Genomic DNA, 288,358 nt, shown 5'->3' on the forward strand with positions numbered 1-288,358 from the left:
GCCCAAGGACACAACGACCAAGACAGACAGAGCTGGGGATCGAACCGGCAACCTTGAACCCCCTGAACCACGGTCACCCCTTTACACACTCTGGGGATAGTGTCACCGCACGATCTGATATCGTCGTGTTGGTGTTGTTCCCAGATCATCATACTAAATGTTGTTCCAGGATCAACATTGCAAGTGACCAATCAGAATGTTGTGACGTCATACTTTTGCGACTTCGGGAAAAACTGCCGTAAAACAAAAACCTGTACTTAAGCTGCGAGAAACCACCTCTGTCCGCCGATCAATGGACCCTGACCCTAACCGTAACCCTTTAATAAACGGTAAGCAGAATTGATATTGTCCTTGCAACGTTGGAATTTAATAAATGCACGAATGGCTTGGCGCCCAAAATAATAACGTCACAACAATGTGATTGGTCACTTGCAATGTTGAACCTGGAACAACATTTTCATGATGATCTGGGAACAACACCAACACGACGATATCAGATCATCCAGTGTGCACCACCTGGTCTTTGGGGTGGGTGGAGTCTTCTGTGAGGGGTGTCATTCTGTCCCTCAAAGTGAGCGAAGGATTCATTTAGCTCATCCGGTTGAGAGGTGGAACTGACCTCTGAATAAGGAGAAGCAGGATGCCGGAGGGTGTATCCTGCCCTAAATATTCCCAAACTATAAGCAGCAGAAGTGTCAATTAAATGAGGAAACATTTAGAAAGTCCTGAGAAGTTTAAGTGTAAAATAGTCCTGCGGTTTTTCTGCCAGTGTCCTCACAAGAAGTGATCACAAGAAAACAACAACGGGCTGCGAAAAGATTATCACTAGAGTCGGTGCAACCACTGGGCGTCATTTTGTATTCACTGATCAAGACTCGTGACAAGTTTGTGCCTTCACGAGGAGCCGCCCTCTGATTTATTACAGGCATTCATTCATTTCAGAGACTAATAACTTTACTACCTGTGAAATATTATTAAGCAGTTAGATCATTGTCTCATTTTCTTACACGCCATCAGCAAAAGTCAGAAAGTCAAATGCAGCTGAAGGTAATAAAATATTCATAAAGAATTGTCCTAGAAATCCATTCATTTTGTTGTTGTAAATATTAATAACTTGCCTACAAATGGATTTTGGCTCAGATGCCCTGCAGCCTTTTTTCATAAGGCAAACAATCAAACAGTCCATGAGCTGTTTCATATATTAAAGACTTAAAACAACACGAGTGTGATGTAGGGAGATGATTTTTGTATTATACTGAACTCCAACAATATAATCCTAATTTTGCCTTATGAGCACAAACAAGATGGCGCCAGTGTGTACGGCGAGCCGTCTCTGGATCCGTCTTCCTGAGTGTTGTTTACTCTTTCCTTACTATTTTCTATACGCTTTCCGGATGTTACTGCTCTAATTGCCTATGATCGACAAACTCTTTTAAATCTTCGACCCTTGAATCATCAAAAGCCGGATCTATATTGGAACTTAGGGAATTTTTCCCAGTCTCGAACGGATACTTCCACCTGCACATACTACCTGCCTTTTTTTCCACCACACAAGAAACGACATAGGAAACGGGGTAAACGGAGTTTTCGCGTTCGTATTAAAGCCTATTTAAAAGCACATGAAGTGATTAATTACCGCTCCATCATAAACATCTTGCGGCCCTCCCAGTATACTTTCAGACTGTGTCGCCATCGATGGATTTGCTATGCTGGCCAGCAAGCCCACTCGGTCCTACCAGTTGAGTGCCCACGTGTATGGAGCTGGAAGCGGGTCTCTGGAGGAGGTGTGGATCACAGCAATCTTCGCCGGCTGGGACGTGCTCCTAGTAGCGTCAACGTGGCTACGCTCCGAATGGCTCTGCTAAACACTAGGTCACTGGTGAACAAGTCCTTCGTTGTAAACGACTTTTTTCTCGCGTCACTGGACGTCCTGTTTCTAACGGAGACCTGGATTCGCCCCGGTGAGTCCTCTTCCTTTTCGGAACTTCTTCCACTGGATTGTGCTTTCTTTAACTCTCCTAGGAGAGTTAGGAGTGGAGGTATAGCCTCGGTTTTTAGAAGTAAATTCCGAGTGCGGCAACTGCCTCCTGCCTCGTATTCCAGCTTCGAAGTACAACTACTGGAGCTGTCCGGTTCCCCCGGAGCCTCTGTGTGGTGGTGTATCGACCTCCGAAGCGCAACAAGGATTTTATCCGTGAATTTGCTGATCTTTTAGGATTTATCTTTTTAAATTATGATTGTGTTCTTATTTGTGGTGATTTTAACATTCATATATGCTGTGAGGCGGACCTATTGGCTAAGGACTTTCTTGCCCTTATTGACTCTTTTAATATCACTCAGTGGGTGAGAAAATCAACCCACACTAAAGGCCATATGCTGGACTTGGTATTGTCGTATGGACTGGATATTTGCATCACGGACATTAATGATGCTGGGATTTCGGACCATTTCCCAGTTATGTTTGATGTTCAGTTATGCAATATGGAACTGAACTCTGAGGGTCCACTGAGCCTATCGCGTCTGATTAATTCTGAGGCTGTTGCCCTTTTCTCTGCGGCCTCTGTCTGTTATGATGACATCAGTAATGCACCTCTCTCGGTTGATGGCGTAGTCAACTCTTTTATTTCTACATGTTCTTCTATTTTGGACACTGTGGCTCCAGTAAAGACTAAATGCCATAAAACCTCTCGCCAACTCTGGCTAAATGAATCCACCCTCGCTCTTAGACGTGAATGTCGTCAAGCTGAGAGGAGATGGAAAAAAGATCAACTTCAGGTGTCCGTTGACATCCTGCATATGAGCCGATCTAAATTTCAGAAGGCTGCCAAAATGGCAAAAACTTCTTTTTTGTCAAACATTATTGCAACTAATAGTCATAATCCTCGAGTTCTGTTCAAAATCTTTAACTCAGTGGTTAATCCCTGCTCTGATGTTTCGATGGGTGCCTCCCCGGCCCTCTGCGAAAAATTTCTTAATTATCTTATAGATAAAATCTCAGTGTTAAGGGCCCCACATTCTCCGGTAGTAAATCAAGCCCCAGTTTCCGAATGTTCAACAGTTTTTCAACAGTTGGAACCTGTGTCATTCTCGACTTTAAAGGAAATAATTAATAACCTGAGAAGCTCAAATTCTCTGCATGACATTATTCCTTCTCGTATCATTAAGGATGTATTGATTCTCTGTCATGATGGGAAAATATTCCTCTTCTTCTGCCCTTTTTCGCTGTGGTGTGCTCCAGGGCTCGGTATTGGGTCCTGTATTGTTTTACCTGTACATGCTGCCCTTGGGCTCCATTTTTGAAAAACATAATGTCTCTTTTCACTGCTATTCTGATGATATTCAAATCTACCTCCACCTGACTGGGGATGTTTCATCTTCACTACATCCTCTGTTTGATTGTCTGAGGGATGTCAAAGACTGGTTATCACGTAACTTTCTTACTTTAAATGAAAAGAAGACAGAAATTATCGTTTTTGATAGAAATATGCCTCTGGGACAACTGGCTGGCACACTCGGGCCTGTTGCTAACCACCTCACTGATGCTGTTAGGAATCTTGGAGTTTTCATGGATAGTTCCTTCAAACTAGATAAACAGGTTTCTGCTGTGGTAAAAACCAGCTTTCACCAACTACGCCTAATTTCTAAGGCTAAACCTTATATACCACACAAAGATCTGGAGAAACTCATTCATGCTTTCATCACTTCAAGACTGGATTATTGTAATTCTCTCTACTTGGGCCTCCAATCTTCTCTTCTTCAGCGATTGCAGCTGGTCCAAAATGCCGCAGCACGTCTCTTGACCGGCACTAGAAAGTATGACTCTATCACTCCTGTTCTGGCCAACTTACACTGGCTTCCTATTAAATACCGAATTGATTTTAAAATTTTATTGTTATAAAATCCTCAACAATATGGCACCTGACTACCTAGCTGATCTCCTCTGTCTGTATAGCCCTCAGAGAGCACTAAGATCATCGGGCCAACTGCTCTTAGTGCAACCTAGGTCTCGGCTGAAGACCAGAGGAGACCGTGCCTTTGCCGTTGCTGCACCCAGGTTATGGAATACTCTTCCTCTTCATATTCGCGCATCAGATTCCATTCAGTCTTTTAAATCACGTCTAAAAACTTATTTGTTTAACCTGGCATTCAAGGCTAATTAGGGTAATTTACATCTGGCTCTGCATTTAGATTATGTAATTATTTTATATTTTATTTATTTTATTTATATCTGTAATTTATATTTTATATTGTGATATTTTTTTATCTGCATCATGATTTTACTGGAAAGCACTTTGGTGTACTTCGATCTTTAAAATGTGCTATATAAATAAATTTTGATTTGATTTGATTATGAATAACACACAAATTACTGGGAAATGATTCAAGGATGACTTTTGACATTTGATGGCACATGAGGGACAGAAAATTGTGCATTATTCATTTAATTTTGTTTAATTTCATTTTGCAGGTAAAATCTTATAAATAATATAAATATACTGTACCAGATATATGGTTAAAAGCTGTATGTCATGTGTAGTCCCTATGCGCAGGTCCCTGCAGTGTACAAATAATAATTAAATTAAACAATTAGTGTTTGTTTGAATTGACATGTCAGCTGTTTAATAATGTTAAACCATCGTAAAGTACAGTAAATGTAGAGCAATGTATTTTTTGTGCAGCTCAGGAGACTTAGGCATCATGTGACATGGCTAAATTTACTTTGTCAGGAGGAAGCACGACAGATATGTAATTTACACTGACAGAATGTCAGATTATTATTTAATATTTCATAAATCTGATGTATTTATTATTTTATATATTATTTATACCTGCAGAGAGACAGACATCCATTCACATATACATCTTACTCTCATATTTCTGTCCTTTTTATCTGTTTCAGTGCATCTTTTCTACACAACTGGGACATGGAGTAAAATAGTGTCCAGTGCTCTAAACCTGTTTTCACTGCTGCATTTGTAGAATTGTTTTCTACATGCTAGTGCACTAACTTATAAATGAAGACAGAATTAAAAACCATGATGACATGCTGGGAGCTCCAGGTTAGATTAGTCTAGTTAGCTATCATCAAGATAAGGTCATTTCACATTATTTAATTAATTTATTTCATGTTTTCTTAATTGATTTATATTTAATAGATTAACTATTTCATAAATTAATCATATAACTGGTTAAGGTTCCAGCTGTTGATGGTGGTCTCCTTCACTCTGCCTGGCTGTGTTTTCTTTACAGCTATTTTTATCTTGTTTATTTAGATTTTCTATTCATTCTGTGCAATGCTGCAAATGTTGGTATCGATTCAATATCAAGTAAATACAGGGCTAATATTACTGATGCCAATACCAATATAAATACTATACTGGCAGCTTATAAGAGCAGTGTGTCATGCTTTATAAGATGAATCATCATAAATTTGTGAATTCTAGACACATTTTAATAATCAAATAATCTAAATATTTATATATATTCAACAAAACACCAGCTTTTCGTGTTTTGGGGAGATTTGTTTCTCTAAAATGCTTTTGGTCATCTTCTGATGTTTAAATGTGCTCTAGACTATAAATTAAATGTGAGAGTCAACACTCCTTATCCATCTTCACTCTAATGATGATTTGGATCTAAGTTTCCCTACTTCAGAGTCTGTCTTCTGATGCTTTTACTACTTGCTTATCCGCAGTGGTACTTTGGTCTGCTGGAAAATTGAGGCACAGCCGTATTTATTTGTACAAGTACAACCCTGATGAGGTGATCACGTCAGCCTGGCTGTCATCTGAATGCTGCTTCAGTTGAAGGATCAAAGAAAATGTCTCACACAAAAGAACCAAACTGGCTTAAATCTGATCCCTGATCGAGGTGCAGAAACTTAACTTAAAATAGTTTCTGTTCATTGTGCATATTTTATGGATTATTTCTAGGTTCATGACAGATTTTTGATTTGGTGTCAAACCTTTGAACCCCACTGTAATGTGTTGCTCAAAGGAGAACGTCGGGCTGCTGTTATGTTGGTCTCCATGGTGACATTTTTTTAAGTTTTTTAAGACTTTTTAAGTTTAAGTTTAAGTGAGTTTCTTCCTCATTCTCTCCTGGAGAGCACTGCTGCACAGAGACATGAAACATGGGAGTTCAAATCAAAGCTGTGACAGAGGGAGTGTAATACAGTCTGAATCAATTTACCCCAATCTGTCAAGTAAAAAACAAAATAATGCTAAATATGGTTGTTATTGTTGTTGTTGTTTGGGGGATGTGTTTGCTTGTTTTTAAATACGGTCGTCATGATCCCCTGGGATTGGTCTTTTTTTTTTAGTAAGAAATATATTTCAGTTTGTGTTTCTGCTTTCTTTGATTCTTCAGTTTTGAGTTCTGGATTCTTGTGTTTTTACTTTGGGTGCCTGTGTTGATTTTATTATTATTATTGTGACTCATTTTAGTTTTGCAATATTATGACCTTTTTATAATCACTCCTGAGTCTTCAGGAGTTTTCATTTCTCTGTTCTAGTTTGAAAGTTTCTTGTTCCTGCTTGGATTTTTATTTCTTCCCCGTCATCAACCTGATTATATTCAGCTGTGCCTCATTCACATTTCTGTGCACATTTCTCTTTTTTTGCATTTACAACCCCAGTTTCAAAAAAGTTGGAGCACTGTGTAAAATGTAAACAAAAATATAATCAAATAATTAGCGACTCCCATAAAGCTGTTTTGTTTAATTCACAAAAAACATATAAAATGTTTAAACTGAGACATTTTACTATTTCATGAAAAGTATTAGCTGATTCTGAATTTGAAGTCATCAACATGCCTCAAAAACGTTTGAACAGAGGCAACGAAAGCCTGGAAAAGTAACCAGTACTAAAAAGAAACATCCGGAGGAACATTTTACAATTAATTTGGTTAACTGGCAACAGATCAGTACTGTGATTGGTTAGAAATTCAAAAAACATCTCACACATCCATTTGTCTGCAAAAACTATGTCTACACATTGTGGAACAATATCAGAATTTTGTTTCTCCATGTAAAATTGCAAAGACTTGAATATCTTATCATGTATAGTACCTAACATTATCAAAAGGTTCAGAGACTCTAAGGGACTCTCCGTGTGCGAGGGAAAAGGCTGAAAATGGCCCGAGACAAAGTAGAAAATAGTTCTGAAGTAAAACGAATCAATCGTGGAAATACTTTTGGGAAAACAAGAGCCTGGGTCCTCCAGACTAAAAAATGTAAAAAGGCTTGTTTTCATCCTGCTGTTAAAAAGTCTGCATTTCTGATGGGACAGAGGTGCATTAATGCCAGTGGCACTGACAGCTTGCACATCTGGAAAGGCATCACCAGTGCCAGCAACACTGAAAGGTATAGTTGGGTCTTAGAGTAAAATATGCTCCCATTTGCATCTTTTTCAGGGAAGACCTTGAATATTTCAGCAGGACAATGCTAAACTGCAGGCAGCAGCTATTATAACAGCATGGCTCTGAACTGGCCTGCCTGTACTCCAGACCTGTGATCATTTGAAAATATTTGACACATCATGAAAAGAAAAATACAACAAAGAAGAACAAGGACTGTTGGGCAGCTAGAATCCTCTGTCTGACAAGAATGGGACAGAAATTAAGAAAGCACCTTAAACATGTGGTTATCCTAACTGGGCTTTCATTAAATTGGTGAAGATGTACAGGAAAGAACCTTAGACAGCAGCCGGGGGAAATAAAATCTCCTACATGGCAGACTGAGAAACCTAACGTCCCTGTGCACCTCGGGCAAAAACTCGTTCATCCCAAGGACAAAACACCCAAACACAAACTAAAGACCAACATGTATGTTATGCAGTGCAGTGATGAGTGCTTGGAGCGTTTACCCAGGAAAAACCAATCAGCCCACAACACAAGAGAGCCACCTCAACAGCTGGGAATCCACTGCGAATGACCGACGTTGAACAGAGGTTGAGGTTTATGACACCAGTTATCAGCCATGCAGTCTTGAGATCCCTTCCCGGGTGTTTAAACGCCCACTCTCAATAGTTCACACAATGATGGCGATATCTTACACTGGTTTCACACTCACGTGATCAATACTGGGTCAATGACAATCAGGGGTTAAAAACCTGGGACTCTCTCTGGGTTGTTTTCGAACTGAAGAAGCTTTTTGGATGAGAGGAAACATCTTCACAAACCAAAAAGAAACTCGCTTGCCTTCTCTTCAGCTCTCGAGTCTACAAATTGTGTTTCGGCTTTGAGGGAATTCCCGGCAGCAGGATCAATGAAGAAATTATAACGCTTGTGCAGCACTTACAACCAATGACGATCATTATGATTATCAAAGTGAGCGTGTGATGGGGCTTCCATTGGCAGGCAGCAGGGATTAGAGGATTATTTCTCTCCCCTGTCTTTGGCCATCTCTCTATCGTTCTCGCTCCCTGGATTAGGTTTTATCTACAAAGTAATCGGGGCTTTTCTCTTGTCTGACAGGACTACAACTCCCACACTTTTACACACACAGACACACAGATACACACAGAGATTACATCGACACTGCACAGTCTACTGCAATATTGACTCAGAGACTTAAACCAGGCAGAAAGGGATGCGATAAAGCAGAAAAATCTGGATTTCCACAGGAATTATTTTGTATGAAATCTCTTCTTATCTCCGCACAAACAATATGAAACCACCTGAATGAGATTTCCTTCTCTGACGTTCTTTGCATTTGGTATAAACAAACACTCTGAGCAGTCAGATTTCATTCCAGGAGTGGTGAAAGATACCAAAATCCAAAGGTAAATATTGTATATATTCAACACCTATTGTAGAGAGCTGTTGTAGTAACAAAATACAGCTCAGACAACGAACCGGGGCTGGTACTGAGTGATCTTTTTGTTTTTCCTCCGGAAATTTTGAGCTGGCATATAAATTATTAATGGGCGCAGGATCATAGCTGTAAAGGACACCAAGGTCCTTTTTTGCATTACTTAAGGGAATTAGTGGGGCGGCGGGCGGTTTGCATACACAGTAGATATTACATCTATCTGTTATTTTAAGACAGCATGAAATGTTTTCAGGCTAAAGAAATCTTAAACTTTGGCCATTTATGGAGGATATATGGAAACATGAAATGTAATGTATGTTTTTATGTAAGACAAACAGCATTTTGAAACACCTACTGTATCCAGCAATGAAAACTATTAAAAAACAATAAAATAAGTTAAAATAAAATAACTTGTGCATTTGGGTAATTTCTGGTTAAAAAAGATATTGATATTGCCATATTGAATTTTAATATGTGTCATTTCTGCAACATTTAAATATTTGTGTAATTTATTGCTTAAGAATGTATTATTATTATTTATTTTGGGGGCACAGTGATGATTTAGAGGTCTTAAAAACTAAAAAGTCATGCATTAAAAATGATACACTTGGCATCACTTTGCAGTCCTTTGAAAACTGGCGTTATATTTAATAATATCTGCGGTGAGGCGGTTGTTTTACATGCAGTCGGACATGTTAAAAGAGAACATCAGCATTACTGTGAAGCTTGTTTCACAGACTGAATATAACGTGAAGGGAGAAGAAGACCTCAGGCTCGGCTTTCTGTGTGCTTTGCTTTTCCAGCTGCGCAGCTACATCAGCCCCAATAAACATGTCAACACTGTGAATGTTGCTTCAGGGAGTCATTTATTGTTGCCTTTGTGTGCATGTTGTTGTGTCTCCGAACATAAATGTACTCATGAATTAGAATTACAAGGCTACATTTGACTTGACCTTTACTGTGCATATATCTGTGTTGTTGCTTTGGAGCCTATCTGATTTGCTCTTGTTCACATTTAGCATCGCACTTAATACTCATCGTTTTGAATATAAAGCGTTGGTAATAATAAATGTGCAGTATCACCAGCAGGTGTCGTGACATCTCCATGAAGCTGCGCTTTTATTTTGCTCTCAGACTTTTGGCAGCAAATTCAGACCACACCACCCTTTTCCTACCAGAAGTCTTTAAACACCAACATTAGACTAAGGCGCTTGAAACAGCCAATTTAGAGTTTCCTGTGGGCGCAGTGATTTACTGAAATGCGTGTAACAGACCCACGACAGGACACGTCCACACATTCATGCTTTCCAGCATTCTTTATTATTACGGTTGCCGTTTTCACACACAGGCTGCAGCTTCCACACTCCCCCCCACACACACACATCAACAACAATAACTGCAGCAGAACCCAGCACAGACCTTAAGCCGACCGGCGAGGCGTGATTGCGCATGCCGCTCAGGTGCGTCCGCCTCCCCTGCAGCGGCACTGCAGACCACGCCCCTACACAATGTACAAAAAGAGATGGAAAGACTGTTGGATGACGCATATTGATGATTATTTAAACCCCAAATTTCATTTTCCCTTGTTTGACGTTCTGTTCTTGTGTGATTTGGCATCTCCAGACTTTCTTTTCTGTTTCCAGAACGGCCAGCCATCCCACTGAATCCTTTTCTGATGATTATTCAGTAAAGAGTGGATGGATCAACTGATGGGGCAGCTGCATCTCTCTGGTCCCGTGCCAGGTCTTTGCTGGATGTTTTCTTATTTCTTAAGGACTTTTAGAAATTGTTCATTTCTTTAGTCCTGCAATGTTGGACAAGGACGCACACTGTGCTGAGATTTTTTGAGTTTTCAGTTAATACCATGTTGGGAATCACCTTTTGCACAGAACTGTTCAAATAACCATGTTGTTAAAATTGTAAGCCTCTGGTTTTACATTTAAAATGTTCTGTTTTCGAAATGTTGGCAGAAATGAATATAGTGGCACGGTGACACAAAGGCAAACTACAATTTTTAGTGTCTGAGCTGTTTTGAATTTTAGTGCTGAGTTACAGGAGGCAACAAGCAGTTTGGTGAGTTAAAGCACGAAACAGACCAGTGCCTTTCAAATGCTTAAACACCAGAACTGAAGCTAATAATAAAGAACTGGAAAGAACCCTTCAAATGGAAAATCAGAAATGGGGGAAATAACTTGCAGAGCTGAAAACAAAGAGTATTAAAGGGCCATGACTTAAATGTATTATTTATGAGAAATTTATTTCCCATAGCTGCAGATCCTGGGAAAAGATGAAAAAAAGTTTTTTGTTTTTAGTTTAATGTTAAATTTACTCCCCCTGTCTCATTTTGTCTGCTCTCTCCAGCTGACCTGTGCATATATTGTCTCTGTTTACACCTGCTGATTGTTGGTCCTCGTAACTATGTGAACCCCGAGCTCTGTAACTTCCTGCTTCGAGTTTCCCTTTAAATGCATAACACCTGTTTATTCCAGCATTTTGGTCCATAATAATCAGCTCATGCTGCCATCTTATGACATTTTGCTGTGAATTATTTACTTTTATTGGCAGTTGTTGTTTTTAGTTGCCATTTCCAGTGTCCAAAAATAAAAGTCATTATCCTTATCAGAGGCTGATAACTCCTTTAGCTGGAGATGAGGTTGTGGAAATTGCTTTGTGTTTACTTTTCGCTGATTATCTGATTGTCATATCCCAGAATGCCACTGCAGCAAGAGCCAGAGCGCTCTGTTCCAAGTTCATTATATAAGCTCCAATATTATATCCATTCATTTTCTTCTGCTTATTCAATTCAGGGTTGTCGGGAGGCTGGAGCCTATCCCAGCTGTCGTCGTGTGAGAGGTGGGGTACATCCAGGACGGGCTGCCAGTCTGACCTCACAGCAACATGATATTTACATCATAATCTGTATCTGCATGCTGCTTGTATGGTTGGCTTTCTGGTTCAAGAGATGATGGAAGAGCAGGAAAAAAATGGCTTCCTTTCCTCTCCACCATCAAGTTTTCTTAAGTTTTTATGCTTTATAATGGCACAAATGTACCTGAATAACAAAATCATTTTCATCCTCAGCTAACAATAAATGTCATTATTTTTAACTGAAGACAAGTCTTCGGTTTTATGTGCATTTCTTCTATATCATTGTAATAAATTTAATGTTTCTATTCTGCTCATAACCAGTTAATGCACAAGCCCTGTGCTGCAGAAAACTGTCTATTAGTTCTTCGGGAGATTCATATTTCATACACAAAGCACATTTACTTTCCTCCATGTAAAAAAATGATCAAACATTCATACTGCCACAGGCAAAGTGTTGTATCAAAAACATTAGCCCTTACACATACACAAGTTTAATTACTGTATATGTTATAATCCAGCAGATACACACATGCACACTGACAGACTCAAACTGTTAAAAATGCATCGTTTTGAAAAAAGGGCATCTTCAGGTTGCTGTATTAATGTGTCTGGGTTATTCAGGTTCATCTATTCTAAATATGGATCTTCGACATGTCGTTTGGGTGGAAACGCTGACAATCACACACTCATCACCACGGCTGAACTTGCTTGTCAGACACAAATTTTCCGTGAGGCTCTGTGGCTCCGGGTGGCAGCAGGGCCAGGTACACTGGAGTGACAGCACCCTCCTCTGGTGACTTGGGGGCTTTATCACCAGCCATGTCGGTGCGCACCCATCCTGGACAGCAGGCGTTCAGCAAGATCTGTTAAAAGAATAAAAGACACAGAAAATAAAAAGGAAACAAAGCAGAAACTAGGAGATAATGTTGTTGGCAACGTTAAAGATTTTAAATATTAGTTACCCCATCATTTGGTCTCTGCTTGGAAACTTGACGAGCAAGAATCATGGACAGGGCCTGAAAACACACACGTTCATAATCATAATCAAAGAAGTACGCCAATTAAGATTTAGAGCAGGTTCTTTACATGTTGATATGAACTTCATTTTCACATCAGCCGTACCGTCACCCCGACTTTAGATGTTCCATATGCTGAATCGGGCCAGCCGCCTTCTTTGTGTTTGCCTTTCTTGGCTTCGCTGACAAATTGCTGCATCAGTGCCACCAGCTCGTCCTCTGTGAGGTCCTCACTGCGGAAACGCTGCTGGAGCTCCGAGCTGCACTTGTTCAACGTAAGTGCACTGACAAAGCTGGAAACATTCACCACACGACCTGAAACACACACAGGGTAACAAACTCTTCATGTGCATCTCTCACAGCACATCAAGCAAACTCATCATCTTCCAGGAAAGATTACATTCGAGTTGGCTGTAGTGTGTCTGTATGTTTACTTATTGTCGTGCTTTGTTTTCCGCAAATTGTGATCACACATCCTGAGGGCAAAAAAAAGATATCGCTTTCCAATTACAGATAAAATGTTCAAGATGAGCCAACAGAGAACATTTTAGAACATCCACAGTCATTAATATAGTCTGAATCAAAGCCAAACTTGCTCCTCTAATCAAACGCTGACCAAAGCTGTTTATTCAAGCAGCAGCGACGGGCACGACCGGCAGATTGGATCCAGCCTCGTGTTCGTACCTCCAGCTTTAACGATCGGCAGGAAGTGAGTCAACATGTCTCTGGTGGCAAAGAAGTTTGTGTTGAGGGTCACCTCGGCCTGGACATCAAATGGAGTTTTGTCTGCCGCTGAAAAAAAACCCACAGTTCACATGTTGTCACCTTATTCATGACAGCCTTAATCATTTATAGATCTTTTTATTTAATTAAAAAGAGGATTTTTAATCAAATAAATTGTATTTGATTAAAAATCCTCTTTTTGTTCAGAGCTACAGGACAATTTTCAGAATGTTTACGTTATCTGACTCTTCTTCATCACAGTGGATGTTAGGGGCGAATATCTGATGGTTTTCAGGAAGACTACAACACATTCATTCACTTACATATGCACCATAGCATTTCTTATATTATTGTATAGCTGTAGTCACACATACACAGCAACCCTGAACTTTTAAAGACATGGATGATGGAAGTGCATGTGACAATGAAAGTGCAGCCCTGAGGGCTAAAACCTGAAGCTAATGCGGAGGTGTAAAAACCTGCATCTCCTCTGATGGCCGCTGGTGGTTTCTTCTAAAAGCAAGTCAGTCCCCACAGACTCCCACATTAAAATGCTCAACCTATTTTCCCTTCAGCCCAGCTGGGGGAATATGTGGCGTAGCTAAGTGACAGATCTGCTAGCTTCAGCTTGGCTTCACCTCAGCTAACTGGACTCCCTGAAGTGGGCCCCTTGAATATGTTTGTGGTGTTGGTGCCCTTTAGATCGGACCCATACAGGCTACAGTCACAGCCTGCTAACTTTAGCTGCTAACTTAAAACGTCACTCTTTGCTCCATATACGGTGAGTGTGATGAGCTACAAGCACAGCCAAACGGCTTTCTGATCATTTATGCAATGAAAAGGCCTAAAAGTGGGGGAAAGGAAATGTAGCACAGGAGGACAAATGGTTCTTGTTTATGGATACTTTAATATTTTTCAAATATTGACAAAGAATCAATTGAATAATAAATTAGTTTTAGCTTTTCAGGTCTCTAGTACAAAATCTGTGTGTGTCCATTTGACTTTACAGCCACCGACCGTCCTGCCTCCTGTGCCCACTTTGATTAGGATCCTTTCCAAAATGGACAAAAGGACAACTTTGGTTAATCTTGACTGCTGAAGTGTAAACTGTTTTAAATTCTAGATAAAGATTGATGCTCCAGCAGCATCAATCTTAGCAGTATTTTTCCAGTGTGTCTAAACAGAAGCCACAGCAGTATTAACATCCTGGCTTTCGATAGTGGGCAGGGTTGCATGCTTGAAGACCCCAGGGCCTCAGCTCTACATAGCATACCAGGTTAGTCAAAGGCAAGGAGCTAGACAAATGGTTGTGCAAGAGGCCAACAACCTCCTCACATAAACAACCTTCTGTTATAGAAACTGGGAGGAAAAAAAAAAATCATCACACAACCTACTTTCTTATTCTAGATCGGTCGCAGCAAGTTGCAGCTTTATGTTTCACATGGGATAAAAAGAAATAGTGGTGGTGTCAGTAGTACTAGACGTTGTAATTGAACTTCCTGTGTATGAGGCTGTAGTGCACAATACAGTTAAAATCAATGTATATATCTAATTCTACCTTTGAATGCTATCCCAGCATTATTGATGAGAATGTCCACTCCGCCGTACTTCCCTTTAAAGTAAGCAGCAGCAGTTTTAATGCTGTCCAAGTCATTGATGTCTAGCTGGTGAAACATGGCCTTCAGCCCCTCAGAGGACAGAACCTTCACTGCGTCCTCACCACGCCCGCTGCAACACACACAAAGCGTTACTGTCTGCCTCGGAAAACCATGCTGGTTTATTGTTTCTCACTCAGCTTCCTAGTGTGGACAACAGCATCTGTGTGTGCTCTTTGCTCTTCTTGCTGTCTTAAAATAACTGCAATATGTAATCAAATCTGCTCCTAGATGCAATTACTTTACAAACTAGCGTAAAAAATCTAAACTCATATATATCAAAAACAAATACCAACATGTGACCAGCAGATGTCGCCAATCTGCACTGAATTCAAAACTGTTAAACAGAAGGAGTCACTGTGATTCAGCACTTTTAATCTTTTCATCTTAATACCTACAATTGTTTTGTAATTTAGAGATAAATATTTGTTTTTAATTAGTTGTTTTCTGCAGATTTAAATTAATAATGATGTAACTTTATGTTTTCAAGGGGTAGAGGTTTTCTCATTGCCTTTTTTTAGGATTTTTAAGTGTTTGAAAAGGTTAGAGGCAAACATCAAATACATGGAAATAAACCAAAAATATCCTTACAGCAATAAAGTAAAACAGATGATTTTGCAGTAAAATCAGGTGCAAACATGAGTGTGGTTCAGGTGTTACCAGCTGTGGTGCTTACACATCTCTAGCAGTGAGGTAAACGTCTCCTTCAAACTGCTTGCAGAGAGCTCGGACGATGGCCAGGCCGATGCCCTTGTTACTACCCGTTACCACAGCAACCCTGGTTGACATGTCTGTTCACAAAGAGAGCAACATGTGAAGTAACATCTTAAACACACAAAGTATTAAACTCATCAATAGCTGACAAATAAACTCTATGAAAGGCCAGGGACGTCCACTCCTTCCAAATAACTGCTGAGTCACCTCCACTAACACTAGGTAGGGCTAATGCAATAAAAGTACTCTTAAAGGATTTGCTAAGCTGCTTATAGAAACACATTTTTATTCCAGTTTAATAATACATATAAGTGTGGTTTACAGCTGTAGAACCAGCCCAACAGCAACAGTTTCAAACTAAAGCAATCATTTAAAGCATAGGTGTCAAACTCTGGCCCGCGTGCCAAATTTGGCCCGCAGCCTAATTACATTTGGCCCGCGAAGCCATACCAAATTACTATTAGAGCTGGCCTACTGGTATTATACAGCTAATATATATGTTGTTTAGTATTAAGCTTTGCTTGTTCCATATTCAGTTTTTCAGCAAAACGTGTTTGAGTCAATAAGAAAAGATTCATTCTTATATCTGGAGGAATAAATATATTTCAATAAATATTAACGTTAGCCCGCGACTTTGTCCCAGTTTTGAATTTTGGCACACTGTGTATTTGAGTTTGACACCCCTGATTTAAAGAGTCACTGTAACGACTGTTACGACCTACAGGTGTGACACAAACTTCTGGCTAAATAAATTCCAATAATCCTGCATAAATATCATTCTAACAGCTTTTTAAGCAACCACACTCAGGCTGTCAGTACTTAAAGTCTTTGACTTTAGCTTTCAGAGATGACCTGCAGGATCTAGTTATATAAAGCTGGCTAACTCATACAAACATTAGTAGAAGGCCAAACTATGGACAAATTTGTAGTCTGAAAGCTCCAAACACATCTGGGCCACTTCTGACACTCAGTCACACAGACGCCTGGACACAAGTGTTTGGTGTGTCAAGTTCTTTATTTCTTCAATACTAAAACATAACACAGAGGACATGTACATGTGTGTACACTGAACAGTTCTGGATGGGAAATGAATAATACAAATCAATACAGCTTCGATAAAACCTTTGAAGTATGTGATATTCAGAGGAAAATTAACCAGCCAGAGATTTGTCATATTTCATATAAGATCCATATTCTTCGTACTTTGTTTAATGTACCTGTCCTCATAGACACACCTTCCTGTTTCTGTCTCTCTCTGTCTTCCTCAATGCAGGAACTCCAGCAACACTTAAGGGAAGATGAACAACTTTAATAATTGACCAACGCGTTTCGGCTTGTGGCTTTCATCAGGGTCATGAAGTTGGTCAATTATTAAAGTTGTTCATCTTCCCTTAAGTGTTGCTGGAGTTCCTGCATTGTGAATTCTTTCATCCTCTCCATGCACCTTGGAAGTAGGTGAAGGTGTGCCAGAATTTTTTGCTGTGCTTTCTCTCTGTCTGCCTGACAGTCTCCTCCTGGTAGTAACACTTCTCTCCCACTATCTGTATCACTGGTTCACAGTGCCGCTCCCAGGCGAGTGTTGAAACAATAATTAATGTGCAAATAGCGTTATGGGATCACACACATCAAAACACGGCCAAAGAATCCATCCAGCGGCGCACACACACACACATACATACATACATACATACATACACACATACATATAGATTTGCTAGGATCTAATGTTTAGGAGATAATAAATAGATAATTCGATAATAAAGTCCAGCCTATGTCTACGCCTGCAAAAGTAGATAAAACATTTGCATTTCTTTTTAGGGTTTTTCCATGTTGTTCTGACTTTTTCCTGTTTTGGGACATAGTTTCCTTTTTTCTTTTTATGTTACTAAAAACATTTACATTATTCATCCTGTTATTAGTACTTTCTCAAATCCGGAGAGACAGAGCATCCCAGACTGAAATGCATAACACCAGATGATCTATCACACACGCAGACACACACAGTCATGCATCCATGACTGATCTAACCCATTCTGGGGTTTTGACGTTGTTACAAAAAATAAAGGTTTTCTTCTGCATTTTGTCACTGTGTAAAGACACTTGGTACAACATTAGGGGGCTTCTAGATGGACCACACACACATAGACACGAACGCACAATGATTATGTTTCAACAAAGTGGAAGCAAATTGCCATTAAAACCTAAAAGACCTCTCGTGTATTTTAATTAATTGCTCAGGCCACCTCACCTTTTTCATTCTAACACCACCCGACGGTCTGACATTAGAGCCACTCTGTCCTGCTATAACAACGGATTTTAACCGGGCAAGTTCTGCAAAATAACGACTTTTGTAACGTGATGAACTAACGTGGTGTGATATTAAAACAGGAAAAGTTTGTTGCCTAATTATCAAAACGACAAACTTTTAAATGGGGACTGGTTCTTCGCCCACACGGAAAAAAAACGCAGTTATATTAATCAGGCTGCAGACGTTTCTTACCTGCGGCTGAAGCTGTCGTCCTGACTGAAGATTACCACAGGAGTGAAGCGCTCGCAGAGGGACAAAGGAGGAGGGAGCACTGCGCAGTAATACCGCGCCTACACGGAAGACCCAGGTAACAGAGCCAGGTACATTTTTAATGCAAGATCAAGTTTAATCAGTTTTAAAAAAAAATATTCAAGAAATCAGAGTTTGAGTAATTCCTTATGAAGACCTTTGATTTGGAATTAAATTTGAAAAAATCTATTTCCTCCTCCATCTCTGAAATGTTTTGCATGGACAGTTAAGTAAACAAAACCAGTTCTTTTACTGATTCCAGTTATTCAGTTATTTCTGCTTTCACTGACACGTGTTAGCAGTGTAAACTCAACTAATTGACATTGTTTGTCCTTTAAACAAGACGCTTTAGATGGGGTAGCAATGTGGCTTTGAGGCAGCTCTTTTTATTTTTAATTAACAGTAATTTAGCGAGTTTATTAAATGTTTTGAATGGTTCCTGCTTTACTAAATGGGAATCAGAATGAAAGCTGTTTCATGTAGATATTAACAAAAGGATGTTCTCTTAAGATTCAGCAGTTTGTGTTTTGTGATCTTCAACCAACCAGGGGCAGAGTTTTAAGGGAACCACTGATAGAAAGACATGGGAATAAATCTAAACTTTGTCATTGCAGGACGTTATACATGCAGTGAAACCTGCTGTTTCTCTGTCATGCAGATTTTTGTTTTGTGGTGCTACAATCTGATAAGTCACCAACTGTTCAGACATGCTGTCAAAGGGTGTGTGTGTGTGTGTGTGTGTGTGTGTGTGTGCGCGCGCACGTGTTTGTGTGAATCTAAAATAAAGTTTATAGGGTATCAGGTCACACAGTGGAAGCTCTATTAAGTGAAAATAACTTCAAAGAATTATTTGCTCCACCTCACCTGCGTGCATGCGTCTGCACCTTAGCAGGAAATGAAAATGAAAGTGGTGTCTAGTTCCCATCGTCAGCTGCACATATCAAAAGGTCACACGAGTTGAACGTGCAAAGAGTCAGGGCACAGCACATCATCAAATTTTCATTCCACTGCTTTAAGCTAGCCCGTATTAATGACTGCATTGTCCTTAAAAACATACATCGCTGATATGCTGCACAATGCTTAGGCCTGTCGCTGCTGCCTCACCCATTTCTCTAATCATTTCACTTTTAAACATTCTTTCAAGTGAGTCCCACGCAGCACAAAAGCAAGTTGTACAGGTTATGTGGAGGGGTGTGGAAGTTTAAACTAACGTATCTTTCTGTTAATCTGATGCATTTATAAAGATGAAGGCAAAACAGTGTTTGCTTTATCTCTGTGGCCTCTGGAGCTGCCATTCTGTGATATATATTCTTTTAGTTAAATATGTGAGTAAGAACCTGCTGATTAAACATCAACCATTGAATTATACAAACTAAAGAAACAGACACACCCAGTTACTCTCATGTGAACTTTACAGAGCTGAGTTAATCTTGATCCTGATTTCTGCAGCTGTACTCGAGTCAACCGTCAAGTTACGCAAATCAAAAAGTTCTCTGCGCGTCTAAACAAGCAGCCAGAGTTTGTTCTATTGATCCGATCACATTGTGCAGTTTGCAAACCAGCAAGCGTTTCTGCACATTTGACACTATCCTCTGCTGCAACTACACATTCAGCAAGAGGGTCAAAGACTGCATCTCTAGCACTACAGACATATAAAAGTATGAGGCTTAGAACAGAGTATGTGCTTTTGTCCAGCAAACAGCATTTTGTCAGGACAGGATGTTTATGTTTTAGCTTCCTTTGTGGTTCTGCTCTACATTGCCCCGATAAGCAAAACACCGACAGCATGGGTACAACGTGTGACCTATTCTACACCCCAGACAAGTTGCTTTAAAAACTGATTCACACCTCAAGCTCACTGCTTTTTGACAATTATTCACAATGTTGTAATTTTATATTGTATAAATAAAATTACATTGTAGCCATAAACCTATTATGTTCTTTCAAAAACATTTTCAACCTAAAGTCAATTTATTGTTTTAAAAAATCACAGTAAAGTTTTAATAACAAGCATTTTATTTTATTTTTTTTAATATCTTCATTCAGAAACAGCAAGTTTACTTTTCACATGTTAAAACACGTAAGAAAAAAATATAGCTAAGTTTTGTTTTCATCAGTTGAACACTGTCAGTTATCAGAACATCATTTTTAAATTGATGGATTTAACCTAAAAAAAAATTTAAACTGGAAAACGTTTTGGTTTTAGCTGTGTGATACGGGCGTTTGTAGATCTAATGTATCACACTATGGCCTTAAATATTACAAATTTCATTCTGGCAAGAAAAAGTATAAACTTATAAAATAACTACATTGTTTTTGTACATTATTTTTTTATGTCATTAGATATTCAACTTTCTATCACCATGGTTGAACTTCCTTATCGGAGACATACTTTCCATGAGGCTCAGTGGCTCCGGGGGCAAGCAGGGCCAGGTAGACCGGTGTTATGGCGCCCTCATCTGGTGACTTTGGGGCACCTGGCGCAGCGATCTCAGTGCGTACCCACCCTGGACAGCATGCATTAATCAAGATCTGTAAAAAAAAAAGAATAACAAGTATAAGAAGGGAGGCTTCAAAGACAGACCAAAATCTTTAAGAATACATAATATCATATTAAGTCCTGTTTAATTTATTTTCACACTGTTTTACGTTACAATATAAAGTGCCTTGAGACAACTGGTGTTGTGATTTGGCACTATATCAATAAAACATACTGGTCTGCTGCACAGCATAGAAGAATCAAGACAGTTGTTTATAATTTGATTTTAAGATCATAAATTTCCGTTACCCCATCTTTTGGTCTCTCCTTAGACAGATGACGAGCATGAATCATGGATAGTACCTTAAAACACAAACAAACATAATAAATGAGATTCAAGAATTTAAAACTGAAGCAAAAGCATTTTAATTGAAATTTGTCTTTGAAGTTTTCCAAATGTTTAGGGATCAAGTTGCCCTATCTGAATATTCCTCCATTTTTCAACATCCATCCCATCCATTTGCTTCTGCTTATCCTTTTCAGGGTCGCGGGGGGTGCTGGAGCCTACCCCAGCTGTCATAGGGCGAGAGGCGGGATACACCCTTGACAGGTTGGCAGTCTGTCGCAAGGCTAACACACAGGGACAGACAAACATTCACTCTTACGGGCAATTTAGATTAATCAATTAACCTACAGTATCCCCACAAACTGCATGTCTTTGGAAGGAAGCCGGAGTACCTGGGGAGAACATGCACACTCCACACAGAAAGACCCCGGCCTGATGGTGGAATTGAACTCAGGACCTTCTTGCTGTGAGGTAACAGTGCTGACCACTGTGCCACTGTGCTCATTTATTTGAGCATATTTTGCAACCTCGTCAGGTAAAAATCTAAAGACAAAGTGTTCAGTTGTACCGTCACTCCAATTTTGGATACTGCATACGACATATCAGGCCAGCCGCCTTGCTTGTGTTCTCCTTTCTTGGCCTCATCAACAAATCGTTGCATCAGTACCACCAGCTCGTCCTCTGTGATGTCCTCACTGTGGAAGCGTTGCTGGAGTTCTGGGCTGCACTGTTTCAAACCGCTGGCGCTAAGCATGCTGGAGACGTTCACCACACGGCCTACAACACATACAATTAATGCCATTCCTTCCTCTAGGTTTTATGGAAACCATCAGTAGTAATTACCTCTCACTGTTGCTCCAAAGCAACACCTAGCATGATGCTACTTCCACCATGCTTTACAGTTAGTCTGAATCTGAAGGAGTCTGAATATTTTTATTAAAATAAAACCCCAAAAAAACTTGAGCAGCAGTAGACTGGAATGAGCTCTGCATCTGTACCTCCAGCTTTGACGAGTGGCAAGAAGTGAGTCAACACGTCTCTGGTGGCAAAGAAGTTTGTCCTCAGGGTCACCTCTGCCTGGACACCAAATGGAGTTGTGTCTGACGCTAAAAGGAAAAGAGATAACGTGTTGAATCATCAATTTCAATTTATAGCTGCAGTTTCAGATTATTGTATATGTGGATCCAGTTCGACATCCATCAGTATATATTTATGATTCTACCTTTGAATGCTGTTCCAGCATTGTTGATGAGAATGTCCACTCCATCATACTTCCCTTTAAAGTAGGCAGCAGCGTTTTTAATGCTGTTCAAGTCATTGATGTCCAGCTGGTGGAACTTGGGTTTGAGTCCCTCTGAGTTCAGAGTCTTCACTGCTTCCTCACCCCGACCTCTGCAAAAGGACCAAAAACATTTCATTTACTGTTACTTTCAGTGCTCAGTGGGTTTTTTAACTCTCTCTTCCTTTTGATCTTACATTTCCATAAAGCCAAGCCAACTTTATTTCTAAAGAACTTTAAAAACAGCTAGCACTGACCAAAGTAAAGTGCTAATATTAAAATGTAAAGTAGAGTTTAATATTTATTCTAAGTGAAGGTTTTCCATAAAATGTTACTTTTTTTTATGCATGCCGATCAGAAATGCCACACATTCCCTTTCACAGTTATGCTGATGCCATCCATTGGATTGGATGTGTCTGTCCCACTGTTTAACTATCTGTATACATGATGTTAAAGACTAGTTAACGCAGAACTTTTATACCCTAAATGAAAATAAGACTGAAGTTATTGATTTTGGAAGTCATACCCCTTTGGATAAGTTAACAGATACCCTCAGTCCTCCTTCCTGTCATCATTCCCAGACTGTAAGAAATCTTGGAGTGTTTTTAGATAGAGCTTTTAAATTAGAGAGGCAAGCGTCCACAATTGTGTAGACCAATTTTTATCAGTTCAGTGAAATTGTCAAAGTGAAACTTATCTTCCTTCAGAAGACCTTGAAAAATGTATTCATGCCTGCATCTCCACTAGACTCGACTACTGCAGTTCTCTTTATTTGGGTCTTGAACATTCATCTCGCCATCACTTGCAGTTAGTCCAAAATGCTGCAGCATGTCTTTTAACAGGTGTCAGGAGGAATGATCACATCACTCCAGCTTTAGCAAATTTGCACTGGCTCCCTGTCCATTTGATTTTCAGATTATTTTACTTTTTACTTTCAAAGTTTTAAATGGTATGGGACTCAGCTGTTTAAGCAAACACCTCAACATATACAGTATAACCTCAAAGGAGCACTGAGATCATCGAGCCAGATGCTCTTAGTACAACCAAAGTCTCGATTAAACCTTAGAGAGGATCGGGCCTTTGCTGTTGCAGCCCCTGGACTCTGGAATAACTCGCCACTCGATATTCATACTTCAGAGTTGAAACAGTCTTTAAAATTCCATCTTAAAACTCAATTTTTCACCTTGGCCTTTAATTAGAATTCAGTTTGTGTACCATTAAGTTTTTTGTTTATGTTGTCACAGTGTATTGTATTTTCTGTTCATTAACTAAGCTGTAAAGCACTTTGTTCAACTATGTTGTTTTAAATGTGCTATAGAAATAAAATTGACATTGACGTTGACATTAACTCTGGCAGTTGGTGAATATTCATGAATATTTACATGAATATTACATTTTCCCCAAAACTTTAAAACTTAAAACACAGTCTTCAAGGATATTGTAATAATGTCCACAAGTGCTATTAAATCCACATAGATTGCAGTTAAGGATGTGACTGCAGTTATATTTGTCCCACATGACCCAGGCTCGGTCCAGGTGGTACCAGGTAAAGATACCTACACATCTCTGGAGGTGACGTAAACGTCTCCATTGAACTGCTTGCAAAGCGCTCGGACGATGGCCAGACCGATGCCTTTGTTACTGCCGGTGACCACGGCAACCTTGGTCGACATGTCTGCACAGAGAGAGAGAGAGAGCTACAATGCAGAACAAAAGATAATTATATATTGACTTTGACTACTTTACGTGAGCATCCAGTCTGAGCTACATTTTCCTTACAAAAATCTAATACAATTCATTTCAGTTTTATTTATATAGCGCCTAATCACAGCAGTTGCCTCAAGGTGCTTTATATTGTGACGTAGAGACCCTACAATAATACGGAGTAAAGAGAAACCGAAATCCAACAATCAGATGGCGTCCTATGAGCGATCGCTTTTTAATAGTGGGAAAGAAAAACTCGCTTTTAACAGGAAGACACCGAGAGGGACGGCCATCTACCGCGACCGGTTGGAAGTAAGAAAACAAGTGACTATTAAACACACAGGGTAATCACATTATTACATTAGCCAAAAAAAAAAGAGCCAGCTTTAGGTCACAGTTCACTCCACTTTGCACTATCGCTATCAGTCAACCACTTGGAACCTCATATCATGATTATATGCATTTTTCTTACATGTGCACAGCTGGAAATCAAGCAAACTCTGTACTTGGGAACTGGCAGGTTAAAGATCCATTAATTAGAAATTTTAATTTTTCACCTTCAGTCAACAACATATAACACAGAAACAAAGACTTGAGAAGATACAAAGAGATATTGGGGAGGCTAGAATACATCTGAGCACAAAGAAACAGATAGAAATAACTCTAAACACCAACAGAACCCAGAATACAAAAGTAATGAATATGCATGTATAATGCATTTTAAGCCTTACATATGTTTCATATTTAATCCGTCAGATCAAGTGGATCAAGTCATTTCCCTTGTAATAAATGTATATGCCAAATTTTGAACTACTGATCAATTTAGAATATATCAACAGGCGATCTGACATGAAGAAATGGATGAATCCGCCGTGATGAACATTTCAGACAAAAGAGAGAAGGGAGTGCGTTTTTGAGGTTTTTATACTTTTGGACATCTGTTATCACACGATATCATGTCCTGTTTTACCTAAGACGAGAAAACATAATAAAACATGTGATTTATTAAAAGTGAAAATGGCTGGAGCATTCTGAAACTGCTGAGATTTGTTATTTAAGCATGCATAACCACTTCAACTGTTAAAAGCAGCATTTGTTATTGCTAAGCTATAACTACTACTCAGCCATCTTACAGCTAAGTAGTCTTTATATTCAAAGCAGTAGTAGGAAGCCACATCCACCCCTCAACGCCTCTTATGAACCTTCTTTAAATCTCAGTTACCTCTGGGTTAATTAAATAAATAAATAAATAGATGCTAATTTGATATTGTTAGTTTGTTTTCTGCCTTTGTAAATGGCCGGTTTAGAATAATTAATGCGCCATGCATGCCTTTGCACTGTGGAAAGAAGCTAGTATACCTGAAGGGAGAACATGCAAATACAACACAGAAAGGCCCTACAATTTAAAACAGGCACCCTCTGACCTCTGTAGGTCTTTGATTCCTATGTTGTTTTGCTATTTCATTGTTCTGAGATTCCTGCATTGCCTTCAAAGACCAGTATGTACCTGCTGGATAAAGGTGCCTCAGAACCTGATCAAATATGGTGGGAACACAGAAAGTTTATCTGACAGTCTTAAGTCTTTCTCTGAACTCTGTCACCATCGTGCCATAAGAAATACACACAGCGTTGGCGTGTATAGTTTCACATTCACATCATACCATTACTGCTGTTAAATGTCAGGTCACCTTTGACCTGAACAGTGTGTAATGGGTACAATGATTAAATAACCTGTGTGAAGCGTGTATATGAAAAAGTTGTTTAACTTTAAGGCAGTTCTCTTATCAGTGTGGGGGGGGGGCTGTAAACCGGTGAGATTTGCAGAGTCATGATGATACATCGAAACAGTAAGAACTCAAAATATATATAATAAGTAATATTGAAAAATTGTGAATTCATCATAAATCTTACATTTAATGTCAACAATGTTTGTTTTGAGGGTTTAACTGCCTGTTTCAGTACATTCCAGCTATAAAGGAGGACATGTCATGTGATTTATTTACAAAAGAGCCAGTCAACTAACAAATGTGGAACAAAAGTAAAAGGATGTTTCTTACTTACTTATGCTGCTATTGTAATGTGGAACGAAGCTGTAGCGGGACTGAGAGCGCTGCAGAGGACAATGAATTACTTATTATATACTACAAACAATGATAAAGAAGCTGGGTGGAGTTTTGAACAGTGTGCAAAGCTATAAAAAACTAGCAAGTTGTTGAATATTAATAGGTAGGTGAAGTACACCTAAAGCAATACATACATACATAAATACTGGAACAATATGAAAAAATATACATTTAAAATTTTTGTTAGTACCTCTGAAAACTGCTGCTGTCCTGACTGGTTAGACAACGAGGAGCAATTGCTAAGTTTCAAACCATCTGGAGAGGAACCAGCCAACTCTACTGATCTGTTGTGGGAACTGTGAATGACTAAAGGCACTACATATTTGTTTAATGTGAAAAAATTAGTCCAGAATTCCTTAAAGTGTTACTCAAAGCCAAGTAAGTATCTGGTTAAATTTGAAGGTCAATAACGTCAGTGTTATCTTAATTTAGAAGGTGGAAATTAGAGGTAAATGGTAGGTGGCCTGTATTTGTATAGCGCTTTACTAGTCCCTAAGGACCCCAAAGCTGGGGTGGAACGTTCAGTCATCCACACATTCACACACTGGTGATGGCAGCTACATTGTAGCCACAGCTGCCCTGGGGCGCACTGATAGAGGCGAGGCTGCCGGACACTGGCGCCACCGGGCCCTCTGACCACCACCAGTAGGCAACGGGTGAAGTGTGTTGCCCAAGGACAACGACCGAGACTGGCCGAGCCAGAGCTCGAACTGGCAACCGTCCGATTACAAGACGAACTGCCAACTCTTGAGCCACGATCGCCACAGAGCCTTTTGTTTTTAAGTCATGCCTCTAGTTTAACTTGTTACTTTGTATCATCTGGCTTCATGGATAAAGCTGGATGTCATCTACATAGCAATGAAAATGGTAATGGTCCCATCACAGAACTGTGCTGTGTAACACAATTATTAATTTTCATGTGTGCAGAAGACAGCCCATTCATATGCACAAATTGTACTCTGTTTAATATATATGATTTGACCCAGTGCACCGCAGTTTCTTTAATACCAGTGTTGTTTTAATCTCTGAAGTGCAATATGAAGGTCAAAAGTGTCAAATGCTGTATTGAGTTCTAACATGACAAGTACCAAATTCACTGTCCGAGGTCACGAGGTCATTCTCAACCTTCACTGGTGCTGTTTCTGTGCTATGATGAAACTCTTCAAATAGACCATTCCTCTACAACTAATCAGTCAGGTGTTTGATAACTACTCTTTCAAGAATTTTACAAATAAGAGGAAGGTTGGACATTAGACAGCTGTATGTCTTTAAGTAGCGGTTTAATTTAGACACACCTTGAACCCTGCGGTACAAATGCAAGTGTGACTTGACAAGATGCTCTCAAAAACTGTCTCATGGTGCCAAATGCAGCTGCAGCATTACTTCTAAAACCCCAGCCTCATCATATTTTTTATGATGATCTATGATAGTATGGATGATTTTATATTAGAAAAATACATTTACAATGTAGATTTATTGCTATTGTGTGCTTTTAATAACCTTACTTTGAAGTTGTTGAATTGTTTTGACACAAAATGAGTCTTAATTAAAAGCACTTTATTTGATTTCAGTTAATGCAAGTTTGAGTTGTACATCAAAAAGGAAGGAATCCAGTTTTAGAAACATGCCACAAATTGAGTAGTCATCATGAACACTGTCACTTTAACACAGATTATTTTATGGTATGCTATGGTGTGTGTATTTGATGCCTGGAACATCACTTTTCTTAAATCTTAAATCTCTTGCAAATAATTCTTCATGTGGAATCACACACTAAACTCTCTTTCACCACGGCTGGACTTCCTTGTCGGAGAGAAACTTTCCCTGAGGCTCTTTGGCTCCTGGAGGCAACAGGGCCAGGTAGACAGGAGTGATGGCGCCCTCGTCTGGTGACTTGGGAGCATCTGGTGAAGTGAGGTCAGTGCGCACCCATCCTGGACAGCAGGCATTCAAGAGGATCTGGAAAAACGAATAACAACGAGTCCATGAATAAGAAATGAGGTTTCAGTGGACTCCAAAAGGTTCGGAGATGGCTTTGTATGTAAGTTCATTAGAGCTTGTCTTATTTTAGTTACCCTGTCATTTGGTCTCTCCTTAGACAGACGACGAGCATGAATCATGGACAGCACCTTAAAACACAAACAAACACCCATATTTATAATCAGAGTCTCCGAGAAAAAAAAAGGCTTGAATTGATTCAGTTAATCAGTTCATTAGTCAACCTCCTAATCTAACATCCTGAAGAAAAACTGGGTAAATGTACCGTCACTCCAATCTTAGACACTGAATATGCCATATCAGGCCAACCATGCTGCTTGTGTTCGCCTTTCTTGGCATCATCGAGGAATTTTCTCATCAGTGCCACCAGCTCGTCCTCTGTGATGTCCTCGCTGCGGAAACGCTGCTGGAGTTCTGGGCTGCATTGCTTTAAACCCGTGACACTAAGCATGCTGGAGATATTCACCACACGACCTAAAATACATACAAAGAACTGCCGTTCACTGCTGCTCCAAAGCAACACCCATGATGCTACTTCCACCATGTTCTACAATAAGGGTGGTATTTCTGGTGTTTCATTCAATTATTCAGCTCTGCAGAGGACTTTTGTTAAAGTGGTGTCTGGGTTACTCAGCTTAGGCAGAACTATACAGCTTCCATTTTACAGCTAGATCAGTGAACTTTAGAAACACTCAAAATTATAGAAACAGTTTATATATATCTATATATCTAGATAGATAGATAGATAGATAGATAGATAGATAGATAGATAGATAGATAGATAGATAGATAGATAGATAGATAGATAGATAGATAGATAGATAGATAGATAGATAGACACAGAGAGAGAGAGAGAGAGAGAGAGAGAGAGAGAGAGAGAGAGAGAGAGAGATAGGATATTTATTACTCCTGATAGACTAATGTCAATGACAATTAAAACTGATTCAAACAAACAGGATGCATGTGACCCCATCTTAGAGTGACACCAAATCTGAATGCCTTTGTTTACTTTTTGTGCACTTAGCACCAGAGTCTCTGCATCTGTACCTCCAGCTCTGATCATTGGCAGGAAATGTGTCGACATGTCTCTAGTTCCGAAAAAGTTTGTCGTCAGGATCACCTCTGCCTGAACACCTAAGGGAGTTGGATCTGACGCTGAAAGGAAAAAGTTAACATGCTGTGAACGCCATCCACTTCAATTCATAGCTGCAGTATTAAACTACCATATACATTGATCCAGGATGATATGTATTATTATAGAGTTCTAATGCTACCTTTGAATGCTGTTCCAGCATTATTGATGAGAATGTCCACTCCTCCATACTTCCCTTTAAAGTAGGCAGCAACGTTTTTAATGCTGTTCAAGTCATTGATGTCCAGCTGGTGGAACTTGGGTTTGAGTCCCTCTGAGTTCAGAGTCTTCACTGCTTCCTCACCCCGACCTCTGCAAAAGGACCAAAAAAGTTTCATGTACTTCTCAGTTAATTGAATATTTGTGGACCTCACTGTGAAACTTCAGAGTTAGGTGAATGTCTAGATATAAAAACCACAGTTACACGTGAAGGCCTTCACATCAATCAATCAGAATCAGAATCAGAATCAGAATACTTTATTGATCCCTGGGGGAAATTATTTTTTGTTACAGTGCTCCATTTTAAACCAACATTAAGACAAGACAGACAATACGCTAACTAAGAATAGTACAATATATACATATATATACATACATACATACATAAGTCACTTATAAATAAATATTTGGAAAAGAAACATGTGTAGCTGTAGCAGCAAACAGTGTGTTAAGTGGATGTGTTGTACAGGGAGATGGCCACAGGCAGGAATGATTTCCTGTGTCGTTCAGTGGTGCTTTTCGGTAATCTCAGTCTCTCACTGAACGAGCTCCTGTGACTGACCAGCATGTCATGGAGAGGGTGGGAGGTGTTATCCAACATTGTCTTTATCTTGGACAGCATCCGCCTCTCCGACACCACCTTGAGGGAGTCCAGCTCCATCCCCACAACATTGCTGGCCTTACGGATTAGTTTATTAAGTCTGTTGGCATCTGCGACCCTCAGCCTGCTCCCCCAGCATGCAACAGCATAGAGGATCGCACTGGCCACCACAGACTCATAGAAAATCCTCAGCATTTTCTGGCAGATGTTGAAGGACCTCAGTCGCCTCAACCAGGTCCAGCTGTCACCAGGTGAGTCACTTACACATCTCTGGAGGTGATGTAAACGTCTCCATCGAACTGCTTGCAGAGCGCTTGGACGATGGCCAGACCGATGCCTTTGTTACTGCCAGTAACCACTGCAACCTTGGTCGACATGTCTGCACATGCAGAAAGAGAGATATGAGTGTATGAAGTTTCATGTTGAGCCACTGATTATCAGATTGGAGGACATAAAGCTGCAGGACAATATCAGGAGAATCAGGCTGAGGCATTCACATGTATTCCCACATCAGAAAAAACATGTATGAATATTTATGGAATAGCTCCTTAGTTGTAGGTCAGTTCTCTTATCAGCAGTGTAAGAGGGCTGATTGTAAGACTTGCAGAGTCATGACAACATGTTAAAACAGACAAATCCAAATATATTTTCAATGAAAAACACAAGAAATTAAAGATGGATTAAATCAAAATTTGCAGAATTTATCATAAAACTCATTTTTAATGTAAACTCATGTTTTTGAAACCGTTTTAAATGTGGCTGTGGAATTATAGCATCGCATTAAATCAGTTTGATCATAAATTAGATTCGAAAAAGGAAAACATGTTATGAAATCCCCTGAATGTTAAGAACGACAGCCTTGATGAAACTTCAAGAAAAAATAAACCGATTTGGGACATCTTTTTATAACATGTAAAAATATGATTAGACCTACTTTTAAGTTGAGATATGATTAAAATGTACTCTCTGTTTTCAGTCCATTTTTATTTTAAAAGAGGATATTTGGATATAACCATTTCCTCAGAATTATGAGAAGATTTTAAGAAACAGTCAGCTACCAAATGTGGAACAAAAGATAAAAAAGGTTTCTTACTTACTGCTGTTGTGATTCTGAAGGGAGCTGTAGCAGCACTGAGAGGGATGCAGAGGACAATGAATGATATACTGCAAATAGTGGGAGGGAAGCTGGGTGGAGTTTTGAACATTATCAGCATGTAAAGCAATGATAAACTAACAGGTAGTTGAATATTAAAAGTACACATAAAACAATAACATTCAATACTGAACCAAAATGAAAAAAATTATTCTGTTAATACAGCTGAAAACTGCTGCTGTCCTGATTAAACAGACAATAGTTTATACGCTGGTTAAGTGCAGAGCATCAGCTTTTACAGGTTTGCTTATTCTCAAAATGGCCAAAAATGTTCCAAAGAATCTTATTATAGAGAAAATATCCGAGAGCTCCGAGATGCTGGAGACAGATTTCCTTACAGAAACATTGAAGGAAACGGTTTCCAGGGCCTAATCCGTGGATCGACTTCCTTCGAGGCGTGGACGTCTATCAGCAGAGAATGTACCTTCACCTATCAGCAGAGAATGTCCCTTAGTCTGTAACACAGTCAAATATATTCTCAAGTAATATTCAAGCATGCCATTCAGCGTGTTAGTACGAGCAGCTCGGGAGCAGCTTGGGAGAACAAGAAAACAGAGACTGCTTCAGGTTGTCTTCCCAAATTGACTCAACTTTATTCACAAGTACAACAGTTTATATAGAGGGTAAAATTCATGAGACAGCAGATTTATCAGTTTAAACCAGTACAGACCAAGATAAGGCAGCGTCTTCCTGCCCATGGGTGAAGAAGCATCCTTTGTGTAGTTTATCAGTTCAGCTACAATTGTGATTATCTCAGCGACATATTTTCAAGGCACAAAACAAAGAGTTCTTTCATTAGTGAAATCTGAAACAAACCATTTGGCCTTCAACAGGCGTCTAAAAGATTAAGAAACTAATGTAGCTGAGGGAGTGATCTCTGTGGTATTTCAACCTTGTACCAGCCTGTGATTCTCACACATCAATTCTTGGGTCAAAGAGAAAAATAACTAAAACAAAGGGGCCTTATTGAATGACAGAGTTTTCCTGTATAATGTCACTATAAAACAATATCCAGTAAATGCTACCATGGTACTAAAATACCTAACAAACGTGAAGAGGAAACTGGACAAACCAAAGAAAAGGTGAAGATGGTGGAGGAGTGGCTGATGCACTCTGGGTGTGTAATACAGGGACACTGTAACATTCAGACCACTCAACCTTATGTTTTGAAGTCACTTTATTTGGTATTTTGACTGGAGATCCACATGTTTTATTTTAAAGAAACACAAAAAAACAGCATTTTGTATAGAATTCTAGTAATTCTGAACAATTAGCTTAATCCAGTTAAGGCAAGTATATGAAGTCAAAGATATGAAAATGTTATGTACTGAAGGCTTTGCCGACAATTCAACATTTCAAGGATTCACTTTCATTTTGATTCGTTCCAGCTAGCAGACACACACACAGTACTGTACTGTTACTGAGAATAAAACGAACAATTTGGGTTCTATTACCAAACTATTTGGATAAGAGTTAAACTCTGTCCTAAAAAAAACCCATCCCAGAGCTTTAGCAATGTCAGTTTATGTTACTGATTGTTTGTTATGTTGGGTGACTTTCATTCTTTAAATGTTTCACAGTTTTGCGATTTCACCAAATTGTGTTATCGCTTTGAGTTTCACACGCTCATCACCACTTCTGAACAGTCTTTTCAGAGACAAACTGTCCATGAGGCTCTTTGGCTCCAGATGGCAGCAAAGCCAGGTAGACCGGCGTGACAGCGCCCTCGTCTGGTGACTTGGGAGCTTTTGGTCCAGCCATGTCAGTGCGCACCCATCCTGGGCAGCAGGCGTTCAACAGGATCTTTTAAAAGAATCAAATGAAAACAAAATCTGTTAGCAACGACGATTTAATGTAGGTCTGGGCGATATATGTAAATACAGAATTTATTAAATTTAACGGAGTTAGAAGTTAACAGGAAGTTAGCTCGCTAGTTTCCACCTAAACATGACATACCATGTTCTGACTGATAGATTTTTGAAACTAATTCAAACGTACAGCTCTGCTACCACTTCCAACATAAATGAAGACAGAAAACTAAACAGCAGTGGCGTTCGCAGGGTTACTGAAGTTGGACTACCTGGTATATAATATTGTGCTACGTGATTGCTAGCGACACAGCTATGTTAGCATAACATTAGCACAGTGAAGCTGGAGGATGAAGCCAACTTTTTTTTCCACTCGATAAAAGTTAACGTGACGGATTCTGGTGGTCAGGGACAAATGCAATCGCACAGCAGGATGCTATACATACTTCAGTCAGGAGAACAACTGAGATCATTCATCCACAATACGAGGTTAGTTATGGGAATAGAACAGCTGCGAGAGAATTCAACATTAATGAATCAATGTTACGGAAGTGGAGGAAGCACAGTTTTTGGCTTTCCCCATACTTCAAAAGTGCTTAATCTCTTTGCTGTGACTGTCGCCCGCCATAATTTGCAGATGATAATGGTTGTAGCCGCTGCGATGCTTTTGACCAAAACAGGCGCAGCTTGATGACATCATCAACATGCGCTATCGCGATAGAGCGATAGCGCAATTCTCTATCGTTGGCCAAATTTATATCGTTTCTGTCGCCCACCCCTAATTTCATGGACCCAAGACCACAAAAAAAACAAACAAAAACCACTGAATATAGAAGTTCTGCATTGTTAGTTATATATTTCAGTTACCCCGTCATTCGGTCTCTCCTTGGTCAGACGACGAGCATGAATCATGGACAGCACCTTTAAAAACATCCACACACAAATATAATCAGTGTCTTATAATATGGTTTCAGGTCAAATCTTCATGGCTCTGATTTAATAACAGCGAACGCACTAATCAAACGTACCGTCACTCCAATTTTAGACACTCCATAGGCCGTGTCAGGCCAGCCGCGCTCTTTATGTTCGCCTTTCTTGGCCTCATCGACAAATCGTTGCATCAGTTCCACCAGCTCCTCCTCTGTGATGTTCTCGTTGCGGAAACGCTGCTGGAGGTCCGGGCTGCACTTGCTCAAAGCACTGACACTAACCATGCTGGAGACGTTCACCACACGACCTAAAACACACAGACGTACACACACAAGAATCTGAAGATGGAAAACAAACAGGACGTTTGTCTCCTTTGTGCTCTTAGAGTCCTTTAAACTCCAAACAGCTTCCATCTGAGGTTTGTTTCAGAGACTGATGGATAAGCTTTGAGCAGGTTCTCCAGGAGGACTTCTGATGTTCAGTTAAATGTGTGTTCTTGTTTTTTAGACCCGTGTTTATGTAGCTATGATGTATCAGAATGGCTGCTGTGAAAAAGCTTTCCTGCTTTCTTTAGCCAATGCCTATTCTTCTCATCTGTCCTCTGCTCTCCTGCCTGTCAGGCAGAAATAAATCTCAGTAAGCCATGCTGAAGGAGGTCTTAAAATTAATTTGGAGGACAAATAGCAAGGGAGGCTGCATAATCGAAGATGCATAGTTTTATCATCTGAAGAAGCGAACTGGCATACAGCTAGGATACAGACATCATCAAGAAGAAGACTCCAAACAACTCTTCCTGATTGATGTCTAATATATTTAAAAACTAAAAGTTTCTCATTATCAGTTACTGACATGTACGCTCACTCAATTAAAAATGCAAACTTTCAAGTAAAATATGATGCAGACTGGGTCCAGCTAGGGCTGTTCGATATAACGATATATATCAGATGACGATATAAAAACATCTATCGTTTCATTTTGCGCTATCATTTGTTTCATGGTGTCGCAAAATAAACTGTTTACAGCAATATTTTTTCATGGTTCTGATGGTCACTGTAGTGGCTGTATTAATTTCTTAAAGTTCTCTCTTTCTCTTATATTTAATATAACCACACTAAGGACGGACAAGCGACTGTTTTTATGCGTTGTCGTTAGCAACAACGACGGTAAAACCATCACGTGTCCGCTTGTTTATTTTCGACATAAACCTTTCAGAATAAAGCTCAAGATCCTGTTGAAACTTTTCAAAATAAACTGAATCGCGTGAAAAAGTATGCAGAGTGTTTATGGATGAGGAACAAAGAAGAGCCGCCAGGTGCTAAAAAATAAACCTTAGACTCAAACGTTAGAACAGGCTTTTCCCCGCAGCACGCCGTGAAATAAATACTCACAAAGAAAACGGCGGCCTTTACAACTTATGTCTAAAAATGTATCGTTTCATGCATCGGTTAAAACACTCAACTCCAGGTACACGACGCCCAGCTGGAAACACGTCACACAAGTCGAGCTGCCCGAGATTCACAGAAAATTTAAAATTTTTATGATTTATATCGTTATCGGGACGGTCGAGGTCTTTTATCGGGATATGAGATTTTGGTCATATCGCACAGCCCTAGGTCCAGCTGTACCTCCAGACTTGATGATCTCACTGAAGACAGTCCACATCTTTCTGGTGGAGAGGAAGTTTGTCTTGAGGGTCACCTCCGCCTGGGTGCCAAACGGAGTCGTGTCTGCCACTGAGGAGACAGCGTGATCTCCGTCAACAGTGTGTGCAGCTCCACAGCACTATGATATACATCAGCACAAGAAGTAAACTACCTTTGAAAGCTATCCCAGCGTTATTGATGAGGACGTCCACTCCTCCGTATTTCTGTTTGAAGAACTCAGCGGCGGTTTTGATGCTGTCCAGATCGTCGATGTCCAGCTGGTGAAACAGGGGCTTCAGTCCCTCTGAGTTCAGAGCCTTCACCGCTGCCTCACCACGGCCTCTGCAAGAGGAGCAAAACATCCTCATTTATATTCACTTTGTCTTCAATCTCATCGTTTACATCTTATACCAGCTGAGATTCTCAGTCTCTCTCTCTTCATTTTGTCCCCAAAGGCCCTGAAACATGATGAAGTTCCATCACTGGCCTGGCCACATTACCACAGTCATTTGCTGTACACATAATGGAACAAATGTGCAGCAAGACGTGTTCACAATTTCAGGTTGAAATAATCAAACGTTCTTTTTTACCCCCGTGTGCGTGCTCAGAGCCTGAAGCAAGAAGCTTGGATGAACAAACAAACCACAGATGCAGTTCCTGTTAGCTCTGACCGAGCTTTAGATTTGTTTAAGCTCTTGGTATGCAAAAGTGTTGAGATGATTAAACTGCAGATACGTGAACATTTATCAACTTGGTCCAGGTGTCACCAGGTGAGTCACTTACACATTTCTGGCAGTGAGGTAAACGTCTCCTTCAAACTGCTTGCAGAGCGCTCGGACAATGGCCAGACCAATGCCCTTGTTACTTCCAGTTACCACGGCAACTCGGATTGACATGTCTGTACAAAGAGAGAGAGGCATCAGTGTCTGAAGTCATGAGTTCACACAAGTGTTGGTTCAACTTGGAGGTGGGCCCTGCTCTGGGAGCAATGGCTATCTAAGAAAAATAAAGTTTTAGCGACATTATCAGGCTGAATTTGATTTTTTTATTATATTAAAAAAAAAATCGTACAAACAGATAAAATTAAAGAATTCTCTAAAATATTCATTTAATTGCAGCCTGACATGAATGTACTGAGATGTCAGCATCACGACCCAGTGCTCACAGCTAAGCACAATCATCTGTGTTGTTTTATTTGTTATTTGTGTGGGAAACGTCTAAAAAAAAAAAAAGGCGGGGGGGGGGGTTCCTGCACGAAAATTTTCTGGCAGGTGTTTTTGACTTTTTCTCCACTCTATGCTACACAGTGCTGTCACTTTTTCCTGTGTCCCTGTGCAGGCATACAGTCCAGCCCCAATGTAGACTTTTATTTGGTTCTCTGGGCTGTGCAGTTTTCCTAGTTGCTGCAGCCTGAAGGCACAGTTAGCTCACTGAGGCTGGGGTGCCTGCCCTGACACGGTGGTTGCATGGGAGGGCAGCCACCGCCTGAGTTTTCTGTCCCTTTGTTCCAAGTGTGTCCTTTATGTGTCAGATACTATAGATGGCCTATTTCCTTCTCAATTTAGTGTTTGTCTGCTCTAGTTTTTAAATTCTCTCCCCAGTTTTTCATCTGTAGCTGTTGGATAACTGGCCCAACCGTGAATATGTATGTTACATCTAAGTGCAGCTTCAGGCCTGGTGGAAGTCTAAGGGGAAAAATCAGTGAGGGAAAAAAGTGCACTGTCAGTTTAAGGAAGTAAATACTGGAATAGCTTATTATCAATCAATCTTTATTTATAAAGCACTCTTCATACAAAAAATGTAGCACAAAGTGCTTTACATGGTTAAAAGCAGCCCACCCCACCCCGCCCTCCAACTCACTCCCCACACTCTCATTAACATAAACGATCATGAATACACACATCTCCTCCCCCCCTTTAATTAGGATAAAGGGATGTTCTGCATATTTTTAAAGCAGAATTGAAACAGTGCCTCATTGTAAACCAGATCACTCATCTCCTGTATTTCTTACTTGGATATTGTACATGTAGGGCGCTGCACGGGTAAATGAGCAGTTTCGCGGATGTCAAACAAAAGTTTTTCATGGCTGTTTTTCTCTGTTTGTGAAAGAGGGTTTGACAACCGCTGCGTTAAACACACCAACAGGAGGCAAACAGACTTACGTTTAGATAAAGTGAGTCAGCTCTGTAAGTGCGTAGAGGTCAAAGTGAAAAACGGAAGCCTGCTGAGTCACGATGACAGTTCCAGAGAGAAAAATAGTGGGAAAACAAATCCACATATATTGCTCCAATAGTTTCAGGGGAGAAATGAATTGAATGCACATACTGCAGCTTTGAAATGCACTGCAGAATGTGGATTAAATAAGTTTAGTTTAATTGTAAACTACGTTGTTGGAGAGAGAAATAACATCGTGGAAGAGACAAAGTGAGTAAAAAACGTCTTAAATGCATTTAGAATTTATTTAGAACTACAAATTAAATTTCTTTTAGCAATTGTTGTTTGTTTTTTTTAATGTCACAATCCCAACCCTGCACCTTTATCCGGGTTTGCACCGGCAAAAGTGACCCGAAATAGGCACTCTGGTGGAGTTACTTTGTGTGTGTGTTTATGAGTAGTTTTAAACCTTGTGATCCACAAAACAGCATAACAGTGAAGAACTGACTGCGTTAGTCAGTGCGGGAGCAGCGGCTTCGCTCATGCGCGATTCATTTGCAGTTTGGACGCATAGAGGTGAACATCTCCTACCCTGATAGCAGCTGCGTGAGGACCATCCTCCACCTGTGAGCGCTTTGGCGCGGGCGAGGTGCCAACGACAGCAACCGCTGCTTGTTGAGAGTAGGGGCGATACCCTCGTTCACGTCAAAAAAACCGTCATAAATAAGTCTCTAATAACACCAGAAAAAGTCGCCAGATTTGTCGCTAGTCGCTTTTCAGGAAAAAAGTCGCGAAGGGGGTCTGAAAACTCGCTAAATATAGCGTCAAAGTCGCTAAGTTGACAACACTGGTTTTACGAGGCATGTGCAAACAGCACGTGACTGTAAATTACAGCGTGGAATTAATAATTTGTCCAAACTTCCCGTTTAAAAGCCTTTGATCGAAGAAAATCCGAAGACCTTTCACCAGCGTCTCTCTCTCTCTTACATAACGCTGACTTTCAGTTTGCAGGTCGGCCCGACGCCTCCTTAAATCCGCTAAAATTCAAACAAGCTGCCGACAAACGAAAACTGTAAGATGTAGCGGAGGCCTCACACTTACTGAAGCTGGGGTTTGGTCCTGAATGAGGCTGCAGAGAGGACAAAAAGCGCTGCACATGAAAATGTACGACTGTAAAAAAAAACAGAAAAAGAAGAAAAGCAGGGCGGCGTTCTGCGCAGGATCGGTGCGCATCCCCGGAAAAACAAGTGGAACACGTGGGTTGGGTTATGGATGAGCTGTACTGCGAGGAGGACAATATTTCGGCATTTCTCTATGTATATTTAGGCATTTCTCAACTTTTAGGAAGGTTTGTAGGATCATGACATCTTCTCCACGATATCCTTCAGAATATCTGCAAAAGTCAGTTAAGGCTTCAGAAATGCACATTACAGGGTTAAGGTTTTAGATTATATGCTGCAAGAACAGGATACGGAGGTATCTTCCTTGCTGCGATGATGATGCTGTCCAGACTTCAGGGTTGAGGAAGGACACAGAGGCTGATTTTAAATAAAGTAATCTGCAATCTGGAGGATCCAACTGCAAATTGCGAGACACAGAGAGGTGAGGAAAGTGATACTGAAGACAGACCCATACACCCACCCGCCCACAACCCCGACGACACACCAACCAGGACCCAAGCCCCCAAGGCCCAGCCAGGGCCCCAGCCCGGAGACGGTGAACCCCCAGAACCTCACGCCACCCTCGGACCCACCCAGAGGCAGTCAGGCTATCAGGTCAGTAACCCACGTCTGTCAGCACAGACCCTCCCCTAGCTGAGCTGCATTCAGATGCTTTAAAGCCAGAGAGGTTATTTCTGTTCAAATAGTAATAATAAACTATGAAGTTATCAATTTATGATGCCGCTGTTGAGTCTGACCCCAGCTCACCTGCAGGTCTTGGTGGGATGTAACCCAGTGGCCGCCCACTCCCAGCACACTGATGATGTCATGTTTGTGTGGAAGTAATTTGAGTAAACTATACACACACACACACACACACACAAACATACACAAAGGTCTTTTATAATGTGTCTGATTTGTGCCTCTTCATCCTGTCTGTGACCAGATGTCTGACTGCAGCACCTTGAAGGATGCATCAATGAAGGATGGAGGAGAGTCATGAGAGGAGCACAGGTGTGTCCACGACGTATAAAACAGGTGCACGACACAGTCTCAATATACGAGCTGTGGCAGGAAGTCTTTATGTTACAGATATTTTAGTCATTCCATCACAACTCATCAAAGGTGCCTTGTTGAGTGGCTGCAAACATCTGTAAAACTGAAGTTTTGCGTGATTGGACATCCAGATAGTGTAGAAACTTCAAGTATCTAAACTAGAAGGAGAAGATGTGAGGAAAAGCAATTTTATTTTTTTACCTCCAGAGTCAACAACGATATCCACTCCCAGTCCTCCCGCCTCCTCCATAACCGCCGACAGCAGTTCTGATGAGCTGTTATACACTGGAATAACTCTGGCTTCACACATAAACACACATATGAGAGAATGAGTCACTGCAGCTCAGAAAACATGACAAGGAATGACAAGAAAAGGCCAGTTTCGGTATCTCAAAATGTGATTTTGGAGAACATTTCAAAGATCATCATCAAGTTTTTCAATGCGAGCTACAGAAATGTCAGCGTGGGTCGGTACGCACCTACGCTGGGCCAAAGCTGCTCCAGGAAAGTGTGATTCTGTGGCGAGTGTGACGTCGTCAGCACCTTCGCCACTCCGTTCTTTTCCAAAGATTATAAATGTAGTCAGAGACTATGGGGGTGGATCAGGGCAGTGTGTGCACTTCAGGTGCTTTTACATTTCTTTCAATCTGAAAGTTCTGATTCAAAAAAGTTGAAAGTCCATGCGGTGCAGAGGTAAGGTGGACACACACAAAAACATTCTGCCCGTCGACTTTGAAGCAGAGCCGAGAACGGGTTCACCTTTTAGATCAGAGTGACCCTTTTTCTGAAATGATCGGTGAGTCAGTGCTGTGATATTTAGTAAAGTCAAGAGTCAGAATAAAAAACATAACATAGACCTAAAAGAATTTAGAAGTAAGTTTACTATGTCATAAAATCTGATAGATGAAAGTAGGAAAAAGAAAATTCACATAATAAAGATGTGAGAGAGCGTGCATCTCACCTAAATAATATTCATCGGTGTCAATGACCTCACAGAGTCCCGAGAAGCTGGAGTCCAGGGGAAGGATACCTGAAGAGGGAAGATGAAAATGGGAAATGTGGAGCCGCTTTCACAAAGATCAAGTTTACAATACATTTACATTGTAGATTTATTAAAATGAGGTGCTTTTAAAAACCTTACTTTTAAGTTCATTAATTGTTTTGACACGAAATGAGTCTTAATTAAAAGCATTTTATTTTCTTTGATTTCAGTTAAACGCGGAAACGCTGCTGGAGATATTCACCACACGACCTAAAATGCATACAAAGAACTGCCGTTCACTGCTGCTCCAAAGCAACACCCATGATGCTACTTCCACCATGTTCTGCAATAAGGGTGGTATTTCTGGTGTTTTGTTTAATTATTCAGCTCTGCAGAGGACTTCTGTTTCTTTGTTGTTGTTGTTGTTGTTGTTGTTGTTTTTTTTGGGGGGGGGGGGGTGTTGTTTATTTTATTTTACTTTCACTTGCTACACACGGGACAGAGATGACTGGGGGAAAGAGAAAGATAGAGAGGTAGGGAAAGAAAAACAGCGAGGAAGAGGAACAGTGATAAAGGGCAAAAAACAAAAACCAACAAAACAAACAGACAAAAAATACATTTATCAATCACCTGGATCACCTGTTGAGAAAAAAAAAAGAGAAAACAAGTAAAAAAAGAGAGCAATATAATAAACAACATCATCGCGATGATCTATGGGAATGTAACAGTAAATACTAAATATTAAACATCATTGTGCAGCACGTAAGATCGACAGCGCACAGTGTGCTTTGAGGTAGGAGCCAAAAAGGGTGTCGTTTGTGTGTGTGAGCACCCGTTTGTACACCTGTGAGCATGGACGTGCTTGTATTTAAAAGGTTCCTTCATGTAATGATCTGCTAGAGGGTGTGGGGAGCCACAGCCCCGTCCTCCAGGGCATGAAGCAAGTATGGAGGAGATCCAGGCTCCAGACATCCAGAGGCCCTCAGAGCACAAGAGACCAAGGAAGAGCCGCGCCACTATCCTGGAACGCGTACGGAAAGCGTACTCTATACCCCAGGTCTAGGTACCCCTGCCCCTGGAGGGGGAAACTGCACCCAGATCCAGGTAGTGTTACCTTCTTCCCTGGGGTGGAGAGAAGCAGAGGTCCTATATGTATGTGTTATGAGAGTGTGAGTAATGTGAGTGTCTAAGTTGTGGGATAAAATTGAGGCACAGGCAGCCAGAAGGGGACAGAGGGGGGGATGCCTCCCCTGCACCCTGGTGACACACCTTTACCCCAAGGCCCTGCATGTGTGGGTGATTGTGGTGCAGCGGGAAGAGGGAGGCCCCTCCCTGCGGCCAGCTGAACCCAGTAGGCACCCCCATACTCTGCAACCCACCAGGGCAAGGGGGCCCAGGCCCATCCGGACCGGGGCCCAGTTCAGCAGCGCCGCCCGGCCCCACAGAGAAAACTGCACCCACCCCGTCATCCACTCATCTTCCAGACTACACAAGACAATAGACACCCAGGCTGAGTTCTTCCTCCACCTCTCCTATATCTCCCCCTCCTACAGAGTGAGTTCCTGGAGAGAGGAGAGCTCCTGCAAGATGTAACAGCCTCCCCCACCAGTTGAAGAGCCCCCCGGGTGGCTCGATGCACTGGCGGCACCGCGCGCCAGGGCTGGGCCCCCATACACCCACCCGCCCACAACCCCGACGACACACCAACCAGGACCCAAGCCCCCAAGGCCCAGCCAGGGCCCCAGCCCGGAGACGGTGAACCCCCAGAACCTCACGCCAGCCTCGGACTGGGAAGAGTGAATCTACAATAGGCAAGCAGCTTGGTGTGAAAAAATCAACTGTGGGAGCAATCATCAGAAAATGGAAGACATACAAGACCACTGATAATCTCCCTCGATCTGGGGCTCCACGCAAGATCTCATCGCGTGGGGTCAAAATGATCATGAGAACGGTGAGTAAAGATCCCAGAACCACACGGGGGGACCTGGTGAATGACCTGCAGAGAGCTGGGACCAAAGTAACAAAGGTCACCATCAGTAACACACTACAACGGCAGGGAATCAAATCCCGCAGTGCCAGACGTGTTCCGCTGCTGAAGCCAGTGCATGTCCAGGCCCGTCTGAAGTTTGCCAGAGAGCACATGGATGATACAGCAGAGGATTGGGAGAATGTCATGTGGTCAGATGAAACCAAAGTAGAACTTTTTGGTATAAACTCAACTCGTCGTGTTTGGAGGACGAAGAATACTGAGTTGCATCCCAAGAACACCATACCTACTGTGAAGCATGGGGGTGGAAACATCATGCTATGGGGCTGTTTTTCTGCCAAGGGGACAGGACGACTGATCCGTGTTAAGGACAGAATGAATGGGGCCATGTATCGTGAGATTTTGAGCCAAAACCTCCTTCCATCAGTGAGAACTTTGAAGATGAAACGAGGCTGGGTCTTCCAACATGACAATGATCCAAAACACACCGCCCGGGCAACAAAGGAGTGGCTCCGTAAGAAGCATTTGAAAGTCCTGGAGTGGCCTAGCCAGTCTCCAGACCTCAACCCCATAGAAAATCTGTGGCGGGAGTTGAAAGTCCGTGTTGCTCGGCGACAGCCCCAAAACATCACTGCTCTCGAGAAGATCTGCATGGAGGAATGGGCCAAAATACCAGCTACTGTGTGTGCAAACCTGGTAAAGACCTATAGTAAACGTTTGACCTCTGTTATTGCCAACAAAGGTTATGTTACAAAGTATTGAGTTGTATTTTTGTTATTGACCAAATACTTATTTTCCACCCTGATTTACAAATAAATTCTTTACAAATCCTACCATGTGAATTCATGGATTTTTTATTTTTTTTCCACATTCTGTCTCTCACAGTTGAAGTGTACCTCTGGTGCAAATTACTGACCTCTGTCATCATGTTAGGTGGGGGAACTTGCACAATCGGTGGCTGACTAAATACTTTTTTGCCCCACTGTAGATATAACCATTTCCTCAGAATTATGAGAAGATTTTAAGAAACAGTCAGCTACCAAATGTGGAACAAAAGATAAAAAAGGTTTCTTACTTACTGCTGTTGTGATTCTGAAGGGAGCTGTAGCAGCACTGAGAGGGATGCAGAGGACAATGAATGATATACTGCAAATAGTGGGAGGGAAGCTGGGTGGAGTTTTGAACATTATCAGCATGTAAAGCAATGATAAACTAACAGGTAGTTGAATATTAAAAGTACACATAAAACAATAACATTCAATACTGAACCAAAATGAAAAAAAATTATTCTGTTAATACAGCTGAAAACTGCTGCTGTCCTGATTAAACAGACAATTGTTTATACGCTGGTTAAGTGCAGAGCATCAGCTTTTACAGGTTTGCTTATTCTCAAAATGGCCAAAAATGTTCCAAAGAATCTTATTATAGAGAAAATATCCGAGAGCTCCGAGATGCTGGAGACAGATTTCCTTACAGAAACGTGAAGAGGAAACTGGACAAACCAAAGAAAAGGTGAAGATGGTGGAGGAGTGGCTGATGCACTCTGGGTGTGTAATACAGGGACACTGTAACATTCAGACCACTCAACCTTATGTTTTGAAGTCACTTTATTTGGTATTTTGACTGGAGATCCACATGTTTTATTTTAAAAAACACAAAAAAACAGCATTTTGTATAAAACAAACACATTTTCTAGTAATTCTGAACAATTAGCTTCATCCAGTTAAGGCAAGTTTATGATGTCAAAGATATGAAAATGTTATGTACTGAAGGCTTTGCCGACAATTCGACATTTCACGGATTCACTTTCATTTTGATTCATTCCAGCTAGCAGACACACACACAGTACTGTACTGTTACTGAGTGTGATGGCTGCACTTACAGCCACACAGTGGTAATATCACCATGTTAGTGTAGAGGCTTATAAGTAACCTTGCATTCACATTTCTTTCTTTAAATATAGGAATTTATTTACAGGACAATAAATAACTGGTTTTGGTTTAGAGTTAATTCACATATCCACATAACACTGCATTCTAAAATAAGTGCGCACATTTTAGTTTACACTGTTATGTATGATTAATTTTTTGTTTTCTGAGTTACCTTAGTTACAGCTGTTCCAGTCCCTTGATTAAGGAGCCAAGAGGTGGAAAAGGGGCGGAGTGAGCTTTAAAGGAAGACTACAAATTGGTTCATGCCATAACTCAGGACCATGGGGAGGAATTGGAGTTCATTATGTTTGGTTTAGTTAGGTTTTGTGTGTTTTACCCCTTCTCCTGTTTTTGTGGGCTGATCAGCCACTATTTAAGTTTCCCCTTTGTCTCATTAAGTTAGGTCAGTTTGTTTGAGTTATCAGTAGTGTTGTCAACTTTGAGTAGAGTTTTTGTTAGTTTGACCTCTTTTATGGGCCCAAGATTTTGATTCTTTTTGCATGAGTTAACCAATTATGTTTTTTGGGTTAAATAAAAAATCATTTTTTTGGACTTTAACCTGTGCCTAAGTTTCCTTCACTGCTCGGTCCTTCACACTGAGAATAAAATGAACAATTTTGGTTTTATTATCAAAATATTTGGATAAGAGTTAAACTCTGTCCTAAAAAAAACATCCCTGAGCTTTAGCAATGTCAGTTTATGTTACAGTTTTTTTGTTGTTGGGTGACTTTCATTCTTTAAATGTTTCACAGTTTCGATTTCACCCCATTTTGTTATCGCTGATGTGGAAACACTGCGAGTCTCACACGCTCATCACCACTTCTGAACAGTCTTTTCAGAGACAAACTTTCTTTGCAAATTATTTTTCATGTTAAACTCTCTTTCACCACGGCTGGACTTCCTTGTCCGAGAGATACATTCCATGAGGCTCTTTGGCTCCAGATGGCAGCAAAGCCAGGTAGACCGGTGTGACAGCGCCCTCGTCTGGTGACTTGGGAGCAGTTGGTCCAGCCATGTCAGTGCGCACCCATCCTGGGCAGCAGGCGTTCAAAAGGATCTTTTAAAAGAATCAAATTTAAAAACAAAATGTTAGCAACGACGATTTAATGGACATAAAACCATGACAAAAACCCCACTGAATATAGAAGTTCTGCATTGTTAGTTATATATTTCAGTTACCCCGTCATTCGGTCTCTCCTTGCTCAGACGACGAGCATGAATCACGGACAGCACCTTTAAAAACATCCACACACAAATATAATCAGTGTCTCATAATATGGTTTCAGGTCAAATGTTCATGTCTCTGGTTAATAACAGCGAACACATTAATCAAACGTACCGTCAATCCAATTTTAGACACTGTATAGGCCCCGTCAGGCCAGCCGCGCTCTTTATGTTCGCCTTTCTTGGCCTCATCGACAAATCGTTGCATCAGTTCCACCAGCTCCTCCTCTGTGATGTTCTCGTTGCGGAAACGCTGCTGGAGGTCCAAGTTGCACTTCTTCAAACCACTGACGCAGTTCATGCTGGAGACGTTCACCACACGACCTAAAACACACAGATGTACACACACAAGAATCTGAAGATGGAAAACAAACAGGACGTTTGTCTCCTTCGTGCTCTTAGAGTCCTTTAAACTTTAAACTCCAAACAGCTTCCATCTGAGGTTTGTTTCAGAGACTGATGGATAAGCTTTGAGCAGGTTCTCCAGGAGGACTTCTGATGTTCAGTTAAATGTGTGTTCTTGTTTTTTAGACCCGTGTTTATCTAGCTATGATGTATCAGAATGGCTGCTGTGAAAAAGCTTTCCTGCTTTCTTTAGCCAATGCCTATTCTTCTCATCTGTCCTCTGCTCTCCTGCCTGTCAGGCAGAAATAAATCTCAGTAAGCCATGCTGAAGGAGGTCTTAAAATTAATTTGGAGGACAAATAGGAAGGGAGGCTGCATAATCGAAGATGCATAGTTTTATCATCTGAAGAAGCGAACTGGCATACAGCTAGGATACAGACATAGCAAGAAGAAGACTCCAAACAACTCTTCCTGATTGATGTCTAATATATTTAAAAACTAAAAGTTTCTCATTATCAGTTACTGACATGTACGCTCACTCAATTAAAAATGCAAACTTTCAAGTAAAATATGATGCAGACTGGGTCCAGCTGTACCTCCAGGTTTGATGATCTCACTGAAGACAGTCCACATGTTTCTGGTGGAGAAGAAGTTTGTCTTGAGAGTCACCTCCGCCTGGATGCCAAACGGAGTCGTGTCTGCCACTGAGGAGACAGCGTGATCTCCGTCAACATTACAACATCAGTGTGTGCAGCTCCACAGCACTATAATATACATCAGCACAAGAAGTTAATTACCTTTGAAAGCTATCGCAGCGTTATTGATGAGGACGTCCACTCCTCCGTATTTCTGTTTGAAGAACTCAGCAGCGGTTTTGATGCTGTTCAGATCGTCGATGTCCAGCTGGTGAAACAGGGGCTTCAGTCCCTCTGAGTTCAGAGCCTTTACCGCTGCCTCACCACGGCCTCTGCAAGAGGAGCAAAACATCCTCATTTATATTCACTTTGTCTTCGATCTCATCGTTTACACCTTATACCAGCTGAGATTCTCAGTCTTTCTCTCTTCATTTTGTCCCCAAAGGCCCTGAAACATGATGAAGTTCCATCACTGGCCTGGCCACATTACCACGGTCATTTGCTGTACACATAATGGAACAAATGTGCAGCAAGACGTGTTCACAATTTCAGGTTGAAATCATCTGTAAAAACATTTCACTCATTCCTTTAGTTACATTAAAGATGTAACATACCTGCTGCATGAATATATTCAATTATTGAACCAATTTATAGGCTTGAACACATAAATGGCTGAAAAACAGATTCACTTTCATCTGACCTCAAACTGCAGTGATTTCCATCATGGGAGTATGAGACAGTGTCCCACAGGAATGCATTGAAGAGCCCATTACTCTAATGTGCATCCCATCACGTTGGAGATAAATAGCAGCGTGAGCATACCAAGTACCAACATGAAAATATTCACTTGACACTTCAGCAGCACCTGTGTCACCTTCTCCAGGTTTTTCTAAATAAAAAACAAACAAAACAAATTCCCCCTCTCCTGCGGGTGGTTTATCCTTCAAGCTCGGGTCCTGTACCAGAGGCCTGGGAGGTTGAGGGTCCTGCGCAGTATCTTAGCTGTTCCTAGGACTGCGCTCTTCTGGACAGAGATCTCCGTTGTTGTTCCTGGGATCAACACTCGCCTAGTTTGGGAGTCACCGCACCTAGTGCTCCGATTACCACTGGGACCTCCACATTTTCTCGAGCTCTTCTCTGAGCCCTTGGTATTTCTCCAGCTTCTCGTGTTCCTTCTTCCCGATGTTGCTGTTATTCGGAACCTCTACATCGATCACTACGGCCGTCTTCTTCTGTTTGTCTACCACCACTATGTCCGGTTGGTTAGCTACCACCATTATGTCTGTCTGTATCTGGAAGTCAAACAGGATCTTAGCTCGGTCATTCTCCACCACCCTAGGGGACGTCTCCCATTTTGACCTCAGGACTTCCAGGTTATATTCGGCACAGATGTTTCTGTACACTATGCCGGCCATTTGGTTATGGCATTCCATGTATGCCTTGCCATTCCGTAGTCTGTATCCGTAGCCAGTCTTGTCAATGATCTCACTGAGGGGGTTCAGGCGTATGGAGAACAGCAGTGGGGACAGAGCATCTCCTTGGTAGATCCTGCACTTGATGGTAACTTGTGCTATGGGCTGCCACATCCCCATTGAGTTCCTGATGAAGGCTCTTAGGGTCCTGTTGATCTCGTATAGTTCTAGGCATTCCAGGATCCAGGTGTGGGGCATTGAGTCATAGGCCTTCTTGTAATCAAGCCAGGCAGTGCACAGGTTGGTCAGCCTAGTCTTGCAGTCTTGGGCGACTGCTCAGTCCACCAGAAGCTGGTGTTTTGTGCCTCTGGTATTCTTGCCAATCCCTTTCTGTGCCCCACTCATGTATTGACCCATGTGCCTGTTCATCTTAGCTGCTATGATGCCTGACAGGAGCTTCCATGTAGTACTGAGGCAGGTTATTGGTCGGTAGTTGGAGGGGACCGGCCCCTTCTGTGGGTCCTTGAGCATCAGGACTGTCCAGCCTTCGGTTAGCCATTCCGGGTGTCTCTCATCAACTAGCAGCTGGTTCATTTGTGCTGCCAGGCGCTCATGGAGTTAAGTTAGCTTCTTCAGCCAGTAGGCATGAACCAAGTCCAACACTGGAGACCCTTTCTTGGATGTCTGCCACGGTGATGGTTACTGGTCCCTGTTCAGGGAGGTTACTGTGGACTGCCCTCAGATCCACAAGCCACTGATCATTGCCATTATGGCAGGGCTTTAGATTAACTTTCTGCCGCAGTTGCACTGGTGCGCCTAACGTTTTTATCTTAGGCACATCAGCACAAAAGTTAGGCGCACCCAAATTTTTCAACCGCATCGCTTAACCCCGCAGTTTTACATGTGCACTTTTTGGGGGGGGGGGGAATTGCTGTCTATACAGACAATATTAATTTGTAAATGATTAACTAACAATCTTGTCAACACAAAGTTCTTCATTTGGAGCACAGTTCTACAAGAAAGAAAAATTACTGAAAAGGTGCTTGTGCTTAAAGTGCTTTGGCACTCTTTGGTAATGTTGTAGACGATGTTAAACGTAATCATCATCTCGGCCTCCTCTGACGACCTGTTTGCTGCTACCTGCCGCTGAAAGGCAATGGGGCGAGGGGACAGTTGGGCAGTGCATTTATCGCAGCATATAATGTGTTTTCTGGATACACTGTGCTTTTTCAGCATTCAAAGATTGATGGCACCGTGTCAGAGCACTGGCTATGAATTTCAGACAGATCAGGCCTTACCTTAACAAAAAAGTTATCAACAATTCTTTTCATTTTTTCTTATTACCCACAGCTACATCCACTTCAGTCAGGTCTAGACTACTCAATAGGGCAGGGTATCATCACTGATTTCTATAATCCATTCAATTCCGATTCACAAGGTCCCGATTCGATTCGATTTCGCCTCAGACAGTCAGAAATATTATTATTTTGATAATTTATTAGTATTGACACTTGTGAGACTTCACCAGAGGTATAAGCATCACAGCAGGTGCCTTTGTGTCAATGTAACTGAGGATAAAACACAGAAAAACATGAAGGAGATTTTCCTGGCCTGTCTTTTTTTTTTTAGCAGATTACCTTAAAAATATCCTGCAATTTTGTATAATTTTAAAAAGGATAAATTTCTTCAGTATTGAACAGCAGAAATTAGGCTTTCTTGTCCGAGGTCATTTAAGTTAAAAAAAGGGAAAAAAAGACAGCGGTCGACAGCACTGCAAACAACAGTAGACTGGTGGGTAATAAGTGAATGAATAATGCAGAAAACAGAGATTTGAGATGGGAAACTGTTCTTGAAGTACAGAGAGAGAGAGAGAGAGAGAGCTGCACATGAAGTGTGATTTGGAAGAAAAACTGAAAAAGTAAGAGTGAATTAATAACGATATTTATTAAATTTGAAGCATAGTTTGGATCTTCTTTTGCTGCTGGTTCAGTGAATTTTGGTTGGAGAGAGAGAAAACCTGCAGCTCAGAATCGAGCGCAAAAAAGATGTAAACACAAAGTCCGGACCGTCGACGCATCAGAATCTGTGAGCTTTATTCAAACTACTCACCTCTCTCCATCCACCTGCACTTTCAAATGTACACACGAAGGACTACAGAAATATCTGGACCACGGCCAATCAGAGAGGTCCCGCCCCTGGCTATCACTGATTGGTTTAGACCACGATAGGGGCATAATGTGTGTATGTTGTTGACCACACAGAGACTTTCAGAGTTGCGGAGACTTTTTTTCTGTTCTTTTTTATTTGAACAGCTGCTGGTCGCACCAGTGCAACCTAGGATTTTTTTTAGTCGCACCACTGAAAAATTTGGTCGCACGCTAAAGCCCTGCATTATGGGTTGCAGCCTTCTCCCTCTGGCGTTATTTTTGTGCCACTATTCTGAGCGCACGTAAAAAAAATTTGCTCTGGTCGTGTCCAAAAACTTGTAGACCAATTACGTCACAGCGACGCGCCGAAGGCTGTCCAAATTCGTAGACTCCTCCGAATGCAGCCGACAAATGCATCAGCATTTCTCCGAATTTGGAGGATGGGTCGGGTGTGTCCTTCGTGGCCCACCATATCCCAGAATTCCTAGCGTGGCCCAGCCAAATGGCAATGGCGGCCACTACTATGTTTTAAAATTACTCTTATTAATCTGTCTGGGTCACAAAATAAACTTTTAACATTTTCAGTCGACAATGTGGGTGTGTAAATTTCAAATATCTGCTTGGTTTATCAAGATATTGCATATTTGCAAAAGTGCTTCGACGTTTTCGGAGACGTCTGTTACCCACCAGCTCGATAGCTAGCCGAGAGCTCGAGGGTCACTAGATCACTAGAACGTCAAAACTCCCAGCACATCAGTTGGTCAACTGTGTGCAGAAGGACAGTCAAATGATGCATCAAATGCCCTTTTTCACTCCGTGTGCGTGCTCAGAGCCTGAAGCAAGAAGCTTGGATGAACAAACAAACCACAGATGCAGTTCCTGTTAGCTCTGACCGAGCTTTAGTTTTGTTTAAGCTCTTGGTATGCAAAAGTGTTGAGATGATTAAACTGCAGATACATCATCAACTTGGTCCAGGTATCACCAGGTGAGTCACTTACACATTTCTGGCAGTGAGGTAAACGTCTCCTTCAAACTGCTTGCAGAGCGCTCGGACAGTGGCCAGACCGATGCCCTTGTTACTTCCAGTTACCACGGCAACTCGGATCGGCATGTCTGTACAAAAAGAGAGAGAGGCATCAGTGTCTGAACTCCACACAAGTGGTGGTTAAACTCATAGGTGGGCCCTGCTCTGGACTGGGACCATAAGTTATCTAAGAAAAATAAAACTTTAGATCATGGTAAAATTTATTTTAAAAAAGTGTGTGTTACTAGCAATTAAAGACTGCCCTGCAAATACGATCTGTAATATTTCTGTTAAACAAGAAGTCACATACTTGGGACTGTTAATATCCAAAGACCAAAAATCAAGATGCTCTTCAAACTTCACTCCAATTATACAGAAAATCCTAAAAAAGTTCAACCAGTGGCTGCAAAGGGACTTGTCTTTGAAAGGTAGAGTGTTAATTACTAAAGCTGAAGGGATATCCCGATGAACATATGCTGCTCTCTCCTTACATCTGGATAAGAAAATTAGTAAAGATATTGACCGCATGCTCTTTAATTTTATATGGAAAACCGTACGCACTATATTAGAAAAACTGTTGTGATGAATAAGTACGAATCAGGTGGGCTTAACGTCTTAGACTTTTCTACTTTAAATAACACTTTCAAAATTAATTGGGCTAAACATTTTCTTAAAAACCCTACCTCTATCTGGAACTTTATACCATATCGTATTTTCTCTCGTTTTGGTGGCTTTAATTTTATTTTAAATTGTAATTACAATGTTGAGAAACTCCCTGTAAAGCTTTCATCCTTCCATAAGCAGGTCCTCTTAGCGTGGACCCTCATTTATAAACACAACTTCTCACCTCACAAATACCTTATCTGGAACAACAGAGATATTTTATAGAAAAATAAATCACTTTTCCTGGAAACTTGGGTCCAAACTGGGATCCTATTGGGGGCTCAGCTGGTTAATAAAGAGGGACAACTACTTATTTACAACAACTTTATTGCACTATATCATTTTCCAATCAGTGTTCAGGAATTCTCAATGGTGCTTGGTGCCATACCCTCAGGGACTTTAATGTTATATAAAAACACTGACAGCTCAATATCTACCTCAGTCACTCTCCCTGATCCAGCTGAGTCACCAATAGGAAAAATCTACTTTTCACAGGAACTTGGTAACAGCAATAAGAAAATACGCAGTTTATTCCAAGAAGATATCGGCTCTCTCCCATATATAATATCTTATTGGAACCGATTTGTTCCAGATATCAAGTGGAAGACAGTCTGGATGATCCCCCATAAATATTTGATTGTAAATAAGGTGAAAGAAGTCTCGTTTAAAATTCTACATAAATGTTATCCAGCCAGTCACTACATGGTCAAATTTAAAAGGGACATAAATACTAATTGTACTTTCTGTGGGGATCATCCAGAAACTGTGACACATCTTTTTTGGTACTGTTCTTTTACACAGAGATTCTGGAAGGAATTTAGCAGTTTTGTCATTGTCCATATTTTAAGGGAGTTTTCTTTACGATGGGAAAATGTTTTATTCTGTTTCTTTAAGTTCCCCAAGAAGAATGAGAAATGTTTTTTATGATAAATTTGTTAATACTTTTAGCTAAATTTTTTATCCATAAATGTAAGTTTACTAACAAAACACCATATTTCTGTCATTTTTTTAAGGATGTGGAACTGTACATACAATCAATATCAGACTCCACCAACAAAAAGGCTCTCAAAACAATATATATATGTGAATTTTTGCATGTATTCTTATAATTGTTACTTTTTTCTTTTTACCCCTGGCTTTGTGTGTTCACGTTGTTGTTTTGTATACTTCATCTGTTCGTATGTTGTATACTCATTGTTTGTTAAATAAAGTTAAAAAAAAAAAGCCAGTTCCAGAGAGAAAGATAGTGGGAAAACAAATCCACATATATTGCTCCAATAATTTCAGGGGGGGGGGGGGGGGGAATGAATTGAATGCACATACTGCAGCTCTGAAATGCACTGCAGAATGTGGATTAAATAAGTTTAGTTGTATTTGCAGTTAAAGGAGCTGTGTAGACAGTGCGATCAGTCAGTCCAGATACAAACGATACAAACACGCTGGTTTTACGAGGCATGTACAAACAGCACGCGACTGTAAATTACAGCATGGAATTGATAATTTGTCCAAACTTCCCGTTTGAAAGCCTTTGATCGAAGAAAATCAGAAGACTTTTCACCAGCGTCTCTCTCTCTCTTACATAACGCTGACTTTCAGTTTGCAGGTCGGCCCGACGCCTCCTTAAATCCGCTAAAATTCAAACAAGCTGCTGACAAACGAAAACTGTAAGATGTAGCGGAGGCCTCACACTTACTGAAGCTGGGGTTTGGTCCTGAATGAGGCTGCAGAGAGGACAAAAAGCGCTGCACATGAAAATGCACGACTGTAAAAAAAAACAGAAAAAGAAGAAAAGCAGGGCGGCGTTCTGCGCAGGATCGGTGCGCATCCCCGGAAAAACAAGTGGAACACGTGGGTTGGGTTATGGATGAGCTGTACTGCGAGGAGTTTCACGTTAATATGGACAATATTTCGGCATTTCTCTATATTTTGGTTCAACTTTTAGGAAGGTTTGTAGGATCATCTGATAAAAATAAACGACAGCAGAACAGATTAGAGATCAGTGCTGTGGCTCACTGAAGGGTTTTTATGTGGCATGTAGTCCTCCAGCACCCTACAAAAAACCTCTTAATTGATCGTCCATTTGTAGTTCCTTGTGATTGTTAAAACTGTTACAGTGATTACAGTTTATTTGTGCTCTTCAGACTCACAAAGTCTTACGTATGTTGTGTGTTTCGATAGAGAGAGCTGTCCAGATGAGCGTGTATTTACCTACAAAAAGAGACCATGAGAGGTCACAGTCACAGAGCTGGACGAACTGCCCGGAAGAGGAGGCAGAAACACGAAAGCAGCGCCCGGTCAGGTAGAAACACGCTGACTGCTTGAGTTTAAAGTGTTTCAGTGCTGCATGCTGGCTCAGCTCAGACTCTCTGCCCCTCTCTCTCTCTGTCTCTCCAGTGTCTCTGTGTCACCAGCCGCAGCATGTGAAGCTCTGGAAGTTTCTTCACCACAGAGGATTTTCCTCCACACTGCTTCAGCCAGCTCTCTTCACTGGTACCACATCCTATATTGTTTTCCACATCCTCAGGAGTATCATATAACCCGAAAAGGAAAGCTGCCCATTGTTTGTTGGGTGATGTTAGGTTCATTCAGAACTTCCCACCTGACTTCATCAGGATTTTTTGTACACTAAATATATTTACTGAAGCCATGCCAGATTTTACCATCATGCTATGAATGTCTTCTGAGTTACAGCCTCTCACAATACATAGACATGAAGTACACACTCTGTATGAACTGACCTCCAAACTACTTCACATTATTGTATTCCAGAGTTTTTAAATTTTCACAATTTCCCAAGTACGGGAGCACCCTAATCAGTTTTATACTCTACCCAAGTATGACACCTAAAGCCAGAATCTTCAGCATGGTTTCATAGAGCATGACTGTGATGAGGTTTTCTGTTGGTATCTTCTTGGGCCAATCAGAGACATTACCTACACTGACAGTTTGTGTGTTAAATCATGATATTCACATGTACATTTGGTTCATACAGACACAGGCAGAGGACTGCAGACTCTCAGAACCATCAAGGTAATCCAGATTCCCTAAATGCCACATTTGTATCAACAAATATTATGAACTTTTTGCATCTTCAGGAAGAAAAAAAAAATCAAAAATGTTATTTTATTCTGAAAATCACAATGTGGAAACTTCAAGGAATAAACATAGCAAGTCGCTGACAGGCTGAAGTTGTTATGAAAGTGTTATAATGTTAAAAATAAATGATTTAATGGTTTATTAAAATTACTTTTTAAACTTTGATCATATTTTGTTAAACTCAACATCCACTTGTTCACCTTCTTTGTGACCACGTGCCTGATATTTGCAGTAATTCTGAATTCTAACTGAAACACGAGCATACATTTAAAACCATCACAAAGCACACGCTGACATATGCACAAAATGTTATTTTAATATTAAGTTTTATATTATTCATAAAGAAATAACTGTATATTGTCTATATAGCTTTCTTATAGGTTTTGTGCTCGATCTGTTAGGCAGTTAATGATTTATTTATGTGTGTTTTGCCTTTTAATTTATAAGAAAGAAATAAGTTAAACTGCTGCTTCATAAAAAAATACAAATATGATTAGTGAGGTAATTTGTGTAGTCACCATTTTTTTAAACATTTGAATTGGTTACTGTTTGGAATTAGTTACAGGATCAAGTGTAGATCCTGTAGTGACGTTTGAATGTTAAAGCTTTATCTGTTGGTGTTTGTGTGGCAGCCCGGTCAGCTGATTATTTCTCTGCCGGAGTCGTGCCTCCTCACAACCTCCACCGTTCTGCACAGCTACCTGGGACGGTACATCAAGAGGTAAACACAGAATGTAAACATATTCCAATATTTCCATCCTCTATACGGCATGCAGGATTTAATCTATGTATTAGGGGTGCAACATACACAAAATTAACAGTTCGGTTTGATACTTTGGTGTCACGATTCGATATTTTTTCGATACAAAAAAAATGGTCGTCCTTTTTTAATTTGTCATTTATTAAAATTATAAATATATATTTTAACTCAAACGTACAGTTTTTAAATTACATGTTGCTGAAACAACAAAGGGATAAGAGAAATCACTCATCTTTGGAAAAGAGAGTTTATTACAGAGAAATGGCTCTTTCCAAAATAAAAGCTCTACTATACGCTTCTTCTGGGCTATATTCTCAGCAGCATATTAAACATATCAGGTCCCCATAAGGAGAATCATGTGCTAACGGCTGTCTAAATGACTCAGGTAGTGCTTGTTGTTTTTGTCTGCTTCCACTTGTCTTTGCACTAGGATGATGTCGGCGTAAATGTGCAGTCATATTCGTTGTGTTCCCACTAGTGCTGTCAGCTTTAATCTGAAATGACGTTAACGCCACAACACGGCAAATCTCCGTTAACGAGCTACCGCGGATCGCCCGTGCGTGGGGCTGGACGGCCAACACGTTAACGAGCTAACTGCGCTAACGCACTAGTTCCCACCAATGTAAGTGAGCATTGCGTGGCACATCCAACATAATGTTTTACTTTTGTCCATGACGCGCTTACCTTCAGGGTCATGCTTCACATGAAGATCAAAATAGTTCCAAACGCCAAATCTGAATGAGGGTGGGGGAGGTTCAATTTGCCATGTTGCAAGGAGAGCTTAGCTTCTGTCTCGCTAGCTTGTGCTGCGCTCAGTGGATCTGCGCTCGACAGTGCAGCCTAGGTGGAGTAGTCGAACGCAGATCCACTGAGCTCTCAACACAGACAGCATCGTCAGAAGAAAAGTTGATAAAATAAATTTAAAATTTTGTATTGTTCGATACATATGCGAACCGAAAGCACTGTATCGAACGGTTCAATATCGATACGAGTATCGTTGCACTCCTACTATGTATGTGTTAGATCGTCATAAGCTTACACAAGTTCAGACTCAGTGCCAGGTTAATTGTGCGCCTGTACTTCACACTATCTCAGCACACAGAAGGATTCAGCTGATGGACTCTGAGTATTTTAGCCAGAATGAGATGAAACCAAACTGTTTCTGGGTGTGTGTTTTTTTCTCTCTGCAGCTGGAAACCTCGTCTGTCTCCCCTCCTGACCCTCTGCATCTTCTTGGTGTGTGAGCGGCACAGAGGAGAGGCCTCTGATTGGTTCCCTTACATCAATGTGCTGCCCACAGTTTACACCTGCCCCGCCTATTTCAGCGATGATGTCATGGCTCTTTTACCTGCCAGTGTGCGGAGGCGGGCCTTGGAGCAGAGGGAGGCAGTGAAGGAAATGCACTCCACCAATCAGGAGTTTTTCAGGTGAGTGCGGTTAAGGCCGGGATTTGTACTCGCTTGTGGATCAGCTCGTTTTCTAAAAATTGGCTGAATGCATCAGAATAAAAGTAATTGTTCAAATGATGTTTAGTCTTCTTGTGTGAAAAGTGAATGATCGCGCTGTGATTGGTTCACTGGTTCAGGTCCCTGCAGCCAGTTCTGAGTCAGCCCACAGCGGATGTTTTGACCTATGAGGCGCTGAGGTACACCTTCCTTATCTTTGACCAAATGAACCATTTACATAACAGCATTAGTGAATGAGAATACTATCTCTAACTAAGCTCCTCCTCCTTTCCCAGGTGGGCGTGGTGTAGTGTCAACACACGCACCGTCTTCATGAGCCATGCTTCAAGCAGCTTCCTGTCAGGACCTGATAATTATGCTTTAGCTCCCTTCCTGGATCTGCTCAACCATCGCCCTGACGTGCAGGTAAATGTGATGCTGCAAGAATACTGTAGCTGTTGAGTCGGAGCTGGTTGTACTGATTGAGAGTGTATGACTGCATTTCTTTTGTCAGGTAAAAGCAGGTTTTAACGATGTGACAAGATGTTATGAAATCAGGAGTGTGTCTGGGACTCTGCGCTACCAGCAGGCCTTCATTAACTACGGTTCCCACGATAACCAGCAGCTGTTGTTGGAGTACGGATTTGTCACCACTGCCAATCCCCACAGTGTGGTCTATGTGGACACAGGTAAATCTCTGCAGTAGGTTTTATCATGGGGAAGTTTTTGCCCTATCGTCGAATCAAATTTATATTTACATATATTGATCATGATATATTTATGACAGTGCTAATGAACTTTTATGAACACTCCCTGGACTTAAAATAGGTCATTACTTTACATGTTGGTAATCTGAAACAAGCTGTTTCCCTTCCTTCATTCTTCTTTTAAGTTCATTCTGATTGGCTACCTCTCACAAACAGCCATCATCCCCTCTCACTGCTACAAAGCAAACAGGGGAAAAAATAAATTTAAAACGAGTGTTTAAAGCAGTATTATGAAGCTTAAGCCTTTGCTTAGAGGGATTACTTGCACATACACCGACCTCATTATTTAAAACTTTGGAAACATGTTTATTATTTGCATCTGCCAGTGTAACATTAGATATATAAGAGAAAATATGGAAAACTGTTTGGCTTAAAACTTGATGTTTGTGTTTTTCACTGTGGTCCCTCAGATCTGCTCTGTGATGTTTTAAGAGGCGACAGAAGTTTGACTCAGAAGATCAAGTTTCTCAGAGAGAACAGTTTCCTTCAGTAAGACTCGGTTTACATACTTAATGATTCAGCTGTAAACAGGACTAATACTTAACTCGGATACAACTGCAAAATGGAAAAATGCCTTCATATGTTTCCTGCCTTCCTGCCAGTAATCTCACTGTGTCCAGTGACGGCCCCAGTTGGAGGCTGATGACGGCTCTCAGGCTGTTGTCGTTGCCACAAACACTGTAGTAAGCCTAAACACACATTTATGCATGTACATCGATGTGTTTTGCTCCAAAATCTGGGCGTCCATGCACAATCTGGATCAGTTTCTCTGTCTGTGGAGTGTGCCTGAACATGTGTGTGTGTAATTTACAGCCACCAGTGGAAGGCAGTGTTGCTCGGCCAGCTGGTGTGTGAGGAGAGAGAGCAGTGGAGCGTCCGGATGGCTAAGAGTCTCTGTCAGCGACTACTGCAAGACACATGCAGCGCACTAGATAAGGTGTGTGCACATGTGCAAGAATTTAACTCTGTCCCTGTTTTGCAGCACCTCACCTGATTCCTTTTTTCTCCTGCACTGTGTGTGTGTGTGTGTGTGTGTGTGTGTGTGTGTGTGTGTGTGTGTGTGTGTGTGTGTGTGTGTGTGTGTGTGTGTGTGTGTGTAGGTCTCACACCTCCTCCAACAATGTGAGCAGCCAATTAGGGAGCAGCTAAATGTGGTCAAGTCACTGCGGCAGGAAGAGAGGTGCATCCTGGGAAGCTGCCTCAAGGCACTGGAGGAATCACTCAGACATAATGACAGTCCACTCGGTGCTGTGAACTGACATCTGATTGGCCCTCTGATCTGACAGCTGCTGCAAGAAGTCAAGTGATTGGCTGAAGCGTTTCCTGTGCTGTGTGTTGACTGAGAAAAGCAATAGGATGCTCTGTTACAGGCTCTCATCACCACCAGCTTAACTGCTCTAAGCAAAATACTACTACAGAAAGGATGCATCTCCGGTTTTAAATCCGCTATTTTATATATTTATTTTTGCTTTAATTAGTTAGATTTTGTATTACACATTTTATGAAGCCACCAAATATCCCAGCTGCTGTTTATGTTGTAATTTACAGCTCAAAGGGACATATTTCAATTTTCAACTCCATCTTTTTAGTGTTGGAATCTACTAGAGCAGCTTTGAATGATTCAATATAATCCCTGTTTCTGTCATACTAGGACTTGGTCCTCAATTTGATGTTTTAAGTCTATTAAAACCCCTTTAAGCCAACTTTCTTCTGATTGGCTGCCCTTCACAAACAGATGGATCTGAAACGAACAAACAAAAGATCTGTTGCATAATAAACAAAAAAGCGGCCTTGTTTTTTAATGAAATATGATTTTATTGAGTCAGATGACACCTTGTGCATTTCTAAACAAACATTAGGTGATGAAGAGTGATCAGATTTTAATGGATATCACTGGCTCTGGGAAAAGAGTTTCTTCTGCAGTGTGAAGTAAAACTGTCCAGGTGACTCTGAAACTCAAGCAGTTAATGATTGAGCGCCTTTTTTCCTGTTGTTATCATATTATTGGGCCTGAAACAGATCATAGTTCTGTGTTAACAAGTAAACAGTGACTGATTGGAACAGTGTCACTGCAGAGAGAAGTGATCCAGCTGAGCTGTTTTCTTTTATCTCTGCATAATGTGATTAGTTAGGTCAGAGCTGAACAACAGCCTTCGTCTTTGGGTGACGCTGGACAGTCTCCATGGCAACTGTGGCTTCATAGAGGGGGACTGCTTCCTCGGGCTGAGGCCTGCAGAGAGACACAAGGTGAATTTGATCAGAGACCCATTACAGTCTAATTTTAAAACAATCTGAATCCCCAAATCCATGAAATAACTACGGTCTGTACCAACATGTCATTTGTCTTTTAAACTAAAGGCTTATTAAATTAAACATTTACTTCTTAACCTTAAAAGAATGGTAGGCTATTAGCAATCGTTCCAGTCTTCTTCACCCAAAGCAGGTTTGACACCCCCGCACTAAACTGGAAACTAAACTTCTGCAAGTGCTGTTACAGCAGAAGTCTAATGTTAAAAATAATGAGATATTTCATCCAGATCCAGACAGATTAGGCAAATTCCAGAGCTGTCAAAAATAGAAGAAGTCTGCCTTGGACATGTGAAAGGGAAAGGCCTACCTTCTATATGTTAGAATTTATTTAATGTCTGCTTGTAAAGATTTAGCAATAAACAAATTAAATGCCTGGAGAAAAAAAAAGCATACAAGAAGACAGAGGTGAAACAAACTGTTTTTGTGCATTTAAATAGGCTTCATTCCAAACAAATACACCATTAAAGCTAATTCAATATCAGTGGCTAATGAGGACATATGTCCCCTGTGAAACTTCATCACACTTCTGGTAATGTTCCAAACATATGTACAAATTGTCTAAGCTGCTGGACTTGGGACTTCTGCATGTTTGTGGGAATCATATGTGAGCATCCTGGAAACTGGAAAGTTGACCTCGTGTTAAAATGTGGATTTGTGTACTTTATCTAAGATAGTATGATCCCACTGAGAAATGTGATCCAGCACTGCTTAAACTAGATTTTGAGGTTACCTGAGTACTCCGCTTGACATCTTCTCCACGATATCCTTCAGAATATCTGCAAAAGTCAGTTAAGGCTTCAGAAATGCACATTATAGAGTTAAGGTTTTAGATTATATGCTGCAAGAACAGGATACGGAGGTATCTTCCTTGCTGTGATGATGATGCTGTCCAGACTTCAGGGTTTAGGAAGGACACAGAGGCTGATTTTAAATAAAGTAATCTGCAATCTGGAGGGTCCAACTGCAAATACACAGAGACACAGAGAGGTGAGGAAAGTGATACTGAAGACAGACCAGACTGAGCTGCATTCAGATGCTTTAAAGCCAGAGAGGTTATTTCTATTCAAATAGTAATAATAAACTATGAAGTTATCAATTTATGATGCCGCTGTTGAGTCTGACCCCAGCTCACCTGCAGGTCTTGGTGGGATGTAACCCAGTGGCCGCCCACTCCCAGCACACTGATGATGTCATGTTTGTGTGGAAGTAATTTCTTCTCTTCTGACTCCACTTCCTCCTCCCCTTCATGCAGATGAACTACACACACACACACACACACACACACACACACACACACACACACACACACACACACACACACACACACAAACATACACAAAGGTCTTTTCTAATGTGTCTGATTTGTGCCTCTTCATCCTGCCTGTGACCAGATGTCTGACTGCAGCACCTTGAAGGATGCATCAATGAAGGATGGAGGAGAGTCATGAGAGGAGCACAGGTGTGTCCACGACGTATAAAACAGGTGCACGACACAGTCTCAATATACGAGCTGTGGCAGGAAGTCTTTATATTACAGATATTTTAGTCATTCCATCACAACTCATCAAAGGTGCCTTGTTGAGTGGCTGTAAACATCTGCAAAACTGAAGTTTTGCATGATTGGACATCCAGATAGTGTAGAAACTTCAAGTATGTGAGGAAAAGCAATTTTATTTTTTACCTCCAGAGTCAACAACGATATCCACTCCCAGTCCTCCCGTCTCCTCCATAACCGCCGACAGCAGTTCTGATGAGCTGTTATACACTGGAATAACTCTGGCTTCACACATAAACACACATATATGAGAGAATGAGTCACTGCAGCTCAGAAAACATTTAAAACTAAGAAACCGACTGAGTTGTGTGTAATTCTACTCTGATCACATTTAATTTGCAAACTGCAGTTTTCACTAACGACCACATGATGGCAGCAGATTTTAGATGAAATAATTATTTCTGCAAAACTAGAAAAAAAATATTACTAATGGCTTATCTTCCCATAAATAGAATTACAGCTCAAACACCAATGACAGTTATGTTACTAATCAAGCTAGGAAGCAAGGCAAGTCAGTGGGGAAGAGAGGAAAAGAGCTCACCTACTAAGGGATCCTGAACACCTGAGGAGAATATGAAGGTGAGGAGAGGACAGGATGCAGAGATGAAAACAGGTTGGAAGCAGAGTATGTGAATATGAAAGGAATGACAAGAAAAGGCCAGTTTCGGTATCTCAAAATGTGATTTTGGAGAACATTTCAAAGATGATCATCAAGTTTTTTAATGCGAGCTACAGAAATGTCAGCGTGGGTCGGTACGCACCTACACTGGGCCGAAGCTGCTCAAGGAAAGTGTGATTCTGTGGCGAGTGTGACGTCGTCAGCACCTTCGCCCCGTGGTAACAAGCCAGCTGGATACACATGAGGCCAAAAGACTTCGCAGCAAGAGGGATGAGATCATTACTCGTGAGTGCAATCAAACTAGAGCTTTGCTTTACAAGGTCGCACACAGTTTATATTTTGAGTGTTTTTACGTACGCTGGCTCCGTCCGTGACCAGGAGCGTGTGTCCGGCCGCCATACGAGCATGTGTGTGCAGAGCAGTGTAAGCGCAAAGGCCGTCACGCAGCGCTGCTGCCACACACACCGAGCTGAGCTTCTCTGGCTTCTGAACTTGAGATCACAGAAACACAAAAATGCTCACTGAACAGCTTTTTATAGGATTTTATTTACAAGATTTCAACTTTTAAGATTCTTAAAGTTCTTAACTTTACGTTGCTCTAAAATCCATCTGCCTAGAAGGTGATTGTCACTCCGTTCTTTTCCAAAGATTATAAATGTAGTCAGAGACTATGGGGGTGGATCAGGGCAGTGTGTGCACTTCAGGTGCTTTTACATTTCTTTCAATCTGAAAGTTCTGATTCAAAAAAGTTGAAAGTCCATGCGGTGCAGAGGTAAGGTGGACACACACAAAAACATTCTGCCCGTCGACTTTGAAGCAGAGCCGAGAACGGGTTCACCTTTTAGATCAGAGTGACCCTTTTTCTGAAATGATCGGTGAGTCAGTGCTGTGATATTTAGTATAGTCAAGAGTCAGAATAAAAAACATAACATAGACCTAAAAGAATTTAGAAGTAAGTTTACTATGTCATAAAATCTGATAGATGAAAGTAGGAAAAAGAAAATTCACATAATAAAGATGTGAGAGAGCGTGCATCTCACCTAAATAATATTCATCGGTGTCAATGACCTCACAGAGTCCTGAGAAGCTGGAGTCCAGGGGAAGGATACCTGAAGAGGGAAGATGAAAATGGGAAATGTGGAGCCGCTTTCAAAAAGATAAAGTTTAGAGAAATCAAACAGACTTCAGAGAGATCTCTAAGTTCTTTGTACTACAGTACAATGAATTAAGACTTGCTTGTAAGAAGAAGTGACTCCATGTCTATTTACCCTAGCAGAGAAATATCTTTTCTAACAATTCAATAGTTAAAAGGAAATTTTACTTTGAAAATTTAGTGGGAAAAAAAGTGTTAATCCGACTGTGCATTAAGGAGACAAAAAAAAACCTCATCCTTCATCACTGAGTTAGCTCGGGGTCGTCAAGGTTATCAAATTCTTTTGGTTTTAAATGACTGTTAGTGTCTTTATTTTTGTGCAAGTTAGGACTTGTTTAACCCTAAAAACCAGTCCAAGTGTGTTAAAGTTATTTTGGTTATGACATCTTCTTGAATATGATCTAACAACATTCAAGGTTTCAGTCAGATCTGATATTAAAACATGTCCAACTTAGAAAACTGAGTCACAGTTCAGAAACAATGAACAATCAAAGACGTCTGTAAACACAAGTATTTATTCTTAAAAAGATTTAAACTTATAGAAATTCCCAAGTTGCAATCCTACAGAAAACCTCACATTCGCCATTTAAAAAATCATCCCTACCTACAACCTCGTCCTCCGGCTGAAAGAAGGTAACCTTGGGACCAACTGTCAGGAAAAAACAAACAAACAAGGAAACAGACACAAAAATTAAGACCCGTGAATGATGCATCACAAGGTCTCTTACTCACTCGGCACGAAAACACACACGTGTGAATTTGTTCTGAACAATAAAGCTAATTTCAGAGTCAAAATTTGTGTCTGTTTGCGACCTTGAAGGACGACCCCGGCCACCTCTCTGCCGACAGGGATTAAATCCCTCTGCATCCCGACATCTCTGAACAGCTGTAATAGACATCAGCAAAGTAGTGAGTTATTATCAGTGATGCATTTATCAAATTATTTCAGTTCAGAGGCAACAAAAGCAGCAAGAAAGAAAAATTAAACCACAAATATGTCTTCTTTTGATGTTTTTAAACACATTGTGAGTGTGCCTCAAACAAACAAGCAGCTTTAAACAAACAGCTTTTCTAACCCATCAGGTAGGTAGTTTTTTTTAAATTAATATTTTAAAGCATTTTGAGATCAGGTCCATCCTCTTAATACGATTAGAAATCTCTTCCACATTTACAAAATCACAGTTAATAATAGATTAAGCCCTGCTGTAGGCTACTGTAGCTCATTAATGGGAGTTACGATGAGCTACTACCTATATGGGAAAGCCTGGAGCCGGAGTGAAATAAGGTAAAGCCCTGAGTCATTATATTTATTTTTGGATGGTTCACTTATGAAACAATTATGTTTCTTACTTTTTGTAGTTTTATTCTTTTACTTGGCGGCACTGTGGTGCAGTGGCTCTGCCTTGCAGCAAGAACATCCTGGGTTTGAATCTATCTGGGGATGTTTTGGCAGAGCTTCCATGCTCTCCCAGTGTCTGAGTGGGTTCTCTCCGTGTACTCCGGACTTTCTCCAAACACATGCGTGGGGTAGGTTAACTGGTTTGACTGTGAGTTTAAATGGTTATCTGTCGCCCTGTGTTAGCCCCGTTACAGACTGGACCTGTCCAGCCCTCTTGACCTATGAGAGCTGGGATAGACTGTGTGGATTAATTCCAGTTTTGGCAGAACTAACATGCACTATAACTAAGCTACACTAACCCACCGGGAAACATGTTCAGCCACAGGTCTCACACTGTTAGTACCTTAAGGTCCAGTGGGCTGAGTCCACACGCCTTCACCTGAACTCTGACCTGATGGCTGCTCAGGACATCTGGGAGAGTCTGGAGAGAAACACACAAAGCCGCTCAGTGTAACAATGAAGACAAAGGTAGAAGTCATAAACACAAAAAAAACAGCAGAAACGTAAAATATGTTTACACTAACTAAGAAATAAATCATGCATATATCTGACATGATCTTCTTCTAAACATTTTAATGCAGCTTACTATGAAAGAGCAAAAACACCTGCAAAATAATCATTTTTACAGACAGTTAGTTGTTATACATATTCAGAGAAGCAGGGATTGTTCAGTTGACTGAGACTAATCAGCAGCAGGGAGTTAAATATGCAGATTAAGCCTGCACAGCTAATTTGCTTTTCTAATAAGTTCCTTTAATACTGACGTGCTGTAGTTGCTCAGCTGGAACCTCAAACTCACCATTTCCTGGATAACGAACTTGGGTTCAGCATCACTGACAGCTCGGCAGTACAGACCTTTCATAACGCTGCAGATTTTCATCAAATCCACAAACACAGAATATCAAAATATTATAACGTGACCGACTGGACTAGTGCTCTTCAAATAACAGCTGAGTCTAATATAGGAAAAATCAAACCGCCGGGATCGGATGGATAAAGTCAATCAGCTGACCTCCTCTTCTTCGTTGTTTTTTCTTTCTATGACTACAATACCGCCCACTACTGGACATGTAATATGAAATGAATCATTGGTGTTCGATTTCGTATATGATAATAATAATAATAATAATAATAATAATAATAATAATAATAATAATACAAGAAGAAGGAAAACAGTACGTTAATTAAAACTGTTTTAAGAAAAACGTATGCCTTAACAAAAGCCAGTGAATTACTAGCAAAACCTCAGTTTAATGAATGAATTTCTGCATTTATTTAGTTAATTTTATTTTTCTGCTACATTAAACCAATTCTGTTCTAGTTTTGCTTTATTTTATTTTACAACAATGAGCTATTTTTTGTCAAAGGGTCAAAATATTATGTTTTTAGTAATTTCCACTTGAGTGATATTACTATAGTAGTATTTGTTTTGTAGCTCGGTTTTATTCTACTTAATAAGGCTATTTTATTTTGGTGTTGGTTTTCTGTATGTGTTGCCTGCAAGGATGAAATCTTAGCCATGTCGTATTTATTCATCTATGTGATTCATTACATATTTTACATTATTGCTAAGAGTTTTTAAAATTATTATTAATTTATTCTTAAAATGTATGAATGTATGTATTTTCTAATTAACAGCTGCCAACAGGAGCGCTACTAATCCGTTTATTTCGCAGAGAATCCCTGTGATCCGGACAAGAAAACCGTTCTCGCGAGATTGCGTCGATGTAATTTACCGTGAGAGAACATCTCGCGATATCTCAGTGGCGTTACCCCATTTTCCAGCTGTCCCTCAGTCGGTCAGGATTCCAGAGCCAAGGGAGATTCACCGGAAAGGGTTTTAGTGATAAAACAGCAAATTTTGGGAGAAGAGACCACATTGTGTGGTCACATAAGCACCCATCTGCCCAATTTATTCAGCATTCAACGATGGAAAGTGAACTATGAGGTAAGAGCCGAGTGCAGTGTGGGTGATGTGAAAGAATGTCCCTGAGCGGGCTGGCGTTAGCTCATCACTGGTTAGCCTGCTCGCTAACTGCACTGACAGCTTTAGAGGCAATAAATGGATTTTTTTTTTACCGGCGTGGGATGTACTCCTATCAGCCTCCATAAGTGATGTGATGAGATGTTCAAGAATTTAAGGAAATGCGTGATATTAGTTATTGAAACAAGATCGGAGCGTAAGGAAACTGTTAAGACGATGCTACCCACCCACTGTTAATAGTTAGCCTGCATGCTAATGTTAAATCACTGCATCTGCATTGCCTGCCTGCGACCTAACGTTTAATTTCACAAACGTGTTCCTTGTGTTTATATGGAGTGTCGCTAGTACCCGGATCGGCTGAGAGTAAGATGATGAGACGACAGTGCTGACGGTGCGAGGTCAGAGAGCTGCTCTCAGGGTGGAGGTTTGTTCAGTAAGCCTAGCCTTTGCTGATATAAGTCCGGATTTTAGCCACAGCTGCTTGTCCAGTCAAAACAACGCTCCGAGTGCTTTATAATCTATCTGAAAGGGCTTAAAATCGCCCGTGTGTGTTGAGCGACACACTTCATCATTTAGCGAGTCCAGCTGAGATGATGCAGGAAGTGAGGAGGGATTGCCAAACGAATCTTTCCTGTTACTGTTTTCCAGAGAATTTAGCACACTCCCTCTGCATTAGAGAAGGTGTAACATCAGCGTTTTGATTGACAGGGCTTACTAGGCTTCGTCGGCTCGGTCTGGTTTCCATGGTAACGTGGATGCTGAGTGGCCGTCGTGAAGGTGGGAGGACTGGAGCTTGTTTCATTCCCGAGTTGATTAAAAAAAAAAGAAAATAAAATCTAGCCAGTACTGCTTTGATGTTGTTATGAAAACTGGAAGAAAGTGGGCTAAGAATGAAAGGAAGAAATCTGAGCACGTTATTTTTTGCTAACCTAACTGGACATTGCTTGGAAGTGTTGTTGTATTTCTGCTTTGCACTCTCACTCAGTTCATGGCTGGTGCTTGTTGGGTCTGCATCCACTATTACACTTGTTTGGGATTGTAATTTCCGCGTGTTCTAATCAGTGATAATGTTCAGGTAATAGGATTTAAATTCAATAACGTGAGACTTGTAAAAAGACAAAATGCCAGATGTAGCGTTTCAAGTCTGTCTAATGCATTTTAATAATGGTCGTTATTGGTAGGGGACCTGTGTTAACCTGACACACAAAATTAACATGAGACAAAAAATGTGATCCACAGCTAACTCTCCTCTGCAGAACAAAACATAATGACATGCACTAATTACTGTACATTTACAAAAATGCACTCACTGAATAGCATGCTGTGTAATGCTAGCTAACAGTCTTTCAGCAGTTACGAGGGAATCCATCAGTTCACAACAGAGACTGATGGTAGATGTAGAAAGGAGCAGCCATGCATCAGAGTAACCTTATACCTAGAGAGGATCTGTTTTGCATCTTTTTAAAACTGCTCTCTGTGTCTGTGCTGGACTTTGGCTTTAGGCAGGTCTGTGTTTATTTAACAGGGACAGTGCATGTTAATGAACATCAGTGCAAGAAGATCTAACAAGCCAGAGTTTAGCAAAACTGCTAACTTGCCTCAGTTGTGACTGTTCAGGTCACATAAAACTATGTGATAAAGAAAAACGTCAAGATATGTAACAAAACAAACAACATATCAGACAATAAAAGAGTTTAAAATGATCACATGCTTCGTTTGTGATAAAGCATTGTTTGAGATGCGCCTTAAAAGTGGCATATGCAGAGGGCTCCTTTATTGGTATTGATAATCTGAGGTGGACTGGTGGTAGACATCGAAGGCTCTGATTGTTTCTAAGTGTATTTAGAGTCCCTATCCCTATCATAAGTCAATCATTTCAATATATTTTTCCTGATTGGTTCTGGCTTCAGTCGTTTGTTTTAAGAAATCATCCACTCACTTCGTGTTGCCAGTGGTTATTTTGTCTGCACCAGATTGGCCAAGATATCTCCCAACTACCACAGAGGAGGGCCTTTTTTATATTTCTTTGTAAAATGTGCTTTATGTATATATGATATCATACAGCCCTGACTTCTCCTGTAGATAGAAGGCAGGGCTTGAAACAGTCACAAACAATGCTCACAACAGTGTATTTATTGTATGGAAAGAACGTGAACTATTGTGGTAATTGGTGAACCAGTATGGTTGTCTAATAAAGCGAAAAAGAAGAAGCTCAGTGCAATAAAGGTGAATATGTCTGTGGTCACTAAAATACCACACCTGTGGTTTCCTATAAACCTAACTGCATGAAGGGTTATAAAAATGACTCGGACACAACAGACTTTTCTTAGTTATCTCTGTGTTTTCATTGTGACTCTAAATGATGAGCTGAAAAAAGTGATTGTGTGTGCACAAACAGACCGACAAATGAGTGGTATGTTGATATATATGAGTGATATGTGGCAAAGGAGAGTTTCTGTGACTTCTTAGAAAGTGTGACGAACAGTGGATAGCATTAGATGTCATCTAGCATGTTCGGCGTTAACCTGGTGAAGACTACAGCGAAGACAACATCCCAACAGTGAGGTGTGAAAGTGGAAGTGGGATTTCTACGGGGCTGCGAGAGTTCAAAAGGTGTTGAGGAGGAGACATCAATGTGTGATACCCACTAATGTGTGATCACATTTATGTGAATTAATTTAAGTAATTTCACTTTCAATGTAAGTGATATTTCAACATCAATCTCAGCATCGCATAACAGTTTGTTCCAGTGTGTCCCAGAGCTCCATTCAACAGCGTTGGTTGTTTTATTTTATTTACTCTTTTTAACTGCAGGACTTTTAGAGGGTAAAAAATACAGTATAGTGCACAAACAAGGACAAAGTTTTAAGATAGATTAGGTGGTTAATCTGCATTCTATTACATGGAAACCATAACCTGGAGCCCAACTCAACATTTAACAAATCTGCTTATCTTGGTAAACTTGATCTTCTACCAGAGACCTGGGAGTTTTTTCTTATCTGTGTACATGCATGTATCAGTGATGAAACCCTGTATAGTCATACTGCCATACCGTATGACAAAGAATACCATTGGCTAACCTGATAAGACGGTTAACAGTGTAAGAAGGACAGATATAGGAAGTATATACTGCAACTGCAACTCAACACATCTCTATTCTCTCATTTCACTACCTTCGCTGCTTTGTTTACTGCTTTGGTTGCTGTAACATGGGAATTTCTCAGTTTTGTGCTAAATAAGATTTCCAACCTTGGTATCAGGGTCAGAATTTCAGCTTGAGCTCAAAGCTCCTGCACAGCCATCGTAAAGTAAAGTGTGCGTGTTAGTCCCCATAGGGAAATAGTTCCTCTGCATTTAACCCATTCACCCAGTGAAACAGTGGGCAGCCACCAGTGCAGCGCCCGGGGAGCAGTGTGTAGGGACGGCACCTTGCTCAGGGGTACCTCAGGGTAGCCGTTCAGTGGAGTCGAACCCCCGACCTTCCGATCATGGGGCCACCACTCTACCTACTGAGCTATCCCTGCCCCATTGGGTGTTGCCACTGATATTGCCTTATTACATGTTTATTCACAACAATACAGGATGTACAGTATGAACATACAGGACAAATGACGCAGTTGTTCATCACTTGCTTTGTAATCATTGTTTAACGAGATTTTATTTCACATTTCAAGAATAACAGGTAATCAGCACCAGCACTAACAGTAATCTCAGGATAAAAAGTGTTTGAGCAGCTTGAGTGAGGCAAAATTGTGAGGCTCCAAATCTACTCAGAATTTAAGAAGCTACATGGTGAGAATAGTGTTGTATTTCCTTTTTAGTTGCTGTACCACTGATGAAGTTGGTCTTGCCTTCAGATTTTAAAGTTTTTGCAGCATTACTAATCAGGGAGAAGGCAAGACATGTTATCCAGGACCCTGGTAGCAGGAGGGGCCTTTTTTTTTTTTCAAGAAATGAAATGTTTTTGGTTTGAATATTTTTTTTCTTGTTGGTGCCATGATTAAATTGCCTAAATAAATCCAGCGGGTGGATAAACTTTAATTCCAAAAAATGGGGAATGGTGGTCCTCTGATTCCACTTTCACAACTTAAAAATAATGGAGTCAGTCTGGCTTCACAGTAGGGCTGGGCTATATCATAACGTTCACGGTAATACCGGTGTAATGTTGGGCAACGATAAGAAAATGAAATATCGCGATAGAATATGGGTAAAACGCGCATGCGCAGTGCCTTTGTTTACATACGCACATGGCGGCGATGCAGAATGAGAAGGGCGAAAGTGGATCGTTAAATGAAACGGACGAACCAGAATTGGTTTGTAAAAATGCTGCAACTTCAGTGGTGTGGAACTGGTTTAGCTTTCGTCCGTCAGATACACAACAAAGCACTATTTTTGGTAGCGCATGCTAGCGGGCCGTCGTTATTACCGTGTTTTTTGGAAAATACGGCACACTTAAAATCAATCCTTTGATTTTTCTGAAAATCGACAGTGCCCTTTATAATCCCGTGTGCCTTCTGTATGAATTATGGTTGTGTTTACTGACCTCAAAACGATTTTATGTGCACGGCGCTCGAAAATCTGTCAAATGTTTTAGTGCGACTTTGCTAAGCTACGAAGGCGCAATGCTCGATGATTGTCGGAGCATTACGGCTACCGTAGTCAGGCGCCTCGCCGAGTGATACGTACTGTGCTTCAACATAATATTAACGTATTATGTGTATAACACTCGTTTTAAGTTTTTTGGATATTATACATGGTTATGCTCAGGATATGTCGGCCAATTTCCACTGGAAATGCCTTTTGGTTAAGCTGTCAGCAAGGAATTTGCATTTGCACTGTTAATTTTTTATATAACTTTAATGCACTTAAAAAAAAGCTGCTTGTTTAAGTGAAAAAACATTGATGGGTTGGTTTTTTTTTTGCACTAATAAAGTTGAGGAGTTGTAAAGTATTTTGTCTAGCGTCAATTATCGTCAGTTATATCGTTATTGCAAATTTTCAAATGTATATCGTGATAAATATTTTTGGTCATATCGCCCTGCCCTACTTCACAGCACAGCTGATGTATTCCGATTTCTGTTTCCTCAAGACAGTAAAACTCAGGTTTTTAAAAAAAGAAAAAAGGGGAAAAATAGGGAAGTCCACTCTTAAGAAATACACCCACAGAAACAGACACAGAGTAGAACTAACAGGTCAAGAATGTTTTAGCTAAGAGCAGCTGTAGGAGACCGATAGATGTCAGATGTGACCCTGTACCTATTAAATTTACCCAGCACAACAGCCAGAGTGAAGCAGCAGCAGGTCCCCCTCCAGATAATGTGGCACAAGCTGAGCTCATATAGTGGCAACTAAAATTATTCAAAGCAGTCAGCATATTGATAACAGTTTCAACTGAAGCTGGGCAGCACTAAAATCAACCAGCATTATTCTTGATTGTACCAGCGGTTCCAAAGTGTGCGATGAGGTAAGCAGGGCCATTGTGTTTCAGGCTGATAAAATATTGCAAAATATTTCAACGATGCTAGTTCTTGAGGTTAAAAAATGGTTTGTAGGTAGTTGCTTAAATGTCTGTGGATACATTTATTTAACTTTTCCTAGTTCTAATCAATGAAACACATTATAGAATCTAATGCATTTTAACATAGTGCTTTTAGGCCCGTTCAAACGGGATACTGTATTTACAGAGTTACACAATTATCAAGATAATTACATTATTAAATAATCTGCTCTGACACTGCTCTGGTAATCTTGTGTTTGTGCTGGGTGGGAGTGGGTACTGCCACCTATCAAGCCTCAGCTCTTGACAGCAACGTGATAAAAAATGTGGTAGAGCGTGTTGGATGCAGAGCTTGGGGTCAGTGGCACAGGGTGTGTTCAGAGCGGGTGTGTCTTTCACGTGTGAGTGAGAAGAGGAGGAAGGAGGGGGTTGGACTTGGTGTGTGTTTGATAAAATGCACATGTTATTTATATGTGGGGGGAGTATGTCGCGTGTGAGCACTCATGCAAGGAGCCTGCAGTTATTAATATCAACACTCTCACTGTTAAGCCATCTGACAGGATGCAACAACAAAATAACAAATGAATGTTCTTAAGATCAGGGTTTAGTTCTGTCATTCAATGATCTTCTGCTTCTCCTTCTTATGTGCTCGTCCTTTTCTTTACAGTTTAGTAATTTGCTGAGTTTTTATTTTTTTTAAAATATAGGGAAATATTAATTATTAATGTGGGTAAGTTGTTTTTTCCTCGAAAACTACTTAGAGAGGTGCGCGAAGATTGTGGCGCAATGACATCAAAATCAGCCCAGGACACAAACAAAGCGTCGAGTATAGCGGCGCTGTTACATGGGTAGTCGTGCTCCAGACCTCGATTTTCAACTACAAGAAGTCTGTTTTCTAATGCATCACATGTGATATTAACTGGAGAAGACAACTTCACATTCTACTTGATGATATTATAATCATAATAATTATGATTATAATAATAATCTCTTGATTAGTGACGCAACAGTATCGGGTGAATAACAGGTGACATTTCCACAATGTGACATTTATGGTAAATGGTCTGTATTTGTATAGCGCTTTACTAGTTCCTAAGGACCCCAAAGCGCTTTACACATTCATTCATCCACCCATTCACACACACATTCACACACTGGTGATGGCAGCTACATTGTAGCCACAGACACCCTGGGGCGCACTGACAGAGGCGAGGCTCCCGGACACTGGCGCCACCGGACCGGTCCCTCCACCACCAGTAGGCAACGGGTGAAGTGTCTCGCCCAAGGACACAACGACTGAGACTGTCCAAGCCGGGGCTCGAACCAGCAACCTTCCGATTACAAGGCGAACTCCCAACTCTTGAGCCACGATCGCCCCATGTGTTTCCTGTCACATGAATTTTTGACCCACTAAAAGTTTAAAAATGGTGTATCAAAGAGCACCGATATAAAATGGTAACAAATGATCTGCGTTATCCTGATTAGTTGACATAAGTGGACACATGTTAGACCAACAAGTAAAACAGGAGAGCTGATTGAGAAGATTGTGTTGACAATGTTTGCAATCACAGGTGGAGCAATCTGTTGTCTGATTTGACTGAGTTTTGATCCAGCGTGATGTGAAGTGATCATAGAGTAAATGTTTAAAAAACTGACATTCATTATGTGTTATCTCCATGTTTATACTGTGAGTGAACATCGCATTTACTCTTCATTTCATTTTCTCTGTGCTGAATGCAGTGTCAGGAGTTCTTTTAACTGCTGTGTTCATAAGGTGCTTTTTCACTTCTCTGATTAAGAGCAACATGTTCACTTTAAGACAGAAGTAGAAAAGGCGCTTGAGGGGAATTGGAAACTATAAGCATAGATTGCAGCATTTTTTTTTTCTGCGAGGCACAGTACAGTTCAGAGGATGTCCACAGCCATAAGAATATCGGAGTGGATGGAGCATCAGTAATGCAGGAGCTTCAGCAGGAAAATGAGGGGGAGGGACAACCAGAAGCCTTTAGTGTGTGTGTGTGTGTGTGTGTGTGTGTGTGTGTGTGTGTGAGAGAGAGAGGGGGGGGACAGAGGGGCTTACACAGTCATCTGCCACAAGCCATGATAACAGACTCCAGTTACATCCCAGTGCTCTAATTATGGAGACTAATCCCACAATTACTGTGTATATATATACGGGGTAAACAGAGCATTAAACCCTTAACTGCACATGATAAATATGACAAAAGATTCGATGCAACAAAGGGCTTCAAATTAATTTCTGTTCAGTACTTGCTATTGTTTCAGAAAGATTTGTGCCTGTTTTTGTCGTACAGTTCTGCAAAGGAAAGGTCACACTCAGGCTGTGCGTGCTGATGAATAAAGTAAGCTGGGGGATCTGGCCTAAAGATCATATCAGGAGCCTTTGCCGTTGAATATGTGTCTCCTCTCCTGATGCATTTATTTGAATTTGATGTCATCTCCATATGTTTGCCTTAACATCCTGCAGCTTTAGCTCAGGACTGAAGGCACAAATGTCTTTATCCTGATATGATCGTTTATTTTATTCTGAAAGGTCAGACTGGTGATGGACTTTGGCTTTTCACTGGGAGCTGTTCTTTGATCTATAGTTCGATATTTCTCTTTTAGCATCTTACCCACGACTATAAAACGTGACAGAGTTGAGGTTTGGCAGGAAAATGCCCAAAATTGTTTTAAAAAATGTGTTTAAAATTGCAATGAAATAATTAATCACTCCGACCTTTAATAAAAACATGCTGCGTGTGGTGTCTTAAATATGTCTACATCTGCGACGTTGACATGTGACTGTTTGTTCTGATATTTCAGGTGTGCCCAGCGAGTGCTTTTGTTCATCCACTATCCTGTTATCAGTTTATTAAATTACAATGCAATAAAGATAAATAAGAATAAAAAATAAGGCACACCTCTAAGATGCCTACTGAGTCGAGTGATAGCTGTCCTTAATCTGTCACAACTATTCAAGCTTCTTCTAAGTTCATGATGAGTACGAATGTTTGGACAGCGCTATTATTATTTTTTCCTCCAGTGTCACGATGGGTGTGATCCTCTTGTTCTTACTTGGGTTTTGTGTATAACTGGTTCTTGTACACAAACGTCAGTTTGTTTCACAAGCAGCTTAATCTGTGGTGAGGACTTTATGCAACTTGACTTTTCATTCACTAGATTTTGAGATGCTGGAAGGTAAAAATAATTCAGCAGTTTATAAGCCCCACACTTTCTGCTCCTGTTTCCATTCTTTGTAAATGGCACCATCTGTTGAGCATCACCTCCAAACTGTTGTGTTTTGCTATCATTTTTCTGTAGATGACTAGAAGTTTAATCACTTCTCCCTGTGTGTTGTTTAAACTAGGCAAAAATGTTTGCAGGTGCTCAGCTGCTTCAATATTCTTTCGTGTAATATCGAGCCACATGTGTGTGCGTGCATGCGTGTGTGTGCGTGTGTGTGTGGGGTGGGCTTTGTTCCTCTGACCTACTTAAGTTGGTTACTTTGTCCTCCCACTCTGATGAGAGTGGGGCACACACACTCCACAGCAAGCCCTTCAATCGGCCAAGGACAGATTCATACTGAAGGGTTTAGCAGTCTTATTGATACAGCAATATCAGAGCGATTTTGGAAAACTATCTTTGTATTGAGTTTTATGATTCGTTTGAGCACTGTAGACTAAATTCCATCTGTCCTTATGCTGTTTTGAAATCTGATGAGTCGCCATCTGAGAACTTAATGTAATAAACTCTAGCTATCATGCGTGGCACGATTCCTGTGGGACTAAATGGAAAAATTGCAAATTTTTGATTTGGACTCTCAAACAGAATTTGGCCTCACTGTTTGGTAATTTCTTGTGTGCGTGAAGCTTGGGCACAGTAAAAGGGTCAACAACCCACACATACATATACTCATCCACCCGTCCTAAGTCCTTGTCTGTTGCAATGTATGTCACATTGTTATTGTGGGCTGTCTGCTAGCTGTGATACAGGGGGTGGGAGGCAGGTCTGGATCTGATTATCATGCCTTTGCTAATGCAGACACATGAGCTGTTGTTGTTGTAAGAGATGAGAGTGCTGGAGGAAATATAAGTTACATTTATTTTTCTAACTTTTCTGTCTGTGTTGTCTGTAAGAAATACTGACTTTAAAATATTTATTTAGATTTGACGCTAACATTGCTTTTATGAAGTTACAGTTGTAGCTCACTGGCTCAAAGTGTCTTGGTTCTATAATAAAACCAACAAGGAACCATTAACTACTAATGCGAGCTGTGTAGACTATTCAGAAATAATTGCAGTACCGTCAGCTAATGCACAATTTATAGTATGTGGGTATCTTTTTGCATTGGTTTCTGAATTTGCAGAGAGAGCGATTATGGGACTGTAACCAGAATGTGTAAGTTGTCCGATTACCACAAAAACTACCCCGTCTGCTGGCCTGCAGGGGAACGCAAGATGGACTAGAACTAGCTAGTTACAGCAACTGAACTTTCAAAATAAAGGCCTTTTCACACCAGGCGTGTAAAATCTGTGCAAATATTTCTGTCATTAAAAAGATTTCTCCGACCTCCCATTTTTAATGGAGCCGTTTACACTGACTGCGTAATTTCACTGGACAAATTTGCAGCATTTGAACCAAGCTCGATATTTCGTGTCATTTTTACAGTGCATAATGAGAGTGAAGGGATTTTCCATTAGTGAATCAATCATGTCATCATATTAGACGGATGGAGAAATTAACTGAAATCACAGAATATACCTGAGCAACTGTCACTGGCCAATATGAGTCAAGTGTTATCTGTGGGAAACATGCTTGGGTGACATCCTCTAAAAGCCAAAAGTCTGTACTCTGCCATGTGCAGGGTGCTGATTGGTAGAAAGGTCAGCTTGAACACAAGAGGATAAAGTCCAGGAAAAAACAAGGAAAACATTTAATATTCAGAAAGCGTTGATGAGAAGCACAGACAGTGGCTTCAGTTGAGAGTTTTCTTATTAACTTGTTTCGCTTCACTACAAAGATGTTCTTTGTCTATTATGACTTCTGTCTTCTTGTTTATCAGAGGCAGAATAAAGGATCAACACTGTGAACATGGTTGGCCAACGTTACTGTTTTTTCACACATTTTTTGACACTAACTCCTTGTGACGATACACAGCTGTAACATGTGGGTGTGAGTCTGCAACGTACCTACCAAGACACTACCATGGATGGTATTTTTATGTGTGGGTCATTGCTCAGTGTTATTGTGTAGTCAGATCTGGACTATCACCAAAGTCTGGCGCCCCGCTCTGCTCTAACATTAACTCCAGCAACTCCACTAAACAACCTCCAGACGCCTTTTACATCTAAGACATTAGAAGCAGAGGAGCTCTGGAGGATAGCTGTAGATTAGTCTTATAAAACCAATGAATTTCTTCTATGTTTTTTGAAGGTGAACTAGGTTTTAATTGCATGCATTATGTTCTAAAAACTGTTCTTGTTAAACTGCGCGGAAGCCCTGGTGAAGCAAAGTGGTCCTGAAAACAAGTGACTGCGCTCAGGCTCAGCCTGCTCTGCATGAAGAGAAGTTTGCTGCCCTGTTGACATGCACAAGCATAGCTAATGTGCTCTGACTGGATGCAGTCTGAACAGATGACAACTGGAGATTTTTTTTTAAACATAACATTTGAAAACATCCAGATAAATTTCTTTAAAAGTTAGTAAGTGTAAGCGTGTAAGGATCACTGGGATGGAGACCCAAAAGAAAGACAGCAGAGAGGAAAATGAGCTCCAGACTGGACTGGAAAATTGCTTCCCCCTCACTGAGTTTGTCCACTGTGTCACCACCTTTGGCTGTTGACCAGACATTGTTTTGTCCTTTAAACATCTTGCTGGGTTGCTGACCTCGCACACAGAGGCTGGCTCCTTCACAATAAAAGCATTTTTCTGGTTCACTAGAGAAATAGTGTTGAGGTGAACAGGTTTTGTTGGTTCGATCAGATAAAACTTTCATCTGTTTTTCTTAATGTGTTGTTTCAGGTGTTGTGTAGCTGCAGAAGACTGAGCGAACCATGGCACAGTTCCCAACCACGTTCACAGGTCAGTATTTACATGTGGCTGACTTAACAGAGAGCTATAGTGAACGTTTTCTCTCAGTCAAGCTAAATGACAACATCAAGAGTTCATCAGACAAACCACATCTTTGAAGTAGAATAAAGTCTCTCACATGACGCCCTCTAAATAGTGTGTTAGCCGTACAGCAAAGCTGATATTGTTGCTACTTTGGATACTTACATTGTTCTTATATTTTCAGATATATTTGTTTTATGCCCATTTTATGCCAAGTAGTAAAACAATTAATTTTACTTTTCTGGTAATATAGTTTTGGGGAGCACTGTAGCTGAGTGGCTATGAGTGGATGTAGCTCCTGTCAAAGAAAACAACAACCAAGTTGTTCTAAAATTGTAGCCAAAGAGACAGATCTCCCATCACAACAACTAAGAGATGGAGGCAAAGGCAGACTAAGTCGAATAGTTAAAAAGCACACAGACTGAGATTTGTCAGACCATAGACTGTGAGCTGTCACCCAAAACACATTACACTGAATGAGGACCAGCATTGCTTGCGTTTTGTCATCAGGGGAACATGCTGGAAATAAATCTCTGCAGCTAGAAGCATTTGAGGCTGAATGAATGTTTGTACAGTTTTTTCTTTAATAAAAATAGAAGAGAATTAAAAAACACATTGCCAGCAGGATAATTGTTGTGTTTCTGTTGAAATGTTGTGGCAGAAGCTTCCAGCACAAAAGACAGCCGACAAGTATAATTTTTATCAACAGTTACAGAGAAATGACTTTCAGTCCGCAGTGATTTGTCTTTCATTTTCCAATGAACTAGAATGACTCACTAAACATTTAACTCCCTTCTCTTCCAAGTAAATGGAAGTAAGACAAATGGTAGAAAGGTAGTGCGATTCACAGAAAATATGGATTTATGCAAGAAAAGATGGATATTGTGTAGTTTAAATTCCTGTTCTTGTATTTTAAATGTATAGTATTAAAAAAAGGGCATACACACCATATATATGTAGTGTGCAAATACATGAGATATTCTTTTTTTCATCGTGTGGTGTCTTTTATAGTTATAACAAAACTTTTGCACCCTGTTCCTTCTTTTATCTTCTTTCTTAATTTCCTTGAATTATTACTTTGTCCCTTGTGGGGCTCTCTGTGGGATTTTCGTGGGTTTGCTGCACTGTGTAACGTTCTTCAGCAGTAGAAACATGAATGCCATCAGCAGCGGTCACTTTACTTTAGTCAGCTGTGAAGTGTTCAGAAAAGCTGTGGCTGCACAATGGCAGAAACTGAAAGGCTGTAAAGAGAAGAGAGCCACCAAAACTGCAAAGTTACCGCCTGTCACTGTAACTGTGCTGGAACTGGATTATCTTATCTTTGTTAAATAATTTTCTGTATCACAGTTAACACCAGCACGTTGTATCACAACATCTCTTTATAGCTGAGGGTAGAGCATGAGGGCTGGTGAAGCAGAAATGGCTTTTTAAGTAGTAAACTCAGTGATGAGAGAAGCTCACATTATTTCTGTCAACTGCTGATGAATTGGTTGAATTCGCATGTTAATTACGCACTCAGTTCCTCATCCATTCATCTCTGAGCTGGCACTCTGTCCAACCCTTATAGGAGCTATATAACAGGAAGTGAGACTCATGACTAATGCATTCCTCTCAAGCCTCCCTTTTCTTCCTGTCTGTATCTGACTTGGGCTCGACCTCTGTGGTTGTAACTGGCTCTGTGTGTGTTTGTTGTTTCTTATGGATGCGTTAGGTCCAGATGTGTTTCTGATCTCTGTGGACGAGAGAGCCAAACATGACCAGCAGTTTCACAGCCTCTCTCCGACTGCTGGGGGTTTCATCACAGGTAACACTCTCTCGCTCTCACACAAACATGGGTAAGGGGTGATAGGGGCATGCACAATGCCAGTGTCACGTGTTTTATTATTGGCTCTGTGGGGAACTTGCTGTCCAGGTGTCAAATGTCCTAAGTGCTCGATGTGCGTTGTGGGAAATGTGGTTGGATCAAAGAAAACTGGACTTCATTAGGAGAAATCATCACAGCCACTAGAGCCATGACTGCAATTTAATAGTAAATTCATCCAGTTCAAAATCTCAATGTGCCTCACAAATACAGCTGTTCAGATATTTGCTTAAATGCTGTTATTTGAAGAATAAAGACAAACTTTAACTGTAATTTAACACATAATGAGGCAAAGCTTCATTCAGGCTTCAGACTGCTTTAAACGGTCACTCTCAGGCAGCTGTTTCTCCTTTCTCTGTGTGAGTCAGTGAGAGTGGATATCTTTGACCGAAAGAGCTCCACCCCACGTGCTCTTCCCAAGCTGTTTGTGACGGGCAGCAAATCAGAAGACAGTTGACTCACAGGCAGTTGATGTTGTACTTAAGAACAGGTAGCATGTGCCAAAAGCAACTTCACAACTGTTGCTTTGGTCAGACTGGACGCACAAGTTTTTCAAGCGGGTCGGTCTCTGTGTGCACTTTAATGATGTAAGAGTGCAGGCGCACAGACTCCCGTGATGAGGCAGACGGAGATTGTTGCAACCAAAAAAATAAAACTGTTTCCTGTTTCAATGACTTCTGCTTCTCTTCCAGTGCTGATGTGATGATTTATTTTTCCTGAGTCAGGCATGAGAAAAACGGTCACATGGCTGAGTTGCTGTCACAGTTTTCGGGAACAGTGATCAAAGTGCCAGGCTTACCCGAAACATTAAAGGGAGAAGGAAAAGAGCTTGTTTCAGACAGAGGATGAGCTGAGGAGATGAAGAATCAAGGGGCAGACTCACTGTTGTTTGACTATTACACATTGTGTTGCTTCTTAATTAACATGCTAAGGAAACACCGCCTACAAAACCTGTTACTGTTTATCTAGAGCTTCTAATCTATTTGTTTTTGTAATCGAGTAACGTCAGGAGGCAGTTTCTCACCTCCTGGAGTTGGACCATTGTTGTCTGCAGGACCCTTGATCTAACCCTTTGGCATTGTTTAGCATCTACATGTCAACCACACCCCGCTGATCACTGCCCTGCTTCTGCTTGTGTACCTGCACAAGAGCCATAGCTCACCAATGATTGGCTTATCTCCCAGACCCTACCCCAGGGTTGGAAAACGGGAATTTGAGTCCCAGTTTAAGAGAAAAAGAAAACCAAAAAAACCAACAACGTTTTGGACTGTGAGTCATGTAAAGCTGCTTTAGTTCAAGAATGAAAAGTTGGAAGCCATTTCATATCATAGATTATGTTTTACTGATTCAGAGAAACTTCAATAAGGTTTGACTATCTGCATTTTATGATTTAGTTGACATTGTAATAAAGGTCAGAGGTCGTTTACATTTAGATTCTCTGGGCTCTGTGGTGATCTCACATTCTGTCTGTCTGTCTGTCTGTCTGTCTGTCAGGTGACCAGGCCAGGAACTTCTTTCTCCAATCAGGGCTTCCCCCGCCCGTCCTCGCCCAAATATGGTGAGTCACATAGCCAGGAATTAGTCAGCTCATTTATTACTCTCCTTTAAAAGTTGCAGACTATTGTCTAAGTTTTTTTTTTGTTTTTTTTTGCACCAGTGGTTTTTAATCCATGTCAGATTTTACCCCTCGTTAATGTTTTAAAGTGCTCATGCTCTGTGTGAATCTGCAGGGCTCTGGCTGACATGAACAGCGATGGCCGAATGGATATCCACGAGTTCTCAATCGCAATGAAGCTCATCAAGCTGAAACTACAGGGTCACCCTCTGCCCCCATCGCTTCCTCCCAGTATGAAACAACCCCCGCTACCTTTACCCCCACAGACTGGTTTTGGTAAGACTGACACTTGAACTAATTCCATGAAAAATAAGTGAGCACCTTCCTGTTTTTCTGAGAATCAGCAATACCTGTTACTGTATTTATTCAATTTATAAAGAAACTAAATGAATCTCTTCTACAAGATGAGCTGATTGAAAATTTCATTTGATATAAACCTGTTTTGATCAGCCACAAATTTATCTCCTGAACCTTTGATGTTACGAGGGCTCAGAAGTGTCAAGGAAAAAGCAGTTGGATCAGATCATTGGAGTCAGGACAGTTCATGGGGCATCTTCATTTCTTAAAAATACTGCAGATAACTTATAATAAATAATTGTCTTTTAAATTAACTCATATATAGTGATAATGGTCCTGCCTCCTTCCCTGTGTGTACAGACAGCATCATCTTGTCTTCTCGCTCTGTTTTTAACTCAGGCATGCCTCCCATGGCACCCATCGCTACTCCTCTGCCCGGCGTGCCCCCGCTCCCCTTGCCTCCTCTTCCCGTCGGGGTTTCGCCCCCACTCGTCTCGTCTGCGCCGCCACCCCTCCCACAGCCCATTGCCAACGGAGCTCCTCCCACGGGCATAATACAGCCTATCTCAGGCTTCTCCCACCCAGGTAACAGTGGAGAGCATTGTCGTCACATCTTTGTGATGCGTTCCATCGCTAAGCTTGTATTTACACATAACAAGCTTAATGTATTTACATTTCAGACATTCACACGCTCTCTTATCTCTGCATGAATGCTTTTCTAAGACACGGGTCACTATTTTGTTTTTAAGTTAGAGGCTTCTTAGTAAAATTACACAACAACACATGCAGTTCACCAAGTCCTAAAATGCACTCCTCTCTGTCGCTCTCAGCTCCCTCTTCGTTTAATCGGGCCAGTACCAAGCTGCAGAAGGGCTCGTCCTTTGATGCTGCTGGGTAGGTCAAGCAATCCAAATGTTTGCACCATTCTGAACTTGGTGAATTTAGCTGTTACGTTCATGTAAAAGTCTGCTGTGCACTTGAACCTATAGTCCTTCGTAGCATGTAGTTTTTTCTTTAATTATAAAATCTCATTGGTTTCTCATTCTTGCTTTTTATTCTGTTGTCCTCCTCCCAGTGCTCAGCCCCCTGCTGACTGGGCAGTTCCTCAGTCCTCCAGGCTGAAGTACAGACAGCTTTTTAACTCCCATGACAAGATGATGAGTGGACACCTCACTGGTACTCACACACACTCACATGCTGTTGATTGTCATCATGTTTCTGTTATGTTTGCATGTAAATGTGTGTGTCTTTCTCTACATTTGATGTACGTCTGTGTTTCAGGTCCCCAGGCTCGCACAATCCTGATGCAGTCCAGTCTTCCTCAGACCCAGCTTGCCACGATATGGTGAGTACACTTGAATTTAACCCTCCATATCAGAACAGAAAACAGCAGTCCTTTAAATCTGACTTTTTCCTTTCATGTTTTTCCCCTCAGGAGTCTTTCAGATATTGACCAGGATGGAAAACTGACAGCTGAGGAGTTTATCTTAGCTATGCACCTCATAGATATGGCTATGTCAGGGTTACCGCTGCCCCCTGTGTTACCTCCAGAATACCTCCCACCATCATTCAGGTAAATGCTGAACTAAACATGAGGATGTTACTGACAATGTGCTGGTCACTTAAACAAGAACCAAAAAATCAACCTCCAAACATTTAAAAAAAGAAAAAAGAAGCTAGAACTGAGCACAGAGGTTACATGTGGTCATTAGGGGTGCAACGATACACAAAAATCACGGTTCGGTACTTTGGTGTCACGATTCGATATTTTTTTGATGCAAAAAACAATGTTCATGCCTTTTTAATTTGTCATTTATTAAAAGTATAAATATATATTTTAACTCAAAAGTACAGTTTTTAAATTTAATGTTGCTGAAACAACAAAGTAATAAAAATAATAAATCTATCTGATGGAGAAATCACTCATCTTTGGAAAAGAGAGTTTATTACAGAGAAATGTCTCTTTCCAAAATAAAAGCTATACTATCCGCTTCTTCTGGGCTATATTCTCAGCAGCATATTAAACATATCAGGTCCCCTTAAGGAGAATCACGTGCTAACGGCTGTCTAAATGACTCGGGTAAAGTTTGTAGCATGCGTGCTTGTTGTTTTTGTCTGCTTCCACTTGTCTTTGCACTAGGATGATGTCGGAGTAAATGTGCAGTCATATTCGTTGTGTTCCCACTAGTGCTGTCAGCGTTAATCTGAAATGACGTTAACGCCACAACACGGCAAATCTCCGTTAACGAGCTACCGCGGATCGCCCGTGCATGGGGCTGGACGGCCAACACGTTAACGAGCTAACTGCGCTAACACACTAGTTCCCACCCATGTAATTGAGCATTGCATGGCACATCCAACATACTGTTTTACTTTAGTCCATGACTCGCTTACCTTCAGGGTCATACGTCACATGAAAACCAAAATAGTTCCAAACGCCAGATCTGAATGAGGGTGGGGGAGGTTCAATTTGCCATGTTGCAACGACAGCTTAACTTCTGTCTCGCTAGCTTGCCCTGCGCTCAGTGAATCTGCGTTCGACTACTCCGCCTAGGCTGCACTGTCGAGCACAGATCCACTGAGTGCTCAACACAGACAGCATCGTCAGAAGGAAAGTTGATAAAATAAATTAAAAATTTTGTATTGTTCGATACATGTGCGTACCGAACCGAAAGCACTGTATCGAACGGTTCAATATCGATGCGAATATCGTTGCACCCCTAATGGTCATACTAATCTGCACTGGTATTTAACAATTACTTCTTGATGAGACTGTTACACACATATGAGCTCATAAGAAACACCAGCACCACCTCTCTCCAGTCATGTCATTAAGGCAGACGATGAGTTTTCCTTCGACCTGAACTAACCACACTGGTCTCTGTGTGCAGCTGGAGTCTGTGTGCAGGGACCTTACAATCATATAGTAACCACATAATAGTAAAAATAGACAGTCAGTATTAACTTTGCTCTCATTTTCAAAAAGGTTTCTTTGGAGTTAATGATGTCAGGTGATCAAATATGTGAGTTTTATTCTGATTCAGCATTACAAAGTGAAGTGTTGCAATCCCTGCACTGGAAAAAAATGTCTTGCAGGTTTGGTTTTTATTACTCTGAAATTTATGACTTTAATTAAAACATTTTATATTTGTTTCTGGCATTTGCCCCTCGATCTTTAATAGTTCTTTTCCTTCAGTGCCCCTACAGCTGACCACTTGTTACATGCTAAATGCAAAGATGCAATACTCGATTATTGTTTTGTGCGGCATTGCTTATTTTAAATGATAAAGGTTGAAAGATCTGATCGGTCGTTGTTCGTTCCTGTGTGTGAAAGGCGTGTGCGCAGCGACAGCGTTCAGTCGGACCAGAAAAGCGTCCAGGAGGAGATGGAGGAGGAGACGGAGACCAGCCAAGATAAGAAATTACCAGGTGATTCGTCCTAACCAGCGAGTACACGCTGTTTTATTACTGGCCAAAGTGGAATTAGATTCACCCTGAGCTGCTACTGACGTTTAGACATCATTGACTTATTTTGGCTTCTGCAACCTTCAGTAATTTTGTAATAAACTAATATTATGTGACCTGTGTTTTTCTTTTTGACCTTTTTGTGGCCACAGTGTTCATTATGCTGACAGAACCTAACCGTGCTTGTGTAGTCGGCTCTGTTTTCAAGCTTCTTCCTCTCATCTAAAATGGTTCTAGCAGTTTCAGTTAAATAATTTGCAAACCATCTATCATAGCCCACTTCATAAACGTCCTCTTTGTCTCCCTGCAGTGACATTTGAGGATAAGAAGAGGGAAAACTTTGAGCGAGGGAATCTGGAGTTGGAGAAAAGACGTCAGGCCCTGCAGGAGCAACAGAGGAAAGAGCAGGAGAGGCTGGCTGCCCTGGAGAGGGAGGAGCAGGAGAGAAAGGTTTGCTCTTTTCACTGTGCACTGCACATTTGATTTGCTCATGGTTTAAGGCTTCTTTATGAGGCCGTAAAATAAACAGCGCTTTCAAAGTTCTGGCTACAATCTCCTGCGTCAGTAAATTATTTAATTCAACTCTTGAAACTTGGAGGATACGGAAACGCATCGGGGTGACGCGTGACAAATACCGGTTTGTTTGTTCTGCCAGCTCATTTCTCTACGTTTGTGCTTCAGGAGCGTGAGCGTCTGGAGCACGAGAGGAGACGGCAACAGGAACTAGAAAAACAGCTGGAGAAGCAGAGAGAGCTGGAGAGGCACAGAGAAGAAGAGAGGCGCAAAGAGATAGAGAGGCGAGAGGTATGATAGAGAGACAGAGGGAACATCTGCATTTTAATTAAAGAGCCAAAGCTGGGCTGAAGCATAACTGCTGCAAACTTGTAATTAGTGCTGCATACAAGCGCACACCAACCCCCCCCTAAAATCACTCACAGCAAAGTGCCCGATTCACACCGCTGCACCAGATAACTAGTCATGTGTAATCAAGTGTATGATGTACTATATGTATATAATGTTTAACCTCCAGTCTTTTGTGTTGTTGTGCAGTTTCTTTATAAAACTGCGTCCTGAGCGTAAACAGAACTTTCTGTGTCTGTGTGGCAGGCCGCTAAGAGAGAGTTAGAGCGCCAGCGTCAGCTGGAGTGGGAGCGTCAGCGGCGGCAGGAGCTTCTGACTCAGAGAAACCGAGAGCAGGAGAGCATAGTTCTGCTCAAAGCCAGGAAGAAGACGCTGGAGTTTGAGCTGGAGGCTCTGGTAATCAAAAATACTCAGTATGTCTGTGAAGGTTCTCAGTCATCCAGGTCATCATAGTCTAAGGAGCTTGGAAAGAAAAGCGTCTGGACTTTAAGTTCCTTGAAGATGTTTCACCTCTCATTCAAGAAGCTTCTTCAGTTCTAAGGTCAAATGGTGGAGAGTCCCAGATTTAAACCCAGTGGGAGTAACCCCCCAAAGAGGGACAAAAGGACCCCCTGATGATCCTCTAATCACATGAGCCAAGGTGTGAAAGCGGGTGTGGGTCACAATCAGCCAGGGTTTCTGGTGAGCTCGTTGTGAAACCTGGCCCCACCCTATCATGTGATTTCCTGAGGTCAGATGGCCCAGGGTGTGAGTGGGCGTTAAGGCGTCTGGGAAGGGAACTCAAAACTGGATTATAGATGGCAGACAGTTGGTGCCACCGCCTCTGTTCATAGAAGCATCTATGTCCACTGTGAACGACCATCTTTGAACAGAGGCGGTGGCTTACGACACCAACTGTCTGCCATCTATAGTAAGTAACTGACTCTCAGAATCGTCGTTGCACGAAACCATCAGACTGCTGCTGGTTGATCACTGTCCTGCCTCTTTGTCAGACTGTTAGTGTCAGTAGGTCAGACACAGCTGATAATGTGACAATAGAAAGTTGGGATTCTACTTTTTTCCTTTCAGTGTTCTAATTTGGAAGAAAAAGATGGAAACTTCAGCATTTATGAACTGATGTTTTCATTAAATCAGACTAATCACTGCTAATAAAGCTACAGGATTAAGGTTAAGTGTCATCTCATTCTTCTGCCCTGAGGAGATATTTGGTAAAGTGGAGGCGTGTTTTTCATGAGGCTAAAGGGTCTCTTCTGATGAAGAATCAAACTCAGCAAGTGATGAATAGAAGATGAAAATAAATCTGTGAAAAGTGGCTGAAACGTGGGGTCAAACATGAATCCACACAGATTAGAGCAGCTAATCCAGACCTTTTTTCTTTTTCCACAACAGAAAAAGCTAAATTAAAGATTTTATCTTCCATCAACATGACTCGAGTTTGGATTTCACTGTTTTTAAGTATTAAATGTGATCTATTCTGTCTGTGTGTTTCCTCCAGAATGACAAGAAGAGCCAGTTGGAGGGTAAACTGAAGGATGTTCGGTTTCGTCTGTCGAATCAGAGGAAAGAGGTGGAGCAGACGAACCAGACCCGAGAGACGCGCATCACTGAAATCACGCTTTTGCAACAACAGCTGCAGGTGTGCCAAGCAAACAAAACCAGCAGCTAATGAATAAAAGAATACAGTTCTGACCCCACTGACGACCGGCTCATTACTGTGTACGTGTTAACCCTTTCTGCTGGTCTTTCTGGCTGCGTGCAGGACTCCCAGCAGTGGTTGGGGAGGCTCATTCCTGATAAGCAGAGTCTGAACGAGCAGCTGAAACAGGTTCAGCAGAACAGTCTGCACCGTGAGTACCGCAGACACTCGGCTCACATGCAAACATTATCATTCATTCTTGTTGTGGAACAGCTGAAATTTCGTCGCTACGACTTTTAATTTCTTTTTTTTCCCCACTTTTTAATTCAGTTTAGTTTCAGTTTCCAGAGGAGATTTTCTTGTTTCAGTTGCGTTTTTATCCCTCAGTCGCAAAAGGCTTATGGAAGTTTGTAGTTTGTGAACGCGATAACGGCGCGATTTTGAAACTGATACCATAGGTGGGTCTACTCGGAGGCTGAGGGGTGGCGCTTTTATCTTCATTTTAGTTAACTCAAATGTTTTTTAGCATCTAGTTTTTAGTTTAAGGTAAATGTTTTAACCTTGGTTGTGATGCCATATTTTGTTTCTGATAAAAACGTTCAAAGTAAATGTTTTGTTTCAGATATTACAATTTTTAAAAGGTATTAGGAGTGCGTACGTTTTACCTTGTTAACTGTCTGTTCTGCTAATTACTGCGTAGCTTGGAAACTTTGATTTATTAACTTGCTGCTGTCTCATGCTGTCTGTGTGTGTGTACTTAGGTGATAGTCTTTCGTCCCTGCAGAAGGCTGTCGAGCAGAAAGAGATGAGCAGACAGCAGCTCAGAGAGCAGCTTGATGCTGTGGAGAAAGAGACGAGGGCCAAACTGCTAGAAATAGACGCTTTCAACACTCAGCTGAAGGTAAAGAGACAAATGATCAACAACACCATGCAGGACAGGAAAGCCACAAACATACTGGGCAGGGTTTTTCCTGTGTACGTGTTGGCATCCCCAAAAGAGACAACGTAAAAGACATTTTAACCATTATTTAATATCATGGTTCACTTATTCTAGCATAAAATATACTAAAATGTATAACAGTTGTGCTCACGCGTGTCATTACCCCACAGGAAAAACCCAGCCAGGAAATGCCAGGTCACAGTATTATGTGGTTTGCCTAATAAATTAAGAGTTTAACATAAAAATAACAGATGTGAATCTAATACTATGTTACAATGAGACGTTTGATGCACACTGTGATATTTGTCTTGTTGTTGTTCATTTTTGTTTGGAAGCTGCGCTCCATTGGTGTTTTCACACAAGTGTGAGGATATTAACGTGCTTTTTCCAATTCACCTTATATATATCTCTGTTAAAACTGCCTATTCTATTTAAATAAACCTAACATTATTAAATCTGTTGATTATAAGAGTAAATAAAATCTAATTTTGGTGCTGAGAAGCATATTTTATTTCCTTGTAACGTAGACGTGAAGTAGCTGCATGTTTTCTGTCCAGATAAATGCAAACAAAGTAATTTCTAACGCAGTAGCTGTTTTTCTGACTGAATCACGTCCTGTCCATCCCTCATGACTACATCCTCACAGCTTGGTTTGTCACAGTTTCCATGTTTACTGATGTTCTATTTATACCTGACTGCTGCTCTGTTTGTGTTCATGTTGCTGTTGTTTTCAGTGTTAACGCTGATTGGCGTGTTTTTGGAGAGTGTACGCAGGAACACTGAGTCCAGCTGCTTCGCGTAGCTTTCACACAGTTTACTACAGAGAGATGAAGATTTTATTCCTCCGGAATTGGATCACTGCAGTCTGTTTACGTGTCCCAGAGCACCTTTTGTCCCCGTTTCTTATTTATTTCCTCTGGATTTACCCCGGACAGCGAGACAGGTCAGAGAGGGGAGAAACAGTCTGCTTAAACAAGGAGGAGAATGAGAAGAAAGGGAGGATAGCAGAGACTAAACAGACCACAGTAAACTGATTTTCCTGCAGCTAATCTAATAAAGTTGACTCTCAGTTGGATTCAGTGTAAAAACCACGATGCAGTGATTGGGTAAAGCCTAGCAGCATAGGAGCAAACGCATAAGCGGCGTATGTAACCATTTCTCTGCAGAGGAACACGCAGCCGTCTCTGAGTGGTGTTATTCTTTGCAAACAGAGGCAGAGGCCACTGAGACATAATCGATATTTGACTATCCTTCCCTCCACCTTCCTTTCTACGCCACTTCCTCTCCCTGAAATCTTCTCTTGTCACTCTGCTGTGCCTCATCCGGCACAATGCACCTTCTGCCTTTTCTGCTTCTATTGGCTGTCCTCGTCTATATTTTGTTCCCGTTTCTTCCACATGTATTTCTTGCATTCATTTTCTCCCTGTTTTACTCTTTGTTTATTCCACATAATAAACCCTTCCTTCTATATTTTCTACTCTTTTATTTTATTTCCTATACTGGCCTTTTGCTCCCTTTCCCATGCCAGTCTCTGTGTGAGTTCTATGCCAACCACTGTGCCAGGATAGATGCCCTGCGACGCCAGCTTCAGGAGGAACAGAGAGGGAGACAGGTAGAGCACACTGCCACTGCTGGACTGGGGTGGTACTGCAGCTGGGACATACTCTAATATAAAACAATATCAAATTCTGCAGTTAACACTAAGCCATTAATGGCAAAATCTGGAAGAAGGAGTGGGTTCTGCATTTTGATTGGACCTGATTTGGCAGATTATCAGAGGAATGATTTGAACTAAAACACTGTACACCCTCTTGTGAGAATACTAACCTGCAGGCTTGAAGTGTTTTAGTCACTTTAGAAGGCTTTGCTGTCCTTAACACCAACAAACCAGACTTCTGGTCTGATTTGTGGTAACATTTCAGTGCATCGCTTGTACTGCACTGTGCTGTCCCTGCCAGCCAGAGAGATGTACCGTGGCCAGTCGAGGTCTTGTAATTGTCGAGCTGTGACGCACCGATGTAGTCTGTGTGCTGTTTATTGCTAATCTCACACGTCAAAGTCAGGAGAGCCTCTAACAAGGAGGAGTGCACCACTCGCTACTGATCCCGGCTCTGTAGATGCACTGATGAAGCAGCAGGACACGACTGACACAGGAAACGACAAAGCCTTTAATAAGGTTGTAACGATTCTGACTCGGAGACGGAAACGTCAACACGAATGTTTGCTGCTGCTGTTAATGCCGAGTTAAAGACTCGAAGGTGACATTAACATCCTGCTGGTAGCTTTAATTCATTTTAAGACTTTTTTTAAATGCAGGATTTTTTGACATCTCTAAAGATTATTCACATGATGAGTAATCTGGATATACATGAGAATAATGTTTATTTTTTTGTTCATCTATTTCTGATTAAGTGATCATGCCTGCAGTAAAAAACATATTTATCGAGCGTATGTTTGTTTTAAAGGCAAAGCAGGAATTAAAATGGGTAGAACCGGTTTGAGCAAGCTTACTTACTAAAACTCTTACTTATGATCCAAAGCAAGGTGACAATTAGAGGCAGCCAGCGTTTTACCTCTGATGAAACTAACAGCACATTAGTCATTGCAGTGACTCACGAGAGCCTCCCTTCATGAGTCAAGGCCATATTGTGCAAGCCTGCTTTTCCTTTAGTGTCTCAGAAGAATCAGACTGATCCACCTAATATTGAAATTAACTGGTCATGTGACAAGAGCATGAGGTTACATGGACTAACCCCAACAAAAATGACTTGGTGTGTACAGAAAAAAACCAACAAAGAAATCTACTGACAAATATTGTGTGTGTCTGTGTTTTGAACTGTGTGCGTGTGTGTGTATACATATATGCGTGTGTGTTTCAGCACCAGGAGCAGGGGCAGCTGCAGGAGTGTGTGTCAGCTGTCAGAGTGTGTCTGACTCGGCTAGACCACGTTATAAAGGTCCATGAAACAAACCAGCCTCCCATCACGCCCCTCCTCCTGTCGCCATTCTTTGCTCTTCTTCTTCTTCTTCTTCTTCCTTCTTTTCCTCATCACTCGTCTTCCTTTCTGTCTCTTCTTCTCTTCACCCTAAATTTGTCATCCTCTCTATCTTTGCCTCTGATCTTTTGTTCTGTTAGGCTGGTGTTGGCTCACTACTGATCCAGCTGGCTAGCTGTGCTGCTGTAGTTAAAGGAACAGTTCAGCCCAGAATCAAAGTTGGTCTGAGTTGCGCCGTTTTTGGAGATGATCGATGACTCTTTAATAAAATGAAACTAAATGAAACTCACCTTTTGAAAAGCAAAAACCTGCAGGTTTAGATCTCACCCTGGGTCAGCCACACCTGAATCAAAGGATTAGTTCATTACCAGGCCTCCGGAGAACTTCAAGTAATTTAGCCATTTAAATCAGCTTTGTTGGATCAAGGACACATCTTGATGCAGGACACCAGCCCTTGAGGCCTGTTGTCCCCCCAGCCCTGACATACAGGGTTTCCAGAATTTCTTACTACACCTGCCGGCTTGGTGGACGCAGTCAGCAGTAAACTATGTAGATTTCTTCAATTAGCTAACCTACAGGACGGACAATCCTCACACAGGCACACATCACTGGGTCATGCCTGTCATGGGTCTTTGAATCTGGATGTCCTTGCTCTCACTAACTAGTTTTTTTGATATAACTTCTTGATTATAATAATATAAAAAACAAAACAGAAAGTAAACACCTGTAGATTAATGCGTAGATGATGATTGTAACTATGCAACTCACACCAAGACAATATAGACTAGAGAGCGCTACACACCGGGTGAAATGTGTGTATCCATGATGATAAATTATGGTGAAATGTCCCTTCACTACAGCAGGTATATTACTTTAGGTGACTTTATGCTGTTGCTATGCTGGGATTTACTAGATTACAGATGCTATACTGTAATCCTAAAGCCTGCGTGCTACCAAATTATGTTTCAGCCAGACACGTAGAAGGTACTAGAAGTTAACCAGCCTAATGTGGCAATAAACTAGACCTGATCTGGACAAACGTTTGTGTTTTTGTGTGTGTATGTGTGTGTGTGTGTGTGGTCTCTGTTGTTTCGTGTATCCTCCACTTCCTGTTTGAGGTGATGTGGAGGTTTCTGTCTTCACATTTGTAGTTCGGCTCGTTGTGTCTCTCGATTGCTCGTTTCTGGAGGTTTCCTCACATCGGTTGTTTGGCTGAAACACGACAGCTGCCTTGTGTTGTTGTTATAGTAACAGAGTGTGTTCTAATGGCACAGCTGGTTGTCATGACTACACAGAACTGCCCCTTTCACAGTTGCATCCCTTCACTTCCCTTCAATCCCCCTCCCTCCCATACATTTTTTTTTTGACCTCTAACCCATCCCACGAACATACTGTGCGCCGTGCAAGCTCCGCCCCACCACCATGACCAGAGCCCTCTATTACGGGCCGGGTCTGTTTCCAAGTCACATCCCTTCCCACGTACTGATAACATATAGAAAAGTTTGTTTTTTAATCATACTCGGACAGAAACACAAGTTGCAGGGACTTGAGTGCAGGCAGCTGGTCCCCCACATCACCACCATTTCCTTTTTACGGCCTATCTGATTCTGGGGCAGAGCAGAGACGCTATTCTTGGATACCTCGTGGTCCTTTAAGAAGAGAGGTGGGGACGTGCCTGAAACACCTGAACTTAAGAAGTAATTTCTACCACTTGTATCGGCAGTCTTATCTTTTCAGCTGTGATCATTAAATCGACAGCTTCTCTTTCACACTCTGCGCTCCCTTCACAACATCAGCATCACACTCATAGGTGATGAACAGTATGTGCATTCAAAGGCTTGTTCCAGGAAAATCAGAGAAGCAGTGGAGATAAAATAATGTCACCTGAGCAGTAACAATAAAACAGGATTCTATAAGGACAAATGTTCCTTGCCTCACTTTCTTGTTGTGTAATAACTGTTACACAGTGGTGTAAAGTGAGTGCATTTTTAGTTGCGATGAAATATATTGAGCCTATTTCACACCTTCACTTATTTGTGTTAAGTCTGCAGCATCAGAACATCCTGATAAATTCACAGAGGAAGTTCAAAACTAGCTTGAACTGAATAAAGGGAAACTCCACGAGAAAGAACCCTCATGGTAACCATTGCCTTGTTAACCTTTCTGTCACTTGGCTGTTCTGAGTGACTTACACTGAGTCTCGAGGAGAGACGCTGCCAGGTGTAGATATAAAGGTAATGCATGACATCCTAAACTTTGGATCAAATCTGTTTATGGTCATGATCAAAAGCAGCAGCCGCCATCGCTCCACAAAAAGCCTTTCATGAAGAGTTGGATGATCTGTGCCTTCCATTGCACATCAGCTCAGAAAGCTGTAAGCCCCGACGTCAGTGTCTTCAGGTTCTCTGTGACATGTGATGTTCTAGTTCGAGTGCAGTGACTGGTTAAAAGAAATGAGACTTCCCAAACAGAAGGCTTCAGTTTAGCGTCCTGCCTCGTCCGTTTTAGAATAAACTAACAAGACTACCAAAGTAAAGGGGCGGAGCTTGCCTCGCTCACCTGACTAATACAAACGTGCTGCTACTGCCGGTGTTGGTGTTCTTGTTTGTTGTCGTTGGACGCCCTTAGCAACCAGCCCTGTGACCCCACTTCCTCCTCATCGCTTGTTCCTTCCTGTATCCCGTGATGCTTTGCAGGAGCTGAGGGAGATCCACACCCGGCAGCAGAGACAGAAACAGAAGGAACTGGAGGGAGACACACACACACAGACACACACACAGTCTCACATACACACCCCGAGCGAGAGGAAGTCCGCTGAGCTGCAGGAGGGCAGGTAAGAGTCAAGTGGAGATGATGCAGTACCAGAAAATGCAAAAGTCAGTCACTCAGCAGCCATCTGGGCCATTTTTTCTGTGGTTGTTTTGAAGCATTATACAAATTAACTTTAATTTGAGTGGTTAAAATTGTATTTGTGGAATTGCTTCTCAAATCCAGTTGAAAAACTGCTGGAAAGTTTCGCTGAACTTGCCCCAAAATCAGAGTTTTAAAACTTGTTTTAATGATCTTATTTCACAGGTTGTCGTCAGAGGAAGGTGCCGCCTGGAAGGAGGAAGCAGGAGGCTCTGCTCCACAAGCTCCAAGCCCCGCCTCCGTTCCTGCATCCCACGCATGGCTAAACAGAGTGACGCAGGAAGAGGAGGAGAGGAAAAGGAGAGGGATGGAGGAGGAGCAAGAGGTCAGGAAGGGAGCAGGATCGACAGAAGAGAAGGAGGACGAGGGAAGAGGCAAGAAGGAAATGCAGGACAAACTAAACAAGCTTTTCAGCCAGCCGGCTGACCCCTGGGCGTCAGCAGGTGTGTTAACACGTGCATTTAGTGCTTTGGCCACCGGCGTGTTGCTTATGTGAAATCCTTTTTTGTATTCATGTAGAAGGATGACAGATGTCTGCTAAATAATGCGTAACATGCAAATAAAATGTCACTATTTCACTGACTTCAAACTGGAGCTCAGACCTCAGCATGTCCCATAACTGTCACATAATTCAGTTAAAAATGTTCCAAAATGACACAAACACCAAACTCACAGTGTGGAGGTTCAGTTCCTCTGCTTGAGTTAACTGAGATGACACCCAGCAGGTGTCGGTATCCACCTGTATGTCACACGCGGTTGTTATGTAAGTGGAAACTATCCATAGACACGCAAGCTGGGTTTTCACTGGTCTATAAACACGACATCTTCACAGCTGATTTGGGGTATTTTAAATTTACACTGTGTGAGAAGAGACTCAATTTTGGAGTCAGCCTCAAGTGGCAGCTACAGGAACTGCGGCTTTTGCCACTTCTGACAACTCGGCTCCGTGATGACGAATTTCTTTTTAGCCCTTTGAGACTGTGACATCAAAAACCCATTGACTTAATCATTCAAAAAACCTGTGTGCTCTGGTAGGTGTTTTTAAAAAAGCAGAAAAGCTTCTTTTATATTTCAGGAGAGAAACGAGTGCACATAAACACACTGAACTCTGAATTTAGTGCTAAAGACCTAATTCCTGTCTAGCAGGAAGTGCTTCACTATAAAGCCTTTTCATTTGCTCAGCAGTGATCTATTCTCTCTTACTAATAGTTTTATTTTTCTGCTTAGTCACAGTGGAAAAAGCTCCAGGTCCCAGTTTATTTGACCAGAAGGCTTCAGCCAGCGCCTTCGACCAGCAGCAGCAGCCGGTGAAGGTGGTGTACTACAGGGCTCTGTATCCGTTCGACGCTCGTAGCCATGATGAGATCAGTATCACTCCCGGAGATGTTATTATGGTATGTAGTTTGCAGAAAAAGCTGCTCTCTCAGATGAATTCAGCTAAGCTCACTACAGTCAGTGATGGTCACGTAAAGGACTTCCACACACGTGTCTTATTGCCTGTGTTGTATTTGTTTGTGTTTATTCTTTCTGAAGGGTGTGTGTGTGGCTGTGCGGTGTGTGTATTAACGTTTTCCTCTCTCCTCTGCTGTGCAAACTGAAGGTGAAGGGGGAATGGGTAAGTTCTTGCCCCCCCCCCACCCGCCCAGTGATGTGCCTCCACCAATCACAAGCCAGAAACGCTTTCATCTCATGTCGCCTCCATGTTCATTCATTTTCAGTGGATGAATGTTTGTGGTTTTTGTTTGTTTAGTTTTTGTTTAAGTTATTGCAGTCAGATCTGTAATGTCGTGCTATTTTTAGTTAGTGTGGAAACCTGTGAGTGTGCTTAACTATCAGCCAAAGACTGGTGACTACAGCACAGAGGCTATTTTAATTCCCACATAAATAAACTAAACAAATAAAATATCCCAGCTTGCAGTTTTCCATTTTTCATGTAAACATATCACATTATTCCGTCCCACTTCCCTGTCACCATTTTAAGGAGGGAAAACAGAGGAAATATACTTTTTAGCTTGTAGCCACATTTCAGTGAGATGTTACGTATTGCAGTGTCGTTTCTGACAGATTGGGGTTGGGACCATGAGGAACAGGGGGGTTACTGTTTAAAATGGAGGTTTCAAATTTATAAAGTGCATTAAAAAAAAACTCATACTTGTTTTATTTTTGCCCAATTTGACATTGTCTCCTTGTGCATCTCTGTAAAGCTTCTAGCACTCCTCCTACCTTTAGATTGGTCACTAGGAGCTTGTTTCTACCAACTGCATCCTCACGTGTTTCAGTACAGCAGCAAATTTAATACATTCTGGTAGAGGGAGCCGAATCTGAGACGTAGGACTGTGAGTGAGCAAAGACTGTGCTGGTGTGGCCAAGAAGTCAAAAAAAGATTTAGTTTAGCTGCTAAAACCTGCATGGATTCAATTTTTCATCTGTATTTAATACAGGAATACTTTGTTAATGGCTCTGTGGGGTTTTTTCTTATATTTATGGCAAATATCCTAAAATTTACAGATGTAGTTAATTGGGGTTTTCAGCTATGGTTTACCTGTTAAAAATCCACCTCAAGGCCACCGTAGCAGTAAACCTGTTCTGTCTGTCTGTATGTTAAAATACATGCCTGCCCATGGTGCACTGCTCTGTTTGAGGATATCCTAATGTCAGAGCTGCACAAGGATGCTTAGGAGCCAAATTTAAATCGGGTGTTGTTTTCGGGCAGAGTCGTGGGACTTTTTGCGCCTCATGTTGTTTTTTGCATCATTTGTCCACTAATCAGGATCTGATCAGCTGCTGTCGTTTCCACCGTTGTTATTGTTTGCGCCACTCCCACCATGAACATGACACGTGCATCTCTATCCCTTGCGTGTCATGAGAGCTATCCTAATCCTGTCCCTGTGCTCTGATAGGTCGATGAGTCGCAAACAGGTGAGCCCGGTTGGCTGGGGGGTGAGCTCAGAGGGCGGACCGGTTGGTTTCCTGCCAATTATGCAGAGCGTATACCTGACAGTGAAGCGCCAATCACGCTGCGCTCCACAGTCTCAGCCACAACCTCCTCAACCCAGCAGCCGATGACTACGCCCCCTCCCGCCCCAGGACACACCGCCTCCTCCACCACGTCCTCTTCTAACAGCAACTGGGCGGACTTCAGCACAACGTAAGTGCCATTAAAGTCCGATTCACTGACATTTGACGATTTGTTTTTCCGTTACTGACCCACAGACACGTCAGTCACATCATATTAATATGCATGCTTGCAATATTTCCAGCTGGCCCTCAAACACAACCAGCCAATCAGACAGCGAGGGCTGGGACGCGTGGCCCACCTCTTCGGCCAGTCAGAATCCATCTCTGAGCGTTCCCTCGGCACAGCTGCGACAACGCTCTGCCTTCACTCCCGCCACCATGACGACGGGTTCCTCTCCTTCTCCCGTACTGGGACAGGTAACGACAGAAACAATATTTCTCTGGTTTTGCATCTCTTTCTGCTGAGAGTAACGGCTGTGATTGTCTGTGTCTCTCAGGGAGAGAAGGTCGAGGGTCTTCAGGCTCAGGCCTTGTATCCCTGGAGAGCCAAGAAGGAGAACCACCTAAACTTCAACAAAAACGAGGTAGAGATCTCCTGATTACTAATTTCTTTCTCTTTTTGTTGCGTTTTAATTGTAATAACTGAACTTTTTATTTGATGCAGATAATAACAGTGTTGGAGCAGCAGGACATGTGGTGGTTGGGTGAACTGCAGACCGGACAAAGAGGCTGGTTCCCCAAAAGTTACGTGAAGCTCATCTCCGCCACCATGACGGCTCCCCCTGGTGTTCCAGCAACAGCAGCACGCAACAAAAACACTAAGTACGTCAAAAAGCTTCCAGGCTTTTCCTGACACAAAGCACAGTTTAAACAAGCTGTTATGTTGTGACACTGGGCGCTTAAAGTGGGCAAGACACCCAAAGTACAAGGGGACCTGCTGACTTTGCTCACATAAAAAAAGAAGAATTATTTCATGTATTTAATGATTTTTTTTCTTATCTCTTTGTCTCTCCCAGTGAAACAGGAGCATCGGAAAGCCCGCCCAATGGAAAACGCCCCTCCCCCTCCCCAACAAAGCCTTCAGAGTCGGGTGAAGGTAACGAACGCAAATGTGGGCGAGTTTGCTGAAACGTCAGCGAGCTTCTCGTCACTCACTCTGTCTTCATGCTTTCATACAGAATACGTGGCCATGTACACCTACGAGAGCAATGAACAGGGGGACCTGAGTTTCCAGCAAGGGGACATCGTCGTGGTGACGAGGAAAGAAGGCGATTGGTGGACGGGGATGGTCGGAGGAAAGACTGGAGTCTTTCCATCCAACTACGTCAAACCACGGGACTCCACATCAGAGGTGAGAGCTCATTTTGAACAAATTCGGGGAAGAATAGAAGATCTTCAGGTAAATATTTCTAATCACTGTGACTCTGAATCTTTGCCCACAGTCACTGGGAACAGCAGGGAAGACGGGAAGCCTTGGGAAGAAACCAGGTAGGCCTGTAATGTTACCAAAATGCACTTTTCCTGTTTTCCTCAGAATACCAAACTGAGTTTCCTTAATAAAAGTGTCAAACTGACCAGTAAATATCTTAATTCACTCTTCGTTGTCCTTGTTGTGCCAGTTGAAGTTAAAGCCATGTGAAAGAGAACTTGTCTGATTTAAACCTTCAAAATAAAACTCACATAGACCAGGTGTCAGAGACTAAAAGAAGAAAAAAAATAAAAACCCTCATCATCTTCTTCCTGTTCCTGTTCAGAGATCGCTCAGGTGATCGCCCCCTACAATGCTACAGGAGCAGAGCAGCTGACTTTAGCCCCAGGACAGCTCATCCTCATCAGGAAGAAGAACCCAGGGGGCTGGTGGGAGGGCGAGCTCCAGGTACACAAGACACAACCGTCACTTAATCTCTGCCTGAAACAGTGTAATGAGGTAGAGAAGGATAGGTATGATGGGAAACGCTGACATGGATTAAATGAGACACAAATATTCACCAGATAACTGAGGATTTTTTTTTAATCTGTATCATTTTATTTACAGAACAAAGCTAAAGGAATTACCTGCTGTATTTTGTCATTATGTACATAATGTGTTTTACATATTGGTTTGTGACTGATGGCATCCTTTGATTTTATTGGTCCAGGCTCGAGGGAAAAAGCGCCAGATTGGTTGGTTTCCAGCCAATTATGTGAAGTTGCTGAGTCCCAGCACCAGCAAGACGACGCCCACAGAGCCCACACCTCCTAAACTGGCCCCTGCCAGCACAGGTACATCCACACACAAAGAACACAGAAAAATCCACACACTTTACCACAACACCTACAGAGGCCCTTCAGTCCATTGTGAAACGTGCTGAAGAAGAAGAGGTGCACCTTTTTTAAAAAGGCTTTGCATTCTCTCTACTGGCCAGCAGGGGGCAGCTCCTGTGGCTGTAAAAGGGATTCAACTTGTATACAAGTCTATGGGACCCCAGACCTCAGTTTCCTGCAGCGTTCATGGTATTTGTGCCTAGTTTGAAGTCTAATATACCAGAATTTTTGTTTTTGACCCCATGTAGAGTAAAATAATTGGTATTGTCGGGTAGTTTGTATTTTGGATGCAGCCAATCTTGCAGCTTTTGTGTGCAACCAAATGGACTTAAAGAGACACAGTTCAGCAGATTTGATGCCGTTAATAATTATTGATTGTCAGAACGTGAAGAATCCAGAGAGACTCGGACACTAATAATCTCTCCCTGTTCCCCGTCTCTGGTCCTGAAGCTCTGTGTCAGGTGATCGGCATGTACGACTACGTGGCGCAGAACGACGACGAGCTGGCCTTCCAGAAGGGTCAGGTGATCACAGTGCTCAACAAAGACGACTGTGATTGGTGGAAAGGAGAGCTCAATGGGAGGGAGGGTCTGTTTCCTAGCAACTACGTCAAACTCACCACAGATACTGACCCAAGCACGCAGTGTGAGTACCACAAACACACACACTTCCTGCGTGGAACATATACAGACGTACTAACCGACTCCCAATGTGAATACAAAGTAGTGTAACACACTAAAACGAACTCTCCCACACACACACTCTCTACACACACACACAGCCCAGAGCCAGGTGTGGAGATGCTGTCCCTCTCTCAGTCTGTGATTGACCTCCCCGGGCTGATTTGACCTCTCACCTTTCACCTTGACACTCCTTTGGGCCTCTTTGATAACCTCCCAGTCATACACCACCTCTGGGTGGTGTGTGTGTGTGTTCGTATGTGCATGTGTGCGTGCGTGTGTGTGTGTATTTGCATGTATTAGTGTGCAAGTGTCCCCTCTTCCCTGCATGTGTCCCTTCAGCATGATCCACCATAGACGTAGAGTTTCTAGAGCGGAGCAGAGAGATGTTGGCGGTAAACAGACTGTGTCTGTGTACAGGCAGGGTTCTCAAAGTGAGGCTCGTGGACTAGTGGTGGACCGAAGTTTAGGTCAAGCCACATAGATAAAAAACGAAACAAAAACCAAGGCAGCATTTCTCCTTAATATTGATCCTTGGATCGAGCCAACTGAGCAGACTGAACCTGTTGAACTTGAGTAGAGCAGAGCTGATGTAAAGTAACGAAAAGTCACTTTGGTAATGGTAAAAAAACAAAACAAAACAATATAAAAACCATTAAATACTCATCAAATTTTAGCCCCGCTCTTTCCCAGTATGCATAATGGTGCCAGGGATCGATGATGGTCAAAGCGAACTGCGATACGTCAACAATTAAAGTGATTTTTATCTGTTTTCCTTGTTGATCCATTAAGTTTTTATTATTGTGAGATTCATAACAGTCTGTTTCACTTTCATCGTCTACAAACAACCAACACATGTATCATATACCTGTGCACATGTGTGTTGCACATATCAAATGACAACAAGAGCAGGAGAATATTTCTTACTGTTGGATTGATTTTTAAAATCTGAGTTTAATGTAAATCTTGTTCCCAGCCACCCACCCCGGGTGTTTCTTTTAGGGGAAAAACACATCTGTGTGTGGGCAGGGTGAGATATTTAAGCTAGAGAAAAAAATCAAACTGGTCTAAGTCAAAAACTTAAAGAGCCTTCACTAATGAAGGTCGGCTAAATCAGGTTTTTTGTGCTTGTTTGAGCCACAACTTATATATTACAGAGGGTGAGATGCTGCTCTGCCACCTACAGTGAAGCCACATGGGGCAACACAACGACTGGACTTTTTGGATGAGCTGCATACATCTACATATGAACTAGAAGTTAATAATAACAAGTTTATAAAATCGTGTTTTCCTGAGTGAGTATTTGGATCAGTTACAGCTTCGAACCGTAACACAACCTCAGTACTCAAAATTCAGAATTTCATGTTTAGAAATCCAAAATTAAATTTATTGTGGATTCAAATGAAAACAGTAAAAACCGTCACCGATTCCTGTGGTCGGTGTTGAAGAGCGAAAATAAAATAATTTAATTTTTTAAACTCTGATCTCTGTAAATGTGAATTTTATAGAGAGAAAAGGTTCATCTGTTAAGCTGCTGGTTACTGTTTACTGCACATGTAAGTGTGACAGGTCCACATATAACACAAACTAAGAGTCTGTGTCCAGTTTTTAATAGAAATCTGTGAATTTTCTGGTTCTTTCTTCTATTTGAAAATAAATAATAACAATAATAATAAATACAGTGATGACAGTATTTCTAAATGATTGCAGTAGTGGGGATTATGGCTGGTCTTTAAAACGTTATACAAACCAAACGATCTCCTGCCGACTCGCCTCGCTGCCCGCTGTAGCTCCTCTGTTTCTATGCTGGGTTAGACCACGCCTCCACACTCTCCGCCTTGCTGCACGCTCCACCCACCTAGCGGCCCGACTGGTTGTTGTTGCTGTTGTTCTTGTTGTTGTTTTGTTTAGTTGTTTTTGTTGATGTTTGTTGTTGTCGTCCTCTCTCTAGGATCATATCATTACCCAGAACCCCCCTCTCCTCAAAGCCCTCAAAGAGACCCACTAGGCCACGCCCACTAGGCCACTCAACCAATGGGACAGCAGCAAGAGGTCACATGACCCGGAAATGGCGACTCTCCACCAGTAGAAGCCAGAGAGAGAGAGACAGACAGACAGACAGACAAACAGACTGTAACGTTAAAGCGCCCTCTGCTGGCGAAATCTCTGACTGGACTTGGCCAAACTCTGTTTATCTGAGGCTCTGGCTGCACACAGCACTGTTCAGCAGGAGGGAGATCAGTAGTCAGGACTCCTCTCCTCCTCTTAAACTCTTCTTCCTCTTCTTCTTCTCCTTCTTCTTCTTCTTCTCTTCCTGTTTTATCTGTTCCGAGATGCTTAGATAAGGAGGGAAGGGAGAAAGGAGGAGACTATTGATCTCCTTTTATCCAAGACTGGACTGATGAACATGTTTTTGACTGGATCACAGTGACTGTAAACACACACACACACACACACACACACCGTGCTAGCGTGGTAAAGTGGATAGTGGGTCGTTTTGTGGCTTTATGGGAGACTCTCATTAGAATCAGTCGCTCAGCTCATCCTCCCTCCTCATTCCTCTTTCTAAATTATTTTTTAACCTCGCTCCCATTGGTTCCAAAGCCTGTCAGTCAGAAACGCTGTCTCCACCTCCCTCACTAACCCCTCCCCCTCCCACAGCTTCACAGAAAGACCCACTATCTGCTGGAGGACAAGTCTCAATGTCAGAGTCTTTAACTCTTCTCTCCTCAACGCCAAAGACGCCTTCCAGCTTCCTGTTTCCTCGTCTCCTTACTTCCCTTCCCCTGCTCTAAAGGAGACGGGAGAGGAGAGGAAGCGAGGCAGTATTGAGATGCGTCCCAGCAGCAGTTACAGGCCAAGTTTCAATCCTCGCTGCTGCTTCCTTCTGCTAGTTTGCCCTCCTTTCACTTTGTGTAGGGAAGGAGGCATAAAAGGAAGCGAGCAGCTGGAATTTAAAAAAAAAAAAAAAGCCGTGCTGCTTAGCTAACACACAGACAGACACACACACACACACACACGTTTTTATCCGTTGTAGTTTAACATATGAATATGTATTAACTTTAAATGTTTGTTCCGTTGTTTTTGTTTACATGTTTACTGTTTTGTCTGTTGCTACGATGATGATGGGATGTCATATATATGAGGAAAATGAGGAAAACTGATATGACACACAGAGGGGCGGGGCTTTTAGCTAAAAAAAAAAAAAGGCTTGTATCTTTCAGTCATTCCAGTTAAAAGAGCAGTTTGAAATTCAGCCTCCGCGTTAAAATAATCTCGTAACCTCGTGAGTGAAACTCCAGATTAAACCTCCAAAATCTGGTGTGATCGTTTCGAGTGGCCTCATATTTACAGATATCATCTCATTTTCTCAGTCAGAAAACTACAAATATTCCTCCAACAGTCGTTTAGCTGACGTTTAATGTCACAAATTAGCATTATTTTAAATTTATAGAAGCATATTTGTCCCACTGCATTGCACCAAAGTCTGTTAGCTTAATGTCAACCATACTTTATGTGAAAAACAGCTGATTTTAAAGTTTTGCTTCCCGTTTTCCCGACTGCACCATCATTACAAAAATAAATCAGAGTTAAGGAAGGGAAAGTGAAGTGTACGGAGCTCCTGGAGTCTCACAGCGTTTAAATACTTTACCTCGTGCTTGTGGGATATTTGAATCTTTTGTGAACACAATATTTATCTTTCACAATGAGTTACTTTGCACTTCAGCTCTTAACTGTTTGAAAGCCTACAAGGAGTAACCTCAGCAAACTGTTTTTATTGAAATATACCAACAACAATAAATGTCATCTGTATGGGAGAATCTTGTGCGCGCAATTTAAACTTTCTCCACACAACTCATTTAATTGTGGTGCAATTTTTGTGCACACATTTTATCCTTACTGTATGAACGCATTATTCAAATGTTGCGTGATGAATTCATTGAAATCTTTTCCTTATGAGTTATTTATCGCGTGTGGATTGTTTGCTATAAATTCACTTGCGTGTCTCGAGTGTGCAGCTTCACTCACACAACTCTGATAATCAGGTTTTGGTTTGATCACATTGAAATCACACACGTGAAAACTTGTGCGGACAAGATTTTGTCTCTTCAGTGGCTTCAGGGGCTCCGCAGACTTGCGACATTTTCACCGAGCATTAAAAAGCAAATCGTCTGCTCCGATGCACAGGAGCAGACGAAGCTGCCTTCCTGTGGCTTTATTTCCCACAGCCCGCCGTGTTTTTTCCTGGGCATCACACACGAGCCACGGTTGTTCCGCTAAAACGTCGTTATCTCAATAATTACCTCCTGAAAGCATCGTTCTCCTCGTGTCATTTTACCAAGTTAGCATCGTCAGAGGACATTACAGAAACGAACGCAGAGACCTCCGGCCTCGCCCCGCCTTCCCCTCTGTTTGTTGGCATAGCAACAGACTAGTATTAAGAGAATAGGGGTTGCCATATTAGATTTTTATTTCAGTTTGTTGATGACAGTATTGGGATTTTAATGTTTACCCTCAGAAAGAAATAATGAAAGAAATGATTGTTAAACTACGCAACTTTTTATACAATGAGCAATACAGTCATTATAATTATTGTTATTGTTATAATTACCCTGCTTGGATCCCATTGGCTCCTCAGTGTGTCAGTGTTGGAGCTAAAGCTCTCTGATTGGTTCATGAGTCCAGACCGTTGATGTTTTAACAAATCTGGTTTCTTTTGGGAGCTTTTTTTTTTTTCTTTTCTGTTTTTTTAATAACAGCTGCTTGTTTTCGGGGTCCGAGGGGAAGTTTGGTAACCGATGGTCGAGACTTCTTTCAGTCAGAGTTTTACATGAGATCAGAGACCCGTCCGGACCAGAGCCGCGCTCCACGTCTGCCCGTTGTCATTCTGTCCTCATCACTTTGCAGCGCTGCGGGTTAGTTTGCGCTGCAGCTCAAAGACGCTGAAGCCTGGCTCTGATCTGGTCCGGCGTGTTCAAAGAGATAAATCTGTGTATGCTCTTTACATAATCTGATGAATGGTAATGGTGATGCTTCGTATAAATATAAATAGTAATCTGATGAATGAGTGAATAAATGAATGAGTGAATTAACAGCCAAGCCAAATGTAACCAGACTGCACTCTGTGTCGGTGTTAATGAGTGAGTGAAAATAAAGCGCGAATGATCAAACAGATTCATAAAGTATTAAAAAAGGAGAAGAAGAAGGTGATGCTGGTGAATGAAATGTACAGAATGCTAGCACAGAGCTGATAAAGAGAAATAGCCAGGATTTTATTTTGGTGGTGAATCTGACTGCTCCTGATGATTAAACGCTCTGAGACAGACTGCAGCGACTGGCCTTGTTACTCATTCTTTCTCACACACACAAACACACACACAGCGAGTAACACCTGTCTTTTAATAATACAAATATTTCATTTCATTCCCTTGGCTTTGTTGTTCCTGTATCTTAAAGGTTTCCAACCCCATGATTTACACTCTGGAATAATGCTAATGCTAATTTGTCTTCCACTGGGCTTTGGTGGAGCCCATAATTCATCCATTTTCTGCTATTGCTCACTCCAGAACCTCCAAATCCACAATTTTCACCGTGCATTAACCAAAACAACAAAAGCTGAATTTTAACTCATTTCCTCTGATTGGCTGCCCCTCGCAAATATGGTTTGAAAAGCAGGTTGGCGGGGCTTCTGTGCTCAAACTCCAGCCATGTCCCCAAGATGACCACAATGGGGTATCCCCTCTTTATGACATCACACACATTCACGAGTAGAGCTTAGATTAAGGGGTGTCCAACTCCAGGGCTCAAGGGCCGGTGTCCTGCAGGTTTTAGATGTGCCCTTCATACATCTGATTTAAATGACTAAGTTCTCCAGAGGCCTGGTAATGAACTCATCATGGCTGACCCAGGGTGAGATCTAAAACCTGCAGGCCACCGGCCCTTGAGCCCTGGAGTTGGACACCCCTGGCTTAGATTATCAGACCTGATCCTTTAAAGCTGAACATATTTAAAGTTAACAGCGTGCCTGGAAACAATAAATGTAACGGACTCATTGAGCGCTTTTCTACTCAAGCACTCAAAAGTGCCTCGCTTACCCATCCATACAAGCTTTCTGTCTAGCATTCACACATATTCACACTCTGATGGGTCCATCGGAGAGTAACTTGGGGTTCAGTATCTTGCCCCAAGGACACTTTGGCATGCTGGCTGGAGCAGCTAGGGATCGATCTGATTAGCAGATGAACTGTTCTGCCTCCCGAGCTACACCCACCATCAATTTTTAACTTTTAACCCTTAAAGTTTGAGATTTTCAAAATAAATCCTCTCTGCTGTCCCTTCATCCTCTGTCTTAAAACCAACAGTTTGAGCTTCTCGTGCCACCAACTCTGCAGCTAATCAGAGTTATAAGGCTGTCTCCTGGCTTCTTGTGTACTTTGTTTGCCCTCTAGTGGCCAACAGTGGCAAAAGCACAAATTTGGACTACATAGTTTAAAAAAAACCCAACAACACTGTCGTTTAACGTTGTGAAAACTATATCAAAACTCTAAGATTAGAAATGAGTGCTGTCAAATTACCATAATTTGATATAAATGGTCTCAAAAAGCAGCCCATGGTTACACACACTGACTCCCTCAGGTCTGTTACTGCAAATGCCTTTGAGTTGATCTCAGGTATGTATGTGCTGTTGCAGCTCGACAGGTTTTCTATGTTTGCTCCTTCCACATTTGAGGATGTTTGACTGACTGCTGGTGTGTGTGTGTGTCTGTGCGTGTGTGATGCTGCGTTTTCAGGGTGCGCTGACCTGCATCTGCTGGATATGCTGAGCCCCATGGAGAGGAAGAGGCAGGGGTACATCCACGAGCTGATCGTCACCGAGGAGAACTACGTCAACGACCTGCAGCTCGTCACGGAGGTAAACACACGGGGTCTCCTCCATCCTCCTGACTTTATCTGGGTATCAATTTCCAAGCATGTCTCAGTTTGTAAAGTGTATCTGGACATGAGAGGAGCATGGGCGGAAGGATGCACATATCAGAGAGACGTGGCACACAGCTGGAACATTAGGAGGCCTGCACAAGGAGTGATTTTATGTAACACAGCATGTGCTCAGGATATAATTCTCTGGCTTTTCTCAGTAATAACAATGACTTTTATTTCAGGCATATGTGCAATTGTTGACAAACAACAACAAAAAAGTCAATAAAAGTAAATTAACAACAATAAATCCTGAATTAAATGGAGGAGAACACATTGAAGCGTTAGGCTTGTTACAAATTTAATCAAAAGCTTTATTTGAACACCTCTAAAAACAAAGTTAAAGTGACAGAAAGGCAAACGCAGAACACTCAGACTGTGGGTTTAAAGAGAGATAAAATACTAAAAAGGTTTTTAGCTTTAACATCCAGCAGTAACAACAACTCGCTGTGATCTCTCCAGAAAGTCTCGTTTTATTTTATTGTTTTGGCTTTTTATCTTTCATCGATCACTCGTTTTTTGCCCATGAGCCAAATACAAACTCTTTTAACAGGAAGTAGACAGCACCAGTAATAAAAATAAAAAAAGAATCGTCCTGATCGTCCGAGCCAAAGATGAAGACATAAACCCAAATTAAAGGCATGGGTTTATAAAAAACTCCTTTGAGTTTTAGCACAATGTTTTCCTCATTTAATGAGAAAGATCATTTATCAAACAGATCATAAAAAGTTTGAGAGTTTATCTGAGTTATTCTGTGCACATTACAGTTTCTCTGTTCAGTGAGTTTCATCACTCTCTGAAAATTTTTTGTCTTTAATATTTTATTTGATCTGAATATTCGAGGACGAGTACAAGCAGGAAATGATCGATTCCCTTGGTAAAATCACACAATCGTGTGTGTGTGTGTGTGTGTGTGTGTGTGTGTGTGTGTGTGTGTGTGTGTGTGTGTCTGCGCGCAGATTTTCCACAAACCTCTGCTGGAGTGCGAGCTGCTGACAGAGAAGGAGGTCGCCATGATCTTCGTGAACTGGAAGGAGCTCATCATGTGCAACATCAAACTGCTGAAGTAAACACACCAAGCTGTGAAACAGACACACACACAGACACTGCGCATGCACTTACTCGACACAGAGACATTTGCATCTGGTGCACGTTTGACTTGCAAAGCTCACCTTGTTCTATTTCCTCCTGTCAGACAGTCGCTGCAGTGTGTTTGTATCTGTGACGGTGAAACTTTTCCTCTGCAGGGCTCTGAGAGTGAGGAAGAAGATGTCGGGCGATCGGATGCCTGTGAAGATGATTGGTGACATCCTGACCAACCAGCTTCCTCACATGCAGCCGTACATCAGGTGCTGTCTGCCATCTCTCAGTCCTGAGTCGGCCTGCAGGGGGATCATCCCCTCAGTTTCGTGTCTTGTATGACTCTTAACGTGTTCTCGTGTTCAGGTTTTGTTCGTGTCAGCTGAACGGAGCCACGCTCATCCAACAGAAAACCGACGACAACCCCGAGATCAAAGACTTCCTCAAGGTACAGCGCTGTAGAGTGAACTGTGGGCAAGGTTTTAGCCCCTCGTCCCAAAGGAAAATCACCTGGATGCTTTTTATAGTGGGGTTTTATTTACTCATGCACGGTCCTGTCATGGTTCACACAGACGCTTCCCTCAGTTTGAAACCTTACTAAGAAAACTGGCAACTCAAACATACCTTTGGTCTTCCTGTTTTCTTTTTTCGTCCGATTGTTGTGCGGGTAATTTTAATGGACACTATAAATGTGGGAAAGTGTGGATGAATAATTGCAGAATAAAGATCTGATTTTCTCCAACTCCCTCACTCTCTGTGTGTCAGAGGTTAGCCATGGATCCCCGGTGTAAGGGAATGCCTCTGTCCAGCTTCCTGCTCAAACCTATGCAGAGAGTCACGCGCTACCCTCTCATTATCAAAAACGTACGCACAGTATCCACACACACATCACACTCCCTCATATTCAGTCTGTTTTCTCAGTGTTTTGCTTTCTAGTTGATCTGTTTTTTGTTTTTAGATTTTAGAAAATACTCCAGAGTCTCATCCAGATCACAGCCACCTGAAAGCAGCTCTGGAGAAAGCAGAGGAGCTGTGCTCGCAGGTGAGAACCCAACACGGGACGATGTCCACACTGCAGTGAAAGCCTCAAATGTGTTAGTCTAGAAATAAAGCTTCACACCTGCGTTATAGTTCAGTAGGTAACATAAAGCAGATGCCTGCATGCATATCCATGAGTATCATCCTGACATCCACTGGTGAAATCCCACAGATTAGAATAATTGATCCAAAGGTTCATTTGATGAAACATCGACCAGAAACTCTCACACTGCAAAATCTTATATTCCTACTTTAACTACTATCAGAGTTTCAGGCTCTCAAAGTGCACGGGGCAGGTTGAAATTGTGTGGGGGTTTTTTCAGCCTTTATAACTTCGTAAGTGCAGGAGACGCACGCATTAAATGAAAATGTTTCATGTTTGGCTTAAACCCGTCTCTCTGGGTTTGAAACCATTTTTTATAGCTTTGCTGAAGTCAAAGACTGGATGGAAAAAGAAACTGATCCTAGAGAGGTCCACAGGTTTTCCCAACAAGGTCAAAAATAACGTCTTACCCTGGTTTCAAATGTTGTTTATTCCTGAATTAGCATTAAGTATGGTGTGAGAGACTCAGATTGTCTTCCTCCGGCTCAGGTAAACTTTGGCTCTGATCCTGGAGCTGGATGGGACTTCACTCGATGTGTTTTTGTGGGTTTTTCAGGTGAACGAGGGCGTCAGGGAGAAGGAGAACTCGGATCGCTTGGAGTGGATTCAGGCTCACGTTCAGTGTGAGGGCCTGTCAGAGGTACATCTTATCCTCCTGATGCCCTCTGAAAACAAGGCAACGTAAATTTATTTGTATTCGATCAGCAGACGACAGTTTGATAAACTCCTGTTTAACTTTTATATTCATAAAATGCTTTCTATTAACTCTGAAATCATAGCTCAGTCCTCTGAAGGATGATAAACATCCTGCGTCTTTCCAAGCCCGTCAGAAGGCCCACAGTTTAAGTGTTGAATCTTTACTTGAAAGTGGGTTAATTAGGAAATAATAGCAGTAATATCTGCCTGTGTATCCCTCAGCAACTGGTGTTTAACTCAGTCACCAACTGTCTGGGTCCCAGGAAGTTCCTCCACAGCGGGAAGCTGTTCAAAGCCAAAAGCAGCAAAGAGCTCTACGGCTTCCTGTTCAACGACTTCCTGCTGCTCACACAGGTGAGTCCTGCACCTCTGTACAGTTTACATGTTTAGTTTCTTGCCTTAAATCCATCTTTTATGTTGTACATGTCTGAATGTGGCTGGGCTGGTACTGACGTAGCATCTTTCTACTCAATTTAAAAAATGACCCTCACAGGTGACCAAACCTCTGGGCTCGTCAGGCTCGGACAAAGTCTTCTCTGCAAAGACGCACCTGCAGTACCGCATGTACAAGACGGTGAGACTACACAATCTCTTTCTCCAGAGAGACTCGCTGTTAAACCTGCCCTGGGTTATGTAGTGTGAGCTGGATAAATATGTCCTAACTAAGGTTTGTGTTCACTCTCAGCCAATCTTCCTAAATGAGGTGTTGGTGAAGCTGCCGACAGACCCGTCGGGAGACGAGCCTCTGTTCCACATCTCCCACATAGACCGAGTTTACACGCTGCGAGCCGAGAGCATCAACGAAAGGTGAGACGCTTCACGGTCCAGACTGAGCGAACAGGAAATGCCTGCAGTCATACTCTCAAACCTGAAAGTCACTCTTAATCTAGGATTAGTGGATTCGCTTTAAGTTTAGGTCTGTGAGTAATAACATGACTGCCTCACAAGTTAGCAGTGTCTTCAGCTGTGTGTATCATTGCTAGTCTCTAAATGTGTGTGTGTGTTTATTCAGGACGGCGTGGGTTCAGAAAATCAAGGCAGCTTCAGAGCTGTTCATAGAGACGGAGAAGAAGAAGCGGGAGAAAGCGTATCTAGGTACCTGTCCCACTGAAATAAACATCCTCAGATTGACCATGATCAGAAATGTCCTCTGACTCCTCCATGTCTCTGTGCCTCAGTACGTTCCCAGAGGGCTACAGGTATCGGGAGACTGATGGTCAACATTGTGGAGGGAATTGAGCTCAAACCCTGTCGCTCCCACGGTACGTGTGAACTCCTTTTAACTAAATTTGGAAAAGGAAAAACGTTGATTTCAGTTATTGGTTATACATAAGTTCTGTTCTTCCAGGAAAAAGCAACCCGTACTGCGAGGTGACCATGGGCTCCCAGTGCCATATCACAAAAACATTACAGGTAAAACATTACAGGTCTACAGGCAGGCGTTCATTATTATTCCATATTTCAGATTCATTGACTTTTTCATAATAAAATGTATTAATTCATAACGATTGACAGCTCAGTCACAGCTACAGTACACCACTGCAGTGCTGGTTCACTGCTGCAGGGACACAAATATGTCTGCTATAATTTATATTTCACACCATCGTTTTGCTGTTTTCTCTCTTTTTCAGGACACTTTGAATCCAAAGTGGAATTCCAACTGTCAGTTTTTTATTAAGGACCTGGAACAGGACGTCCTCTGTATCACTGTGTTTGAACGAGACCAGTTCTCGCCTGATGGTCAGTGATAGTCGCACGCTGATTTAAATCCCTTCATTTCACGTTCCCTGTCCTTTTCAGGAAGTATGAGTGGTTTTGTTTTCTGTCTGTTTATCATCCTCTTTGCCTCCAGACTTCTTGGGCAGGACAGAAATCCGGTTAGCGGAAATAAAGAAGGACCAGGGCTCTAAAGGACCAATCACAAAGAGGCTGCTGCTCCACGAGGTTCCTACGGGAGAGATCGTCGTTAGGCTCGACCTTCAGCTGTTTGAAGAACCGTGAAACCTGGACGGGGCCACGGCGGACTGGACTGGCCCAAAAAGGACCTGTAGGAGATGATGGTTTGGACTGGACAGCTTAGATGGATTAGACTGGACTGGACAACTGGACTGGTCTCAAATCTTTATTTCTCCGCGTGTACATCTGAGCTTTTTATATCCAGAGAGAAAGGATCAGTTAGCTAAGGGTACAATGATGCCATTACTAAACATCTTCAAGTTTAAAACAAAAAGGAATAACTTCATGAATTACCAGCTGGAGAAAGGACCTTCACATACACACAAAAGCCAAAGTGGCTGAAAATGTGTGTAACTCCATTTCAGCTCCTAAACATTAAAGATAAGCAGCAGTTAGGGTCACCATGGCAATCCTGAGCACGCCTCTTGGAAAACACATCACCGCCTCCAGTCTGTGCCTCCTATCGACCTGCTTACACACCGTGGGTGCGGCAAGAAGACTCTCCACAGCGTTTCTGTTTCTGTCAGAACATCTTGATCAGATTTCCATTCGATTCTGTGCAGCAGGCGGAGCTCCTGTGAGTCTGAGGCCTCCATAGTCAAAAGATAGAGCAGACACATGATCCCATGTTCTGCTTATAGTCTGGATCAGCTCTAGTGGGCTTGGTGTTAGATTACAGAGAGGGTTTTTAGAAGAACTTCCTCCCTCAGTCGAGATGAACATTACGCCCATTCATCTGACTGAGATTGCATTAATATATGTGAATAATACAAATATTAATGCATTTTTAGCCACTAATAATAATATACAGTATGCTGGGATTTTTGCTTTGCAGCAATCACACCAAATATGTGACACACTGATATAAAAATAGAGATGAAGTGGACTGGGATCATAAAAAGTTGGTATGAGATTCTTATCATTTCTGGCTTATTCATTTCAGTGGAGAGGGTAAATAAAGAGCTCAACATCCAAATGAGATTTATAGATTTTATTCATCTAAATCTAAATTTGTGTGGAGTTTTTAAATGTCACATACACGTTCACGTCTTAAATCTGGTGTGCTGGTGCTTCCGTGGTTAGAGATTGGACCGTTTCAGCAGGTCTGTCCTGTGATCTGACATTTAAAGAAGCATCTCAACGGGTTTTCTAGTCTGCAAATGGTTCTCAGTCATGTTGGTACCACTGAGAAGTGAAAATCCGAGACCTGGTCCAGTCCAGTCCAGTCTGCTTGTGCCCCCTCCCTCCTTCAGGACCGGTCCACGTCAGTATTTAGTCGAGTCTTGGAGAAGATCAGTCAGGTCTTTACTGTCTCCTCTCCCTCTGCTTCATCCAGACAGTCTCACAAACACTCCAGCGACAATCCCAGCCCTCCTTCTTTGTCCAACCAAACCCAGACCTTTATGTGAGAGAGTGTGTTTGTGTGTCTGTGAGAGTGTGTGCGTGTGTGTGAGGCAGACGGCCGATGCGAATGACGGTACGAGTGTAAAGATGGACAGGCTAACTAAAAGCACGGTTCAGTCTCCATGCATTTTTACACAGAGTCTCTCAGAGTCTTATGATCAACTCTTTGGGCTTCGGCTCATGTGAGGGGACATTTTTTATAATTTCGCTCTGTTTGGACGCTCACTGAACGCTCGCCACGTTATCTCAGAAAGTGCTAAATATGTACAGGTTAAATGAGAAATCCTAACGATGCAAAATAAGCTGAAGATATAGAGACCCTGATATATGACTGGTGTAAATACATTACAGACAAGATGTCCCCTTCACATGCGTCTGTGGTAATAATGCTGATAATAAGACAGGGAACAGGCGTGAAAGCTGATTTAAACTGAGGTACTGTAAAGAAGAATGTCTTAACTGTTCAGGGTGTTTTTGTTTTTTTGTTTTTATGTATGTGTGGGAGGGTCGCAGATTTAGACGATTTCTGTCACACATCTGAACTCTGATGTTATGTTGCTGCTGTGTTGAGCTGTCACAGTGGCCGTCACTATGCAGGGAGGGTAAACCCTGAGGGATTTCGAGGGCCCGCCGCTGGACTGGGGCCCTCGAGCAGGCTCCGTAGGGCACAGATGTATTTTATAGGAATAGCATTTTGACCATTTTCACAGTTTAACCCTATGAAAAGCTCAGAGTAGAAACAACGGTACTGTGCGTCGGCACTCCCAGCACTTTGAAAAGCAGATTTTGGAGCAGAGCAGGACACGAATCTCCTGAATTTCACCCAGCAGCTGTTTTGGGTAATCAGAGCAGGAAGTCTAATAAAAAGAGGCACTCAAAGGATGTGTTTTTATTAAAGTCTTATCATTTTAAAGACATTTTAATGAAGATAAGCAAACTGTACTTGAGCCCAAAGGTGGATCCCAGCAAATAAAAGAAAGTCAGGAGTGATTTTCAGATGCAGTCGTTGGATTTTCTTCTTAAATGGAGAGAATGTAAAAAGAAAAGAGTGATCTGCACAGACTGCTACCATTTTTGTTCAGCATAAGAACTTTATATTTAAAGTAATGGCAATAACTGTGAAGCTGTAATTTGTGGACTGAATTTATTGTCCAAACTATATCTTCTTTCAAAAACTGTCCCAATGTTTCAATTTCAAGCACACTTTGAAATGAATACTTCTCTGATCTTCCTCCTAAAGTTTCCTCGAGCTGATTATTCAAAACGGCGGCTGCGTTCGCCGACAAGGCCGGAAACATCGCCTAGCTAGGTTGCTTAGTAAGATTGTAGATAAGTTAGTTAGCGAGCCACTCGGCCGGTTAGTAAATCTAGTTAGGTGTTTTAATTTAGTGCCAAGTTACAGTAATGTTCTAAATTACCACGAAGACAACAGTTACCTTAGTGACCAGCCACTGTCCAATCAGAAGTCGGCGAGGCTCGGCCAGCTTCAGCAGCTTGACTATGGAGGAAGGTGTGAACGAATGTTTGTGTTTCCCCAGACTGAAGCTGATGATGATGATGATGAATGATGATAAAGCTGTCTTACACCCCTCTGTACTGTCCTGCTCAGTACCCCTCTCGCCTCCTCCTCTCCTCACTGTACTGAAACTAACCCAATCCAGTTTGAACCTTACTGTCTACCTTCCAGGTTGTGTATAATACTGCTGTTATCTGAGAGTTAATATATGAGCGATAAAGGCAGCCTGCTGTTAATTATCACTGTAGAAGATGATGTACGTTGTTGTCTTTCGGTGTTCAGAATAAACTTCAGTTGGACCAAGAACTGCACTGCCTGTGCTGCTGTTTTCATTATGGATTTAACTACTTGTATGATCCAATCATAGACTGTAACTAAAAGATGTATGTACAGGACTGTGCAAAATTCTTGAGCCACCATTAATTTGTTCAATGTTTTACTAGGAAAATGGGGCACGGATGCAGTCATGCACAGAGACAGTATATGAGGCAAAAACTGTTCTCACGAGCTTGAAAGTCGATATCTGGTGTGACGATCTTCATTCTCCGACAGCCTGAACTCTCTGAGGCAGCTTTCTGTAAGCAGTCTTCAGGAATTTTCTCTGGGCTTCTGGAAGGATATTCAAAACTCTTGGCATGTTGGCTCCCTCTTTTATTTATTATTGTTCTTCAATAAAGCTAATGTCTGTGCAGGTTTAAAGTAAAAATGTATGTAGAAAAGCAATGATGCTTCTCAAAACATCCTAGTTCGGGCACTGCATGCAGATCTGGCTTTGTAAAAGGCACTCAGATTTCTAACATGTTCTTTTTTATTTATTTTTACCAAAAGAAAAAAAGAAAGAAAGCAGTGACTTTGAAAAGAAAGCAAAATAATCTTCGTAACATACCTGATAATTGTTTATAATGTGTAATAATTATAGTGGTTTCAAATACATTTTGCACATCATACTAGATTATTTGATCGCAGTGAAGTGGTGGTGGGGTTAATTCGAGCAAACATAAGCACCTAATAGCACATCAACCGATCTGCGTCTGACCGCAACATTTGTTTGGATGTGTTTGAACTATTTCAGCTTTTACTTTGAAAATACCAGGAAATAAGCAAATTCTTTATGCAATCATTGTTAGAAAAAAAGGGGGGAAAAAACAGGCAGAACGACAACTGAGTTGAGCGCGTGAGACAGTCAGCAAAAACACACCGAAAAAAACTTTATTTAAACCGGCCCAGGTAACAGCGGCGCAGGAGGAGAGGGAGGCTCGGGACATTCAGTTCTTTCACAGAGAGGGAGGAAACCCCTCAGGATCACTTCCCAAACACACACTGGGAATATTTCTCCAAACTTCTGATAGATTTCATTTAAACCAGCATGGCTGCTGCGCTATTCAGAGCTGCAACAGGACTGAGTGTCAGAGTAGGTATACTTTATTTTTACATTTATTCTGTAGCTGATAGAACGAGTTTGTGTCTGCAGCTTCTCATTACTTTACAGCTGATTAACAGCCTGGCATGCACACGCACACACACACACACACACACACACACACACACACACACACACACACACACTGATAACAAGTTTTAGTTTTATTCCCTGAAACTCTGTAACATCCTAATCCTCAGATCATCACTGAGAGAGCTCTAGGGACTGATATTGAGAGGCCCCACATGAAACCGAATCATTTTATTGTAAATGAGTCCAGTTTAGATTAACTGGGCTCTGGTTTTCAGGCTCATGAGTAACGCTGTGCTCTAATAAAGATGGCAGTGGCGCTCAGTCACGGAGTCTAAGCGTGGTTTTATACTAAATAACTGCAAGTATTTAGACTAATCATTTTACACAAGTTAACCAGTCAAATTGGATCATGGTTATTGTTTCATAAGCTGGAGATCATTTATGCAAGTAGTTTAATATCTGCATATTAAATAACCCAGACTTTAAAGCTGCTAAATGTTTGTAATGTGCAATAAAAAGTAGGCGCAGGCATTTGCAACATATTTATCTGCACTTAGTTGTATATACAATTAGACTTTTTACCACTCATGTTTTTGAGATTTTGTTTAAAATACTGCTTATTATTTCCACTACTGTAGCAAATACAATGAAATCTCGTCATGTGCACTGTAAGGTGGAAATTTGAATTTAATTAAAGTTCTTCTGGCTACTGTTTGTAAAATACACTGTTACCACCAGGGGGCAGTGTTTTACCAGTGGGCGTGTAAAATGTTCTCAGACCTGTGCTACTATTCAGGTTCTTTTTTTTTTTCTTTCTTTTATCCCTTTCCATTTTTTATGTTTGTCTTTTCCAAGGCCATCCTGGAAATGAGAGTGTGACGTAATTCCAAGTCAGTCCACCAAATACGTCTGACCTGACCATCTGACATTTAAATGAAAAAATCCAAGGGAATATGCACAATTTTGTATCCCTACTCTTATTTGGTTTCTTTAACAAAAATAATAATAAAAAAAAATCTCAAAGGATGAAGGCAGAGCACAAATCCTCTTTGGGCTTATGTCAGGAAGGGCACCCGACATAAAACTGCCAAATCAAACAATTGGTGACCCCATGTAGCAAGAGGGCATGAAGATGGGCTGTTTTAGATGTTACTGCTACTCTCAAACTTTTTGAGAGATGTTTTTTAAATTATTATTGTGTAAAATGCTTCTTAAGCTTAAGGTTTTTCAAAATTTTGAGGCTAAATATCGGGTACTATGGCTATTAATCGCCTATTAATCCCAAATCAGATGAATGGGGGAAAACACTTCCATTTAACTTTATTTCGAGAAAATAACTAAAAATTTCGAGTCATGGATCCTTTGTTTTTGTGGTGGAAACGGGCTTCCATAAGATTCTGTTAATATTATATCAAAAAAAATTGTGATGGTGTTTTTCTCTTATTTTTATATTATATTTATGAACAACAGGCAAAGATTGTTTCAGAAGCAGAGCGAGATAAGTTTCAGTTTATGCAATATAAGCATTTTCTCTCGTGTACTGAGTACTATTACAACACATAACGCCCATTGTAAGAATAAAATACTCTAGTCCCACCTCACAGGCCCTTTTTAGGCACGGTCTTGAAAACCATTCACAGCAGATGGATGCCCCTCCCTTCAGCTGGCGGCTTCTTCCTGCTAAAAGGCAGTTTTTCCTTCCCACTGTTGCCAAAGCATCTGCTTATAGGGGGTCATATGAGTGTTGGGGTTTACTCTATTTTCGTTGTTAATTTGAAAGTAAATGACATTAAAAAAAATGACAGTTTTACAATGAAATGTGAGCATTCATGATTTATGTGTGGTTCTGTATGTGTGCATGTTCAGCGGATCCACGGGGAGTTTTGTAGAGTGATGTGGACGCCACAGGCTGCTCGGTTCAGCTCCAAACCATCAGACAGAGACCCGCCACGCAGAACACACATCAGTAAGAAAACACACGTCCTCTCCTTTTGTCTTCTTTTGGCAGTCTAGACAGAGGCTGGAAACAAGGTCACAGAGAGAGACACACAAAGAAAAGTACAGTATGCAGCAAAGGTCGCAGCAGACGAAGGGTATAGGAGTTGATTTTGGGGGTTATTACACTTCCTGTTGTGCAGAAATTGCCTGCAACTAAAGATAGTCCTCAGTGAATAGGAATGAGTGCGATAGCTTAAAACAATTACATCTGTTTCCAGTCAAAAGTTCCACATTTCATGCAACTGCAGTATAAAAATCCTCTAAACAAAAGTAAAACAGCTCTCATGTACTCCAGCCTTCCAGTCTCCAGTTTTAGTTTCCCTGACAGGGAAGACGATTTTGCATTCTGCTAATGCGTGCTGAGTGGCCTGTTAAGAATGCATGACAGGACACATTCTTTTGATGGTATTCATCTGCAAAGAATAACTAGGTTTAATTAAACCACAACATAAACGTGTGTCTGTATAAGAAGCAGGTGTTTATGGTGGGCGAAGGTTACTTCTAAAAATCAAAATGGTGCTGTGGTCTGATGTGTCCATAACACTAACAAAAAGTACTGCTATGTGCTAGAAACTTGTTAAAATCTAATAACATAACTGTATCTGTTATCTCAGCTCCTGCTTTGATAAAATATGAAGAAGATTATTTACCCCACGGAATAGAAACTGCTCACAGTCTTCTCTCTGCTGACAGAGAAAGCCAAGGCCCAGCCTGCAGAAGAAGCTGATAAAGGTCTGGACAAATTCTTCTCTGAAAGGAGGCCAGCCACAGCGCCCCCTGCTGTTGGTGAAGGTCAGTACATTCAGGATGTGCTTAGTCAGGGTAACAGTTGGTAGACACGACTTAGTGGTGTAATAGTGGTGTAATTAATTCACTGTAAATATATGAGTAAAATGTTTCTACAAACAGCTTTTTTGTGCTGCTGCTTGGTTAGGAAACCAAAATGTATCCATTAAAAACAGAACTGGGAGTTTTAGGAGGGCTAATGGAACAGTCATCATCTTAAGATTAGTACAATCTGATTCAAAAAGCTGAAGTGGGTATCAGTGAAACCAGCTGATGTATTCAGATCTGTGTTACGCTCTGTTTATCATGGCAGGAGAGCTCATATAGCATAGCGGACGCTAACAGTAAAGGGTCTAAATTTGGCAGTAATGACTGCGTGCAAAAACAAAAACGTTTCTTCTTTCTTGTATGTTTATAAAATTTTTGGCTGTATGCATAAACCTGTCAGAGTAGTATATGGAGTATGATAAAGGTAGTGACAAATTCCTGCTTGCTTGCTACTGAATCACCTAAAAGAAATCCATTATTTCTACACAATAATTAACAAAAACCCAGGAAAGGTGAGAAGGTTTCACTCTGGTTAAAGACCTTTTTTCTTGCAGAGCTTTCCAAAGCTGCCGCCATGATAAATACCAGCTCAGCCCAGGATCCACATGAAGCAGCTAACAGAGACTCTTTGGAGAAAGAAGAGGAGAAAGCCAGCAAAGCAGAAGCCATGATACCTGAGTCAACTTTAGCAGAAGTGAAGGCTGATGTGGGGAGTCTTGAAGCTGACGCTCTGCAAGAAACATGTGACTCGCTCCAGAAGGGAGCTGAGGAGCTAGCAAAAGAGTTGGAAGTGAAGATGCCAATAGAAGATGTTTCTGTTTCTGAAGGTGCAACAGAGGTGGACAATTTAACACTAGATTCCATCCCTGAAGCTGCGGATACACTGGAAGCTGAAACATCAGCAGTCCCTGAAGCTGTGATTGGATCTGAGCAAGGACCGATACAGTCGTCTGACACTGACCAGGAACTGAGACTAAACGATGGGGTGATCAATCAGAACAAAGTAAAAGGGGCAGCGGAGCCCGAAGGAAATGTTTTGGAGGCCATGTCTCTTGAGTCTGTGACCTTGGCTGAAGTTGAGGTGTCTTTGGGAACTCTGGAAAGCGAATCTCTGAGTGAAACCTCGACTTATCTGGAGAAAGAAGCTGCAGTTCTTGCTGTAGAGAAGAAGATGGAGGTAGAGGAGGAAACCACTACCAAAGAGATGACTGAGGCTACACACGCTGACCCTCTATCTCTGCCTGAAGTCGTTTCTCTGCCTGAAGATGTGCAGACTGATGCACTGATGGAGAAGCTGCTCTTTACTGTTCCTGCTAGCGTAGAGGGTGCACGAGAGAGCCCGATTATTGAGGAGGCTGTAACAGCAGGCAGTCCGGATGGTAAGTTAAACTCCTGTGAGCGGTGAAGCGATGGTAGAAGAAACAGCTTCTTAAAGGCAAACTGATATTTGGTACGTTAGTTGGTTTTCTTACCAAGAGCTAGATCCAGGAGAGTCACATTAGTTTAACTGAAATCCAGTTTGAACACACACAGCACGCGTTAACGGGGCAAATCTCTGTTAGCGAGTAAATGCGGATCGCCCCGTGCGCGGGGCTGCACAGCATCAACGCGTTAGCGCTGTAGGCTCGTTAACGCGTTAGCGCCGTGCAACCCCACGCACGGGGCGAGCCGCATTTACTCGCTAAGAGAGATTTGCCGTGTTAATGGAGTTATGGCGTTAACGTCATTTTAACGAGATTAACGCTGACAGCAGTACTTCTTACAGGTTAAAGTTTCAGAGCTTGGGTTTGACTTTAGCCATGGATCTAATGTGGAGAAAATAAATAAATAAATAAATAAATACAATGGGATCCAAAATTAATCCGTGCGGTACACCACAAATGTGTGAAGATGAATAACACTAGATAACATTTCCAAACATTCAACTTACATATTCATTTAAAATAAGTAAAAATTAAACTGTAAATTGTCATTTGTCTTCAGTATAGGAAATAATTAAATGCTTAATATTTATTAGCTGGAAAAACAGGACAAATGGTTGTTATTACATAAAGTGTCATGTTTCGGCTGTGTGCAGGCAGGAGAAGGACCCAAACGCAAAACTCACGACAACAAAATTAAACTCAAAAAGCTGCTTTATTGCAGAATGACATGGAAAAACTAAACTAAACTAAACTAAGACATGGATAAACTGACACACAGGGAAACACAGCTATGAGGGAGACTATGACACTGTCAAAGAGAAACACAGGGCTTAAATACACTGAGGGATAACGAGGGAATGAGACACAGGAAGAGAGCACAGCTGGGAGTAATCAGGCTGGACAAGACAAGGGAAGCCAAACTAGAAACACTGACATGAGACACGGACCTTCAAAGTAAAACAGGAAACACACTGACTGAACTCTAAACATGTAAACGTAACAGCAACTGGGGAGACAGAACATAGGAACCTGAAACATGGTACAGAAAGGCACAGTAGACACAACATGGAACACAGTGAAGCCATATTACAAGAACTAAGCCGATGATAACCATAACTGAAACCTAGGGAAATAATAACTATAAAGATCAAAACAGCACAACCCACATGAACATAATGAACTCACAGGGAAAGAGTAAAACTAAATACAGTGAACATAGAAACACAAGACCTCTTCAAAATAAAACAGGAAACATAAGACGCAGACATGACAACCTGAACTAGACAATGTAAGACACAGACATGAAACACATGAAGGGCAAGGGAGACTTAACAGGGGTTGGAGGACACAAGGGGAATCTAATAACAAAGAACTATAACAACCTAGGCATGATAAAAACTTAGAAAACCTAAAGGGCTTAAATATGAACATAAACTAAAACTCCAAAACGCTGGGCCATGAGACCCAGGATCGTGATATAAAGTGGTTACCTCTGGTGACAGAGTAGGCTCTTTTTAGAGGTTAATAATGAAATCAATGAAATTAAATGTACTTGATGCCAACCCACCTTATAAGATGACATTATCTCCACCATTATTTTCTATTTAAGTGAAGCCTCACACTCAGTTTACAAGCCAACTGAAATGTGGTTGGATTTCAGAAGACTTGTTGGGACTGACTTCTCACCAGCATCATGTCAGTGGTAACAACGACTCAACTATTATGTTCTCCAACTGGGAACACATATTTCAAGAAACTCCCTTTTTGCTTTGTATGTAGTGTTATGAAGCTTAAGGGCACAGTGCTTATACTGCTGTATGTATGATGATGACTAAGGTTTGTATACAAAGACCATATAATTCATTCGTAATACTCCTGTATGGGGGCTGATGGATGTTGTGGGGTTAAACGTAGTTGAAAACACTGAAATATAAACTCTGTGATGAAGACCTTCATTCAAACTTTGACAAAAGCAGATAAAAGGCAGGAAGGGTTTTCAGTTTTTCTATAAAATTCCAAGGAATGTGTCAACTAAAGCTCTGGACCTACGTACTTTACACTGTCCTGTTTCTTCAGTTGTAACAGCTTCTGTTGATAACGTGGCTGCAGAGTCAGATCATCCTCCAGCTCCTCCTCTTCCTCTGAAAGAGGAGCTGCTGGTACAAGAAGAGGAAGGAGCCACAGGAGATAAAGAAGATACAGGGACACACACAGGTAAAGAGCACAGACATATACAGCTATAAGGTGGTTTGTCTACATTAAAGTACATTTTCTGTCCTAATGGTGTCTGTGTTTTGTTGTCTCACTTTGATCATGCTGTATTTTCCAATGACCAGTATCAGCTGGGAGTCAGAAAATGTTGTTTTAATGTGTGTTTTCAGATTTGGATCCTGTGCAGAGACTCTTCCTGGAGAAGATCAGAGAATACACTAACATGCACAGGTAGAGAGATAAAGAGTTACAGTTGAATTTAATAGGAAAAACATTTAGAGAGTCTACATTACAGCTAGAATAACCAACACATTAATTATTGTACATTTCCTCAGAAGCATTATCCACACTACCAGATATAATTATCTGTCTGAATCCCATTATCAGAAAATCAACCGTAATTACATTTTCTCTAAGTGTCTGCCAGGTATTGGCCACATGTGGACTGTTTATTCCTACTGTTTGTTCCATGCTACATGTATTCTTATTTAACTTTGAGTATTCCTTTCCTCAAACTGTATGAGTGAAACTCTTTAACTGGAAGCAAGCCGTGTAAAGAGACATCAGCTGATTTGTCATCTCACTCTTTAAGGTCGAATGCAGGATTCCTGGAGGCGGAGCCAGATTACCAAAAAAACCTGTCAGAGGAGACGGCTAAGCTCCAGAGAGTCTATGGAGGAGGAGACCTCAGCAGCTTCCCTCAGTTCACCTTCAATGGTGAGAGTGATGATGAAGGGAGTGATGGGGAATGCTCAGTGACATGGCATTGTGGAGTGTATGAGAAATCCACCTGGACTGTGTATAAAGTATAACGCTGCTCTGTTCCAACCTTTTCAGGTGGCAAATTGCCCTCATAAAATAGATTCATGAATGGGAAAAAATTGGAGCTGTACTGCATGATTTGGGGATCTGGCTTAAATTAAAGTGAGGAGAGACCCTGGGACAGGACCAAGACATACTGCATTCATATCCCCCAGAAGATCTGCGGGTGGTGGCTGGGTACAGGGAGGTCTGAGTGTCTCTACTTAGACTGCTAGATGGATAAGCTGCAGGTTGTAAAATACAGCGTGTTGTCACATAAATCTGATTGAGATCCTTAATTCCAAATATCGCATTGGTGGATACCTAATCACAGCAGCAGCTAGAAGTATGATGGGGAAAAACAGAAACATCCACCCAAAAGGGGAGAATTTCAGTTCAGTTTTATTCACATCGTGCCAAATTGCAACAACAGTCACCTCAAAATGTTCTTTATTGTAAGGTGGAGACACTACAATGAGCAAGAAGTTGGTGACAGTGGAAAGTAAAAAATCCCTTTTAACAGGAAGAAACCTCCCTTTGATTTATAGTAGGAATACAAGAGGAAAACTTTTTTTAAAAAGCTGTTTAAAATGTATAGAAATGCTCAGAATATCTCCCTGTGGAGATGATTCTCTTTGGAATCTTATGATGCTGCTGTTCTGTAGCACTGCTAATGATGGGCAGTAACATGACAAAAATGTTACAAGATAATTAAAAGAAATTAACACACTTCTGCTGTTTTCTCTCTAGATCCCAAATTGGACCAGGAGTCCAAATGATCTGTAAATGGTGCCTCCAACTCTCTACACTCTTCCTCAACCTCTCCCTCTCCATTAACTCCTCAATTCATCTTTATTCCAAGGAAGAAAAAAGAGGAAGCATATGCATTGAAATCTAACGGTGTGGTTCTCTGGCTAAAATGTGGGGAACGTGTTACTTGTGGGTGTTTGTTTTCTGTGTGATGTCCAGTACTGAAATTTATTAGATTAAAACACAAAAAAAGCATTTTTTTAAATGTTCAGCAGCATTTGTGTGTGTGTGTGTGTGTGTGTGTGTGTGTGTGTGTGTGTGTGTGTGTGTGTGTGTGTGTGTGTGAGAGAGAGAGAGACGCAATTAAAGTATAACACACAATGCCTCATTGAACAGCAGATGGAGCTGTCAGCCACATCGCTCTCATTTGGCTCCATTTATCTTCCATATACCTCTCTGTTTCTGCACCTTACACCCTCACATTTCTCTGTATTCTCTGCATATGTGAGCTATCTTTTTCTGTGTTGCCTCTCTCAGTTTTGGCATGTGGTGACAGAAGCAGCACTTGTCACTTCAAACCCCCAGCCCCCACCCACCATCCCTCAGTCACGACTCTGTCATAGAGATGGTGTGAGTCATAAAACGCCAAAAAAAAGGAACACAGCACCAAACTACATCCTAAAAAAAATCCAAATCCTAAATTTTGCTCTTGCTTTGGCCATTTACGTGTTAATCATTTATTTTACCCTGCATCTGAATAATAAGTTAATGTAAAATGTTATCCACAATAATTCGGCTGTATACAGAATAGAATTAAATAGAACTAAATAGAAAAAATAAGAGCTCATTCATTCAAATCCAGCTGTGCTGACGGGGATGCGCTAGTGGTGTTGACGTCAGTCGTTAGGCGGTCACACAGAATGCCTGTGTAGAATTACGGCGAGCGCGCGTGCGTGTATGTGTGTAAATTTTGTCCTTGCTGCGCGCGACCGTTCGGTTGCCTAGGTCAACACACGAAGGACTTTGATATCAACACTGCACAAAGTACACACAGCGCTTACCGTAAATAAAACGGTTCCCGCTGTTTGTGTGTGCGCGCGCGTGTGTATCATTGGCGTATCCGCGCGACACCCCTCTCTCCACCTCCCGACGTCACCGCTCTCCATCACTCGTTAAGGGCTCCGGCTACAACCAGCGCTCACACAGACGTACGCGCGCGCACAGCCGCTAGCCAGCAGGCTAACTACCGTTTCCTCTTTCCCTACCGGCGGTGCGGTCGTTGCGTTCAAACTGTGTTTTCCCGGTGTTGTTATGTGAAGACGTGACTCTCGTCGAATAACGGAGAATATTTATCTGCATCTCTTCCTCGGCTGACCGGGAGCCGCCATGGAATGCCGCGTCCTGTCCATACAGAGCCATGTAGTCCGGGGATATGTGGGCAACAAGAGCGCCTCTTTCCCGTTACAGGTAAATACAATTTGCATGCACCCGTTTTCGGACAACGAGCGACCAGACGCTCGTTATCGGACACGACCCTGTCTGACGTGTTTCACTGCCCTTTGCCAACAAAATCCGACTGCGGCACTCTTATCAGCGCCAAACAGGAACGTGTAAATGGCTAATTAGATGGTGGAAAGTTAGTACAGTCTTGGATGCGTTTATTTATGGCTCCGGTTAGTTGTAATTTCCCAGCTGTGAGAGTGAAAAGCGGACATAATCGACGGCGATGTTAGATGTGCAACGAGAATCTAAAAATAACTGTGTAGTAGCCCAGATATTGAGGGACAGCCGCGACGACAGGTGTCGTGCATAATACCCCCCCCAAACCTGTGCATCCTTATCAGAGATGGGAATGTTAATCAGCAGAGGTGTTTTTTTTCTACCAGCGTCTTCGTTATCTGCACATTTAGCCACCAAATGAAGAGGAAAGTCGTTATCTGCTAGAGAAATTGCGGCGCGACACATGTCATTGAGGGTGTCCGATAATGGAGCAAGGTGTTCTTCATCATAATCCGTGGAGAGAAAACACGTATATTTAAGCTGTATAAAAACGTGTAGCCTACCAGTACTTTTTGAATGAATCATCCAACAGTGATCAACAGCCTGAGGATTTGCATACAAAACCAGTGCAGTTATAATATGTCCTATTATTGTCATTACAAAACAAATATCGCAGTGAAAAAACCCTTAAACTATACCCTGCTTTACTACAATTTGAAAGTCTTCCTTGTGAATTGGATTGCACCCCCTGACATTAGATTTCCTTAAGGAAAGCAAGTGTGAATATTGAGCCAGAATTAAAATAAAGAAATGATTGGGCATGATTTTCAAGCCCTTTATTTATATTGATATAGCTAAAAGTCATAATCAAAGTATTAATCTGACTGAAGTAATGCTATAGAAGTTTTTGATCAAAATAAAACTTAAGTAACAGGACTCCTTGTGCAGAATAGCATACGATACATTAGTGCATCTGCTGGGTACCTTTTCTATAATAATACTGCATAATATACCTTTATATTTCTAGTTTCAATTCTGGAACATAATAGGTAACCAAAGCTTTAATATAAATGATGCAGAGTATCATTTGTAAAATTTAAAGTAGTAGAAGTAGAAAGACCAACAACACCACAGAACAAACCGCAAATGATGTGCAAGAACTTGGTGACAATGGGAACAAAGAACTCCCATTTACCAGGAAAATACCTCCCGCAGAAATTGGCTCAGGAACTGGAAACAAACAAAAGTGTTTGTCTCCTGAATCCAAACTGGAAGCTGCTTCCACAGCAGAGGATCCTGATCGCTCAAGGCTCTGCCTTCCATTCAACTTTTGGAAACTGTAGGAACTGCAAATAAGCCTGCAGTCTGGAAAGAGGCTGATATTGGAGAAATATGGCCTCTATTTGAGATCAAGGCTTTTCAGGGAGAACTTGATAATTAATAATTACAATAGGTCAAAGTAGATGTAACGAGTTTCATCAATACAAAGAAGGCAAATGAAAGAAGGCAGGCATAGCTATTAGCTGCACCACGTCTCATCATTCACAGTAATACTGAAAATTTTATTTACATGGTTATACAGTGTTATATCAGTGGTACCCTGATATAACACAAGACAAGCGCACACATGTCTGAAACTGAGAGAAATTTAGTAAAAGGGTAGTTATAATAACAACAAGGACACAGTTGGAAAGACACATGGAGCTGTACTCCAAGTGTCAGGAAGAGCAAAATGGATGTAATTTACTGATGTGGTTACATGGTGTGGCAAAGTAGGGCTTTAGGAAACTGGTTGAAAAGCTTGACCCAAGATACACCATCCCGGGTAGAATATATATTTCATTTTAGTTTTATTAGGGACAAGCTATTAATTCAAAATCTCTGTTCACCTGTGTGTGTAACAGGTGAAAGAAAAATGCTTATTGCTGATACATTTAGGTTGTTAAATTACAATCATCTACCTGATGAAGGTCAACTGGACTGGAACCTTGTAGTTTAATAAATGTATTGGTGGTAAGCGACATCATGAGCGGGAACTGCATTTAATTGTTTTGGTGAAATGTTTTTATGTGACATACTTTTTTATTAAATTAAACAGTTGTGTTATACTTTTACTTAAAAGTCAGAGAGTTTTTATATCAGCAGAAATACTGTTATCACAGATTTGCTAAAAATTGTAAGATAATTTTGTACTTGATGGCCATACCTGGTTAGACACCATGATTCCATGATTTTTTGGGCTAACTATGATAGTAATTGCTAAGTAGTTTATTAACGTACCACACAAAAGAATTGAGCAGAAGTACTACGTTACATCCCACCAGTAGTCCTATCACCATCATTGAATAGTGTTAAGTATTAACAGTACTCAAGCCCAATAGGGAGGTAAAAGGAAGCTGGAAGTTGTCTTAATCACAAAGTGTTGCACTAATGATAAAGGTTGTAGAGCAACTTATTTAACAGTGGGAACAACTTTGCTGTGACAGAGTTTTGTCTGATAACAAACCACATGCTGTTTAATAAATGTAAAATGAAAGTTTAATGCAGCAGTATCTTGTACTTAAGATGTTTTGAAGAAAAAAAAAACTAGGCAGATTAATAGCCTGTAACTCAGAAAGTCTTCGTACTGTGAAGGTAATTTTTTTTGTAATGGTCTTTGGATATCATATGATATATAACATTTGTTAGCTGATCATAACAAATGTTCAGCTGGTTCTGAATTGCTCAGGTCGGACTTTTTTTTTTCCAGATTCATAAAATGAAAATCATTTCATTACACATTATAATGTGGCTGCCTCATCACAACATTGGAAAGATGTTGGTTGGTTTGGTGTCCTCGTTGCATTTTGTTAGAGTTATTTATCTAACTAGGATTTCAAGTATGTTAATTTCTTTCCAACTTTACTTCTTCAGAAGTTAAGAAATGCCATTGTACAATTTTCTTGTCAGTTTCCCTGCTTCTTGTGAACTTGGCATTTTTTATCTTAAATTTGCCTTTTTGTACATCTGCCATTTTTTCTTTTTTCCTAAGAAATTTTCCTCTTTTGTTTCACATAATGCACCGTTTGAATCTAGAGTCTAAAGTTGGTCCTTTATAGTTAATTTGATATGTGAGACCTAGAGACCTAGTGTTCTTGCCATCAACTGACAGTGAAAATCTTTTCCTTTAGGATCTCTGATGTTTACAGTATATCACCTTTATTTACTGTATAGCACATTTAAACCAGGACATAGGATGATGCAGACGGATTGCTTTGAGCCTGTGATTATCTTGATTACACTGAGGATGGTTATAATTTTAGTGTGCCAGTAGTGATGCAGTCAGTAGTGGTAGTGAGGCGTTATCGGCCAACAGTACAGTACATCACCCTGAAAGACTGGAGCTTGTTGTAAGAAGGTTCAGGTTTATTTTTAGCTTGCATTACCCCAGGGTGAATTTTGCGGTTATCCCAGTGACTTGTAGGCTTTGATGCATGTCACCAGAGTCCAGTAGAGACACTAATGTTCAACTACTACGCCTGGTTAAGCCTGTTTATACAAGGCTAATACTAAAGCAGTCTTAACTAGTGCAATGTAAAGTGTACTGTAAAAAATTGTCATTATGGCTGCTTACAGCTTAGGTGAGTAGGATCACTGACACTTGTCCCTAAGTTTTCAAGACTGATGTTTTGGATTCATGATAAACGTCTGAATAGGTAACAAATTTGCTGGGTTGTAGGTTGTTTTTTTTCTTCAGTTTCTCCTTAATATTATTTTATAACACAACGGTAATGCAGCGTTAGCTGAGATGCTCAGATCCCTCTCTTTAGCCACCTCCATCAGCTCATTTGGGGGGAATACTAAGGCATTCCTTGACCAGCTGAAAGATTTACTCACTGTGCCTGGAGTCTACCCTGGTGCTTCCTGACAGGGCATGCTTGGAACACCTCAGCCCAGGAGGCATCCTAGTCAGATACCTGAACCACCTCACCTGTCTGTTTTTGTGATTGGAGCATTACTTTCCCCTTTTGAATTGCCTGAAACCAACTTAAACTCTTTCATGGCCTCACAAAGATCCTCCCACATGCATGTTTTTGCTTCAGCTGCTGTCAGAGCCACACTCTTAGCTTGCTGCTATCTGTCAGCTACCTCTGATATACCTCCGGGTAACCAAGCCCAGTACAACTCGTTCTTGAGCATGATGGATCCTTTCACCATCTGGTTTAGGGACTATTTCAATAACAGGCATCCACTACTTTGTGGCTGCAATTCTGTGCAGTTGCCTCGGCAGTGGAGGTACAAAATATGGTCTATTCAGTCTCAATGTCTCTGATATTCATTGTAATGCTTTTGAAGTTCTGCTGAAGGTGGGAATTGAAGATTTTGTGGACCAGCGCCTCTGCCTCTGCTGGATTCTCTCAGTGCACCTGCACAATAGGTTTAGGTTTGGGTGCACCAGGGCTGTCCACTATCCTCCTCTGCCACCTGATCCAACTCACCAGGTGGTGATCAGTTAACCGCTTAGCATCTCTCTTCACCCGAGTGTCTGAGACATATGGTCCCAGATCTGATGAAAGAATTACAAAATTGATATTGTTCTGCAATGCAGAGTGTCCTGGTGCAATAATTAACACGCTCATGCTTGAACATGGTGTCCATTATGAATACACTGATAAGCCTTGCTAAGAGAGCCAGCATTTGTGTTAGAATATCAAGAGTCTGCAAGAACATACATTTTCTAGGAGCTGCTCATGGTGCCAGTGTGTATAATGAGTGTGTCTGGATGGTGATTGCGGCAGACAGACTGTGTGAATGAACCACTGCTGATGCTTGTGGACATAAGCAAAAATTAATTAATTAAAAAAAGGGCAGTGTGTTAAATTTAGACTTCAATGGAAAACCCACAGGTCAATGAAGGAGAAAGTCTCACCATGCACAGTAACAACCATGATTCAGCTGGTGTCACAGATCAGAGAGAAGAAGATGATGATGGTGATGACAATGATGTCAGCGAGCGTGCCGGGCATCCCTCTCTCTTGTCACGACGGAGAATCTGTGGCATGTCAGCAGCCGGGAGACGGCAACATGAGAAAGCAGGGCTCTGATTGGCTGCCACAGGATTCCTCCTAATGACGTCAGAAAAGATGGAGACAGGCTGCCTTAAAGTTAAAGCTTCAGCTTTCACATAGAAACAGCATTCAAGGGCACTGGCACCCTCCATAATATCAAATAGCGATTTTTTTTAACATTAAAAAGTAATGAGTACATATAAATTTTACATCTTGATTTCTTTTAAGTGCCAGAAGTGGAAAGGAATAGTTCTTTCAAAAATAATGTCCAGAGTAACTGCACAAGAGAAGAGTGTAGCAGTTAAAGTGGAATAAGTGATCCTTATTATAAAACTTTTAAGTTATATCAGACTTTAGTGACATGCACCCACAGGTATGGGCATTTCCAAATAGGGGAGAAAAGCTGACTTTTATTTCTCACTCTGTTATATAAATCAAACTGAACTGAACAGTCATTGCAGAAGGATGGTGCCAGCGAAGTCACGATGCAGTAAAATTAGCTGTTGTGTTGCCTCAGATGTGATGAGCCAGAAGTGCAACTCGTTAATTGAACTCGTCTTTCGTCAGCTGTGAAAGGGGCTTCCTCGCAGGGGGAATTTACCAAAAGCTTTTCTCCAAGAAGGCAAAATGTTTAATTTTTTTAAATCTGTTAAGATCCTCGCCTTGAGTGAAAGCTTTCCCGTCAGCAGCGGTGCAAACAGTCTGTCAGTGACTTGAGGCCCATGAATAGAGCACGGGAAGATGTGACCTAAATAACATATTCTTAGACCCACCCATGTACATCCGCTGTAAATACACGGTTTTGCATCAACGGACAATTTGGATCCACGCTGAGGCAAAAGAACACGCTGCGATAAATGTCAGTGACAGTTTGTGTAGTCACAGCAAAGAAACAGATGTTTCCAAACAGACGGGAGGTGATAGGCTGGAAGCTCAAAATCACTTCTGAATTGACTGAAATTTGAAAACTGAAGCTGAAAGAATTCCTAAATGGTAAAATCCAACCTCATCATGCATTTATTGACCACACCCACTACTACTATGAGTAACAACAGTCTTATATCTTGAATAGGATTGAAAGTAGCGTTATGCTCAAAGCTGCCATGTTTTTTTAGGTACATGCAGTCCAAAATGCTGCAAATGTTCTGCATATTATTTTACATTGATATTGAAACGTTAAAGTTATGGGGCAATTGTTTATTAATTTTCTTATAATGTAAAAATAGCAAACAACTTATTGTGAAAGTTACATAAAATGAATGAGTGTTTATCAGAACTGAAGCACAGACTTCTTGGACAGCATGTACTTTGCAGTAAACCAAAATACTAGTATGATATTTAGATTAAAAATATACAATAACAAGTCAAACAGCAGCAGTTGTTTGATTATAGAGAAACTGCAGTCGAATTTGCTTTGGTCAGTAATTACAATTTGGATTATTTTAACATTAAAAACTGTTTTTTAAGAGGGGGAAATAGAGTGTTTGGGGTAGGGGAGTCAGGGACATCCAGTAGGAAGTTAGTCCCAGACTAGCAGGTGTTTTCGTCTGTAAAGGCAACTACTGGCTCCAGGTAGAGAGACAGAGAGGGACACCAGGATGTCCAGACAACAGTGGGCTTGATCCCTTTTGGAAATCTGCTCTGTAGCTACACAGGGAGCAATTTTCATTGCCACATTTAGCCATTTACCTCGCTTTATTTAGGAAATTTGTATTAAATATTTTGGCAAGGCAACGATCACTTGAGGTTTAAAGTGTAACATGATCACTGACAGTCCTGTAAGTTAGGACAACAGAAGACTCTCCTTGAAGGATAATGCAAATATTAATATATCAAAAAAGGTCATAATTCATTCAGTTCTGTGTGCACAGGAGTGTAATGTGACTGCAGTGAATTGTTCTGCATGTTAATCGTGTTTTCTGAATGCTTCACGCTGCTGAAATAAATACAGTGTCCCACCTTTCAGAAACCCGTACAAGGTCAAAGTTAATATCTACACTGTGTTCCTGGGTGGGTGGAGGGGCTCTTCTCTGAAAGAGGATTCTTGTATCTCAAAGTCACAGTCAGTTGAAAAGAACAAAGACCTCATTCACTCTGCCAGCTTTAGCTCAATTAAAATAAAGACATTCAGATAACAATTAACTCAGCACGTGGATGAGCCATGTGTGGGTGTCTCTCTCTCTCTCTCTCTCTCTCTGGGGTAATTTATAAAAACAAATCTGTTAAGAAACAGAGAGAGTGAGGACACCACGAGCTGTTTCTTGCAGATCTGTGTGCAGACTTCAGCAGAAGTTACATTTAGACGATGTCTGTATATCCATCAAGGTTAAATGAAGTCTAACAGTGTGTTTCTTTTTCCCTCCATTGCAGTTTGACTTTTTCATGTTCAACTTTACAGTACTAAAGTATTTTCAGCTCATTATTTTGCAGCTTTACTATGTTGATTTAATATCACAAACACAAAACAAAGGCACTGAGGCTATCTAGTTAGCTACAACTGAACCGCCAAAGTCAACCTGAGAAGGACTGTTCTTTAGTGAGCCTTTGCATTAAAAATGACAAATGACTATCCTCTCTTTGAGGTTGACTTGACACAATGGAGAAGTAACACATTATACATTAAACTCAATCAAACTGTTCACCCAGAAACCAATGTGTCTGCCCTTCTGTTCTTGTTCTGCTTTCATGAAGAAAATTAACTTGGTTAAGTCATCACAGATAATTTCTCCCACTGCTCAAAGGTGGGCAATTACTGCTTTGCCGCAACCAATAAACCCTTACTTGTGGAGAAAACTCAGATTAAATATTTTAATATGCAAACCAAACATGGTGATGGAATCATGACGATGTAATGACCATATTTCTAAATCTTTTTAATAATTGTTCTAGTACACTGCCAGTCTGTCGCAGGGCTAACACAGACTGACAAACAGCCATTCACACTCACATTCAGAATCACCAATTAACCTAACCCCCCCTAACGGCATATCTTTGGACCGTGAGAGAAGCCAGAATACATGCAAACTCTGCACAGAAAGGCCCCAGCTAGATCAGGACCTTCTTGCTGTTAGGCAACAAAGCTAACCACTGGGCATCACTGTGCTGCCCGAGGGTCCAACTCCTCCACAATGAAAGCATCAATATTCCAGCAATGTTCCAGTTAAGACATAATGCTCTCGGTCTTTGAAAAGATGAAAGCTTTGTTAGGAATAAGTATATCTCACTAATGTCATAACCTGGTGCCTCACACATCATCACCAGTGAACTCCTTGTGGTACCTGAGACACACCAGCAGCCTGAGACTACAGAATGAAGTCTTTAAAACACAGCCGAGCTGTAAAAGTGTGTTCTCCTGATATCTTCTGACAACTGTTTTCTTTCTGTGTCTTCTGTTTTCAGCTTTTAGGGTTTGAGGTGGACTCAATCAACTCCGTCCAGTTCTCCAACCATACAGGTCAGGCCACTGACTTAGCCTGTGTATCTCTCAGTTCGTGCGTGCCTGCTTTATGTGGGTGTGTGTGAGTCAGTCAGTTCCCTCGGTGTCGTGATGAGGTGTTGGCGAGTGTTAACAGACATGGTTCCCTTCGAGGCAGCGACCGTGCCGAGGCTGACGACTCGACAGATAAATGAGTTTCTGTGGAGGTCAGCGGCTGCATGCTCAGACACCAGAACAGCTTGGAAACACAGATATAGCTGCAGGGAGATGAACGCCATTCACATTTTATACAAGCTCCATCTCTGTCTCTCTCTTATTGGACATGATGCTGCTGATCTGGTGCCATCTCTATTCTCTTTAAGAAGAATCATCTAAAGATCCCATTTCATGAAAAATTCATTTTTATACTTTTATGAGATTTTTTTAATATGAGCCGTGAAAATCTGAAGTTGCTTAATTGGCTCTCCAGTAAAACTGTTTTGTTTTTTTACATCCTTAAGCTTATTAGCTGTATGTTAAGGGGTTAAATAATTATGAAAGTTTATTGATGACTCTCAAAGTTTAAAATCTAATCAGTATAATTGAAAGAGATGTGTAAAATTTCTGCAAAGGCGTACTTGTGACAGAACTAATTTGATTTGAAGGAACTTGTATGATTGCAGTGATGATGCATCTTGTTACAGAGATGATGCAGACATCGCCTCTGGGCTGTCTGCATCATCTCTCTGTCACATTTAGCCATAATATTTGGATCTGATTGCCAGACGTGAGTGAATAATCTGCACCGTGTCTCCTTTGTCGCACTGATGTGTGGCCCCACTTCATGGAATCCAAGCTAACTGAACCTGAAGAATGAATCAGCTGTGAAAACAAACATATTTGTCCAGCTGTTGCTTGTTGCTTCATAGTGGAGTCAAGAAATAGTAGATCATAACAAAGGTTTGATTTTGTTTGTGGGTGGTAAACTAATTTATCTGCATATCTGATTTCACGTGACCTAAAAGACAGTGCGACCCCCTCGTGTTATGGTTTAATGCAACCGATTCCATACGGTTACTGCTGACTTAGCTGTAAGCTGAAAGTCTGATTGACGAGTGAACTGCTTTGAAGTCAGCCTCAGATTGTTTTGTACGGAGTTGTTATCGACACAGATAATAGTGAGCTTAAAAACAGTGAAAGTGACCTGTGGTGATGTTGCAGACTGAGGCTAAACATAATTGTAGGAGTTTTTGTAGGATAAGTGTCATGTGGGCGAGCCTGGAGCTTAAATGTAGCAGCAGCAGATGGTGGTATTTATATTTGCCTGTTGCAGCCTTTTTCAGTATTTTCAACTACTGCCTAGGTCACGTTTCATGACAGACATGTGAGCTTTAAAGAAAGTTTATGTACCTGAGAGGTTAGATTCAACTTAAGTAGGCTTTCTTTGTGTTAGCTGGTTCAAGAAAACCCCAAACCCACTGAGATTGATCTTTGTAAATAGCTATTTAATGTCTATCTTCTGTTTCTTTACCTTTTTCTGTGTCCTGCTTTTGGGTCCTATTGGTGCATATATAGTGAAATCTCACAGTGAAAAATTTGAAGCCTTTTTTTGGTTTAATTTAGATAACTATCACCTATAGCTCACGAAAATCAGAAATCCGGTTTCTCTTTAGAATATTTCATAGGACATACAAAAAATAATTTACAAAAGAGAAATGTCCAACTTCTGAATAGTATGTTCTCTTATACACTCAGTACAGGCTGGAGCTCCTTTACCGTGAATTACTGAATCAGTGTCACCTTTTTCATTATCACTTTCCGGATGACATTGGATAGTTTTGCAGGAAAAGTTGAGCCAACTCCAGAATTTTCCACACAGTCCTTCTGAAATTAGTTTTTTCTTGCATTTCTTGTCTTAGAGAATTACTGGAGTTCAATTTAAACCCTTGAGGACGAGTTAAAGCCAGGAGTGAGTAATCTAATCACAGGTTGTAAGCTCACTGTTATTATCAATCCACTTGCAGAGTAGACAGTGATACAGCTGAGGACGGTGTGTTGTGGAGAAGAGAAGAAAAAGTCCTCACATCAATTGTGGGATTCTGTTTGAGTGACCTTAACGCAGAAATGCCTCAGACTTTAATCAGATCTTACATTTGCAATTTCTCAGAGGAGAGTGTGTAATTTGGTGTGACATATTGAAGAAGACGTTTTCATCTGAAAAGGGAGAGAAGAGCGGCTGAGGAGAGGGGCAGAGAAGGTGAACAGAGAGGAAAAAAACTGGAGAGAGGAGAGAAAATGAATCAAAGAGAGAGATGATGGCGAGAGAGAGACGCTGGGAGCGGCCATGCGACGCAGCAGTAAACAGCAGCGGGCGTTGGGAAATTGCGACAGCAGCGTGACGTCAGAAGCAGCTCTTATCTGAAGGCCTGCCTTCATTTTGCCCTCCCTCTCACGCACACACCACTCTGACTGCTCATCTCTTTTCTTAGCCCCCTTTGGCTTTCTCCTGGCTTGTTGCTTAGCAACCAGAACCCCCACCACAACCACGTGACCTGGCTGTGACTCACCTGGAGCCACGACGTCACCAGCTTGCAGCAAACCTGTCATGTGCAGACAGACACCCTCCACACTGGCTTATATGCTTGTGGCCACTTCACATACATGCACACCTGTATACAGTATTCAGCACGTGTGTGTGTGTGTGTGTGTGTGTGTGTGTGTGTGTGTGTGTGTGTGTGTGTGTGTGTGTGTGTGTGTGTGTGTGTGTGTGTGTGTGTAGTGGAGCATGTACGTCTTTGTCCTGCTGCTAGCCTCCACTCTGTCCCTGTCTAACCAGATACTGTGTCTGCAGGTATCAGGTCTGCTGTGTGTTTGTGTGTGTGTGTCTGTGTGTGCGTGCATGTATGTGTGTGCGTTCTTCATGCAATTAGATTCAAATTCTGGGTTGTGGGGTAAAGACATGTCTGGGGCACAAAGACCTTCTCAGGAATTTATGATCAGGGTGTTTGTCTTATCCTTTGGATGATGTTTGCAAGGTTTAATTGAAATGAGATATTAAATGTAAAATCTTGATATGTCAGTGAATAAGATGTGATATAATGAAACATTAGATATTATGAAATGTGGGTAGAAAAGTTATCCTGTGTGTGAACCCTGAAAAAGACTGAGGGCATAGACACAGACAGGAAGGGAGGAATAATAGGGAACAGTTGAGCCTAAGCAAACATTAAAAAATACAAATAATAAAGGAGGAAAGAAAACCACACGAGGGTCTGACCTTCAGAATAAAACAGGAAGTAAACTGAAAGAGGGACTGGAGCAAACTCACACAGAGAGAGGCTCGACTAATTAAAGTATCATTGTACAGTTTTCTAATCACATCACGTCATGTTTGATTCTCATTTAAACTTTCTTTGATTTACTTGTTGTGAATTGGTTGAAAAGCTCACATTTCCCTGCAGGAGAAGTGTGTTTTATCCACTGGTCTCTTCACAGCAAACACAGTAACATCTCTCCTGTGCTTTCTGAAGGATATTCTCACTGGAAAGGTCAGGTCTTGACAGCAGATGAGCTTCACGTTCTTTATGAGGGGATCAAACTGAACAACGTGCACCACTATGACTATGTTTTAACAGGTGGGTGTCCTACTTTTTCACATGTACCGCTGCTCAAAATGCAGATATCTGGACAGTTTAATTTAGTTTAATCAGAGTTGATTTTTAGATCCCCCTGAGGTTAAATTTAAATAAGTTCCTTGCAGTCTTCTTACTTTTTTTTAGCATCATGTACTTGTGTGCCAAATGTAGATAACACATGTTATCTACATTTATCAAAGCAGTAGATCAATTTTGACCACGGGAATAAAAAAGAGATAAGAAGTCACAATTTTCTTCTGTAAAAACTTTTTAAGGTAAATCTGAGAATCGGTTTGGATTTAAGTAAGTTTAAGTTCAACTGGGTGCCATTATTGAGATACAGAGCAGTTTAAGTTTACAGTTTTTAACAGAAATCAAAAAGTATAGTTAGTTATGAATCTTTTCATACACAGCCTATAATAATTTCTCTGCTCTGTCTCTTCCGTGTGTGTGTGTGTGTGTGTGTGTGTGATGTCTGCAGGGTACACCAGAGACACGTCCTTCTTGGAGATGGTGGTGGACATTGTTCAGGAGCTAAAGAGAGCCAATCCCAACCTGGTGTACGGTAAGCAAACACATGGTTTCACAGAGTGAGAAGGGCACAAGAATCACATTAAATGCAACAAAAGATCCACTGCTGTGACTGAGCATTTGGCTGCAATAAAGCTTTAACCTTTGTTACCTTTAGGAAATTCTTGCAGTTAGTAGAACTGCTCAGTTATGGCAAAAACTGTAATCAGATTGTTTTGGTCATACTTTTAATTAATTTTAAGAAAAGTGTCTTTTTACTGGGGATTTCAACTTAAACTTAAGTAAATAATTCAGAGGAAAAACAGGTTTCTTTTAGAGTGGTAGATGTGGTGGAGGACAGAGTGGGAGGGACAAAAACAACCGCAGCGTCCTTCCACAGGTCAGTCTCAGATTTATCAAGATGAGAGGTTTGGCTCCTGGGCTGAATGCTTTTACATTCAAGCCAAGCCTTCGTTATCAGAGTTTAAACACATTTTTGGTGAGGCAGCAAAGGCATTTATTATTTAACCAGCTTATTCAAAGTAGATCCACTTCACTCCAGGAATGACTCTGTAGCCTGAAGGATTTTTTTCTCATGTCACACCACTCAGTTTGACTCAAATCAAGACTGTTGCAGTTTTGCCTGTGGACACTGTAATAGTAGATATACAGTGAGACTTACTGCCTCTGCTCAAAATAATAAGAAAAACATTGGGTTTTGCACAATGTGTTTACCTAAGCACTTATAGAAGATCCTGTGTTACATGCTGCTGCTGCTGCTGCTGCGAGATGCTTTTGAATGTTGTCATACTTTAATAACATAGGAGAGCAGTGACTGTAAGACAGCATGGGTGTTTTATGGAAGTGAGAGTAATTGTATGCGTGTTTCTGGCTGTATTACACATATTTATTTGTCATATCAGAACATTACTGGATGTTTAATCTTTGCCTTATTAGTTCATTATTTCATCAACATCTTCCCAGTAACAGGTTGTACATTTTTTACTGCAGTTAGAAACACATGGAAGCATTTCAATGTGACTTTTTTGTGTGGAGAGTGGGGATTGGATAAAAGTCTGATTGGATAAGTGGTTAAGATGCATGGGTTTATGGATGTTTGATCAGATCAGTTCCAGAGTTATAGCATAGTTACCTTTCAAGACCTGATGTCCAACTCCACCCTCAGAACTAAACTTTTTTGCCTTCACCACAGCAGAGGCTCCAATAATGAGAAAAAGTATTAAATTGGTCATTTCCTAAACTGATATGTAATAAACAGTATAGCCCAAAGCAGGGTCTCCAGGTCTTCTGTTTTAATACTTTAAAAATGGATAATAGGTTTTTCTGTCAGTCTCATTCCCAGCTTGGATGCGCTCATCTCCAAATCCACTTTCATGCCTCCCATCACTGCAGTGTGTTTATGTAATGCGCTGATTGCTGGTGTGCTCTCACTCTCAGTATCTTTTTGTCGTTTCAGTGTGTGACCCCGTCCTCGGAGATCATGGATCTATGGTGAGATTACTGATTATTCGTGTACCCTGTTGTATGTGTGTCCATGCTGTCTGTTGTTTTTAAGAAGGAATTTTGTGCCTTTCAGTTTTGTGTGGGTGGGATTAAGTGTGTGTGTGTGTGTTTATACAAATATATATATTTGTGTTCGTGTTCTGTGGGTGTGTTACAAGACTAATTTCTCATGACAGAGGGATTATTGTGATCTGACAGTATTACATATACACAGTGACTCACTCTGTGTGTATATATATCTACTGTGTGTGTGTGTGTGTGTGTCTATATTGTGTATGTATTACATTATGCGGACAGTTTGTGTTGATCATGTAAAAGCATGAAAACAAACATCAGAGAAAAGCTTTGTATTAACTCTGCCCACAGATGAAGTCCTCTGTGTTTGTGTGACTCTGTTTCCACAGTATGTTCCTCAAAATCTTTATCCCGTCTATAAGAACAAGGTGGTTCCTGTTGCTGACATCATCACTCCTAACCAGTTTGAGGCTGAGTAAGTAAAAGTGTTTTCAGTCTTGACAATTTGACGACTCTGTGACCATCTGTTCATTCACCTTCTGATTAGTAGACTAATATCACTGCATAACAAAGCCTTATATTATTGCCAGAGTTTAGTTTTATTTATATAGTGCCAGTTCACAATGGTCATTGTCTCAATGTGCTTTATATTGCAAGGTAAAAACTAGATGTTGATCATATGGTCAGCAATGAGCAGCCCTTGGTGACAGCAAGAAGGAAGAACTCCTTTTAAACAGGAAGTGAATGCATTACTTTAGTTCCCTAGTAAGAACATTCATTGACATGAATGCATTCCCAATCCTCTTACAGGTAAGTTTAATCATCACAGCTTAATTCCGAACCCTGATCCCTAAGTTAAGTGTAATCTGCAAAGTAATAATAATGTAATGTAATAATGTGAGCAAGTCGGTCTCATAAAGAGTGTTTTTATTTCATTTTATTTATTTATTGCCTGGTTCCCTGACAGTGACCGCTACATGTGAGCAGATGCAATCACACACACATTCTGTGAGTCCTTACAACGGTCCTCTGCTCATGTCTGAGACAAACTCTCCCTGAATGGTTTTGTAGTTGTTCTGATTTTCTGAGTATATTGGTGCAAACGGTCTTTATGTAATGCCACTTATGTTACCTAATACTTCCATTTTGTGGTCCCAAAAATACATCTTTGCTCCCCTTGTATCCTCTCTTATCTTTCTTGTTAATTTTTCCTTCCACACTTTATGAGAATCTCTTTTATGTATTCTTAATTTAAGCACTGTAAATCCAAGATGACTTGAATTCTTTGAAAATACATTACTTTAATCAGTTACTTATTTCCTCTCTAAATATTTCTTTATAAATAGCGGTTGTGTAAATAAAGATGGATCCTTTCTTCTGTCACTGTGTATTTAGTAGGGCTGCACGATTTTGCATAAAATGAGAATCACGATTTTTTTGCTTAGAATTGAGATCACGATTCTCTTTTCCAGTATAAATATTTATTGCACTTATTAACTGCACATCAACTTTGTAACAGTTGAGACTGAACATAAAAACAATAAATAAACATAAAAACAACAAATGTCTCACGTTTTGTTGTTGCTGCAAAATGTTGTACTGCTTGAAATTCCGTCTCCACCGTTGCTCGACGCTGCGTGTATAGAGCAGGTAGTGCAACAATAGAAAAATAGTTGCGGGACGGCACTGTGTAGCGTTTGTCTAGGGTGTTGATCATTTTCCTAAATCCCTCGTTTTGCACAGTGTTGATGGAGCCATATCTTTGGTCAGGTGATAAGTGATAGCCTCCGTAATTTCTTTGTGCCTGCGGGAGTTCGACGTGTATAGGGAAGCGCTGTATAAGGTTCCCGTTATTGATGTTTGGGTGGTTGACCGGGACGGATTTTCTCCTGTCACTTTCTCGTCATCCCTGACGTGCTCTCCGTTGTTTTTTCCCTGCTAATTTTAGCAGCCAGCTTCTGTATCACGTGGTATAAGGCTCCGCCCTTGTCATTTGTTGAGCAGGAAGAGTGAGCACTTGTTTTCATGCAGATTACGTCCCGGATCAAAATGCGGTACAATCGTCGTCGTCTTTTTTTTTCTTTTTTTTTTAAATCGTTGTCATTTGGAAATGATATCGCACATAAGTATGAATCGAGATCGCGATTTTCTAACGATTAATCGTGCAGCCCTAGTATTTAGCACTCCTCTATACCCTGAGATCACACAGTGAGATTGCATCATTAGAGCTTTGCTGTTTTTGGAACAAGCTTAAGTCTGATTCACGCTCCAGTTCAAAGGTTATACCAGCAGGAGAGTGCAGAATAGGGTTAGTGCCATTCAAGTACAGTAATGATTGATTAAGTCGAAAATAATTTGTCAGCTCAGCAACAGAAGAAAAAAAATTCTGACAGTTGCTTTGATCTTGTTTTTGTAGTCTGTTCAAACTGTTTTAGTGGTCCATTATCTGTAGGTCATGGACCACGAGATGGACCCAGGCAGAGTGATTAGTGCATCCTGTAAAGCAGCATAATAGCCTAACAGCTAACATTAGGTACAGTTTTAGCTTGACACTATATATAATGATCTTTAAAATACACAATTCGAATAATTTGGAACTTGAAGCATTTTGATGGAAACTGCTAAATTGAACCTCTTGTTAGTCGGCCTGCTCGTGGAAAAGTAAAGATGGTGGTTGAAGCCCAGTCCTAATAGTTTGCATTATGTCATTCGCGTTCTGTTTGTTTTCTCATCACATTAATAAACATGAAACTATTTGAAAACCTTTTTGAATGTATATTAGTGTCTCTATAAGAAAACAATTTTCTGCACTAAGTCATTTAACGTGGTAAGATTTAAAGCCTTATTTTTACCTCCTTTATAGTAGGACTCAGTGGACCTAACAGATGAAGCCATCAGATTCTTTGTTATATATTCTTAAAAGTGTAACATCTGCTGCTTAGGTTTTAAATGACGTTTTTATGATCTCCACAGTCACATGTGAAGTTTTTTTTTTTAACCCTTACAGCCTCTTTTTTGCAGTAATATTAAGCAGTTTAAGAATCTCACATCTGTCACAGCTTTATTGTGAAGTTACTCCACCTGCTGGTTTGTCTGTATGCCTGCAGAATCAGACTGAATCAGGTTCTGTTCATGAAAGAGTCTTGATTTAGTGTCTTCAGGGTCTTTGTTGCAACTATGTTTTCACACGTTATTTATTTTGCAGCTGTTGTGATTGTTTGCTTGTGTTTTAGATTATTGACGGGGAAAAACATCAGCACAGAGAAAGACGCTGTAGAGGTAACATATCTACTTATCCTGTTTTTCTTCTCTACATGAACATTAGTTCTTGCTGTAAAAGTAGAGTTTGTCTTTTTGCCTTTTCCAGCTTCATACTTCTGTATCTCATGTTCTGATTGTAGGTAATGGACCTCCTCCATGCGATGGGCCCAGACACAGTGGTTATTACGTCCTCTGATCTTCCCTCTAGACTGGGAGACCGCTTCCTGGTGTCATTGGGCAGCCAGCGTCATGGTAGGCGACAGGATTAGGAATGTAGTTTGACATTAACTCATTCACTGCCATTGACGTCTATAGCCGTCAATTGCAGTGAATGAGTCAATGGGTTTAACTCATTCACTGCCAATGGCTGGCAGTGAATGAGTTAATACAGGAATTTAACCTGTTGTGTGTCTGTTGTGCTGTTCAGTTCGTCCAGATGGCAGCAGGACAACACAGAGAGTGCGATTAGAAGTTCCCAAAGTGGATGCTGTCTTTGTAGGAACTGGAGACTTGTTTGCTGCTATGTTGCTAGCGTGGACACATCACTACCCCACTGACCTAAAGGTACACACTCACAAACAAACACAGAAAAACTGTTTGGAGCTCAGTCCAAAGTAACTGAAAGTTTGAGGAATAGGAATATGGTGGAAATACAGCTAAGTAAATAAAAGATAAGGTGACATATTTGAAGTCAGGAAGAAAAAAGATAAATTACTGTTTTGTTTTTTCTTTTCTGTCTCTCAGACGGCCTGTGAGAAAACGTTTTCAGTGATGCATCACGTTATCCAGAGGACCATATCCTACGCTCATGGTGAGAATAACAGAACTAGTTATCAGCGTCTAAAGCTTTCCTTGTTTGAATTTCATGAACAAAAACACTAACAATTATGTGAAATCAGTTTAAACAGCGTCTTACTTTAGAGTTTCAAAAAATTTTGGGTGGTAAAAATAAAAACTAGCAGTAATATTTCTTACCTGCATGGGTCCTCACTACAGCAGCTCATTGATAAAGTCTGGATTTCTGCTCCTGTTGTTATCAGTTACTGGCTTCTCCTGCATAACTGCTTTTAAATGCGTTGCATGAATGGCAGTTTGTTCATGACACCTGTCTTCAGATTCCAAACTTTGCACAATCAAACTTTGCGGGTTAATTGAATTTTGTGTGACCCTTACCTGCCCCTCTCGCCCTCAGAGTTAGCAGGTCCTGGTCGGAGGCCCAGTCCGCCCCAGCTGGAGCTGCGGATGGTCCAAAGTAAAGCTGACATAGAAGATCCTGCCATAGTTACGGAGGCCACAGTCATATCCTAACGTTGCCCACCCATAAGACTCATACTAACCTCTCCATCCATAAATCTCTCAGCTCCTGTATCTCGGTAAATCTCTCATTACTGTAAACCTTGACTGTCATTGCCTAACTTCAATAACTCATCATCCAGACTCCTTAAACACCTTAGTATTGTAAACCCTTTAGTCCTTTAACCCTTTGAAGTCCTCAGTGTCCTGATCCCTAACTTAACCCTTAACCCTGTTTTGGAACCAGAGCCATGGATAGACAGAAGGTTTGGTCAGGGTATCCGAGAGGACTTTGCAGCAGCTCTTTAGAAATTTTTAGGGCTCTCCGGATGACTCAGATAGGGAACTTCCACAAGCACAAAATGTCATATGTTAAGGTTAATGAGAGTGATGGCTTTAAAAAAAAATCATCCAGTATTCAATCATCTGCACGACAGTGGAATTGATTTGGAGCTGGTAAACTGAGATCTGGGCAAAATTCACAACTGTTATAGAAAACATGGGAGAGGTTTTGTCCTTGGAGTGCTGCTAGGATAAGTTAATAGTCTTACCTCTGGTTTAAAATAATATTTTACCTTTTTTAAGTTTCATAAGACTTATTAATAAGTCTTTTCAAAAAGTTCTCATGGATAACTTGATAACGATCTCGGGTTTAGTTTCTGTGGCTTCTCTTCAGTCTGGCCTGGTTTTTTGCCCCTGTAGCCACACTGAATAGTGATGTCAGTGTATTTGGATGCACGTCAGTCTATTCACAGTGACCCAGCTGCTGAATAACAGCTCTCGCACAGAGTTAGACTGTATTTGTGGTGTTAGTAAGGGTCATGTGTACGTGCAAATGTATGCACGTGCACATGAAAATAGGTGCACCCATGCTTTCTTAAAAAATAAAAAAAAACAATAAAGAATGCAAACATTTTCATGGTAAATAGCAATAATCAGCTGCATCTACAGGCCATCCTTGTTCTGCTCTGCAGTGAGCTCAGCGTAGGAGCAGTAGAAACAGTTCTCCACCTGCTGCAGGTTCTGATTATTTATTTAAAATTATTTAATTAGGAAATGATGTAAGAGTATCTGAGTTTACTGGGACTAGATGGCTACATAAACCTTTCCCAACAAGTAAAGACATGTAAACTCCACAAACTCCTGCATGGAGTCAACTCCAGGTCCCTCTTGATGTGAGAAAACAGTGTTGCCAAGGATACGGCAGACCTCTGGGTCGAAGCTGATTTTCAGAGCAGAACAAGAATTACTGTCAACAGCTGACTTGGAGTACGCATGACTGTGGGACGAAATCTTTTTGGTGGATGTAGTTGAGTAATGGAACGTATGAACCTACATGGAACACATCACGGATCCTGGATCTGGCGAGTAAGCCGGCTGATAGAGGAAGAAAGGCTTAGAGGGTCAGGGTTAGGAGTGACTTACCTTTCATCCAAAGAGCGAGGCAGTTGTCCACGGATAAAAATTGAAAAATGAGTTGCAAATTATAACCGGGCAGGCCGCCCAACTAAAGTCTCTTTGTGGAACCACTGAACAAGTTCTCCAAACCTCTACCTCAAAATTATTAAACTTGCCTACTTTATTGCTCTATTACTGCCACCCTGTTAAACTGGCATATTCTGTTTATTTCTGACAGTGTTGCACTCTAGAAGTGGTTCTCCACACCTGACGCCAAGTTGCAAGACTCTAAAGATCAAACACTGTTTTTCTATGGCTCTGCCCACCACTCTTTTAATCCCTTACCCGTCTTACAGCAGTGATGTAATGGTGACCAAGTTTAACCCCTGAGATCTCTTGAAAAATATGAGAAAACAAACAAAAAAAAAACGCACAATGTATAGATGTTGTACTATAACTGTATTGGACCATCTGTATGATATCTTCTATCTGATCTGTCTATTGGACCATTGTGTTGATGCTACTGTACTATAGACTACACGCACTACAATATCACTCAAACAGGAGACGTCCGGGTTGGTTGTGGCACTCGCAGACGCTTCAGTGCCTCTAGTTGTTGTCACCTGATAGTAACTGTCTAAAAATCATAGTGTATAGTTGAACCTTTTTCATCTTAGCACAACATGAAAAAAATGGGCAACCCGAGCTGCCTGAGCTGTCCCCAGCTGATTGTAGACCACTCAGAAATTGGCCACCTCAGTGCCAGAACCAACCCACGTCACGCCGGACGGCTGCCGGCCCAGCTCTCGCCCAGAACTCTATATCTGAAAGTTGAGCCACTGAATTTACTGGAAGCCTCGAGTAGTATCGATAACATCTACAAGCTCTGTAAACTTTTATTTTTAAAAATGAGCTTTTGATTCCCATCACACTCCACTGTGGTCTCTGTCACGTCTTAATCTGTACCAGAAACCTGAATTAGTCTGTGCATGTGCGTACGAGTTCCTATTACCTTTATGTTTAAAAGTAGTCATTAGGTTTGTTATGTAGAAATAGTTCTGTTTGTTGTGGGTGCAGTAAAAGTAGGTCGAATTTCAACCAAATGCTGTGAGTTGAATCTTGAAACGAAAGATTAGTTTTGCACTAAACTAATACAGTTAAGTCGTTAGTACAGCTTAATCTGTTCAAACAGTTTCAGTTAAATCATCATCTTACAAATGTCACAATATAAACAATTTTCCAGAGCCAAAAGTGATTAACAATAAATGCGCCCCAAAAATGCCTCTCTAATTTTTAGTTGCACAAAAAGACGATAATGGGATATAAAGTCAAATGTCAGGGTTTCAAAATCACAGTATCAGCTTTTGAATTACATTAATATTTGTTATAACCAAAACCAAAACCAGTGGTGGTATTATAACCTGTAGCTTTTCCACAGTGGAACGTGATGGGAAGGGTGAGAGGAGAGCAAATGGCGACAGTGGTCATGAGCTGGTTTCAAACCAATGATGTCGCAAGAACTTGGGATGTGCCTTAGCCCACTGCGCTACAAGGGCACCACAAGAAAGGAGATTTCAGTTTTAAATTACCTCCAGAATCTTTTTTTCTCCTCAATTTTGGAAAGTGCAACCAAATATTCAGAGGCTTAAAAAAAAGAAAAAAAAACAGCCAGAAGCCATCAGTGATCCACCTGAGCTGGATGTAAGGTTCTGGGCAAGTCAGTGTATTTCTGTACTGCTGTTGTTTCTCTATGGACTGTACTGTGATACTGCCTTAGGAATCTAACATCATAATACCACAATACTACTCACAGAGAGGAGGAGGGGAGGGAAGGAAACATGAGATGTCTTAAATGTAGGTAAATGTATGTTTATCTTGTTTATAGGGGTGCAAGGGGCGGAATTATTGTCTGGTTTACAAAATTGCAGAAAATTGACTCTTTTAATTCCAACTAAAAAAATGAAACCCAAAAAATATAAAATTCAGTAAATATTTATAAAACAGTATTTTTTTTTCTTGGTGAATGACTAATTTGAAATTGCAGCGTGGGTCAGATTTATTAATAATGATCCAAAACTAGACAGAAGTTAGAAAAAAACAACTGAATGAAAGTCACTTTATGATGTCATGGAGCTCCGTGTGTATGCGCACTGCTGAGAGAATGAATGCAGAGACTTTGTGAGCTTTGCAGTTTGCATTATAAAGCAGTCAGTGATTTACCTGCCTGCGAACCTCAGCACAAAACAGTTTTGTTCACAACTTCTAGATCTCCACCTGCACCAATTGCGTACACATCGTAACGTCTTCCCCTCCAAAAAATGCAACATTCCTTGTGAGATTTGTCGAAGCCCCACAAGGAATAAGTAAAAAATAAAGCATACAAACAGTTAATTAACCGTTTGCAGTTAATTAAAACTCAGATTGTTAATAAATCTGGCCCTAATTGATTTATCATTTGGGAACTGCAGTGTTGTACACTTGTGCTCAGAGGTAATCTGAATGCACCTCTTGGACAAATAGGTGGGAAAAACGATCTCATTTGTAAAACACTTTTGTACCAGTACAGTTATATTGTGTCACTGTAGCGCTGATTGTCATATCAGTAACAGACTTCACGAGTCTGTGCATTTTGCCAACCGTCTTTCAGCTCTGCTAACAAACCCGACCGCTGTAACACTGGATCTAAACGCATCCACCTGTTGTGTCTTTGCTCGTGGGAGAGTGTGTGTATGTGTGTGTAAATGTCGTTTATGGTAACAGGGTTTCGTGTGTATGTGTGTCTGCGCATGTAAAAATGAAAGAGCAAATACATGGAAAGAAAATCTGCCAAATGTTGTGGGATGAAGAGGAGGGGGAGGTTAAAAAAGAAAAGGAACGCTTTGGTTAAAAGATGAGGAGGGGAGGAGAGGTGTGTTCAAGAGGACAATCACTCCCTTATCCCCAGCTGAACATTTAGAGGACTGCTCGGAGAGGGAACTGAATCCTAAATGTTCCCTTGATGCCTCACTTTGCTTCTTCTTCCTTTACATCCTCCAAACCTGCGCAAACCCCTGCAGTGCCAGTTCTTCTGTCCGTATTGCTAGTTTTTAAACCTTAGCCTTGCCGTGTGCGTGTTCGTTAGATGGTTAAACTGTACTTTCACTGTTTCTGCTGTCACTGCTTTGTCACGCCGCTGTTCCCTGTTCTCAACGTGCCTCAGTGTCCATGTTGTTGCTGTCTGTCCTGCTCACGCTGCTTTCAGTAAGTCCAACTGCTTCAGATTCCTCCGTTGAATTTTGAGTTGGTTAAAAAAACAAAAGACGCAGGTTTGGTCTCTGGCTGCTTGTTCATGGTAACTGTACACGGGTTGAATTTTGTAGGCAGCAGGTGTTGCTAATCTTTTGAGGTTTTTAGAGTTTTGAGGGGGTTTTGTTCACTGAATCTGGTTATTATCATTAAAAACTAATTGCTAGATTTTAGATTTTTTTTAAAAATGTTAGTTTGTGTTGAAATACACCATTTTATGTGTTTTAGATGGAGGGGTGATGTAGCCAGTGAAGTCTCGAGTTTATTGAATTTAACTGACATGAGACCAAACTGGAGGCTCAGACCATCCAAAACATTGAGGTTTACACCTGCTACTGACTTGCTTCTGTTTGTGGACCGTGTGTCACGTTTTTAAAGTTAACTGCAGATCAGACGGCCGGTGAGGATTCTGAATGTTTCACTGAAGTGAAACCCTGTGTGATTGGATCCTTTGTCTCTCTGGCTTACGTGGTCATGTGACTCATTCCTGCGTGGCTATCCATGCTCTCCCGTCCTCACACCCCAGCCTCCCCTCATCCGTCTCTGTTTAGTTATGAATTGGCTGCCATTAAAAACTGCAACAGCCCACCTGCTTGTGCCACAGTGGTCCTCTCCTCCTCTACATCCACAGGTTCAACTCCACCATCTTTTTCTTTCCTTCTGTTCTCGGCGGCCAAAACAAAATGAGGAAATGTAATAATCATTGTTTGGTAACTGTTTTTAGTGCTATGTTTTTGGAGCGTTACGAGTATTTTCTAACATGTTACAATAAAAGATTGTAGTGTACAAATTCACATTTATAAATATATATATATATATAGATATATATGAGAAATGTATGTTCTAATGCAATAAAGAGAGATTAAGAATTACACGAGCTGGATCAGTCTCATTATTTACAATCTGTTTCTTCCTTAGATTTTATTGGACATGCAAAATGAGGACATGCTTCTGTATTTTAATGAATTTTATTTTGACATTTATCTGTGTGATATGCAATACATCGAGTGACTTTGTGCTGTTTCAGTTGGTCTCCACACCTCAACCTTCTCAGACATGATCGTAGATCTCAAAAGTTGGATTAAAGCTTACAATGTCCACCATGTGATTGCATTGTCAGCCTCATGAGGCAGTAAATATGGTGAAATGCTGTATCTGGCTCCAATCAAACCATTTTTACATCCTTTATTGTTTTTAGTTTAGGTTAGTGATAGCTCTGTTTTCCTGGTGCTGAGTGAGGGTTTGAAAAACCAGAGTTCATTTCTGAAACTAAGAACGGATCAACCTGCCACACCAATGACCACCTGAGGGCGCTGCTGAGCCATTAACTACATGGTATGACTGATCTTGCGCTTCAGTCGACCAGAGGTGGCAAAAGTAGAGACATTCTGTACTTAAGTAGAAGTACAGATGCTAGTGTTAAAAATACTCCAGTACAAGTTAAAGTACTGATTCAACTTCTTTACTCAAAGTGAAAAAGTAGCTCTTTGGAGCACGCTTCTATGTTTGTGCAAAGCTAACTGAACCTTGTCCTACATTAAAGTAAAAAATAATATTAGTGCGTATAATACTGACTTTATTTCAGTCTAAATTTAATTTTCTAATCAAGGTACTCAGCTTGAATCAGGTAAGTAGAACACCAGCAAAGATGTTGCCTCTAAACAGGAACATGAGTAGGGAAGAGGTTCAGTGGAATTCAGCAGGTGGGGAACGCATAAAGTCAGCTGTAGTGGCTCAGTGTGGGGAAAAGAATCACAACTCACAATCATTTCTATTGAGAGCTCCAGTTTTTTTGTTTGTTTTTTTTTTAGTCTACAAGTTGTGGTCAGCTGGCCTGCTTGTCAGCAGATGCTTCATGAGTTGTCCTGGCTGATTTCCATCCTTTTCACTGACAGTACACTGTGTATGCTGTCTTTATACTAGACAGTATACAGTTGGTATGAAGGTCGAATTCAGTAAATGAATCTCAGCATCATCATCTTGATTTTAAATTAATCTCTGCTACATTTGGTGTAAGCTGCCTCTCACCATGGAACTGCAGCCACTGTGCACCAGTCACACACACTGTTCTCTCCTTTTTTTACTGTTTGGCCACTAGATGGACACGTGGGACTCCAAGTGGCTCAGAATCATACACAGCAGTAAATGTGAAACTGTGCAGCTCAATCTGCTCAGTCACTGAAATGTGTTGCAATTAAGTAATCCACATTTCCATTTACTGTTGATGGTGATTTATGTTACTTTTTAATTCAGTAGGTTTGTTATGATATCTCAGAAATGCTAATCCTACGATAACAAATAAAATATAATCTATATGGTAACGTGATAGTCACGAGCCTTGAAGCCAGTCATGAGCGAGCCTCTTATTTTTATCATACCATTAGACATGAACCTAAACAGGAAGTCATTAACAGGCAAGCAACATTTAAACTCAAAGCCTCTGCACAGTAGACACACTGTGTAAGCTGCACCCCTCTGGTACAGGTCAGGCATCCTGGGTTTTTTGTCAGACAGGTTCTGTATGATATGTTCATTTCAGAATATTTTCTTTAACCATAAACCACAGTAATTCCAACCTGGTTCTGTCATGGTCCTGGTCTGGTGACCCAGTCCATGTGTTTTTGAGTGTGGTTAATATTTCTTGGTTTTGTATCAGTTATGGTTGTTGTTACTTTTTAGTCTCTGGGTTTCAGACTGTGTTTATTGGGTTAAAAGGCTATTCTAAGTTAGATTAGTGTCACAGTCCTGGGTTTTTTGACCCAGTGTTTTTGTGTTTCATAGCATTTTGATATTCATTGTTTATGTTTTGTTATATTTAGTCTTCTTTAGCACCTAGGTTTCCTAGTTTTAGTTCTTTGTTCATGTAGAATCACTGTGCCATCTCGCCCTGTGGTAAGTTTCCCTTGTTGATTAGTGTGTCTAATTTGTCATGTCTCATGTCTGCGTGGTTTATGTTGTCAAGCCTGTGCTGTCATGTCTGTCCCATCATGTTTCTGTTTTATTTTGAAAGAGTCTGTTCTTTGTTCATTGTATTTAGTTTTACCTCCCTGTCCCGTCATTAGGTTCATGTGTGTCAGCTGTGCCCTCATGTGTCTCCACTCCCCCTGATCACCTCATGTCTGTATTTAAGCCTCCCTTGTTCATTGTCACGTCGTCTGTGTTGTTTCCTCATGTTTTCATAGTTCTAGTCATGCAGTTTTCATGTCTTATGTCTGTTTCGTTCCCCCAGTCACAGTGTGAAGCTGTTCCCCATCCTCTCATTATTCTGCCTGTGTATTTAAGTCCTCAGTAGTGATGGCCAAATGAAGCTTTCTGAAGCACAGAAGCTTGTATTGAAAAACGGTTCATTACTCGAAGCTTCTCAACACAGTCCTCTCTGGTGACATCTGGTGGCCAAAAATATGAAGAGCAGCTTGAATCCACAAAATAAAACCAACCGCTTCATTATGATTGCCCACTCTACTGAGTGGAATCCTGTCTGATATTGGGCCTCCGTTGTGTTGCTTTGAACGTGTATTTTTTTGGTGGTTAAGAAAATGTGTTTTATTCATTTAATAAATAGTTTTGACCAGTAAACTCTCCTTATTTAAACATGCACCATGGTGTGGTCTTTCTTTGCTTGTGACTTCTTGATGTTGGTAAATACAATAATTGAAAAATACCACGTTACATATATATACATATAATAATGTAAAACACATTATGGAGTATGCTTCCGCTGTGAGGTCTTGCCTCCATGCAGGTATGCAATTAATCGCCGGAGGGGTGTATTTATAAATAATATTATATTAAGGAAATTTTCCCAGACATATTTTTGACCTGGGGGTAGAATTGATTGTGAAATGGAAAAGGAAAATGCTTATGAACTTGCAAATTAAAAACATGATGCATTGACGGTAACCCTTTTTCATTTTTATTTAAAAAGAGAATTTGTTCTAGTGTGCGATGGCCGACCCTGTTCCTTTTCGTGGAGATAATTTCTCCTGCCTTAAGGAAAATCCCTTCACATGGAACAGAAGAGGCTGGAGTGCAGAGAAACTGGTAGAGATGCAGTTATACAGTCTAACTGGGCCCCACAAACTATCAGCTAAAGAGAATAAAGAAATTCAATTGCTGCACATTTGGCAGACTAACATTTTCAGATTAATTAAACAATAAAATATATATTTTTACAACATTACATGTAAAGAATCAAGTGGAAGTTTTTCTAAAGTTATTTAATGATATTTATATTATGGAAGCAGATTTTTGACATTTTACCTTTTTCCCGTTTTCAGATATAATAAACACGCACAAAACAAAAGCAAACGGCCAGAACACAAAGCTGGAAAACCCACCCGATTGACAAAAATCAACTCAAAATTCTCCCACACAACAGAACCTCCTCTATTCCTCGCTGGCTCCAAATCTCTCAGTAGAATGATCAGTGGTTCGCTATCTGTCACCATCAAAACACTCCACAAATCCCGCGAATGATTCGCTTCCATTGAATCAGATGCCGAAGCAGTTAGGTTCTAAATGAAGCTTCGGACGTCACTGATCACGTGACTCTGGCCAAACGAATCAAGCTTCGACACAGAGCTTCTGAAGCAGTGTGTTGATTTTTTTGACACACGCACTGGAGCTTCAGCTTCAAGCGGACCATCACTAGTGTCATGTGTAGTTCCGTGGTCCCATGTCACGTCATCTATGACCAGTTAGAAGTTTCTTAGTTGCAGTTCATGTTTGGTTTGTTTCTTTAGTATTCATGTATTTTGTTTTTAGTTTGTTTTTTGCCAGCAATAAAGCTGCGGCCTTTGGTTAAGTATTCTGTCTCTGAGTCCTGTGTTTAGGTTCTGACCCAGCCTGCCACACAGCCCATCATGACAGGTTCATTTCTGAATCGAAAGCCCACAGCTGGTATTAACATCAAATTGAATGCAGTTTTCATAAATGTATAAGCTTTGCACTGCACTTTGCACTTTAATATAATGATCTTTGTGACTTTGAGTTCCTACGAAACTTTATCTTTGTGTTTCCACTGAGTTAAAACCCACAGACACGTCAGATGAGAGCAACTTAACTTGCTGATAACATGTTTTTTTTAATAGATTTATATCTTCACTGAAAGCCAATGTGCTCAGAGACTGGAGTCTTTTACTGACAACATTTAGCCTTTTACTCATGCACAAAGCACGAGTTTGCTTAACCTGCATCAGTGCATAGCATTTGCACTGTAATAGCAATCAGTTCAGTTAGTTAAGGTTTTGCTAAAGATGCAACATTAAAGAAAGGAAACCTGACTGATGACAATAGCTGTAAATGTAAAATAAAATACAGTCTCAGTAATGAGTGGCTCCACTGTTATTGTTGATCACCAAGTCGTGAATAAAGCCACACAAAGGGCATTTACTGTCAAAAACTGTTGTCCCTTTTTGTAAACTTTCCTTGCCATCCATCCCCAAAGGTTCTCAACTGGATTTAGATCAGGGGAAGCTGCAGGATGGTCCAAAATAGTGATGTTATTCTCCTGGAAGTAGTCCCTTGTCCTGCGGGCATTGTGTACTAAAGCATTGTCCTGTTGAAAAACCCAGTTGTTACCACACAGACGACGGCCCTCAGTCATGAGGGATGCTCTCTGCAACATCTGGACATAGCCAGCGGCCATTTGACACTCCTGCACCTCCGTTTTTCCACTGAAGGAAAAAGCCCCAGGCCATTATGGCGCCCCCTCCACTATGGGGCGTAGAAAACATCTCAGGTGGGGTCTGCTCTGCTTGTCATACCAGTAACACTGGAAACCATCAGGACCGTCAAGGTTACATTTTTTCTCATCAGAGAATAAAACTTTCTTCCACCTTTCAGTGTTCCATGTTTGGCGCGCTGTTGGAAAGTCCAAACAGTCAGTTCTGTGGCGTTCAAGGAGTCGAGGCCTTTGAAGCCGTTTTTTGTTTTTGAAGCCCTTCAGTCTCAGATCCTGTCTAATGGTTATGGGGCTGCAGTCGGCACCAGTAACGGCCTTAATTTGGGTCGACGATTGTTGGACAGCCAATTGGATCCTCCGGCTCAGTGCTGGTGAAATTTTTGGGGTCTTCCACTTGGCCTTTTTGTTCCATAACCCTCAGGATTATTGAAAAAATCCAAATCACTGTCTTACTGCGTCCCAACTAAGCAGCGATGGCACGCTGCAAGAGACCCCGCTTATGCAGTTCAACAACCCGACCACGTTCAACAAGGGAAAGTTTTTTTGCCTTTGCCATCAGAACGTCATGACAGTGTGATTACCTGACAGAAAATAACAGAGGTGTGGACTCGAGTCACATGACTTGGACTCGAGTCAGACTCGAGTCATTAATTTTATGACTTTAGACTTGACTTGAAAAAATGTTCTAAGACTTGTGACTTGACTTGGACTTTTACACCAATGACTTGGGACTTGAATTGGACTTGAACCGGTTTACTTGAAAAGACTTGATATTTTACCCCAAATATAAAATTTAACATGCATATTATATAGAGATTGAAAATGTGACGTCATTCACGGGTAGAACCGCAAAGGATTCTGGGAACTCGTGGCAAGCGGTACTAGCGCACGCAGGCTTTCAATTAAAATCAGTTACACAGCGATAAAAAGAAACACAAAAATGGCAAGAAGCTGTTGTATTATTAACTGCAATAGCCGGTCGCATGACAGCCACGGGAAGCCGACGGGTAAAGAGATCGGTTGTTATCGGATTACGTCGTTGAAGAGAAATTGTTCGAGCCATGTTTCCGAAGTAACAAAGACGCGACTGGATTGCAGCCATTCAAAGACCAAATATAACGTCCCAGAACACTCCAGCTCACAGGTTAGTCTGCTCCAAGCATTTACACGAAGGTCAGTCTGCTGTTGTAGTTAATGCGTCATTTTCATAACATAATTAGTGATATAGGTTACAAGCAAGTCTGGCGCTGAACAGAAATTGTCGCGCTATGCTCCTTTATTTATTGTGCATAAATAGTGAATTGTCCTGACACAATATTGCGTTTCGCTTCTGTTATTATGGTACATTGACAAAAACATATACTTTTATTCACAGGATAAAACAGTTGTTTTGTATCACTAATTGCCCAGTACGATTACAGCATACAATATTATTGTCACTGCTACATTTCTGTGATGGGTACCAGAAATTATTTCCACTGCTAATTAATTACCGTTGAGCTCAAAGGTCCTATTAATAAACGGTTAAGGAATGTATATTTATGACGACGATTTGTGAGACTGGTAAACTTATGATACGTACGATGGTCTTTCGTTCTACACGGTGCATTTCAAGGTCCTGCACCCATCCGTCGGTAAACTGTACCTGGGCTTGTTGCAGTGACCGGAAGTTACTAAACTTCACGAGTGTGTGCACTCACTCCAAGAACCGTATGATTATAAATATGCATATAAATATGCTAAGATGAGATAGCTGACTTCATCTAACTAGCAAATGTTGTCCAGGCTACGTTGGTGATACAGTTTTTTTTAATGTGTATGATATTTTTGTCATGCGATTTTAAAGCTGGTCCTACAACCGCATCCAAGAATAACATGCAGCTTATCTCAGAACTGTCGGTGAAAATTATTCTTGGAGCTAGGTTTAATTGAGCTGCATTTTAAAGAGGTGCAATTTCACAATTTGTGTATATTTTCTAAGTTCACTATTTTGTCATGTGTTGAGAAAAACACAGATTTAAAATTACATGGTCTAATATTTACATTTAGCATAACTGCAACATTATTTTTTCGTTGTTTTTTTTTTTTTAAAGACTCGAAAGGACTTGAAATTCAAAGTTTCAGACTTGTGACTTGACTCGGACTTTTACACCAGTGACTTGAGACTCGACTCTGACTTGCCTGACATTACTTGAGACTTGACTTGAGACTTGAGGATAAAGACTTGAGACTTACTTGAGACTTGCAAAACAATGACTTGGTCCCACCTCTGGAAAATAACAATGAATCCACATTTTAAGTTCATTTTGTTAACATTTTGTTAAAATCCAACCATGAAAAATATGACTTTTTGCCATTTTTCAAATGGTTTTAAACTTTTGATTGGGACTGCATAATAATAATTTAGAGATTCTGAATTATTTGACCGCTATCTCACTTTTAGATTTTACATATGGCTTTCTTTTGACCCCCAACTGCTATATATCATTAAAGGTGTTCCTCCGCCACTGCCTCGTTTGAGTTTTGGACGAAATGCATTCTGGGATATTGCATTTCGTCATTTAAAGCTGATTGGAGACCAAAACAGCCAATCAGATTTTTTTGCATCCAAGTCTGTGATTGGCTGGTTGTGTGGCACAGATATAACGGTGTACAGAAAGAGTTGAGCGCGCACGGGCAGAAATGTTGAGAGCGCGAGCAACACATTGCGAGCGAGCGCAAATGCAAAAACTGAGCGAGAGGGGCTGCTATTGTGTGTGTGTGTGTGTGTGTGTGTATGGATAATAGCAAACACTGAAATACATTTTTTGCACGCAGCAATGAATTTTGTTCACTCAAATTTAGCTTTTCTTCGCTCAAAATCAATTTCTTCTCAAAATACAACCTGCAATTTTTTTTTACGTGTGCTCAAACTTTTTTTTACGTGCGCTCAGAATAGTGGCACAAAAATAACGCCATACCTATTAGCTTAGCACAACAACAACAACAAAAAAAGCGCTCTCTCACCCAGGAAACACACAGTCGCAGAGAGCGTGCGTCACCATGGCAACCGTAACGCTGCCGCCTGGAACAACAGAACACAGCTGTCAAACAAAACCCAAAGTCCTGACCCGCCACAATATGAAACAGGAAAATACCGCCGTGTAATCCATTTATTTCAACTAAGTAACTGTATTCTAAATACCACCTTTTTAAACGGTAACTGTAACGGAATACAGTTACTCATATTTTGTATTTTAAATACGTAACGGCGGTACATGTATTCCGTTACTCCCCAACACTGCTCAAGAAATATTCATATATGACTGAATATTTAAATGTGATGTGAATTCTCTGTCTTAAGCAGAGATGGGCAGTAACGCGTAATCTGATTACTTTTTTCAAGTAACGACTAAAGTAAGGGATTACTATTGCAAAAACGGTAATTAGATTACCGTTACTTTCCCGTAGGAACGCTGCGTTACTGCGTTACTAAAACCGTTATTTTTCTGCGAGAGTATCTCATGACAGTGATGTAAGCGAGTGCGACGTTTGTGACAACAGCTGTGTGCAGATCAACAATGGATCATATATCGAGTGCGGGAGAGAGTTTGAGCGTGCAGCGTTTAAAGCGTGGAAGTACTGACCTTACTTTGAGTTTGATTCCATAAAAAGTGACCAAAACATTAGTGTCCGTTGTGCGTGGGAAGAAAACCCCTAAATAAGCACCGAGTAGCTACGACATAATGGGAAACTCACAGAGAAACTCGCAGATTCTTCCACTGACCGCGGCACACCTGCACCAGGGTAAACCTCCGCCTGCCCCACTCCTGCTTTACAGGTGAAAATAGAGCAAAAGGACCGCTAGTCTTTGACTTTATTTATTTTCTGCTGTGTTTTACTTGCATCTATTTGAAAGACTGAGTGTAAAAACAAAAAAATATTTTATTTATGTGCTGGAATGTGCAGAAAATAGGTTTAAATGTTAAACTAATTTCTTCCAGTCAGAGAATGTTGCATATAATTAAATTTTTGCTTGATGCATAAAGTTAAAAGATTAAAACTGATAAAACAAATTTTAAAAAGAGACTTTTCCATTTGATTACATTTTGTATGATGGATTATGCAGAAAAAGTAGAACTGGGCTGAAAGATCTATCACTTTATCACCTCTCCAGGTTGTAAATTGTGTTTTTAAAAAGTAATGTTGAAAATCACCCAATTCTTTGAATCTTTGGGCTGAAGGAAGGACAATACTCGGTGTATATATGCTCAATCAACAATCATTTATTTCCATACAATTCAACAGTCAGAGCATTACAACGTCCGGACGGGAGAGATGCTACCAGAGGGTCAGGCACATGTCTCAAAATGGTAGCAACTTTCACAGACTTTTATAGCTAGTACCAGCCCCCCTCTTTGTCATAAAAGCTGCATCTTCACATGTTTTTCTAATTCTTAGCGAGCCTGGCTCCTGACCTTGCCTCCCTGTCTTTCTGTATGAAGTAGGAAGGGGGGTAAGGAATGTGGTTTTATCTCTTCTGCCCAGACACCTAGTCTCCTTCTTACAGCCTTCTTCACATGATTCAGCAATAAAACATTTCAAGAAAACAGTGTAAGACATTCACAGCTGATCCAGGATACAGAGTGATGCACATTTATCTAATGAACTAATATGTGAATATGTTCTGTTAACTCAAAAGTATAATGAGAACTAAACTACATACAGCTCACACACTCTATATTAAAGGGTATAATGTGATCTACAGCAGTATTCTAATTCAACTACTTTGATTACATATATAAGGTAACATATAATAACAGAATAATCTAATAGTAACTAAGTAACTAAGTAATTAATTACTTTCGAAAATAAGTAATCAGTAAAGTAATGGGATTGCTTTTTTGGGGAAGTAATCAGTAATTACTTACTGATTACTTTTTTTCAAGTAACTTGACCGACACTGATCTTAAGAACAACAAAGGAAATGGAATGACGTGATCTTAAAGTTTAGACTTTTTGTTAAATCATGTAAGTCAGAGATAGTCCAGGCTTCTAAACCCATCTCAGGTGATCAAGTACCACAATCGAAAGGAGAGCTGCCCGACTGATATAATTTGACCTGCAAGGTTCAGATTTCTTCATATCAGGGAAAGCAAGAAGACACCTGGATTGAGACCAGGGATCAGGATCAGGGACTTTTTTTTTTATTAGAGAGCCGAAACTAAGGATCATGGGTGCATAAAGAGATGCAAAGTTTTTAATAACACGTGCTGCCGTAGCATCAGTGGGTAGATCAGAGGAAATGCAAATAACCTTAAAGAGTTCCATACAAAAATGAATGAGAGATGGTATAAATAAAAATTCAAATTCAAATTTAAAAAGTTACAAACATTTGGATACATTATTTGCATGTAGAAACAAATGAATATTAACTGGTGATCATAATTACAAGGAAGGGAAAACAAAACACTTTTAAAATCTCGATGAAAAAACAATTGAAAAAGAAAAGAAAAATGTGTTTACTACTGGAATACAATGAGTGTTTAAAAGTGATTATAAAGTAATTTTGAAATTATTTACACATGGATAGCTGAAGTGAGAAAAGTGTGGCTGAGATGCAGATATCAGCTGTTGTTTGCTTCATTTATCAAAAAACTCTGACACTCTGATATCAACTCTTCCCCCTCTTTTGCTCTCCTGACTCTGTTTTCATCACCACACCTCTCACTGCTGACGTCAGTCACACCGATGAGCACAGACATGCCAGCAGCCTGTCAATGCGCCCCTGCCGCATGAAAAGACACAAAACTAAGTCCACAAAAGGACAGAGCAAAAAGAAGATCCAATTGATTTCAAAGGGAATACGTTCATTATGAAAGATGGATATGGGAATCATCAGTACAAAGTACTTAAAGAACAACAGAATTAAAATTCCTAGACTTCGACGTTTCTCCTGAGTGGGCACTGAGGTGGCAGCAGGCAGGGCTCTGAAGGTCCGAGCTAAGCAGAAGATGAACAGGGGGCCAGGGAGGGCAGCATAAATACGTAAATGTATGAACTGATGTAAAACTATGGCAAGAGGGAAACTGACAATACAAAAAGCCCAGACCAGGACACAGAGCAGCACAGAACTCTTAGGTTGTCTGAGGCAGTCCAACAGTGGGAGTGTGATGAAAAAACACCTGCAACACAAGAGAGACACAAATTCTGACTGTCATAGTACAAAAAAAAGGTTTATGACTGTGAGGATTCTTCACAGTACAATATGATGTTCATAGAAATGCACGAATGCACACATTAAAAGACAGAGAGGTACCTTTCCAGAGCAATGCACACCTTGAAGTAAAGACCGACCATCTCACACAAGTTGTAAATAATACCACTCATGCTGCTTTCCACTCTTATGATCCAAACGATCATTATGCAGATCCGGATTAGATTGGAGAGGAGGAGGTTTGTGTAATAGATGACAGGGACCTGACTCCTTTGCATCTGATGGAAAAATTTATTATTATATTACATTACACATTGAATCTAAGGGACTATTTACTTCATTTACTTACCACACAACACACGTAGTAGATGATCAGTACGGTCAAAGGAAGGCAGACACACACGTAAATCCACATCACCACTTCAAGGAAATATCGCTCATGTTGATAACATTTTGTTATCGTATTTGTCACTATGTATGATCCAAGATGTCTGATGTAAAACACTTTTGTGAAGCACACAGGTGGTGGTAGAAAAAACAAAACAGCAGGTTAACATTGTTCTTATGTTGACATGAAATTGTGGATGAAACTGATAAAGAAGAAGCAAAACCTGCTGAACTGATGTAACAAATCATAAAATAATTTAAAAAAGGACAAAACAAGGAAGAGCATACACAAGAACGTGTCTGTACGCCTGTAAAATTAAGATTAATCAATATATAATTAATATAATAACTTTAAAGTCAGGTAAAATCTACCTTTCATTATTTCAGTTAACTTGTTTAAATGTGAATAAAGGTGATTCAGAAATTCCTTTTAAATTGTTAACAAATAAAGACAAAAACACCTCTATATAACTTTAAATAATCCTCATGGATATTTTTTATTAGACTTGTGGATAAAATAGGCAATTCATTTCATATATTGACTTCAGCAGGATCAAACACCTGTCCTCTTTAAAACTGTATTAAACAAAGACGTGAACACAAATATCCGATTTTCTCTGTCAAATAAAAAGTACAGTAAAGCTGCACATTTACATCCTCTGCATTCACACAGAAGCTCACTGCACGCACAAAAGAAAAGTTGGTAGTACTATGACTTCCACATGCTGTCTGAAAATGCTGATTTGTTCTAATTATAAGCCAGTTTCTTCATAACTATGTTGCTCTTCAAGTAGAAATAATATGAATTAGTATAAGCTTTGCTCTTACTTGTCTCAGGACTGCTTCCAGCTGAACCAGTGGGTGAAAACTGCAATATGACGAATTTGTCTTGAACGAGGAAATTGTGGTAACACTTTATGGACTCCACCCTGTACTCACTGGTGTTCACACTGACAACAGCCAGTCAGGATAAACTTAAAGCTTCTGCACCATAGACACAGTGCTAAATGCAGTGTGTGTACACACGTTTAGCTTAGCTTTTCTAAAAACTGCAGCTGGCAGTTTTTTTAAAATCATGTTTGTGACTTTATGAACTCTTTACAAGTTCGATCTTCCTTTTTCCACTACAATAAAATTTCACAGACCCAACAGAGCAGGTGATGTGGCAGCAAACACCAAGTTGATAACATGGGTTTTAAATGTGCAATCTTCAGTGTGAGAGCACTTGTGTCAAAACAAGTCTATAGAACATTTCCACCTTTAACACAAGCACAACTACACAAAGGACTGATACTTACATAGTGCTCTTCTGCTTTATTTGAACACTCAAAGCACTTTTTTACAAGCCTCATTCACCTAGTCTAACACCCCCCCCCCCCCCCCCACACACACACACACACAACTGATATGTTCATCTGTTATTAAATCATTTACTCAATTATTATTTATGAAGTCTTTATTTATCCTCAGCCAGGTGCTGATGTCTCTAGCCTCACATTTCCTAAAACACAATCACCAATAGTGCGAGTTTGTTCCTCAGGGAGTGTGTCACAGAGTGGGGAAAAAGTGGTTAGAAACATGAATTGGTTGGTGGTGTGCCGGGGATCTAACTCGCTACTGGATTTTCCAGGCAGGTCTACAATTACAGAGTGCAGTGCACCACAAAGGAAATACACCAAAGACAAATGATTGAATACATATCTAACAAGTTACTACCAAAAAAAAACCAAACAAACTGTGGACAATTTATTGTCCCTCTTCAACTGTAAACACAGAATAGTCAAACAGATTCACCGTCACACAAACCTCTAAAACACCATCCTATTTTCAAACCTGTGTCTCCATCTAGTGGCTAAGAAATGGTGACGGTTCAAATGTTGTCACATCTTTCTGCTGACAAAGATAATGATTTCACGGTTTACTATATCATCTTTGGTGTTTTTAAAGTTAAAGTTAGTTCAACCAAAAATGTTTTTTCCACGATTTAAGGAAGAGATAAAACCACCTGGCCCTACAGAACACAACCCCACCCAACACGAATGAAAAAAGTTGACAGTGACATAAAGCACAGAATAAAATGGAATATGACCAAACTTTTGCAAGAATAAGAAAATATAGATGTATACTTAACATACAAAACTGAAGTTACTATAGGCCACAGGTGTCAAACTCCAGGTCTCGAGGCGGTGTCCTGAAACCTTTACATGTGACATGTGACTCAATAAATCAGAGGAAATACAAATGTTACTGTGAGAAAACAATTAATACAATTTTAAACTGAAATTGAAAAAAAAAAATCCCCACTGGCCCGTCTTTATCCTTCTAGATTGGGCATCCTGTGCAGGATCTTTGCTGTTCCTAGAGATGTTGTTCCTGGGATCTGTTGGAGGCATGCCCCCAGTTTTAGGGTCACTCCTCTGGGTGCTCAGATTAAAGTTTTTGATCCAATTCCCCTAGTGTTACCAGCAGTGGTAGCACAATTGGCCTTTGGAATTTAAAGCCAATTCATTTTTTTTACTCATTTTCTTTAGTCAATTTCACCTCTGGGTAAATGTCTTCCTTAAATAGAAAAATAGGGGCAGGCAGCACTGCTGCCAAGCCCCTTCGTTTAGAATGAGTCTGATTTACTAAAATATGTACAATCGTGCACACATTTCCTAAATCTGACAATGATTTTATGCACAAATTTTACGTTCCATACACATTTTAGTGAATGAGGGTTCTAGTGAAATAGATTGTTTGCTTGCTTTCTCAGCCTCTCTCCTGCTGTGTTCTCCTCTTATCTCTTTTCCTTTCCTTGTTGACATGAACCCACTCGTGTGTGCTGCCATCACTCACACTGATGATCTCTTGCTGGATCTGCTGCAGCAGCACAGACATGCCAGCAGATTTTCAACTGGACTTCTACACATAATGACAAACAGAATCAAGATCTCAAAAGAATTGAGCAGAGAGAAGATGGAAATGAAGTAACTGTCAAAAAGATATGGTTCCAAAACTATTAGGATGATTGTAGGTATGATAATCAGACAGTAACTAACCAACAACAGAACCAAAGTTCCTATAATTCTTTGTTTTTCCTCACTGGGCACTGAGGTGGCATCAGGCAGAGATCTGAGAGTCCCAGCTAGACAGCAGATGAACAGGGGAGCAGGAAACAAGGCAAAAATAAAGATGCGTTCAGACTGCTCTAATAATACTCCAAGAGGGCAACTGAAAACACAAAGGGTCCAGACCAGAAGACAGACCAGCACAGAAGTCTTGGTTTTTCTGATGAAGTCCAGCAGGGGGCAGGCGATGAAGAAATACCTGCAACACAAGACAGATACTCTGCATATCACAGTTCAGAACCATAAGGATGCTTCATTTACAGTACAAAGCGCACACACTGAGACAAATAGGTACCTTTCCAGAGCAATGCACATCTTGAAGTAAAGACTGGCCATCACACCCAACAGGTAAAAAACCGAAGCAGTGCTGGAGACTGTGCGGTCATTTGGTTTTGCTTTTGTCATGTTGAAGGCGCAAATCTTGATCACATTGGAAAGGATGAGGTTTATGTAATAGATGACAGGGACCTGATTCCTTCTTGCCTGCAGGAAACATGTATTTAAGTCACATTAATGAAGTAAAAGGAAGACTCAGTATAACAGTGTTTGTACTGCATACTGGGACAGCAGGCTCAGTCCATATCAGTTTATGGAAGTGTTCTTGTCTCTGTATCTGATAGGTCTTGATGGTTGGGTTGCTTCCTGGTTTACTGTGAAGGTCATTTTCTTTTGTGTCCTTTGTTAGTTTTACTTCCTGCCTCGGTCTCTATTCAATCAAATAGTGTAGGATGTGTGTTTCTGATTTACTTTAGTATTACGTAAATTTTTTGAGGTTATCCATTGTAAACAAGAATCAGTGCTTAATGTCCATGCAACAAATAACTAATGATTTTTTTTATTATTATAAATCAGCTTTTAAAAAAAAATCTCAAAATTATTCACATGCTGACATAAAAACACATGAAAGTAATTTACTATTTACTTACCACACAGCCCACAAAACAAAGGACCTGTATGGTCAAAGGCAGGCAGTCGAAAACATAGATCCATGCAACCATAACTATGATGGGCAGCATCTTTTTCCAGCTTTCAGTGATGAAATTGCAGTAAAAACTTTTTCTTCAGAGAAAAATATTGTTTCTGGAAAAGGCAGCATGTTAACACTATTAGAAAAGAAACAACGGATGAAAAGAAGAAACAAGGCCTGGTGAACTGACAATGTAACTATGATAGAGCCCAATGCTATATATGTCTGAACTACAGCTGACCGGAGTTTGCTCAGTTTGATTTATGTTCAGACTTCTAAAGGAAATTGATTTTTTTTAATGATTCAGAAATTCCACATTATTCCACCAAGAACAGTGAAAACAGAAAATTCCCTCTGCAGTTTCAGTAAATCTTTATTTAATTCTTGAAAGCAAGCTCGATTCACAAGAATCAAACTTTTTTAGGAAGTAAAAAAGTAGCGCATTCATCCAGAAGCTCACTACAAGCACAAAAGAAAAGAGTGTAACTTTAAAACTTCAGTAAGATATCTGATGAAGGTCAGTTTTCTCATAATTTGCTGCTCTTCAAATAGAAATAATGTGAATATGAGTGATAGGAGTCGTCTGTATTTACCTCAGGACTGCTTCCAGCTGAAAACTGTAAAAACTGCAATTTGATAATTTTTGTCTTGAGTCAGGAAGTTGTGGCAGCTTACATTATACCCCATCCCCTGACTCTCTCGCTCTCTCTCTCTCTCTCTCTCTCTCTCTCACACACACACACACACACACACACACACACACACACACACACACACACACACACAGAGTGCTGACTGTAGCTCATGAAACAGTGAATTATCTCTTATGTTTTATTTTATGTAAACAAACGTGAATGTGTAAAATCATAAAATCACAGTGCAGATGTTGCAGCATGAACATGCTGTCATTAACCATCAAACATTTGAACTCAAAGCCTCTACAGTAGTCACAGCTGGATCCTGCCTGTACAGGCCAGTCGTACCCTCTCTTAAGCTGACTGGCTGCAGATAAACTGCAGACATAATTCGATCATAGATCTATAAAGATGTTTGTTTTTGGTCAGACAGGCCTTGAATTCTGTGTTTATTTCAGAAAAGTTTCTATAACCTGTAAACAATGATAAAAACCCGGTACAGCTGTTTCCCAAACCTAACCAGCTTCATGTATTTCGACACTGTCAACAACTAAACTGCCGATTCATATCTGACCTTTTTAAAGCCCTTTCTATACCGCTGTTTCTTGTTGGAGGTGGTTGGTAACCACAGTGACTAACAGTCTTTATCTGGAAGCTGTTCAGTGTTAGAGAGATGTGAACTCCATGTAATAAAACTATCATGTTGCTGTAAGTTCAGCCAGTTTACACTGGAACATTTTTTCCATCATGTTTTTTAATTTTGCTTCTCTGCTGTATTTCTGAACACTCATTGACAAAGATGAACGCCCGTCACAGATGGAAGATGCATGCAGTCAGCATGAGGTCACCCATTGAAGTCCTGTTTGTTGTTGCATGTATTTTACATGTTAACAAAGGTGGCTCAGTAGTTCTGCTTGGTGCTATGATCCCACATGGAGTATTATTCTGATTTATGAACAATGTGTAAAAGTCAACATTGTTGCACTTGTTTTATGGAGAATATGATCTTCTTGCAGAGCAGCAAGAAGAAGTTTATCCCACATTTCTTCCTGTAAATATGCTACAATGCTACACATCACTGTGCTGTAGACAGATTTGTCAACAGTATTTGATAGTAATGGGTCCTTTGTGTATGTAGAAAATGTTTCACATCTTTAAGTTCAGCTCATGAAAAATGGGAGCAAAAACAAAAGTGTTGCGTTTATAGTTTTGTTCAGTGTATTTACAGTGGATGGCACTAGACTGGAAATTTGCAATGCAAACCAGTAAAAATTTAATCTTGATCCATATCCAGCAGGCATTAAAACTCAAATTAATTCATGTTTATACATGTTTTGCTTCTCTTTGCTAAAAACTACATTTGGCTTTTAATACACTTTATTAAATTTTTATTAAACCACGCGTGTGACTTTATGAGAGCTTTAGTAACTCAGTCTTCCTGTGTCCACCACATGAAAACCCACAGACACATCAGATGAGAGCTGCTTAACGTAGCAGCCTCGATGATACCGCATGTTTAAAGATTTCTATCTTCACTGAAAACCGATGTGCTCAGAGACGTAACTGACTTACCAACAACATTTCCCCTTTTATACATGCACAAACCATGAGTATTGCTTAACCTACATCAGCATATAGTATTTACATTCTAACAGCAGGTGGTTTGGGTAGCTGAGGTTTTGCTAATATGTTACTGAGATGGGAGGCCATTCTCCTAAAAACAGGAAGCCAGAGTATTTGGTTTTGCATATGGTTTTGTAACCCCAGAAATAACAAGATATATACTAATGTACATATATCTATATACTTATACGTACAAAAGTCCATACACAAACATATATGTGCACAAACACAGATTAAAAATACAACATAAGCGTAAATAGCCGGTAACAACACTCAAAGCTCATCATCCTTGTATTTTGTGCCCCTTGGTGTATTTTGTCATGCTTAGACATTGCTTTAGTTCATCTGCCTGTGCTGCAGCTTTACACTGCATAGATGCAAAAAATGCAAACGTTTTAGTAATACCTGCTGCCATCAGCCAATAGATCAGAAGAAATGCAAATGTTATTATGGGGCAACACAAATGTAGTCCAGAAAAACAATGTGTTAACTTTAAAGAGTCTCTTATAAAATGAATGAGAGACTCAACAATTGCAAAATTCTATGTCAGCTTGTTCTTGAGTTATGACATTCACAAGATTTTCAGAAAACTTGTCCTCTGAGAGTGAGTTTGAGGTTATGCAGATTTAAACTTATACAAGATTTTTAATAGATATGATGTGGTATCAATTTGAAGCTCATATGTCACCTCGTTTTTGAGTTGTCTCCTTCACAAGCTTAGCTGTCCACACCACCATCATCATACTCCATCAGCCTTTCACAGGTGAGGACTACAGAAATATGATGAGGCAAAAAACTTTTTATATCATTCCCCACATGGCAGGAAAAAAATACTTTCATGCCCCATCTAAACAAAACAATGACAGAAAAGCCGAGCTGCAACGTTATTTAGATAATAAACTCATTCACAATGAATCCTTCAGTAATTTTTGTTTTAAACAAACAACTTTCATTTCAAACAACTATTTGTAACTTTTGCCACTAGACTGCTTCATTAGTCTGCACCACTTCTTCTAAAAAGTAACATGTTAAACAGAATTTGAAGATTGCCAAACATGGAAAAATAAGGTTCAGTCTTAGTCTTATTAAAAATAAAGAAATCCAGAAACTTGTGAACAGAGATGAAAACTATATAACTTGGTGGTCTGCGGTGCAGATGCAGAGGAGGCGGACACTCCTGAGCGGCATCCGCAATCATGCACTTTCAGTACACTTCTTTATTGCGGCTATCTGTTGCAGCAGATGCGCATATTATTAACGTAACTGCTGCCCATTTCTTTGTTATGCTGTCAAAGTGATTCTGATGTTAAACATTAGTTCTGCGTAACTTATCTGCCAGGTGAGTTGCACCTCATCTGTCAGAACTCTGGCCACACACCTAGAGAACCACTGCACTAACATCAATATGAGAAATTAAAAAAAAGGTTAATATTGGAATCAAATAAGCGTTCATGCAGATTATGAAACATTTTTAAATTATTTACGGACACACTTCAGTTGAGAGAAGCATGGCTGACAGTCTGATGTCCTCATGCAACAGTATTTGTAAAGGATGTTTTTTGCCTCATTTTGCAGAAACTCTTCAACCATTTGCATCCTTGTTTCTCTCTCTTGACTCTGTTTTCATCAACACTCCTGTCTGTTCTAAAGTAAGCCGCACTCATCATCATATTCTTCATCTGATGCAGTGCTGTCCTCACACCACACACATACAGTGAAGATGAAAAAAAACAAGTCCACCAGAGGAATGAGCAGAAACAAAATCCAACTGATATGATTATCAAGAACATAACAGGCAATTGTGGGAAGGATTGTTACAACGTAGTTTAAGAACAACAGAGTCAGAGTTCCTAGACTTCTTTGTTTTTCCACAGTGGACATCGAGCTGACGGCAGGCAGGGCTCTGAAAGTCTGAGCTAAGCAGAAGATGAACACAGGAGCAGGAATAATGACATAAATAATTAAATGTTGAAATGTATTTAAAACTATGGCAAGAGGGACACTGACAAAACAAAAAACCCAGACCAGAACACAGACCACCACCAAGCTCTTAGTGTTTCTGAGACAGTCCAGCAGTGGGTGTGTGATGGAAAAATACCTGTAACACAAGAGAAACACAAATTCTGATTATCACAGTGCACAATAGTACATTTCTGACTGTAAGGATGCTTCACAGTACAAAGATCATGTTTAGAGACATGCAAGGATGCACACACACTGAACAGGTACCTTTCCAGAGCAATGCACATCCTGAAGTAAAGGTTGGCCATCATAACACAGTAATAAATAATGATGGTGATGATGCTTTCCACTCTTGTCACCCAAAGGGTCATTATGCAGATCTGGATTAGATTGGTGATGAGGAGATTTGTGTAATAGATGATAGAGACCTGACTCTTCTGCACCTGCAGGAAATATAAATGTAATGTAATTATTAATTAATTAGATCGATATTTATTATAACGTCTCAGCAGGTAAAGCTGGCCATTCACTTGAAAATTGCTGTTCACAGACACTCTGAGCTTGAGCTATTTTGTAATGAACAAGGTTCAAGGTTCAAGGTTCTTTATTTGTCACATGCATAGTTATACAAGTATAACACACAGTGAAATGTAGCCTGACACGCTCCTCGACATGTGCAAAAATTGGTGGGGGGGGGGGGGTGTAGAGGAAGAACATTATATATATATATATATATATATATATATATATATATATATATATATATATATATATATACATACATACACTGGGTGAATGTGCAGTAGTAGCAGCAAGCAGGTGAATTCTGTACATTAATATGAATAGACATCTGACTATTTTACAGGATAGACAATATAAACATATTTAAAATTAAAGGAATTGAAATGTACATTGTGCCTTGGTTTAGTGTCTGGAAGAGAGTCCTGACTCAGTCAATTATAGATGATGTGAGAGGGCGGGTGTGTGTGTTTAGGGCACGGATGGCTTGGGGATAGAAGCTCCTCTTGAGTCTCTTGTCCTTGCCCGGAAGATGCGGAACCTTCTACCAGATTGCAGAAGTTGGAACAGTTTGTTGCCTGGATGGGACGGGTCCTTCAGTATCTGCTCTGCTCTAGTCCGGCATCTCCTGGTGTAGGTGTCCTGAAGTGGGGGGAGAGCAATCCTGCAGCAGCGTTCTGCTGTACGGATCACTCTCTGGAGAGCTTTTTGGTCCTTCACACAGCTGTTCCCAAACCACGATGTCATGTTCTGTGTGAGGATGCTCTCCACAGCGCCTGTATAGAAAATCCTGAGGATCTTTGGAGAGACCCTGAACTTCCTCAGTTGTCGTAGGTGATACAACCAGCAATAATTCAAGTCTCTAGATGTGCAAAGCTGATAGAGACATACCCCAAAAGACTTACAGCTGTAACTGCTGACACGGGGGGGGGGGGGGCCTCAATTCAAATGGGCGTCACACTTTTCAGATTTTTATTTGCTTAAAATTTTGAAAACCATGTATAATTTTTCTACCACTTCACAATTTGCTACTTGTGCTACTTTGTGTTGGTCTGTCACAGAAAATCGCAATAAAAAACATTTAAGTTTGTGGTTGTGCTCTGATGCGACCTGAGCGCTCACACTGTGCGTCCATACCATGAAGGTTATAACAGAAAATCTGTCGCTCGCTCTCTCTCCCTCTCTGTCTTTCACTCACACAGACACGCACACCACCACCATCACCATCAACTTTGCTAAATTGCTAATGAAAAACATTGATCAGGCAGCTGTGATTGAGCAGCAATGTCCATCCAACTCTTTTCACGGTTGGTGCGGTCGTGATAATTTTGTGAGGCCACATCGAAAAGGCTCGGATGAGCTTGCCAAAGTTCTACAAGTTGTGCCTCCATCGCTTGTGTCCAGATCACACGCTGGACTGCTGTGTTACTCCGTCTTTCCACTTCCATTTCTGTTTGCGTGTGCTCAGTGTGAGAGGTTACGTTGACACTCTAACGAGGATGACAGGATTTCAAACAGGTTTGATTTTCTTGCGACCATGCGATTGATGATCGGGAGCTGGTTGTGAGGTGTTAATTACTTCTCCTTACGCCATGTATACTACACGATGCACAAGACACGATTAAGGCGAAACTCGGGCCGATCACCAAAAGGGTCGCACGACTGAAAAATCAGCTCAAAATGGGCCAAAAATCACACAGTGTATGCAAAGCTTGAGGGACAAGGGGAAACTGACAACATAAATACATGTGAGAGTGAATGAATAGTCATAGCGAGATGGGTGAAGTGAAGCTAAACACACTGAACACAGGAAGAGAGGCTGTCAAAATAAAAAAGGAAACAGTAAGACGCAAACTATGATACACAGAGGAAGGGAGTACACAGAGATGTGAACTGTCACAGGAGACGGAGACGAAGACAAAGACACAAAGGGAACCTAAAAGACAAGAGAACATGAACAAGACAATAAACAAATAAACTCAGAGACCTAAATGAACTAAACTTGAGACTAGACCGAATAAACTTGAACTGAAACTATCTGCACTGTTGGCTCAGGAGGCCAGCAATGGGGATCAATATATATCAAGTATACATTATTATTAATACCAGTATCGATACAAATGACATTTGAACCATTCCTTCCACCTTTATTACGAGAGTTAACCATACCACTTTGTTATCCTTTGTCATAAATACAGATTTTAAATCAAGAGCTGTTACTATAAAATTTACCTTCTTTAGTACATTCATTTAATCAGCCTGTGTCATCACCCAGAAATGACATACGGAACTAATGATTATTTCTAATTGTCATTAGATCAAATCATTGCAGCCCTCTGCACGAGTTTTCTTTTATTGCTAAATCTTCTAATTATTCTCATAATTGCAGACTCACAAAAAGAGATGTAAGAAATGTAAAATCTAAGTCATCATTTACTTACCATATAAGACACACAGTAGATGATCAGTATAGTCAAAGGAAGGCAGACACACATGTTGATCCACATCACCACTTCAAGGAAATACTGCTCCTGTCCATGACTTTCTGTGATGGGGTTCTTTCCTGTGTAAACCACTGCATTGTGTGGGATAGGAAGTGTTGGAAAGCGCATTAGTTTAAGATTGTTCTACTTTTCTGTATGTGAATTGGGAAAGAAGAAAAAAAGCCTGTTGAACAGAAAACAAAAACATGAAAGAGCCCAAATAATATCAGAATTTACTCTGGGTATACAGAATAGAGGTGGGACGTGGTATGAAAATATGAATTCAATTCAATTCAATTCAATTTTATTTATATAGTGCCAAATCACAACAAAAGTCGCCTCAAGGCGCTTCATAGATACAGAGAAAAACCCAACAATCATATGACCCCCTATGAACAAGCACTTTGGCAACAGTGGGAAGGAAAAACTCCCTTTTAACAGGAAGAAACCTCCGGCAGAACCAGGCTCAGGGAGGGGCGGCCATCTGCTGCGACCGGTTGGTAATGGTCCCTGGGCTGATGTCTTGACTTTTGTCATTTCTGTATTTGTTTTTGGTTGCGAAGTGGATATTTTTAACAGTATTATTATTATTATTATTATTATTATTAGTAGTAGTAGTAGTAGTAGTAGTAGTAGTACTATTAGTATTGTTGTTCTTGTTATCATTATTATTAGCCGGCTAATTAGCTTCACAGCGTTTATCACAGGCCGCTTGATTGTGCGGTGCTTGCCTTTATTTAGATTTTCAACATTTTATATTTTCCACTTTTTCTGTTCCATTTTCTCCCACACCGTTTGCCCAGCACACACAGTTGTGACACAGAATGGTTACAAAATTGTTACAAAAATCACAGTTTTTAAAACACATCCATACCATTTGTGGTTATAGTCACAGTGCAACCCACTTCTCACATAGAGATAACAGAGACATAAGTGTACTCTCCTGTGGCTCCCTTACTCATGTCATTATAATTCTGCAATTTGTTGGAATTTCCTCTCTGTCTCATTTTGACAGACCATAGTCCCGTCCCTGCTCTGCCATTTAATTAGGCATATCTGTTTTTGCTCTATAGCACTAAACTATTTACAGTACCTATAATCTTTTAGTCCCACCGACTGCAAGCCAAAGACAGAAACCGGCAGTAGCAACAATTCCAGAAACTTCAGTCTTGTTGAATTAGTTATGTTCCTTCTCTACCCAGCATTAACTATGTATTTTTGTATCAGATATATGACTTTAAAGTGAGGAAAAATCTGTATTTCATTGATGGATTATATATATTTAAATGTCAAGGAATAAAAGTCATCCTGAAATTCCTCAGAAAATGTTCCAGGACACCAACAACAGTAAAAAAATGTCTTTGCAACAGTAACTGTAGTAACTATGATTGAGGCAAGATTTATTAAAGATATGTTTTATGAGACTATTTTAGCAATGTGTATCTAATATGGACAGTTCAATTGTATATTATATTATATTCATCATATACACCACAAATTGCTAATACTATTTGAGCTCTCGTAAACCAAGTACAGTTCTTATATTACCAACAGACACATGCATATATATATTAGCAGGAAACACATTGACAGCACTGCATTTACACAGAGCCTCACTGCAAGCACAAACGAAAAGCAGGTGGTGTCATGACTACAATATGCTGTCTGAAAATATGGACTTGTCCTTATTATGAGTCAGTTTCTTCATTACTATGCTGCTCTTCATGTAGAGATAATGTGAGTAAGGTAAACATTGCTCTTACTTGTCTCAGGACTGCTTCCAGCTGAACCAGTGTGTAAAGTCTGCAATATGACAAGTTTGTCTTGAACGGGGAAGTCGTGCTAGCTTACTTTACTAACCCCACCCTGTACTCATTGGTGTTCACATTTACAAAAGCCCAAACATGAAATCAGGAACAGCAGGACGCATTTTAATTCAAACTGTCTGCACAGCTAAGCATCATCCCTCCAGCTCTGTTGACTGTAGTCAATGTCTGTCCTTCTCAAAGGGACATGCAATTTCGTTTCAACATAAACAGTCTTTTTTTCTTCTTCCCCTGTACAGCTGTTGCCTAAATCACAACACAGCTACAACAAACGATCAACATTTAACAAACTTTGTGACAGCAAACATGGTGTAAGCTGCTATTATTTCAGAGTGTCAGCAGTGAACATGTCAAAGCTGAGAGGTAGGTGATGGCTTATTCCACATCAAGAAGCTCTGATGTCTTGTTATACAACCACCAGTATGTGCACACATGCTAGAGCGAATAGCTGAATAGTATCTTTATAACAGGGTCACAGAGGGAGGCAAAAATAACACAGTGAGCTCATCACTAAAATCATGGCTGGGACAACAGTAGATCACAACAGTCATTAAAGAAGAACAGAATCTGCTGCTCTTTGCACCAGTGAATAAATACAAAAAACCAAATGCTGGTCACATTATAGCAGGATTTATTCAGAATCAGAATCAGAATCAGAATACTTTATTGATCCCTGGGGGAAATTATTTATTTATTTATTTATTTATTTAAAAAAAAAAAAAACTCAGTCTCTCACTGAACGAGCTCCTGTGACTGACCAGCATGTCATGGAGTGGGTGGGAGGTGTTATCCAACATTGTCTTTATCTTGGACAGCATCCGCCTCTCCGACACCACCTTGAGGGAGTCCAGCTCCATCCCCACAACATTGCTGGCCTTACGGATTAGTTTATTAAGTCTGTTGGCATCTGCGACCCTCAGCCTGCTCCCCCAGCATGCAACAGCATAGAGGATCGCACTGGCCACAACAGACTCATAGAAAATCCTCAGCATTTTCTGGCAGATGTCGAAGGACCTCAGTCGCCTCAAAAAATAGAGACGACTCTGGCCCTTCCTGTAAAGTGCTGTGGTGTTTTTAGCCCAGTCCAGTTTATTGTCAATGTGTACTCCAAGGTATTTATAGTCCTCCACAATGTCAACACTGACCCCCTGGATTGAAACAGGGGTCAAGTGTTTCCTGGTCTTCCTGAAGTCCACGATCAGTTCCTTGGTCTTTGCCACGTTGAGCTGCAGATGATTCTGCTCACACCACGTGACAAAGGAGTCGACCACAGCCCGGTACTCTGTCTCATCATCCCTGCTGATGCATCCAACCACCGCAGAGTCATCAGAAAACTTCTGAAGATGGCAGGTCTCTGTGCAGTGGCTGAAGTCTGTGGTGTAGAGGGTGAAGAGGAAGGGGGAGAGGACAGTCCCCTGTGGTGCCCCTGTGTTGCTGATCACCTTGTCAGACACACACTGTGGGAGACGTACATATTGTTGTCTTCCTGTCAGGTAATCAACAATCCAGGACACCAGAGAAGCATCCACCTGCATCGCTGCAGAAATATCCATTTAAATGAATGATGGATACATTTAAATCTTTATTTCAGTTTTGAAGTCCTGAATGATTGATGAGGTTTCTGTGACTTTACCACCTTTCATGTAGAACTGAATTTGTATTTCTGTCAGAATGAGCACAGAGTCTGCCAGGGTTGGATAATTCTGATAAAAACAAAATAACACAGATATACACAGTATATACTTGTTTATTATCAAGTGTAGTTGGCAGCGGCTTTATGAATTAAAAAAAAAACTTTATGAGCCCCTTACAGACTGAATCTTCCTGTTTCCACCACATTAAAACCCACAGACAGCAGATGTGAGTAGTTGAAGTGGCAGCGTGTTTCTTTAATTTGTCACTCATCTGTGTTTCTCCTGCAGAGAAAAGAAGGCTGATGCAGTGTGACACCTGCTGTTCACTTGTTGTAACTGCTTCTGGTAATCTTCCGGTTTCTTCTGACTGTCAACTTTCTAAATACTGGAGAACAAATTTTTCTGACGTTCTAATGAATGTTTATCACTCTCTCTTCACAGCTACAACGTGCTAAGTTCACATTTCCCTTTGCTCTCCTTGTAAATTAGTCATAGGTGCAGTGTGAGCACCAGGAAGCAGAGTTGCAGTCTTACATGCCTCTCTGCAGCTTTTCTGCCCCTGTTATCTCCCCCAAACCCCATCCTCAGCTCAGATAAAATAATTGTTGTGGCTGATTGTAACATGTAGATGCTAAAACGAAAGCCTCAACACGGCATTTAATCTGTTTTTAGACTCAATCGGTTTCTTTCAAAAATGCAAAAGAACTCAACCTCTGTACCAACACAGAGCAGAGAGAGCAACCTGAACGCTACTCCAACAGAGGTCGATTATCTTCTTAATAATTTTGCCTCCTCACAACGTACGACTCTGGATACTGTAGCTCCTGTGAAAATAGAGCTTCAGATCAGAAGTACCTGACTCCGTGGTATAATTCTCAAACACGTACCCTAAAGCAGATTACTCGTAAGCTGGAGAGGAAATGGCGTGTCACAAATTTAGAAAATCAACATTTAGCCTGGAGAAATAGTTTGTTGCTTTATAAGAAAGCCCTCCGTGAAGCTAGAACATCTTACCATTCATCACTGATTAAAGAAAATAAGAAAGAAATTCAAATTTTATTTGTCACATACACAGTACAACATGTAGTGAGATGCTTGTGTCCGAGCTGCGGACAGACTGGAGACGTAGCCGCACCATTCCAGTGCTTGGTTTTAGCAAGGGAGTCTAGCCAGGACCCTTACTGGATACCGGGTGGGACTCAAACTTGCGATTCCCGCTGCAAAGTCTTTTTCTCTAATTGATTTTTCTGAGTTAACTTCAGTAATTACTTTCTCCAAACCATCAACGTGTCTTTTAGCCCGTTCTCTCTCCTGAGGCATGGCGACGTTTTGTCACGTCCCGCGGTGTTCCTTTTTATTAAAAAATTTAAAAAATTGAGACACCTTGGCCTATGGTACAATGTATACAATGTATGAAAAGATCTTTTTTGCAGATACTACTATGGCTCTGCAGATTTTTTCTTTTCTTTTATCCTTTGTCGGCTCACCTTGAGGCTGGCAAATCTGTCTATCACATTTTGGTGGTCAAGTCTCTCAAGCATCTTTCTCAACTGACATCACAGCCAGGTGCTGGAGTCTGCTTTGACCCATGGTCCTTCTCAGCCAGGTATGGAGCTGACTCAAGACACTAAAAGACCTTTCACAGCTACAGCTGCTAACTGGGTTTGTAGGGCAACCTGAATAACAGTTTTCAGTGTGGGGAAGATCTGATTATCCAGAAGATTGTACAATGTTAACATATCTGGAATGGCACCAGATGTTAATGTTTTTCAGCTAAAAAGAAACATGGCCTGACTCCTACCTAACTATATAAAGAGTAACTGAAGGTTAAATGCAGCTAATATGTCCTGTTTTAAGCCAGGCACTTACACCCCTGCTCCACTGCGTCTCAGCTACCATCGCTCTGGCAGCAACGGCGCTAGAGCCAGAGAAGGGGAGAGGCGAGCTGGAACAAACCACTTTGGGAGGGGGGAAGGGTTTATCTATACTTTTATTATGATCTCAGTATGCTTTTTATATTTTTAGTAGTGTGTCCCACAAACAGCAAATATTGTCAAAAAAAAAGTAAGAAATCTTTGGGGGTGCTTTGATTCATTTTGGGGATGCTGAAACACCCTCAAAATGAATCACCCCCTGGTCATACCATCACCAATAAAATGTAAAAGGTCTTCCCACCCCGACACAGCCCAGCTACAAAAACCTATACAGTGAAACATTGCAGTTATTTTGACACACCTCACAAATATCAGATTACAAAACACCCCCCAGCTAAACAATATCCCAACTAACTAAATCAAATCAAACTGAAAATTCAACCCACTCCCCCCCTCAGCTCTCATCAGATGGTTCAACCCACTATCAGTGGGTGATTGGAGAACTCCTTTCAGGTGGACATCATTAAGCCATAATCATGTGTGCACTCCATGACTAAGGCCTTCAGGAAGTTGACTTCAAGGGAGAGAGAGAGAGAGGTTAATGGACTTCAAAACAAAAGCATAACAAAATCAAAACTTCCTATTAGACACAGTGAGTGCGTACATCATTTAGTGAGGGAGATGCTCCCCAGCACCCTCACATCGTGATAAATATTTTTGGTCATATCGCCCTGCTCTATGCAATATTCTTTCTGGCATGGTTGTATTATATTCATATTGTATATAGCACTTGTATTCTATTTTATTCTAGTTTATTCGATTGTATATAGTATTTTATTTTATTCTGTTGTGTATAGTATCTTTTTGATATCTTATTCCAGTGTTTTTCTCTAATTTTTCTATGCAACTTTGCACTGTCCACTGCTGTAACAAAACAAATTTCCCACGCGTGGGACTAATAAAGGTTATCTTATCTTATCTTATCTTATCTTATCTTATCTTAAAACTCCTTCGATCAAACAACTACTATATCCTGAGTCAAACTTTCACACTAGCCGCAGGTTCTGACTGAAGATAGTAATCTTAAAAACATCAACAGGGTGTTTGTTGCTATTTCAGCTGCTCTCAGGAATGTCTGTAGGTTTTAATATGGTAGAAACAGGAAGATTAAGCTTGTCAGGAGCTAATAAAGTCAACAACATGGTTTCATAAAGCAGCTGCCAACTGCAGTTCTTACTAAAAGTAAGCCAAACGTGTATGTAATAATGGATTGGATTTATATAGCGCTTTTCAAGGCACCCAAAGCGCTTTACAATGCCACTATTCATTCACTCTCGCATTCATACACTGGTGGAGGCAAGCTACAGTTGTAGCCACAGCTGCCCTGGGGCAGACTGACAGAAGCGAGGCTGCCATTTCGTGCCATCGGCCCCTCTGGCCAACACCAGTAAGCGGTAGGGTAAAGTGTCTTGCCCAAGGACACAACAACCAGGACAGAGAGCCCAGGGATCGAACCGGCAACCTTCCGGTTACAGATACGCTTCCCAACCCCCTGAGCCACGGTCGCCCAAATGTACTGCATTTGTTTCGGATTATTTCTAGCCGCAATTCACAAGCCGTTCTTTAATGGGTATTTCTGAAAAAAGAAAGTCTATCATTTTTTATATCAAAAGCAGCCGCAGCATGGAGGTGGAATTATTGTATTCAAAACTTCAACGTGGGAAAAAATCAGAAAAAAATTGTTTGAATGCTGAAAATTAAGCAGCTACTCTGTATTTTGAGTGTGAGCACATGTCAGTGGGAGTGGGGTGTAAAGTAGGCAACCACAACTTCCCTGTTCATGATAAACTCATATTACAGATTTTACCCACAGGTTCTACTGAAAGCAGTCCTGAGGTAAGTAAACACTAAGCTGACAGTTATTCACAATTTTTCTACCTCAGGAGCAGCATAATTATGAAGAAACTGCCTCATAATTAGGACAAATCATTATTATAAGATTGCATTTATTTATTTTCTGCTTGCAGTGAGCTTCTGTTTAAATGCAGTAAATGTAAATGTGTTTATCTGTAATGCACAAAATACACTTGCTTCTGCACAGATTGGTTAATAGAGACTTGATAACAGATCAGTAGTTTGTTTTCAAATCTTTGCTACCAAGATCTTTCCTTAAATCATTAGTTGTGTAATATATAGCTGTAAACATAATCAGTTTTTAGTTTAGTAGATAGAAAAGTTTCTTAAGTTAATCCTACCTTAATGATGGTTCATTTAAATGGGACTTTGTATCCAATTGTTTAGTATGATCATGGATTTAGACAATTCCCTTAAAAGTAACTGTATGAAAAAGATGTTTAACATAGCACATCAGCTAGAACGGCTAGAAGCTAAGTAGAACGACATTATTATTATTATTATTGGACATTTTGGTCATTAAATTGGTGCAGTTTTGATATTAAGACTACATATATTACTGTATATATTGCATGATATTGAACTCAAAGTTGGATACAAAAAAAATCACTATAGATTGTAACATTTGCAGTTGGTGTAAAAAAATCCTAAAGCTTTTAGGAAAACACTATGGCAACTGGAAATGTGTCAAAAGTACTACAACTCTACAATGTTCATAAAAAGTACATTTTTAATTGCTTCACTGGATATGGCAAAATTAAGGTGCAAATGAAATTAGGTGATTATGCGTGGGGCAAGTTGGAAGTGTTCTGATTTTTCCTATTGTGAAGAGCAGTGTTTACAAACCTTGTCTGCTATTTCACACAGATGTTGTTTTTTTGCATGTCTTTTCAGATGAGAAGAGTATGTTCTTTTACAGAAACTCCAACTGCACAGTTAGACAGTTAGATATGCTGAATGCACCTCCAGAGATAATATGGGTCAACACTGGTATCTGTCTTTCTTTGACCATAGTGATCCTCTGTTGTATTTGTGTGGTAAGTAAATAATAACTTAGATTTGTGTATTTTTATAAATCTATGACTATGTGAACAATGTGAAGGTTTAGCAAATAATGGGACTGCAATAATTTGCTTGAAATGTGCTTCTGTACAAATTGAGGGACTATAAATGTGTGCATTGGTTTTTTATTTATTATTTAGGTATCTCCTTATTAAAGCAAAAGTTCTGTTGGGTGTACAGGGCATTCAGATGAGGGAGCTCCTGTCATTTAGGGTGAGGGGTATTTTGGGTGGGTTGAGGGCGGCCTGTTTCAGAATCATACATTTTGTAGTGACCTCACTCAGCAGCTTCCCTTCTGATCTCCATACATACAGCTGTGTGTCAAGTTTGACAAACTAATAGTTTGAAAACCAATAACAAAAAAGAGCCACTTTCACAGGGACATCAAATTCATTTTACGACATACAGCCCACTTTGATCTTAAGTAGTCTGTAGGAAACTCCCCTTTCTGTCACTGTAAATATGTTTAACTACACATGAAATCCCTGAGGTATCTTAATATATGAAGGTGCAATTTCAACAGCATGTCTCAAAATTTCTACATGATAAATGCATCAATTTACAGAAAACAAAGTTGTGATTGTTCCTTAGCCAGACTGTCCTGTATTTATAAAACAGAAAGGTTTTGATCATTAACAGAAAATCTTCTTTTTTTAACTAGATTAATATAGATGGTTAAAACAGGTATATCTGTGTTAATTTTTTTTGTATCTATTACTTAATTACTTTGGTTTAGCATGAATGACTATGGAGAAGTTTAACAAAAGGAATAGCTGTAAAAACTACAAAAATCCAAAAGTGTATTCGATCCTTTACATTTTCCTGCCTTCTGGCCCATGACATCCCTGCTACAGTCTACAGATAACACTGATTGTTACTTTGTTTGTGTCTTCTGTCTTTTCCTTCATTACATCATTATTATAGTTATGATTTATGTGTCCTGTAGGTACAAAGGAGTCAGATCCCTATCATCTATTACACAAACCACCTCATCTCTAATCTAATCCAGATCTGCATAATGATTGTTTGGGAAGCAGGAGTGCAAAGTAGCACATGTGTTATTATTAACTGCGTTGCTGTGTTGGCCAGTCTTTACTTCAAGCTGTGCATTGCCCTGGAAAGGTACCTGTCTTTCACTGTGTTTGCATGTCTCTGAACATTATATTGTATTGTCAGCAAAATATTATTCTGCACTGTTATAATCAGAATATGTATCTTGTGATGCAGGTATTTTTTCATCATGCACCCACTGTTGGACTGCCTCAGAGAAACTAAGAGTTCTGTGCTGGTCTGTGTTCTGGTCTGGGCTTTTTGTATTGTCAGTGTCCCTCTTGCAATACTCTTGAAAGAAATTGTACATTTCAGAATGTATGGACTCCTCCCTGGCCCTGTGTTCATCTTCTGCTTAGCTCAGACCTACACAGGCCTGCCTGCTGCCACCTCAGTGTCCACTGAGGAAAAACAGAGAAGTCTCAGAACTCTGATTCTGTTGTTCCTTAACTATTTTCTAATAATCTTTCCTGCAATCATCTGTGATATTTCCTGTTTTTCAATTACTTTCTATCGTATCATTTTGATCTTGTACCTGTTCTCTCCGTTGGTGGACTTGATTCTGTTTTATTTCCATGCACAATTGGCATGTTGTCTATGCTGCTGCAATGCAGAGAGCACTGTATCAGATGTAGCAGCTGATCAACAAATTGGCTGATGGTAGTAAAAATAGTTAAAGTGTTTCTCAATTAATCACATACCGTCCTTATCAGCCTCCTAGCCATGCATGTCTCAGCTGAAGTTTGTAATAATGAAAAAAAATCACAACTTTATATTCCAATATTAAACACAGAAATACCATCTTACATTTTTTTTATAATTTTTTATAATTATGCTTCCCAAAACATACTCCTTTCTTTCTATGAACAAATAATATATCCAATTATCCAGCCATACTCTTCTGCTCCTCTGCTTTAGTGTTGCAGGTGGGTGGAGCCTAGCCCAGCAGTCATATATGACTTTTTAGCCCTTACATACTATTCAGGTCTAATTTAACACATTTTACATTTGGCAGGAGAAAAGTCATCCTAGATATCTGTCTTTCGACCTGGAAGTGGATTACTTTTCCGAAATACATATAATACAAAAACGTAATGAATACACAAAAATCAAAAATTAACATTTTATGCTGTTGTATAGCTTCTGAGATTGTTTGGGTCAAATGTGACTGATTGCAGAACCACCAGTTCAAGGTTTCTCTAAATGTTATTATACAGAATACAATTACATTTCTTTCACTACTGCTTAAAAAAAATCATCTTTATTTGTGAAGTAAAAGAGATAAAGTAATATTTATTTTATTATTTGCCTTTTTTATTACATAGAACATATGAAATTATGACAAATATGAAATAATTTCACTGCCACACATTGTAATTTCAAAGTGTCAACATATGATGTAAACATAAAATAAATCTAATTCCCAAATCATTGCTGGGTCATATCATTTGTGTAAATGCTGTTTAAAACTCTAGCTGTGTGTGTTCTTTAATACTCTGTGACGGTCAAATAAATTAAAAAATGTAAAAAAGAATTTAAAATGTGAACCTGCATGTGCGATGAGTGCACTTTTTTGGACCTTTGGTGACAGAGTTCAAGGAGTCTGTGACACTGTTATTTTGGCCTTTGAAGGATCATGGGGGAATCGCCAAACAGTTTCACAGTAAAACAACAAAGGAGAGATTATATATGTGGCAGCCTCACTTCTGTCTGCCCCAACTGTAGCTGCCTCCACCAGTGTGTGAATGAATAGTGGAATTGAAAAATGCTTTGAGGGAAAGCGCTACATAAATGCAAGCTATTATTATTAAGAGTAGCAGGAGGACACGTATGTGTATCATGTTTACAGTACAAATAGAATAAACTTTATATTCTAAAATAAATACCCAACAGTATTAGAAAGAAACACCAATAATCAGAGATTACTTGACAAAAACGTGACAACAGATAATTAATCAGTAGAGAGAGAGAAATTAGATCAAACTTTATTAATCCCTTGGGTGGGTTCTTCCAGGAAATTCTGTTTCCAGTAGCACAGCACCGACAGAAGTTGCAAAAGAATGTAAGCAGAAACAGAAATATATCATATATACACATATATAAATACAGAGTATATAAGAGTATATATATATATAATATATAATAGTATATAAATAGGAATAGGAATGCAAGGGAACTACACATTTCAACTATTTTGAGTCTATTGCACCGTTGAATATAGAAAAATTATTACACAGTGAAAAAGGCACTACAGCTTAGTTGTTCCCGCCCTCCTTTGTCCCCTTTTCCCCTCCCTCTCCCCTTCAGCGAGGTGTTAAACAGTTTAATGGTGTGTGGGACAAAGGAGTTTTTAAGTCTGTTGGTCCTCGACTTTGAGAAAAGCAACCTGTCACTGAATAGACTCCTCTGGTTGTTTATGACCGTGTGCAGAGGATGCCCAGCATTGTCCATAATGTCCAACAGTTTCTTTAATGAATTAAATAAAGTAATTTGGAATTTGATGATGAAGATAATATAATGCTGTCAAAATGTCCCCCTTCCATCCTTAGTCAGCAGGATGCCATGAAGAATAAGGTGGTACCAATTTAGCTTGAGGCGACTTTTGTTGTGATTTGGCGCTATATAAATAAAATTGAATTGAATTGAATTGAATGTGTAACTGTTGACCGTGTGGGACATTTGCCCAAGTCTAAAGCTGGAAACCAATCTTTGTTCACAAATGTTTGTGCTTCAACTATGTTCCCATATTTTCAAACGTCAAGATAAAGATTGTTAATCTCTGGCGTTACTCTGGCACAGATAGACAGACTGGAATTATTGTACAGTATATTAAACTAAAAAGTGGGCCACATCTTGAAAAAAACAAAAAAATGGTTCTGTGCTGCGAATCAGTCAAATCTGCGCTGTGAGTGTTACCACATGTGAGTGGGGGTGGGGTGTAAAGTAAGCACCTGAACTTCCTTTTAGGACAAAATCATCATACTAGAGATTTTAACCACCTCAAAGCAGTCCTCAGGTAAGTAGAGCCAATGTTTTCAGGTTTTTTTTTTTAAATTATTATTGGTACTTGAAGAGGAGCATAATTCATAATTCCAAATTCAGGGGCCCAATCCTTCAGAGGCCGCATTTGTAGGCCGATTACGTCACAGCGTTACGACAAAGGCTGTCCAAATTCGAAGACTCCTCCAAATGCGATAAATGTATCTTCCTTTTCCCCAGAGTTGAAGGATGGGTTGGGTGTATCCTTTGTTGCCCAACCTATTGTGGATAAATATGTTGGGTTTGCATGATAAAAAGAGAGGCCTCTGTTTGTAGAAATGCAGCAGAAGAAGTATGAATAGCTTGAGCAGGGGGAAGGATCATGTGAAACTGGGCATCATGTGTAAATATAGGGGTAGTTAATTCAGGAGGGGAGACGCCTGGGATGTGTCTATATCCACAGGGTGACTTCTGACCTGGCCTTAAGGAGGAAGTAAGGAGGGAGAAGAAGTAGAGCAACTGGACATTTCCATTTCTGAGAATAGCAGGAGGAGTAGGGAGCCAGGACATATGTGGGTAAAAGGCAAGACAGTTACAGATATACAGTGGCTTGCAAAAGTATTCGGCCCCCTTGAACTTTCCCACATTTTGTCACATTACAGCCACAAACATGAATCAATTTTATTGGAATTCCACGTGAAAGACCAACACAAAGTGGTGCACATGTGATCCACACAGAAATGTGGTCACAATTGTGAGTTAAGTGTCGTGATATATGGAGATTATTTTGCATGTTTTATTTTGCTGGTTTATTGGTGTAATTTAAAGCCACAATGTCATGTAAATTCCCTGTTGCCAGGAGAGTGTATAACACTTTGGACAGTAGGGGGCAGCAGCGTGCTTTGGGAACTGAGTCGGGTGCATAGCTGCCGTAAGTTTTCCATTCTGGCAAGACTGACCAGGCGAACGGCAGCGTGTCTCCTGTGCTCACTTTCTCTCCTGTTTTACAGGTCAGTAATGTGGTCAAAAACATAAAGAAACACACAGCTGGACACTGTGATACTTAAACTTTCATGACATAAGACGGGTCTGTGATATGTGATGTATTATACTGTCACTATGTGAGCTACTTTAGCTCTGTAAGATGTTATAGCTAGGCTATATGCCTGGGTAACGCTAGCAAGCTGTTGCAACTGCGTATAATACTCCATATAATAATAAGAAGCACCAACCCAGTTGGGTTTACAGTTCCTGATAAACTTGTAGCTTTGTGTTCATGACAAATGTTTTGTATAACGTGTGTGTAAAGTGTTCTGAGCCTGCCTGAAGTCATGTGTAAACTTGCTGTTTCAGTGTTAGAATCTAACTGGTCTGAAAAAGACATATGAAGTGAGAGCGCTAATAAGAGTACGGCCTACAAAAATGCTGGCAAGGAAAGTAGTGCAGTAATGTTGAAAGTAGTTTCCTTTCTATGATAAGACACTACCATGATGATGTGAATTATTTTGTTTATCTCATTTATGGGAAAAGAGGTGTAGTTGTCATTTGTTTCATTCATTTAAACCCTTTGTTGTTTTATGCCAGTAGTGTGGACTAATATTGAAATGTACTGGTGGAAAACAAGCCATGTGAGGGAATGAGCAGTTATTGTGAAATTGAGTTAACAAAAGAGTGGAGCAGATATGCTTGTGTTGTATGAATAAATTCTGGCAAGACTGACCAGGCGAACGGCAGCGTGTCTCCTGTGCTCACTTTCTCTCCTGTTTTACAGGATCGTAATCTGGCTACGCGCCCATCATAGTGGGGCCTGTAACACACACGTGAGAAGTGGAACGAAAATCATACATGATTCCAAACATTTTTTACAAATAAATAACTGCAAAGTGGGGTGTGCGTAATTATTCAGCCCCCTTTGGTCTGAGTGCAGTCAGTTGCCCATAGACATTGCCTGATGAGTGCTAATGACTAAATAGAGTGCACCTGTGTGTAATCTAATGTCAGTACAAATACAGCTGCTCTGTGACGGCCTCAGAGGTTGTCTAAGAGAATATTGGGAGCAACAACACCATGAAGTCCAACGAACACACCAGACAGGTCAGGGATAAAGTTATTGAGACATTTAAAGCAGGTTTAGGCTACAAAAAGATTTCCCAAGCCTTGAACATCCCACGGAGCACTGTTCAAGCCATCATTCAGAAATGGAAGGAGTATGACACAACTGTAAACCTACCATGATCCATTTGGCTGGAAGGCGGGTTTTAAAGGTAGAAGCCTGGCAGTGCTGGTGTTAATATTACTCTTTCTGGGTCACAAAATAAACTTTTAAGATAATTTCAGGTGAGAATGTAGCTGTGTAGACTTCAAATATCTGCTCGATTTATCAAGACATCACATATTTGTGCTCCGACGTTTTCGGAGACGTCCGTTACCCACCAGCTCGATATCTAGCCGGGGGTTCAAGGGTCGCTAGAGCCAGCGAGAACAGCGAACTCCCGGTACATTGTTTTCAAACCCCCGCGGTGTTTCGCTATTCAGGTTAAACATGATATATAAGTCCTTTAGATAACTTAAAAATTTTATTGTTTGGCTTTTTTCAGTGTTTTATTTATTCCTGAGTAAATCAGTTTGGCTGAGATTGTTAATTTTGAGTAGCAGAGATTAAAATGACTCGTTCTTCAGAAATAAGGTGACAAACAAAACACAGACAAGCACTGAGATAAACTATGGTGGATGCTAATTGGTTCAAAGAAGGCAGGCAAGAAAATGATTTGATTTATTAAGTTAAGACATTAAGTCTGCTGTATATAGCTATTTAGACCTATTTTGAAGGAGCTTCAAAACAGCTTGGTATGGATATAGCTACATATTACAACATACAGTATACTAGTTGATAGGTAGCTTGTTACTGAACATGTTACAATTATACAAAAACAAAAAAAAGTCAAACATAAGCGAAACCATTATTCAAATAGAAGCAGGAAGAAGCATAAACACAAGTTTATTTACATTTTGCTACATGTATTTGGTTTTTTAACCCCAGAAGCACACATGTATATCTTTATATAAGCTGGCCAACGTAGGAGATAGAAGCCACTGACATCAAGAACAGGAAGCTCCTGACCCTGCATGGAGGCTTTCACAACATCTCCAGCACCCTGAAGCTGTATGCTAAGCGTAAAGGATAAGACCAGTAACTAGTGAGTGTCAGTACCACAGTCTAGGAGGCAGCGAACATCCACGAATACATCAGGAAGCGTGCTCAGTGAATAAAAAAAAAAGAAAACAGAAAATCTCAGGTTTCAAAAAATACCCGTGTATGTGTGGACGTAGCCATAGAAACAAAGAAAACAAAAGAAAAGGAAAAAAGGTAAACTATATGGGAAATGTTAAAAAAAAAGGTATTTTTTCAGTGTTCAATATTGGAATAAAAAGAGTGTTCATAGCAGCTTCTAAAACATTTTTAAGATTATTTACACAGACACACTTCAGTTGAGAGAAGCACAGCTGACAGTCTGATGTCCTCGTGCAACGGTATTTGTGAAGGATTTTTTTTGCCTCAGTTCTCAGAAACTCTTCAACCATTTCCGTCCTTATTTCTCTCTCGTGTCTCTTTTAATCAAAACACCTGTCTGTTCTAAAGTAAGCCACACTCATCATCAACTTCTTCATCTGATGCAGTGGTGGCCACACACCACACACATGCAGAGAAGATGTAAGAAAACAGAATCAATTCCAGAAAAGGACCAAGCAGAAACAAGATCCAGCTGATATAACTTTGAATAACTAGAATATCAAAGATCATTGTGGGAACGGTTCCTAGAAAGTAGTTAAAAAACAACAAAATCAAAGTTCCCAGACTTCTCTCTTTTTCCTCAGTAGGCATTGAGTTGGCAGCAGGCAGGGCTCTGAAAGTCTGAGCTGAACAGAAGATGAACACAGGAGCAGGGAGAGCGGCATAAACAAGTAATCGTTGAAATTCATGTAAGACTATCGCAAGAGTGACACTGACAATACAAAATGCCCAGACCAGAACACAGACCACCACCGAACTCTCAGTTTTTTTAAGACAGTCCAGCAGTGGGTGTGTGATGGAAAAATACCTGTAACACAAAAGAAACACAAATTCTGATTATCACAGTGCACAATAGTACATTTCTGAAAGTAAGGATGCTTCACAGTACAAAGATCATGTTTAGAGACATGCAAGGATGCACACACACTGAACAGGTACCTTTCCAGAACAATGCACATCCTGAAGTAAAGGTTGGCCATCATAACACAGTAATAAATAATGATGGTGATGATGCTTTCCACTCTTGTCACCCAAAGGGTCATTATGCAGATCTGGATTAGGTTGGTGATGAGGAGATTTGTGTAATAGATGATAGAGACCTGACTCTTCTGCACCTGCAGGAAATATAAATGTAATTAACTCGTAAATAATTTTATTTATATTTAATATAACTTACATTAATGCAGTAATAAACATGACATGAGCAGCACAAGGAGACATAAAACAGTGATCAGTGTTCAGTGTTGGGGAGTAACGGAATACATGTACCGCCGTTACGTATTTAAAATACAAAATATGAGTATGAGCAGCCTTTCAACGCCTCTCTCTGTCTCTCGCCTCTCTCTGTCTTGACCCACACAACAAAGTAAAGCTAGTTTTTGGCTATGAGCCCGACACAGAACCCGACATATTAGCCAGAGGTCCCTTTACTACGGTTTGGAGCCGCGGACCTTCAGTAACAGTAATAAATCACACAGCAATAGTACATTCATGTAGTTGTAAAAAAGCATGATAATATATTAAGTAATCCATTACTCTCATTGAGTAACGTATTCTGTAGTGGAATACATTTTAAAAGTAACCTTCCCAACCAGAGATGGGCAGTAACGCGTTACGTAATGGGAAACTCACAGAGAAACTCGCGGATTCTTCCACTGACCGCTGCAGCACACCTGCACCAGGGTAAACCTCCGCCTACCCCACTCCTGCTTTACAGGTGAAAATAGAGCAACAGGACCGCTAGTCTTTGACTTTATTTATTTTCTGCTGTGTTTTACTTGCATCTATTTGAAAGAGTGAGTGTAAACACACAAAAAAAAATATTCTATGTTCTGGAATGTGCAGAAAAATATTAAACAAATTTCTTCCAGTCAGAGAATGTTGCATATAATTTAATTTTTGCTTGATACATAAAGTTAAAAGGTTAAAACTAATAAAACAAGTTTAAAAAAAAGAGAGACTTTTGCATTTGATTACATTTTGTATGATGGATTATGCAGAAAAAGTAAAATTGGGCTGAAAGATCTATCGCTTTATCACCTCTTCAGGTTGTAAATCGTGTTTTTAAAAAGTAACTAAGTAATTAATTACTTTTGAAAATAAGTAATCAGTAAAGTAATGGGATTACTTTTTTGGGGAAGTAATCAGTAATTAGTTACTGATTACTTTTTTCAAGTAACTTGACCAACACTGTTCCCAACACTGTCAGTGTTTTCATTAGACTGTAGCAATCCTGCTAAACACAAACTGGCTCCTGACTAGATTATTTTTCGACTTTTCTATAATATTCTTACTCAAGATTCAAGATTCTTTATTTGTCACATGCATATACGAGTACAACACGCAGTGAAATGTAAATTTAAATAAAATAAAATAAAACAATCGGAAAAGTCGAAAAATGAGACATACATATGCTATTCTTTTGCTCTAATATCATACCTACTCCTTTATTTTATTTTTAATGGTTATCGAACTGGTGGCTGTGGTTCAGCAGGTAAAGATGGTCATTTTGGGTTCAATCCCTGGCTGCTCCAGTTTACATGCTAAAGTACGCTTCATCAGTGTGAATGTTAGATAGAAACCACTGAAACAGAAAAAGTGCTTTTGTGACACAGAAGTACTTTGAGTGCATGAGTAGAAAAGCACAATTTAAGAACAAGTACATTTAACAAACTGCCTAAATCACCTACTTCATTTTTCTAATTTTTCTATGGTGGATTTTATTTCATGTTTGAGTACTGCTCAGAACAGAAACCAGTAGCTTTCAAACCAGTTCAAACCAATGTCCATCCAAGTTCTGATTATATTCAGAATGGCTTCTGTTCTCTCCATTCTTCCACTGAACTTAGAAAAAACTAAAAACCTTTTAAAAACCCAGCAACTTTAAATTGCATTACACATTACCGGTACAATACTTTTAACTTATAAAGGCTCCTAATGTAGGGCAGAGTAGTGTGTCATGACACATAAATTCTGAAAAAATATTAGTGATCATTAATAATAATCAAAATAAATAGTTAATATAAGAAACATACCTTTCAACCTTACATGTATTTTGAAAGCGGGTTTTTTAAAATCTGGAATGTACCCCATTTACCCCATAATTACACTATGTGGTAAAATTAATGTGATTAAAATGATGGCGGCCCCGCAGTTCAATTATGTTTCCATGATGTTACCCGTAAGAATTCCTTTACACATATTTAGTCAATTTGAGAAGCTAATTCAAGATTATTCAAGAAGCCAAGAGTGAATATAAAGAAAATGTGGGCCTCTAAAGACATTGGGGGAATGGCCCTCCAGAATGTGAAGTTGTATAATTTAGCATTTGAAATGTCAAGACTGGTCAAGCACTGGACAGGATCGGACTCTGAGCTGAGCTGGATGAAGATCAAACAGGAACTAGTGAGCCCTTTTGCACCCTTGGATGTTCTCTCACGGGGCTCAGCTATTAATGGACAAGACTTTCATGATAACCCAGTGCTCGGGTATTCTAAAGCTGTCTGGGTAGAGGTGCACAATGTGTGAAGCATCTCATTTAAGACAACCTTATCTCGCTATGGAACAACACTGCTGTACAGACTGGGAATGGCTTGTCAAAGGCATTCACAGGATAAGCGATCTTTACTCAGGGGGAGCGTTTATGCTGTTCGCTGAAATAACCCAAAAATATGGTTTGATAAGGGAAAATTTTTTTTGGAAATATTTACAAATAAGGGATTGTATTACCAAAGGAAAATTTACTCAAAGCACAAATACAGTGGTGGAGTTTTTAGAATTGTCCAGTACAGCACATAGAGCAGCTGTTTTCAATCTGTTTAACAATCTAAAAAAATAGATATGTGAGAACTTGAGCATTATATGGCAGAGAGATTTGAGTTGTGCAATTTCTAAAGAAGACTGGTGTAGAATTTTAAATATGTAAGCGAGGCCAGGGGTAAATTTACTCAGTACAAATTAATACACAGATGGTACTTCACTCCGTCCAAACTTTATAGAATGGGAATCAGTCCCAATAATATATGCTGGAAATGTAGCTCAGATCCAGGGACATTTATGCATGCTATTTGGGAATGTGGGAAAGTTTATCCCTTTTGGCAAAAAGTATTAAACAAAATAGGAAGGTGGATTGGTTTGATAATACCCTTGTCACCAAGACTGCGCTTATTAGGGGATTGGTCGGTGCTTGTGGGGCGATCGTGGCTCAAGAGTTGGGAGTTCGCCTTGTAATCGGAAGGTTGCCGGTTCGAGCCCCGACTTGGACAGTCTTGGTCGTTGTGTCCTTGGGCAAGACACTTCACCCGTTGCCTACTGGTGGTGGTCAGAGGGCCCGGTGGCACCAGTGTCCGGCAGCCTCGCCTCTGTCAGTGCACCCCAGGGTGGCTGTGGCTACAATGTAGCTGCCATCACCAGTGTGTGAATGGGTGGATGACTGGATATGTAAAGCGCTTTGCGGTCCTTAGGGACTAGTAAAGCGCTATATAAATACAGGCCATTTACCATTTTACCTGGGGTTTCAAAATATGATTTTGTGGTTATAAAGGTGGGGGTGATCACAGCAGCCCGAGTTATCCTCAGTGTGTGGAAGGAACCATCTCCTCCAGAATATAATAGGTGGAAAGATAATATTCTGAAAATGGTGCCGTATGAAAAATTCTTGGCTAGGATTAATGATGATAGGGAGGGTTTTGACAAATCATGGGGACGTGTTTTTGGCTGAGATTGTTTTTTATTTTGTCTGGGCAATTATCTTTTGTTAAACTTTATGTTTGCTGTGTTGTATGTTTGTTTAGGCACTCAGTAACGGAATAACTTAAGAATTTGATTTATTGTCCCTTTTGTGTGTGTGTGTGTGTGTGTGTGTGTGTGTACCGATAGTTAGTAACTGTTGAAAATAGACCCAAAATGTAAAGGTGAATTAACCATGGTATTGGAAGCTGTCTTTTTGTTGTTGTTGTTGTTTGTTGTTTTGTTTGTTGTTTTGTTTTGTTTTTGTTTTCGTTTGGTTTGATGTTAAAAACAAATAAAGACTTCACTTACAAAAAAATCTAGAATGTGAATTTGCCTGTGTCTAAAAGAATTTGGGTAAACGTCTGTTGGTTAAATGTCCTGTTGCCTTTAAATGAAATATATTTGACAGTCAACTGTAAAAGGTGGGCTATAGAAACAAAGTATCGACTATATTATGCTAGTATTAGGCCGACTCTAATACCACCATTGGTATTGGCAATAAAGACATTTGTATTGATACGGCCATCGCTATTACAAGAGTTAAACACCCTACTTTGTTATCCTTTGTCATCAATACAGATGCCAAATCAAGAGCTTTCAATATCAAACTGACCTGCTCCAATTCATTAATTTAAACAGAGAAGATATCATCCAGAAATGACGTAAGGAACGAAAAGCATCGGTCCCCAACCTTTTTTGCGCCAAGGACCGGTTTAATACCAGACTGTGGAGACACAAGACACACGACACAGTAGCAAATATTTTCACAGACCGACCTTTAAGGTGTTGCGGATAAATACAACAAAATGAAATGATACGACCAAGACAAAAACTGTGGTATTGTGTAAATATAATAATAAACATGAATTCACTGTGTAATTGTGTAACTTTATTAGCAGCGTCCTCCTGAAATGTGTCAACAACATTGAGAGTAACATCCTCCTCTCTGCCCCTTAATGCTCTCTGGTTGCTATGGTAATGCATAAATATTTCTTTCAAAATAAGACACACAACTACAACACCGGAAAAGACCCAGGGAAACCAAGTTAACAATAAAAACCCTTAAACCATAGATTTCCCAACCGAGCCTCTACTCTCGCAGCCCGGTCCCAAACGACAAACGGACCAGTACCGGGCCAGGGCCCGGGGGTTGGGGACCGCTGACGTAAGCAATGATGGGTTTTTTGCTAAATGTTCTAATTATTCACATAATTGTGGACTCACAAAAAGAGATTAACAAGTCATTATTTACTTACCATATAAGACACACAGTAGATGATCAGTATAGTGAGAGGAAGGCAGACACATATGTTGATCCACATCATCACTTCAAGGACACATCGCTCCTGTCGATGACTTTCTGCGAGGGGGTTTTTCAATGTGTAAACCACTTTGTTGTGTGGGATAGGAAGTGGTGGAAAAAGCATTAGGTTACCATTGTTCTTAAATCTAAATATATAATATAAATACATGCAATTGTGTAAAAATAACTTAAATAAAATAAAGTAAGGACTAATTAGGTCACAGTGAGAGAAGCACAGAGTTTACCTGAAAACTTTCCCTGTAACCTCCCAGTGTGGCCACAATTTTCACCCTACAGTACAGTCATCTCTTTACCTTCAAAGCTAGACTTTTTTCCTTTCTTCTTTTAAATGAACCTTTTCTCACAGCGGACACACACTTTTAATCTGTAGCTCTGCTCTAAAAGAACGTACGTACCTGGACCCGCCTACTATCCTCGGAAACGTAAAATGATTGGCTAGAATTCAAAGTGTCTGACATCTCAGGGAAAAAAAGCACCGAAATAAAGCACCGAAATGTGCGCTGCTTTTCGGTCTGGTTACTACCATGGCACCGGATACCGGTACCCATCCCTATCCTTGAGCCTGTGAGGATTCTCACCTGTGAGGTATTCTGACTTCCTCCCACAGCGTGGAAATATGGATGGGATTGTAACTGGTGATTCCAAATGCCTGTATTAGCTGGGCACCATGCTATCAGTTTTAACTATTTATTTACTACTTTCAATAAGAATAAATAAAATATTGCATTGTTTTCATATTTATTTATTTAGAAATTTTCAGCTGCTGGTGACAGACAGGCAGCAGCCTTTTATCCTGAGTGGCACGATACTGTGTAAACTGAACTGACTGCTGTTACACTCCAGTGATGAAACTCCTGATTTAGGCTGCACTGGTAGAGCAGGTCATAGTTAGAACGCACGTGATTTCTCCCCAGCGCCTCCCGTCTACACGTCAGAGTACCCGAGATACTGAACCCCACTGAATCTGCATATGAGTGACATATTTTAACACACACTCCTAAACTCACTGACTCTATCATGCCTTAGAGAGGCATATTACTGTTATGATAGAGATCACATTAATCTTAAAATAAAGAAATAAAAAAAACCTGTTATTATTGTTACATTTGTAGCAAAATAAATCTGCAGTCTTACTGGAAAGTTTTGTTTTATTTACAGACTTCTGACTTTACTTGTGAGCACTGAAGTAACCACTCGATCTTCAAGACGACTCAACATTTCATGTTTTATTTTTTCCATTTCTCCTTTCTGTTTACTTTCTCTGCCTCAGGATCACGTGGGTGCTGGATCGCATCCCAGCTGTCACTGGGCCAAAGTTGACGTACACAGTGGGTATTTTTATTAATTCCGTGACTTATTGTTTCGTATTTTCAGTCAACAATTTTTGAGATATTACATTTTTTTTCCTTTTAAATATGACTTTAGTTTTTTTTTTAAAAGAAAGCAAAACAATATATTTACATATTAACAGAAATAAAGAGTATAATAATATTATGTATTAATAATGTCAGCAATACAGAAATATTTACATACTGAACAACACATGCAGTAAAAAAAAACAAGAAGAAGAAAAAAGACCAGCATGGTCACTAGAAGGAAGACACAGATGTCGATCCATATCAGCACTTCCTGCATCTCTAGCTGTGTGGTTGTTGTGAAAGAATCTTCTACTTTCTCATTATCTTAAAACAACCTTTTATGTAAAACTAAAATCTTGTATTTTTTATTATATCTTTAACTGATTATCAAGGTTTAATAACAATAATAACAATAATTTATGAAATGCTTGCAATATCATAGCACAGGCTTGTTCTAAATATTAGGTAGTTTCTTCATTATGCCCCTCTTCAAGTAGAAATAATGTGAATAATTATAAACATCTTGAACAGGGAAGTTGTGATAGTTTACTTTACACCCCAGCTCCTACCTACACCCCAGGCATTCACACTCACAATGCAGAGCACACAACATGCAAACATTGTTTTGTATTTTCAGGACGTCTTCCACAGTTTAACATGCAGTCATTTCCATTTGCCCATGTGTGCTGTTTTCTGAACACAACAAAGTGGCCTCATGAAACTAGGGAGAAGTAAAACTCCTTGATATTAACATTTTTTGTCGATGATGCTTATGATTTTCTGATTGTTTTTAAAATTACAATTTTTTTAAACCTAAGTATGCAGTTTTCCAATGCACTGGTTATTGCAAACTATGTTTCCATAGCGGTTGCTTTAGGTTGTTGATAACATCAGTGATCAGTGTTTATCTTAAAGTTTCAAATCCTGTTACAGAGAAGTGAACTAACAAAATCATCAGTTTCCTCTCCTCTTCACCCATGACTGCAGACCTAACGATGGTTCCAACACCATCATTAAGGCTACGTCCACACTAGCCCGGATAGATTTGAAAATGGCGTTTTCATCTGAAAACGCTCCGCGTCCACACTAGCGTTTTCAGTCGTTTTCACAGAGTCGTGCGTCCACACTGAAACGGATGAAAACGCTTACGTTCCAGTCCTGCGCAAAAGCGAGTGAGAATTAAAGAATTTGAAGAAAAGCTATCTGGAGCATGTACAAACTGATATTCATCTTTCTTAGGGCTGTCAAAATTGAGAGCAATCAAAACAACCGCTGTATAATGCACTCCGCTATCTTTGTTTATTTGGTCACATGACTGCATCACATGACTAAAAACGTCATTGTTTTAGAAAGTCTGCCATTTCCGAGTGTCCACACTGCGACGGGACAGCTGCGTTTAGAAATGTATGCGTTTTTGAGAGCGTTTTCAAAACGCTGTGTTTTTCCTTGAGGAAAGCGCCGTCTCAGTGTGGACGGGAGGTCAAACGAAAACGCATTAGTGTGGACGTAGCCTAAGTTTGCAGATGACACCACAGGGATTGGCCTCATCAATGACAATGATGAGGCTGCCTACAGGGAGAAGGTGTATTGTTTGGCTGAGTAGTGTGACACAAACAACCTGCTGCTTAACACCGAGAAGACCAAGGAGCTCATCATGGACTACAGGAGGAATGCTGACCCACATCCACCCATCCACATTAAGGGGACGGCTGTGGAGCGTGTGAGCAGCTTCAAGTTCCTGGGAGTTCACATCTCCGAGGATCTCATCTGGACGACCAACTGCTCCAAGCTGGTCAGGAAGGCTCACCAGCGCGTCTTCTTCCTGAGGACTCTGAGGAAGAACCACCTGTCCTCAGACATCCTGGTGAACTTCTATTGCTGCACCATCGAGAGCATCCTGACCAACTGTATAACAGTCTGGTACGGGAACTGCTCTGCCTCGGACTGGAAGGCGTTGCAGAGGGTCGTGAAAACTGCCCAGCGCATCGCCAGAGCACCACTTCCTGCCATAAATGACATCTACAGGAAGTGGTGTCTGAAAAGGGCTGGGAAAATCATCAAAGACCCCAGTCACCCATCACATGGACTCTTCACCCTGTAGTGCCTCGGGTGGACCACCAGGTACCAGAACAGCTTCTTCCCTACAGCTGTCAGACTCCTGAACTCTGCCTCCTGACATCTGACCCACGTTAACACATGGACTGGACATACACACACCCACAACCACTAGCACTTTATATAGCCTCTGTAGAAAGTAGCCACATATTGCAGTTATCTTAACTGCACTACTGTATAATTCTGTATAAACAATCATTCTGTACAATACGATAATTATAATTCTACAACTGTTTACAACTGTTTCTAACTTGCAAATTTCTGTATAGCTTTATATTTCATATTTCTGTATAGTTTCATATTCATATCCTCTTCATAGTCTATACATAGCTTGTATTAGGGGTGGAAATGATAGAAACGATATAAATTTGGCCAACGATCAAGCTGGCCAAGCTGCGCTACAACAATTATCATCTGCAAATTATGGCGGGCGACAGTCACAGCAAAGAGATGAAGCACTTTTGAAATATGGAGAAAGCCAAAAACTGCGCTTCCTCCACTTCCGTAACATTGATTCATTAATGTTGAATTCTCTCGCAGCTGTTCTATCCCCATGTTGTTGCAGTATATTAATAACCAACCTCGTATTGTGCATGAATAATCTCGGTTGTTCTCCTGATTGAAGTTTGGCCCGTGTATAGCATCCTGCTATGCGATTGCATGCGTCCCCAACCACCAGAATCCCTCACGTTAACTTTTATCGAGTGGAAAAAAAAGTTGGTGGAACATGGTATGTCATGTTTAGGTGGAAACTAGCGAGCTAACTTCCTGTTAACTTGTAACTCTCTTAAATTTAATAAATTCTGTTTTCATGGATGTTAAACTTATTTGTTACACCCAATAAAGCAGCAACGCTGATGATTTTATTAAAGATGAAAGAATTTAGACCGTTTTTAACTCTCAGTATTCGTTTGACTTTGGGACCTGAAGAGGACGGAGTTTTGGACCCAGATTACTCCACGAAGCTCCTCACTACGGCAGCCGTAATGCTCTGACAATCCATCAAGCAGTGCGGCTTACCAAAGTTGTACTAAAACATTTTTAGCAGATTTCTGCACGTCAAAATCGGTTCGAGGTCAGTAAGCACAACCAGAATTCATACATAAGGCACACTCTCGATTTTTGAGAAAATTAAAGGATTTTAAGTCCTTATAGTGTGGGAAATACGTTATACAGAAGAAAAGAATATATCGTGATATATATCGTTACCGCACGTGCTTCAAATTATACCGCGATATGGATTTTAGGCCATATCGCCCAGCCCTAGCTTGTATACCCACTACAGCCTGTACATATTTATAGTTATAGCATATTCATAACATACCTTCATATCGTGTACGTTGTAACATACCCATAATAGACCCATTTTTGTCCCCTCATACGTATAACAGACCCATTCCTGTAATATATCTATATACCTATATTATTGCTAATATATATTTTGTAATATATCTATATCATGGCTAAAGCATTTCTGGATGGATGCAAACTGCATTTCGTTGCCTTGTACTTGTGACATGTGCAATGACAATAAAGTTGAATTCTATTCTATTCTAATCTATTCTACATTTAGGAAGAAGCTTTCTGGACATTGACCAGATTCATTTCACTAATATTACAACAAATAATGTGGAATCTTTAAAGCAAAGAAATTATGTTCTTGTTAATTTTTCTAAAAATGTTTCTCCTTTACGGTGATGAGGCCTGCCTTCTTCTTTGTTATGCGTATAGACTGTAAATAAAAGATGGACATAATTTATTGTTGCTAAATCTTGTTTCTAAAGCCTGAGTTTGAGCATACTGACTGTAAATTTCTAATATTATGAGGAGCAAATGTCCCAGGCTCATCATGCCAAGCATAATTGTAATCAATTAAACCCTTAAATATCAGGAGGGCACAGAACAAGTCACTGCATTTCAGAGACCGTGATATAACATACCTATGAACACCTGTGTTAGGCCGGTAACAGAAAGTACCTGGTGTTCACATATAACAAGTATTTTTCTTCCCTTCACAATTCAAAGATTATTTTAAAATGTTTGGAACTACATAAATAGTAATACATGACCAGGGTCCTGAAAAGCAGTGATGCTGTTGAGACGCATGTATATGATTGTGGGTTCACAGGCTTGCTTAAGACTTTAAACCATTTACTGACACCATACATGCATCCATGAAGATTTTACTGTGGTCACCGATCATAGCAACAGATAAGTCGTCTTGTCATAGACTTTGATATAATCTGACATGTTTATGAAACCAGGGAAACAACCCTGTTGGTTTTTTAGATTAAATGCAGATTTCTTATTGAGTCAACTTCCTGTAACTGCAAAAAGTTAAAAGAGCTAATCATGTTCTTTTCAATATATGTACTTTATTTATAGCACTGAAAAAAAATTAATACAGAAAAATGTCATCCTGGATTTCAATGTGTTGCATTATCCATGTGCAGGCATGTGAAAGTCCAGGGGGAGGTGAGGAGAAGGAACAAAACAGAGGTTATCAGACTGCAGGTCAGCTAATTGTTGAGCCGTCAGGGTCCAAGCAGGAGCTTAGAAGGAGCACAGGCATAAAACATGAGATTAAAAAAAGACTGTGAATGGATGACCAACTGGTAGTTTACAGACTGATGCGGCCCTAAAGTCACTGTGGGAATGATGGCAGGGAACTGTGGCACTACCTGTCCTTCTTACACCTGGAGCCCTATGAAAGAAGTACCCACCAGTAAGCAGAGATTGACACACACTCAGAGACTCCAACCTCAGCCAAAGACAGCCGGGCAGCTTCACCTGAGAAAATGAAAGGAAAAATGAGAAAGAACAGAAAACCTCAAACCACCCAGTTCTGATGACTTGGAACGTTTTTTCCCATGTATGTTTCGTAACACAAGTAAATTTAGCCTCAGTGTTTGCTTTAGGTGGTTGACAGCCTCAGTTTCAAACCCTGTAACAGTGAAGTGAACTACTACAGTGAAGTTTGGAGTTGACCAGATCAGAATCACATAACTAATGTAATTTCAAATAATTTTGAATCATGAAAGGAAAGAAATTATGCTCATATTTATATATCAATTAATTTTTAGAAAAAAGTTTTGTCCTCTTCAGTGAAAAGGCAGTAAAAGTACAATTTCTCCCCAATGTTTTTCTCTCACACACATACCGTAGATTCAGGATTCATCATATTTTGCTAATAACTTCATGTAATCATTACTTCCTGTAACTGGAAAAATTAAAAAAGCTAATCATTTTCTTTTCAAGAAACTTTTATTTCACAATTAAAACATCAAAGAAAATATAACAAAATTACAAAACCAACAAAAAACACAAACCATAAACTAAACACAAACACGTCCATGTTTAACAACAATATTATTAATAATACATTATACACAGTCGTAACTGAATAGATCAAAGGACATTCAAATGCTACTGTGACTGAAAATGTAAAAAACAAATGCTCGACATTTAAAGTGTCCTTTTAAATTTTTTTAACGGTAAAATAAAAACTTAATATGAGTTTTTAAAATGACTGCAATGATACAAAATAAAAAGGTTTCAAAAGTTCTTTAGATGATTAATATTTGAGTTTAAGACGTCTTCAGATGAAACTCCATCAATCTTTTGTTGGTGGTGACTGGAGTTGATCCCAGCTGTCATATGACATCCTGGACAGTCTTCACACCTACAGGCAGTTTAGCATCACAAATACATCTAACTGAATGTTTTGGTCTGCAGGAGGAAGTCAAAGTACCGTTACAGACTCATGGAGATCATGCTCTGGTCTTTTTTTAGTTATCAGTTTTTTCTCTCTCCCTCCCCTGCTGTTAACTTTCTCCCAATCATTACTTTCTTTCTTTCTTTTTTCTTTTCTCTCCCGCGCCCTCGTGCGCTGTGGTTGTAATAACCTGAAATAAAAAATCCTAATAAAGTTCAAATAAAATTTGACTATCAAGTGGACCACTATAGCAAAGGCTGTAATGCTCCACTTGTGAATGTAAATCTGTTTGGTTCTTTTTGTCCTTCAGACAACAATTCTGACTGCTACACTGTCGGACAGGACAGGAAAAAAAATTTAATAAAAGTCCCCATACTTCCTGCTGTGAGGTGACTGTGCTAATCACTGCACCACCTTCCTGCCATTTAGAAGAAATTATGAAATAATTTGTACATTTTCATTTACAACATTCAACTACTCAACAAAACAATGTTACTCCCAGTAGGTGCAAAGATCAGAATTTTAGGCTGTTGACAGTCTGAGGGGACAGCTAAAAATATTTGGAATGATGAGCCCTTGACGGATGAAAACAAACAGTGGACTTCAAACAGATGAAGTCCAACAGTGAACTAAAAGGAAATAACATCATGATAATGAAATCAATAGTTGTGATCGGGAAGTGTAGCTCTAATTTCAAACGCTAATAGACTGATAGCAGGAAGGTTTAGGAGAAAGTAATTAAGCAGCAACAGATATATTATAGATATAACAATAATTTGCACATTTGCATTAACATCATTTAGCTACTCAACAAAATAAAGCTTTCTGTGGCTCCCAGTAGGTGCAAAGAACAGGATTTCAAATCACTGAAAGCCTTAGGCATCAACTGAAAAATATTTGGAAAGGATGGTGCATATCTCTTTCTAATTCCTCGCCATTTTTCCCATTTCCCCTTTCCCCTCATCTCTGACTACATGATCTGACCTGTCTGTGCTAACATCAGTCACATCTCCTGTGTTGTTGCTCTCCATACTGCAGCAGCACAGACGTGCCAGCAGCCTGTCAATGGGCCCTTTACACATGAAGGCAAACAGAATGAAGTCCAACAATGAACTAAACAGAAAAAAGATTATAATGATAAAATCAGTAGCTGTCTCAGGGTGAAGTGTTTCAGGTGGATATAAATTCAAAGTTAATAGAATGACTGCAGGAAGGTTTATGAGAAAGTAATTAAGCAGCAACAGAACCAAGGTTCCTACAGTTCTTCGTTTTTCTTCAGTGGGCACTGAGGTGGCAGCAGGCAGAGCTTTAAGTGTCCCAGCGAGACAGAAGATGAACAGGGGGGCAGGGAGGGCGTTATAAATAATTAAACGTACAAATTCATATGAAAATACAGCAAGAGCAACACTAACACTACAAAGGACCCAGACCAGAACACAGACCAGCACAGAACTCCTAGTTTGTCTGAGGCAGTCCAACAGTGGGCAGGCGATGAAACAATACCTGCAACACAAACAGAAAGATTATCAGAGTACAGAACATAACAATGCTTCAGTATAATATTCAGAGACATGTAAGTACTCACACACACACACACACACACACTGGTACCTTTCCAAAGCAATGCACAACCTGAAGTAAAGACTGGCCGTCACAGAAAAATAGTATAAGGAACACCCAATGGTGTCGTGCAGTATGTACCACCGAAGGACCATCATACAGAACATCATGCTGTGATGGATTAGATTGGAGATGATGAGGTTTGTGTAATAGATGACAGGAACCTGATATCTTCGCCCCTGCAGGAAATATTGAAACCACATTAATACAATGTTTAAAATGATTGTACCCAAGTGTAAATTAATGTGTATGAATGAATATATTTATTTTAAAGAGGTAATATATACAGCAAGTGAAATGTTTTACTAGTACGTCAGAAAACATTCAAGTAATGATTTATCTTATAATATATATTTTTTGAATTAATTATTCACACACCTCAAAATAAACACAAATTTCAGGCTGTTATAGTGAAATGGATTCCCAACAGAAACAAATTGAATATTTCAACACAGCACCTTCTTGCTTCATCACAATACAACCAACATAAAGGACATGTACTAAATATTTGTTATTTAACTTCTAACTCAGCAAATAAAATTAATTCTGTAATATTTAGAAAAGTCAGTTGCAGAACAGACAAACAAAAAAACCCGTTATGACCCCCAAACACTGTATATAAAATTATATATTACTGTTACTAAGAATATTACAGAGAATTATCACACTTATCTTAAGATATATCTATGTTAAGTGTTGACTGTTTTGCTGTAGAATAACAACATAGTCAGGTGCAGAGGTCACTGAATGGTCCAAAAATAAATGTGAGGCCAAATTTTACACACTTTATGGGTTTTTCTTATTTAGTCAAACTGCAAACATGTTGAACGTCTACGGGAGATTTTGTTGAACAATACTCTTATATATGATCAAAGCACAACTATTAATCCCATTAATGACAGAAATTTAGAGAATCATTTCTGAATAGTAGTGAAGCTGTCGACACATGATTGGTTTTAATGAGTCTCATATATTCACTCATCTGGGATGCGCTAATTGTATGACATGACTGTATCTGGTTCAGTGAACTTCACATTATTACACTTTACTTTTGCTGCACCAATAAAATACAACATGTTAAGAATTTATTATTTTATTCTACTATTTCTACACTGTCGACTATCAACTGACATTCAAGTTTATGTCAGCTGTCAACTGTTGGGTATATTGCAGGTGCTTGGCAGTCTATTGCTGGGTTAAGTTTTATTTCATTTTTGCTTTTTTCTGAGTTTTTTAATTGTTCACACTCACAGACATAAAAAGATGATACATACTTACGTACCGCACAACACACACAGCAGAAGAACAGTGTGGTCATGGGAAGGAAGAAGCAGGTAATGATCCATATCACGACTCCCCACATCTCCCACATGACTTTCTGTGTGGTGGAGTTGCTGTAGAAGAATTTTCTACTCTCTTTTAAACTGAAAGAAAAAAATATGTGAAACAGCAGGTGGTGAAAATGGCTCACCGGTTTGCTCTAAATGCTGGAAAAGACACTTAGTTCCTCCAAATGACCGGATGAAATGACAGTCTCTCTCAAGTTGAACAGGATACACGCGCACTCCGAGTAAACCTGCTTTCATCTGTGATGCATAACATATGATTTTTAGTCAGATTTTTTTTTACCAAAGTCATCGCCCAGTTGTGTTTGTTCCATCTTAATTTTTTTAAAATATTGTCACTTTTTAACTTTCAGCAACTGTTAAATTTGAAATTCTATTTAACCAAGAAATTAAAACCAGTCTAATTTAAAGTAATCTTCTGGGAGGCAAGTTTAACTTTAGAATTATTTTATTAGACTAGTAATGTGTACCCAATAAACTGGTAACTGATCATGTCAGACGCTAAATACAGCAGTTATCCTGCATTCAACAGGATCAGACAACTAACTTATCTAACATTGTTTGTTGCTCTATAAATGTAAATGTAAATTTCATCTGATTTATATAATCTTATTACACTAAATTACCCTATTTATGATTTTTTCCTCATAATTTTACATGTATATCTAAAATAATTTGAATTATGCTACACTTGGCCTGTAGTTGAACACCGCTGAGCTAGGGTTTCTGAGTGACCACCACAGCTTGGATTATGTATGTGAATTGGGAGGAGAAAAGCTGTCTCCCAAAACGTAGGCTGCATCCACCAGAGGCAGCATTTGAAGGCCGATTACGTCACAGCCAGGCAATGAAGGCTGTCCCAATGTGTCGACTCTTTCAAATGCAGCCGACAAATGCGGCCTTCATTTCCCCAAATTTGAAGGATGGGTCAGGTGTTTCCTTCGTGGCCCACCATATCCCAGAATTCATAGCGCGGCCCAGCCAATTCCAGTTTCCAACAATGGCAGCCGCTACTAAATATTACTACTACTTTAAATATTACTCTTATGTAGCTGCCATCACCAGTGTGTGAATGTGTGTGTGTGAATGGGTGGATGACTGGTTGTGTAAAGCGCTTTGGGGTCCTTAGGGACTAGTAAAGCACTATACAAATACAGGCCATTTACCATTTTATTAATCTTTCTGGGTAATCTTTTGGTCCTGGTAGAGATCACGCTGAGATGTTTCCATGTTTTACACACTCCTTTTATTATCCATTATTCTTACAGATGCATCTGGAGATCAGCACACTGCATTCCTATGTAGTCCTATGCTTAAGGCTGATCTAAAGAACTCCACACAACAGTTACAGTTATAACCTCTGGTCTCCTCTTCCCTACAGCGAACATCCCCACAATACACTAGTACAGTGGCCAAGGGTGCTGACACCCTGACCTTTTAAGGTAGTGTCCGTTTGCCCTTTTTTCTGCCCCTCACTCTCAGTAACTCTTGCTTCCTGCCCTGGGGGTGGGGGTTGATTGTCCTCCTGCCCTGCACCCCAGTTCTTTGTTCCTAATCAAGGCCTTTTTTCTATTTGTATTCTTACACCCATTAACTGCAATATTATAGTGTTGCAAGCAATCACAAACTTTATTTTCTTTAACTCTGATGTATATTAAGGAATATATTCTCAACAGTCACAAAATAAACTTTTAACATATTTCCAGGTGAGAAAGCAGCTGTGTAAACTTCAAATACCTGCTTGGTTTATCAAGACATCGCATATTTGCAAAAGTGCTCCGACGTCTTCAGAGACGTCTGTTACCCACCCGCTCGATAGCTAGCCGGGGGGTTCAATAGTCCCTCGAGCCGGCGAAAGCAGCGGGCTCCCAGCTTCGTCGTTTTCAGACCCCGCTGTCTTTCGCTACTCAGGTTAAACATGATATATAAGTAACTCGGATAACTTAAAAATGTAATTGTTTGGCTTTTTTCTGTGTTTTATTTGTTCCGGAGTAAATCCTGGCTACGCCAGGATTAACAGATGTGAGCCTAATAAGAAATTAATTAGACATAAAACGCAAGAAGCAATTTGCCGCCTTAAGAAAGAGCTCAACAACCAAGACTGGAGTAACATGTATGTTCAAGATGTTGACGTGGCATATGAAAACTTCTTATCAATAATATTAACGAACTAAATCAAAGAAAACTGAAAACCATGGCTAACAAAGAGGATACTGAACGCATGCAAGAAAATTTACAAGAGAATTTGTTGTATAAGACATTTTTGTTAAATAAAAGAACAATAGAAGCTGAACACACTTATAAGAGGTACAAGAATAAATTGATATGGATCATGAGAAGCAGCAAACGAAATTAAATAGCTGACAATAAATAACACTGAATTAGACAGAGTATCTGAAATAAAATTCCCTGGTGTGATAAAACATCACAAACTATCCTGGATTCCCCACATTACTCATATCAAAGGCAAAATATCGAAGTCTCTGACAAGGTTAAGGATCTCATAAATCAAACATCGTTATATACTCTCTATTATACTGCCGTACATGACATACTGTGTGGAAGTGTGGGGAAACATATAAAACACACCCATCCAATATACATTCTGCAAAAAAGAGCAATAAGGATAATAAATAAAACTACTTTAAGGGAACCATCAAATCCACTTTTTATCAAATTAAATATTCTCAAATTTAAAGATTTGGTTGACCTCAGAACTGCGCAAACAATGTACAAAGCAGCAAATAAATCTTTGCCCCACAACATTCAGAGCTTGTTCCAAATAAGACCAAATACTCATGACCTGAGAGGAACCCTTATGTTCAGCAAGCCAGTAGTAATGACAAATTTAAAATATCACAGCAGTCAGAGGAGTTAGTGTGTGGAACACCTGTACAGATGAAATCAAGAAAAGTACACTGATAAAAAGAGATTGGCCATCTCTTGAATTTATGTAAGCAGCTTGTATGTACTCAACACAATTGCCTCATGCTTTAAAGTTAAGTGTAACTGTAATAGTGTAGAAACTACATGATATGTAGAGAGGGTAGATTAAACTGTTCATATCATGTTTGAGTGAAGTAAGTCAATAATACAGCAATGTTAAATCTTGCGACACCACACGGGATTTCGGTCTCGCGCGCTTTGGATTGTGGTTTGAGGAAGGCTTCCATCTCAGTCAAGTCGAGCACCTGCCTCTACTTATTTCGGTAAGTAGAGGCAGTTACTGTGATAGGGTTGTGTTGGAATCTATACCAATGCAAAAAAAAAAAAGCAAAAAAAAAAGCAGTAGGTTGACATCGTTCAGCAGCAACGCCAACTGATAATAATAACATGGAATAGCCTGAATTGTGCTGGACGATCTGAAATTAATGTGATTTCTCTTAAAAACTAAAGTTAAAAATAAAAACAGATCTAAAGTTGGCACAGAATAATAAACACTGGTGGTGAAGGGAGGGATCATGGCAATATAAAAACACAATTTAAAGTCTATTGCTAACACTTGATTAAAGCTCAAGTGGATTCAACTTTTTTTGTGAGTTCAGAGAAGTTTACAATTATTTGATTAACCATAAATTTCAATCAAACTAACTCTAATATAAAATCTACTTTGCATTACTGATCTTGAAAACTTTACATGCCAATCTTTAAAAATGATTCAGAAATTGCTCATGAAATATCCCTGCACAGCAACAATAATTCCAAAAACTCCTCAGTGCAGCTTTAAATTATCCTTATAACCTTCATGTTTGCAAGTTAGGATTTTAGACTCTATGACAGGGCCATTCAATTACAGCTTATTGGGTCAGAGTTTCAGAGCAAGGAATTTAACTGGACCAGGAATTTTCAGCTCTCAGTAAGAACATGTTGTGATGAACCAACACAAATGTACTGAAATAAATCTAATTCAGTTCTGTCAAAGCTATCAGTGCACTAACCATAGCAGTAATACATATGAATACATCTACTGCTGCAGGCTCTGTTTTAAATCAACATGTGTGATTAGGCTGCATGGTTCACATTGCACATTGTGTTGCTATGCAGGCTACAGTTACGCTGACATTCTGTGGGAGAAGTTATTTATATTAGTCAAATAGATCGAGGAGGTACAGTTAGTGCATTACCAACACACACATTCACAAAAAGCTGCTCACTCCAAGCACAAAAGAAAAGAAGGTAGTGACTTTAATAAACTATCTCCAGATGTTCTAATTCAGTCAGTTTCTATGTCTTTTATAACTATTCCTCTCTTCAGGTAGAAATAATATGAACATGTATAAAATAAGTGTCGCCCTTACTTGTCTCAGGACTGTTTCCAGCTGAACCGTTGGGTAAAATCTGCAATATGACAAGTTTGTGTTGAACGAGGAAGTTGTGGTAACAAACTTTATAATCTCCACCCCGTACTCACTGATGTTCAAACTCACAGACGCCCAAACATGAAGCCAGCGAGAACTTTGTTAAAAGAGACCAGCTCTTACAGCTCCGTGCTTCCATATCAGGAAAGAAAACACAGAATCACGCATAATCGTTTTTACTATTTACTGTGTGATAGTGCTTTATTTAATTTCCCTTGTACTAGTGTAAGTAAAATTCATCAAATCAGTTTTATGCTTGTCTCTTTTCTTTACTTTCACTCGAGTTCAAATTCTTGTTAATAACAAACCTGGAAATTGCTTCAAAAAAATCTGTTAAATGTTTGGAATTGAATGAAATGGACTTTGTTGTATCTGCTCAAAGTTACCGCAGTGTGCACTCTGTGACCATTGATTTCTTTAATTTGACTATTAAACACATCACTGTGACACTGACACAAAGTTAACCACTGCACCACTGTACAGCCCAGTGCAGTACAATAAATTGGAAAAAAAAACAGGGGTAAATAAAATATTTATAAATCTATTGCCTTAAAAGTCCATTCTGTTTACTATTTACTTTAAAGCTTCAACTCTAAACACTGTGTAACTAAACACAGTCAGAGACGCACTGTGACAGAAAGCCTCTAAACCAGGTGTGCCCAATCCTAGTCCTCAAGCTCTACCGCCCTGCAGCTTTTAGTTGCATCCTTGTTCCGACACACACCTGAATGAAATGAATGGCTTGTTATCAGGCCTTTGCCAAACTTGATGGCATGCTGAAGAGGTAATCAAACTATTTGATTACGCTGTGTTGGAGTAGGGATGCATCTTAAAACTGCAGGACAGTAGCTCTCGAGGACTACGATTGGGCACCCCTGCTCTAAAACACTGAACCATTTGCAGCTCCATAACATAATTTAGTGGCCAAATATTGAATGTAGTCTGTTAAAGCTCGTTCAAATTGAATATTCAGCAATTAAAGACTTAAATGTCATTTACATTGAAAGTAACTCTATGACCAATGTGAAAGTGCAATTCTGCATCATAGACATAGCACAAAATTTTTGTTTAGCTTTTTCTGCATGTAAAGAAGCAGTGTGTGTGTCTCGTGTCTGTGTGTGTATTGCACATGGATAATAAAGTTTACTACAAAACATTCACAGGTGGTATGGTGGTTCATCCATTGTTCACTCATATTTTTGTGCTTTTGTTTGCAAAAACTAAAACCACAGGAGCATTTCTCACTGTTGTCCTATCTCAGCTAACATACCAAAAATGACGGAAAAAGAAGCACTTCGGCATGGTGGTTAGCACTGTTGACTAACATGGTCCATCACCTTTCTGTGTGGAGTTTGCATGTTCGACCTGTGTCCGCGTTGGCTTGTACCACGTAGTCCGGACAGTCCAAAGAAATCCAGTTAGTGGGGTGTGACTCAGGTCCAGAACGTATTTAGCTGGGCTTGGACCTTCCTCCCAGTTTTCTTTAATTAGGTCCAACACTCCCCGCAACTTACTGTAGAAGCCCCGTGGAGGCCTGGAGCACCTCTCGCACTGCAAACAGCAGAGGGTCTAACCAGTGATCCCAATTGTGTTCAATTGTGTGAATGAACTTACGAATCATGGACTTTAAATCCTTACTAAGTTGCTCCTCTAATGTGTCAGTCAGAGCGTGGTAGATGCTGGTCTTAACAGATTTAATGCCCAATAATTCATACAGTTCTTTAGGTTTATGAGACATGAACAATGTGTCCTGGTCAGTCAGTATCTCTTTCGGGGTGCCAACTTGGGGGATGACCTGAAACAGTGTCCGTAACACATTCATTGCAGGAAATTCCAGGAAGGACGCATACCATTGGCACACATCTGCCCGCATGTGGCCAATAAAATCTTGCCATTATTAGCTTCAGAGTTTTGTCTTGTCCCATTTGTCCCACCATGAGGTTATAATAAGCCACCTGTAAAATAATTCCCCAGAGGCTTTTTGGCACCAACATCTGGGTGTGTTTCTCTTCCGTCCGACTGTCAGAACTCATCAATACAGCCGAACAATAATCAATACAAAATGTGGCTATGGTCAGCACTACTTCAGGATGTAGGCTTTCATCACAAGGTTGCTCTAGTGGAAAATCCCCTGTGGAGGGAATTACTGGAGGCGGCAGGTCTCACAAGAAGCCCGGCGAGCGTCTGGTGGAAAGGTCTTTGTCAGCGGGCACCATGGACTATTTCAAACTGTCTCTTTGACAAAGGGACATGGGCCCATCCTCCTTCAGGCCCACCACCTGCAGGAGGTGCTGCAAGGGTCGGCTACAATGTGTGCTGGGCGGCGGCCAGGAGCAGACTGATCCCTGGCTACCAAGACTAGCAATTGGGACATGGAATATCACCTCTCTGGCGGGGAAGGAGCCTAAGTGCATGAGTTTGTTCCAGAGCCCAAGCCCTGCATTGAGGTCAATGCACAGTACCTCTCAGTCTCCTGGAGAGGTGCTGGACTCTGTCTCAGTGTGGAGTTACCCTTGAAGAGAGGCAGTGGGTGTCCTAGTATCCCCTCGGCTTGCTGCCTGTACGTTGGGGTTTCTCCCAGTGGAAGAGAGGGTTTGTTCCCTGCGCCTTTGGGTTGGGGAATGGTCCTGACTGTTGTCTGGGGTTATGCACCTTTTTGGGGTCCCTGGGTGGGATACTTCAGGGTGCTCCACCTGGGGACTCTGTTGTCCTACTGGGCAATTACAGTGAGAGCTGGAGGGGCATGATTGGGAGGAATGGCCTCCCGGATCTGACCTTGAGCAGTGTTTTGTTGTTGGACTTCCATGCAAACCACAGTTTGGCCATAACGAAGACCATGTTTGAACAGAAGAGTGTCCACAAGTGCACATGGCACCAGGATGCTCTAGGCTGCAGGTTTTTCAATCGTATCACCAGATTAACTGAGAAATTGGATAAGAAATACTTTTACGTTATTCTTGTCTTATTCAAGTGTATCAGCATTCTGTTTGCCCAATACTTTGCGAGATAATTTCTTATGTTAGTTATTAATGGGTTACTGCCATTTATACTACACAAAGTAATTAAGCAAGAAACAATTAAATTAAACAAATGTTTTTGGTTTTCACGTTAGACGACAGAAATTTCAGCTTTTTTTTAACTAGTTTTAAAAAAGAAAAAAAAACCTCAAAAAAACTGGACAGTCTGGACAATGAGTTATAAGAAGTTTTTTTCTGCAGTTGTACACATTTATTCTTTACAGTTTAATTTCAAAGAATCGTGTTGACAGATTTTCTTTGCCACAGCAGAGTTTCTTTATCATACAGCCAGTGTTGGGGAGTAACGGAATACATGTACCGCCGTTACATATTTAAAATACAAAATATGAGTAACTGTATTCTGTTACAGTTACCGTTTAAAAAGGTGGTATTCAGAATACAGTTACTTTGTTGAAATAAAGGGATTACATGGAGGTCTTTTCCTGTTTCATATGTTAGGCTGTCCCCTCTCTATTTTTGGTAATTCCACACCCGTGGAAACCCAAACAAAGAACACAATAAGAGGCTCTAATGCCTGTCTCAATCTTGCATCTCATGATGATGTGAAGAAATATTTTTTAAAATGATTTAATAAGAAGGCAATAGGCAGAGTGTTACAGGCATAGCTCTAAAGAATGTAGCCTCATGGGCATCGTAGTCCGTGCTGCAGGGAGAATGGACTGCCATACCTGTTATGTGTCTGTGAGCAAGGGAGGGAGAAAAAGGTGAGTGGAAAAGTACGAGGTGTCACCGAGCAGAAACAGGAGCTGGAAGCATGTAAATCTAATAATAACCACTGCAGCCAAGAAGAGTGCCTGACGAGCCCAGTTGTAAGTAAGCTATTAAGACTCGACTGTACAGCGTGTTCGTGTTTTCCTCCGAAACAATAAGTCCCGTTGGAGCAGCCTTTCAACGCCTCTCTCTGTCTCTCGCTAGCACAGTTGACCTAGACAACAAAGTAGAGCTAGTTTTCGGCTACGAGCCCGACACGAACCCGACGTATTAGTCAGAGGTCCCTTTACTACAGTTCAGAGCCGCGGACCTTCAGTAATAGTAATAAATCACACAGCAATAGTACATTCATGTAGTTGTAAAAAAGCATGATAAAAAAAAAACCACCCAGCACGCCCCTGCGGGCGGTTTATCCTTCAAGCTCGGGTCCTCTACCAGAGGCCTGGGAGCTTGAGGGTCCTGCGCAGTATCTTAGCTGTTCCCAGGACTGCGCTCTTCTGGACAGAGATCTCCGATGTTGTTCCCGGGATCTGCTGGAGTCACTCGCCTAGCTTGGGAGTCACCGCACCTAGTGCTCCGATTACCACGGGGACCACCGTTACCTTCACCCTCCACATCCTCTCGAGCTCTTCTCTGAGCCCTTGGTATTTCTCCAGCTTCTCGTGTTCCTTCTTCCTGATATTGCTGTCATTCGGAACCGCTACATCGATCACTACGGCCGTCTTCTTCTGTTTGTCTACCACCACTATGTCCGGTTGGTTAGCCACCACCATTTTGTGCGTCTGTATCTGGAAGTCCCACAGGATCTTACCTCGGTCATTCTCCACCACCCTTGGGGGCATCTCCCATTTTGACCTCGGGACTTCCAGGTTATACTCGGCACAGATGTTCCTGTACACTATGCCGGCCACTTGGTTATGGCGTTCCATGTATGCCTTGCCTGCTAGCATCTTGCACCCTGCTGTTATGTGCTGGATTGTCTCTGGGGCATCTTTACACAGCCTGCACCTGGGGTCTTGCCTGGTGTGATAGACCCCAGCCTCTATGGATCTTGTGCTCAGAGCTTGTTCTTGTGCTGCCATGATTAGTGCCTCTGTGCTGTCTTTCAGTCCAGCTTTGTCCAGCCACTGGTAGGATTTCTGGATATCAGCCACCTCCTCTATCTGCCGGTGGTACATACCGTGCAGGGGCCTGTCCTTCCATGATGGTTCCTCGTCTCCCTCCTCTTTCTTGGGTTTCTGCTGCCTGAGGTATTCACTGAGCACTCGGTCAGTTGGGGCCATCTTCCTAATGTATTCTTGGATGTTCGTTGTCTCATCCTGGACTGTGGTGCTGACACTCACCAGTCCCCGGCCCCCTTCCTTCCGCTTAGCGTACAGCCTCAGGGTGCTGGACTTGGGGTGAAACCCTCCATGCATGGTAAGGAGCTTTCTTGTCTTTATGTCAGTGGCTTCTATCTCCTCCTTTGGCCAGCCTATTACCCCAGCAGGGTACCTGATCACGGGCAGGGCGTACGTGTTGATGGCCCGGATCTTGTTCTTACCATTCAGCTGACTCCTCAGGACTTGCCTGACCCTCTGCAGGTACTTGGTGGTTGCAGCTTTTCTAGCGGCCTCTTCATGGTTCCCATTCGCCTGTGGGATCCCCAAGTACTTGTAACTGTCCTCTATGTCTGCAATGTTGCCTTCTGGTAGTTCAATCCCCTCAGTTCTGACTACCTTCCCTCTCTTTGTTACCATCCGACTACACTTCTCCAGTCCGAACAACATTCCAATGTCATTGCTGTATAGCCTGGTAGTGTGGATCAGTGAATCGATGTCTCGTTCACTCTTGGCATACAGCTTGATGTCATCCATGTACAGGAGGTGGCTGACAACTGCTCCGTTCCGTAGTCGGTATCCGTAGCCAGTCTTGTTAATGATCTCACTGAGGGGGTTCAGGCCTATGCAGAACAGCAGTGGGGACAGAGCATCTCCTTGGTAGATCCCGCACTTGATGGTGACTTGTGCTATGGGCTTGGAGTTGGCCTCTAGTGTTGTACGCCACATCCCCATTGAGTTCCTGATGAAGGCTCTTAGGGTCCCATTGATCTTGTACAATTCTAGGCATTCCAGTATCCAGCTGTGGGGCATTGAGTCATAGGCCTTCTTGTAATCAATCCAGGCAGTGCACAGGTTGGTCCTGTGCACTGTGCATATATATATATATATATATATATATATATATATATATTTTTTTTTTTTTTTTTTTTTTTTTTTTTTTTTTCGCCTGTCCCATTTGGTTCTTTAGCCATCAGAATTGTTGTCTGAAGACCAACAAGGATACCCAATGGATTTACTTTGCCAAATGGATCATCGTGGCATTGCCGTATTGGTCCATTTGGTCGATCTTTGTTTTTATTATTTATTATATTTTATTTTCAGATGTTACAGACGGGACAGACATGAGTGAGAGATAGGAAAGGGAGAAAGAAAGAGGAAGGAAAGGAAAAACAGAAGGGGAGAGGGACAGTGAGAAAGGGGGGGAGAAAAAAAAACTCCTGGATCACCTGTTGAGAGAAGAATAGAAAACAAGCAAAAAAAGACAAAAAACAAAACAAAAACAAAACAAAGCAACATACTAAACACAATAAAAAGAACTGAACTCAAGACAAACTTGTACAAAGCTTGAAGTTAGATCAGCTTTTAATGCAAAGGAAAGAATCATGAATCTACAACTAAACTTGGACGTTTCCATGGCACATTATCACCAGTGGCGCTTCAAAGCCATGGTGTAGGTCATGGCCTGGTCCACATCAGACACATAATAAATAAGCACTAATGGAAGTAGTAGAAGCAGTATGTGTGCACATGCTCATAAACATTGTTGAATAGTTTTTTTTTCTGACCGGTACCGGTCCGTGAGTCGTTTGGTACCGGGCCGCGAGAGTTGAGGCTCAGTTGTGAAATGTCTGGTTTTCAGGGTTTTTATCGGTTTTCAGCGTTATTTTGTTATCGTTTTTATCGTTAACTCGGTTTTCCTGGGTCTTTCTACATGTGTTATGAATAAATCTTCTTTTTTTTCGGTACTGGTACTAGTTTTGTTTTGTTGTATTTATGACGAAATGACAGTGCTAAACTGTCATCACTAAAAGTCTATATTTTTTTGACTCGAATAAGTAAGTAAAATTCGATCTCCAGTGACATTATTGCACTTTACTTGTGCTGCACCAATAAAATATAATATGGTAAGAATTTATTATTTTATTCAACTATTCCTACACTATCAATGGGCTACTTTTGTAGTAAGATGAATTTACAGAGTGTAAGTGGAAAGTGTTTGATTGTCAGACTTTTGATTTTATCAGAATCAGAATCAGAATACTTTATTGATCCCTGGGGGAAATTATTTATTTGTGAGCATTTAAGCGACCACTTAATTTTAATGAAGACTCAACATCATCATTTTCTTTTTCTTTTTTTCTTTTTCTTTATCTAGCTCAGGGTCATGTTGGTGCTGGATCGTAGCCCAGCTGTCACTGGGCCAAAGGTAGGTAGGTCGGCAGTCTGTTGCTGGGCTAATTTTTATTTCTCTTCTTTTTTTATACATTTTTTTAAATTTATAATTTTATTTTAATTTAGTTTTTTGCTTTTTGCCAAATCTTTTAATTGTTCACACACTCACAGACATAAAAAGATGTGACATACTTACATACCGCACAACACACACAGCAGAAGAACAATGTGGTCACGGGAAGGAAGAAGCAGATATTGATCCATATCAGGACTCCCAACATCTCTGTCTGACTTTCTGTGTGGTGGAGTTGCTGCAGATGAATTTTCTACTCTCTTTTCACCTGAAAAAAAAAAAACAAAACAATGTGAAACAGCAGGTGGTGAAAATGATTCACTGGTTTGCTCTAAATGCTGAAAAAACACTGAGTTCCTCCAAATGACCCTCCTCAAACTTGTGCTTTTTTCTGTTTGACCTAACATACATGTGTGGGAAAAGTCATGCTGAATATCTAAACGTATATAGACTTGGTACAGTGTTGCCAAGCCTATATAGGTTTGGCTTCCCAAATGGAAAAGAAATAGTAAAAACTTATAAAATACTTGCATCAGATGTGGCCTACTTCATATAGTGAATCATAAAAGACTTATATGATTTACTCATGAAAGTGGCCACTTTCATATATTGTTTTATGAAGTATCCAAAACATACAAGTTTTATTTATATAATTTTTCTAGGGATCTTATATCTGTTTTCACTCTTGTATGCTTTTCATACAAGTTTCACAGATACAAACAGATACAAACTTTATAACATTTATATATATTTTTCGTATGGGTTTCATGCAGCGATGTGCACATGTTGTCACAAGACCTCAGCAGATACCCGTTTGTTAATTGTCTGGCCGGTTATATTAAGTAAACCTTACTTGTGTTTTTGTTTAACTGGCTCAATGGTTGGGTCCTGTTTAGTAACCACTATTTGAGATTATTTTTTATTTTAAAAATCACAATCACAATTTTATCACAATTGTTACATCTTTTTTTTTCCACTTAAAATTCTATTAAAAAATATTGCATCTTGGATCTTGTGGTTTATGGCCTGGTCTTGCACGTAATGTGAACAGTGTGCAAATAGTAAATCTTAAATAGCCAAGGACTGTGTCCTACGTGAATCTGTTGAGTTTCCCTTCCCTCGGGTCTTGTCATGTCTGATTTCTCCCAGCTGTGCTCCCCTTCTGTGTCTCATTCCCCTCATTATTCCCCAGTGTATTTAAGCCCTGTGTTCCTCTGTGTTAGTGTTGTGTCGTCCGTCATGGCTGTGTTTCTCTGTGTGGTTCCCTGTGATATCCCAGTTTAGTTAAGTTAATTAAATGTTAATTTAAATGCTCATAAAGGATCATAGCTTCCAAGGACAGTTTTTATTTATTTTTGATAATTCAAAGAAGAGTATAACAAATGAGGAAAATATCAGGTATTTCAGATTCAGTTGAAACTTAAATAAAAAAAATTTACACATAAAAAACTGCAACCAAGAAAACATCTTACAACAATAACATTAATATTACATTACACTGTGTCATAACTCAACAGATCAGAGGAAATTAAAATGTCACTGTGAGGGAAACCAAAGTTATCCAGACAATTAAACAACAATATAAGTGAGCATGATATTTTCACAAAAAAACAAAGTAAGGTGGATATGATAATTAAATGACTTTTAAACTGATAATCATCAAAATACTCAACAGAACAATTCTTACAGCCTGAGGCTTCAGCTGAAGAAATATTTTGGATTGTTTTTACTTATCTCACACTTTCTAATTCCTCTTCATCTTCCCTATCATGTGACCCTGTTTCCTCGTTTCCTTCATCTCTGACTACATGATCTGACCTGTCTGTGCTAACATCAGTCACATCTCCTGTGTTGTTGCTCTCCATACTGCAACAGCACAGACGTGCCAGCAGCCTGTCAATGGGCCCTTTACACATGAAGGCAAACAGAATGAAGTCCAACAATGAACTAAACAGAAATAAGATTATAATGATAAAATTAATAATTAGTGCGTAAAGATGTCGATATGAATTCAAAGTTAACATAATGACTGCAGGAAGGTTTATGAGAAAGTAATTAAGCAGCAACAGAACCAAGGTTCCTACAGTTCTTCGTTTTTCTTCAGTGGGCACTGAGGTGGCAGCAGGCAGAGCTTTAAGTGTCCCAGCGAGACAGAAGATGAACAGGGGGGCAGGGAGGGCGGCATAAATAATTAAACGTACAAATTCATATGAAAATACAGCAAGAGCAACACTAACACTACAAAGGACCCAGACCAGAACACAGACCAGCACAGAACCCTCAGTTTGTCTGAGGCAGTCCAACAGTGGGCAGGCGATGAAACAATACCTGCAACACAAAAGAGAGATTATGAGAGTACAGAACATAACAATGCTTCAGTATAATATTCAGAGACATGTAAGTACACACACACACACACACACACACACACACACACACACACACACACACACACACACACACACACACACACACACACACACACTGGTACCTTTCCAAAGCAATCAACAACCTGAAGTAAAGACTGGCCGTCACAGCAGAATAGTAAATGAAACGTGCAATGTTGTCGTAATGCATTATATTCTCCCAAAAGAACATCATGCTGTGCTGGATCAGAATGGAGATGATGAGGTTTGTGTAATAGATGACAGGAACCTGATATCTTCGCCCCTGCAGGAAATATTAATTGAAACCACATTAATACAATGTTTAAAATGAATAAATAAAATGAAAGTGTAGATTAATGCATATAAATGAATGAATATTTATTTTACCTATTATAAAGAGGTAAAATATAAAGCAAGTGAAATATTTTACTAGTACGTCAGAAAACGTACAAGTAATGATTTATCTTATAATATATATTTTTTGTAATTAATTATTCACACACCTCAAAATAAACACAAATTTCAGGCTGTTATAGTGAAATGGATTCCCAACAGAAACAAAAACAATATTTGAGCACAGCACTTTCTTGCTTCATCACAATACAACCAAAATACAAGACATGTACTAAATATTTGTTATTTAACTTTTAACTCAGTAAGTAAAATTAATTCTGTTATATTTATAAAAGTCAGTTCCAGAACAGACAAGCAAAAAAAAACTATTAAAACCCCAAAACACTGTATATATAATTATGTATTGCTGTTAATAAGAATATTACAGAGAATTATCACACTTATCTTAAGATATACAGTGGGGCAAAAAAGTATTTAGTCAGCCACCGATTGTGCAAGTTCCCCCACTTAAAATGATGACAGAGGTCAGTAATTTGCACCAGAGGTACACTTCAACTGTGAGAGACAGAATGTGAAAAAAAAATCCATGAATCCACATGGTAGGATTTGTAAAGAATTTATTCGTAAATCAGGGTGGAAAATAAGTATTTGGTCACCTCAAACAAGGAAAATCTCTGGCTCTCACAGACCTGTAACGTCTTCTGTAAGAAGCTTTTCTGTCCCCCACTCGTTACCTGTATGAATGGCACCTGTTTGAACTCATCATCTGTATAAAAGACACCTGTCCACAGCCTCAAACAGTCAGACTCCAAACTCCGCCATGGCCAAGACCAAAGAGCTTTCGAAGGACACCAGGAAAAGTATTGTAGACCTGCACCAGACTGGGAAGAGTGAATCTACAATAGGCAAGCAGCTTGGTGTGAAAAAATCAACTGTGGGAGCAATCATCAGAAAATGGAAGACATACAAGACCACTGATAATCTCCCTCGATCTGGGGCTCCACGCAAGATCTCATCCCGTGGGGTCAAAATGATCATGAGAACGGTGAGTAAAGATCCCAGAACCACACGGGGGGACCTGATGAATGACCTGCAGAGAGCTGGGACCAAAGTAACAAAGGTCACCATCAGTAACACACTACAACGGCAGGGAATCAAATCCCGCAGTGCCAGACGTGTTCCGCTGCTGAAGCCAGTGCATGTCCAGGCCCGTCTGAAGTTTGCCAGAGAGCACATGGATGATACAGCAGAGGATTGGGAGAATGTCATGTGGTCAGATGAAACCAAAGTAGAACTTTTTGTTATAAACTCAACTCGTCGTGTTTGGAGGAAGAAGAATACTGAGTTGCATCCCAAGAACACCATACCTACTGTGAAGCATGGGGGTGGAAACATCATGCTATGGGGCTGTTTTTCTGCCAAGGGGACAGGACGACTGATCCGTGTTAAGGACAGAATGAATGGGGCCATGTATCGTGAGATTTTGAGCCAAAACCTCCTTCCATCAGTGAGAACTTTGAAGATGAAACGAGGCTGGGTCTTCCAACATGACAATGATCCAAAACACACCGCCCGGGCAACAAAGGAGTGGCTCCGTAAGAAGCATTTGAAAGTCCTGGAGTGGCCTAGCCAGTCTCCAGACCTCAACCCCATAGAAAATCTGTGGCGGGAGTTGAAAGTCCGTGTTGCTCGGCGACAACCCCAAAACATCACTGCTCTCGAGAAGATCTGCATGGAGGAATGGGCCAAAATACCAGCTACTGTGTGTGCAAACCTGGTAAAGACCTATAGTAAACGTCTGACCTCTGTTATTGCCAACAAAGGTTGTGTTACAAAGTATTGAGTTGTATTTTTGTTATTGACCAAATACTTATTTTCCACCCTGATTTACGAATAAATTCTTTACAAATCCTACCATGTGGATTCATGGATTTTTTTTTCACATTCTGTCTCTCACAGTTGAAGTGTACCTCTGGTGCAAATTACTGACCTCTGTCATCATTTTAGGTGGGGGAACTTGCACAATCGGTGGCTGACTAAATACTTTTTTGCCCCACTGTATCTATATTAAGTGTTGACTGTTTTGCTGTATAATAACAACATAGTCAGGTGCAGAGGTCACTGAATGGTCTGAAAATCTGAGGCTTAAATTTAGACACATCATGTGTTTTTCTTCTTTAGTCAAACTGCAAACATGTTGAACGTCTACGGGAGATTTAGTCGAACAATACTCTTACATATTATCAAAGCACCAAAAGACAACTATTAATCCCATCAATCCCAGGAATTTAGAGAATAATTTCTGATTAGTAGTGAAGCTGTCGGCACATGATTGGTTTTAATGAGTCTCATATATTCACTCATCTGTATCTCAAAAGCCCAACAGTTAACATGGGATGAGCTAATTTTATGACATGACTGTATCTGGTTCAGTGAACTTCCCATTATTACACTTTACTTTTGCTGCACCGATAAAATACAATATGTTAAGAATTTATTATTTTATTCTACTATTCCTACACTGTCGACTATCAATTGACATTCAAGTTTATGTCAGCTGTCAAAGGTCGGGTATATTCCAGGCAGCTCAGCACTCTATTGCTGGGTTTTTATTTCTTTTCTTTTTTATATATTTTATTTTATTTTTGCTTTTTGCTGAGTTTTTTAATTGTTCACACACTCACATAAAAAGATGATACATATTTACGTACCGCACAACACACACAGCAGAAGAACAGTATGGTCACGGGAAGGAAGAAGCAGATATTCACCCATGTCAGGACTACCAACATCTCCCACATGACTTTCTGTGTGATGGAGTTGATGCAGAAGAATTTTCTACTCTCTTTTAAACTGAAAGAAAAAAATATGTAAAAGAAACTCATCAAACTCGTGTTTTTTTTTTCTAAAATACATGTATTGTATAATAGTAGAAGCCTCAGTTCAAATCATTCAAAAATTGATGGCTATGACATGTATTGCATCAATAGAAATAAAAAAAGGGGGAGGGGGTGTTGCCTTGTACACTGATAATAATTACAAATGTAGAATCATCAGTGAACTGTCTCTAGCACTGGATAACATAATGGAGTGCATAACTATTGAAATAGAAGCTGAAAAGTCAAAGAATCTGCAAATCAGCTGTATCTACAGGACCCGTGGATAGAAACGTTCACAGAGGAAGTGCTGAAGATATACAATCCCATTAACAACATGAAAATGACATTTTATGTGGTGATTTCAATATAGATTTGTTGAATCCAACTGTGAACAGTGCCATCACTGATTTCATCCACACAATGTACAGCATTAGTCTTTATACCTTAATCCGCTGTCCAACAAGAATAACCTCACATAGTGCTACACTTGGCGATAATATTTTCACTAATGTTGTTGACAGGAATGTTCTAAGTGGATTAATAATAAATTAATTAAATGACCATCTACTGGTTTTTGCAACAGTACAGGGCTACGCCAGGATTAACAGATGTGAACCTAATAAGAAATTAATTAGACTTAAAACTCAAGAAGGAATTTGCTCAACAACCAAGACTGGACAGTACTAAATAATATTGTAAATAAAGGAACTAAAGGATTGGAATATCTAAATAACTTTCAAGTACAAAATACAAGGACTAATGACATAAAACAAATTGCAAATGGTTTGTTATTTTTTTCTTGATGTTGGTCCTGGCTTGGCTAAAGAAATTTTGTGGTTAGTTGCTGGACTCATGAAATTAACAAACTGCAGGAAAATCACTGGAGTTATAAGAGGCAGACAACTACACACACACACCACGTGTATGCTTTTGCTATTTATTGTGGTTTAACCTGTCGAGGACAAAAATGTACAGAAAATTCTGCATCAAGCCTTGAAATCATAGCTTTCCTACTTTTGTTAACCCTGGATTGGTGGCATGGTGATTAGTGCTGTTGTCTCACAGCAAGAAAGTCCAGGGTTCAAATTCACTGTCTGGCTAGTTTACAGTTGTTTCTCTCTGGGTATTCTGGTTTCCTTCCACAGTTAAAAGTCATGCAGTGTTTGTTTCCATGTGATTGACTGGTGAGCTGTCCAGGGTGTACCCTGCCTCTTACCCTATCACTTCAGGGTTATGCCCCAGCACCCCTGCAACCCGGATGGTAGTTGTAGATCAATTCACTTTGTATTTTAACCAGACTCTTAGACTTTGTTGAACATTATGTAACATGAAGACGACCTGTAGTATTTAAGTGAATAAGTGAAGTGAATAAGGGGGCAGGAACAGGAAAAGTGTAAACTTCATCCTACTCCTTTTCGAGCACACACATTCTGTAGACATGGATATATACAAGAGAACTTGATGATTATTAATTTTTGTTTGTTTGTTTTTTTCTCCTGTTATTTCAATTATATTTGCATGTTCGAAATAAAATTCTATCTCTCTCTAACTTCAAGTATAATGATAATAAAAATAATTGTAAACATTGTCTTTACTTACCTGAGGACTGCTTTCAGATGAACCTGTGGGTAAAATGTGTAATATGATGAGTTTGTCTTGAACATGGAAGTTGTGGTGGCCTAATTAACACCCCACCCCCACAGACATGTGGTCACACTCAAAGTGCAGATGGTTTATTTTCAGCATAGAAACAACTTTTTTCTCTCTCCAAGATGTAGCCCACATTCAAGTTTAGTATGCACCAATCAGTTGATCTGTGCTGTTTTATAAACCTAACATAGTGGCTACATGAAACTAATAATGCAAAGTAAGGAAAAGTAAACATTTTATTTATGATACTTTTTCATTTTTTGCTTTGTTAAAAATCTAAATAGTTATCAGTTATTTATTGATATCTCTCATTGTTAAAACACCTAAAAGATTAATTTTCAATCCACTTTTTCATATGATCTGTGTTCCCATGTGTATTAACCCTTAGTGACTGCTTTAGGTTGTTTATAAACCCAGTGATCAGCAGTTTGTGGTGTTGCCAGGCAGAAATAGAAATATTTCAACATGAACACGGTCCTGCATTGATGACTGACATATTGAGATACTTTTATATGGTAGGCCTGTTTGGGATTCAAACTATCAACTGACAACATAAATGTATCTGTGAGGAGTTTACTGTGGTCATAGATGACAGCAACAACAAGCAATTTTCTCATAGACTTTAATTTTACATCTTTATGAAACCAGAGAACTGCCACCTGTTGTCCTTTATTAAATGTAGGACCCATAATGGATGAACAATTTGTAACTGCAAAAAATTAGACAAAGCTATTTTTTCAACCTAGATTTGTTTTATTTCATCAATAATAAAAAAAATACAGTGTCTCATATCACCAGTTGCAGTTAACTGAACTAAATAAATATTATTTACAGGAATGTAAATCTTTTTCATTACATCTTTAAAAACACTGAACATACAAAGACTTCTTTATGAATTTTAACAATTGTACAAAACTCTTATCCACGTCACACATCACAAGTAATCTTGCTGTTTGTTCAGTCCAGTTATTAACAACAAAGGAGAGATGATGACATTAAGTCGCTGGCTCTTGCTACAATATATGAACTTGTGGGGAAGCAGCTTCATCACTGAACTCACTGTCATCAGCTACAATCGCAGGATTGTCTTGGCTGCATATACATATATAATCTACATAACAAATAGTACAATATTATTTCTAATACTCGGTATACCAGAGGAAATTGAATTGGTAATGTGAAGGACCAAAAAAATATAATATATTGATAGTAAAATAGTAAAATAGAGCTATATTTTACCATTTTTTATGGAATAAATGATTCCATAAAAAAATGTAAATTAAAAAATCCAATTCAATTCTTAAAACGTTACAGAGAACTGAAAACATTATTTGGACATGTTGTAGAAACAAAGAAAGATGATGTGGCAAACAAAATTACAAGCAAGAAAAAGGTAAAAACATTAAAACCTAATGTGGGAAACTAATTTAAAAAAAAAAGATTTGAACATCTTTAATCCTGGGATATAAAAAGTGTCCAAAGCAGTTTATAAAATCAGTTTTAAAACTATTTAGACAGACACTCCAGCAGCCTGTCAATGCATCCATTCTGCATAAAAGAAACAGAATCAAGTCCACATCAGCCCACCTGTCTGTGCTGTCAGTCACACTCTTCCATCAGCTGAGCACAGACATGCCAGCAGCTTGTCAATGCATCCTTTTCGCATGAAAAGAAACAGAATCAGGTCCACAAAAGGACTGAGCAAAAAAAAGATGATAAAGACGTAACGAGAGATGATTGTGGGAACGATTAATAGAAAGTAGTAAAAGAACAACAGAGTTAAAATTCCTAGACTTCGACGTTTCTCCTCAGTGGGCACTGAGGTGGCAGCAGGCAGGGCTCTGAAGGTCCGAGCTAAGCAGAAGATGAACAGGGGGCCTGGGAGGGCAGCATAAATAATTAAACGTTCTAATTCATCTAAGACTATGGCAAGAGGGACACTGACTATACAAAAAGCCCAGACAAGGACACAGACCAGCACAGAACTCCTTGTTTCTTTGAGGCAGTCCAACAGTGGATATGCGATGTGAAAACACCTGCAACAGAGGAGAGACACTAATTTGTATCATCACAGTGTAGAATAATATGATTCTGACTGTAAGGATGCTTCACAGTAAAATATAATGTTCTGAGACATGCAGGTACACACACTAAAAGACGAACAGGTACCTTTCCAGAGCAATGCACATCCTGAAGTACAGACTGGCCATCACACACGAGAGGTGAATAACAGCAGGTATGCTACTTCCTATTCTTAATAACCAAACAATCATTATGCAGATCTGGATTACATTAGAAGTGAGGAGGTTTGTGTAATAGATGACAGGGACTGGACTCCTTTGCACCTGCAGGAAATATAAATTAATATTTAAAATAACAATAAATAAATGCAGGAATAAACATGACATTGTTTATTATGTTATTATGCTCTCAGGCACCAGAAGGAGACTAATTTACAAAACAATCAACTTTTCTTTTAGGTTGTTGAAAACTTTTTAAAATCAAAGTGTCTCTTGACTTCCTTGCTTTTCAGACTTTTATCTGATGTCAAAACTTCTCTTTTTTAAACGTTCTTATGGTTGAAACTGCTGGTGCATGTAAAGCAACAGAGGACAAAATACTCAGTCGGGTTACTTCACAACACTACATGCTTCCATGTTTTCTGCCCACAGGGTTTCTCTGTAACACTGTGAAAAAATAAATTACTGCACATTTAGAGGAACAGTTTGTCACTAGGATGGTATCTGTACTGCCGAGGTGCAGCTGATGGAGGTTCTTATGGCTCGTTCACTAAAAAGAAGAAAGTTTGTTTGGCTCCAAATCGGCTGATCAAAGCTTTTGTTTCTTAAATTAATTTAAAGTCAAATTATTTGTAAACTAAATGATTAGTATGCAAAAGATAGAGTGCTACAAAAAAAAAAAAAAAATACAAAAACAAATAATTAATAAAAGGTCCAGTCTCTGATAGTATGTATAATATTTATAAGCTTTTAACTTTTCAACTATTTGGATTGAAACAACAGAGAATCACACAAGAAAATAGAAATAAAATATATGTTTATATCATCATTTTGATCATTGTTAATGTATTATTATTATTATTATTATTATTATTATTATTATTATTATTATTATTATTATTATTATTATGAGGAGACAGGCTGGGGAGAAGAAATAGAAGACACCCAGCAGAGGGCCTTGGGTCAGAATCAAACTCTGCTGCTCATTTAGCTTATTTGTGGGATGTGGGCATTTTCTCGACCCGTGAGCTAAATCGCACTAAGCTTGAACTCAGGTGTGAGGAACTATTTAATTTTAATGATCCTTAATAAAGGTCATTGCAGCCCTTCCTTGTTATTTATGTATTTATTTCACTAAATCTACAATTTATCCCATTTTTTATGTTTATTTAAGCGTTGTCTGACAGTATGTTTGCCGCAGCAATTTCCTAATTTTGTAAACCTGCTCAACATTTGGCAATAAAACCCTTTTTGATTCTGATCCATCTTTTTCTGCTTATCTGGGGATGGGTCGCGGGGGCAACACCTCACCCAGGAGGTGCCCAGGAGGCATCCTTGTCAGAAGCTCGAACCACCTCAATCGGCTCCTTTCGATGTGGAGGAGCAGCGGCTCTGAGCCTCCTCCCGGATGGCCGAAATCTTCACCCTATCTCGAGAGAGGACGCCCTTTTCTGCTGTTTGTATCCGCGATCTTGTTATTTCGGTCACTACCCTCTCAATTTACCGGTCGATCTACGTCCCTACCCACACCTCACGAGCTGTGGGTAGGGACGTAGATTAACTGTCTGCTCTCTCTTCACAACAGACCGGAGCAGCGTCTGCATCACTGCAGCCGCAGCACCAATCCGTCTGTCGATCTCCCTTCTCCCGTCACTCACGAATAAGACCCCGAGATACTTAAACTCTTCCATTTGGGGCAAGAACTCGTCCCTGACCCGGAGTGGGCACTCCACCTTTTTCCGGCTGAGGACCATGGCCTCAGATTTGGTGCTGATTCTCATTCCCACCGCTTCACACTCAGCTGCGAACCGTTCCAAACCGAACTGGAGGCCATCGCCCGATGAAGCCAACAGAACCACATAATCTGCAAAATCTGCTTTCATCTCTGCTTCAAATTATTCACAAAGAAAAAAGTTATTATTTACTTACCACATAACACACACAGTAGATCATCAGTATGGTCAAAGGAAGGCAGACACATGTGTCGATCCACATAATCACTTCAAGGACTTTCCGAAACTCGGGCAAAGATACTGTGATAGGGTTGTGTTGGAATCTATACCAATGCACTTTGTTTGTGTGGCAAAGCAAAAAAAAAAAAAAAAAACATTGTTAACATTGTTCAGTCATGAAATTACTGATTGTAGGTAAACAAGCAGCAACGCAATAATAATAACATGGAGTAGCCCGAATTGTGCTGGAGAATGTTGGCACAGAATAACAAACATTGGTGGTGAAGGGAGGGAGTATGAAAGTATAAAAATAACACTTTAAAGTCGATTGCTAACACTTGATGTCTGTGTCGTGTATGTAAGGTCGGGGGGCGGGTCCATTCCACTGCAGGGCAACCCGCATGTGGCGAATAAAATTTGAACTTGAACTTGATTAAAACTCAACTGGATTACACTTTTTTTTGTGAGATCACAGAGAAGTTAACAGCTATTTGATTAACCATAAATTTCAATTAAAATAACTCTAAAGTAAAAATTTACTTTGCATTTCTGATCTTGAAAACTTTACATGCCAATGTTTAAAAACGATTCTCAAATTGCTCATAAAATATCCCTGCACAGCAACAATGAAAACAAAAACACCTCGATGCAAATTTTCAGAGCGATGAAATTGGCTGGACCAGGAATTTTCAGCACTCAGTAAGAACATGTTGTGATGAACCAACACAAATGTACTGAAATAAATCTAATTCAGTTCTGTCAAAGCTATCAGTGCACTAACCATAGCAGTAATACATATGAATACATCTACTGCTGCAGGCTCTGTTTTAAATCAACATGTGTGATTAGGCTGCATGGTTCACATTGCACATTGTGTTGCTATGCAGGCGACAGTTACGCTGACATTCTGTGGGAGAAGTTATTTATATTAATTAGTCAAATAGATCGAGGAGGTACAGTTAGTGCATTACCAACACACACATTCACAAAAAGCTGCTCACTCCAAGCACAAAAGAAAAGAAGGTAGTGACTTTAATAAACTATCTCCAGATGTTCTAATTCAGTCAGTTTCTATGTTTTTTATAACTATTCCTCTCTTCAGGTAGAAATAATATGAACATGTATAAAATAAGTGTCGCCCTTACTTGTCTCAGGACTGTTTCCAGCTGAACCGTTGGGTAAAATCTGCAATATGACAAGTTTGTGTTGAACGAGGAAGTTGTGGTAACAAACTTTATAATCTCCACCCCGTACTCACTGATGTTCAAACTCACAGAAGCCCAAACATGAAGCCAGCGAGAGTCAAGATATATTTTAACTTAAATGATCTGTACAGCTACTCAGCTGCATCGTTTCTGTTCTGCTGATGGTTTTATTTTGCTTCACAGTCACAAAAGCACATGCATTTTAATCAAGATTTTTACTCAGTCCAACTGTTGCCTAAACCAAAACTCAGATCCAGCAAACTTAAAATATCAGGGATTAAAAACGTTGTGACAGCAAACATGACATCAGCTCCTGTGACTGTTAGTAAAAGTTTTTATTCAGGTAGAAATCTGGTCTCAAAGGTGTTTCCATGGCACATTATCAGCAGTAGCAGTTTAAAGCCACGGGGCAGCTGATGGCCTGATCCCCATGAAGTAGACAACCAAAAAGCTCTAATGACTCTTAATACATGTGACAGTATTTTTACACAAGCTAGTACACATTGTTGAATAGTATCTTTATAACAGGTTATAGAGGGAGGCAAAAGTAGTCGTATCTTTACTACAATCATCGAGTGGATAACAGTAAACTGATTAAAGAAGAACAGAATCTTCTGCTCTTTGAAAAATAAAAAAATTCTGGCAGTATTCATTTCAATAACCATATAAATGAATTACAGCTAAAATTAAATCTGTATTTCAGTTTCAAACTAAATAATTTCTGCAGTTTTGGTGAATCTATAATCTCTTATTTAACACTCAAAAATTTATGTCTAACAATTATATTTTCTTGTATAATGAGCACAGAGCTGCTTTTTGATAAAAACACTTTCCTTTTTATGGGAATAATTATTAGAACATCACTTGTGAATTAAAGCTGGAAATACTCCCAAACAAATGTAGTATATACATGTGTTTTTCTTAACTTTATTAAAACCTGCAGTTGGCAGCTGCTTTATGAACCCATATTTGTGACTGTATGAACCTCTAACAAGCTTAATCTTCCTGTTTGCACCATATTAAAACCCACAGACCCACCAGATGAGAGTAGCTGAAGTGGCAACAAACACCTTGTTGATGATTTTTAAAGATCGCTATCTTCAGTCAGAACCTGTGACCTCAGAGGTGTGAACAGAGACAGGGTGTGACAGTTTTGACACATCTGTGGAGGTTATTAAGCTTTTAATGCAAACTAACTTACCGGCAATATTTTGTTTATTTACTTTAATAGAAAGAGTTGAATAGAATAGAATAGAATGCCTTTATTGTCACTATACCAATGTACAATGAGATACAGAGCATCTCCTACTCAGTGTAAACATGTGGGAGAAGAAAGGGGGGTGAGGTGCACAGTTTCTGCAGCACTATATAAATTTGAACAGTATTTTGAAAAAAAAAAAACAGAAAAAAACCCCCCCCAAAAAAACAAGGCGCAGTTTCCAAGGCTGTCCATACCTGAAGCCTTGGAAACTGCCAAGCAAAGACTCACAGCCTTGGCCAGCTGCTTGATGAGGTACACCAGAGAGATAGAAGGCAGGAGAATAAACCAGCCGTTCTCCACAGAACCAGCCAATTTGTACTCTCAGTGGCAGGGTAGGCAGGCCTGAACCCTCTCAGTGAAATCACTGACAACACTGGCTATGGATACTGACTACGGAGTGTATCAGTTGTCAGCCACCTCCTGTACATGGATGACATCAAGCTGTATGCCAAGAGTGACATTGATTAACTGATCCACACCACCAGGATATACAGCAATGACATTGGAATGTTGTTCGGACTGGAGAAATGTAGTCATTTGATATCAAAGAGAGGGAAGGTAGTCAGAACTGAGGGGATCGAACTACCTGTTGGACTTCCAGATACAGACGGTCAAATGGTGGTGGCTACCCAACTGGTCATAGTGGTGGTAGGCACACAGAAGAAGACGACTGTAGTGATAAACGTAGCGGTTCCGAATGACAGCAACACCAAGAAAAAGGACCAAAGGTCTGCTAGATGATTCACATCATCTAGCAGACCTTCTGAGGGTACTTCACGTAGTCTTGGTAACCAGCTACAGGGGATTCAGGTTTCAAGCTTCACCATAATCCTATCTTTCAGGTCAGTTCCTCTATTCCTCAGTCTGCTCCAAAGGCGTGTAGTCTTACCACTAACCTATCCAGCTCCATACTGATATATATATAATATTTAATCACACTGGTTTTCAGTACTCAAAGAGTTTTAGAAGGCTAAAGTCTAATATTAGCTGGCATAATGTTAGCTTACAATGTTATATTATTGTTTAGCCGACTCCTGTCAGCTGTCCAGAGATGGCTGGGTCTGATATCTGCTGATGATAACCAGCTGCGACAATATCAAGAATAAATAAACATGGTCCTGATTTCTTATGTTCGAACACTTCAGGTGAGGAGGAACAGGAGGAGATGGAGATGAGGAGAAGAGAGTAGTGGTGGAGTAGAGGAGGCAAGAGAAAACAAAAATATTGTTTGAAACAGATACTGATTAGAACTTCATATAACTGATACTACTATTCATTTCATGCAGCGATGTGCACATGACGTCACATATCTCTCAGCAGATACCCGTTTGTTAATTGTCTGGCCGGTTATATTAAGTAAACCTTAGTTGTGTTTTTGTTTAACTGGCTCAATGAATATTAAGCTCATAGCTCTTTTGCACACATCTCTGTTTCACACTTCAATATTTTGTCTTATTTGTTGTCTTCATTTATTTATTTGTGCTATTTGTATTTTTATCTGTTCTGTTTCTATTGTATATATTAATCGGCATCTGTGTGTGGACAGCAAAGAAAGAATTTCATTGCACAGAGAAATGCCTTTTTTTCTATGGACACATGACAGTAAACACTTTGAATCTTTGAATGTAAAATACTGTGAATAAACACAATGTATTTTCAGTTCTGTGTTGTTTATAAATAATAATAAAATAATAATAATAATAAAGATAATAAGAAGGAATGCAACTTCCAAGGACAATATTTATTCATTTATTTATTTTTGATAATTCAAAGAAGATTTTAACAAATGAGGAATTCAGGTATTTTACTTCAAATGTTGGGGAAAAAAAGGTAATTTTTGCACATAAAAACCTGCAACCATAAAACATCTTCCAACAATAACAATTGGAGGAGTTGAATACAAAGCTAACACAGGAAACCCTTCACACCTACAGGAAGTTTAGGATCACCAGTTAAACTAACCCTAATGCAGGTTTTGGACTGCAGGTATTAAAAGTACCTGACGAGGACCCTCACAGACCTGAGGAGAACATGCAAACTCCAAACTGAAAGGCCCCAAACTGGATATGAACCCGGGTCCTTCTGGCTACCTCACCACCACGGGGCCTTTAGAAGAAATTATGAAACAATTTCTACTTTTAAACTGACATCATCCAACTACTCAACAAAACAATTCTTACAGCCTGAGGCTTCAGCTGAAGAAAGACTTTGGATGGTGTTTACTTATCTCACACTTTCTAATTCCTCTTCATCTTCCCTATCATGTGACCCTGTTTCCTCTTTCCCTTCATCTCTGACTACATGATCTGACCTGTCTGTGCTAACATCAGTAACATCTTCTGTGTTGTTGCTCTCCATACTGCAGCAGCACAGATGTGCCAGCAGCCTGTCAATGGGTCCTTTACATATGAAAGCAAACGAAATGAAGTCCAACAATGAACTTAAAAGAAATAGGATCATAGTGATAAAATCAGTAGTTGTGACAGAGTGAGGTGAATAAAAAGTCAAATTTAGACTGCAGGAAGGTTTATAAGAAAGTAATTAAGCAGAAACAGAACCAAGGTTCCTACAGTTCTTCGTTTTTCTTCAGTGGGCACTGAGGTGGCAGCAGGCAGAGCTTTAAGTGTCCCAGCGAGACAGAAGATGAACAGGGGGGCAGGGAGGGCGTTATAAATAATTAAACGTACAAATTCATATAAAAATACAGCAAGAGCAACACTAACAATACAAAGGACCCAGACCAGAACACAGACCAGCAGAGAACCCTCAGTTTGTCTGAGGCAGTCCAACAGTGGGCAGGCGATGAAACAATACCTGCAACACAAAACAGACAGATGATCAGATTATCACACAGAATAGTTTGTTTCTGAACGATGCCTCATAGTTCAGTATAATATTCAGAGACATGCACACACACACGCACTGGTACCTTTCCAAAGCAATGCACAACCTGAAGTAAAGACTGGCCGTCACAGCAAAATAGTAAATGAAACGTGCAATGTTGTTGTAATGCAGTATTTCCTCCCAAAAGAACATCATGTTGCGATAGATTAGAACGGTGATGATGAGGTTTGTGTAATAGATGACAGGAACCTGATATCTTTGACCCTGCAGGAAATATTAATTGAAACCACATTAATACAGTAATAAAGATTATATAGTCATAAGTGTAGATTAATGTGTATGAAGAGTAAATAAATAAATAAAATATATTTAGTCTACTTCTTAAAAAGTAAGTTACTTGTATGTTGGAAAAGATGAAAAATAATAATAATTACAATGTATTGTTTTGAATTAATTATTCATACACCTCAAAATAATCACAAATTTCAAACACTCACATCGGCACCTAGAATATCAAATTAATCTGACATGCATGTCCAGCAGAAACAAAACGAATATTTAAACACAGCACCTTCCTGCCTGATCACAGTGAAGCGAAAGTGCGGGAGATATACTAAATATTTTTTAATTTAATTTAATTTTTCAATAAGAAAGTAAAATTTGGTCTCCAGGATTTAGAAAGGTCAGATGCAGAACAAACAGGAAGATTAACAGAAGCAGTTACAAAAAGTGAACAGCAGGCGTCCCACTGTGTCAACCTGCTTTCTTTGACTATAACAGCAACACAGATGAGTGACAACCAGAACCAAACAAACCTGGTATCTCTCAAAAAACAATGTATATAGAATTATATATTGCAGTTACTGAGAATATTACAGAGAATGATCACAGCTACCTTAAGACATATCTAAAAAAAATTAAGTGTTGACTGTTTTGCTGTAGAATAACAATATAGTCCGGTGCAGAGGTCACTGAATGGTCTAAAAATGTGAGGCTAAAATTTAGACCCAACATGTGTTTTTTTCTTCAGCCAAACTGCAAACATGTTGAACGTCTACATGAGATTTTGGCTTTAAGGAGTTTCATTTATTCACTCATCTGTATGTCAAAAGCCCAACAGTTAACATGGGATGTGTTAATTTATGACATGACTGTATCTGGTTCAGTGAAGTTGAATGATTAAAATTTTTACTTTACTTTTGCTGCACCAATAAAATAATATGTTAAGAATTTATTATTTTATTCTCTATTCCTACACTATTAATGGGCTACTTTTGTAGTAAGATGAATCTACAGAGTGTAACTGCACTGTAAAATGTAATTCTAGATGTTTGTTATTGTAACATATTATTCTATATCAGTTTGACAATAGATGACTGAAGTTGTTGTTATAACATAGAATTACAAAATAAAAACGTCCCAATTACACCAAAAAAAGCTAACTTAAAAACTCGTGTCCAGCTAAATCAGCAACTTATGTGAACTTGACAATGTGGGGAAGTTGAGCACAGCAGGATTCCACGTGACTGCTATCGAGGTGCATCATGGGGAATTGGCGGTTAACGACATTCATTCATTCATTTCATTCATTTATTTGTTCATTTTCAGGCACAACAAATACCTATATTGAACATAAAATGCACAAAACACACATGCTCACATTACTTGGACGTTTTCCAATCGTCTTCATTGGAATCTGCTTTCAAGGTGAGTAACATTGGTTATCTTTCTTTCTACATAGCACTTTAATTCTTATTGTTTGCACTGAAGCACCGCAGCAATTTCCTAATGTTGTAAACCTCAACATCTGGCAATAAACCCCATTCTGATTCTGATTCTGATTCTGATTATAACTATAAGGAAAGAGAGCTACAAAAGTTGGAACATGTTTTGAATTTATGGCATGACGCGGGTTTTTCTCTTTTACCGAAATGTTTGCTTTAGCTAATGTAACTTTAGCCGACAAGGTCCAGCTTGTGCGTCATGACCAAACTTAACCTAATACTGACATAGGACCTTTTTTATGGGTTTAATGTGGCACTTACCAAATCACAAGTATTGTGCCACTAGCTTTAAGGTTGTGCACTCAAACACTGTTGCAATATTAGCAAGCTAACTCAGCTAATTAATAAAGCTTATTTCATATTGTCTCTGTACTTGTAAATTTCTTTCAAGTTCACAGGCTGTTGTATTTTGGTGGAAGTTCATTTTGGAAATATTTCCAATAATCATTTTCTAAAGGAAGATCCCTCACAGACTCTCAAGACTGTGAAGGTTAGCATTGTTTCTTTTAGTAAATTTAATAATTACAGCACCACAGTGGATTTTAAATGAAACAATCAAGTGGTGATTGAAGTGCAGACTTTCAGCTTTAACTCAAAGGGTTAACTCCCTCCTCCCTGTAGATGCCACATGATAACATGTGTACTTTTTCTACACCAAATGTATTATTACAAGATCTTTGACACTGGAGATGGTCTGGGTTTTAGAGAAATTAACTGGCGAGCTAGCATTGATATTATTAGTGTCTTGTGTTTATTCATGTCTTCACCAGGGTCTTTGACATTTCGCTGCTGTACTGTTCACTTCAGCTTTACGTTTGATTTCTCACATTGTATATTGTAATGGCAGAGATATTAGGATATTTAAGTGCCTGCAGTGGCTGCTACAGCTGTGGGGGGCAATACTTTGGTGAAGTGTCCTGGACCCTGGAAATAAAGTTACCTTGAACGTTACCTTGAAGAGACTGTGTAGACTTAACTTAAAATTTTAAGGCAGCCCTTTACATCATATTTTTAAGTTGAAACAACAACTTGTATTTTACAGTGTGGAAAGTGTTTGATTGTCAGACTATTTTATTTGTGAGTATTTAAGCAATCACTTAATTTTAATGATGACTCAACAGTCCATGTTTATTTATTTATTATTTCAGTTTTTCCTTTTACCCAACTGTTTATCTTGCTCAGGGTCATGTGGGTGCTGGATCGTATCCCAGCTGTCACTGGGCCAAAGGTAGGCAGGTCGGCAGTCTTTTGCTGGGCTAATTTTTATTTCTTTTCTTTTTTAATATATTTTATTCTATTGTTAATTTTAATTTTGTTTTTTCATTGTTCACACACTCACAGACATAAAAAGATGTGACATACTTACGTACCGCACAACACACACAGCAGAAGAACAGTATGGTCACGGGAAGGAAGAAGCAGACCTCGATCCATATCAGGACTCCCCACATCTCCATCTGACTTTCTGTGTGGTGGAGTTGCTGTAGAAGAATTTTCTACTCTGAAAAAAAAAATATGTGAAACAGCAGGTGGTGAAAGTGATTCACTGGTTTGCTCTAAATGCTGGAAAAACACTGAGTTCCTCCAAATGACCCTCCTCAAACTCATTTTTTTTTTCCCATTTGACTTAAAATACATGTGTGGGAAAAGTCACACACAGTTAGACGGAGAAACAGGAGAGAGACAACAAAACACCAAAAATACAAAAAAAGCTGTATTTCGCATATGACTATAAAAGGCAGAAGAAGAAGTAGTTCCTTCCAATTTAGATGATCCGAATGATATAGTTTATTTCCACTGGGTTCCTGTTAATGATAAACTAAAAATTTATCCCAAATTATTAAAATATCGATATTTTAATATCAGAATCGATTCTAGAACATAAATAACTGGTACCGGAGGAAGCGATATTTCAGTATTGATCCACACACCACTAGGAGAAACAGGGAAGAGACAAAAAACACCAAAAATGAGCCCTGGGTCCCTTGACCCAGGGCATGACAAAAGGATGCTAAATTATTTGGTTGAAATTCAATTGTCAACAAGCTCTGAATTCAAACAAACCATGAAAATCCAATTAAAATCTTATGCATCAGGCTAGTCCATTTCATCAGCAGCAACTCAAAATACTCAGTAATTATTAATGCTCCCACATGCTTGTATGCATGCCTGACAATAGGATGATGTCTTGTGTCCTGGGGGATCTCCTCCTACATCTAGGATGATGTGGGTACAAGGGCATCACTGAGCTCCTGGAAAGTGACCCAGAGGTTTTCCATTGGCTTTAGGTGAGTTTGGGGTCCAGTCAGTGGTATTAATTCCTTCATCTTCCAGGAGCTGCCTGCTCTCACCACATAAGACCGAGTATTGTGTTGCACCAGGAGGAACCCAGAACCCACTACACCAGTGCAAGGGCTGGGTTCCAAGGATATTATCCTGATATTAAATCACAGTCAGGGTGCCGTTGCCTAACCCATAGAGGACTGTGTGTCCCTTCATTGCAGTTTCAGCAAAACCATTTTTTGGGGTGGTTGTCTCATTGTTGCCCCTCTGATGCACATTTTGCTAATTTCATTAAGACCAAAGCAGCCGAAACTGATTAATAACACCCACGCCACTCAACTTACCAGATCAATGTTGTAGTTAGCTTCTCTGATGATATATTCCGATGAAGACTTTTTAAAAGTGTTCTTTAAATTTTTTAAACTCGTATATATAATATAGAATTCTTAGAAAGAGAAGGGAGGCATAATTTTAGAGGGAAGTGGAATTTAAAATTACAAAGAGTCAGAACAACATTGAAAAGGATGTCTATTTCAATAGCTGGAGTTAAATTCTGGAATGTGTTAAAAGAAGAAATAAAGGTCAGTAGTGATATAAACCAGTTTAAAATAAAACTCAAAAAAGAAATATTAAATAAGTATAAGAATGAAGAAAATGCAATTAACCCAAGACAGCAGTCAAACTCATGTTTATTTTCTTCTGCAAATTAGCAAATCTAAATATAGTTTTAGTTGAACATGTGAAAATATTTTTTTGAGATGTTATGTTCTAAGTTGAAGGCATTGTATACGTTTTTGTTGTTCAAATTTAGATGATGAGGATGTAAACCTGAGGGGGTAGGGCTAAATAAGTATATACTTCTGCCTACTCCCTTTCAAACAACTGTATGGAATGATTTTATGAAACGTTGGTGAATGTATATGTTTGAAATAAAAAAAGAAATGAACTCGACTGAACTGAATATATAGTAAAGAGATGCAAACTTTTACTTTGTGAGAAACTTCTCAGAGTTACTGACCCCCAATGTGTATTTGAAACTTTTTAAAACTGCAATTTCTTTAGTATTTTCTATGGTATTTTGGATCCCCGATAACTTCTTAGGTAGAGGAACTAGGTATATAAATTTCAGAGCTAAACAATATGTTTAAACTCTGTTAAAACCATCAGTTTTACATGAACTCTAAGTGCCACAGTCAGAAAATGTGTTTTTCATATTGGCTTTTTTTTTTCTCTAACCGACTAAGCATCAAGTTTTAATAACAAAAGAAAATATCGAAAAACTTTAACATCTGTGATTTTTAACATATGATTTTTACTTAAATGTTGTTACCAAAGTCATTGTCCAGTTGTGTTTCTCCCATATTAAAGTTTTTTTTTAAAATATTGTTACGTTTTAACTTTGAGCAACTGCTAAATTTGACATTATATTTACCCAAGAAGTTAAAACCAGTCTAATTTCATCTCCAAAGGTTGACTCTGTTCATCTGGACGTAGCATTTTCCGTGAAATGTTTTGTCACTCATCCAAGTGACTTTTTCAGTCTCAACTGAAGGCAGGTTTCCCCAAATCTTATAAACAGTCCATTTGCACAATGACTGAAACCAGCCCACCAAAGGAACGATGGGCTGAGAGGTCAGTTTCTTCATCATAATTATGCAAATTCTCATAACGATTGATTACAAAACACTGATCAATGGCCATGAGTACCATTCACAGTGAGTTGGGGAATGGCTGCAATCACAGCATTGTGAGATGGTGACAGATGTACCCTTAGGCCCCCTCCTCGATTCAGAGATTGTCTTTCCCTTTTCACGTAAATGGCCTCCTTGACTCCACGCTCAAACCAGCGTTCCTCCCTTTCCAGGATGTGAACATCCTCATCATTGAAAGAGTGTCCACTGTTTCTCCCACAGAAAGTGCTACATCCAGAAGAACAGAATAAACTTTTGGAGATTTACTTACCTGGATGATTGACCATGCATCAAGACAGTCTAATTTAAGGTCATTTTCATGAAGGCAAGTTTAATTTAGACTAGGAATGTGTACCCAATCAACTGGTAACTGATCATGTCAGCAGCTAAATACAGTACTTATTTTATATTCACCAGGATCAGACAACTAATTTAAGAAACATCAATCTAAAATAAATTGAATTATGCTCCTTATAAATGATCACAATAATTGTAAACATTGTCTTTACTTACCTGAGGTCTGCCTTCAGTTGAAACTGTGGGTAAAATGTGTAATATGATGAGTTTGTCTTGAACGTGGAAGTTGTGGGAGCCTAATTTACACCCCACCCCCACAGACATGTGGTCACACTCAAAGTGCAGATGGTTTATTTTCAGCATAGAAACAACTTTTTTTTTCCAAGATGTAGCCCACATTCAAGTTTCGTTGATACTAATCAGTTGATCTGTGCTGTTTTATAAACCTAACATAGTGGCTACATGAAACTAATAATACAAAATAAAAGAAAACTAAACCTTTTATCTATGATACTTTTTCATTTATTGCTTTTTTTTTAATCTAAATTGTTATCACTTATGTATTGATTTATTTCCCCCTAAAATATAAATTTTCTGTACACTTTTTCATGCAATCTGTGTTCACAAGCTTCCGCTTCCTGGGAGTCAATATAGAGGAGAACCTTTCCTGGAGTGTGAACACCTCCGAGCTGCTGAAAAAGGCCCAACAGAGACTGTACTTCCTGAGAATTCTCAGGAGGAATAACATCACACAGAGACTGCTGGTGTCCTTCTACAGAGCCACCATTGAGAGTGTTCTAACTTACTGCATATGCATCTGGTACACTAGCTGCACAGGGGCTCAGAGGAAAGCACTCCAAGGGATCATTAACACCGCCCAAAAGATCACTGGCTGCCCTCTCCCCACACTGGAAGTTCTACACAACGCCCACTGTTTTAAAAAGGCCCAAAACATCATAAAAGACACCTCACATCCTGGCCACTCCCTGTTCGAACTGTTGCCCTCAGGCAGACGGTACAGGGCAATCAGAGCAAGGACTAATAGACTCAAACACAGCTGTTATCCAACTGCAATAACACATCTGAATACTACAAAAAAATGTCCATCACGCCACTCTTGTGTTAATCTATGCACGGTCTGAAGCATGTGTGTGGGAATGTATGTGAATGTTTTACTGTTATATCTTATTAGTATTTTAAGTATTCTATCTATTTTATTATTGAATTTTATTGTTTTATTTATATTTTGATATTGCTAGGGATGATGCAATGATCGGGGACCATTCTTCATTTCGTTGTTCTCATGACAATGACAATAAAGTTTCTGATTCTGATTCTGATTCTGATTCACAAGTTTGCATTGTACAAGTACTTTCAATGCTTGGCGACTGCTTTAGGTTGTTTATAAACCCAGTGATCAGCAGTTTGTGGTGTTGCCAGGCAGAAATAGAAATATTTCAACATGAACACGGTCCTGCATAGATGACTGACATATTGAGATACTTTTAAATGGTAGGCCTGTTTAAGATTCAAACTATCAACTGACAACATAAATGTATCTGTGAGGAGTTTACTGTGGCCATAGATGACAGCAACAACAAGTAATTTTCTCATAGACTTTAATTTTACATCTTTATAAAACCAGAGAACTGCCACCTGCTGGCCTTTTGATTAAATGTAGGACCCATAATGGATGAACAATTTGTAACTGCAAAAAATTAGACAAAGCTATTTTTTCCAAGCTAGATTGTTTTTTATTTCACAAATACAGCTCTGAAGAAAAATACAGTGTCTCATATCACCAGTGCAGTAAACTAAACTAAATAAGTATTACCTCAAACCACCCAGTTCTGTTGAATCACAAAAAAGTTTGTTCCCATCTATGTTTTGTACCACAAATAAATTTAGCCTTAGTAGTTGCTTTAGGTTTTTGTTCAGTAGATTCAATAGTTTCAGCATTCTCGCTCTGAAGTTTTGATGACATCTGTGAGTCACTGTAAGAAGAAATTAAATGCTCATTTAAATGCGCATAGAGGATCATAACTTCCATGGACAATTTTTATTTAGTTATTTATTTTTGATATCTCAAAGAAGAGGAGTTTAACAAATGAGGAAAATATCAGGTATTTCAGTTCAAACTTCAGAAAAATAATAATAATAATTTTTGAACATAAAAAACCTGCAACCAAGAAAGCATCTTACAACAATAATATTAATATTACACTACATTGTGTCTTAACTCAAAAGATCAGAGGGAAATAAATTGTTACTGTGAGGGAAAACAAAAGTTATCCAAGAAATTAAACAACAATATAATTAAGTATGATATTAAAAAAAAACAATGTAAGCTGGATATGATCATTAAATGTCTTATAAAAAGCAATAACATAATAATAACCTTCTGTGATTAATATTTGAATATAAGAAGCCTTCAGAAGAAATTTCATCAGTCTCTTTTCATCCTCCTTATAGGAGTTAAAGACAAAGCTAACACAGGAAACCCTTCACACCTACAGGAAGTTTAGGATCACCAGTTAAACTAACCCTAATGCATGTTTTGGACTGCAGGAATTAAAAGTACCTGACGAGGGTGCTCACAGACCCGAGGAGAACATGCAAACTCCAAACTGAAAGGCCCCAAACTGGATATGAACCCGGGTCCTTCTGGCTACCTCACCACCACGGGGCCTTTAGAAGAAATTATGAAACAATTTCTACTTTTAAACTGACATCATCCAACTACTCAACAAAACAATTCTTACAGCCTGAGGCTTCAGCTGAAGAAAGACTTTGGATGGTGTTTACTTATCTCACACTTTCTAATTCCTCTTCATCTTCCCTGTCATGTGACCCTGTTTCCTCGTTTCCTTCATCTCTGACTACATGATCTGACCTGTCTGTGCTAACATCAGTCACATCTCCTGTGTTGTTGCTCTCCATACTGCAGCAGCACAGACGTGCCAGCAGCCTGTCAATGGGCCCTTTACACATGAAGGCAAACAGAATGAAGTCCAACAATGAACTAAACAGAAAAAAGATCATAATGATAAAATCAGTAGCTGTCTCAGGGCGACGTGGACGCAAGCTGACAGGTAATAGAATGACTGCAGGAAGGTTTATGAGAAAGTAATTAAGCAGCAACAGAACCAAGGTTCCTACAGTTCTTCGTTTTTCTTCAGTGGGCACTGAGGTGGCAGCAGGCAGAGCTTTAAGTGTCCCAGCGAGACAGAAGATGAACAGGGGGGCAGGGAGGGCGGCATAAATAATTAAACGTACAAATTCATATAAAAATACAGCAAGAGCAACACTAACACTACAAAAGGCCCAGACCAGAACACAGACCAGCACAGAACCCTCAGTTTGTCTGAGGCAGTCCAACAGTGGGCAGGCGATGAAACAATACCTGCAACACAAAACAGAAAGATGATCATATTATCACACAGAATAGTTTGTTTTTGACCACAGTGATCCTTCAGAGGACATAATAATAATCAGAGAGATGCAAGTACACACACACACACACACACACTGGTACCTTTCCAGAGCAATGCACAACCTGAAGTAAAGACTGGCCGTCACAGCAAAATTGTAAAAGAAAGATGCACTGTTGTCATACAGTGTCCTCCACCAAAGGAACGTCATGCTGCGATGGATTAGAACGGAGATGAGGAGGTTTGTGTAATAGATGAGAGGGACCTGATATTTTCGCCCCTGCCAGAAATATTAATTGAAACCACATTAATGCAGTAATAAAGATTATATAGTCATAAGTGTAGATTAATGTGTATGAATAAATAAATATATTTATTTTATGTCTTATAAAGCAAGATAAATATTTTACTTTTATGTTGGAAAACATGAAAATCAATTTCTCCTATAATATATATTTTTATATATTGTGTATTATTCATACACCTCAAAATAAACACAAATTTCAAACACTTACATCTGCACATTGAAGATCAAATTAATTTCACATGTATGTCCAACAGAAATTAAATGAATATTTGAACACTGCACCTTCTTGCTTCACCTCAGTGAAACCAATGTACATGACATACACTTAATTTTTTTTTATTTAACGCCAATTAGTAAGTAAAATTTATTCTCCAGTAGCCTACTTATTTTTCCAGATGCAGAACAAACAGGAAGAATAACAGAAGCAGTTACAAAAAGTGAACAGCAGGTGTCACACTCTGTCAACCTGCTTACTTTGACTATAACAGCAACACAGATGAGTAACAAAATAAGAAACCAAAAAATGTTATGTCCCAAAAACACTATATATATATATATCTATATAGATAGATAGATATAGATAGATATAGGTATATAGATATATATAGAACAGTCAACACTATAGATAGATAGATAGATAGATAGATAGATAGATAGATAGATAGATAGATAGATAGATAGATAGATAGATAGATAGTGTTGACTGTTTTGCTGTAGAATAACAATATAGCCCCCTATTAATCCCAGGAATTTAGAGAATATCTTGATGCATGCACAATTTAGCAAGTAAGTAAATACCCAAAAGTTGATTCTGTTCATCTGGACGTAGCGATTTCAGTGGGAGAAACATTTTGTCACTCATCCAAGTGACTTCTTCACTCTCAGCTGACTTTATAAACAGAACATTTGCATGTGTCTGTGAAGGTCCTCAGTCATCCAGGTCATCGTAGTCTAAGGAGCTTGGAAAGAAAAGCGTCTGGACTTCTTTAAGTTGCTTGAACCTCTCATCCTTAGAGAACATTTGCACAATAACTTAAACTAGCACCACTGAATGAACAATGGGCTTGGAGGTCAGTTCCTTGATCATTAATATGCAAATTCTCATGACCATTGATCAACAACCACTGATCAATGGCTTTGATGGTGCTAGTTTCAGTCATTATGCAAATGTACTGTTTATAAGATTGGGGAAACCTGGAGTCAGCTGAGACTGAAGAAGTCACCTGGATGAGTGACGAAATGTTTCTCCCACAAAACGCTACGTCCAGATGAACAGAATCAACTTTTGGGAACTTAGAGAATAATTTCTGAATAGTAGTGAAGCTGTCAGCACATGATTGGTTTTAAGGAGTTTCATTTATTCATGAATCTGTATGTCAAAAGCCCAACAGTTAACATGGGATGTGCTAATTTTATGACATGACTGTATCTGATTCAGTGAAGTTGACATTATTGCACTTTACTTTTGCTGCACCAATAAAATATAATATGGTAAGACTTTATTATTTTATTCTACTATTCCTACACTATCAATGGGCTACTTTTGTAGTAAGATGAATCTACAGAGCGTAACTGGAAAGTGTTTGATTGTCAGACTTTTGATTTTATTTGTAAAGATTAAAGTAACTACTTAACTTTAATTATGACTCAACACTCCATGTTTATTTTCTTTCTCCTTTGAGTCAACAACTTATCTAATTCAGGGTCACGTGGGTGCTGGATCGTATCTGACATCTGGCAGTCTATCGCTGGGCTAATTTTTAATTTTTTTCATTTTTATATGTTTTCTTTTCTTTTTGTTTTTAATTTTAATTTAGTGTTTTGTTTTTGTTTTTTGCTAAGTTTTTTTAATTGTTCACAAACTTATATAGACATAAAAAGATTGGACGTATTTACGTACCACACCACATGCACAGCAGAAGAACAGTATGGTCACTGGAAAGAAGAAGCAGACCTCGATCCATATCAGGACTCCCCACATCTCCAGCTGACTTTCTGTGTGGTGGAGTTGCTGTAGAAGAATTTTCTACTCTCTTTAAAAAAAAAAAAAATAATAATAATAATAGTAACAATAATAATAGCAACTCAAAATACTGCCACATGCTTGTATGCATGCCTGACAATAGGATGATGGCTTGTGTCCTGGGGAATCTCATCCCACATCTAGGATGATGTGGGTACAAGGGCATCACTGAGGTGGAAAGTGACCCAGAGGTTTTCCATTGGCTTTAGGTGAGTTTGGGGTCCAGTCAGTGGAATTAATTCCTTCATCCTCCAGGAGCTGCCTGCTCTCACTACATAAGGATGAGTATTCTCTTGCACCAGGAGGAACCCAGAACCCTCTGCACCAGTGCAGGGTCTGAGATTTTATCCTGATACTAAATCACAGTCAGGGTGCCGTTGCCTAACCCATAGAGGACTGTGTGTCCCTTCATTGCCTCTCCAGACCATCACTGACCCACCACCAAAACGGTCATGCTGAATTATGTTATGGGCAGCATTATGTTATCCATGGCTTCAGACATTTTGACACCTGTCATGTGTGCTCAAAGTAAACTTGCTTTCATCTGTGAAAAGCACAGGATAACAGTGGTGGCTCTGCCACAAACCCCACTTAGCAAATGCCACTTGGGCTCCATGGTGTCGGGCAGTGACCACAGGGCCCACTAGTGTATATTGGGCTCTCATGCTACCTTCATGAAGTTTGTTTTGATTGTTTTTTCAGAGACATTCACACCAGAAGAGTGATGGAGTTCATTTTGTAGGTCTCTGGCAGTGCTCACCCGGTTCTTTACTGAAACCGGTCATGCTGATAGGTTAAGGACCTTCTACAGCCCTGCCCAGCTTTCCTAGAGTAACTGTCTTTCTCCTGATACTGTCTTGGGAGACCCAGGAAACCCTCTAACTACTTTAGCATGGCACATCAATACACGTGCCATTGTAACTGTGTAACCTCTGTAGGGTCCAGATATTTCCTCATGAAACCAGTAGTGACACGGACCCAACCCAAATGCAAAACTGAAAAAAATACTGAAAAGATCCATCCATCCATTTTCTTCCGCTTTATCCAGGGCCGGGTCGCGGGGGCAGCTGCCCAAGCAGAGAAGCCCAGACCTCCCTCTCCCCAGCCACCTCCTCCAGCTTATCCGGGGGAACACCAAGGCGTTCCCAGGCCAGCCAAGAGATATAATCTCTCCAGCGTGTCCTGGGTCTGCCCCGGGGCCTCCTCCCGGTGGGACTTGCCCAGAAAAACTCTCCCAGGAGGTGCTCAGGAGGCATCCTTGTCAGATGCCTGAACCACCTCAACTGGCTCCTTTCGATGTGGTGGAGCAGCGGTTCTACTCTGAGCCCCTCCCGAATGGCCGAACTTCTCACCCTATCTCTAAGGGAGAGGCCAGCCACCCTTTGGAGGAAGCCCATTTCTGCCGCTTGTATTCGAGATCTCGTACTTTCGGTCACTACCCACAGCTCGTGACAATAGGTGAGGGTAGGGACGTAGATTGACCGGTAAATTGAAAACTTCGCTTTTACGCTCTCTCTTCACCACAACAGACCGGTACAGCATCTGCATCACTGCAGCCACTGCACCAATCCGCTGAAAAGATGAGGACGGATAAAATGCAGGTGACTTCAACATACAAAACCATTTTTGTTTTGGGGTTGTCTCATTGTTGTCCCTCTAATGCACCTGTTGTTAATTTCATTAACATTGATTAATAACACCCCATGGCACTCACCTTACACTGATTAAAAACATTTAAAAGTGTTCTTCTATTTTTTTAAGTAGTATATATAGTATAGCATTTAAATTAAAGACATGCAAAATTTTACTTTGTGTGAAACTTCTCATAGTTTCAAGCCTCCTATCTACATTTGGAACTTTTAAAAACTGCAACTTCTTTCATGTTTTTTATGGTGTTTAAGATCCCTGATAAATTTGGGGCTAAAAAAATTAATTTAAGCTCTGTTTAAAAATATAAAAACCAACCACTTGTAACTTTTTAAATTTCAGCAACCGTTATATTTGTCATTCTGTTTACCCAAGAAATTAAAACTAGCCTAATTTAAGGTAGCCTTCATAAAGGGAAGTTTAACTTTAGAAGTAATTCATTAGACTAGTAATGCATACCCAACAAACTAGTAACTGATAATGTCAGCAGCTAAACACATTGATCAAATCATCATTTAGTCAAAACAAAATTAAATAGTCCATTACCAGTGATCACATTTATATCCACTCACATTAAGAGCAACTCACTGCAGACAATCTCAGTGTACTTAATTGCACTATTTATAAAGTTTTTCTTCATAATTATGCATACATTTAAAATAAATTGAATTATGCTCCTCTTCACGTATAAATAATAACAATAATTGTAAACATTGTCTTTACTTACCTGAGGACTGCTTTCAGTTGTAAAATCTTTAATATGATGAGTTTGTCTTGAACATGCAAGTTGTGGTGGCCTAATTTACACCCCACCCCCACTGACATGTGGTCACACTCAAAGTGCAGATGGGGTTTTTCTTCAGCATAGAAACACTTTCTTTCCCAAGATTACCACATTATACACTAATCAGTTGATCTGTGCTGTTTTCTATACCCAACATAGTGGCTACATGAAACTAATAATACAAAGTAAAGGAAAAGTAAAGCTTTTATCTATGATACTTTTTGATTTTTTGCTTTTAAAAAAATCTAAATTGTTAACAGTTATTTATTAATATCTGTCATTGTTAAACTACCCAAAATATAAAATTTCAGTCGTCTTTTTCATATAATCTGTGTTCCCATGTATTCTTCTTACAAATACTTTTAATGCTCAGTGACTGTCTATGTTGTTTGTAAATCCAGTGATCAGCAGTCTTTATGATGTCATAATTTGTGGTGATGCTAGGTAGAAATAGAAATATTTCTACCTGCATAGATGACAGATGATTGAGATACCATATTGAGATAAGGTAGATCTGCATAAGGTTCAAACTATCAACTAACAACATAAATGTGTTGGTGACGAGTTTACTGTGATCATAGATAACAGCAACAACAAGTACTTTTCTCATAGACTTTTATTACTTATATATTATTTACAGGAAAGTCTTCTTTTACATCTTTAAAAACATTGAAGATACAAAAACTTTATGTATTTCAACACTGTACAAAACTCGTATCCACATCACAAGTATTCTTTCTGCCTCTTCAGTCCAGTTATTAACAATAAAGGAGAGATGATGACATGAAGTTGTTGTCCTGCTGCAGTATCTGAACCTGTGGTAAAGCAGCTTCGTTATTAAAATCACTGTAATCAGCTACATTTGCAGGATTGTCTTGGCTACATATAAATATCATATACATAATAAATAGTACAATATTATTTCTAAAACTCAGTAGATCAGAGGAAATGGAAATGTTATTGTGAACGAACACAAATATACTATATATTTATAATCTGATTATAATTATATATATCGGATTATAATCTATATAAATATATATATAATCTATATTTTACCCTTAAATGATCCCATAAGAAAAAAAAAATCACATAAATTCAAGTTACAGAGAACTGAATATATTATTTGGACATGCTGTAGAAACAAACTCACTTCCGTCACTTGCCTCTCTGGGGAGAGGTAAGTGTCTTGTTGTTTTTCCTCGGGCTGGGGATCCTCTTGATAATGTATTGCTTTCTGTATATAGTGTTGGTTGTGTTCTCTCCCTCTTCTTCCGTCTCCCTGCCTATGTTTATGTTTGTTCCCGGATGTTTTGGGTCACTGGAAGGATTGCAACACCTGAAGTGTTTCTGCACTGGAGGCTGCCACACCTGCTGCCCATCACTAGCTGCAGCTGATGGCCTCGTTAGGAACACACTATTTAAGAGTGTGGCTGATCTCCAGTTGGTGTGGGATTATACCAGAGTGAAACTTGTTAGTACTACCATAGACTAACATGCATGAAAGGCCTCGCTTCAGTGAATGGCCATATGTTACGCCCCCTCCCTTAAACCCGGGGTGGCCACCGGTCAGAGCAGCGCAAGGGAGCGGGCGTAACATAAGTGGGAACTTGTCCGAGATTATTCTCGTGGTGTGTGGCGGTTATGGCGCAGTTCAGGTTAGAGGATTTTAATGTGCAGCCTTCAGTGGAGGATCTAGGGAGGTGTTGAAAGGATGATCTCTGTGCTGTTGCCGCCCCATTACGGTATTGTGGTGGCCAGGTCGCTGAAAAAAGAAGATATGAAAGCTCTTGTGGTTGGGGGGTTGGACACTCTCCAACCCATCTAGCGATGCCCTTAATGCGTTTGAACGTATTGCCCTGGCCCTGCACTGGCCCAAAGAGGTTTGGCCTTTGCCGCTGCAGTGTAAACTGGTGAGTAAGGTGCAGGTGTGTGCAGCTCTCACCCTTGAGGACAGTTTGGTGTATGATAAGGTATGGAGTGCCATTCTCAGAGGCTTACAGACAGTGTTTTGGGTCCCTCCGAAAGCCCCCCACGCAAACCTTTCTTGAGTTTGCAAGGGAAAAGGGTATATTGTTTGATAGTTGGAGTCAGGCGAGTGGTGTTGTAGACTTTAAGTCGCTGTGCGAGTTAATATTGCTGGAGGAGTTTAAGAACTGTTTTCCTGAGCAGACAGTGATGTACCTGAACATGCAGAAGGTGGCCACGTTACAAGAGGCAGCTGTCCTGGCCGAGGAGTTTGCCCTAACGCATAAGGCAGTGCAACAAATAGAATAGTGCTATTGTAAATTGTGTGAGAACATGATTGTGACTGTCCTGAGTGAAGTATTGCAAACTGTGGAAAGAGTGATTTTGAATGTTCTGAGTGAAGTATTTTGCAAGTGTCAGAGGCATAAAGTGAGACATGAGTAAGAAAAGGAATAGGAAGTGAAGCTGGGGTAACAGAGAGACAGACTGACAAGGGTGCAGACAGTAAACTGGATAGCAGAGGGTGATACTGCAGGTCACCAGCTGCCCCTAGGGGACACAAAATAAATAAAGTAGAATGAAAAAATATGAAATAATACTAAAAACCCTTTTAGTATTATTACATTTTTTTTGGCGGGCCAGACCTTAAAAGACCCTAAAACAGAAAAAGTCCAGTTTCCTGTTTTTGAAAAAAAAAGAGAAACCAAACACTCTTTATAGATAAACAATAATAAAGGTATAAATAAAGAATAAGAATAAATAAGTAACAATTAATAAAACTGAATGCATTCTGAGAATTATGAAAGATAATTCTTGAAAAATGCCCTAAACGTTAAAGGGAGCAGTTGCACATTAAACAGCATGGTGGATGGAGAATCACAAGCTGGGAAGTTCACCTGCAATATCACTGTGTCTGAGTGGACTCGGAAAGACTGTCTGAGTTTGAAATTTGCCACAGATGGAGTAAAGTTTCAACAGAAGAGACTGAAAAACAAGACAAGGCTGAAGAAAAATTGCCCAAAGGATCACTATTCTCAGTGATCCTGTGCATTCTCGCACATCCCATGTGGAAAAGAAATAGAACAAACTTCATATAGTGAATCATAGAAGGCTTATATGATTTACTCATGAAAGCGGCCACTTTCTCATTACTTTCATATATTGTTTTAGGAAGTATCCAAAACATACAAGTTTCATTTATGTAATTTTTCAAGGGATCTTGTATCTGTTTTCACTCTTGTATGCTTTTCATACATGTTTCACACAAGACAGATGCAAACTTTATAAGATTTAAATATATCTTTTTCATATGGGATGTCACAGCCATGAACTGCTGCGGGATGTGGGAGAGAAAGACAGCAGCAGACAGAAGGAGGAAGAAGATAACAAGGAGGGAGAAGAGAACATGGAGGAACAATGAAGACTGTTTTTAGTGTGGGGACACGTGAAAATCAGGTTAAGGAAAACCAGGAAAAAACTGAGGCCGACTGACTTGGTGTGGAGGTTGAGAAAGGGTCAGAATATTGCAACATGTTTGATCTGGCTAATGTATTTTTCAGTAAAAAAAAGTGTAATCCTGGCAGTTAGCTTTGGGTTGCTTTCTCTTTCCAGGCAAAAAATTATACTCATCCATGGCCTAAACCAGTCCCTAAGATTTTTTACAGTGCACTTAAAGAAAACTTGTCAGGTTTAATCCCTATGGAGAGATCAACATTTTTGGATACGCAAATTTAATAATCTGTCCTTTTTAGCAGGCCTGCAAGATTAAAACTAAAGTGCTATAAAATATCCTACCTAGAGCAGTTGCAAGGTTAACCCCCTTCATTAGGCTTTGGAGAAAAATGTACCTCTCTGGGACCAAAAGTTCATCTGGACGTAGCGTTTTCAGTGGGAGAAACGTTTTGTCACTTATCCAAGTGACTTCTTCAGTCTCAGCTGACTACAGGTTTCCCCAATCTTCATTCTCATGACCATTGATAAATGGTCAGGAGAATTTTGATATTACATGGTTATTACTTTGGTAGTTGCATAGTAATAACTTAGAAATTACCGGATTATTACCCTGTTGTTTCCCCCTTGTTATCCTACTATTCACCTTTATTACCAAGCTGTAATAGAAAGTGCTACCATGTATAATTTCAATATCCAATAAGCAATCTGTTTAAGGTCTTTCTATACATATTTCTGCATGTTCATTTCGTAGTACAAGTAAATTATTATATATATCTTAGAGGTTGCTTTAGGTGGCTGATAACCCCAGAGATGAGCAATCTTTAGAATAATTAAATTTATATCCATAATCATATATTGTGTATGCTACCGTTGTATATAGTGTATTATCTTCTTTCTTTTTTATTTGTCTGTATTTTTCTTCTGCTATCTGTACACACAAATTTCCCCAACGTGTGATCAATGAAGTCGTATCTTATCTTATCTTAGAGACTTGATGAGACTGCAAACTTATCAGTAAAGTTGTTATTAATATTAGTAATATTATTGCAAGATATATAATACAATAATGATGGTAAGTTTAACAAAAAGTGAAAAATCCAGTTGACTATAAACCCAGATAATTATACAGAAAACCTTTAAAATATTAAAGAAAACAATGCACTGCAGAGCAGCAAAAAGAGCAACAACAATTCTTTGTACCTTTATTAAATCCTTAAGCATTTAATAATAATGTTTCCCTTGAAATGTATGTAATTCATCTGTACAAAACCTCTATCCACATGACCAGCTGGTGTGTTTGTTCAGTCCAGTTATTTACAATAATATTCGAATATAGTGGTGGTGTAGAAACTTCATTACTAAATTAACTGTAATCAGCCAGCAAGCACAACCTCAGTACTAAAATGGTTATTGTATCGCAATATACAATTTTATACAAAACATACATATATATATGTGTGTGTGTGTGTGTGTGTTGTGTGTGTGTGTGTGTGTGTGTGTATACATATATATAGTTATATTCTTCCTTTGATCTGTTGAGCTAAGATACAATATTATGCTATCCTTATAATATATATATATATATATATATATATATATATATATATATATATATATATATATATATATAGTAAATACAACATTAATTGGAAATCTAAAACCAGAGCCACTTCAGCTGAGAGTAGTACTGCTCAGATTCTTGGTATTTATCTGTTGTTTGATGGCAACATTAAATAATATTTGTAAAGGATGCTGTTTGATTATTTTCTCTGTTCTCTCTACATTTGACTCACTTTGACTGCATCAGCTGTCCTTTCCGTGTTACCATCAGTCACAGTGATAATCAGCTGCTACATCTGATACAGTGATGTTCATACTACAGCAGCACAGACAGACTAGCAGTTTGTCTATGCATCCTTTTTGCATGAAAAGGAACAAAATCAAGTCCACAAAAGGACAAAGCAGAAACAAGATTGAAACTGGAATGAAAAGACAGAATAAATTTATATCTGCTAAAAAATCTAAAATTGGAAAAATCAGTGTGGGAAGAATCATGACAAAGTAGTTAAAGAACAACAGAACCAAAGTTCCCAGACTTCTTCGTTTGTCTTCAGTGGGCACTGAGGTGGCAGCAGGCAGGGCTGTGAAAGTCCAGGCTAAGCAGAAGATGGACATAGGGGCAGGAAGGAGGGCATAAATAATTAAACGTACAAATTCTTTTAAGATTATGGCAAGAGGAACACTGACAATACAAAAAGCCCAGACCAGGACACAGACCATCACAGAACTCCTAGTTTGTCTGAGGCAGTCCAACAGTGGGTAGGCAAAGAAGAAACATCTGTAACACAGGATGCGAACATATTATGATTATCACAGTACAGAATGGTATGTTTCTGACAATAATGATGCTTTCCAGTAGAAAACAACATTCATAGACATCCAAGTACACAGATGGGTACCTTTCCAAAGCGATGCACATCTTGAAGTAAAGACTGGCCATAGCACATGAGACGTGAATCATAACACAGATGCTTCGTTCCACTCTCGCCACCCAAGCAATCATTATACACATCTGGATTAGATTGGAGATGAGGAGGTTTGTGTAAGAGATGATGGGGACCTTAACTCTTTGCACCTGTAGGAAATACATGTTAAAATTAAATTTCCACTTTATTTCCTCTCCTTCACACACATATGTTATATCTTTCTTTTTACTTTCTTTTTTTTAACTTTCTTTTTATTGTTTTTATTTGAACATTGTACAGTGGGGGTAAAGGATAACAACAAACAGAAGATAAAAAGAAAGAAAAAAATGATAAAATAAAAAGTAGGTAAATAAATAAATAAACCAGGTGAAAAAAAGAACGTGTTGGGTTACCATTTTTCTACAATTTGATTATTTCTCATTATCAGTGTGATGGTCTTTATCCTGTCGAGTTTGTACTCAGTCCATTTCTCCCACTTTCAATGGTATTGAAAGTGGGAGTAAGTCAATTGTTCCATGATTTGTATTTCATCTATAATTTTGATCTATTCATCCTGCGATGGTGGGTCTATCTTGTACATTTTCTTGTGATTGCCAATTTACAGGCTGCAAGCATAATTTTCAATATGTCTCTATCTTTGTTCAACACATTTCCCGTAATGACACCAAGACATAATAATGTACAAGACTGAGATACAGCATAACCCAGAATTTTAACCTATAACTAAATGAACATCTTCCTCAAATTTCTGGATTTTGGGAGAGAACCAAAATACATGGGAATGATTCACAATTACATCTCCACAGCTTTTCCAACACGGTTGTGGTAATGAAGTGTGTTTGTTCCTAATTCTGGGTGTCATAAAAAATCTAAATACATTTTTCCAGCAATGTAATCTTCAGGCACGTAATGATGATGTTGTTGACTGCTGTGTTTTCCAGATTTGTGACCATTCCTCATCAAATATGTTCAGTCCCAAGTCTCTCTGCCACTTCAGTTTTACATATGTTGTTGTTTAATCTCCTGGAAGTTCATAGAATTCCTATCTTTAATTAGTGTACATATCGCTGTTAATCCATTAGGAATCCACTGTTTAAATCTTTGGTCCATAGAACAAGGGAAAAAACCCTTATTATAAGCGATCCATTGAAGCAGTCCGAGCTCTTTTTCCAGTTTGTATTTTTGTACCAGATTAAACCATATTTTTAGCGTAAACTGAGTGACTAAATTCAGCTGTTTAATTACTCTCATTGCTTCTTCTCTGTCTCCTATAAGGCTGTGAATTTCTCTTCCTTGTACTGATTTTTCTAAATTCTTTCATTTGGCTGTAGCTAATTTTTTGGAAAAATGGTTTACAGATTTTCTGGAGGAGGACAGACATTTGTTTAGAACTCTTAAAGATGTTGAAGAAGCAAGCTCCTTTAAGCAAATACTTTGGTGTCCCTCCACTTTCAAAGAAATGTCAGGAGTCCGAATCGCAAAACAAGCGCGTATTCTCGGAAAAGTGGTTGCAGGAGGTGAGCTGGCTTCAAACAAATGATGTGGTGCAGAATATGTGTGAGGATGGAGCTAATGATTTCATTTTCATGATGATGAATTCAAATAATTAGAAACGCTACCAGTGTTTTTCTTTCTTTCTTCTAAATCTTAAAATCATTCAAATACTCACAGACTCATAAAAAAATATATAAATATTAATTATTATTTACTTACTGCATAAAACACACAGTAGGTGATCAGTATGGTCAAAGGAAGGCAGACACACATGTTGATCCACATCATCACTTCAAGGACATAACGCTCTTCTTGATCATTTTCTGTGATGGGGTTGTTGTATATGAATCTAAGAGGACCTCTTCCTCTGTAAAACACTTTATGGCATAGCAAGTAAAGGAAAACACAGCAGAGTATTAGTGTAATTATTTAGACATTAAATTATTGATGACATTAGTTAAGAAGAAGCAACTTCTGCTTAGCTGAAAGTAAAAACATGAAAGAGCCTCAACTTGTGCCGACAGGGACACGTCTGTAAAATAAAGCTGAGATGAAGAAAAACCGGCTTAAAACCAGTTTGATAGCACTTGATTGAAACTTAACTGATTTTGGTCAGATTTTGTTAGATGTACAGAACTGTCTATAAAAATTTTATTTGCACAAATTTAAACATGTTGTTATGTTATTAAATCTATGATTGTGAATAAAATTGATTCAGAAATTCCTCAAAAAATGTTCCAACACACCAAAAACAGTAAAAAAAAATATAACAACAACTCTCTGCAGGTTTTTTTAAATTTTTGTAAACTCCTTAAAGGCTTAACTTTGAACATTCATTGGAGTCTAATATGTATGTGTACTGAATGAACTGGATGCATTCTATGGGTAACTATTTTGTTATTTTGTGTTCACCAGGATCACCTGTTGTATTTACTGCTATTTTATATAAAGATGTGAACACAAATGACTGATCTGTCATCAGGTCTCCATCAAATAATTTAATATAAACTTAATACATTACCAGCACACACATTTACATTAGCTACACTGAAACAGAAGTGCACGACAAGAACAAAGGAAAAGAAGTTAGTACCACAACTTCAGTAGTTATTCAGCTGTTCTAGTTATGAGTCAGTTTCTTCATAACTATCCTCGTTTTCATGTAGAGAAAATATGAATAAGTGTAAACTTTGGCCTTACTTGTCTCAGGGCTGCTTCCAGCTGAACCAGTGGGTAAAATCTGTAATGTGATGAGTTTGTCTTAAACAAGGAAGCTGTGGTGACCTACTTTACAAACCTCGTACTCACAGCAGCCCACGAACATGAAGCCAGCAGCAGTCAGCCAAACTAATAAACACAAATCATGATTTTGTTGTGAACATTCTCCAGTACTGCTGTTGCTAAAAGTAACACAGCCATTAGGAACCGAAAATAACATAAAGGAAAAATAACCTTTGTTACATAAAAGGTTTTTATCTCTGATGTTGATTATTTGGCATGTTTTCACAGGATTTTGAGTCATCCTTCATTTCTTGATATTTTTATTGGCAAATAGAAAAAGCTGGAGTGATTTATTACAAACATATAGAAAACATACATTAGCTACATACAAAAACAGCAAGCACAGGAAAGCAGTGAGTTTATTTACAGTGGACGTAGCTGTTTAACTAGTTACAAAAACTGTCTTCAGGTAGTGGGTCTGTTGGTGAATGCAAGTCTCTGGGGTTTAATCCACACAGACACAAAAATTTGCTCACTAATCTCTCTCACACATGAACACCACTGCAGGGAAGCATCCAGGCTTTTGCACAGTGAGATTAACAATTTTCTGAGATATAACAGACTGACCAGACAGAGAGGTGCACTAACACTGGCAGTGCACCACTCAGGCAAAGAATGAAGGTTTGCTTCCAGCTTAAGTAGGCTGCCAGCAGACTGGGTGATGACCACCAGGTGAGCTTGATTATCCCAGGTGTGCCAGGAGGTGGGCGGATATCCAGGAAGACCCCACCACTGAAAGGTGGTTATCCAGAGACACACACCATGAGCGACAGAAAGGAAGAGAAAGAGCCCAAGGATGGAGCGAGACAGAGAGTACTGGCAGAAACGCAGAGGAGTACTGGAGATCCATGAGAGTACATAAGGCAAAAACAGAGTCTGCACAATTCTAATAATTTTGAAAGGCTCTATTTAATGTCACCACCTTTATTCAGAATATTTCTGTACCAAAAATTTTCAATTTGGACTCATCACTCCATCTGACCACTGATTTTCAGTCTAGTTCTTGTGTAATTTGGAATAGCCCAGCCGTTTATCCCTGTTTGCCTTCTTTAAGAAAGGCTTCTTCACAGTCATTCTCCCACTGAGACTTCTCACGCAAAACTCGAAACTGTTACACAAACCTATCGTGGGAAAGATAGAAACAACTCCTTACAGGCGTTTGCTCTCTCAGGCTCAGCAGGAACAAATGAACAAAGAGTAGAAAAAACAACAGTTTAGCTTTAAGGCTGTTTTTAGTGGAAAAGAACTACGGCAAGTCTGCTGGTACAAAAAACACAGCCAAATTATCATACCTGCCTTAAAGGGGCAGCACAGTGCTATGTACAAATGCAGTTCATAGGGCAAACAGAGTTTCTAATGAGCTGGAAAGGCAACATTTGGTGTCACCACCTTTATTCTTAGGACTGTTGGAACTCTTTTGGGCAAAATCTTTTGCTGTTTCTTTAAGTAATCTTCAGAAGTTTTACTCCAGAGATCTTGGATTACATATCAAAGCCCTTTCTTGGTTGCTGTGTTTTTTTCCTATTTCTTTGTCACACTGCTTCAATAATATTGAGGTCTGGAGTCTGCAGAGGTCCGTCCATGACTGATACTGTTCCCCTGTGTGATTTTCTGTTCACGAATACTTTCATCTCATTGGCAGTGTGTTTGGGATCATTGTCATGCAAAAAAACAAACAAACAAACCCACTGATGACAGTTCAATCCCCAAAATTTTAATTCAGATTCAGAGCTGTTGCCACTGATATTCATAACAGTTCTTGTTTAACTGCAGAAGCCTAGCCTGTATCCCTAATAAAGAAAGGCTTCTTCACATCCATCCTCCCACTGAGACCATTTCTGATGAGGGATCAGTGAACAGGAGATGGATCGAGACAGATGCATGTGTAAAAGTTGTGTGTCAGGTCTTTGGTGTATTTTTCCTGTTTCTTAAGGACATGACAGATCTTTTTCATGACAAGGAGCTACTCCATCCTTCTTATACAGTTAATTATCATAATCTTCAGTGGTGTGAAGGTCCAGCTGATGGCTTATTCAAGAAGTCACAACCACAGACTTGTGTAGAAAATCAAAACAAGCATATAAGCAGGTATTCTAGTATCATTAGATAAATCTTCTATACAATAAGAATTAGGTTACTCATTAATTCTGCTGCAATACCGACACATGGAGTCTATTTATTTTGATTTTTAGTGAACACAAACTAAAACTATTTGGTTATATGAAAGCAAATGTGATTTCGTGAAATATTCAATGATTGTTATTTATTTTTTATATTTATTGCAGAAACTATCCATCTTTGTACAGTATAGGTGATAATTAGTGACAGCACATTTTCTTACCTTTCACTTGTGCTTACAGCACCAGACCAGACGGCTGATTCAGACAAGTACAGAATCTGCTAACAAAACTTGAAATACTGGTAGTTTCATAGATGTAATTATTAGCACTAAAACATTTTTATCTTCCACATCTCATATTTCCTTGTATACTGAACAGAGTTTGCTGCCAGGGTTGGAGGAAGAAAACATGGGACAGAGTGTCCTTTTTTCTCTCCGTTACATAGAAATACTCACTAGAACAGCAGTTGTGAATTGATCCACAAATGGAAATAATCTGAAAAAAATGGAGCATATACAGATTTTGCCTAACTTTTTGAAGTCATGTTTGTAACTTCATGAGCTCCTTACAAACCTATTCTTCCTGTTTACACCACATTAAAACCCACAGACAGCAGTAGCTGAAGTGGCAGCAAATGTCTGATTGATGACATAGTTTTTTTTAAAGATTGTTATCTTCAGTAGGAAAGTGTGGCCTCTGAAATGTGAAACAGAGATAGGATATGAAAGCCTAAAAATTACACCAGTTTTCTCACGTCTAAGCAGACGACTGCTTCTCACCAGCAGTAGAAAAAAGTGATACAAAGCAGAAATCAAATTATGCAAAACATTAAAAAAAACAGGTACTCTAGTTCCTAGGTCCCTTTGTTAAAATATATGAGACGTTTCATACACATTTCATACACAATCATTTTGTATTTTGGTTCAGAAAATTATGAAGAACTGTGATATTTCCTTGAAGTGATGCTGTGACTTTTTGTCAATAGTTAAAGAATTACACATTTTACAAAGAGCAGTATTAATGATTTATAGAACGTAATTTCCAAACACATTACTGACCTTAGTTTTTAGACCTAAATATTTCTTCACACGGGCACTTAACCTCCTAGGACCTGCTGTCCACATATGTGGACATCTCATTTTGGGATGTCTAGACCAAAATACAAAATTTTACTCTACAAGGGCCTGATAACCACTTATAAGGACAATATACAGCAAATGTTCTATTGAAATTTAAAACAAATGTCCTCATATATTGATCTTATTTTTGTCAGAGATAAAATCCGGTAAAAAAAAAAAATATATATATATGTAAATTCTTTGTTTTTATATTCATCAGGTCCCAAACAGCCCAAATAGCAAAGAGAATTTAAAAATGCTGCCATGAAAGAGTTTGGGTCTTAGGAGGTTAAACTGAAGGAAAAACCCGATGATGCGAGGTGAGCGCTTCAGTTTGTCACAAAGTGGAATGAATGTGATTGGTTGAACAGGTGTTCTTGCTCTGTGTTCTGTTTGTTGCGTTTCCATCAGCGTCAGAGACTCAGCAGCAGATTAGAATCAAGTATCATAACATTTATACATTTAATAAATACACGCATGTTCTCGCGACAATGCGACGCACTGTTTGCTCTTCATTCAGTGATTTTAGTACAGCAGGCTTCACACGGTGCACATATAAAACATATTTCTCCTGAACAGAGCCGCTTGCTGTGAAAACGTGGATTTTAAACCTGAACGATCAAACCTGCTCCGACAGTTTGAGTTTTTCTTCTCTCAGCTGTCCTGCTGGAAAACTATCAGCACAGTTGATGAACGACCGTTTTTTAGTTTCAGAGATATGAGGGATATTTCCCAAAATCTGACCTGCATCGATCCTCCACTCAGTGTCCGTTGTTACCATGGTTACTGCACACGCTGTGTGAATTAAACAGCTGACACTGCGGTAACTCCCGGCGAGTGTTTACGTTTTCATTACAAAAGAATTATCTGACTTGACTTAAGTTAACTTGGATAACTTAAGTTAACTTGGATAACTTAAGTTAGGGAGTATCAGAACTAACGTCAACGTGAGCTGTTTCCTCGGAAATCTCGACTCGTGTTGACGTTCGAACGACAAACTGGTAAGAACTGCACATCACTACACTGAAATATACAGGCTATTACTGAAATACACGCGCTATGTTATAAACTCTAGTGGTACTATTAACATGTTTAGTTATAAAGGACACCTTCTTGCCTTTAGTCTTATTCATGAGCATTATTAATTGTCTTCTAACACCCAGAAGTCAGCACGATGTGTTTCATAGTTTCTAACAAGCATTTTACTTCTCAACGTAACATGATCGAAACACCGACATCTGCTTATTGAACAAAAACAAAAGAACACAAATCAGATGTGAATTTGATTTTTTTTTTCTAATTTTAATTAACTCCAAAAATTCTAATAGACAGCTGAGCTCAGAATAGAATAATCATCTCTGGACAGGCTGGAGGCTTTCAATATCCACCTACTGTACAACTATGCGCTGAAACTTTAATCTGAGCCAAACTGATTTTCTTAGGAGTAAATAAAATAGTGCTATTTAACGAAGCCACTGATGTCTCAGCGGACGCAGTATTTTAACCCAGCCACGTGTGACGGACACTCGCGCTCATACCAGGTCAGAGCACCGACGGAGCTGCGTTGCATAAGCTGCTGATCATATGAGTCTGATTACTGCTTTGGCAGGTCTCCTTTTAAAGTGGACATAAAAATCATTTATACCTTGCTGTCAAAATCTGACATATTACTGTGTTGTTTAATAAATAAGTGTTTACAACTTTTAGAACTTTTCTGCCATCGTGTGCCAGTCCAGAGTGTGACGTCACAGGGTGTTCCCTGGCTGTACTGCCTTCCTGCTGTAATATTCAGGATTGTAAAGCACACGAGAAATGAGGACTGTGTGGAAGAGAGAGAGTGTTAAATCCATGTGAGAGCAGTGCTCCATAGCAAGGGTGTAGATTTGGTTTCGGTGTTGGTGGGGACCGAAGCCTGCCCTGTTTCTTTTTTTTTCCTTTTTGTTTTTGCTTCTTGATAAAAAGAGGAGAAACATACTTGCCTACATATGCTATTCTACGTGCTTTTAAACCATTTAAAATCACAATTTATAGTTTTATATGTGAATTATATAATGTTAAATTACTATTAAACAAATGACTGACTAAGTATTTTAGGCTTTAGTTTACTTCAGCCATATTCCATAAAAATCAGGTATCATACAAAAATAAAAATAGCTTCAAATACAGTCATGACAATAAAAGAATATGACTTTAAGTACTTAACAACATTACTTCAGTTATAGCACACCAACATCTCTGACACATTAGCACTAAGGGAACACTGAATGACCTGCTGGTTTTTGTCCATAAAACTACTGATGTAAGATGACCACAAAGTAAAAGATCTCTCAGCAAAATTATGCAACATTTTAGGCACTATTGCCCCGATCAACTCAGTGAGCTGGGATTTTTTATTCTAAACATGGACTACTGTTACAGCAACAGACATGGACTACATGCCCCACACAACAAATCTACACCCTTGCTCCATAGTGTAAATTAGCCTTTAAACATGTAGTATTTCATGTCCAATTTAAGCTCTTGGTCCAACACCTCCTCTGAAATGTGTTCATTCACAATCATTTTAAACTTAACACTTGTAACTGTAGGATGTTGTGGTGTGAGGGGTTTTTGTTTTTTTTTACAAAATCTTTTCTTTCACTGATATAACAGTAAAGGTTGTGAGAAAACTGAATTCACAGACACTTCAGTTTTTTTCCTACAAACTTTATTAACCAAAACACACACACAAAAGAATTCAAAACTTGGCTGGGATCCACGAGTGCAGAAGATCTACTCTTGTGTTTGACTCACGTGTGCTCACTCAGTTATTTGACAATAATGGCTGATTGTAAGCAGTGTTGGTCAAGTTACTTGAAAAAAGTAATCAGTAACTAATTACTGATTACTTCCCCCAAAAAGTAATCCCATTACTTTACTGATTACTTATTTTCAAAAGTAATTAATTACTTAGTTACTTTTTAAAAACACAATTTACAACCTGAAGAGGTGATAAAGCGATAGATCTCTCAGCCCAATTCTACTTTTTCTACATAATCCATCATACAAAATGTAATCAAATGGAAAAGTCCCTTTTTTTTAACTTGTTTTATTAGTTTTAATCTTTTAACTTTATGCATCAAGCAAAAATTTAATTATATGCAACATTCTCTGACTGGAAGAAATTTGTTTAATATTAATATAGACTAGCGGTCCTTTTGCTCTATTTTCACCTGTAAAAGCAGGAGCAAGGGTAGGCGGAGGTTTACCCTGGTGCAGGTGTGCCGCAGCGGTCAGTGGAAGGATATGGCAGTTTCTCTGTGAATTTCCCATTACGTGGTAGCGCACTCGGAGCTTGCTTGGAAGTTTAGGGTTTTTTTTCGCTGTAAAAATAAGTTTTCTTCCCACGCACAACGGACACTAATGTTTTTGTCACTTTTTATGGAATCAAACTTAAAGTAAGGTCAGTACTTCCACGCTTTAAACGCTGCACGCTCATACTCTCTCCAGTACTCGTTATATTATCCATTGTTGATCTGCACACAGCTGTTGTCACAAACGTTCATGATGAGGCGAACTGAAGAGGTGAGAGATACTGTAGGTGCTGCTAGGATGAGACAAACATCATTCGCAGAGTCCTTTGGTGTTGCAGGCAGACACTATCCGGGTACAGAGAGACATGTAGCACTGCAGCTGAATTTTATAAAGGCTTAGGTTTTTGTGTTTATGTTTAAAAAGCGGGATTTCCCCGCATCATTAAAAGCCATTCGTTCAAATTAATGAATATAAAGAATGAAATACATGCTACAATAAAAAGCTTTATGAGTTTAGCTTGAAGTAATACGTGTGCTCCCTGAGATCACCTCACATCAGTTCAGTTGGCCTAGATTTGGTCAGCTAAGGTTGTAGAGTAGAGCTGTTATAGTGGATCATATAGGCTTCGTATCATTAAAATAAACAGTGTACTTGCAGTAAAACAGCCATTGTAGGCTTCAAAAAATAAAAATACAGCTCAAACATATTTCATACATGAAACAAATAATTCAATTCAATTTTATTTATATAGTGCCAAATCACAACAAAAGTCGCCTCAAGGCGCTTCATAGATACAGAGAAAAACCCAACAATCGTATGACCCCCTATGAGCAAGCACTAAGGCGACAGTGGGAAGGAAAAACTCCCTTTTAACAGGAAGAAACTGTCATGATCCGGAGTCTGCGACTCCGTGTTTATGTTATTATTATTCTGTGGTTTTGGTTATTTTGGGGTTCTTGTACATTCCCTGTTAACGTTTCATGTTCCTATGTTCTGTGTTCCCCAGTCTGTGTGAAGTCTGTGTGTTGTAGCATTGCGTGTATGTGTTTCCTGTTTTATTGTGAAGGTCTGCGTCTTATGTGAGTGTTTCAGTTTGCCTCCCTAGTCTTGTCACGTTACTCACTCCCAGCTGTGTCCCCCACCTGTGTGTGATCTCCCTGTGTTCTCTGAGTGTATTTTAGTCGTGTCTTCTGTCTTAGTAGTTGCTGGTTCGTCTGTGTTATTCCCCTCCATTTTCCTGTGTATTCTGGCCGCATTACTCTCCCTGCATCTCCGTTTCATGTCTCAAGGTTTCAGGCTTGGTTTTGCCTAGCTTTTCCCAGTTTAGTTTACTCTTAGGTTTAGGTTTTTGTCCACCTCATCTCCGTTTGTGTCACCCTTTGGTTAATAAAGCTCACTCACCACTTAAGCAGTCTGCATCTTGGGTCCATTTATATTCACACATAGCCTGCCTCGGCACCCCGTGACAGAAACCTCCGGCAGAACCAGGCTCAGGGAGGGGCGGGGCCATCTCCTGCGACCGGTTGGGGTGAGAGAAGGAAGACAGGATAAAGACATGCTGTGGAAGAGAGAAAGAGATTAATAACAGATATGATTCAATGCAGAGAGGTCTATTAATACATAGTGAGTGAGAAAGGAAAAACTCAATGCATCATGGGAATCCCCCGGCAGCCTACATCTATTGCAGCATAACTAAGGGAGGATAACATGTATAAATCTTACATCTATAAACCTTTATGCAGCTATAAAATGTGTCTCAACTGTATTATTTTTTTCAGTCACATTTGTTTTGAGCGATTGTTAATCGAATGTTTCAAATGCAGGTTTTTTATTTCTTGTATAATAATTCTTCATAATGAAACATGAAAGGTATCATTTGAAATACACTACTGCTTAGTTTAAATTTCCAAAACACATCCAGTTTTTGTACAAACAATCTGTGTCGGGTCAGCATCGTCCATATCAGCTTGAGTTTTATTTGGTATCAGATCAGAGAGGAAATTAGTATTGCGCCAACAATAAAGCTTTAATTCCCAAACTTTTGAGATAAAGTATTTCTTATTCTTTATTGTATTTTACTATTTAATACATTCTACAAATATCACAAAGCTTGTGAATGGTTTCTTATTCCTTGTCCTTAACGTGTTATTAACATGCAGAACGTTATAAATACTTTTATCCTGTAGAGAGAGACAAATATCTCTGTTACAGTGTGTTCATCTCCCTTCTTGACAGAGTAGCTGTCACAAAGTAAAGTTCCTTAGAAGGAAACGGGAGACTGAAAAGTTTTAAGTAGGCAGAGTATGGCTAACTGGCATTTTATGATGATATATTAATAAAGAAATTCAAACATGCAGCAAATCTGCCAAGAAGAAGAAGTGTCCACACACTTTAATAATAGCAGTCCATTTCTTTAAACCACTTTCTTATTCTGAGAGTATTGCAAACAAATACTCACTTAGTGCTCTGCATTAGGATGTCTCTCCTTACTTTGTACCTGTGACTGTTTTGGAATTATTCCTCTTATTGTTTCAGGTCAGTCATCCTGTGTTTTGCCTTGAGCTTTTAAATACCACAAATAGCAATAGGTAAATATTTGAAAAGTCGTCAATCTGACCTGGGTCCTGGAGAAAATTGCGACCCAGATAAGGGCTCTAGCATGAGTAGTGGTCAAAAGAAAGCAAAAAAAGTATACTGGGGACAAACTGAGCCAATTCTGCTAAGCCTGGTGCATAGAGCAAAACTATCAATATGCTATTTGTAACATTTTTGTGTGGTGGTGTGCCGTGTGATCTTTTGAATGTGAAATATGTGCCCTGGCTCCAAAAGCCAGGAAACATTGGTTTATGTCATGTGATCATGAGTGTGATGTCACAGTGTATTTTCTCGTTTAAAACAACTTTGAATATTTTAGTGATTTGTTCAAAAAAAGAAAAAGAAGAATGGCTACCGAAACCCCTCCTTGAATCGCTACCTTATCGTGGTGGAGGGGTTTGTGTGTCACAGGGATCCCAGGGGCTATGTTGTCTGGGGGCTTTTGGCCCCTGGTAGGGTCTCCCATGGCAAATTGGCCCTGCGTGAGGGACCAGACAAAGAGCGATTCATAAGACCCTTATGAAAAGGACACCGAGGGAACAGTTTACCCTGCCCGGGATAGGGTTACCGGGGCCCCGCCCTGGAGCCAGGCCTGGGGAGGGTGCCCGAGGGCGAGCGTCTGGTGGCCGGGCCTTAGTCCATGGGGCCCGGCCGGGCACAGCCCGAAGAGGCCCACCACCCGCAGGAGGCGCCATAGGGGTCGGGTGCATTGTGTGTCGGGTGGCGGCCAGGAGCGGAGGCCCTGGCGGACTGATCCCCGGCTGCCAAGACTGGCAATAGGGACATGGAATGTCACCTCTCTGGTGGGGAAGGAGCCTGAGTTAGTGCGTGAGGTTGAGAGGTACCGGCTAGATATAGTCGGGCTCACCTCTACACATGGCTTGGGCTCTGGAACCAGTCTCCTGGAGAGGGGCTGGACTCTGTCTCAGTCTGGAGTTGCCCCTGGTGAGAGGCGGCGGGCTGGGGTGGGTATCCTAATATCCCCTCGGCTTGCTGCCGGTACGTTGGGGTTTTTCCCGGAGGACGAGAGGGTTTGTTCCCTGCGCCTTAGGGTCGGGGAACGGGTCCTGACTGTCATCTGCGCTTATGCGCCGAGTGGCAGCTCAGAGTACCCAGCCTTCTTAGAGTCCCTGGGGGGGGTGCTGGAGGGTGCTCCACCTGGAGACTCTGTTGTCCTGCTGGGAGACTTCAATGCTCACGTGGGTAACAACAGCGAGACCTGGAGGGGCGTGATTGGGAGGAACGGCCTCCCTGATCTGAACCCGAGCGGTGCTCTGTTATTGGACTTCTGTGCTAATCACAGCTTGGCCATAACGAACACCCTGTTCGAACATAAGAGTGTCCATAAGTGCACGTGGCACCAGGACACTCTAGGCCGTAGGTCGATGATCGATTTTGTAATCGTATCAGCAGACCTGCGACCATATGTTCTGGACACTCGGGTAAAGAGAGGGGCTGAGCTGTCAACTGATCACCACCTGGTGGTGAGTTGGATCAGGTGGCGGGGGAGGACGCTGGACAGACCTGGTGCACCTAAACGCGTAGTGAGGGTGTGCTGGGAACGTCTAGCAGAGGCCCCAGTCCGCGAGATCTTCAACGCACACCTCCGGCAGAGCTTCAACAGCATTCCGAGGGAGACTGGGGACATTGAGTCCGAATGGACCATGTTCAGCGTCTCCATTGCCGAAGCTGCTGCATTGAGCTGCGGCCGCAAGGTGGTTGGTGCCTGCCGTGGTGGTAATCCCCGTACCAAATGGTGGACACCAGAGGTGAAGGGAGCCACTAGGCTGAAGAAGGAGTCCTATCGGGCTTGGTTAGCCTGTGGGACTCCGGAGGCAGCCGACAGGTATCGACAGGCCAAGCGGAATGCGGCTCGGGCAGTGGCTGAAGCAAAAACTCGGGTGTGGGAGGAGTTCGGAGAGGCCATGGAAAAAGGCTTTCGGACTGCCTCGAAGAGATTCTGGCAAACCGTCAGACGTCTCAGGAGGGGAAAGCGGTGCTCTACCTGCACTGTGTATAGTGCTGGCGGAGCGCTGCTGACGTCGACTGAGAAAATTGTCAGGCGGTGGAAGGAATACTTCGAGGACCTCCTTAATCCCACTGACACGTCTTCCGAGGAGGAAGCAGAGTCTGGGGATGAGGGGAACGACCCGCCAATTTCCGGGGGCGAGGTCACTGAGGCAGTTAAACAACTCCTTGGTGGCAGAGCCCCTGGTGTTGATGAGATTCGCCCCGAGTTCCTGAAGGCTCTGGACGTTGTAGGGCTGTCCTGGTTGACACGCCTCTGCAATGTTGCGTGGAGATCAGGGGCAGTACCTGTGGACTGGCAGACCGGGGTGGTGGTCCCCATCTTTAACACTTACACCCCCGGAGAGCAGTCATTTCGGGGTAGTACCTTAGACCCCCGCGGAGTCATCATTTTGCGTTTCTACCTTTAAAAGCCGGAGAGCAGTCAAATGCTGGAAGTGGAAGCTAAATTGGCTAGTCATTCATATGTATATTGGGTCGTTACCTAGGAATTCTGGAGGGAGGGGATTGGGGGAGAAATCAACACACATGAGTCTAGGTCCTTTGTTGCTGACATTTATTGATAAAAACAGTAGTTTCATTTCATGTTATTTCCTTTTTCATTTCAAGCAAGGAAGTGGATGTAGTTAGTAAGTAAGATATTTCAGACATTATTCTGACACAGAGGAGGAGATACTGGAATTATAATTAGTATCTATGCATGCATTTGTGATTTTGTTTGACCTTCCCATTGCTCACAATTTGAATTTGTTCACACTGCAGATGAGTGTCTCAGTCCCCAAACAAGCTCTCTTTTTCGGTGGAGAAGCAGTCTCCTCATCCGCAGTGAGTGTGGAGAAATCAACACACATGAGTCTAGGTCCTTTGTTGCTGACATTTATTGATAAAAACAGTAGTTTCATTTCATGTTATTTCCTTTTTCATTTCAAGCAAGGAAGTGGATGTAGTTAGTAAGTAAGATATTTCAGACATTATTCTGACACAGAGGAGGAGATACTGGAATTATAATTAGTATCTATGCATGCATTTGTGATTTTGTTTGACCTTCCCATTGCTTACAGTACAAAAAACCAACCATTTGTACACATATGTACTAATAATAATAAAAAGTGAGTGCAACACTGCAACCCGTCACCCCGTCGTTCAGTGGTCGTTGATCAGTGGTCCATTGTGGCACCATTCAGAGCACTGGTACAATAGTACCAGCAAGATATGGGAAGACATTGCAAATGTACTTGGATTTTAGGTTGCAAGCCACCCAAAACTTGATCCCAAACTTGTCAGGTTTACTTGCAAACACTTGGAGTGTTTCAGTATGCCATCTTAGGGAGAACTCAACACACATGTAGGTCCTTTGTTGCTGACATTTATTGATGAAAATAGAAAAAAAACCAACCGTTTGTACACATGTTTACAAATAATAACAAAAATTGAGTGAGTACATTACAACATTTTCAGCAATCACTCACAATCCTGGCACTGCCACGGTATCTGTCGCCTGCATTTACCACATGTGTACCTGTAGCAGTGAACACATCGCACAGTGGCCTGATTTTTTTTGCATCTGTGTTTGACCTGACACGTGGCCCTTTTTCCAGGGCTCGGTGTGGAGGGTTGTGTCCGAAGCAACTGTTCTTTTCTTTCCTTCTTCGCAGCTACATGAGAGTGAGCCAATTCGGTTGCAAGGGCTACCAGGAAGTCCACCCGTCTTTCCTTCGTCCCGGTGCATTCTTGATACAGCACATGTGCATTCAGTGCTGCCATGTCAATCATGTTATAAAACACGGCAACTGGCCAGCGCCGTGTTCCTTTGCGGACAGTGTACTCCCGAACCATCTGGTCCATCACATCCACGCCACACTTTGTCTTGTTGTAAAGGGTGACAGTGTTTGGCTTCCTTTTGGTAGTGTTTTCGGTCTGAACCACGCTGTGCATGCTGCTAAGAATATATACTGTCTTCTTCCGTTTGGCCGCATACGCCGTCAGCGTGGCAGCAGAGGTTGAAAACACCTAAGAAATAAGATAAATTGTTAATTCCATAGCCCTTTTACACACAATGAAACACATAAACATAGAACCACAAAAGACCTGCAACATACCTGAGTGGTGAATTCATTGCGATCTGTCTGTCTAGTGGATTGAGGAATTTCCCTGCGAATCTTGTTGACTGTGCCGAGGATGGTGGTTTTCCGTCTAAGAAGTTTTTGCGCAAGTGAAAGCGATGTGAAAAAATTGTCAGTGGTAACATTTCTGCCCTTGTCCAGGAATGGTTCCATCAGCCTCATAACTACATTTTCGGAAAGTCTCTCCCCAGTGGGACGATTGGGGTCCTTGCCAAGATATGGGAAGACATTGCAAATGTACTTGGATTTTAGGTCGCAAGCCACCCAAAACTTGATCCCAAACTTGTCCGGTTTACTGGCAATATACTGCAGGAAACTGCACCGAGTTTTTGATGGGAAAAGCTGTTCATCAACGGTGATATGTAGACCAGGGTTGTAGCACGTGATGCAGTTGGTGACAAATGATCCCCACACACTGGAAATTGCTGCGAACTTATCAGTCTTTGCTCGATCACAGCGGGTGGACTTGTCATCAAAGCGTAGGTGTTGCATGATGTCTTGGAAGCGGTTTCGTGCCATAGTTCCAATTATCTGTGGGTTTCCCAGGTTTGCTGACCAGCAGTCATTTACAGATGGAACCCTGTAAACCCCCCGCAAGATGACAATAGCAATAAATGCCATTAGTTCAGGGAGGTCCATGAACCAACAAACATGCTCCGTTTGCTGTGCATGTTGAATAGTCCATTCTTGAATGCTACGAAGCATGTCAAGAGTGATGAAACACAGGAAGCTCTGAAGGCGACTCAAGATACTTCTCCTGGCCTTAGCCGTTGGCTCTCCATCTGCAGCGTACGGTTCTATAGGGGTGAAAGGGAGACGGGTCCCCACATGTTCTTCACGCCACACTGTGCCATCTTTCGCTGTCTCAGTCCCCAAACAAGCTCTCTTTTTCGGTGGAGAAGCAGTCTCCTCATCTGCAGTGTGAACAAATTCAAATTGTGAGCAATGGGAAGGTCAAACAAAATCACAAATGCATGCATAGATACTAATTATAATTCCAGTATCTCCTCCTCTGTGTCAGAATAATGTCTGAAATATCTTACTTACTAACTACATCCACTTCCTTGCTTGAAATGAAAAAGGAAATAACATGAAATGAAACTAACCGGAAGACTGATCAGACAGCTCTGAGTCCGAATCCGGCTGAACTTCTAGGTCTTCTCCATCCGAGTCACAAGGGTCGACTTCCGCCAGGATCATTTCCAACGCCTGCTGGGTGGTGAGTCTTCTCTGCATTTTCTTTCCTTGGAGAGGAGGTCCGTACACCACAGGATTCTTCAGGGCAATGAAGGGTTAGGCTAAGTGCAGTGAGATTGTATCATATATATACCCTTGATCACAATTGATCAGTGGGGTCAGGTCACACTGATCAGCGGGGTCACACCCCCGTCGTTCAGTGGTCGTTGATCAGTGGTGCCACAATGGACCACAGAACGACGGGGTGACGGGTTTCCTGCAGTATATTGCAAGTAAGCCTGACAAGTTTGGGATCAAGTTTTGGGTGGCTTGCAACCTAAAATCCAAGTACATTTGCAATGTCTTCCCATATCTTGCTGGTACTATTGTACCAGTGCTCTGAATGGTGCCACAATGGACCACTGATCAACGACGGGGGTGTGACCACATAACAATGCAACCCGTCACCCCGTCGTTCAGTGGTCGTTGATCAGTGGTGCCACAATGGACCACAGAACGACGGGGTGACGGGTTTCCTGCAGTATATTGCAAGTAAGCCTGACAAGTTTGGGATCAAGTTTTGGGTGGCTTGCAACCTAAAATCCAAGTACATTTGCAATGTCTTCCCATATCTTGCTGGTACTATTGTACCAGTGCTCTGAATGGTGCCACAATGGACCACTGATCAACGACGGGGGTGTGACCACATAACAATGCAACCCGTCACCCCGTCGTTCAGTGGTCGTTGATCAGTGGTGCCACAATGGACCACAGAACGACGGGGTGACGGGTTTCCTGCAGTATATTGCAAGTAAGCCTGACAAGTTTGGGATCAAGTTTTGGGTGGCTTGCAACCTAAAATCCAAGTACATTTGCAATGTCTTCCCATATCTTGCTGGTACTATTGTACCAGTGCTCTGAATGGTGCCACAATGGACCACTGATCAACGACCACTGAACGACGGGGTGATGGGTTGCAGTGTTGCACTCACTTTTTATTATTATTAGTACATATGTGTACAAATGGTTGGTTTTTTGTACTGTAAGCAATGGGAAGGTCAAACAAAATCACAAATGCATGCATAGATACTAATTATAATTCCAGTATCTCCTCCTCTGTGTCAGAATAATGTCTGAAATATCTTACTTACTAACTACATCCACTTCCTTGCTTGAAATGAAAAAGGAAATAACATGAAATGAAACTACTGTTTTTATCAATAAATGTCAGCAACAAAGGACCTAGACTCATGTGTGTTGATTTCTCCACACTCACTGCGGATGAGGAGACTGCTTCTCCACCGAAAAAGAGAGCTTGTTTGGGGACTGAGACACTCATCTGCAGTGTGAACAAATTCAAATTGTGAGCAATGGGAAGGTCAAACAAAATCACAAATGCATGCATAGATACTAATTATAATTCCAGTATCTCCTCCTCTGTGTCAGAATAATGTCTGAAATATCTTACTTACTAACTACATCCACTTCCTTGCTTGAAATGAAAAAGGAAATAACATGAAATGAAACTACTGTTTTTATCAATAAATGTCAGCAACAAAGGACCTAGACTCATGTGTGTTGATTTCTCCACACTCACTGCGGATGAGGAGACTGCTTCTCCACCGAAAAAGAGAGCTTGTTTGGGGACTGAGACACTCATCTGCAGTGTGAACAAATTCAAATTGTGAGCAATGGGAAGGTCAAACAAAATCACAAATGCATGCATAGATACTAATTATAATTCCAGTATCTCCTCCTCTGTGTCAGAATAATGTCTGAAATATCTTACTTACTAACTACATCCACTTCCTTGCTTGAAATGAAAAAGGAAATAACATGAAATGAAACTACTGTTTTTATCAATAAATGTCAGCAACAAAGGACCTAGACTCATGTGTGTTGATTTCTCCCCCAATCCCCTCCCTCCAGAATTCCTAGGTAACGACCCAATATACATATGAATGACTAGCCAATTTAGCTTCCACTTCCAGCATTTGACTGCTCTCCGGCTTTTAAAGGTAGAAACGCAAAATGATGACTCCGCGGGGGTCTCAGGTAGAAGCCTTCTTGACTTGACTGCTCTCCGGCTTTTAAAGGTAGAACGGTAGAAGCTGGGAATTCCAGTGTTAAGAAAGGGGACCGGAGGGTGTGTTCCAACTACAGGGGGATCACACTCCTCAGCCTCCCTGGGAAAGTCTATGCCAGGGTGCTGGAAAGGAGAGTTCGTCCGTTAGTCGAACCTCGGATACAGGAGGAACAATGCGGTTTTCGTCCTGGTCGCGGAACACTGGACCAGCTCTTTATCCTCTCCAGGATACTTGAGGGTGCATGGGAGTTTGCCCAACCAGTCTACATGTGTTTTGTGGACTTGGAGAAGGCATTCGACCGTGTCCCTCGGGGTGTCCTGTGGGAGGTGTTGCGGGAATATGGGGTGTCTGGCCCATTGCTACGGGCCATTCGATCCCTATACAACCGTTGCAAGAGCTTGGTTCGCATTGCCGGCAATAAGTCGGACTCGTTCCCGGTGGGTGATGGGCTCCGCCAGGGCTGCCCTTTGTCTCCGGTTCTGTTCATAATTTTTATGGACAGGATTTCTAGGCGCAGCCAAGTGGCGGAGGGCTTTCGCTTTGGTGGCCTCAGAATCTCATCTCTGATTTTTGCAGATGATGTGGTTCTGTTGGCTTCATCGGGTGAGGGCCTCCAGCTCGCACTGGAACGGTTCGCAGCCGAGTGTGAAGCAGCGGGAATGAGGATCAGCACCTCCAAATCTGAGGCCATGGTTCTCAGCTGGAAAAGGGTGGAGTGCCCACTCCGGGTCGGGGAGGAGTTCCTGCCCCAAGTGGAGGAGTTCAAGTATCTCGGGGTCTTGTTCGCGAGTGATGGGAGAAGGGAGCCGGAGATCGACAGACGGATTGGGGCTGCAGCTGCAGTAATGCGGACGCTGCACCGGTCCGTCGTGGTGAAGAGGGAGCTGAGTGTAAAAGCGAAGTTCTCAATTTACCGGTCGATCTACGTCCCTACCCTCACCTATGGCCAGGAGCTGTGGGTAGTGACCGAAAGAACGAGATCGCGGATACAAGCGGCAGAAATGAGCTTCCTCCGAAGGGTGGCTGGCCTCTCCCTTAGAGATAGGGTGAGAAGTTCGGCCATCCGGGAGGGGCTCAGAGTAGAGCAGCTGCTGCTCCACATCGAAAGGAGCCAGCTGAGGTGGTTCGGGCATCTGACAAGGATGCCCCCTGGGCGCCTCCTGGGTGAGGTGTTCCAGGCATGTCCCACCGGGAGGAGGCCCCGGGGCAGACCCAGGACACGCTGGAGAGATTATATCTCTCAGCTGGCCTGGGAACGCCTTGGTATTCCCCCGGATAAGCTGGAGGAGGTGGCTGGGGAGAGGGAGGTCTGGGCCTCTTTGCTTAGGCTGCTGCCCCCGCGACCCGGCCCCGGACAAAGCGGTTGAGGATGGATGGATGGCTGGCTACCGAAAAACAAACCCAATACAAGAACATGTATCACAGGATCGAAGCCATTAAAGAACAGTTATATGCTGCGCAACTCCAAATTTACGAGGTCAGCACTGAGCTCCACAGCCCTGATTATATGGAGGACAAATATTTCGTAATGAGGGCGGAGGAAGTGAATGCAAGAGCAAAATGTGTTTCTCTTCGAAAGGAATTAAACAAACTCTTGGACGTAGCCCAAAATCATAAATCTAACGCTGAAATAAGAAGGAAGAAAAGAAAAGCTGTTGAAGCGTCTCAGAAAACGGTCAAAGACAAAAGCGGGCCAGAAGTTAATGTGACCATTAAAGAAGAGAATGAAAGTGTCACACAAGAGCATGTGGCCCTCAAGAAGGAACTTCAAGATTTGCAGGCATCGGTTATAAATAAAGCAGCCTTAGAGAAGAACTGTGAGGCGCTAAAAAAATGTACAGAAGAGATGAAGGCGCAAAACAGTGCACTGCAACAGCAAATCCGGAGATTGAAAAAGGAACGCGAGCACATAAGCAATTTGGTTCAGGTCTACGAGTCTGAAAAACAACATGTCGCTGTTAAAAGGGAAAATCAGAAGTTGATGAAAGACATCGAGAAGATACTTACAGACGTTCTACAGGCCAGATCATCCCTTAAAGAAACTTACAAAAATAACCATGATCTCAGGAAACTGTTCTCTGAAAATGGAGAAAAACTGGCACAAATGAGCAAACTGAAAAAAGAAAACAAGGAATTAAAAGCTCAAATAAGTGGGCTAAATGATCGTGTAGAAATGAGAAAAGCTTTAAAAAAAAAACTAGAAAAGGAAGGAAAAGCTCTCCAGGGGCACAAAAAAGTATTTTTAAAAGGCGTGCTGATGTCTCCAAACAGGTGTTTACTGAAGAAGACTGGAGTAAAAAATATAGCATACTAAAGGAACAGGTAGAAGTCTTGAAGAAAGAAAATAACGAAATAACTACAGAAATTGAAAGACTGAATGGAGAAATAGACAGTTGAAAGGCTATTAAGGCAAATTATAAGGCTCTGGAAGCAGAGAAAAAGTCTCTTACCAGCCAAGGTACCACTCTGCAGAAAGAGCTTGAGGGGCTGCGGCCAAAGCTGGTTAAGGAACAGGCTTTGCGTCAGCAGAATAGTGAACTTAGAGCAGAAAATGAGAAAGGAAAAGGCTCTGCAAGAGAAAGTCGCAGCAATGAGAGCGAAAAAAGAGAATGTATGCAGACAACAAGACGCTCTAAAAACAGAACTCAGCGATTTCACAGATTCAACAAGGTCAGACTTTGAAAGCTCAGTCACAGAAAGCACCAGATTGTCAGTTAGGAGAAGATGGTTTAAATTTTAAACTTCATACAAGAAGGTTAGAATGTGAGTCCACCACTGTGTGAAGTCTGACTTTATGGTGTTGAACTGGCTTTACTCCAGGGGCCTTATTTCAGCTCTAATCTCAAAAATAATATTAAACTGGCACTTTATCCAAATTACAGTTAAACAAAACCCAACCAGTCCTGGCGGATGGCTGCCCCAAGAGGAGCCTGGTTCTGCCGGAGGTTTCTTCCTGCTAAAAGGGAGTTTTTCCTCCCCACTGTTGCCAAGTGCTTGCTCACAGGGGATCATTTGATTGTTGGGTTTTGTTTTTTTCTTTTTTGTTTTGTCTTTGTTTCTCTTTTTTGTTTCAATTTTTTTCTGTTTTTTGTTTTATTTGTCTTTGTTTCAGTTTTTTTGTTTTGTTTGTCTTTGTTTCAGTTTTTTTGTTTTGTTTGTCTTTGTTTCAGTTTTTTTTCTTTTATGTTTTGTTTTTTGCCTTTTATTAATATTGCCGGTTTGATCCAATTAATCCAAATACATAGGTTTAACTAATAAAAACCAAAATCAATAATCAATGAACAAACTGTCTCTTGTAAATGTGTTTTTAGTTTTCCATTTCAAAATGCTTCCTGTTAGACATGCTGTCTTTGGTACCTATTGTATTAGGGGAAAAAGTAGGCATATTTCCATAAATTAGGTATTGAAAAAATAACAATGTTAATGCAGTGGGCCCCAGTCCCAATAACTCTTAAAGTTTCTTTGTTGACTCTGTTATGTGGTTAAAATCAAGAGAGAGTTGAGGATTAGAATTCCCAAAGACACAAGTAACATTAGAAATAAAGATCAGACGTCCCCTGTAGTTAGATTGTGTTTCATACAAAATTAAGTGGGTTTTTTTCTTGCACAGACACCATCACAGATATCATTGCTGTGAGCTTGCGGGATAAGGTCCATGTGGTATTTTACAAAGGCTTATGCCCACATGTGCTTAGTAAAGCCAGGTGCTGAAAGACATCCATTGTTTTCTTACTGCTTTATAATACTAAACATTTTATATATGTAATCGTGAGAACTGAAGCTTCTATTGAATTTGAAGTTGAACATTGTGGCTTTTTGTCATGGTCCCGTATCTTCAAAACAGTTTTTGAGTTTGTTATGGACGCGTTATTTGTTCTTTTTCTTTGGAAATTTGAGATAACTTGTGTTCTAGTTGTGTATTTTCCACATGAGTTAATCTTGAACTCAGTTTTTGTTAGTGTCTCTCTGTGTTTCGTCCCTTTTTCTACCCTTTCTGTCATGTCTCAATGTCTGTTTATCCCAAGTTGCAGTTGGAAATTTACATGTCTTAGCCTCTGGGCTACCTGGAGCCATTTTTCATCCACAGCGTTTTTTAATTTCAAGCCATTTTCACTGTGTTGAATAGAATATAGCCAAACTTTCCAAACATTTTTTTTTAACTTTAGAATTCCAGTCTGAGTTCATTAGATTAGCTTAAAGTGGCTAAGCTACAAGCTTCCATCCACCTGCGATCCTAGAGCCAAAAAACGCACCATTGAAACCCATTATAAACGCTATTTTTCACTGCCCAATCATTACCATCAAATTAAATGTCATCTTTCCACTTTCAAATGTCTTTGAAGTAGGGGCCTTAGAATTGTAATTTTTTTTTATTTGTCCACCAGGTGGCGCCCTTGTTTCATATTTCACCATTGAACGAACTCCAGCCAAAAAAAGTTAGATTTTGAGCGTCTCTTTCTGCTTTAGAAAGTGAAAAAAGAATTGTGTTCTGTGTCACTATCAATGACCTTTATATTTTAAAAAAAAAAAAAAAGGTCCTTTTGCCTAAAAGAAGAGAAAAAGATGTGTCTGTGTCTGCTTCTAACTTTAGATAAAAGTATGTTTATGTCTAAAATCAGAAGCCTTCCCTCTTTGAAGTCCACCCCGCAATGCAAACAAATCTAACATGAAAACGAGAACAAAAAACAAATTATACTTTATTTTGTCTTCAAGCTTAGCTTGTTTATGCAGGTGCACTGCAGCAGAGGTTATAAGAATAAGCCGTAGCGCGGGAGTAGGCATTTTCACGATGGCACGGTATTACAGGACCGAGGAAGTAGTGGACATCCTGATGTGCTCCGACAGCGAGGATCTTTCCTCTTCACCTGCCCAGAGTGACTCTGATTCCGGGGATGACACGGAGGAGTCATCTCTCCACACCGATCAGCAGGAGTCGTCTTCTGATTTTTCTACTGGAGATGAGAACGAGGGGGAGACGCACGAGGAAGCAGCGGCATGGACTGCCAAAAATGGAAAGAAATGGTCCCTGACAAACACCGAGACGCTGCGCTACGTCGCAGCACCCACGGGGCTTATTCCGGGACCGACCCACTACGCCGTCGCCCGAATTTCAGACCCACTCTCCAGCTTCAGGTTGTTCCTAACCGATGAGATTATACAGCATATCGTTTCAATGACAAACCTTCATGGCAGACGGGCAATCTCAGAATGGAGAGATTTGGACAGCCACGAAATGCTGTCTTATGTGGGGCTGCTCATTTTGGCCGGTGTATACCGGTCAAAACACGAGTAAATCAAAAGCCTTTGGAGTGACAAAACGGGAAGGAGGATGTTCCGGGCCGCGATGTCCCAGAAAAGATTTTCGCACATTTGCAGGGCCCTCAGATTTGACGACAAGCTCTCCCGACCTGGACGCCGTACCGACAAATTGTCTCCCTTTCGGCAGGTATGGGACATGTGGGCACACCGCCTGCTGTTTATGAGATACAATAAATAACATAAGTAAGTATCGCCGATGTTGTTTAGTCCAGACTGGGACCTTACGGTGGATGAGCAGCTGGTACCGTTCAAAGGAAGGTGTGGTTTCCGCCAGTACATCCCCAAAAAGCCTGCTAAACACGGCATAAAGATCTGGGCAGCCTGCGACGTCAAGACATCTTACGCCTGGCGGCTGCAGGTTTACGCCGGGAGAGCAGCGGGCGAACCAGCCGAAGTAAATCAGGGGATGAGGGTCGTCCTGCAGATGACCGACGGGCTCCAGGGACACGTCGTGACATGCGACAACTTTTTTACCTCATTTGAACTGGCAGAGGAACTCCTCAAGAATAAAATGGCTCTGGTCGGCACAATTCGCCGGAACAAAACAGAAATTCCACCCGTTTTGCGCCAGACGAAAGGGAGAGCCGTCTATGCCTCCACCTTTGCCTTTTCATTGAAACACACCCTAGTGTCCTACATTCCCTGACGGGGCAGGAATGTGCTTTTGTTGAGCACCAAACATCGCAGGCCGGAGGTCAGCGATGGACAAAGAAAAAAGCCGGTGATCATTGACGACTACAATCGATGCAAAGGAGGTGTCGAAAACCTTGATAAGGTGGGTGTCATTACGCATCAGTTACGCACACCTTTATTCATTTTTGCTCATATATTCTTGTGTAAAATATACAGAGGTTTTATGTTGGGGTTTTTTTTGTTGTTGTTGTTGTTTTGTTAGGTTGTCTGCACCTACTCCTGCAGGAGATGGACCAATCGATGGCCAATGGCCCTCTTTCATAACGTCATAGACTCCCTCTACAACGCCTTCGTGCTGTGGACCTCCGTAGATCAGGCCTGGCATCAGCAGAAGTCACACAGGAGGAGGCTGTTCATAGAAGAGGTGGGAGAAAGCCTGATCAAGCCTCATTTGTCAAAAAGAGAGCGCCTTCCCCGCTCATTAGCCGCTGCTGAATTAGTCAGAGATGCGCAGGATGGTGCTGCTGCAGGCCCCTCTGGAGTGACAGATCCCAAGGGCAGGAAGTCCTGTGAGGTCTGTTTTGAGAAAAGGAGGCGAGTCGGAAACACCTGCAGCAAATGTGGAAAGTTCACCTGCCGAGCCCACAGCAAATTTGTCTGCAGCAACTGCTCTACCTGAGCAAGACATTTACCCCCCCGGCCACACACAGCCCCCCCCCACCCTCTCACTAGCTCTCTCTTTCTCTCTCATACATTTCCCCATTCCCAACAACAATATACATGTTCTTGTTCATCGTTGAAAAAATAAATGTTTATTTGGTTCAAACTGATCTTGAATTTTTATTTACATAATGCTTTTTATTTTATTAGAAGGCAACAAGGTAATATGCATTTAACAGGGCAAGAGTGAAAAACCGTTCTCCTGCAGAAAAACTAACGGCCGATCAAAATGAATGTCAGTGGTAATCTTTGGACCATCCAAAGGCCTAATTATAATTACAATAAAATATTACTTCAAATGTATTTTATGGAAAATATTCAAGTTTTTTGTTTTTTTCGCCAAAAAAAGCCATGCGCTCATGTGACAAAACCGGGATATAAAGGATTAAAATCCGCAAAATGTAATTAAAACTTTACATGAATATTTCAAGGAGAAGTAGGTCTAAAAGATTGGCTAATTTAAAGTGGAAATTTTTTTTAATATATAATCTTTTTATAGCACTTTTTATGGCGTGGTCGATTTTTGGCTGTAGGGCGTCGAAAGGGAGTCTTTTTTTTACATGAGCTCCTGCAGAAAAACCAACGGCCGATCAAAATGAATGTCAGTGGTAATTTTTAGACCATCTAAAGGCCTAATTATAATTACAATAAAATATAACTTTCAAATGTATTTTATGGAAAATATTAAATTTTTTCGTTTTTTTCGCCAAAAAAAGCCGTGCGCTCATGTGACAAAACCGGGATATAAAGGGTTAAAATCCGCGAAATGTAATTAAAACTTTATATGAATATTTCAAGGAGAAGTAGGTCTAAAAGATTGGCTAATTTAAAGTGGAAAAAAATATTAATATATGATATTTTTATAGCACTTTTTATGGCGTGGTCGATATTTGGCTCTAGGGCGTCGAAAGGGAGTCGTTTTCTAAGGCGCTCCAAGTTAAGTCATACAGAATAGATATCAGAGCCTTAAACAGGCTGACTTCTACTATTTGGGTCAAATTGGGCACAAAGTATACAAACACATAACCAGTGTTGGGTAAGTTGCTTTAAAAAAGTAATTAATTACTAATTACTTAGTCAATATTGTATTTAAAATACTAATTACTGTGTCAAAAAAGTAACTTAATTACTACATAAGTATTTACTTATGTAGTCGTTTGGTACCGGGCCGTGAGAGTTGAGGCTCAGGTATGAAATGTATAGTTTTCAGGGTTTTTATCGGTTCTGAGCGTGATTTTGTTATCGTTTTTATCGTTAACTCGGTTTTCCTGGGTCTTTTCATGTGTGTTATGAATAAATCTTCTTTTTTACGGTACCGGTACTAGTTTTATTTTGTTGTATTTATCCGCAACACCTTAAAGGCCGGTCTGTGAAAATATTGTTGGGCATGAACCGGTCCGTGGCGCGAAAAAGGTTGGGGACCGCTGCTTTAAATAATAGATACATTTTTTAAAAGACAGACACTCTACAGTACGCAGCGGTAGCATCTGTTCCACAATGTAGCCTAAGCCTGCAGTCATTTTTTAAGCTCACCTTCAGACGCTTTCTGTGCTGCTGAAGTAAAATCACGTTTTGATAAATCACGTGATATTCAGGACTGCAAACAGAGCAGCATTCACTGAGCTTGTTGCGTTTGTGGATATGTGACTGACTTTAATTATCCATTAAATCATCACATTCTCTGTAAGATTAAGGTCAACTATTGAACGTCTTATATTTTAAAGTAAAGTCTTTAAAACCAAGTTAACGCTGAAAGTGCAAACACCGCTAATGTCACATGACTTTACGGACATGTGGCCAACAGTAATGTTTTAATGTTCTTCATTATTAAACATTTGCACATAAATAAGTGACATAATATTCAGTACTTACTTTTAAAAGTTTACTCTTTGGCCGCTCCGCTTTCACCGTTTTTTTCGGCAAAATTATCCACACCCACCGCCGCGCTATGAAGTCTGAGATATGTTGGGCCATGAAGTCTACACCACCACATCTTTAAAATTCAGGGAAATGAAGGACGCATTTGAGGGCCGCATTTCGAGCAGCCTTTGAATTGGGACAGCCTTCGTCGCATCGCTGTGATGTAATCGGCCTTAAAATGCGGCCTTTAAGGCTGCAGACCCAGAGCCGTTTCGTTCACGATCAACACATCACTAGTATGGAGAAGGCGAGTGCGTGGCAACTGAGATCAGACAGAGTCACCACTGAAATCTCAATTATTAAAGAATCCAGAGTGGAGAGCGGATGAGAGGGTTTTTAAAGGGGCAAGTATGATTTAAGAAATATAAACTTACTCTGTGTTTGGTAAGGGTGTCAGCCATTCAGAGAAAAGTTCTGTAAACTGACGAGACCCTGATCAACCTTCAAGGGTGCGCCTTGAGAGGTTCAGAAGTTTTATTCTTTTCATTGTCGGTTGTTCAGTGTGTTGTTTATACAGTTAAGATGTCCTTTTGTAATAATTACAGTTGGACCAAAATCACCTCACAAAATGCTATAAGAAAGAAATGTTTTGATAAAATTATAAATTGTGGTAAGTGATAGTAAAATAATGAAATATATAAGAAAGTCAAATGTGTAAAATAGTCAAATAATATTGCAAAACCTAGTATGAACCATAACTAAGGTTAAATTACTATGACGTCCGCCCCAAATTTGTCAACAGATGCTGGGATCACCAAAAATGGTGCCAGGAGTTTCATACAGATGTGGTGAGAAGGTTAGAGGCTCTTATAATGAATATGAATATTATATTGTAATTTGGGGCTTTTAATGATTTCTCTAACTTTACAGTATACATTTTAATGCCTTTAAAAGGGAAGAATTGGGTGCAGAAGTTTGAATTTTGTTTTAGATAGTGATGTGCGATACCACTGATTTTCTTTCCGATCCGATACCAATTAATATTCAGGGTGGTATCGACGATACTGATCCAATACCAATACTTATTTTATTTATTGTATCTCAAATTATAGCGTCATAATGATTACAGGACATCAGATTACTTGTTCTTATCACTTAATAATGCAGAGTTCATCACATAGAAATAAAAAAAATGAAGTTGTGCGCTATGTGAACACGTTGCCTGCCTGCAGCACTAAAGGACTCCGTGTCTCGCCTTAGCAGCACCTGTCCCTGTCCTCCTCTTCAGTTCACCTCAACATACACTCGTCATATTCTGTGATATGATTTGCTCTGAGGTGTTTGACAAGGTTAGTGATGTTGCCACAACCATACATGCCAACCCTCTAGATTTTTCCGGGAGAATCCCAAATTTCAGTGCCCCTCCAGAAAATCTCCCTGAGCCACCATTCTCCCAAATTTCTCCCGATTTTCCACCTGGACAACAAAATTGAAAAACCATATCCCAGACTGGTCCAGCCAATTCCAGTTTCCAACAATGTCGGCAGCAACTTAGTTTTAATATTACTCTTATTTCTCTTTTTGGGTCGCAAAAAAACTTTTAACATATTTTCAGGTGAGAATGTAGCTGTGTAAACTTCAAATATCTGAGCCGACCGACGCATCGTCTTCAAATCCCCGCGGTCTTTCGCTACTTGGGTTAAACATGATATATAAGTCACTTTGATAACTTCAAAATGTTATTGTTTGGCGTTTTCAGTTTTATTTGTAAATCAGTTTGGCTGAAATTAAAGTTATTATATTAGATCAAATTAAATTTAACTTTATTAATCCCTCGGGAGGGTTCCTCTGGGTTTTCACAGCTGAATAAACGTCAAACAGAAAACTGATTAAACAGAAGTGTGAGACGGTCGAGAGTTTACGCCAGTGCACTGTTATATTTTAGATAGCAAGGAGCAGATGGCAGCGTTTCACTCCACCGAGGGAGCTCGTGACGTACTACCCAGCTTTCTTTAGACCGCGAAGGCCAGGTCCTCAGGTGGAAGCAGCCTCTGAATTTGGACAACCCCGCTGTTTCCGGACATTTAACGTATTTTATCCGATAAATAAACACTGTAAAATGTATTTATCCCCCCAGCAGCCCTTTTGAATATCTCCCGAGTGTGGCCACAACACCTCACGTTTTTGCCACATGTATCGCAAACCACGTTTCAGCTTTTATGGAGGTAAAATACGTTCGCACATTACTCCAATTACGCTCAGCCATTGTTGTGAGTGCGCACGCCAAGGGGCTGCGAGACAGACAGCCGTATTTCGCACATGACTATGAAAGGCGGAAGAGGAAGTAGTTCCTTTGAATGTAGACAATCCGAATGTTATAGTTTCTTTCCACTGTGTTCCTGTTAATTATAAACTACAAATTTACCCTAAATTACTAAAATATCGATATTTTAATGTGAGAATCGATTCTAGAACATAAATGACTGGTATCGGAGGAATCGATATTTCAGGATCGATCCGCACATCACTAGTTTTAGATTTTCTCTTATCCACACAGGGTAAAAAGTATACATACAAGCTCAAGTATACCCATATAGAAAAGAAATAGAAAAAAACTTGCCTAAGATGTGGCCTACTTCATTAAAGTGAATCATATAAGGCTTATATGATTCACTCATGAAGGTGGCCACTTTCTCATTACTTTCATATAGTGTTTTAGTAAGTATCCAAAATATACAAGTTTCATGTATATCATTTTTCAAGGGATCTTATATCTGCTTTCACTCTTGTATGCTTTTCATACAAGTTTCACACAAGACAGATACAAACTTTATAAGATTTATATATATATATCGTTTCCATATGGGTATGCATGCACCCCACCTTGAGCTATATTAAGATAACAATGAATTAATATCAGTAGATAGGAATACAAACTTCAGTCTAAGTTAAAAAGAAAAAAACAACAACAACTTTTAATCATACTCAGCTTGAATCTGAATAAAAAGAAGAAAAATAAAAGATATCTATTTCCTGATGCCTACATTAAAATGTAGGGAACACCTAAAATGTCCAACTGTAACTTGATATTGTCAGGTGCAGGTTGTGTGCAGGCAGGAGTGGTGGTAAGGAGGACCCAAAGTGCAGACGCTCAGAGGCAAAAGTGTACTTCAAAACTCAGTTTTATTGCTGGATTGCAAAACGTAGCAAAAATCCAAATAAACTTACATAAGCAGGTAGCCAGACCACACAGCATAAATGAGGGTAGCTCACAACACAGACACAGAGAAACACAGGGCTTAAATACACAGAGGGAGCAATCAGGGAATGGGTAACAGGAGGGAAACACAGCTGGGGCAAATCAGGCCTAACGAGACAAGGGGAAGCGAAACCAGATACATTAACATCAGACATGGACCTTCAAAATAAAACAGGAAACATAACACATACTGAACTAAAGACACAGACTCACACGCAGGCACTGCAACAGAGAGAACAGAGACGTGGGACCAGGACAGACACAGACACTGACTGGACTGGACTGGATATCGCAGACAGGGGAGACAGCAACTAAGGATGCACAGAGACATAAACCATAAAACAGAACTCTAACAAAGAAACCAAAGAATAGAAATGATAAATAATATATAAACTCAAAACCCTGGGTCAACAACCCAGGCATTCTAACAGATATACAATGAAAAATCACCTAACTTGTCTTTGAATTATGTATTTATTTAAGAAAACAAAAAATAATTTGACAATATTATGTGGTGAAATTATTATTAACTAGTCTGGTTTAAGAACAAAATTTACAGTGCGTAATTTAAATTAATAGTTTATGCCATTTAAATGTCATGCAGCTGTGTCAGAGATTATCTTAAACCTCGCCCCCAAGCCATTGAAGGTTCAACTTCAGAGAAAAGTGGATGACATCACAGTGGCTGCAGCCAAACGTGGGCGGGGCTTAAACCCTTATACAGGGACCGTCCAGAATCCCAAGCATTTAGTTTACAAAGAGCACACATGCCAACCACAACTCCAACCACCCAACAATTTATTTCCACTTCTACATTTCAGACTCAAAGAAATATTAATACAAACTTAAACATGACAACTGCACACAGTTACACCTCAGTGGAAACATGGAAGTCCTTAAGTGACCACTTTTTTGGTACAATTGTACCACAGTGGAAATCTCTGCAGTTCAACCCAGAGTACTGCAACACTGAGATGCCTTCCACTTTGATGAAAGACATGTTGAAACTTTGTTCCATGTTAGTGGACGCAATGGACACAACTGTGGAGAAGGGAGATCCAGTGTCCACGCAGACTGATGAGGCCTGTCTTCACTCAGTGGACACAGAGTCCCCTGAGAAAACAGAAGAAACCCGAGCAAAGGACAGCATCCTGAAAGAAAGTTCTGTAGATGACCACGGTGATAAAGAAGAAACAGAAACTCCAGGACTGGAGGATTCTTCCGACTCAAAAAACCTCAAGCTGCATTTGACTGCAGAGGAGAGCAGTCTTGATAAAACATGCACAGGTGACAGTGAAAATAGCAAAATTGTAACACTGCATCGTGCACCTACACCACCCAACATATATCTAAATGTTTTTATTGGTTTTAGTGATTCATCTGAGGAAGAAGCGTCTGTGTCATCCCAGATGTTTCCTCCTCAAACCCAAACCACAGCCACAGTAGAACCGAAGAAAAACTACTCAGCTGATACAAAAGACTTGGACAACATAGAAGCTTGCCCCCTGGAAAAGCCTGTGAAGAAAAAACTACATAGGTCAGTCCGTAAGTCTGATTCAGATTTTGGTTCTTATGACATCACTCTGGCATCTGATTATCTGTCTGAAGAAAAGATGTGTGTTTACAAAGTTATTCAGTTGGTAGTTTCAGAGGCCAAAGCCTCGTCTAAATACAAGGACTTCACACAGCGGCACAATCCCGACTCTATCAGCGATCGCCTGCGTGAAAAACTCTGGCCTCAAATTGACGAGAAAAATTTGGATCTATCTCCAAAAAGGCTGACCAATATCAACAGGGACATTTTCACCAATCTTTGTAAAGCACATAACTGCAAGGAGAAATATTTGATTTTATATCTGAGCGAACGGCTTGATGATATTACTGTCCCAACGTTTACAGAACCCCTGTTGGCTTTACCAAAAAGAGTACTCACTATATCTGAAAACCGAGAAGAGTACATAAAAGTTGTTGAAAGCTTCACTAAAGATTTGGTTCTGCACGCTATAAGCAATGCAAATGAGACAAGGGAATTGCCTCCAAGGGTTGATAAAGCCATTATGAACAGGTTTACCAACAGGATTTGGGCTAAAATTTTGTCCCAAAACCTTAAAATGTCCTTCGAGAACACTGAAGAAGTCAGTGTGAAAGTATTCAATGAACTCCGGGAAAAGTGGAAAAATCCAAACACTGTGCTGGAGTTAATGTTTAATGGCCAAGACAATATTGACAATGTGATTGTCAAAAGTTTCAAAAGAAATGCCCCACTGAAGAGACCTAATTTCTTCTCTAGGGTTTTCTTACGAGCACGTTAAAGTTTACCTGACACCTGCATCAAAAAAGCGGCGTTTTCAAAAACACCTGGG

At 40.2% G+C, this 288,358-nt stretch overlaps 10 protein-coding genes and 6 long non-coding RNA genes across 35 annotated transcripts; 6 read left to right on the plus strand and 10 right to left on the minus strand.

Moving 5' to 3' along the window:
- The first annotated feature begins 8,642 nt into the window (after window positions 1–8,642).
- Window positions 8,643–10,489, plus strand: LOC145419676 (uncharacterized). The gene is made up of 2 exons (XR_013900988.1): window positions 8,643–8,783; window positions 10,456–10,489. It is a non-coding gene; the product is annotated as an uncharacterized LOC145419676 (long non-coding RNA).
- A 1,666-nt stretch (window positions 10,490–12,155) lies between these two features.
- Window positions 12,156–18,429, minus strand: LOC113035121 (carbonyl reductase [NADPH] 1-like). The gene is made up of 7 exons (XM_026190441.2): window positions 18,289–18,429; window positions 15,751–15,865; window positions 14,978–15,147; window positions 13,381–13,488; window positions 12,803–13,011; window positions 12,643–12,696; window positions 12,156–12,543 (listed from the first exon to the last, which is right to left on the minus strand). Exons 2-7 carry the CDS (start codon window positions 15,861–15,863, stop codon window positions 12,370–12,372), a joined length of 828 nt encoding a protein of 275 aa, XP_026046226.2. The 5' UTR covers window positions 15,864–15,865; window positions 18,289–18,429; the 3' UTR covers window positions 12,156–12,369.
- A 1,914-nt stretch (window positions 18,430–20,343) lies between these two features.
- Window positions 20,344–24,122, minus strand: LOC113035122 (carbonyl reductase [NADPH] 1-like). Its single transcript, XM_026190442.2, has 6 exons — window positions 24,010–24,122; window positions 22,393–22,562; window positions 22,169–22,276; window positions 21,739–21,947; window positions 21,134–21,187; window positions 20,344–20,877 (listed from the first exon to the last, which is right to left on the minus strand). Exons 1-6 carry the CDS (start codon window positions 24,120–24,122, stop codon window positions 20,704–20,706), a joined length of 828 nt encoding a protein of 275 aa, XP_026046227.1. The 3' UTR covers window positions 20,344–20,703.
- Window positions 24,123–27,816: 3,694 nt separating this feature from the next.
- Window positions 27,817–31,948, minus strand: LOC113034610 (carbonyl reductase [NADPH] 1-like). Of its 8 annotated transcripts, none has more exons than XM_026189316.2 (8): window positions 31,718–31,948; window positions 31,324–31,357; window positions 30,491–30,605; window positions 29,549–29,718; window positions 29,322–29,429; window positions 28,540–28,748; window positions 28,352–28,405; window positions 27,817–28,235 (listed from the first exon to the last, which is right to left on the minus strand). In XM_026189316.2, the coding sequence occupies exons 3-8, from the start codon at window positions 30,601–30,603 to the stop codon at window positions 28,062–28,064; spliced, it is 828 nt and encodes a 275-aa protein (XP_026045101.1). In that variant the 5' UTR covers window positions 30,604–30,605; window positions 31,324–31,357; window positions 31,718–31,948; the 3' UTR covers window positions 27,817–28,061. The 8 variants fall into 8 exon arrangements, with proteins under 8 accessions (XP_026045101.1, XP_080144052.1, XP_026045103.1 ...); XM_080287926.1 differs by having other exon boundaries at window positions 31,320–31,357; XM_026189318.2 differs by having other exon boundaries at window positions 31,324–31,390.
- Window positions 31,949–32,538: 590 nt separating this feature from the next.
- LOC113034612 (carbonyl reductase [NADPH] 1-like) lies at window positions 32,539–39,147 on the minus strand. 3 transcript variants are annotated; one of them, XM_026189320.2, is made up of 7 exons: window positions 39,016–39,147; window positions 36,544–36,658; window positions 35,933–36,102; window positions 35,743–35,850; window positions 34,216–34,424; window positions 34,055–34,108; window positions 32,539–33,182 (listed from the first exon to the last, which is right to left on the minus strand). In XM_026189320.2, the coding sequence occupies exons 2-7, from the start codon at window positions 36,654–36,656 to the stop codon at window positions 33,009–33,011; spliced, it is 828 nt and encodes a 275-aa protein (XP_026045105.2). In that variant the 5' UTR covers window positions 36,657–36,658; window positions 39,016–39,147; the 3' UTR covers window positions 32,539–33,008. The 3 variants fall into 3 exon arrangements, with proteins under 3 accessions (XP_026045105.2, XP_080144054.1, XP_080144055.1); XM_080287928.1 differs by lacking the exon at window positions 39,016–39,147 and adding an exon at window positions 38,506–39,013; XM_080287929.1 differs by lacking the exon at window positions 35,743–35,850.
- A 19-nt stretch (window positions 39,148–39,166) lies between these two features.
- cryzl1 (crystallin, zeta (quinone reductase)-like 1) lies at window positions 39,167–68,820 on the minus strand. Of its 4 annotated transcripts, none has more exons than XM_080287922.1 (13): window positions 67,917–68,820; window positions 65,928–66,005; window positions 64,999–65,071; window positions 64,790–64,834; window positions 64,073–64,141; window positions 63,390–63,523; window positions 63,175–63,286; window positions 62,955–62,975; window positions 62,540–62,638; window positions 61,991–62,115; window positions 61,714–61,819; window positions 61,589–61,634; window positions 60,343–60,778 (listed from the first exon to the last, which is right to left on the minus strand). In XM_080287922.1, the coding sequence occupies exons 3-13, from the start codon at window positions 65,051–65,053 to the stop codon at window positions 60,682–60,684; spliced, it is 909 nt and encodes a 302-aa protein (XP_080144048.1). In that variant the 5' UTR covers window positions 65,054–65,071; window positions 65,928–66,005; window positions 67,917–68,820; the 3' UTR covers window positions 60,343–60,681. The 4 variants fall into 4 exon arrangements, with proteins under 4 accessions (XP_080144047.1, XP_080144048.1, XP_026045106.1 ...); XM_026189321.2 differs by lacking the exon at window positions 67,917–68,820 and adding an exon at window positions 66,384–66,627; XM_080287921.1 differs by lacking the exons at window positions 60,343–60,778; window positions 61,589–61,634; window positions 61,714–61,819; window positions 67,917–68,820 and adding exons at window positions 39,167–39,307; window positions 39,387–39,492; window positions 66,384–66,627.
- On the plus strand, window positions 39,301–44,959 carry LOC145419677 (uncharacterized). 5 transcript variants are annotated; one of them, XR_013900991.1, is made up of 3 exons: window positions 39,301–40,112; window positions 41,127–41,252; window positions 41,343–44,959. It is a non-coding gene; the product is annotated as an uncharacterized LOC145419677 (long non-coding RNA). The 5 variants fall into 5 exon arrangements; XR_013900990.1 differs by having other exon boundaries at window positions 39,301–40,088; XR_013900993.1 differs by lacking the exon at window positions 41,127–41,252 and having other exon boundaries at window positions 39,301–39,925; window positions 40,021–40,088.
- LOC113034611 (carbonyl reductase [NADPH] 1-like) lies at window positions 44,689–54,304 on the minus strand. Its single transcript, XM_026189319.2, has 7 exons — window positions 54,174–54,304; window positions 51,792–51,906; window positions 47,397–47,566; window positions 47,196–47,303; window positions 46,370–46,578; window positions 46,210–46,263; window positions 44,689–46,087 (listed from the first exon to the last, which is right to left on the minus strand). Exons 2-7 carry the CDS (start codon window positions 51,902–51,904, stop codon window positions 45,914–45,916), a joined length of 828 nt encoding a protein of 275 aa, XP_026045104.2. The 5' UTR covers window positions 51,905–51,906; window positions 54,174–54,304; the 3' UTR covers window positions 44,689–45,913.
- On the plus strand, window positions 54,287–60,665 carry setd4 (SET domain containing 4). Its single transcript, XM_026189314.2, has 13 exons — window positions 54,287–54,426; window positions 54,659–54,779; window positions 54,875–54,970; window positions 55,473–55,510; window positions 56,209–56,297; window positions 57,527–57,763; window positions 57,922–57,981; window positions 58,078–58,207; window positions 58,296–58,470; window positions 58,959–59,037; window positions 59,151–59,231; window positions 59,362–59,485; window positions 59,649–60,665. The coding sequence occupies exons 2-13, from the start codon at window positions 54,704–54,706 to the stop codon at window positions 59,805–59,807; spliced, it is 1,344 nt and encodes a 447-aa protein (XP_026045099.1). The 5' UTR covers window positions 54,287–54,426; window positions 54,659–54,703; the 3' UTR covers window positions 59,808–60,665.
- On the plus strand, window positions 67,349–116,835 carry itsn1 (intersectin 1 (SH3 domain protein)). 4 transcript variants are annotated; one of them, XM_026189070.2, is made up of 47 exons: window positions 67,349–67,532; window positions 79,089–79,148; window positions 80,890–80,982; window positions 82,534–82,597; window positions 82,770–82,930; window positions 83,351–83,536; window positions 83,782–83,845; window positions 84,027–84,127; window positions 84,233–84,296; window positions 84,387–84,524; window positions 86,286–86,380; window positions 86,727–86,866; window positions 87,098–87,220; window positions 87,524–87,673; window positions 88,773–88,913; window positions 89,037–89,124; window positions 89,675–89,814; window positions 91,382–91,465; window positions 95,546–95,682; window positions 95,925–96,202; window positions 96,987–97,153; window positions 97,360–97,374; window positions 98,660–98,907; window positions 99,020–99,194; window positions 99,275–99,361; window positions 99,442–99,599; window positions 99,794–99,873; window positions 99,956–100,128; window positions 100,220–100,265; window positions 100,532–100,653; window positions 100,916–101,039; window positions 101,532–101,726; window positions 108,553–108,674; window positions 109,696–109,802; window positions 109,984–110,085; window positions 110,183–110,264; window positions 110,582–110,680; window positions 110,775–110,858; window positions 111,514–111,597; window positions 111,876–112,007; window positions 112,147–112,227; window positions 112,339–112,460; window positions 112,666–112,748; window positions 112,832–112,915; window positions 113,002–113,066; window positions 113,285–113,393; window positions 113,506–116,835. In XM_026189070.2, exons 2-47 carry the CDS (start codon window positions 79,121–79,123, stop codon window positions 113,652–113,654), a joined length of 5,370 nt encoding a protein of 1,789 aa, XP_026044855.2. In that variant the 5' UTR covers window positions 67,349–67,532; window positions 79,089–79,120; the 3' UTR covers window positions 113,655–116,835. The 4 variants fall into 4 exon arrangements, with proteins under 4 accessions (XP_026044855.2, XP_026044856.2, XP_026044857.2 ...); XM_026189071.2 differs by lacking the exon at window positions 97,360–97,374; XM_026189072.2 differs by lacking the exon at window positions 91,382–91,465 and having other exon boundaries at window positions 67,350–67,532.
- A 917-nt stretch (window positions 116,836–117,752) lies between these two features.
- On the plus strand, window positions 117,753–126,255 carry LOC113035491 (uncharacterized). Its single transcript, XM_026191099.2, has 8 exons — window positions 117,753–117,940; window positions 119,849–119,948; window positions 120,674–120,772; window positions 121,369–122,193; window positions 124,315–124,452; window positions 124,620–124,680; window positions 125,042–125,166; window positions 126,001–126,255. The coding sequence occupies exons 1-8, from the start codon at window positions 117,896–117,898 to the stop codon at window positions 126,027–126,029; spliced, it is 1,422 nt and encodes a 473-aa protein (XP_026046884.1). The 5' UTR covers window positions 117,753–117,895; the 3' UTR covers window positions 126,030–126,255.
- A 945-nt stretch (window positions 126,256–127,200) lies between these two features.
- On the plus strand, window positions 127,201–146,369 carry LOC113034871 (pyridoxal kinase-like). Its single transcript, XM_026189999.2, has 11 exons — window positions 127,201–127,467; window positions 135,948–136,002; window positions 139,494–139,598; window positions 140,080–140,163; window positions 141,586–141,620; window positions 142,037–142,122; window positions 144,881–144,926; window positions 145,049–145,160; window positions 145,336–145,472; window positions 145,653–145,719; window positions 146,101–146,369. Exons 1-11 carry the CDS (start codon window positions 127,387–127,389, stop codon window positions 146,214–146,216), a joined length of 924 nt encoding a protein of 307 aa, XP_026045784.1. The 5' UTR covers window positions 127,201–127,386; the 3' UTR covers window positions 146,217–146,369.
- A 14,447-nt stretch (window positions 146,370–160,816) lies between these two features.
- On the minus strand, window positions 160,817–164,042 carry LOC145419770 (uncharacterized). Its single transcript, XR_013901112.1, has 4 exons — window positions 163,979–164,042; window positions 163,113–163,267; window positions 162,866–163,041; window positions 160,817–162,731 (listed from the first exon to the last, which is right to left on the minus strand). It is a non-coding gene; the product is annotated as an uncharacterized LOC145419770 (long non-coding RNA).
- Window positions 164,043–171,233: 7,191 nt separating this feature from the next.
- LOC145419778 (uncharacterized) lies at window positions 171,234–174,541 on the minus strand. Its single transcript, XR_013901117.1, has 3 exons — window positions 174,408–174,541; window positions 171,715–171,890; window positions 171,234–171,583 (listed from the first exon to the last, which is right to left on the minus strand). It is a non-coding gene; the product is annotated as an uncharacterized LOC145419778 (long non-coding RNA).
- Window positions 174,542–202,853: 28,312 nt separating this feature from the next.
- Window positions 202,854–210,620, minus strand: LOC145419650 (uncharacterized). Its single transcript, XR_013900963.1, has 4 exons — window positions 210,588–210,620; window positions 206,226–206,367; window positions 204,935–205,122; window positions 202,854–204,826 (listed from the first exon to the last, which is right to left on the minus strand). It is a non-coding gene; the product is annotated as an uncharacterized LOC145419650 (long non-coding RNA).
- An 8,669-nt stretch (window positions 210,621–219,289) lies between these two features.
- Window positions 219,290–220,633, minus strand: LOC145419717 (uncharacterized). The gene is made up of 2 exons (XR_013901047.1): window positions 220,455–220,633; window positions 219,290–220,291 (listed from the first exon to the last, which is right to left on the minus strand). It is a non-coding gene; the product is annotated as an uncharacterized LOC145419717 (long non-coding RNA).
- Window positions 220,634–288,358: the final 67,725 nt, after the last annotated feature.

This window comes from Astatotilapia calliptera, chromosome 13 (assembly GCF_964374335.1).
Source record: "Astatotilapia calliptera chromosome 13, fAstCal68.1, whole genome shotgun sequence".
Taxonomy (NCBI): Eukaryota; Metazoa; Chordata; class Actinopteri; order Cichliformes; family Cichlidae; genus Astatotilapia; species Astatotilapia calliptera.

Excerpts from the sequence above, each read along its gene's own strand:
- LOC113034871 (XM_026189999.2), top strand. The coding sequence starts at position 127,387 with ATGGAATGCCGCGTCCTGTCCATACAGAGCCATGTAGTCCGGGGATAT. Across the intron at positions 141,621-142,036 it reads TCGGAGATCATGGATCTATG|TATGTTCCTCAAAATCTTTA; the intron begins GTGAGATTACTG and ends CTGTTTCCACAG. Across the intron at positions 145,473-145,652 it reads ACTACCCCACTGACCTAAAG|ACGGCCTGTGAGAAAACGTT; the intron begins GTACACACTCAC and ends TCTGTCTCTCAG.
- LOC113034612 (XM_026189320.2), bottom strand. The coding sequence starts at position 36,656 with ATGTCAATCCGAGTTGCCGTGGTAACTGGAAGTAACAAGGGCATTGGT. Across the intron at positions 34,425-35,742 it reads TGAGATCATCAAGTCTGGAG|GTCGTGTGGTGAACGTCTCC; the intron begins GTACAGCTGGAC and ends TGTGTGTTTTAG. Across the intron at positions 33,183-34,054 it reads AGGAGAGACCGAATGACGGG|ATCCTGTTGAACGCCTGCTG; the intron begins GTAACTGAAATA and ends TTCTTTTAAAAG.
- setd4 (XM_026189314.2), top strand. The coding sequence starts at position 54,704 with ATGAGAGGTCACAGTCACAGAGCTGGACGAACTGCCCGGAAGAGGAGG. Across the intron at positions 57,764-57,921 it reads ACCAATCAGGAGTTTTTCAG|GTCCCTGCAGCCAGTTCTGA; the intron begins GTGAGTGCGGTT and ends TCACTGGTTCAG. Across the intron at positions 58,471-58,958 it reads TGTGGTCTATGTGGACACAG|ATCTGCTCTGTGATGTTTTA; the intron begins GTAAATCTCTGC and ends GTGGTCCCTCAG.
- cryzl1 (XM_026189321.2), bottom strand. The coding sequence starts at position 66,464 with ATGAAAATCTGCAGCGTTATGAAAGGTCTGTACTGCCGAGCTGTCAGT. Across the intron at positions 65,072-65,927 it reads TCAGCCCACTGGACCTTAAG|CTGTTCAGAGATGTCGGGAT; the intron begins GTACTAACAGTG and ends TGTCTATTACAG. Across the intron at positions 61,820-61,990 it reads CATCCCACCAAGACCTGCAG|TTGGACCCTCCAGATTGCAG; the intron begins GTGAGCTGGGGT and ends GTGTATTTGCAG.
- LOC113034611 (XM_026189319.2), bottom strand. The coding sequence starts at position 51,904 with ATGCCGATCCGAGTTGCCGTGGTAACTGGAAGTAACAAGGGCATCGGT. Across the intron at positions 47,304-47,396 it reads CGCTGCGATAGCTTTCAAAG|TGGCAGACACGACTCCGTTT; the intron begins GTAATTAACTTC and ends CTGTCTCCTCAG. Across the intron at positions 46,264-46,369 it reads TGTCTAAAATTGGATTGACG|GTGCTGTCCGTGATTCATGC; the intron begins GTACGTTTGATT and ends ATGTTTTTAAAG.
- itsn1 (XM_026189070.2), top strand. The coding sequence starts at position 79,121 with ATGGCACAGTTCCCAACCACGTTCACAG. Across the intron at positions 87,674-88,772 it reads AGTTTGAGCTGGAGGCTCTG|AATGACAAGAAGAGCCAGTT; the intron begins GTAATCAAAAAT and ends TGTTTCCTCCAG. Across the intron at positions 112,008-112,146 it reads ACTTCCTGCTGCTCACACAG|GTGACCAAACCTCTGGGCTC; the intron begins GTGAGTCCTGCA and ends TGACCCTCACAG.
- LOC113035122 (XM_026190442.2), bottom strand. The coding sequence starts at position 24,122 with ATGTCGACCAAGGTTGCCGTGGTCACCGGCAGTAACAAAGGCATCGGT. Across the intron at positions 22,563-24,009 it reads TACGTCACCTCCAGAGATGT|AGGTCGGGGTGAGGAAGCAG; the intron begins GTAGGTATCTTT and ends GTCCTTTTGCAG. Across the intron at positions 21,948-22,168 it reads GCCACTCGTCAAAGCTGGAG|GCCGTGTGGTGAACGTCTCC; the intron begins GTACAGATGCAG and ends TATGTGTTGTAG.
- LOC113034610 (XM_080287923.1), bottom strand. The coding sequence starts at position 31,488 with ATGTGTACTTTTAATATTCAACTACCTGTTAGTTTATCATTGCTTTAC. Across the intron at positions 29,719-30,490 it reads TACATCACCTCCAGAGATGT|AGGTCGGGGTGAGGAAGCAG; the intron begins GTAAGTGACTCA and ends GTCCTTTTGCAG. Across the intron at positions 28,406-28,539 it reads TGTCTAAGATTGGAGTGACG|GTGCTGTCCATGATTCATGC; the intron begins GTACATTTACCC and ends TTGTGTTTTAAG.
- LOC113035491 (XM_026191099.2), top strand. The coding sequence starts at position 117,896 with ATGGCTGCTGCGCTATTCAGAGCTGCAACAGGACTGAGTGTCAGA. Across the intron at positions 124,453-124,619 it reads AGATACAGGGACACACACAG|ATTTGGATCCTGTGCAGAGA; the intron begins GTAAAGAGCACA and ends GTGTGTTTTCAG. Across the intron at positions 124,681-125,041 it reads GAATACACTAACATGCACAG|GTCGAATGCAGGATTCCTGG; the intron begins GTAGAGAGATAA and ends TCACTCTTTAAG.
- LOC113035121 (XM_026190441.2), bottom strand. The coding sequence starts at position 15,863 with ATGTCAACCAGGGTTGCTGTGGTAACGGGTAGTAACAAGGGCATCGGC. Across the intron at positions 15,148-15,750 it reads TACCTCACTGCTAGAGATGT|CGGGCGTGGTGAGGACGCAG; the intron begins GTAAGCACCACA and ends TGTGTGTTGCAG. Across the intron at positions 12,544-12,642 it reads AGCAGAGACCAAATGATGGG|ATCTTGCTGAACGCCTGCTG; the intron begins GTAACTAATATT and ends TTCTTTTAACAG.